At 43.2% G+C, this 288,358-nt stretch overlaps 9 protein-coding genes across 11 annotated transcripts in view; 3 read left to right on the top strand and 6 right to left on the bottom strand.

The window, feature by feature from the left end:
* The window catches only part of acsf2 (acyl-CoA synthetase family member 2), a 52,040-nt gene extending 26,852 nt beyond the window's left edge, over positions 1-25,188 (bottom strand). The window contains exons 1-6 of the mRNA XM_049562786.1: positions 24,727-25,188; positions 20,343-20,538; positions 13,477-13,605; positions 9,183-9,236; positions 8,945-9,063; positions 1,813-1,975 (exon numbers count right to left, since the gene is read on the bottom strand). Coding sequence (XP_049418743.1) covers positions 1,813-1,975; positions 8,945-9,063; positions 9,183-9,236; positions 13,477-13,605; positions 20,343-20,538; positions 24,727-24,845 — 780 coding nt within the window. The 5' untranslated portion in view covers positions 24,846-25,188. The remainder of the gene's footprint in view (positions 1-1,812; positions 1,976-8,944; positions 9,064-9,182; positions 9,237-13,476; positions 13,606-20,342; positions 20,539-24,726) is intronic.
* Positions 25,189-26,343: 1,155 nt separating this feature from the next.
* tap2t (transporter associated with antigen processing, subunit type t, teleost specific) lies at positions 26,344-45,404 on the bottom strand. The gene is made up of 12 exons (XM_049562784.1): positions 45,170-45,404; positions 42,121-42,669; positions 40,557-40,671; positions 40,294-40,424; positions 39,821-40,026; positions 39,000-39,197; positions 37,292-37,420; positions 37,003-37,203; positions 36,741-36,914; positions 34,394-34,553; positions 32,258-32,394; positions 26,344-28,106 (listed from the first exon to the last, which is right to left on the bottom strand). Exons 2-12 carry the CDS (start codon positions 42,623-42,625, stop codon positions 27,921-27,923), a joined length of 2,142 nt encoding a protein of 713 aa, XP_049418741.1. The 5' UTR covers positions 42,626-42,669; positions 45,170-45,404; the 3' UTR covers positions 26,344-27,920.
* Positions 45,405-46,920: 1,516 nt separating this feature from the next.
* fam151b (family with sequence similarity 151 member B) lies at positions 46,921-49,512 on the top strand. The gene has a single exon (XM_049562822.1). It carries the CDS (start codon positions 47,190-47,192, stop codon positions 47,976-47,978), a length of 789 nt encoding a protein of 262 aa, XP_049418779.1. The 5' UTR covers positions 46,921-47,189; the 3' UTR covers positions 47,979-49,512.
* Positions 49,513-49,919: 407 nt separating this feature from the next.
* Positions 49,920-73,748, bottom strand: slc16a5a (solute carrier family 16 member 5a). Its single transcript, XM_049562787.1, has 5 exons — positions 73,482-73,748; positions 64,974-65,437; positions 59,383-59,526; positions 56,895-57,734; positions 49,920-54,765 (listed from the first exon to the last, which is right to left on the bottom strand). Exons 2-5 carry the CDS (start codon positions 65,332-65,334, stop codon positions 54,494-54,496), a joined length of 1,617 nt encoding a protein of 538 aa, XP_049418744.1. The 5' UTR covers positions 65,335-65,437; positions 73,482-73,748; the 3' UTR covers positions 49,920-54,493.
* Positions 73,749-75,499: 1,751 nt separating this feature from the next.
* On the bottom strand, positions 75,500-90,883 carry kctd2 (potassium channel tetramerization domain containing 2). The gene is made up of 6 exons (XM_049562820.1): positions 90,199-90,883; positions 87,663-87,771; positions 84,285-84,376; positions 84,060-84,155; positions 83,810-83,935; positions 75,500-81,825 (listed from the first exon to the last, which is right to left on the bottom strand). Exons 1-6 carry the CDS (start codon positions 90,559-90,561, stop codon positions 81,796-81,798), a joined length of 816 nt encoding a protein of 271 aa, XP_049418777.1. The 5' UTR covers positions 90,562-90,883; the 3' UTR covers positions 75,500-81,795.
* A 2,299-nt stretch (positions 90,884-93,182) lies between these two features.
* tubgcp2 (tubulin, gamma complex associated protein 2) lies at positions 93,183-103,827 on the top strand. The gene is made up of 18 exons (XM_049562781.1): positions 93,183-93,306; positions 93,639-93,815; positions 95,472-95,600; positions 95,860-96,036; positions 96,432-96,591; positions 96,753-96,960; positions 97,043-97,242; positions 97,851-98,040; positions 98,131-98,276; positions 98,358-98,538; positions 98,810-98,990; positions 99,273-99,445; positions 100,777-100,905; positions 100,984-101,104; positions 101,197-101,340; positions 102,886-103,002; positions 103,186-103,349; positions 103,473-103,827. Exons 2-18 carry the CDS (start codon positions 93,666-93,668, stop codon positions 103,546-103,548), a joined length of 2,646 nt encoding a protein of 881 aa, XP_049418738.1. The 5' UTR covers positions 93,183-93,306; positions 93,639-93,665; the 3' UTR covers positions 103,549-103,827.
* A 1,587-nt stretch (positions 103,828-105,414) lies between these two features.
* On the top strand, positions 105,415-129,518 carry LOC125880385 (zinc metalloproteinase-disintegrin-like 2d). The gene is made up of 23 exons (XM_049562782.1): positions 105,415-105,572; positions 106,427-106,533; positions 107,076-107,149; positions 107,271-107,346; positions 108,817-108,893; positions 109,334-109,538; positions 109,641-109,706; positions 111,011-111,073; positions 111,164-111,333; positions 111,421-111,502; positions 111,615-111,754; positions 113,155-113,341; positions 113,686-113,775; positions 115,718-115,916; positions 117,189-117,291; positions 117,459-117,624; positions 117,711-117,791; positions 117,910-117,994; positions 123,043-123,163; positions 123,261-123,420; positions 123,555-123,602; positions 125,614-125,664; positions 127,305-129,518. Exons 1-23 carry the CDS (start codon positions 105,503-105,505, stop codon positions 127,491-127,493), a joined length of 2,610 nt encoding a protein of 869 aa, XP_049418739.1. The 5' UTR covers positions 105,415-105,502; the 3' UTR covers positions 127,494-129,518.
* Positions 129,519-137,529: 8,011 nt separating this feature from the next.
* LOC125880386 (inhibitor of nuclear factor kappa-B kinase subunit alpha-like) lies at positions 137,530-163,634 on the bottom strand. Its single transcript, XM_049562783.1, has 22 exons — positions 163,514-163,634; positions 162,580-162,698; positions 161,182-161,276; positions 160,808-160,925; positions 156,487-156,556; positions 156,304-156,392; positions 156,128-156,217; positions 155,866-155,990; positions 151,511-151,618; positions 151,184-151,319; positions 150,565-150,759; positions 149,887-149,989; positions 149,521-149,644; positions 147,777-147,928; positions 147,630-147,691; positions 147,411-147,520; positions 145,222-145,271; positions 144,992-145,097; positions 144,697-144,844; positions 142,767-142,903; positions 142,026-142,125; positions 137,530-140,616 (listed from the first exon to the last, which is right to left on the bottom strand). Exons 2-22 carry the CDS (start codon positions 162,682-162,684, stop codon positions 140,551-140,553), a joined length of 2,289 nt encoding a protein of 762 aa, XP_049418740.1. The 5' UTR covers positions 162,685-162,698; positions 163,514-163,634; the 3' UTR covers positions 137,530-140,550.
* Positions 163,635-166,457: 2,823 nt separating this feature from the next.
* On the bottom strand, positions 166,458-287,278 carry LOC125880381 (PH and SEC7 domain-containing protein 1-like). 3 transcript variants are annotated; one of them, XM_049562773.1, is made up of 17 exons: positions 287,228-287,278; positions 252,587-255,016; positions 252,261-252,378; positions 250,952-251,504; positions 250,208-250,675; positions 239,044-239,238; positions 238,175-238,255; positions 233,490-233,602; positions 229,513-229,571; positions 228,125-228,214; positions 196,633-196,676; positions 183,482-183,669; positions 181,633-181,703; positions 179,591-179,748; positions 176,999-177,143; positions 173,213-173,356; positions 166,458-173,097 (listed from the first exon to the last, which is right to left on the bottom strand). In XM_049562773.1, exons 2-17 carry the CDS (start codon positions 254,726-254,728, stop codon positions 172,825-172,827), a joined length of 4,842 nt encoding a protein of 1,613 aa, XP_049418730.1. In that variant the 5' UTR covers positions 254,729-255,016; positions 287,228-287,278; the 3' UTR covers positions 166,458-172,824. The 3 variants fall into 3 exon arrangements, with proteins under 3 accessions (XP_049418730.1, XP_049418731.1, XP_049418732.1); XM_049562774.1 differs by lacking the exon at positions 287,228-287,278 and adding an exon at positions 271,566-271,692; XM_049562775.1 differs by lacking the exons at positions 250,208-250,675; positions 250,952-251,504; positions 252,261-252,378; positions 252,587-255,016; positions 287,228-287,278 and adding an exon at positions 245,010-245,413.
* Positions 287,279-288,358: the final 1,080 nt, after the last annotated feature.

Here is a 288,358-nt window from a genome sequence, read left to right as displayed (position 1 = left end):
CCTCTGGTTGGTCGCCCTCTTTGGCACCACAGGAGAGGATGATGTATACCTGACTCCAGTCCAACACTGCACACTGTCTTTTGCCTCTCTGTTGGCCACACAGGCGGCTCTAATCAGACGGAGGAACGCTGCCCCGCCCACACATGCCCAGTAGCTGAGGGACATTTTGTCCCGTCTTAATCTAAAAAAGATCCTTTACTCAATTTGTTACTTAGATAAAAAAAATTCTAAGAGGTGTGGGGCCCCTTTGTGAGACGCATCCAGAGCTCAGACTGAAGTTTTTGTGTTTATTTCTTGTTCTTGTTGCTTTCTGATAAAGTGCCCCCTTATTCTGAACCTGTCTTTAGACATCTCTCCTGCTCTCTTTTAATTTCAGCTCATCTGTCATTTTGTTGTTGTACTATTCAGGGCATGGAGAACCGTCCTGTTGACAATATTCTGGCTATTATTTGCAGTTCCTGAATTGAGGAGGACTGTGATTTGGATTTCATGCTTTGTTCCTCGTCATACACACTCACTGGCCACTTTATTAGGTACACCATGCTAGTACTGGGTTCAACTCCCTTTTGCCTTCAGAACTGCCTTAATGTTTCGTGGCATACACTCATCTTAGTCCATACTGACATGATGACATCACACAGTTGATCCATGATGAGAATCTCCCGTTCCAGCACATCCCAAAGGTGCTCTATTGGACTGAGATCTGGTGACTGTGGAGGCCATTGGAGTACAGTGAACTCATTGTCATGTTTGAGATGATGTGAGCTTTGTGACATGGTGCGTTATCCTGCTGGAAGTAGCCATCAGAAGATGGGTACACTGTGGTCATAAAGGGATGGACACGCTCAGCAACAATACTCAGGTAGGCTGTGGTGTTTAAACCATGCTCAGTTGGTACTAAGAAAATCTCCCCCACACCATTACACCACCAGCAGCAGCAGCAGCAGCCTGAAGCGTTGATACAAGGCAGGATGGATCCATGCTTCCATCTGAATGTGGTTTTTCCAATCTTCTATTGTCCAGTTTTGGTGAGAAAACCCGTGTGAATTGTAGCCTCAGTTTCCTGTTGTTAGCTGACAGGAGTGGCACCTGGTGTGGTCTTCTGCTGCTGTAGCCCATCTGCTTCAAGGTTGGACAAGGTGTTGTTGCTTCAGAGATGCTCTTCTGCACACCTTGGTTGGAACCAGTGCTTATTTGACTTCCTGTTGCCTTTCTATCATCTTGAACCAGTCTGGCCATTCTCCTCTGACCTCTGGCATCAACAAGGCATTTTGGCTCACTGGATATTTTCTCTTGTTGGGACCATCCTCTGTAAACCCTAGAGATGGTTGGGCTGAAGCACGTGAGCACATTTTGGTATTTTTCCCGTAGAAACCTGCTTCACTTGAAATGTTGTGCATCAAATGACAAAAAGAAAAAACAACACACACACAGACACACAGACACACACTGACCAAAACTAAAACAGGATCCTAAGGTGCACGACCAACGTATTAAATATCAAAAATGTGACACAGTGTTCAAAACAGGAGAGGAGACATTTAACGTGTCTGCCGCAGGATGTTGTCAGAACAACTTTCTGTCAGTGTGTGTGTTTTTTCCATGTTAGGAGTTGAAGTGTCTGTTCAGTCAGATAAAGGTTAGGAGCTGTAATCTAGTGTGCAGATGTGCTGCAGGACATCCTGTCGGGGGGGAAGAAAACCTGGCACGCATTAAGTTAGAAGTGCCAAATAACAAGCATGTTTCATCTCACACAGATCCCAACAGGCCTCTGATATTCCTTCAGGTCAGCAGGAATTATGCAGCAATTACCGAAGTGAACTGGATGTTGATCGGATCATCGAAGGAGATCTTTCTCTGCAGATCCTGAAGCTGCTGCATGTGCTGGCTGCTGCCCGCCTGCATCACGTCCTCAAAGAGATGCATTCCTGGGTGTCGACTATCCAGAACAATCACAGATCGGAGTTCTGGGAGTCTGAGGAGGAAAACCGACAAAGAAAGAAATGCGGGTCATGTTTTGAAACTAGTTAGACTTTAAAATTGTTCAGCTTTGAGTCTTGTTCTCTGTGAAAGAAGCATGTTACTGTTCAATCCATGTTCTCCTTTTCAGCCCGACAAAGCTCTCTGTGAATGTAGACTTAGGGCCGGAGATTTCTCACACTGAGGTCAGAGGGTCAAATCTCTCCCAACACTGTCAGAGCTCAGAGCTATCGTAGCTTATTAACTTGATTCACCATCAACATTTACCTCCTCTGTCAGACTATAAACTGCTCCTCAAGAGAGGAAAGGACAGACATTACGAGACACGAAAATTTGGGTGTAAATTTTGATTGTGTGCAGTCTTGATGTCCTTTCCTGTGTTCTCTGGCAGAGAGCGGGGCTGAGCTTCACCCGACAATGAACACACACACACACACACACACACACTAACGAGAAACCCCCCCCTTTTTTGAAGTCTACAGACACATAAAGGAGGTTTTATTGTTGGATGTTCCGCAGTTACACTGATACTGTACACTGTTACCATAGCCACTCAATCCCATAATTCCTTTACTAATCAGGTTCATGTAGGGCTGGGCAAAATATGTCAATAGTATATCGATATCGTGATGTCAAACTAGATATTTTACTAAATCTCGGATACTGTCAGCGTTGTCTTTTGCTGCTTTTAAAGGCTGCATTTCAGTAAAGTGATGGATTTTTATAAACTTAGCAAACTGTTGTAGCTGTTGTATTATTCGCCTTTACCCACTCGGGCCCAATCCCAATACACTTGCCCCTACTACTTCGCCCTCATCCGTCTGTTTTCTGTGTTCATGTCTGGAGTTAGGGTGTCCCGATTCTTGTTGGTATGAAGTGAAGTGATTGGGCTACATGGCCTGAATGTTATGAATCTGAGTGTTAGGAGAAATCATCGGCAAGATGGCCGCACAAGAACAAAAGAAACCCACAAATGTATTTTTTTCTCGTTAATAAAGATTTAAAGAAGATGATAACCAACATATTATCTTAGTTTGCTGTTGTTTCAAAGTAGTATGGTCTCTTTCTTTATAACAAACACAACAAAAGAAATTGATAGTATGTTTATGTCGCAGGACCTAACTAGCTAGCTAGCTTGAGAGGGTTTGGTTCTGTTTGGTTCAGTTAAATAAAACTCCAGTGTGTTTGCCCCCTCAGTGCGGTTGGTTTGTGCAGGTGTGAACACAGCAAACCAACCGGACCGAGACCTTCTTGAAGAGGTGGTCTCAGTCCGGTTCCAAAGGAACTCTGGTGCGGTTGGTTTGTGGTGAGAAGGTGTTGCGACCTGGATGTGAAGCAACTGCAGTCACATGACACATTGTTTGGGTTAAACATGAGCATGTTACAGTCCTGGAGGATTATTAATGTGCACCTCCTCCTGTACTGCCTTAATATGCACATTCAGCACATCCAATGCATCAAAACATTGTTTTCTAGTTGGAGCCGCGTTTGCCTCGTTTTCAAACTGTATGCTTTGACTAAAATGAACAATGACAGCAATATAGTCCACGATGAGCAGCGCTAAAATCAACCTGCGTAGTTGTCCCTCCATTGTGACATTAGAAAGTGTCACATTTATCTTGCAAGTGTACTCTTCTTCAACGTTTGCTTTACTTCCTGGATTTTTCCCACATGGAAATTCTGACCAATCAAGAGCAGCTTTCTCACACAAGGCATTTGATCTGGTCCTCTTGTAAATGCTGCCGTGAGAACACCAACCAACTCTAGGCAATTATACAACTCTGGAACAACATGAGTCCCTGATTCAGACCAGAGGAGACCACTCTAGAGCTGACAGCAGCCTCAGTTACTATTTCTGATTTGTGCATAACAGTCCTGCATTTTGACATATTTTCACGTCACATTCCCTCCTTTGATGGCGTTTGATGCTCAAAATTCAACTTATGTTAAGCAATGAAGTCTCTTACATCGGTGCAGACTGGCAGGGTAGGTGCACAGGTTGCTAACATTAGCTCCTTGCAACACCGTTCCAAGGGCAAGGTGGCATTTGAAAACAAGGGGTAAATTATTTAATAAGACTGGACCTTGGTCATTCTCTCAACATTACTGATGATTATTTATCAAGAACCTCACTGTGTCGTCAGCATGGAAGTGGAAGCATATGACGTATTGGCGGATGATCTGATCAACGGGGAGCATGTAGATGGTAAAGATGAGAGGTCTGAGCACAGAGCCTTAAGGGAGACCTTGATTGACTGGGGCCAGGGTGTAACTGGAGTTACTAATGGTGACAAACTATTTCCTGTTGGGGAGATATGACTAGAGAGAGCTGCAGTGGTGAGGCTGAGGGCGGTTGAGGACAGTGGTTCAAGAGATTGTGTCAAAGGCTGCAGAAATGTCCAGGAGAATGAGGATATTGATGTGGCCGAATCAGCAGCAAAGAGCAGGTCGTCTGTGATTGGTTGTTCAGATAATTGCTGTCAGGAGAGGTAGTGCTGACATGCAGAAATTTAAATGATTATCATTAGTTTTCTGAGACTTAATATTGCCAAAATAATTTTCCTTCTTAATCAAATAACTGATGTTTTCCAATTTCTATAGGTTTGACATTGTGGGATGATGGAACTCTGGAAGAGACGATAACTGGAAGGTCTCAGCAGTAAATTTGACATTTCTGCATCAGACTCCACTGAGTCCAAGTTCTCTCTGCTGGGTGTTGATGCGTCTCTAAAGGCCAGTGTCCTGAGTGGACTGATTGAAGTTGGAGGATCTGCCAAGTATCTGAATGATCAGAAGAAATTCAAGAATCAGAGCAGAGTGACGTGCCACTACAAAGCTACCACCCACTTCAAGCAGTTGTCTGTGAATCACCTTGAATCCATAGACTACCAACAGACAGATGTCATTGAGAAGAGCTCGGCAACACATGTGGTCACAGGCATCCTTTATGGGGCAAATGCCTTCTTTGTATTTGACAGTGAGAAGTTGGAGGCTAGCCACACTCAGGACATTCAGGACAGCATGGAAGCTGTGATAAAGAAAATCCCTTCATTTAATGTTCAGGGAAAAGTTGACATGAAGCTGAGTGATGACGAAAAAGCTCTGACCAAGGAATTCTCCTGCAAATTCTATGGAGACTTTATTCTTGAGAGCAACCCCACAACATTTGAAGACGCAGTGAAGACCTACATACAACTTCCAAAGCTCCTGGGAAAAAATGGAGAGAACAGTGTTCCAGTGAAGGTGTGGCTGATGCCATTGAGGAGAATATATTCAGAGGCTGCTGAGCTGAAGAGTGGGATCAGCGTTGGACTCGTGAGGAAGGCTCAAGAAGCTCTGGAGGATTTAAGGGAAATAGGAGTGAGATGCAACGATTGCCTGGAAGAGAGAGTGGTCAAGAATTTTCCATAGATTCAAGGAGATATAAGCAGCTTCCAGAAATCGTGTGGTTATTATGAAGCTAAACTCCAGCAGGCCATGGCAGAGAAACTTCCATCCATCCGTGAGGGTAAAGAAGATGAGAGCTCAGCTGAAGAACTCTTCAAAGACAGAGACAAGTCACCACTCGGTCATGAAAGGCTAAGCAAGTGGATGAAAGATAAAGAGAGAGAAATCAACATCATCAGGTCCTGTGTAGACATAATGAAGGGAACAAAGATTGTCCCAGATCAGTCACAGCTGGACAGAGAGGTTCTTGCTCCAGGTGTAGATGTTGCTCTGTGCTTTGTGTTCACCTCCCTGAAGCATGCTGACCCCTGCCTTGCTGCGATGGCCAACTGCTCGGACCCAGGTAGTAAAACAGGAAGTACCGATGAAGACCAGTGGTACTTCTCAAATTAAGTTCTCACCACAATGAGAAAAAAAGCTGAAGCCTTCAGTGGTATGGCCAAAGGCCTGACGAACAGCAGCAGGTTCAGCTTCCTTGTGTCGGCCATCGCAAATGAGAAATACACAGGAGCAACTATCTACCATTACAAGAACGGCATTTTGGTCACTGATGATTTCTCAAAGCCTGTTCTGCCTCCTGTGGAGACCATCACAGACAGAAGAGATATGATTTGGTGTAAGTCATTTTAAATAAACAAATTACTCTCCTCAATTTACCTGTTCAACTAATACGACATTTTGTTTTGGTTTCTCCGTCAGATGCCTGCGATCTCACCCTGGACACAAACACTGCAAACGCACACCTCAGTCTGTCTGAGGGAAAGAAGGAAGTAACAAATGGAGTATATCCGCGATATCCTCCTCACCCAGAGAGGTTTGATCATCATCCTCAGGTGTTGTGCAGAGAGGGGTTAATGGGGCGCCATTACTGGGAGGTAGAGTGGAGTACTGGTGAGTTTGATTCTGTCTTTGTTGCTGTTGCATACAAAGAGATTGGCAGAAAAGCAACCAGTTCACAGACCCAGTTTGGAAAGAACAACATATCCTGGGTTTTTGGGCATCACTCATTCACAAAACACTTTCTTACTGCAAGACATAACGGTGACAAATGGGAATGTTCTTATCCCTCTACTGGCTGCAGCAGAGTTGGAGTGTATCTCGACTGGCCTAACACTCTGTCCTTCTACAGAGTCTCTAACAACACACTGAGTCACCTCCACACCTTCACCACTACATTCACTAGGCCTGTTGACCCAGGCTTCTGGCTTTATAATCAATTAAATTATGCATACCTGTGTCCAATTGAATAAGAGCAATGATGAAGACTTGTTAAGATTCTTGGTCTGTAAATAGGGACATGGATTAACATTTAAAGGTATTGTATGCAACTTCTTACGTGTACTAATAATTTTTCATTGCCAGTAGGTGAACAGATCGTGACATAACTTAAAAACTGAGACCCTAACTGGGTTTCTTGGTTCCTCTGGCAGCTTACAGACTGTCTTCTCTGTGAAGGACACAGGATGAAAATTCTGGGAAAATCCAAAGGATGTGATGAACACAGGAGTAGCTATACATCACGTATAGCTACTCTACAGTATACTGTATGTTTTTAATTGTTTTGTTTTGTGCTTCACAGCTTCATAATCAGTTTAAACTTTTAGTGCTTGTTAATCACATATACTGTATGTTTTTAATTGTTTTAAACTCTATTTTAATTTCTGATATTTGACAATACAGAGCTAATACTGACACACAATTGCTTTAACAATATTAGAAATACAAACTCATAGCTCATGTTAAAAAAGGCATAACTTGTCACTGTTAACATCATTTTGTTGCTGATGTAATATCAGATTCCTGCAACACCTGTTGGATATGTTTACTCTCTTATTGAACGGAATATTCAATAAAGTGGAGACCTGACTTTACCCCTGTGTGCTACTTTATTGGTGCAGATTAAAAAGTTGACTGCATCAAATATTCTGGCATCATCATTTATGACACATCAGCATCTTTTAGTGCAAAGAACACCAAAACAACAGAACATGAATCCTCATACGTTTCTGGAAAATGGAAGGTAGCTAGCCTAGCTTGCTAATGTTAGCATTGATTCTCACTTGATGTTACTTTTTCTTCAATACGTTTTTCACGAAATTCACAATTCACAAAAAGATTGCACGCTTTGGTGGCCTCTCAACCTGCATAAATAAGACAACTAGAATTACCGGCCTGCGATCGTATGCCTCCATAAACCAGTCAAGTTGCAGTTTACATCCATGCCTGTCAAGACTCATATGTAGCCATGACAGATGACAATGTTTAAAATACTGATGCTTCTACAAAAATTCTAACACATGGATGCTTCACACTCAATGTCCCCGCGACAGCACAGAAGATTTAAACAATCAGCACAGTTTAAGGTTGACACCCAAGTTTAGTGTCACTGATTCAGTACCCAACCAAATGTCTCCTCTTCTGCTCCTAAAATATGTTTATTAATGGCCAGAAAAGTGTTTTATGCTGAACATTATGATGTCACAGTGAGGCTGACCTTTGACCTTTTGGATATAAAATCTCATCACTTCATCCTTTTATCCTGTGAGACATTTGTGTGAGATTTTGTCTTGAGTTGTGGCCACCACTAAATTCAGCATCAGATCTTTGCAAAGGAACATCTGAACAAGCCTGATGCTTCATGGAACACGTCCTGGACTGATGAAGGTAAACACAATGATCAAAGGTGTGTTTGGAGAAAAAAGGATGCAGAATTTCATAAGAAGGACATCTGTCCAGAACTTCTGCATGCAGCTGTATAACCTAGGTGTACGAACAGTGCTAAGAATATAATTTGTTTCACCGTTGTCATGTTACAGTTACTAATCTTAAGCCAAGACACCATAAACTGTATCAGAGAACTAGTGGATGAAAGCCGACTGTTGCGTTGCCTCATGCTGCCTCATGTTGCCTCATGCTGCTACAGACCACAACCAATGGCCAACTAGCACATCATTTCTGCACCTGCATTAGAGGAAATAACTCTCCATACCAGCAGGTGCTAGTCTTAATTCATCATTCAGAAAGGGAAACCTTTTTTAGTGGCTAAAAAAAAAAAACAATCTTACGTACATAACAAGTGTGTTTTAATCTCAGGTCGTCTTGACTCGACTCATTTCGTGTGCGCTGAGCTGAACTGCCAATCAGAGTGAGTTCAAAGCGCTGAGTCGGCCAAAAGAACCCAACAAGGGCCGGGTGGTGCCAACACTGTGGGACACACTGCAAAAACTAGGCCCGATATGTAAGGGCCCTTATATCGCCACAAACAGACACATGACGTCATCACTACGCATTCTGCAAACAGCTGTGTTCAAAAATACATTTTAAAAAGTTGTGTCTTTCTTTAATTTGCTTCCAAAACAACTGCACGTGCTGCCAGATCAAAACACAAGGCGGTGGTGCTCATGGAAACACTACTGCTGTTGGCCACAGGGGGGCGCTGAAATCAAGACAAATTGAAAGGTCCTTGTAACGGTTTTGAAACCAGTGACAATAACAGGCGATGAGCACGCAGCTGTACCTGGCACTCCTGATGTCTCCTGGGGTGGACGACTCGATCTCTGGACATATCTTTCTCAGCATGTCACAGTACTTCTGAGTCTTAAACTGCGTAGGACACACGATAGCTTTACACCCAACCTGTGAGAAGAGGAGCAGAGGAGTCACCTTAATGTGATGAAGTTTTATTTACATAGCCTAATATCACAAGCTCAATTCTCTGCATGTCTCAGCAGTACGACACAGGAAAAGTCACCTACCTTCCGCAGTGCAAACTCCACCTCCTGCAGCTGGTACGCTGGGTTCACTGACACCTGTTGGGTGGTGAAACCATAAAAAATCAGCTCATGACAGAAAAGACACTAAAAAGTGGACGGACTTAAAACTGGACCACAGTCACAGTCGACTTAAACCACCTGAATGGTTCTTTTAACCAATATAATTTTAGTGAGAGGTGTAACTATTGTACTGTGATGGATATTCATCAGGTACATTTGGTTACCAATATGTATTTATTATCTTTTATTTGTTGTCTCTTTATTTTTAAATCTTTTTATTCAGTTTTTCTCAGAAAAACTGATCAGAGAAGGACCCCATAGCAGGTAATGTCCACCCCCACCCAGTGTCCATTTCCTCCTTATCAAACCCATCAATTCATTTCTTCAACCTTCATTATAATACGTGTCCAGTGTGTTGGCCTGCTAACCTTACTGCCATGGCCGTGCGCACAGCCTCACAAGAGGTTCGAGGATTCCCATACACGATCACCACATGTTGAGTCACCTTTACTTTGCAATCACTTAAAACACACGACACCAGTTTGTTTAGTTTAAAATTTATTAGCATTTTGACAACACACTGTTTTCTAGATGAAGCGCACACATTTAGTTTACATGGTTTTGTTATGTTGCTGTTTGCTTTTATAACTTATTAATTCTTTTGTCTTTGAGTTACCTGAAATTACTTCCTGGTTGGAGGTGGGCAAAAGATGGGGCTGTGGGCGGAGCCTGCTTTTATGCAGAAGGCCCTCCCACAGAGCATCATGGGGGGACACGGGGTGTCTTAGTCTTAGTCTTAGTTATTGTTCAGGTGAGTTCTCCCCTTTGTGTTTCAGCTGGTCTGATCAGCCAGTGTAGACAGTACGTTGCCCCATTGTCTCGTTCTGTCAGGTCTGTTTGTTGAGTTTTGTTTGCCTTATTTTTCAGTTGTTACGTTTAACTGGCCTCTTTTAAGGCCCTTTAACTCAGATGCTGTCGTCTTTAGTCATTTGCTTTGTAAAATCTATTTTTTGGGGAAATAAACCGACCTTTATGAACTTTAAAGCTGTGTTGTTGTGCCTCCACTGTTTGATCCATAACACTTATTAATTTATTAATGAACTACTTTTTTCTTAAAGATGGCTTTATCATATGTCATGATTATATGTCATTATATTACATTGTATTGCGTTACCTAACCCAACTGCCAGAAAATAAATGTTGGCATTGTACATTTCTGCAAACCATGGATATGCAACATTTGTGAATTGTTATGTGGCACATACTTTGAAACTTTCACTGGTACCTGTGATTAGCTTTAGGCACAAACACCTCTTGGTTAATGTTAGAATAAGATCATGTTTTGACTTAAAATGCCTGCTTTGTCTGGCACTATCCCAGCAGGAAACACGGTGGTGTTTTGGCTAAACACAACTGCTTCCAGTGGCACTAACCCTGGTGGAAAGGTCACTAAAAACACCCAGATTTGGTGACTAACAAACTGCTGGAAACACAACAATGACTCGTTAAAACAGAACCAGTTTTGTTGTTTGTTGGTCTCAAACAGTGTTCTGCAGCTTGGCAGGTGTCTCACCTGGATGTGACGCCATCCACCATCCCCTCCACCTCCTCATGACAGCTCATATACTACCTCACTATAGAAACATTAGTATGATGTGTATGAAATGTACAAATGAAATGTATTTCATGGTTTGAAGAAACTTGCAATGCCAACATTTCCTTCTAGCGACTGGGCTTTGATCACTGTAACATGTTAAAGGCTTAGACTGATGATATTCTGGTATATTTGTCTTATTGTCAACAAGTCACTCTGTTAATCTGAGCTCAGTAATTCCCTATTACAGCTGGTCATTGTAGTTATTAATGAAACAAACAGGAGGAAGCAGTGCACGTGTTAAAGGGATAGTGCACCCAAAAATGAAAACTCAGCCATTATCTACTCACCCATATGCCAAGGGAGGCTCAGGTGAAGTTTTAGAGTCCTCACATCACTTTTTAGCCTCATTGAAGCCTGTCGTACATGTGAGCGCGGTGCCCAGAGAGGCAGTCAGAGCTACAGGCTACAGTGAGGCTAAAAACAGAGTTCAGATGAGGTTTTTCCAAACAACTTTTTATGTCGGGGCTTCAGGACACTTGGATCACTATGGACGAGCAGTATGGAGATATTTTGTGGTTTCAATGATGTGTTTTTGGACGTTTGAATCTGGGGCGCCGTCAGCCTCCATTAGGTGGAGTTGTGTTGCTACCTCCTCTCCCCTTGGATCTCTGCAAGTGATGTGAGGACTCTAAAACTTCACCTGAGCCTCCCTCGGCATATGGGTGAGTAGATAATGGCTGCATTTACATTTTTGGGTGCACTATCCCTTTAAGGACTTTTTCAGCAGTGTATTAATCCACATTTAATGCTGTAGTGAGTATTTGTGGCTGCAGGACGCTGTGTGTGGGATCGAATAAAGAAAATACAGTTGGGGTTTCTCAAAGTCAAGGATCCTGAAACGGGTGTAGTATGGACCCAAATGCAGTACACAGGCGCTCAGGAACGGTTGGTAATGACCTTTATTTTCACCACAGCAAACAAGGTACGGAGCAGATAGAATAAACACAGAAAAAAAGTTTGTTCTTCGGGCTGAAAGCCCTCACAGTCTCTGGGGCTCAGACGAGGGGAAGAGACGCAGCCGGAGTCGGCCGTGGAACCGAGGGGAAGCTCCTTAGCCCCCGGCTCTAAACAGTTCAGTTCTCTTTTGGTGTGAGGGGAAGAGAAGTAGCTTACTTCAGCTGATGACGACGAGGAGGAAGCTCCGTGGCCTAAAGAGTCGGCTGCACGTGCGGAGGTGCCGACGGGGAGAGAGCAGAGGAGTGGTCGGAGGCAGATGAGCAGTCCGCGAAGGCAGAGGCACCAATGGGGAGCAGGCAGGAGGATAGACGAGGCCAGGCGGAGGAGTCGTTACCAGCCGAGCAGTCAGATACCAGAAACGCTGAGGCAGAGCACGAGGTCAGGGACAGAAGGCAGGTGAGTTTACCAGGAGGCAGACGAGGAGAGCAGGTCGGGAACAGGCAGAGTCGGCACCGGGAGAGCAGACAGGAGATGAACGCTGGAAAGTCTCGCATGACGCTGAAGAACAATCTGGCAACGAGTGAGAGTGCTGGAGAGGCGTATATGCAGGGCTGGTAGATGAGCTGCAGCTGTGTAGGCAGGTGAGCAGAGTTGGGCTGATGAGGTGGGCGTGGCTGGCAGGTAGAGTGGAGCAGAGGGAGGGGGAGCGGAAAATCACTGCAGCAGAGTGACAGGAGGGGAATGAGAGACAGGGACTGTGACAGATCCTTCCTGTGTAGGATGAGTCCTTCCAAGGAAGGATGCTGCAGAGGCAAGCCAAGAGTCCTTCCTATCATTCAGTGAACACACAGTGGAACAGACTAACAAGCGTCCTGAGGTGATCGTCATGAACCCTCAGCAGACTGAGGAGGTTTCAGATACTGTGATAATTCTGGCACTCTGAGTGAATGTTGTCGGACAGTTTGAACAGATGTCAGCAGTATTTTCAGAGTCACGTGACTTTTAGGGAGAATATATTTCTGGATCATACTTAAACAGGTAAGCTAAATTAAACTTTTGTACAAAGCAGGCACTCAGAGCCCCATCTGTGCTGTAAATGGTTAATTTAAAATATGTTTGATCTAAATCACGTTATTTCAAAGTTCTCATTATGTGGCAGTGGACACATTGGAAAGTGTAAAACATGAGGCTTCTGTCAATATTTTTTCATGCTGATAAAAACTGCTGAAGATATTGATCCAAATAAATGATCCATATATCCAAACTCTGTCGAGCTCCTCTGGTGCAGGTCTGGTTAAAGAGGCCCTGCCTGCATTTCAAGTCAATTGTGCACAAAGAATTGTGGGTACTTTATACTCCGAGTATACACACATGCATCCTTGAAAATTCTCTGATGGAAGGACTCAGTCCTCGGTAGAACTTGAAGGATCCTTGACAGTGAAACAGTCCCTTCAGCAGGATTTGATGATGTAGCATCCTTGAAATTCAGCCATTCAGGATCCTTCCTTGACTTTGAGAAACACCCAGTGTGTGTGTTCGTGGTTAACGAGGGAACATGTCGTCCAGTCTGGCTCACTGATGTATTCATGTGTTTTTGGACAATAGAGCTCTTTGGCACAGATGAGCAAAGTCCCAAAATATAAATGGATCTGCATTAATTCAGAGAATGAGCTCCGTTTCTGTGATACTGTTGTTTTTTACTGTTGTGTCGCTTCCACTCACCAGTATAATGCCAGCTTTGGCTGTGGCAAACTGCATGAGGATCCATTCGTAAGTGTTGGGTCCCCACATGCCGAGCCGGTCTCCTTTCTGCAGCCCAAGTGCCAGCAGTCCGGCTGCAGCTTGATCCACCTGCAGGGACGATACGGACACATCAACAGGTTTCACATGTTTGTTGACACGAGCTGAAGAATGCGTCTCAGAAATATGGTGCTAACTAGATCTATACAGCTTGTCTCCATAGTAGAAACTTTCTCAGCTCCTGGTTGAACCTTTTATAAAGATCCCACCTGGAACCCTTTCAGAAAGTTCTGTCTAGAACATGAAGGGTTATACCTAGAACCATCAGTTTACAATCATGTTTGTAGATCAATAATGACACATCAGAGCTCAGTGGAGCGTGAGATACAGTTGACGTGTTATATGACAGCTGCTATCTGAGCGCTGTCAGCCTGCACTTTAATGCCAGGTTAACGACATCATGCACCACACTGAGTTTGAGATATGTTTCTTAAGGTCACTGGGTCAAAGTGTTTTTATTAAACAAGACAGAACATGCAGGTGACTGACAAAGAGGACACGCCTTATGGCAAACACTTATATCAGTGCTGTTCCTGGTGCCTTTCTTGCTGTGACAAGTCGTGTTTGCAGTTTACAGTGTTTAAGTCTCCAGTATCTCTTTGTACTACAGCATCAACATGACCATGAAAACAGTGAGCACAGAGTTAATGGTCAGAAATATAAAATATAATCTGTGACACTCTGCTGGGGACAATAAATGATGTCTGAAGACAGCTCAGCTTGTAAACTCTGTGCTCTTGTAAGGTTTCCTAGGTATTCTCCGGGACCGCCAGTGTTACTTGAATAAGTGAACACTGACCAACGGGACCAGACTGGCCGACCCGTATGCTCTCACTCAGTGGATGGATGATGTCACAGGAAGCCAATCTTACAAAGGAGGACCACACTTGTTTGTTTTGCTATGGAAGCTAACGTTAGCTAATGTGCTAAAAAGTTAGCGTTGCAGAGAAATCCAATCTTCCTCTTAATCCCTCCCCAGTTTCTGATGAGGTGGACATGATAACCCTTAATACACATAACCTTATTCATCCCTACAACAGGAAATACTTTTTCCCTAACCTGATATGAAGTGTGCGCTGCACATGTGAGCATTTTTGATGATGGCCTCCGTCCAGTCCTTTGGTCTTATCACATTTAACCATAGTTGTCTTTGTTTTTGTTGACGGGCAGTGGCGGCTGGTTTTGAGCCATGACTCCTTCTATTCTGGCTCCCAATAACACAACAAGACAAACACATTTTAACACTCCTATGGAGCCTACAGCCCTGTGGGGGAGAGGCAGCTGCACCTCCAGGTGATCACATGATGTCATCGTGACGTCTGCCCTAAAAGCATCTACACATTTAGTTTGTTTTTCTATTTTGTGTTTCATTTTCTATTTCTATACCTGTATCTTTACTTTCTTTTGTCCCTCATCTGCTTTTGTGTTTTATATTTTAACCCATCTTTACGATCTTCTGCTTCAAATGAGAATGATTACATCGTTTTATGGACCTCAGTATAACTCAAAGAGAATTTTAAAAAATGAGAGGTAGGTTTTTTTCTCATGCATTTTTAACCTATTTCTGTTATTGTTTGTCCCTGAACAATAAATAATAAAACTTGAGTGCAGTGAAGGAGTACATGTGTGTAACTCCCAGGACTGACTAATGATTATCTTGGTTCCATGAACTGTGTGTAAAGTGAGTTGTGAAACAAATTACTGCCGAGGGGTGTAATGTCCACTGTGGACAGGGTGACATGTCCTTTCACTTTGATTCATTCATGAAAACTCTCTGATTGTCCACCGGCCAAAAATCAAAATAAATAAATGAATAAAATAATATAATAATAATAATAATAATAATAATAATATAATATATAATAAAAACTCATCATTAATTGTTACTGTAAAGCCTCATGAGCAGCAAGTTATTGGATTTTTTCCTGGCCTAGATTTTGGCTCTCTGGATTATGTAAGCCTCTGACTAATGGAGCTTTCAGGGGCCATGTGCAGCCGGACAGGAGGGGGCTCATTATTCATGTTTTTTGGGGGGTGGGAGGTGAAAATACTTTCAGCATGTCAAACACTTGGGTGTGATGTGAACCTCAAGAAGCACGTATCCATTAAACTACCTTCTATCATCTTAGAAATATATCTAAAGTTAGATGCATCCTGTCACTGTCAGACTCTGAAAGGCTGGTTCCTGTATTTATTTCTAGTAAACTAAAATACTGTAATTCACTTTTTGCTGACAAAGCATGAGGGGTTAAACAAACTCAAGCTCATTCAAAATGCTGCAGCTGCAGTGCCAACAACAACCAAAGGGTGTGAACACAATGCTCCTGTTTTAACTTCTCTCCACCGGCTCCAGTAAAAAACTCCAGAGTTTCACAATGTATTATTTGGCCTGAGACGCCTGATTTCACAACAGCCTTAGCTCTGCCAGTTTTGATGTTCAGAAGCGTTTTCCGCATTCAGTGTTTCCAACAAAAAATAATCTATTCATAAAGGCAGGGGCGTTTGATGCAGCGTTGAAGGACCCTCCCTGTGACTGGCTCTCCTCTCCTCTCTGCTGGGTTAGCATGAGATAACACAGCACAACATGATGTCATCACTACTTGAGCCAAAGCCCCACAGCAACGGTTCACATCCCGCACCACGCCGTTAATCTCACCTCCATACAGCTCAACTGAGAATCATGTCAGTCTCATATTTGGCCATTTGGCTGCAGGTTTGCACGGCGTGCCATATAACAGACACAACATACAGCCATTTAAAGTTGTGTGCCCCTCCCTTAAGCCAACATAAAGAAAACATAATTCCCTCCACTGCAGTTAAAAAAATATTATATTTATATATCTCCAATTCTCTGTACTTGTGAGCTGAACAAAGTCAGTCTTCATTTCCTCCCACTTCAACTACTGCAACTCGTTATATTTTGGTGTTACTCAGTCTTGTTTATCCCGTCTTCAACTGGTCCAAAATGCAGCAGCAAGAGTTTAAAGAAGGTCACAGAAGACGGAGCACATTACCCCATTCTCGCCTCCCTACACTGGCTGCTTCACCCTGTCTGACATCACAGAGCTCCTCTCCACGCATCACAGCGTGAGAGAACTGAGATCGTCTGACTCAAGACTTCTGTCTGTCCTGTGATCCAGGACTGAGTGTTACAGGGGCAGAGCTTTCTCTATCGCTGCCCTGAAACTCTGGAATCCTCTTCCTCCCACCGTCCGACTCTCACCGAGCACTGAGATTTTAAAGAGTGATCTTAAAACACTTTTACTCACCAGTCTTTAACTGTGCATAATGTGACTGTCTTTGTTGCTGTCACAGTGTGGTGACAGTATGAAACAAGCCTAGAGTCATGACAGGTTATTATTATTTCATTGCTCTTATCATTCAAATGTTTGTGTTTCTCTTTTGTTTTTGCTTTTCTCTCTGTGTGTGTGTGTGTGTGTGTGTGTGTGTGTGTGTGTGTGTGTGTGTGTGTGTGTGTGCTGTGAGAGTACTTTGGATCAACTCTGTTTGTGTTTACTGGGCTATAAGTGAACCAAACTGAAGTGTACTATGTCGCACTAACGTGATCCTCAACCTGTATTTCATGGTTTTTCTCCCTTTTATTTAATTTTTTATTTTTATTTTTTGTCTTACTTATTTTTTTGTTTATTTCATTTTACTTCATTTATTTAGGTACGTTTGCTGACTTAGGTTAGCAAACCCAGTGTCTTCATTTCAAACCCTCCTCAAAACATACTTTCACAGGAAGGCTGTTTTACAGTAAATCTGTTGTGTGTCCAGATTTGATCCTTCTTTCTATCAATCTTATTATTTAATTATCTTATTACACGCTCTGATTTATCTGGTCTTAGCGTATGTTTAATGTTTTAATAACTGTCTTTATCTTGATGGTGTGCACTATTTTATTTGTCTCATGAAGCACTTTGTAACTGCGTTTTGAAAAGTGTGACACAAATAAAGTTTATTATAATTGATTTAGTTATTTATTTATATGTCTTTGTTTATTGTTGTTACAATCAATAAGGAAACTGTTGGAAGTAAATCAAATACAACATCATTCAGTGTCAGGTCTCTTTCAATCAAAATAATAAAGTGAAGACTCGTTCGTGCATTTATTTCACACTATTAAGATTTCATAAATCATAATGTTTCCTTGGTGGCGACCTGATACTTCACGATACACACATCATGTGGTATTTCCCATCCTTCACTGCAGTATGTTAGAGTGATGTTAAATTGTAGCTTGTTTTCAGGAGAAACAAAAACTTCACTCTACAAACATGTTGGGAATGTGGTGACCCTCCTCCAGTCTCCTCTCAGGTTGCATCAGGCCCCAAAAATCTCCTCCACCAACAGGAGAGGAAGAAAAACATGAGGCGAATCTGCTCTACAGCTTCATTTCTTTGAGTGCGCTTCACAGTAAAAACTGAAGGCAACTAGCAAAGTGAGGTTTAAGGTTCATTTACAGTTCATCTCATTCTGCTATCGTATAAAACTGTAGGATGTAAAAAGCATTAAGCAACTGTCTTTTCATTGGCCTCTCTGGAGTCCAGGTACTTCAGTTTTATAGGTCTGGATTTTGTGCTGTGGGACAGAGAAGGTGAAGCCAGGCAGAAACCATTAACTTTCTATCACTTAACACAGGTTATAAAGCAACATGCAGGCCACAGATGTTCTCATTTCCAAAATCAGGATTTTGATTTCACTCCAAAACTCGTAAACATCCTCATAAAAAAACAACAGTGAAATCAAAGAGGAGATATTTGAAAAAATTAATCTGGCGACATATCCCCATACAGCGGTTTATATGATATCTCATAAAAATGCACATACAATGGTTTGTAAGATATCTGATGAATTAGTGCCGTCACTGGTTAGGTATGCTTTAGGAAAAGAATCATGGTTGGGTGTTGTCACGTTACATACTTAACGTAATGTTACATAGGCCAGGTTCATAAAAAGAAACATAGTTGGATGTCGTTACGTCACATAGTCAACGTAAAGTTACGTACTTCACATAACCAGACGATGTGACAATGTACCTTGAAATAATTCAAACTTGTCCTGGTTTCACACAAAGGACAAATACCAAGTCTCCTGGGGGAAAGTCCTGTGTTTGTTTGACCCATCAACCCGGTCTCACTCCAAAGTCATCGAAATCTGGCGCTTAGGCAGTGACTTGCAGTGTCAGACATCGACAAAAGAGGCCTTCCTTAAACATCGGTGTGATATGCAGTCAGTCTACGTTATAGTTTAACGGTGCCAGGCAGCGGCAGAGTGAAACACGACCCGACAAGAACAGAAAATAAGGCAGTGAAAGTCTGAGTGGGGCGAGTGAGAGGGGTCCAGTAAACAGCAACCTTCACCAAGGAGAGCGGTGCTCACGTCCTGTGAGATTATAAAGCCAAACCCTGTTCTTTTCCTAAACCTAACCACATGCATTTTGTTGTTGAAGAAAAAACATCTAAGTGCCGTGCTGTACCGACGTAGTGCTTTTATTTTGAAAGAGACTGTATCAAACTGTACATTTCCTGTGAAAACAGAAGTGTATTTTGAAAACAGACAATGCATGTAACAGGCTGAAGTTGACACGGCGTCCCAGAACATCAATAACCAACACACCCAGGGTACCTTGGACGTCTTATCTGGGTATCTGTCCATGACCAAACGTCGATAGTGAGAATGTATTGGACCCATCTGTCACCCCAACCAACTACCTTACATGGACTTTGACTCTTAATATTTCTTCTTTCTTTCCACCTGTCAGCACATTGCTTCATGATTATGTAGGTTATCTATGAATTCTGGTGCATTACGTTCTGTAGGTATACGTGCAAACAGTGGATGAAAGCAGCCTGATCTGGCAATGATACAACTACACCTTGTTATACAATAACACTGATTATTGTAAATCACGATGGCTCCAATAACATGTTGTTTAACACGGCACTCAGAGGTGGACAATATCAAAATATTAAAGGGAAATTCTGGTGTTTTTCAATAGCAGTGTAATTCTCATAATTGCCTTTCTGACCATAAATCAACAGAATGTTGGACCTGCCGCCTGCGTTGCGAAGATTCTGAAACTTGGTCAAAACAGTGTATAGCGAGTTGTGTTGGTGAAGATTCTCAGTCATCCAGGTCATGGTAGTCATAAGTGCTATGTCGTAGGCAACTGGACTTGCTTGAGTTTCTTGAAGATGTTTCACCTCTACAGAGTCATTGAGGCCACATGGGCCAGCAACTCACATGTGACCTCAATGACTCTGTCAGGGTTCACACCCACACAGAGTTTAAAGCCTGCAACTCTGCATCAGTCTGTTAGAACTGAAGAGGCCTCTTGGATGAGAGGTGAAACGTCTTCAAGAAACTCAAGCAAGTCCAGTTGCCTATGATATAGCACTCAAGATAATGAGTTGTGGCTCCACTTAGCTAACTGACCAACAAGTTGATCCCTATGCAGTTAGCAGAAATAGCTAACCCTGGGGCTACTCTCTCTACTTTCATTTGTACTCAAAGAGGGCGATGTTTTATGACCCATAGTCAAAAGATACAGAATAAGAATAAAACCCAGGTTAAAGAGGAATAGATTTTCCTCCAAGGACTTCCATGTTCAGCCTGAAGAGTCTCACATAAAACAAACATGGCTGTAATTTATAGGTTGCTTGTAGGCTTTCTAACATCTAACCTCTACCAACATTAGCATTGTTGGATTGACCATCATCAGCTGGGGTTGGGGTCTGACCATCGATTGGACACACACAGTATACTTTAAGGAAAAGACTCACATCTTGCTGAAACTGTGCAAAGGTCTTGCGAACTCCGTCTTGCAGAAAGGCCATGGCCTGTCGGTCAGGCCAGCGCTCCACTGTCCTCAGCAGGGACTCTCCAACTGTAGTGTGGAGAAAAGATGTGGAAGACGTGCCATGGACGTAGCTGGTAGTGAGAGTTGGGACGATGGGCGGAGAGTCCACATGAATGCCACTGCAGGGAAACAGAAGTTAGTTACTTAACTGTGGGCACAAATCATATCAAACACAGTCCTGAATATGTGTGTGAAGACAGGAGGTTAAATGGGACATGTGGAGGACCTCAAGGGCTCTGTTCTGGGTCCCCTTCTACTCTCTGTCTACATGTTTCCATTTGGCCAAATAATATACAATACACACTATGCTATGCTGATGAAATGGTGTCTCTGTCAAGTCAGGAACAACCAGCGCCTTTAAAAGGAAACACTTAAACACAAGGCTGAAAATCTGTGTTTCACTGCTCGTTCTGGTTGAAAGATAAAAGCCTGTTTCCCATCTCAGCTCACCCTGCATCACTGATGGGTGTGTTTTATTGTGCCTGTAACCACTCCTGTTCATGCTGTCCTGGAGTAAACTTGTATGCAGGAAGGTGAGAAGAAGTGAAACCGCTGGACGTCAGCAATAAGAAGATTTTCGTGGCTATTTTTATTACTTTTTAAACAACGGTCAGACTCACATCAAATGTTGGATTTAGAGTTGGAATGATTATTCAATTTATCATCTCAGTATTTAATGTTAGTAATTTATTGCTTTAAAGTTTTGGACTGTAGGACAGATAAACAGGACATTTAAATATTTCACCTTGGACTTTGAGAGATTGTGATGGACACTTTTCTGACATTTAGCAGACTAAACAACAAATCTATTAATTAAAAACAGGAAAATCAGCTGCTTTATTGATGACAAAAATGTTGCAGTCTTAGCTGAATGTCATGTGTCTCCCTCCAATCAAATGAATACAAATCTGAAATAGTCTTGTTTGGTTCACTTCAGCCATCAAACATCAGCAGGGAGTGTGAGGGGAGGGTCTCTGATTGACCGACCTGACCTGGAGCACCAACACTACAGTGTTAATCAGGAAGGCACAACAGAGACTCAACTTCCTGAAACGTCACAGGAAGAACCAGCTCAACCAGAAACTACATGTACAGTATGTGCTGACATACTGTACATGTGTGTGGTCTGTCAGCTGCACAGTAGCAGACAGAAGAGCGCTCCAGGGGGTCGTCAACACTGCCCAGAAAATGATCGGCTGTCTTCTCCCCTCCTCGAAAGAGCTGTACAGTTCCCACTGCCTCAAAAAGCCCAGAACATTCTCGAGGACCCGTCCCACCCAGGACACCGTCTGTCTGAACTGCTGCCCTCAGGCAGGAGAGACAGGACAGTTACAACAAAGACAGACAGGTATAAAAAACAGATTATTAATAGATACTAATGATCAATTCAATAATCTGGAACCCAACATGAAGCCTAAAGCCAGAGACTGGACTCAACTTCCAGTCTTATTCTTGATTATCATCTCATTGAAGAAGCTGTTGATCCACTTAGTATTGTTTCAGACTTTGTCAACAATCAGTTATTGTTATTCTCTGTCTACCTTTATTCCCATAATCTAGATTTAAAACCAAAGATTAGATACTTGCTCTGAGGATCCTCCAACCATAGAACTGAACAGCCACCTTGTCTGAACTCTTGCTCAGAGACTATCTTTAATCTCCTCTTGGAACTTAACTACTCAGCAGTCATGAAGTGTAACGTGACCTCATGGTTTGTTGACCTGAGAAGAGATTGGAAGTCAAAAAGGTTCAGGCCTTGGTTCAAACAAGTTTGACAGTCATTGACCTCTCACACAGAAGCACACTACAGGTACACAGGTCTCTGCTGCAGATAAGGGAGTGACAGGAGAGCAAGCTTTATGATGACAGATAAAACCTTCTGTGTCGTCTGTAGCAGGGCTGCACTGACTGGTGCTGATGATATTAAGGTTTAATTTGACTAAGGTGAATTTGTTTTTCTAATCACTTTGATTTCAAATATCACAATATTCTGAGACACTGAGAGCAAGTTTTCTTCATCCATCTCTCTTCTGAGACAAACAGATTTCCTTCTGATTGTTTTCTTTCTCACACCTGTCTCTGTATTCCTGTTTCCACGAGCAGTTCAGTTCAGTTCAGTTCAGTTCAGTTCAGTTCACAGTCTCCGTCTCCACAGTGTAAAGTTGTGGATGGTCCCAACAGAAGCGTTCCTTAGCGTCCCCATGTTTGGTTCCCCCTCTGTTGGGGTACCTAGCACACAGATCTGGTACTAAAAGGTGGAGCTGTGAACACTGCAGTCTGATTGGTCAGTAGAGGACGCTCACTCTGGTTTTATGTAACCTCTGTTCATACATCAGTAAACTACAACTATAAAATGAAAGAGAAAAAAATAACTTCATTCACTGGGCCGACTGCCGGCAACTTTTAAGGTGGAACGTTAACTTGTAATGTTACTCAATGCATGAGTTGATGACGTGAATCCATCAGCACACCTTAAATTTCACTGTGACAACTTTGACCATCACTTTAGTTTTTATATGACACACACTTTTAGTAATGACTTTAAAAATATAGATTCATTTGGAGCGGATTATGTGAAGGTCATATATTCTAATCCTCACTTCCTGTGGGCTACAGCAACACTAAACCCCTGAGCTTGCCTGAGAAGGACTAAATGCACAAAGCTGCTATTTTGAAATATCCCATGGAGAGAGACTCTCACTGCAGCCTGTTCTATTTTGTTGTGAAAATGTGGGCGTGCAGCCTCGTTCTGTGGACGATAAACCAGGTGCAGACTTCCATCTGTGTCACCGCTGATGAGGAAATACAGCGAGTGCTGGACGGAGCAGTGAGTGACAACAACCCCGCCCACATTTAAGAGGACTGTCTGTGGTGGAAACTCTAGCGTCTGTCATTGTGCAAATTAAGAAAAAAAAAAAACATGACGGCCGATTCTGATAGTTTGTTTAGATAGGGTTAGTTTAAAGCAAATATCAGCCGATACCGATGATGCCGATATTACTGTGCATCCCTGCTATATGTCTGAATGCACACTAGTTTATACAGTTGAATGCAGCACAGTGAAGACATACGGTTTCTTTTTAATACTGTAGCATAATGCACATTTCTATTTCTATTTTATTGCTCCATATACTTCTACTTCAGACTCTTATTCTAAGACGATATCGGCTGATACGGATAACGTGCAGATATAATCGTGCGTCTCTAGTAAATAGCAAAGCATTGGGGGAAAATACTCCATCACCACTGTAATTCTTCTCTACTGTAAAATCAACAGTGAAATAAGTCACTGTGCTGTACTGCAACTAGATGGTAGCTTTTTTTTTTTTACCTGCATTGTACCGACATAGTGCTTTTATTTTGAAAGAGACTGTATCAAACTGTACATTTCCTGTGAAAACAGAAGTGTATTTTGAAAACAGACAATGCATGTAACAGGCTGAAGTTGACACGGCGTCCCAGAACGTCAACAACCAACACACCCAGGGTACCTTGGACGTCATATGTGGACGTGGAAAGTCCATGACCAAACGTGGACATGTGACGAGGTCACAGTGAGGATGAGTTGAACCCATCCATCACCCTTTGCGAACCTTCTTACGTGGACTTTCAGTCTTTGTACTACCTCTTCTTTTCCACCTGTCCATTCCATTGGTCATGTGTTTGCAGCTTTCATGATAACGTGGGTTATATACGGTGCCTTTCATGACTGAAACATCAATACCTGACGAGGGCGGAGAGAGGATGTGCTGAACAGTTATGTCCAGGCATGATGATCTGCACAAACTGCTGCCTCACAGTCCCACAGCTACACACACAAAATAATGTGAACACCTTCACGACCCGACATTAAACAACCGTGTAGTGACAACTATTTAAGTTGGAGAGCCAAACACCAGACTCGTGCTTCTCTAATGCCCCCCTCCTTCCGCTGCAGGTCACACCCTCACATTTCTGCATGTTTACAACACTGTTTATTTTATTTTGCACGCGCGCCTGCAGAGAGATGGCAGTTAATATAAAGCAATCAAGATTACGTAATATTAAATGTGGGGGCTGCCTGTGTTGCGTTTAGAAACCTCTCAAGTGGTGTCATGTTATCTGTCCCAGCAGCCGTTACATAATCAAAAAGTTACCCACAAATAAACTTCTGTTTCTGAGGAACATGTTGTTCTATCTTTTAGACTTTGTTTTTAATGTAGTTTAAAGGAAACCTGTGTCTCGTGCAGCCATGTGAGCTTTAAAGTGAAGTGAAAGTGAACACTGTGTTTGGATCATGCGTGGGTGCGTGTGTGTCTGTCACTCACCGAGTGGCTGTAGGTGATCCTGGGTGACGTGTCCACGGTCTCTGCAGAACCTTTACACATGTGGAGAACACACAGCTGTTCCGTAGAGCCTGTGAGCACAGCACGAGCCTGGGTGTCATAGTGTGCAGCTGCAGCTTAGCGCTCCTCTTCCTCACCAACACACTGGGAGAGATCTACTTCCTCTGAGCTCCGCGAGACTGAGCTGCTCTGACACAGTTCAGGCAGGAATTCACTTTTGATTCGCGGGAGATTAGTCTGCAGCGATTGGCAGCTCCTTCCACGGACCTTGATCCGTCACATGAGCTCACAGCAGTGCTCTCCTGATGGAGACGTCAGTGCTGCAAGGAAACAACTGAGGGGCCACAAACTACCACCAGACTGCTGGGAAACTTCTTTATAAACAGGAACCTTATTTTATCATGTGAACAAACTGGTCCAGCACTGAGTGAGTGAGTGAGTGAGTGAGTGAGTGAGAGCCTGCAGCAGTGCGACATGCAGCATGTGATCCCCCTGCAGGCAACTGACAACCATCACTTTACTACATTTTGCCACAGACAAGCTCAGGGACATGTTTCAGGAGGCAGACCCAACAAACTCTGAGTTGGGGCACCTGGAGACACGGAATGCTGCCTTGCCTCTGTAGGAGGGAGGATCCTTGACCTTGAGAAACACCATCTGAGTTTTTGATCAGCTGATCAGAATGAACTCATGTAGCTCTGAGTGTGTTCAGCCTGAGGAAGTGCCTTCACAGTGAGCACCAACAGCTGCCATCAGTGGAGTGAACATGATCGTCAGTGGCATCCCTGCACCCCCCCAAAACACACTCAAGGAATCTGGCCACACCCAGCTGTGTCGACCTGACCCTGACACTCCTCCTCCTTGGGATCCAGCCACAGGTGTGTTCCAGGAACACACCAGTACATGCAGAAACAAATAAAACTTTCAAAAAACATGGTTCAACAATAATCACCAACTCTGGTTTATCTGAAAATAAACCCTTATTCACCCAGTGAGATGTGCACACAATGCTGACTCTGAGCATACTGACATTATGTTTTACTCAAATGGAGTTAGGTGAGTTTGCTGATGGTGAGTTTTGGGCAACAAAAAGGACAAAATATCATCAAAAGCAAGTCAAGTAATATTGGACTTAGTGGTGAGGGAGTCTTTACAACATTATTCATCACAAAAAACATCAATATTCTTCTTCTCAGGGCCGTGATCACCTGTTCAACATCTGGGCACACATGTTTGATAACTGACACCTCTGTGACCCAACCAGGGCTGGAGATGAGCAGCAGCCAAATGCTGCTAAAATATGCACACATACACTCATCAGCTAAGAACACAATGGGAATCTACTGAGTGGAGTCCACAAGCCACAGTGGCAGGTGGACAAAAAGTTAATTTCCAACCCTGGACACAACCTTCAGAAAAAGATTAGATCTGGAGTTTTTAAAGTCACAGTTACTGAGAGCCATTTCAGGATACGAGCAAAGACTGTGGAGGAAAAATGCTTTTTATGACACTGGTTATGACGTACTCACACTTTACCAAAAATATATCAAACAACACTGCTAGAGTCTACGAAACACACAACACACAACGCGTAACACGTAACACTTAAATAACTTTCAGTTTTTAATACATTTGAAAGTAGTGACATGGACAGGACAGTGTTTGGCTTCGATTGTACCCACAGCAGGAGAACAACATGACAAACCACACACAAAACTGCAGCACACCATGTTTCAGCAGAACTGGCGTGTATCATGAAAACAGTTGCTAGTGATCATTTCACTTGGTGGTGCGTGGTTACCTGTCGTAGCAAAGATCATTTTTCTCCCACAGTGTAAATTACTGCATAACTTCGTCTCACTGAAACTTGACGTCACAAACAACAAGGCAAAGAAACAGCATGTTAATACGTTAAGTGCTTCTGCTGCTACAGTCTGACTACAGTCTGACTACAGTGTGAGCAGTAGCTAACTGCAGCTAACTGTAGCTAACTGCAGCTAACTGTAGTTAACTACAGTTAACCCTAACCCTAACTCCTGCAACGGTAGGAGCCACTACAAGTTGTCATCCTTGATGCTTACCACACACTGGGAGACTTTAAAAACTCCCTTTGATAAAACATAACATTAGGAATTCCTTATGTGTCTCCAAAAACACATAACTCTAGTAAAATAAGATAAAAGATAAAAGTCTCCACGTGTGGACAGTATTCTTGTAAACTCTGCATCAACACACTCCATGCAGACAAACTGTATTTGTGTACAAACCTTACATTTTGGATGTTGTTGCCTCAGCTCACTGCCAGCCTCCGTTGGTTAGCTTTGCTATGTCAGTGGGAGGAGACTGGGGGACTGAGAGGCCAACTGTTAATATTTCTCACTACAATAAGTGCTGGTTGGTGGATCAGAAATACGCCACATTAAACACAGACTCCTGCTCACTCACAACTCCACCAGGTTCTCCTTCTTTTCCTCAAAACAAGAAACTGAGACTTGGTCACATTCTTGCGTCTCCCTAGAGTCCCTCCATGTTTACTGTCTACCTGGTTTACTGCTTCCTGTTTGGTGCTGGAGAGAGCAGCTGTTGGTTCCAGACAATGTTCACGTCATTGAACTTCAGTATTTGCACGAGGCCAAGACTAAAAACGTAGAATAATGTCAGACAGCTGTGAGACAAACTCATGAATTCACTCCATCACTGGAAGTTTGTGAGAAGTTGTTGTGTGTGGGGCCGGTATAACCTGACAGACGCCTGTGAGGGGGGCAGTTTAGGAGTGTATTAAATGTCAGAACTGAAATGGACTGTGGTTGATTAAAATATAATGCATGCATTTCATGTCATGATCGCGAGCTGCACAAAATGTTTCTGAGGGCCACCACTGACCTGTGAGCTGCACTTTGAGGAGCATTAAAGTGTCAGTTATTTCTAATGTCACCTTTGTCTGTGTGATGACATCAAACTGTTGAGCCTTCTAAGACATAAACATCATTTACACACACATGTTGCACCTATGAAACAGACAGATGAAACCCCTTCATGAACTAGATCCTTTTTGTATCAACAGATTCTTATTAGATGAAAAACAGGAGGGTCACCAGGTCAGGACGACTTTTTTTCTTAGCATTCCAATCACTTATGGCACCTAAAATCGCCGCAGAAAGCTTTTCTCAGCGGAGTTAAAGGAACAGTTCCTCTTTCAAACGATGGTAGCGTCCTCTCTTGGCCATGAGCTCTTGGTGCGTCCCCTCCTCCACAACTTCCCCCTTCTCCATGAAGATGATGTGATCTGCTTTCTCCACAGTCTTCAGCTGATGAGCCACCACCAGGACGGTCCGACCGCACGCCAGAACCTCCTGCAGCACCTGAGACGCACAGTGACATACCAAGTTACAGCAGTCTGTGTCTGCACAACTTATCAGACAAGGATAGTGGAGATGTAAATGTGTGAGATCATGGCGGTAAAAACTCCAGCAACACAAATTTTTTGTCCAGAAGAAAATCAAATGCAGAAATTATTGTCTGACAACAAAAAGAAGTTTTCCCTCACATGTCAGACATTTCAAAGACAACAAAATGCAAACAACAGTAATAATAGAATTATACATAATAAAATAAACAGAAAAGAAAAGAAAAGAAAAAAATGGTTTCTCTGTTTTTCAAAGAGGGTTCCCATATTGTTATGTTCATGTCATGCTTTAATCGTTTGATAGTTTGCAAACTTTTCCACAGGTCGAGTTATGGCTTATTCATTAATCCAATTTATGAACATTATGACAGTGAAATGACTCTTTTTGCAAGTGGTAGACAGAGATTTGAGGCAGCAATATCTTTCTTGGATGGAAGAAGTTTGTCAGGATGTAAATCAAGAATAAAACACTGTGGGTCCAGTGTTAATCGTCTGTCCAGTATATTTATTCTCCAGAGCTTGTTTAATCTTATGCCAGAACTCTTTTACTTTTTAGGGAATGACTTTAAATTTGAGGAAACAGGTGGATTCTTTTATTGAGAACTGGACACAATGGACAGTGACTGTCTCAAATGTTCGACCTGACTTTGTGTGAGTAAGTATTAGAAACGCATCATTCAGCCACTGTCTCTCTGATATCAGACACTGGATGCAAACAAATCTCCTCAAACTCAACTACGACAAATCAGACTTAGTCATAACTGGTCCAAATTCCCTCACCCTGGCAGCCAAAGACTTCCATCTCTCTATCGACAACTCCACCCTCTCCCCCCACTGCCGCAACCTTGGAGTCATCTTCGACAGCAATCTCTCCTTTAACCAACACATCAAGCAAGTCACCAAATCAGCATTCCACCATCTCAAAAACATCGCCCGCCTCCGCCCCTCTCTCTCCTTCCCTGCAGCTGAAACCCTCATAATGCATAATACTGTTGCAGTGGTCGATTGGAGATGCAACAGTATCCTCTACGGCACAACCTCCAATCTCCTAAATAAACTTAATTATATCCAAAACTCTGCTGTGCGCCTCCTCACCTACACCCGCTCCTGTGACCACATAACCCCTGTCCTCCAGAACCTAAACTGGCTCCCTGTTCCTCCTCCAATTCAAAATCCTCCTACTCGCCCACAAAGCACTTCACAACCAGGCCCCGTCCTACCTTAAAGACCTTCGCCACCCCTACACCCCTTCCTGCACCCTCCGCTCCTCTGACGCCAACCTCCTCACCGTACTGAGTAGTAGTCTGACAGTGAAAGACAGAAACAACCTAAACAACATTGTAAAAGTCTGCTCCAAAATTGTTGGCACAAAATTGTCAGACTTGAACTCTGTCTGGGAGGAACGTGTCCTCCAAAAGACAAAAAACATAATAAATCAAGATCATGTCTTGGGTGGAGAATTCACCCTAATGCCATCAGGACGACGTGGGGCGGCAGTAGCTCAGTCCATAGGGACTTGGGTTGGGAACCGGAGGGTCGGGTCGCCTGTTCGAGTCCCCGTCCGGACCAAAAAATATGGAGCGTGGACTGGTGGCTGGAGAGGTGCCAGTTCACCTCCTGGGCACTGCCGAGATGCCCTTGAGCAAAGCACCGAGCCCCCCAACCGCTCGGGGCGCCTGACCAAAGGGCAGCCCCCTCACTCTGACATCTCTCCATTTTGTGCATGTATAGGTCCTGTTTGTGCGTGTGTGTCTTTCAGACCTGTGTGTAATTGACAAGCAAGAGTGAAAACAGGGGGATTAATAAAGTAAATAAACTTAACTATAAACTTAAACTTATCTGCAGCCTCTGAGGAAGACTAACAGATATTCAAAGTCATTCGTTCCTTTTGCTGTCACTGTGACTGCAGTATCTGCTGTGTGCAACAGGCCTATTTGGCTCTATTTTTATTTATTTATTTATCTCTGATTCTTGGAACTCATTGATGAAATATATTGAGGCACTTCTTTTTAAGCAGTAGTTGTTAGGGTTCCTATTTGGGTCTTGTTATTGTAATCTTGTATTTCTTGCGTAGTCCTGTAACACTGCCTTGTACAGTGTGTTTCTTGCGGGATCCCATTCGTCATGTCATGCTCCCTCTGACACCTACTGTAAATCATGTTGTGTGAATGTTTTATGTGTTGTCGGTGGACTGTAGGAACTGAATTGCCCTTCGGGGATACATAAAGTTTTTCTGTATCTGTATCTGTACCTAGGACCAAGCGCCGCACCTGGGGGGACAGAGCTTTCTCTGTTGCTGCCCCCACCCTCTGGAGCTCCCTCCCACAACACATCCGCGGCTGCACAGACCTCACCTCCTTCAAAACTCAACTCTAAACATACCTGTTCCGTTCTACATTTAATCCGTCCTACTTCCTTCTTGCTCGTCCCTTATACCCACCTAACTTTGTATGTCAGCACCATTATTTGTCTATAACCTTGTCTATACCTAATGCACTCCTGTCTGTAAGTTTTTCCTCTTTTGTCTGCTGTTTTGCACTCTTGATTGAATTTCTCTGCACTTTTTTTATGCCTGTAAAGTGTCTTTGAGTTTTTGAAAAGCGCTCTATAAATAAAATGTATTATTATTATTATTATTATTATTATTATTATTATAGTGTAATCAGTAGCCCCTCATTGTCTCTCTCTCTGTGTGCATGTTTTGATCCAGTATCTTTGTTTATAGAACTTATTTATTTGTTTCCTTATCTACTTATTTTTATGCTTATTTTATGTAATCATTTCAATGAATCCATTCTATTTTATTCATGTAGTTTTATCTGTTTACTTATTGCCACGCTCAAAAGTTCTTCATGTTTGTCTGGTTGTGGATTTTGTTTGTATATTGTCTTAATAAACCAATAAAAACAGAATTACAAAAACAAATGTAAAATGCTTCAAAAACGACATTTTGAGAACATAAACTGTTTGCTCTGCTGCCCGCCGCACACAAAGGGAGGCACACAGCCGTATGAAGGGGGCGGAGTAGCTGCAATCTCGACTGTAACAATGACGCTGTTTGTCTTTTGTTGCCACATCACAGTGAAGGAAATCTGAAGCAACCACACCCACACAGCCCTTAAGTGAGATTATCTGAGTTGATAAGATAAAAGACTGATGATAACAACTTGCTGCAGCTTGTTTAGTCGTGAATATTTGGTGTGTAGAGATTGTAAATGTCTGCAGGGAAATCACAGACGCTCAACAAAAAATGTGGTTTGTGTCAAAGTTGTTAAAGAAGGAACAGTTCAGTGTGACACTCTCAGTCCCATTAGCAAAACAAACAGATCGTACATTTCTGCTCAGATTAAACTACGTGCTAATCTGCTCCATGTTGAGCACAAATCAAGTGACCGATATATTAAATACTTCATGTTTAATATATCGGACACTTGATATATTAAATACTTCATGTTTTTATAAACATGCACAGTTAACACCAGACGTAAAGATCTTTTTGCACATTGGTCCCTATCTGGTTACCAGTGTGTTTTTAATGCTGAATGTTTTACTGTCTTTTACGTATTTTTGTTTGTATGTTTCTTGCTGTTTATGCAGCAGTACCCTGTCTCTAAACCACATTTCTCCCAAGGGAGACAAATAAATGAACTTTGACTTTGACTCTGAAAGAGTCTCCTTGGGAATGTTTAATGATAAACAGTTACACACGGTGATCCGACCTATCTGATGTTTCTGCTGTTGATTTCATGTTCTTTGTTGCAGATCTACCAGCACTGAAGATAAGCAACATACAGCTGTGGACAGGTTTGAAACTTAAGGTCGTTTATGCACCTGGAGGGCCAGGCCTCTTTATGTAGGTCAGAAAAGCACGGGTGTGAGTAACAAAACTCATGATGGCTGAATTCCATTTAGCAGCTCGAGTTTCAGGCTCCTGGTATTGTGCATGCTGACTCACTGTCATGGCTTATTGGGACACTTGAATGGAGCAGAGCCATCTTTAATAGAGACAACTGTTAGTCAAAGGGGATATAATCACTGAGAGTCTGCTCAGTGTAAGATGGGTCTCAGCAGTGACACAGACATGCTCTGACTGTGTTTTATACTTACAGTATGCTGCACTTCAACATCCAGTTTGCTGGTGGCCTCATCCAGTATGATGACCTGCGGCTCTCGAACCAGAGCTCTGATGATGGCGATGCACTGCCTCTGCCCATCAGAGAGTCTGCCACCACATTCCCCGATGTCTGTAAAGATGAAATACGGACATAAAGATTATTCACATAATAAAAACATCAAAATGTTTTCCATCAATCATTACTGAAATATCACATCACCACAACAGATCTTTGTTCCCCAGCCAGACACTTGGAGCTGTAAACCAAGACTGTCCTTCCATCACATCACATCTGTCGTGACCATCGTATGTTCAACATTAATATTTAACTCATTTCCAACAGTTTCTGTTTCACAGGACACAGTGCATCAATCTGTCCCGGTTTACATACACAAATATAATCTGTAAAAAATGTACATGTTACTTTATGTCATCATTCCTATTGTACATTTACTGACTTGTGTATTTTCAGTTTCTGTAACTGCAGCTGATTCTGATATTTAATGTCCATCCTACAGTGTTGATGTAAGTTAAAATTTATTCATAAAAATGTCTCAAGCACAAGATGAAAAGAAAGCAGCTCTAACTTTTATCTTTATTTAAGTCTGTGACCCATCTCTCTGCCCTCACACTACAGTGCAAACACAGTACACAAGCATATGACGCCCACATTAAACAGACTATTGAAACAACAAAAAGCACAAACTAAGACTCCAACCAGACACTGCTCCGAGCAGGCTGCAAATCACAAAGCACACCGTACTGCATTTTTTCATCAGAGCCTACAACTTAAAAACAGAGAAGCTTGCTGCATCTTTTTTAAGTCGTTCTTGTAGGACAACCACCAAATCACCTGTGCTTTGCTTAACCTGTATTTTACTGTGAAGTAAACTCACACATCTGTACCCTGTATTATTTTAAACAGTGAGTTAGTTAGTATCTAGTTATCGGACCAAGTGAATAAACATCTGCACAGAAAATGGACAACCACCACTAGTTTGTCCTCCATGAATGTTGCCTCGTCTTGTTGTCGTCACCATCACAGAAGGCCTGACTTCCATCCCATATGACAACAGGGAAAAAAAAGCCAAATGATGTCGGGTGTTTTCTGCTCCGAGCTGACGGTTTTTCAACTTGAGAACGCACTTGCAAATTCATGAGGCAATCAGCAACACAAAGGCAGCAACTACAAAGTTTTACTCTCATTGGAATAAATTACAAAAGCTGCTACAAAGTGCTCTGTCCTATCGGGGCCAAAGGCTAGTCTCTTACACGGACGCCGATGACGTCAGCACGCTGGCTGACTCTGTCGTCTGTGGACATTCCCGTAGGAAAGTTGTAACAGAACTAGCGCTGGCTCCCAGCGGCAGTGATGTGATTGGATCCAAATCCATGTACTTCCATACTTCCACGACCAATGGCTGATTAGCTTTGCCTTACACCTGCCTATACCGGAATCTCTGTTCCCCAAATTGTTGTCCGTAGTACAACAGGAAAGGAAGTGTTCAGTGCATTGCAAGAAGAGATTAAAATGGATATAACTTCATTTGATTCAGCTATATTGCAGAGCTGCAACGTCTCTGTTACATGTAACACACGTGCCGTACCTATGGCAACGCCATCACGTGGTCTGGATATTCCCGCCCATTTCTATTACAGAACGAAAGACGAATGTCCCCAGAGTCCCATTCCGATTTAAAGAAGGCTGGTCACGTGAGACGAGGCCAAAGGCTCCTTAGTGCCGTTAAATAGACAATAAAAAACAACAATAAAACAATTGCATTAGATACTTCACCCTGAACAGGATAACATTAAACTAGAATTACTCCACCTAACAGTCAAGTTACACTTAGAGTTTATATCCATGTCTGTAAAGAAATGGATGCTTCACACACATCTTCCCCCGCAGCACACAAGAGCTCCACAATCAGCACAGTTTCAACATTAGTGTCACCAATTCAGTATCTGACCACAAATCCTGAACAGACAGACGACCCACGGTCACGGCTATCACTGGTGCAGAGGCATAAAAACAAAGGAAAACTATTTGTAGTGTTCAGGACTGATTGGTTTAAATTAGTTTTGTAACAAACACCTTTGTTTACACCTGTATATGTCCACTTCTGTACCTGTGTCATATTCGTCCTTCAGCTCAGAGATGAAGTCGTCTGCCTTGGCCCTCTTCGCAGCTTCCTTCACCTTCTCCATGGTGCAGTCCTTCAGGCCGTACTCAATGTTGTATCTCAGTGATCCAGAAAACAGCACAGGATTCTGGGATACCAGGGCCATCTGAATACATGAGGTTAATACACACACTAGTGTTAGTGCAGTGCTGGTTGTAAGGATTGAATTTCACACACAGTTTTAACCAGGCAGCACAGAACATCTGTACAGTCAACATAGTATTAAGATTAGAGTCACCAATTCAGTATCTGTTCAAATGTCTCCCCTTCTGTTCAAATGTCTCCCCTTCTGTTCAAATGTCTCCCCTTCTGTTCCTGAGATATGACACCGAATACTGGCAAGAAAAGTGATTAAAGGGATAGTGCACCCAAAAATGAAAATTCAGCCATTATCTACTCACCTATATGGCGAGGGAGGCTCAGGTGAAGTTTTAGAGTCCTCACATCACTTGCAGAGATCCAAGGGGAGAGGAGGTAGCAACACAACTCCACCTAATGGAGGCTGACGGCGCCCCAGATTCAAACGTCCAAAAACACATCATTGAAACCACAAAATATCTCCATACTGCTCGTCTACACTACATTACACGTGAGCGCGGTGCCCAGAGAGGCAGTCAGAGCTACAGGCTACAATGAGGCTAAAAACAGAGTTCAGATGAGGTTTTTCCAAACAACTTTTTATGTCGGGGCTTCAGGACACTTGGATCACTACGGACGAGCAGTATGGAGATATTTTGTGGTTTCAATGATGTGTTTTTGGACGTTTGAATCTGGGGCGCCGTCAGCCTCCATTAGGTGGAGTTGTGTTGCTACCTCCTCTCCCCTTGGATCTCTGCAAGTGATGTGAGGACTCTAAAACTTCACCTGAGCCTCCCTCGACATATGGGTGAGTAGATAATGGCTGCATTTTCATTTTTGGGTGCACTATCCCTTTAATGCAGAATATTATTTTGTCACAGTGAAGGTGACCTTTGACCTTTTGGATATAAAATGTCATCACTTTAAGACATTTGTGTGAAGTTTTGTCATAATTAGCAAATTAATTTTGGAGTTAAAAGCAAAAGCATGTTTTGTGTTGTCGCACTGACCTTGACCTTTGAACGACCACAAAATTCCAATCACTTTATTCTTCAGCCCAAGTGGACGTTTGTGTCAAATTTGAAGAAATTCCCTAAAGGTGTTCTGGAGATATTGCGATCACAAGAATGAGGCTGATGCAAGGTCATACTGACCTTGACCTTGACCACCAAATCTAAGTAGTTCATTGTTGAGCCCAAGTGGTGTTTTTGCCCAATGTGGCAAACTTCCCTCAAGGTGTTCCTGAGTTATTGTGTTCACAAAAATGAGACGGCTCTGAGGTCACAGTGACCTTGACCTATGACCCCCAAAATGTAATTAGTTCATTGTTGAGTCTGAGTTGACGATTTTTGCAAAATTTATAGAAATTCCCTCACGGCATTCGTAAGATATCGTATTTAGAGGATGAGACACATGCACGGTTAGCCTGGTTCCAGACCATAGACCCCGCCCACTCAACTGAGTAGGCGTGTATCTCTGGTCTGGCATACTGCAATGAATTTGCAATTTATCTCGTCCAAACGATGGACGGACCAATGAACGCCGGGGGTGGGGGCGGGTCTAGCAATTAGCCAATCAGCGCCACGCTAATGGCGACCACTGCAGATCCTACAGACCACATTAACGACGCTATCGACTCGCGTTAATGGAGGACCAAATTAAGGAAGCTGCTAAACTGGATTTAACAGCGATGCAGCTGGGTGTGCACGATGACGGAGACAATTTAAACGGGCAATGCTCGCTTGTTTTCGGCACCCCCGAGGCATGGATACTAATGACGTCAGATTCTGGGTGAGTCGTTTATCTCTACTGATTGGTTAGGGAAAAATCAAATTCCCTCCCCCTTGTAAATCGCCTTCAATGGAGGCAGTGTCAGACTGAAGGTTCTGGGAGCTTCAGTCTGACACTCAGGCTAATGCACGGTCACAGTGACCTTGACCTTTGACCACCAAAATTGAATCAGTTCACCTTTGAGTACAAGTAAACGTTTGTGCCAAATTTGAAAAAGAAAAATCTCCTAAGGCGTTCCTGTGATATTTGGACAGACAACCTGAAATCATAACGCCTCTGCCTACAGCCGTCACTGGTGTGGAGGCATCACAACAACAACAACAACAACAACATCCAAGAACACCACCACCTAAGAACAGACAGAGTGAGCACTGCTCAATGATGTTTTTGTTGCAGAGATTTGAGCGCTCTGAGCCAACTGTACCTTCTGATGGAGGTATTTGTGTTTGTAATGGTGCAGCGGTTCTCCATCCAGCAGGATCTCTCCGTCCTGAGGTTCATACAGCCTCTTCAGCAGGCTGACACAGGAAGTCTTCCCACTGCCGGAGGGACCCACCAGGGCCGTCATCTTCCCCGGCTGAAGTTCCAGAGAGACGGACTGTGCGGAACACGTTGATGATGACCTGGTTAACATCTATTCAAACAGTGATGCTGTAGGACACAGTGTCAGTCTGTAGCACAGTTACCTTTAGAGCCGGCTGAGCTGGTTTATCCTCAGACGCTGAGGGATACGTGAAGGTGACATTTTGGAAAACAATGCTTCCCTTCAGTTTCTCAGGAGCCAACTGTCCCGGCGCCTTACACTTTGGTGTTCTGTCAAGGTAACTGAACACTTTGGAAATGACGCCGACTGTGGACCAAGTATCTCCGTAGCAATACATAATCTCCTGTGACACAGTACAACAGGCATTATATTATATTTCACAACTCAAATACACAGAAGAGACTCTGCCATGTGAAATATCTGTAACTCACCCTTAGGTTGTTTGACATGGGCTTCTGGTACAAGAAGAAGGAAACGAGACTACCGATACTGAGGTGACCCGATGAAATGAGACTGCGGGCCTGCACCAGCATGAATATCTTTATCCCCAGACTCACCAGCTACATGGAAAAAGTACATATAAAGAAGAACTACTGATATTGTAGTTAAATTTAGAACAAAAAAACAAAAACAGAAATCACACACACTTCTAAATTACAGGCACCAAACTAAAGGGTTTTACTCATATTTTGAGCAGCACATACACATGTATGGAAGACCACTCCTGCCTCTACAACACAACAATAGATGGTAAGATAAAATGTTTGAAAAGACAAAAAAATTAAAATCGACGAGAAACTGTGACACAATTTTGACTTTTTATGTCAGAATTCTTAATTGTGCTTATGATTAAAGTCTAAATTTAACTTGCTGAGTGAATTTCATCTCTGCTTTTCGCAGATGATGTGGTTCTGTTGGCTTCATCACACCGTGACCTCCAGCACGACCTGGGGCGGTTTGAGCGTGAAGCGGTCGGGGTAAGAGTCTGCACCTCCAAATCTGAGGTCATGTTTCTCTGCCGGACAATGAGTGTTCATGAGTGAGAACAGAATGGAGCATGAGACGGATCGGTGGTTTGGTATGGCGTCTGCAGTGATGTGGACGCTGTGCTGGACTGTCAAGGTGAAGAGGGAGCTGAGCCAGAAGGTTTAGATTTCCTGGTCCATCTGCGTCCCAGCCCTCACCTATGGTCATGAGCTCTGGGTAGTGACTGAAAGAATGAGGTCACAGATACAAGCGTCTGAAATGAGTTTCCTCTGTAGGGTGTCTGGGCTCAGCCTTAGAGATAGGGGGAGGAGTCAGACATCTGGAGGGAGCTCGGAGTAGAGCCGCTGCTCCTTCATGTTGAGGTGGTTCAACATCTGATCAGGATCCTCCTGGGCGCCTCCTGTTAGAGGTGTTGTGGGCACGTCCCACTGGTAGGAGACCAAGAGCACGCTGGGAACGCCTCGGGGTCCTCCAGGAGGAGCTGCAGAGGGTAGCTGGGGAGAGGGACGTCTGAAATACTTTGCTCAGCCTGCTGCCCCCGCGACCAGGCTTCGGAGAAGCGGTTGAAAATGGACAAATGGATATATTTTATATGGAAAGTAAAACTTCTGCCACTTTTTTATAGTTCTGACTTAAAATATGTCAAATTTAATATTAATTGTAATTAGGACTTATTGTATCATACAACAGAGTATTAGGGCCACATTGAAGAAAAAAAATTCAGAGATTTCGAGAATAAAGTCGTAATATTACGACTGGTTTGGTATGGCGTCGTAATATTACGACTTTATTCTCAGTTACGACTTTATTCTCAAAGTCTCCAAATTTTTTTTTCTTCAACGTGGCCTTAATACTCCGCCGTAGTATCACACTGCTTTAACCTTGTAAGTTAAAAAAGATTTAATCCTATAATTTTGATTAAGAAAGTTGAACTTAGTTAATATCTCACATTCTGACTTAAAAGTCACAATTTAAATATGATTTTTTTTTTTTTTTTTTTTTTTTACATATCTCATGATAAATGCATATTGCATGTTTTTCTTTTCCTAAATGGGCCTCCTCCACACACTGAGTTCAAACCTCAAAGCATTCTGGTGCTTCCAAGATAAGTCGACTGATATGACTCATGAACGCACCGTGCTGCCACCTTACCCTTCGTATAAAGCCGAAGACGACACTGTAGATTCCTGAACGTGTCTTCACAGCGGACATTTGGTCCAGAGCCTCGTTATACCTCCTCAGTTCATCTTTCTCTGCGTTGAAGCTTCGGACCGTTTGAATCTTGCTGATCGTCTGGAAAGCCAGGTCTTTGTTCTGAGCTTGGCAGTCCTGGATCTGATCTTTCAGGTCCTGTTCGACACAGAATACAGATTAATTCAATAATTAGAATACAGATTAATTTAGTAATCAGAATACAGATTAATTTAGTAATCAGAATACAGATTAATTCAATAATTAGAATACAGATTAATTTAGTAATCAGAATACAGATTAATTTAGTAATCAGAATACAGATTAATTCAATAATTAGAATACAGATTAATTTAGTAATCAGAATACAGGCTGATTCAGTAACAAGGAATGATGCTGCACATCACATGTTCAGGATTTCTTGACCTGTGCTGCTCATCTGTCTTCAGTTTCCTGTCTTTAACGTCACATGTTGCGCCACAGTTCCACCAATCTTATATTCCAGTGCAATTTAAGGTCATTTTAGCTTTTAACAAACACAGTCCTTCAGCTGCTGAGCTTCTGTTCGAATCCTTTCCTTCTCTTTAATTCTTTTCAGAAGAACTGATGAATGTTCTCTCTGTCTTCCTTTAGTCTCACTCTCCCTAAACTAACTGTAACTAAACCCACCCGACATGCTGCTGTTTGCTATTAATTCATTTTGTTTGGTTCACTGTGGAGACAACAAATCGAAATAACACGTTCGGCTTGACTGACTCATTGACTTGCCTCATCACACCTACCTGGGACAAGGTGATGTATTTGTTCTGAATGACGGCCAGCAGCGGCATCTCGATGCAGGTGAGCACAGTGAGCTCCCAGGACAGACCTAACATCACTCTGAGCATGAGGCAGGTTTTGACTGTGCTGCGAACCAGCGCGTTGGCGTTCAGCGCGACCGTGCGGCCCATCCTGTCCACATCAGAGTGCAGGCGGGAGGAAAGACGGCCTGAGTGGTGACAGGGAGAAAAGGCCACGTTCAAGAGAGTTTCAGCGGTTTTTGGAGGAAATTCTCATTATGTTTGATGGTTATTTATTTGTGCTTGAGAGCTAAAGCAGCAGCACTGGGTGTGTTTGAGACATTTAATGTGTTCGCACACTTTTTGTCATGTAATCTAGACTACGTGGAAAAAGTGTTGTGTCCACAACAACAGATTTCTTGACCCTGTAAATCCCTGAAGCATGACAGCAGACATGTTCAGTATGTTGTTCTCACCGGGGTTGTTCTCGTCGAAGAAGTACACTTCCTGCTGCAGGAGGGTGTGAAACAGCAGGTGCTTCAGTCTCTTGTTCAGTCTGGCCAGAGTGCACATAAATATGCCTCCTCTTAAGCCAGAGAACAGAGCGCTGCTCAGATGGAGACATCAGATTATTTTTCACATCACTGAAACAAATCACATTTTTCTAAGCAGACAGGAGACAAGTGGTGATATTTTACTGTAAAACACAAAAGGACAACAAATATTTGTATTTAATTACCTTCCCAGAGAGATAAGAGCCAGCTGTCCCACTGCAGAACAGAAGCTGGTTTCATGTGCTCCACCTCTCAGCATATCAATAACCCTCCCCTGATACAGAGGGATGTATGTATCACCTGTCAGGACAGACGGATGACACAGATTAGGTGAACAGAAAATGACATACGAGATGTTTCTGTGATGTGAGTGTCAGTTTTCATAATACCTTTAAATGTAAATGTACTAAAGCAATCTCTCTCAACCGAGACGGTTTCTGTGAGTTTTGTTTTGTGTCTGTCGACTCTGTAAACGACTGAGTAAAGGTGGATGATAACATTTCTTTTTTTCTGAACAGGGTCTGGTGACTTTGTCTTTCAGAGCTGTTTATGGTTAAACAAAAATAATAATAATAAGAAGAAAAATTTTATTTGTAGAGCACTTTTTATACTGACAGCACAAAGTGTTTTCCAAGGTGCAGAAAATACAAAAGTGACACTAATAAAACATAAGCATATACACACGCCTGTATGCACACACACACACACAATAAGTCAATTAAATGTCAGGAAGGCTGATCTGTAAAAGTAGGTTTTCAGACGAGATTTAAAGACGTGAACAGAGTCAGCTGATCTGACGTTCAGTGAGAGGCTGATCCAAAACTGAAAAGGCTCGACCACCGTCTGTCTTTAACCTGGACCCTGGAACAGTTAGAGGACCCAGACCAGCAGACCTGAGGGGCCTGTTTGGACGGTTATATACTCTGGTGCCAGGTCTTTGAGAGCCTTGTGTGTGATTATAAGAACTTCAAATGGATTGTGTGAGAGACAGGAGCAATGCAGGGAGGCCAAAGCAGGTGTGATGTGAGAGGATCAGTCAAAAGTCTAGCTGCTGAATTTTGAACGATTTGGAGCTGATGAGGAGCTCGACTGTTCAGGCAGGCAAGTGTTACAGTGATCAAGGCGGGAGGATTTGAGAGTATGTATGACTTTCTCTGTCAGCTACATTTGGAGATGTTCCTCAGCTGGAAAAAACAAGACGGGACTACATTCCTTACATGCTGCTCCAGGGTTAAATTAAATTACTGTCAAGAATAACACAAGGAAGTTGCTCTTTAACAAACGGACCTGTACTGATCTTGGTCTATCTCTGTAGGGTCCTTTCGGTAATCCTGTCAGACACTAATAATAATAATAATAATAATAATCTGAGCCTGTCAGTGGCAAAAAACCAGCACAAGACATAAAGTGACAGTGTGAACAGGCCCAGAGTGGTTACACTGCAGCCTGGCCCCTGCTCTCGCTTAATACTGGACCACTGGTCTGGACCTCTGCGTAATGGGATGTGATGTTTTGTGGGCGTTCCCATAAATACTGACTGTATCTATGAAGAGACGGACTAACACTGTTGGTTGGGTCTTTTCGCCACATTTGTGAACATTAGAAAATATACAGGATCTGCCTTATCCTCTGGTTTCTGTATTCTTCTGAAAATGCAAGTGTAGAGAGAATACAGTGTGTACAGCTAACAGGGCATATGTGCACGTGCGCTACATGAAGCATAAAGTATGCTGTATATTTCATACTTACAGATGACACCCAAGATGAGGAAAGTGAAAGCTGCGATCAGGTAAAAGGTGTCTGGTTTGAAGTATTTCAGCAGCCTCACCAGCAGCCGCCTGGCGTTCAGTTTAATGTCGTCTTTCCTCGGCTTTGAATCACCGCAGAGGCCCTTCTCCCAAATCACACAGGCCAGTGACGACGACATGGGGCCCAGGAGCAGCATGCTGGGGTCAGGCGAAGGTCCCGTGTAAGGCTCTGAGGGAGGTGCCATGAAGACCCGTCCAGTCTCAAACACAGGAGACAGGAGGCAGAGGAGTGCCACCCACCTGCGGAGCACGGCCTGGGGCTTTCCATCAGTCAGTACGGAGGTGAAAACGTGGAGACTGGCCCAACGTACTGCCCCAAAGGCCCACACACCTTCCAGCCCACCATAACTGGAGCACTTGAGCAGCACCAGTCCGGCCCACAGCGCCACACACAGCACGGCATCGAAGAGAAGGATGAATAATGCACACACTGTCACTTCCCTCATTTTCCTTTGGTGCAGGGTGAGACTGCAGGAGGCTGAATCTGATCCTGGAACAAAAGATATTTGTATTACGCTGTCAGTGAGGTTCATTTCCTCATGTGCTGCACTCAAGAGCAAGTCTTACGTACTTCTGATAGACACTGTGGCACAATGCACATTTTCATTTCTATTTTGTTTTACTGCTTTATATTTACAAACTTCTATTTCACACTCTTATTCTTACTTCTTATCATTCTCTGTTCTTCACATCAGAGCGACTGTAACAAATCACAATTTCCCCTCTGGGATCAATAAAGCATTTCTGATTCTGATTTATACATAAACGACCTCACAGAAGGACATACTGGGCTTTTGCACTCTAGTTTTATATTTACAGCTCACTCAAGAACTTACTGTTTACAGTCGACAGAACAAAGTCGATCTCAGCAGCTACGGCTGATGAAGAGGTAGCACAACACTGCCCTCTTTGGCACCACTGCAGAGGATGATGTACTCAGACCCAACACTCCACAGTGTCTCTCACTCCTCTGATACCGGGCACTTCTAATCAGACAGTGGGGTGCAGCCTCGCCCACACATGCCCAGTAGCTGAGGGACATAATGTCCTGTCTTAATCTTGAATAGATTCACCATTCAACTGGGTACTCAGATACAAAAAAACCCAAAAAGGTGTGGGGCCCCTTTCTGGAGAACGTCCAGAGCTCTCAGTTAAACTGAAGACTTTGTTTGTTTCTTGTTCTTGTTGCTTCCTGTCAGCGTGTACTCTCATAAAGTTTCCCTTTATTCTGAACCTGCCTTTCTCACACACACACACACACACACACACACACACACACACACACACACGCACACACGCACGCACGCACAGCTCTCCTTCTCTCTTTTAAGTACAGTTTTGAGGTTGTTGTACTTTACTAAGTATTTCCATTGTGTACTACTTTATAATTTTACAGCAGTATGTTGAGAAGAATGTGACAACACAACGATGCAGATACACAGTCTGTCTTATATGTTATGTTCATGTTTGACAACGTTTCACTACTGGGATTTTTGGTGTCTTAAAACTAAACAATATTTCATAAGCTATTCCTTTGTGTACCAAAGCAACAGCTGTCCAACAAAGAGCAAAAGCTACAATATTTCTATCTGAAATGCAGCTGAGTAGAAGAACAAAGTGGAATGAAGAAGTACAAGAAGCTAAAATCTGAAGTGGGAAGTTGTTAACTAATTACATTTACTCTTTATTCTATTGAGATATATATACATATATGTTGTAGTAACCATTACAGCATAATACATATTTCTTCTTTTCAGGATGCACAGTATTGGATTTTTTACAGATATCTGATATGCCAATATATAGGCCTAACAACTCATTTGACCAATAACTGATATCAATCAATATCGATATATCCACTTTTTTCTCCACCTAATTTTAGTGATCATCAAGTCTCGTTTGTAGATGAATTAACCTCATGTTATACATGCATACTCTTCTGGTGACGGCCCAGCAGCAGATGGAGACAGGAAATACAGTACTTTTTATTGTATGTGATTTTCATTCATTGTGAGGATTAAGAAAAAGCATGTTGGTTCATTTTAAAGCAAATATCGTCCAATACTGAGGACATACCAATATTATCGTGCATCCCTAACATGTCTGATTGCAACACTAGAGTTACAGTGTAATGTGGCACAGTGCACATATCTGTATATTTGTACACACTTACAGACTCAGCACAGTGAATACACAGTATATATGTGTTATTCTTATTACCTTAAGGTCTAGTGTTAAACAATGTAGCATGATGCACATTTTTATTTCCATTTCGTTGCTTTATAATGACATAAACACAAATCACAATGTCCCCTCTTGGATCAATAAAGTATTTCCTGATTCTACTGTTCTGTACATTTGTACAACATCTACCTCTGAAATGTGTTCAAGTAAAAGAATGAAGTAACACAAAGAGGACAAGTGACGCACAAGTGCCTCACAAACAGTACAAGTGTTGATGACATGAGTAAAAGTACTGACCACATCACCACCTCATTATTAATCTGACTTTAATGCAAGTAGTCTGGTGCAATAAAGTACAGTATTTCCCTCTGAGAAGTAAGTTAGTGAAATGGAAGACTAAAGTTGCACAAAATAGAAATACATGAGTAGAGTTTAGAGTGTAGTAATTACAGTACCAAGCCACCACACTTTGCTGTCAGTACTCTGGTGTGTAAACACAGTTAGCTGCCAGACATTAGCCGATGTGTTCCCAACAAGCACAGAGACAGCATCACTGACACCTGGACACATTACGGACATTTTAACGAGCCTCAGACCTTCGTTTCACTAAATCACTACTTTAATGTATTGCCTTTGGTCAGTAACGTTACAGTAGCTAGCTAGTGTTAGCTTGTAACTTCAACAAGTCGTATTAACAATGTACGGCGGCCTCTGTCCTCACTGCTGTTTGATATGTAGCTTAACAAACCTGCGACACATTAATATGTTCGTTAACTTGATGTTATTGAGTCATGTTGGTGACTTACCGTGTGTTTCCCGTCACAGCCCGCGGCTAGCTGACGTTAGCTAACGTTAGCTGTTTCGCTTTTAGTTTCACTTTCAGTTGGGCGACATGAGGGTCACCTGTCTGGACTCTGAACACCTGACACGAGGAGGAAAGACAGGGCGGAGAAAACGCTGCTCTCATTTTAGCTGTTTTTCTTTTTCACTCGTTGGTTGCAAGTTTTCAGTTTTAAAACTTTACGCTGTCCGCCATTACACATGAAGGCCACGCGGCGGCGATAGTTTACATCTGTGTTCCTGAGTGAGTCGCTTTCAAAACAGCAGAAGAAGAATGAAAACCAACGACAGCGGCAAAACATCTGTATCGCCCCCTGGTGGCTGGCTGCAGTACAGCTCATACAGAGACGGGACATGACACCAGCTAAAAGTCAAAGTAAAGGTCAAATATTTGTTTCCTGAAGATGCTTCTGTTATTTTAGGAACATGTTCCCATTCTACTGTGTTTTTAAATGATCGTTTTCTTGATAAGTTTGGCTTTAATTGGTTATTTGATGCTATAGAGGGGGTTGCATATATTTGAATTTAAGTCATTTAAGTCACTGAATATTTAATATTAAAATGTACACACCGCTGAATTCATAGCATTAAAATATTTTACTCTGACACCTATCTAAACGTATGTGTTCAGAATTCACCTCTATGAAATTATAACATGACATTTATTGATTTGCAATTTTTAAAGCTGAATGTGAAAATGTTTTTCAGTGTTCATGAATTCACATCCAAAAATTTCCAGTTCATAATAAAAAAAATTGAATAAATTAGGCTAATTCCTTAATTGCAAAAAAGTGTACATGTAGATTCAGATTGCTCAGATTTGATTATATTATTACTATTATTAATATGTATATATATATATATATATATATATATATATATATCAGATGCAGAAATTTAAGTTTTTTTATTTCAAAAGTAAAATTAAAATTTAAAAATTTAAGATAGTAAAATACAAATAAATCAAATTGGATTAGGGCCTGTGACCACATGGTGTTTTTATTGGGCAGAAAGGCGCTGGGAATTTTTAGATCTGAGTTTGACCAACAGAATATGAGCAATCCGAATCTGCATGTTCAAAATCAATGAATGAATTTGTTTGTTTTAAATTATGAAACTCAAATTTTTGGATCTGAATATACAAACAATGAAAATGATTTTCAAATTCAGCTTCTGAAATTGCAAATGAATAAATTTCATATTGTAATTTCAAAGAGGTGAATTCTGGACAAATAAATTCAGATATGTGGTTTTCAAAGTAAAAATATTTTTATGCTACAGTTTTAGTGGCCTGTATATTCTAATATTAAATATTCAAACATCTCTCTCTCTCTCTCTCTGTATAAATATATATATAAACAATTTAGAAATGCAGCCATAAGGTGAGCCCATTATGTTATCTGAGTCAATAGTCATGGAACTAATTAGAGAAAAGAAAGAGAAAAAAGGATGATAGCCAAAATAAAGTACAAATAAAATACTTACAGAATAAATAAATAAATAAATATACAAATAATACAACATAAATTATAGACAACAAAGTTATTTGGTCTTCATTTCAAAGTGTCTGTTCATTCATACAGTTTTACAGAGTTCATCAGTTTATTTGCAAATTTCTATTTAACATATTTGAGGGATTTACAACACAACACAAATGTATTACAGCACATGCAGAGCCCCTGAGTTTATAACTGTGACGTCATGATTGGCCAATTAGCGTGCTCACAATCAATGACGCTGCTCGTGATTGGTCGAACGGGTCAAGGGGCGGGAACACGAGCCCCCAGCTCCACTACCCGACGTGGCTCCAAACATCCAAGATGGCAGCGGCTGTGTGTGAGCTGTTTGGCTTCGTGTTAGTGCAGCTGGAGGAAGTGACGCGCGTTGTTCTTCCTCGGCTCTTGTTATTGAAGCAGAGTGTGAACTTTAACCTCCGCAGCTCACCGGCCGCGTGACAGGTTCCGTCCTGTGCGGTGTGAAGACAAGATGTCGGAGCAGACTCTGGAGTACTTGATGAGCCGGGGTCACATCCAGAGGAGGGACGCTGCTGAGGTCAGCTGGTCTCACGCTGTGAACAGCCGCAGCCGGCTGACGGAAGCTCTCACGGGTCACACTCACATGCTCGAGGCCGACGTCATCATCAGAGGTCATGACCCCAGAGAGCCGATCATGGCGCACCCTCCTGACACAGACAGCGACATCACACTGAAGGAGTGGCTGCAGGCAGTGAAGGCGCAGGACAAGGGGATCAAGCTGGACTTCAAGAGCCTGGATGCGGTGTCTCCATCTGTCCACCTGCTGCAGGACGTGCTGGACCAGCTGAGCCATCCCGTGTGGATCAACGCAGACATCCTGTCAGGTCCTGGGGGACAGGTCAGACCTCTGGAGCCTCGGGCCTTCCTGTCTGCTGCCACAGCTCTCCCCTCTCACACTGTGCTGTCTCTGGGCTGGACCACAGGGTGGACTGCAGGGACAGACAGCCCAGGGTACAGCTGGGACATGGTGCGTGTGATGGAGGAGCTGTGCAGGGGTCTCGAACACCCGGTCACCTTCCCAGTGCGCGCCGCTCTCCTCTCCCAGTCCTTCTCCCAGCTCAGCTGGCTGCTGCAGCAGTCACACAGGTACTCTCTCACAGTGTGGACCGCACAGAGGGACGAGTACTCGCTGCAGGACTTCCTGTCCTACAGGAGACAGCTGGACATCAGCAGGATCTACTACGACCTGCCGGACCCTCAGAGGACAGAGCTCAGTGAGACATCACAAGACGACAACTGAGAGTCTGCAGCACAGAGGGACATGTCTCATCTGACAGACTGAAGTGGAGACAGGAGAGTGGAACTGTCCTCTGGTCCACCTGTCCTCTGGTCCATCTGCCATGGATCACACTAGGCTCTGACCAGGAGCACCCAGGGGTCTGCAAGATAGTCCTTAAAGGCATAGTGCACCCAAAAATGTAAATGCAGCCATTATCTACTCACCCATATGGCGAGGGAGGCTCAGGTGAAGTTTTAGAGTCCTCACATCACTTGCAGAGATCCAAGGGGAGAGGAGGTAGCAACACAACTCCACCTAATGGAGGCTGACGGCGCCCCAGATTCAAACGTCCAGAAACACATCATTGAAACCACAAAATATCTCCATACTGCTCGTCCGTAGTGATCCAAGTGTCCCGAAGCCCCGACATCAAAAGTCGTCATCTGAACTCTGTTTTTAGACTCACTGTAGCCTGGGTTAGGGTTAGGGTTAGGGTGTGTGCACTTGGGTGAGACCTTTGAAAGCACGTGAACACACATGAAGACGGTGCCCATGTCTCACGGCCTCAAGTGCACACACGTCTTCAGTGGCCTCTGGCTCATCTGTGGTGTCTCACTGTCTCTGTGTCTCACACTTCCACTGCTGTGGTTCAGAAACGTTGTCACTGGATTATAATGTGTTCATCACACTCATGTTGCATCTGGTAAAGATGGAGCTCATTAGATGTTTTTAATGAGAGTGTGTGTGTGTGTGTGTGTGTGTGTGTGCGTGTGCACAAAATAAATGTTTGGATTCACTCAAACAAACTCTCCTGTTTCCTCCTCCATCCTGCCTCAGATATTTTACCCAGACTCCTCATCACCTCCATTTTATGTCTCATTAACTGTACCCTCCCATTTGCTTCATCATGGTGCCTTCGGTCTCACCTGGTGTTTTGTTATCTGTTGAAGTGCAGCTGCTCTTAAAAAGATATCGATCATTCTGTAGAGAGCAGCTGAGTGAGAGTGAGTTCAGTCACAGATGGGCAAAAATACATCAAAATGTATTTTAATACAAAATACCCCTCCAATAAATGTATCAAAATAAAATACATGTATTTTGTATTTTCAAACACAGAAAATACTTTTTCTTGTTTTCTCTTTAGCAGTGACCTGCAGCTCTGTCAGTCGGTCGGTCAGTCCACAAAGCTTTTCATGAATAACTCAAAAAGTCCTTGACCAAAAATGCTCAAAATGTACATGCTGCAATTAGAGACCATGAGTAACGATGCCAGAAAGAACGGCCATGATTCATCCATTAATGGCGTGATAGAAGCAAATTTGCTCTTGTTTTCTCACAGTTTGGTGAAGCAGAGAATTCAGGTTTGGGCTGTAGGCTACCCTAAAATATTATTTATTGATTCAGATTTAGATTCAGACAACTTTATTGATCCCACGTGAGGCAATCCATTTGTAGCATACTCACCCCGAGCATCAACCACAACAACATACAGTTTCCTATGTGATGCACAGTCCAGTGAAACAGACCACGAAGTCACTGAAGGGCCCAAGTTTGAAAAAACATATACATTATATATATATATATATATATATATATATATATATATATGTATGTATATAAAAAAAAGAAGTAAAAAATATTGTCATATCCAATATTATAAGAATGTGTAGCCTATTATTTTTGTTTTTGTGAGAAAGTATTTTGAGTATTTTAAATACAAAATTACTCCACTCAAAAGTATTTTGTTACAAATTACATTTGCTTTTTATCGGCCTCATCAAATACAGATTGCAAAATACTCAGATGCAATTGAAATACGTATTTTAAATGCAAGTAATAGAAATACTGCCCACCCCTGAGCACAGAGCTGTTGTTCACACTGACACAGTCTTTTGTTTCTGTGAGCAGTAACCAGCTGCTGTAAGAGACTCATTCTGACAAAAAAAACAACAACAACAAAGACAAGTTTGATATTCAAACATTTATTTTTCCTCTGATCATAATGTATAAATAAAGACTTTATAATAAAGGTATAATTTGGCCCAAAGCAAGACAAGCCTCTATAAAGTACTAATCAATCCTCTGGCTGCAGAGAAGCCACACAGCTTATACCTGAATGTGTTTCTAGCGTTCAGTCACATCAGACACAAAACGGTCCACTGCTCATTTATCAAAAGACAAAGCTGTGATTGGGACTGAAGGTAAACTCAGTTACAGTGTCATTAAGCTCCTTCATGAAATGTTCAAACCTGCCGACAGCATGAGGTCATCTCCTGCTCTGCTCCTGATCGGGTCACATGTCACCCTGTGGTGGCTCTGTAAGAAGGCACTGTTCCAGTGAGGAAGGAGAAGCTAATAAACATGATTAATTACTGCTGATACAGTTCATGTGTTCATTATCTACACGAGACAGTGAGTGACAGATTCAATCATCAACATGGTGTAACGTGTCCTCACAGCACAGGAGAGGGTTAATCCTACTGTAAAGATCCTGCCGTGGCTGATCACAGGCCGACTGCAGCAAACCATCAGCTGCTGATGTTTAAAGGATAAGTCTGGAGATATTAAACACTTAACACCAGTTAATTAAACAGTGTGAGCCTGGACCTGGTAATACTCCAGCACAGTAATGCTGTTTGATATGTGGCACCCAGCACAGGTCATTTTAATGTTAGCAAACAGTACGATGGTTTTATGGTGGGCAGGGCTTAGCAACTCTCAGGCATTAGCTGGGGCTACCTAGCAAGTTCTGTTGGCTTGTTTTAGACAGTGGAGGAAGATGATGTGAGTGGTGCATTTAAAAATATTCAGTCCACGTTTGGGAGCGCACGGTGACACACACTGGACCGACAAAAAATGTAAAGGCTGAAAAATGAAACAGGAGTTCAGTCTGATGATCAGGCTGGACACAATGAGATGAAAGTGCCATGTGCAGTCCTCTGATGGGACAATGCTGACATGCAAACAAGTGTGAAGTTAAAGGGATAGTGCACCCAAAAATGTAAATCCAGCCATTATCTTCAAACGTCCAAAAACACATAACTGAAACCACAAAATATCTCCGCTCACGTGTGTGTTTGCATGAGACCGTGAGAAGTGGGCACCGTGTTCATGTGTGTTCACGTGCTTTCCTGGTCTCGCATGCAAGCGCACACACGTGAGCGCTCAGTGCCCAGAGAGGCAGTCAGAGCTACAGGCTACAATGAGGCTAAAAACAGAGTTCAAATGAGGTTTTTCCAAACAGCTTTTTATGTCGGGGCTTCAGGACACTTGGATCACTACGGACGAGCAGTATGGAGATATTTTGTGGTTTCAATGATGTGTTTTTGGACGTTTGAATCTGGGGCGCCGTCAGCCTCCATTAGGTGGAGTTGTGTTGCTACCTCCTCTCCCCTTGGATCTCTGCAAGTGATGTGAGGACTGACTGTACTTCAAAATAAAGTGTGTTTTTTTCACAAACTTGACACGTTGGCGAGTCACCTTCAGAATGGACCCGTGACCCACCAGCTGGGAGCCGCTGATTTAAAGAATGTTTAGTTCTGAATGTACATGTTTTTGGCTATTGTTCAAAATGTTAATAAAATCCCAAAACATGTCTATATGACACAAAGTGCACTCCTTGTTTAACTTAAAGTCCAGTGCTGCGCTGTGTGACCATGGAAACATCACTAGTATCATGTGATAATCATGTATGCAGCTAGTTGGCGGTGGGAATGTCTAGGCCTAGTGTTTTATCTGCAAGTGTTTGGGAGGTGCATGTTTAATAGTGTATGTCATCTGAATGATAGATATAACACATGGCGTAAGATGGAGCAGACTGGATGAAGCTCTGCACCAAAACCTCTGACACTGGTAACGAGGGGGAGGCGGCTCTGCAGCCAGCTGAAGGGAACAAGCATCTCGACAGCCAAAAGGCCGCTGCAGACAGACTGCCAGCAGCAGCAGCAGCACATATTCCATGCCTGCCTCAGCTAGGCCACATCACGTTACTGCTTCGTATCTACTGCAGACACACAGGGACTCCACCAGTGTGTCCAGGCTACATTACAGCACCAGTGCACACTATGACTGCTAACCTGTGTTAAAGTACTTACAGTCATGGAAATGAGGTCAAATATTATGGAAAAGTTCTGAAGATTTGTTGAAAAATATGTGACAACCATGGAACACACTGTTGCTGACAGTAACACCAGACTTATCCTTTAAATGCTGCTGAAGCAGCTTCTGACTCTACTGCGTTAAAACTGTCACTTTGATTCCATCCGTTTGTTTTACTGCTCAGTTTGCTTGTTTTTTATCATCAGCTCCACCTGGTGTCCTGTGTGGCTGCACAGTACCTCCTCACACACACTCTGTGTGTGTGTGTGTGTGTGTGTGTGTGTGTGTGTGTGTGTGTGTGTGTGTGTGCTCAACATTAAGGGAGCTGTAAGTGACATTCAGAGCATATTTATGATCCGGCCCAACTCTATATGAAGCACCAGAGTTTCTATCAAAGCCTGAACCATGACTGATTTAAATCCACATTTCAACAGTTAAAAAAACATGAATATATATATCAAAGCATTTATAAGAATAAGATTCAAATATTTGTCAGAATGTGAAACCCTGTACTCAAGTATCTCCAGGGTAGTGAAGTGTAATGGTCTAACTGAGGGGCCGTATATATGGGATTTATTTTAACAGTAAAGTTTTTTGTTTTTCTACCTGTGAAGATATTTGTGCCTGTGCTGTTAAAACGAGGTACTGAGTGTTTATATTGGAAACCCTGAAATAAAGGTTTTAAAATAGCATTTATCACTTGCTAAAGTGAACTGAAGTCTTGTCAGTGCGGTAAAGTTCATGATACGCCGAGCCGACGGTTGGGCCGTTGGGGAGCACCTGCCACCAGGTATGTACCTGCCGTCAGTGCAGTGTGTCCCACACCGCTGTCCCTCGTCAGCCCCTTGCAGTTCTTTTTGGCCAATTTAACATTTGATTCAACATGGTGAATCGGCGTCGGCGACAGCGGAGCCTGTCAGTGAATGAAACCGCTCTGATTTGCAGAGAGACGGACACAAACTTGTTCCATCAGGTCAGATGTTAATGTAAGATGGTAAAACGTTTCCTGATGGTTTGTGTAATTGTTCGCTGGCGCACGGTAAACATATTTTGTTCTTCCAACATTGTTTGTGTTGTCAATGTGCTAACTGGCTAACTAGCATCAGGACCACCTTCCAGCGTCCCTCTCTGAATGAGGATCGTAGACAACCGCCGTCTGCTGGAGTGGAAATCTGTTGCTTTCACGCAGGTGCAGAGCATGCGTGCTGGAGTCTGAGCGGTGTGTTCATGTGCAATGTTTTTGGCCGAGACGCGGCAGAATCAGGTGATGCAGCAGCGGGCCTGAAGTCTCTGGTGTGTCTGGGCCTGAAGAGACATTTGTGAAATGACCTCTGACATGTGCCTTCTAACCTAAATCTAAATCTCAACATTGTCGTTACTTAAAATGGGTTGATGAGAATATTGCATAACTATAAGGTCTGTGTGAAGAAAAGAGGGAGTTTGGTGCAAACCCGACTCGATTAAAGCCCGTGTACATTAGATAAAACTACAGCCTGACCCTGCTCAAAGCCGGCAAGTCGAGTGCGGCTCAGTCAGGTTCAAAATGAAATACTGACATCGTGCTAATAAAGTTATTGATTAACTCTGTCTCCACCTCCCTGCTCTCACACTTGATGTAATTCAGTTGCCAAAAAAGAGACAAAACACAATAAACAAAGTTACGGATGAATTTAACTGAAAATGTCACTAAATTTAATCAGAGAAAACGTGGTCGCTGTGGTCGACTCCGGCAGCACGCTGCTGCATTCTGCTCAACAGGGACTCAATGCATAAAGCTGCTATTTTTAAATGTCCTGTCAACAGAGTCTCTGCCTGCAGCCTGTCGTTTTTGTTCTGATATGTTGATTCCACTGGATAATAAATGAGGTCCAGACGTCTCTCTGCAACACCAGTGAAGAAGAAATACAGCGAGAGCTCCACAGAGCCGTGAGCGATAACAGCGCCGCCTACATGTAAGAGTAAAGTGTGCAGCAGAAACACTAAACAGATCTACAGTTTGCATCACTCTCTGCTCAGGTACCATCACTGCACTGTAGCTGTCTGCTGCTATATTAACGCTCTGAATGTCACACACAGCTCCTTTAAACATGTAGAAAGCATTCGGAGTGATTTCTTGGGTAACTTGGCTTGATACAGTGACATACACCATATATGATAGATTGTGTGATCACAGCAGCTTTTTGCAATAAATAGTACAATCACATTGTAGTTGTAAGTGCACGTCTGTTCATTTTGGTATGTAGGATCAAGTGTCTAACTTTGGCCACAGTGCACATCATTCATAGTGTTTGTTCTGACTTTATGGCGCCCCAGACAGCAGAGCGGCTGCAACATCTGGTGCGCCAAACAAAGCTGGTGCAAACATTAGAAAACAATCTGCAGACCTGTCTGGGCCAGAGTGTGATGTGTGTTAGAAGTGGCACACGGTGAGAGCAGGTTCAGAGGCTGGTGATGTACTCTGCCCCGTTAGATGAGGCCTTGTCTTTGTCTCCCTCTGTGGGCACGCTGCTGTACTGACAGCCGGACGCTAAGTCAACAGAGGGTTTGGCTGGTTCGGGCAGTGCAGATTGCTGACCCTGCTTCGACAGCTTCCTGTCCCGTTTATCCAGCCAGCAAAATGACACCATGAGGAACACGGCAGCAGAGGCAACTACGGCACTGCAGGCAAAGAAGACGTGGAAGTATTGACCTGTCCTGTCCACCAGGACCCCTGCAACAACATGAAAATCATCAGCTTTCATATTTCATCTCTGCTTCATGACATTTTATTTCACAGCTCAGACTTGTCTGTAAGTTCCTGGAAAGTAAGTGATATGAATTCATGACAAGGATCCTGACAGAGCTGTAAAATTCAGCACTGATCATAGGAAAAATGGAGACGGTGTTAATTGGTACAATTCTGACAAATTAACTGGGACTAATTGCTGCAGTGGTGGCTCCCAAGAGGTCGCAATGCAGATCACGAGACGATTAACCGGAGAGGAAAGCAAGAAAAAAACATGTCGCTCATTCCTTCAAACTCCTGACCTCTAACTTTTTATGAATTACTCAATGCTTTGACTTCTACAAATTGTTCAAATAGAGCAAGAGGGGGAAATCCTTTGCTCAGCTGAGCTTGTCACAGCTGGTGGAGACATGCAGCCCATGATGAGGGGTTGCATGTCCACATACCTTCATTTTAAAGGGGTAGTTCTGATCCTTTGACGTGTGGCTGTGTGAGGTAAACAGTCACAGCCAGTGCACGTCCCTAGTTTGGAGAGGCCGCTGGAGTGTCACCACAGAAGCTGAGCAATGTACTGCTGTGGACGGGGTCTGCACACAGACGTCTATGAGCCACATAAAACAAATAACATCAGTATAAATCTATTGCTCTCTTTTCAAAGCCAAACTCATGTGTTATTGTGTGACTCTGGTGTTCAGGAGGCTAAAATTAATTGTGTTGTCAATGAAGTCTTTGGCGAGAGCAGAGGGAGGCAAGTGAAGGTGTTATCGGCTCCCCGTCAGAAATCAGTCCATAAAACTATTCTAAATATAACGTACACTTAAAACAATATGGATTTATAGGTGGTTAAAATGTTGTTCTTCTGCCTGCTTCTCCAAACCTGTGGCGTGTTGATCAACATGTACTGCAGGTAACACACTGACTGTGAAGAAGTACCTCACACAACCCCACTTCAAATCACTCTGAGGGGTCAGAGGTCAAAACCTTTGGGATCATCAACCTAGAGTCTGATCGTCAGAGCGCTGCAGGTCAGCACAACATGCAAACAGGAAATGTGGCTGCAGGCAAATATATAATTCAACACCTGTGAGAAATAAAAGTTTATGATAGAAAACGATTAGCAGATATTTACTTTCACTCAAATGCAGAACATCAGAACTCAGCACACCTGTAACACTGTTCTTCCTCTATAATCATCATGAAATATATTTATTTATTTATTTATTCAGCAGGAAGCCTTCTGACTAATCACACACACTGTGCGGACCAACAGAATAAAACACAACCCTTTTGTGAAGCTGTGTTGAACCTAACCCTTCTTTCAGTGGTGTAACAGCAGTCCCAGTCAGATTCCCAGTGTGTGTGCGCTGGTCCTGTTGTTGCTTGTATCTGTGGTTACGTCACGGCCCGGGTATAGTAGCGGTCAGATAAACAGGGGAAGCATAACTGTCATTTGAGACGAGGCAGCCTGCCCTTTCCCCGCTCTGCTGCCACTACACTGAAACTCTGCTCCTGCAGACGGAGGCACAGGCTTGTTTCTTTGTTCTGTGTGTGTGTGTGTGTGTGTGTGTGTGTGTGTGTGGTTTGAATCTACCTCAATCTGTTTTTTGGCCTTTTCTGTCTGACCCACAGCAGGGACAGAAAACACAGATACTGTGTTTCAAGGTCACTTGTGATGGTCTGACACACGCACACAGGACTCTAAGAGTGAATATTTATCAGCTGCTTGCTGGTTGAAATCATGTGATTTGGCAGAGGGCGTTGAAATCTTGAGAACTTTGACAAACTGAAATAGCAGCTGCAGGTGTTCACATTCAGGTTCAGGCAGCAGCGTTCAGTGCAGAGGACAATGACAGGTTCAAGTTTTAAAATAGAGCTGCCACGATTAATGGACCAACTGATGAGCTGTCAGCTTTTATATTAATGGACAACTAATCTGATATAAGTGAATATCTTTGGGTTGCAGACAAACACAAGATGTTTAAAGACATCATCTTGGGCTGAAGCTTCAATCTGGCTGAAGCCTGTAAACCAGCTGAGACAACTTCTCTGTAGGTTATCTGATTATAGATATCATCACCATATCTTTGCTCTCCGTGTCTCACTGTGTACGTTACCTGCCAGTGGAGGCCCAATGAGCAGCGTGATGCTCTCCATGATAGCGAGCAGGCCCAGGGCTGAGGGGAAGCGGCTCATCTCCACGATATCCATGAGGACAGTGAACATCAGGGAACCCACCACGCTCATGGACAGCCCGTAGACCGCCACGTAGGTCAGCAGCACGGGGAAGGTGGGCCCGATGCAGCAGATACTGTTACTGAGCCCGTTGACCAGCAAAGCAGAGGCAAACACGTAAATGTGTCGCCCTTTGAACCACGGCATGCTGAGGATGATGCCGAACGGTGGCCGGACCACGATGTTAACCATACCCAGGATGGAGAGCAGCAGCGCGGCCCGGCTCTGCTCCATGTTGTTAGCCGTGGCGTACGGCACCAGGTACACCAAGGGCACCACAAACCCAAGCATCATCCACGTGATGCCTATGGCGTACACACAGTATCGTGAGTTGTAGCAGAACTGATCGAAGGCCATGTGTTTGCTCAGGGACGCCACCACAAAGCTCCATATCCTTCTCATTCTGCCTTTTTCCTTCCTCACATCTTCCTCCTCAGGCAGAGGGGGTCCCTGATTCATCAGCGGCTGGCCTCGATGCTTGGGGGGCTGCAGGGGCCTCATCACCGCTCCGCACACGCAGCAGTTCAGCAGGATGGCCCCCAGAACGAGGAAACTTCCCCTCCAGCCCAGCTCTGTGTGGAGGTAGTTACCCAGGAAAGGCAGAGTGCACAGTCCCAGGGCTGTGCCTGTGGAGGACATCGCGTTGGCAAACGCTCGACGACGCACAAAGTAGTGACCGAGGATTGTCACCGCCGGCTGGAAGCTGAAGCAGAAACCAAGTCCTGTAACCACAGAAGAAGAAGACATTCAGAGCAACTGCAAAGACCAAATTATGAAGTTTGTCATTTTATTAGCAAGGAGATTAATCTTCCTCCACTGGAGGAGGTGACGCAACATCTCTAACCTGAGAAACTGAGGCTGCTGTCAGCCCTAGAGTGGTCTCCTCTGGTCTGAATCAGGGAATGGTTTTATTCTTAAGTTGCATAATTACCTAGAGTTGGTTCGTTCGCAGCAGCATTTACAGTTAGACTGGTGCAAAAAAGCTGCTCTTGATTGGTCAGAATTTCCATGTGGGAAAAATCCAGGAAGTAAAGCAAACGTTGAAGAAGAGTACACTTGCAAGATAAATGTGACACTTTCTAATGTCACAATGGAGGGACAACTACGCAGGTTGATTTTAGCGCTGCTCATCGTGGACTATATTGCTGTCATTGTTCATTTTAGTCAAAGCATACAGTTTGAAAACGAGGCAAACGCGGCTCCAACTAGAAAACAATGTTTTGATGCATTGGATGTGCTGAATGTGCATATTAAGGCAGTACAGGAGGAGGTGCACATTAATAATCCTCCAGGACTGTAACATGCTCATGTTTAACCCAAACAATGTGTCATGTGACTGCAGTTGCTTCACATCCAGGTCGCAACACCTTCTCACCACAAACCAACCGCACCAGAGTTCCTTTGGAACCGGACTGAGACCACCTCTTCAAGAAGGTCTCGGTCCGGTTGTTTTGCTGTGTTCACACCTGCACAAACCAACCGCACTGAGGGGGCAAACACACTGGAGTTTGACTGAATCAAACCAAACAGAGCAGGTGTGACAGCAGCCTGAGATTCACATGAAACGGCTCTTCTGATAAATTTCTGAGAATCTGGAATCCATTTATAGATTATATATAAAAGCTCAACTCTGAACCTTCACTTTACTGACAATAACTCCACATGGAGTAAGTCACTTACTGTTCTACATCTTCATGTAGCTGATCATGATAGGATCTATCTCATGCAGCTGCCTGTTCCTTTAAAGGCTCTGTATATCTGTGTCTGTGCATACGTGTACATGAGTATGTGTTCTTTATTTCACTGTTACATTGTTAAAAAATAAAAATATGTACCACGAGTATCAAGTAAAACAGCTGACAGTAGGAGGTGGGGAAGAGTCGCAGCACAACGAAGGACACATGGCTGTTAATAGTTGAATTAATCTTCTTAAATGCAAAATATGGACACATACAGTATGTTGAGACTAAAAGAAGAATGAAAGGAAATGGGGAAATGGACTTTGTACCAACTCAAAATGGCAGCACTGGAGTGGAGCCAGATATGATTCAATCTGCGAGACCATGACAGGAGCCAGTATTACACTTCCCAAGCAGTGTTTGGCTTCTTTGTCACTGTCATTGTTGCGGTTGAACATGTTTGTTTGCCTATAAAGATCTAACTGACAAATGTCTAACTCCTGTTTGCACGTGGAGCATCACTAGCTTTTACTGGGAGTCATGGTTTTGCTGGTTGGGTCTCCACTAAGTCCAGAGGAGTTTATCTCCAGCTGCTCTCTGACTGCTGTTTGCTCTTTGCTGTAGTTCAGGTAACGTAGTGTTGTTGGTCAGGTGTCAGCTGGAGCCATAAATCAGATGAATGTTTGCTGACCTGTAATAACCCCAGCTGTGATGTAGAGCTGTACGATGGACTGGGTGAACGAGCTGGCAGCCATTCCAAGCCCACTCAGGACGCCGCCCAACATGACCGTCGCCCGGCAACCGAGTCTCTCCACCAGCACGCTGCAGAAGGGACCTGTGGATCAAATGTAATGCTCTTAGTTTAATGCATACTGGGCACAGGCTGACACGGGGGGGGGGGGGGGTCCGTTGGTCTCAAATGACTTGTGTTGAGCTGAAGGAAAGCACTGGAAGCACGACTGGACGTATGTTTGCTCTCACGCCTTCTCTGTGTGTGCACATGGCGTGTAACTGAAGTGACACATAAATCAATGAAGATATGCTGCGTTTCACGGTTCAATCATCGTTTCTGTCGGTTGTTATCTTGACATTTTACATGAAGAGGAAGTTCCACATTATATGTTCTGAGGCTTAAATACAGCGGGGTATATTGGTTAAAGGTCACCGACGGGGGTGGTAAATTCAACACACGCCTTTGTTGTTAGGCAGCAGGGCTGCGAGGTGCTGATGGGGATAATACCTGGCTGGGCTCAAACTTCTCCTGAAGTAGCCTCAAAGATGAAACACTGAAAATATCACAATTAATACTTGTTTTAAGTCCCGTCTGTGCTTCATCTCGTATCATAGTTTCAATTTCTGCTGAATCATTTCTTCAATCCACAGACCTCACATGAGCGGATCACACTTTGTTCAGCTCACTGAAGATTAGCCTGAGGCTCTTGTCACATCTCTGTAAACTCAGGACAGAAACGTCTCAGATCAAAGCATTCCTCTTTGTAAAAGCCGTGAGAACTTTGTGCCATTATCGCTCTTTCTGACTCTTTACACTCGTCAACTGGCGAGAACAAACACGTCCCCGACACATGCTTCAGATGGATCAGCTGCTGATGGGAGTGTTTCTGAAGGGAGGTTCTTGTCTGGTCAGCCAGATAATAAAAAGTAAAACCTTGCTGGCCAATGTGGCTCATCCCAGATAATCACCAAAGTGATTTCATTACTAAGAAGAGTGAGCGTGGCTAAAGAGCAACAGCAGCTACAGCATAAAACCATCGTTCATCCATTGTTGTCCAGAAACAACCATCCAGCTGCTGTACATAATCCCACTGTTTGCTGAAGCCTTAATTAAAACTACAGTGTCCAGCTGTCAAAGGAAATTACTGAGACTTTAATAAAAATGAGACCTCTAAATGAAGCCTATAAATCCTTTGCTGGCTAATGTGGTGCATCCTGGGTATTTACCAAAGTGACTTTATAACTAAGAGGAGTGAGCGTACACAACAGACTGTGTCTCCTAAAAGCTAAAGAGCAACAATATTTATAGGATGAAAACAGTGTTCAGTCATTGTTGCTGCACAGAGACTGTCCTGCTGCTGCAAATAATCATTAGAGCACCAAATGTGGATTCATCCGCCGCTGAAAATAGTCCCCAACAAACATTTCTGATCTGTGCCAAAAAACTGCTCTCAGCTGTATTTACAGAAATAAGGACTGTCAGAGGAGTTTAAGCATCGTGACGTCACGGAGCAGTACTGATTGTTTTTGGTGTAACCAGAGAACTTCTTCTTCTTCTGCAGAGGTAATTAGTGAGCACCTCCCACAGCAAACTACACTTGATACTGTGGAACAGAAACTTCCTCCTCTTATCTTTTAGAAATAACGTTCCAAGACACGACGGCACTCAAATGAAAAAATGATGATAATTACTGTTTTTGACAGTTGTTGCTGATAAACTCGGATAACATGGAGACATTTTTTTGTTCTGCCAGGAAACTTGTATTACTTGTATTCATCCAAACATGTTTAAAAAACCTGTTTTTAATCCTTTTTAACCAGAAAGTCTGCTGGACCGAGTTACACATCCAGACTAACCACATTCCTTCCTGTGGCTGCATCCGAGGGTTGGACATCCTGTGAAACTGCCCTCACCGTGCCAAACTCCTGCCTGCTTTTCACTTCTGATGCAGCAGCATGAAATCATGCTCGTCACCAAATCTACATTCTGCTCCACACACTCACAGAAAGACGCACCTTGATCTTTTACACTGCCTTTATTCGACCTCTCACAGCCAACAACACTTCCTGTTTCATGCATGTTGCATAACGCGTCATTGAGGAAGGATGTTGACATTAGTGACTGGAGAGATAGCGCCGTGGTGCACCACACCGAGGACTTGTGCACTGACAAAAGGATAAAGTAGACTTTGCACGACAATCAGCAGACTCTGACATTTGTGTCAATAACACACAAGGTTTTGATATTACAGTTCCTGTCGTCAGCACATTTTCTGCATTATTACCACTCAGTGTTTTTACAGCTCTCCACTTCAAATGTAAAAAGTTGGGATGCTGTCTTAAACATAAATAAAAACACAATGCAATGTTTTGCAAATTCCTTTTGACCTGTAATCAATTAAATACAGTACAAAGACAAAATATCCATCCATCCATCCATCCATCCATTTTCATCCGCTTATACAGGGCCGGATCGCGGCGGCAGCAGGCCAAGCAAAGCACTCAGACGTCCCTCTCCCCAGCAACACTCTCCAGCTCCTCCTGGAGGACCCCGAGGTGTTCCCAGGCCAGACGAGATCTATAATCCCTCCAGTGTGTTCTGGGTCTGCCCCGGGGCCTCCTACCAGCTGGACCAGGAGGATCCTGATCAGATGTTGAACCACCTCAACATGAAGGAGCAGCGGCTCTACTCCGAGCTCCCTCCAGATGTCTGACTCCTCCCCCTATCTCTAAGGCTGAGCCCAGACACCCTACAGAGGAAACTCATTTCAGACGCTTGTATCTGTGACCTCATTCTTTCAGTCACTACCCAGAGCTAAAAATTGAAATTGAAATTGAAAGTTTTGCTTTCTGGCTCAGCTCCCTCTTCACCACGACGGACCAGTGTAGCGCCCACATCACTGCAGAAGCCGCACCGACCCGCCGATCCATCTCACGCTCCATTCTACCCTCACTGTGAACAAGACCCCGAGATACTTGAACTCCCTCGCTTGAGGCAGTAACTCTCCTCCAACCTGGAGAGGGCAAACCACTGGTTTCCGACAGAGGACCATGACCTCAGACTTGGAGCTGACTCTCATCCCAGCTGCTTCACACTCGGCTGCAAAACGCTCCAGGTCATGCCGGAGGTCACGGTTCATGTCTTCATAGATGGTGTTTAATGTGAGCTGAGGTCGTGGCCACAGTCACATAGTCTCACTGTGAATGGGTCATTTATGGATTGTAACGTATGGTCAATGGGCTGCACCTATAGAGCACCTTTCAGGTCTTTCCACAGCTCAAGGGACTTTTACACCACGAGTCACACACACACATTCACACACTGGTGGCAAAGGCTCAGTAACCATTCACACTCTCACACACTCTCACACAGCCGTCAGGAGCAGTTTGGGGTTCAGTTTCTGCCCGAGGATACTTTGATATGCAGACTGGAGGAGCCGGGGCATGTTTACCACTGTGTTACATCACCTGATCTTTTAAAAACACTCAGTACTTCAGGTCAAAAAGGATTTGCAAATCCTTACATTTTACAGTCAACACAGTGTCCCAACTTTTTAGGAATCAGGGATGTAGTAGTTTCCATCGTTAGCGGTGCAGTCTGTCATTTAAATTCATTTTGTCTCAGTGACATCAGCCTCTGTGTTTACTGTGTACAGTCGTGTCACTGCTGTATTAAGTTACTACTGAAACATCTGTGTTGCTGCTGCCGGTTTATATTTAGCTGGTGGAACAAAGGAGGGCTCTCACATGAAACACACGCATCTATTACTGAGGTCAGAGCTAAAGGTCAAATATGCATCTAGTATCTGACAAGATAGTAACTTCTGCATGTTTTTGGCAGCGTGTAAGTCTTAGATACTGCAGATACTAATGGTGCACAAAGGTGTTGCCACCATTTAAACAACAAAAGCTGAAACTTAAAGACTTTAAGAACCTAACTGTCATTTTTCTGCGTGACACAACATCTAAAATTGAGCTGAATTAAGAAAATCTGACAAATAAAACTCTACTGAAAGCTCCACAGACTGAAACATTAATATTTTATGTAGCTACCGGTGATAAAAAAACAAACCAGGTAAGGCTGCAGCAGAAAAACACCTGAGTGTGTTGACTGAAGCAAAGCATGGGTTTTATTTCTCATGTGTCCAACTTTATAAAGTGATGCATGTGCCGTTTCATCTCTTACAAGTTTAGATAGCAACACTTTAAAGTCTGGATAATTATTTCTTTGTAGCTCTGAGGTCTTGATGCGCAAAGTGCTGAAGTCCCTCTCAGCTGTGGGTAATAACCCAGCCTCAGTTTCTCATGGTATAATATTCTTTGAATCAACATCAGCACAGCGAGACAGTTAGACACACGCACAAATTCTCCCTCCTGAGTTTCACATGTTCCCAGTGTCACAGCAGCAGGTAGGAACTGCAGTTACCTCGAGGCAACTAAAGGGCAACACGTCTTATAATATTAATACTACTATAGGTGATGATTAAAGAACAGCTGCAGTGTAGAGTGGTAATGATAAAACTCTGCAAAAGGACCTGCTGAAAGTGAACAAATGAAGGTATATTAAGATGCACTGTTTAAACTCATTTAAGGGCAGGTCCATTTTTTGTTTTAATATCATTCTGTAGCTTCACAGTAGGGTTTCCTTACTTATTCAAAATCTGTAAAGGAATCACATACAGATACACTTTGGTTTTATGTTCTATAGTTTATATCTCTAATTATCTAGTGTCTACAGACTGATATGAATACCAGTACAACTAACATTTTGAGTTCCACAACATTCTTGTTTCAATCAGACATCTTGAGGTGAGAGGTCAACAGACATGCCAGTTGTTCCCTCGCCAAAATTTCTCCTAACTTTAGAGCGTCACTTCGCCCCCTTCCCGACAAGCTATGCCAACATGGTTGGTACCAATGTGTACCTTCAGTTGTCAAGCTCACAAGATACTTCTGTGCTAGCTTAACAAAATAGCGCGCTGCAACCTCTTAGATGCAGTCATGTTGGCGTTTGATTATCTTTAACAGGAGGGCCAGCAGAGGGGACAACAACTGTATCAGGGCAGCGATGGCACACCTGGCCCACCCTTGGGGTCACCACTTTACCCCCTAATTGGCACAGACGTTACGCAGTGTGCTGCTGTGGATTAGTTTTGATCCAGAAGTTACACAATAACATAAACCAACCGATCAAGGCAGCAGTGGTTCACTGAATGCTGTGTTCTGTGAGGTAAAATCACTGTTGTCAGTGGAGTCTGATGGCTTTGAACAGAGCCATATAACAGCTTCAGTTCCCCCTCAGAGAGGGCGCTCTGATGGCAAAATGCTACACTGATAAAGAATAAGTACCTCAAACAATCCCACCTCAAAGAACCCAGACTAACTCTTTCCATTCATCATCAGTGCTCTAACCTTCGTCAGTGGTTTTTGGTAACGAGGGAGTGGGTGTTTACTTTTGAAAACCTGGACCCATCCTTTAAAGTTACACATTAACTGCATGGAGAACGAACTAAACAGAGGACAGTTTATTTCCTGGCCTGCATACTTTACCTCCGGCATGAAGCACTGACGTCATGATGGAGGGCACCCAGGAGGTCTCGCTGTTGGAGGCGTGGAACTCATTCTGCAGGTCGGTGTAGAAGATTCCCACACAGGACGGGAACGCCAGGGTCAGAGCCAAGACCATGATGGTGGCAGCCAGCACCACCCACCCCCAACCGCCATCTGGAGCTCTGACTGCTCCCGTTACACCCACAGAGTCTCTGCATTCACCTCCCTGCCCCCCCTCCTCAGATTCACAGTCGTTGGCCTCTTGGACTTTCTCCATGCCGTTGGCCAGCTCGAGGTCAGCGGAGGCCTCTGAGCGGAGGCAGCGGTCACTCGTCCCTCTGATTCCATTTCTCTGAGTCATTTTCTGCTCTGCAGTTCAGGAGAGGCTCCTGTGTTCGCTCTGCAGGGTGTGGAGTTACTTCTGCTGTCCATGTCACTGTAACTGCTGCGACCATCAGGGACACCTGGAACAGCAAAGCAAATAAGGTGTGCAATAATGTGTGTAATGTGCGGAGCAGCTGGAGCAGCTTTTATGGTCGGCAGTGTCTGTCTGTCTGTCTGTCTGTCTGTCTGTCTGTCTGTCCACCACTTCTGTCCACACTGACATGTCCCAGCAACTACTGGATGGACTCCAGTGAAATTTGGTACAAACATTCACGTCACCTTCAAGATGAATTAAAATAACTTTGATGGTCCTCTGACTCTTCCTCTTGCATCATCATCCTCATCAGGTCAACATTTAAACTTGTCCAGTACTTGTTTATTAGGACTGAATCAGGGATCCAAGTTACTGGATATACTGACGATATCCGATATATAACAAATTCTTTGGCCGATACTGATATCGATATATTCACATTTCCCACCTAATCTCAGTGATCATCAAGTCTCTTCTGTAGTGGAATTAACATCATATTATTCGTGCATACTCTTATCATGACGGCCCACCATACATTACCTTTTGTCAACTGTAAATTATGTCCCCACAGGTAAACTTTGCCAACATCTACTTTATCTAATAAAATAAAGTTTTCAACCCGTTCATCTCACTTCAGCCATTTCTTTTGCAGCAAAATGTATCTAGTGGACTGAAAAAGCAACTGATTATATTCATTTAGTTGGCTACCTGAAGTTAAATTTGTATTTGTAATATTAACAATTAATAAAATAACTAGTCCATACCCACGGAGTGCACGGCTGCCCACGTACAGTTTCACATGGTGTGTGTTTGGGATACAGGTCATAGGAAATTGCAGATTAAATAGTCAACTGAACCCATTAAGAAGAGCAATGTATTCAGACAGAGTGTTTGTGACTTTGATAGTACGATTGCTTTATTGAAAGTACAGTAGTACCATTGCCAATAGTGGGATAGTTAGTGGGCTAAAACTGTACATTAGTAGTTGAGGTAGCACATTGAAAGGCAGATAGTTAAAGTCATTGCCTTATAGAAGCTCAGTTTTAGGAAGTTTTCCAACTTTTGCCAAGAGGGAACTTTAGATATTGCTCCCTAGATTATGTTCACCCAGTTTCATGCAGATCGCTCAAACTTCCTAGGAAGAGATCCATTTGAAGTGTTTTTCAAACAATTCAAAATGGCGGAAAATCTATATAAGCGGAAGTTATGGGTTCTTGAGGCAAATGTGTTCCTCATGAGGAGAGGCATCTCTGTGCAAAGTTTCATGTCTCTACCACATACGGGGCATGAGATATGCCCATTCAAAGTTTGACATTTCAATGGGTTGCTATAGCGCCCCCCTTTGGCCAATTGATGTAATATTGCTTCATTGGCATCCTCCCATGACCCTCTACCACTGTGCCAAATTTCACATGGATTGACCAAGTCAGTGAGGAGAAAAACGTGGAACACACACACACACACACACACACACACACACACACACACACACACACACACACAAGCGTATGGAGCAGAGCAGTAACAATAGTGAATGACAATGACTGCCTGTCCTTTAAAACAAAGCAATAAAATACAGTAGGTAACTGTCACAGGGAGACCGAGGGGGAATCGTGTACTCAAATCTTGTGGGTGCCATGTTGTGTATGAGCTGGAGGCCATCAGTTCATACTGACACAGTCCAGGTTACAGTCATCTAAACACAGTCATCCTAAAATGAGAGATTTCTAGTCTCCCGTGAGGAACGCAAACCCCACGAGGCCTGCAGACAAATTTCCTGTAGATACTTCAGGTGCTTCCGTTTTATCAGCATTTCAAATCAGAAAATTACAAGATGTCCCGACTTTGTGTCTGCAGGTCAGACTGTTAGTGAGTTAACAAAGGAGCGGCCTGCTGGAGAAATATGGCTGTGTGGCTGCAGAGAGAGTCAGGCTACCATGAGACCAACATGCACTTGTGAAAAACCTCGTGAATGAATGGAACTCTGTGCAAATGTTCCTGCAGGATTTCCTCCCAAAGGCTCTTAATATAATTTCCAGATGTACCAACGACCGAGCAGAGCAACTCTTGGCTGATGTCTCCGTACTGAGACACTTTGCACTCCGTGGCCAAATGTATGTGGACACCTGAGCATGACACACACACGTTGTTACGGTATTTCACAACAGAAAAACTTGTGATGCAAAGAGACAATATAACTCTTACATTTCAACACAAAGTGCAAAACACTAACTCCCATGCTCAGTGATAGTGAATACATGTTGTATTATTTTAATAACTGAATTTATTTTGGTTTAATGTTAAATGCAACACAGTGTTACTGTAACTTACAAACTAAAATACAGTATATGTACAGTGGCTGCAAAGGTTTGGGCACCTCTGGTCAAAATTTCATTTACTGTGAATATTTAATTTAGTAGAAGATGAACTGAACTCCAAAAGGCATGAGGTTAATGACCAAACATGTTTTTTGACATTTTAAGCAAGATCAGTGTTTTTATTTGTTTTTGTTTTGCACAATGTTAGAGTAAAAAAAAGGAACGGAGCACCATGAAAAAGTTTGGGCACCCCGAGACATTTGAGCTCTCAGACAACAGACCTTAATGAGCTTGTGAGGGCTCTGGCTTGTTCACAGTCATCGTTAGCAAAGGCCAGGTGATGCTAATTTCAAAGCTTTATAAATACTCTGACTCCTGAAACCTTGTCCCAACAATCAGCAGCCATGGGCTCCTCTAAACAGCTGCCTAGCACTCTGAAAACTAAAAGAACTGATGAAGACTAGAGGAAGATAGCAAAGTGTTTTCAGGGAGTCGTTTACTCAGTTCATAACGTCATTAACAAATGGCAGATGTAAGTGTAGAGGTCAAGTTGAGGTCTGGAAGACCAAGAAAACTTTGTGAGAGAGCTGCTCGTAGGATTGTTAGAAAGACAAATCAAAACCCTGTTTGACTGCAAAAGACCTGCAGGAAGGTTTATCAGACTCTGGAGTGGTGGTGCACTGTTCTACTGTGCAGACACACCTGGACAGGTATGACCTTCATCAGAAGAAAACCTTTCCTGTGTCCTCACCACAACATACAGCGTCAGACGTTTGCAAAGAAACATCTGAACAAGCCTGATGCTTTTTGGGAACAAGTCCTGTGGACTGATGAAGGTAAAGCAGAACTTTCTGGACACAATGAGCAAAGGTATGTTTGGAGAACAAACTCTTAAACACGAGGGTGGATGGATGTTGCTTTGGGCTTGTGGTGCAGCCAGTGGCACGGGGAACATTTCACAGGTAGAGCGAAGAATGGATTCAGTTAAAGTCCAGCAAATTCTGAGAACATCACAGCATCTGTAAAAAAGCTGGACCTCAAAGAGCAGAGCAGGAAGACGACCCAAGACTCTCACAGAGCTAGAAGCCTTTTGCAGGAAGACTGGGTGAAAATCCTCCAAACAAGAACACAGAGAGTCTGAGCTGGATACACAAAGTGTTTAGAAGCTGTGATACCTGCCAAAGGGGGCGCTACTGAGTCCTGACCATGCAGGGTGCCAGAACTTTTGCTTCAGGCCCTTTAAAGACTGAAATTTATAAGTGATCTTGCTTAAAATATTTAAGAAATGTTTCATTTTTAACGTCATGCCTTTTGTAAATGAGGTTATCTTCTACTTACTAAACTACTCACAGTAGTATTCTATTAGTTATTATTATATATTAGTATTTAAAGTAAAGTATATAACAAATTCTATGTTAACTTGGCGTTGGCATTAGTGGTTTCACTGAATTTTGGTCCCATATCATGGTGCTATGACGTTGGTGGTCACCTGGTGACCTTGTGTTACCTTTGGACAGAGCCAGGCCTGCTGTTTCCAGTCTTTGTATTAAGCTAAGCTAAAGAGACAGTTTGGATCTGTTGAAGTGGCGTTGTATGAGGTGTTTATCCAAACTTAGTGTATTACCTACACTAGATGGCGGTCAGCACACCCACAGTTTGGAGGAGCAGGCTAGAGTCCGACACAGAAGCTAAGCACTGTACTGCTGTGGATGGGAGTCAGCAATAAAACGTGTTTAGGCCTCCAAATAAATGTCTCACCTAAAACAGTTTAAGGGTGAACTACTCGTCCTCGTTGTCCTCTGCTTATCCGGGTCCGGGTCGCGGGGGTCCCCGCCCAGCCACTTCCGTCAGCTCTTCCGAGGGAACCCCGAGGTGTTCCCAGGCCAGCCGGGCGATGTAATCCCTCCAGCGTGTCCTGCGGCAGCCCCGAGGTCTCCTCCTGGTACCTCCCGGTATCCCAAGGGAGGCGCCCGGAAGGCATCCTTACCAGATGCCCGAACCACCTCAACTGGCTCCTCTCGATGTGGAGGAGCAGCGGCTCTACTCCGAGTCCCTCCCAGATGTCCGAGCTCCTCACCCTATCCCTAAGGCTGAGCCCAGCCACCCTGCGGAGGAATCTCATTTCAGCCGCTTGTACTCGCGATCTCATTCTTTCGGTCACTACCCAGAGCTCGTGACAGTGGGTGAGGGCTGGAATGTAGATCGACCGGTAAATCGAGAGCTTTGCTTTCTGGCTAAGCTCCCTCTTCACCACGACGGACCGGTTCAGCGCCTGCATCACTGCTGACGCCGCCCCAATCTGCCTGTCAATCTCCCGCTCCATCCTACCCTCACTCGTGAACAAGACCCCGAGATACTTAAACTCCTCCACCTGAGGCAGGACCCCCCCCCCCCCCCCCCGACCTGGAGTGGGCAATCCACCCTTTTCCGGCTGAGGACCATGGCCTCAGACTTGGAGGTGCTAATTCTCATCCCAGCCGCTTCACACTCGGCTGCGAACCGCCCCAGTGAGAGATTTTAACTGTTGTATCAAACAGCCCACTCCAATGAGGAAGTGTCAACTGCTTCAGCTCCACATCTCTGAGGAGAGCGACACACCAGCTTCAGTTCCCCATCAGAACTTACTGTCTGACAGAAAGCTGAGGCAGTGAAATACTCTCAATATCACACACACTCACACTGATATTGACTGTTTAGGTGGCTGACATACATGTTAATGTTGACCCCATCCACAGCAGTGGTCTTCCATGGCCACACTGCTGCCTGCTTCTCAAAACTGGGGGCGTACAGACCGCCATCTACTGTAAGTGACTCATATGACCCCACTTTAAAAGGGTCCACACCATCCTGTAAAATAACTCTTTTTCTCAATGGAGTCTGTCTTTGAAGAGAGCGATATAACACCTACAGTTTCCCATCATGACTGACAGCAAGACAATGAAAATGCTAAATGTGGCACAGAGGGAAAAAGGAGGTGCAGCAGGTAATGACGCCTTTAATACAGGGCTACCTGCAGGTAGTGACGCAGGCCGTGATGTTGGTTCAGGCTGCTGGGATCATGAGACAGATGCACATCTCATCCCACACTGGGCCACTGAGATGCAGAAAAACTGGCAGGTCTTCAGCTGTTATCTGTGTGTAATGGTTGTAATGGTTTATGCTGTTGAGTCTGAATGTTTTCCACATGTACTGTTTCCGTGCACTGCAGAGCTGCTTCCCTGCTGGTTGAAGGCGGCTGGTGGTCAGTAGGGAAGTAGATCTACATAACAGGTATTTTAAATATCAGCCATGTAGTTTATTGTTACATTTATTCTGTATGCATTTTAATATGTTGCAATAATGTGTTTTTAAGACTATTAACGTGGGTCCATTAGCTGCTCTAACTGTGGGACCATTATCACTGTTTGGTTTTGTCTTTTTCATCATCTACGTCCTGGTAGTAACGGGTAACGAGTAACGAGCTGGTAACGGGCAACAAGATATGGGTGTTGCCCTCTGGGTGGACTAGTTTTCTTTCTTTCATTTTTGTCTGTTGTTATTTGTTATATCTGCCCGCTTCCCTCGCTGATCACCTCCTTCCTCAGGTTAAAGCCAGTCAGACAGTCAGGGCAGGCTTCAGGTGTGCCATGGTGGACTGTTTGCAATAAAAATAATCATGTGTGGAAACTCTGGGAACGTTTTAGCAATGCAAGTGCAAGACTTAAAGGTGCGGACACACCAAACCGACATCAAAGAACTAGCGGCAATAAAAGCCAACTGTTGCGTCGTCTACGTCGCCTCACATCGCCCTGTGTCAGTTGCATTTGAACACGCTACACGGACTACATCCGACGGCCAAGTAGCACGTACGTTCTGCGCCTGCGTGAGAGAGAGCGGAGTGAGAGAGTGGTACATCCTGTCAGCCGAGGGGTTTCCTATCTGTGCAGCCGAGCACCGCAGCACCTCCACGGACTATTACATCCAGACGGTCCCGGTGTTTCCTCCTCAGGCTCCACTTCACTCAGCTGCCCGATAAACCCGCTGCTTCTTCCCACTTTAACCTGAATAACAAACCAGGGCTCGGTGCTCCGGTTGGATCCAAACGGAGAGCCGGGGCTAGCTCAGAGACTAGCGGAGGCTAACTGGCTGTGCTTCCCTCTGGTCATGCTGCGGCTAACGCTCCGCTAGCCGCTCCCAGCTAGCTCCGGTTTGTTATTCAGGTTAAAGTGTGAAGAAGCAGCGGGTCTGTGGGGCAGCTGAGTGAAGTGGAGCCTGAGGAGGAAGCACCGGTTAGCCCCGGTTTCACTACAGGCAGATTCACTCGCTACAGGGGCGAGGAAATAAAACCTGAACAGCCAATCAGAGTGATCTCTCTCACCGACAAGCTCCGCCGCCGATTCAACATGCTCAATCGGTCGAAAAGACAGAAAAAGTGCCGACGGTGCGGGACACACCGCAAAAACTAGGGCGACAGACGCTCACCGACGACCCGACTTTGGACGACGGCCGACCGTCGGCTTGGTGTGTCAGGGCCTTAACGTCAGCCCTGTCATGACAGCTCAATCCTGAGAAGAGTAAGGTGGGAGAGTATAGATCGTAAATACGAATCTTTGAAATATAAAGACCTCATTTCCTGTCATTTCTTACGCTTGAGACGTGTAGAGGTGTAACATAAATAAAGCATATATAAATGTACGTGTATATTTATATACATGTGGTGAACATGTAGCGTCTGTGTCAGACTCCAGCCTGCCTCTCCAAACTGGGGGCGTGGTGACCGCCATCTACTGCAGATAATACACTGACAACCCCACTTATATAGATCCAACCTGTGCGTTCTACCAGCTGCTGGCAGTGGCCTCTACTCACTGAACAGAGTGGTGTCAGTCTGCTGACCGAACTCTTGGCAAGGAGCAACAGTTCCCAGAAATGCCAAACTTTTCCTTTAAGCAAGAAGTTTCATGTCTGAGTTTTGTGCAACAGATGAAACAGTCTTTACAAGGTTCAGGAGCAGGAACAGGAGCACGCAGCAGTGTTGGGACGAGACAGTGGTGTGTACACACTCTCAGTCATGTCCTCCTTCATATCCCTCCTCCTCCTCCTCCTCCTCCTCTGAGTGTGTGAGGGATCAGTGAGGGGAGAAAGGCCTCACATATCTCTGCAATCTGATCCACGAGCCTGCCATGACATCCTGTTCCACCTCCTGCACGCTCTCCTGCTGCCATGAGTCCTCCTGGACACGTTCAGGAAGCGTCCCTGAAGGTGTGAGGAGGTGAGGAGGTGCTGTGGGACTCCTCCTGATGTGCCTCCTGGTAAATAAAAGTGATGCAGAGCAGCTGATGCTTCCTGTGGGACAGCCCGTGGAGGGAAGAGCCTGCTGCGTAACTGTCGCCTGTGTTACATGTCACACACATAGGTCACACATCGAGCAGCGCACGCTCAGCTTTACCGCCGTTACAATATCAACTCACGTGCACATTTAAAACTGTATTAACACGGGTTTATTCCCGCCTCACCACGTGGCAACTCGTCATTATTTCGGCTTGTTCGAAGCTTCTGTAGACCCGGCGCAGCCTCCGTTATGTCACATGATCTTTAATAATCGTACACAGCGCTTGTTTAAAGGTGAAGTGAGCTCATATATGTTGATCCATCACTGTGATCTCACCCTCACACACACACACACACACACACACACACACACACACCACTGCATCAGCACTTTCTCAGCAAAGAGGAAGCGCTCTGAACATCAGTCTCTTCCGGGATTTGGTCAAATTAAAATAAAATCACCTCTTAGATGTTGATCCTGCTCCTCCTGCTCCTCCTGCTCCCCGTCGGTCCCTGCAGGCGCGGTCGCTCCTCGATGACTGCCGGGGTAGCAGCAGCCGACTGACCGGAGTCTGCTCCTCCTCATCAGCCTGCTCGCGGTGGGAGGAGACTAACGTGGCCGCGCTGGGAGGGTCGGATGCGGGCACAGAGAGGAGGCCCAGCCCTGCTGCACCACCACCACACACAGGCGAGGAGAGAGGAGGACAGCTGCTCCTCTGTGGAGCTGAAGGCCTGCACGGTCACAGTGGGAGGAGCAGAGCTGAGGAGCAGAGCTGTGGGAGGCCTACTGTACTCAAGTACACATGTAATATACTGTACATGACTATTTCCATTTTGTGTTACTTCTCAGTGGTGAAATGTAATCAAGTAAATTTACTCAAGGACTGCAGCCTCCTGAGATTGAAAAACAAGAGGAAATTTAATGCGTCCTTCCTCTGACCCCCCCCCCCAGACACACACACACGCGCACACACACACACACACACACAGAGCTCAGAGGGAACTCCAGTTTGTTATTTTCATAGTTTTAGTTACTTACTGCAGATTCAGATTAATAATACAAAACATAATTAAGACATAAAATTCTAAAATTATTTTCCAAATATTAAATATTATTCCTTCCAGACTTTATATGTGCACACAACCAAATGTATATTCATATATATATTCATATATATATATATATATATATATATATATATATATATATATATATATAAATATATATATGTGCACACTCACTGGCCACTTTATTAGGTACACCTTGCTGGTACCAGGTTGGACCTCCTGTTTAATTCTTGGTGTCACAGACTCAACAAGGTGCTGAAACATTCCTCAGAGATGTTGGTCCATATTGACATGATGACATCACACAGTTGATCCATGATGAGAATCAGCACATCCCAAAGGTGCTCTATTGGACTGAGATCTGGTGACTGTGGAGGCCATTGGAGTACAGTGAACTCATTGTCATGTTTGAGATGATGTGAGCTTTGTGACATGGTGCGTTATCCTGCTGGAAGTAGCCATCAGAAGATGGGTACACTGTGGTCATAAAGGGATGGACACGCTCAGCAACAATACTCAGGTAGGCTGTGGTGTTTAAACCATGCTCAGTTGGTACTAAGAAAATCTCCCCCACACCATTACACCACCAGCAGCAGCAGCAGCAGCCTGAAGCGTTGATACAAGGCAGGATGGATCCATGCTTCCATCTGAATGTGGTTTTTCCAATCTTCTATTGTCCAGTTTTGGTGAGAAAACCCGTGTGAATTGTAGCCTCAGTTTCCTGTTGTTAGCTGACAGGAGTGGCACCTGGTGTGGTCTTCTGCTGCTGTAGCCCATCTGCTTCAAGGTTGGACAAGGTGTTGTTGCTTCAGAGATGCTCTTCTGCACACCTTGGTTGGAACCAGTGCTTATTTGACTTCCTGTTGCCTTTCTATCATCTTGAACCAGTCTGGCCATTCTCCTCTGACCTCTGGCATCAACAAGGCATTTTGGCTCACTGGATATTTTCTCTTGTTGGGACCATCCTCTGTAAAAAGAAAGCTCACATCATCTCAAACATGACAATGAGTTCACTGTACTCCAATGGCCTCCACAGTCACCAGATCTCAGTCCAATAGAGCACCTTTGGGATGTGCTGGAACGGGAGATTCTCATCATGGATCAACTGTGTGATGTCATCATGTCAATATGGACCAACATCTCTGAGGAATGTTTCAGCACCTTGTTGAGTCTGTGACACCAAGAATTAAAAAGGAGGTCCAACCTGGCACCAGCAAGGTGTACCTAATAAAGTGGCTGGTGAGAGTATGTGCAGTGGAAATAATCCTGGCAGGTAGAATAAGTTTCAGCAAGGACTCTGGGTAAAACCTTCTAAACCTTTCATTATGGTCTTGATATAAAACCCTCAGTACGTTCTTTATCTTTTTAAATCCACAGTAAACAGAGCCAACAAACAGACGGTGAAACACATCTTTAAAACACAGACACATTTTTATGATTAAAAACCAGACTGGGTTTTGTTAAAATTGTTACATGTAAAGAAACGACATCTGTAGACAAAATTCAAAAAATATAAAATAAATAAAAGTGAAAACAAACAATCAGACAAAAACTGTTTTGTCAGCTTCCAAACATTTTCTCCACAGTCTCCATTGACAATATTCACATTTGACATCAATACTGTTGATAAATGAACACAAAGAAACGGTTAATAGGTGACATTTTTTTCAATACCTCTAAATGAGTGTACAAGTGTGCATGTCCACAAACGCATGCAGGTGTTTACAGATTAACTGGCAACATGATCCATGGATTAAAATAAACGTTCTTTTTGTGTGTTGAGCTGCAGATCGGGTTAAATGCTTTATAAACCAAAGGTCAGGGGCAAGGACGGGGGACTGCGATCTGATTGGTTGGTTAATTTGTGTTCAAAGCTAGCTATTCTGCATCTACTGTTACTGACATGACGAAGATACGAAAACAACAAAGAAACAGAACATGTGAGTAGAGAATATGTCTCGTTGTAGACCAACTGTTCCACACAAGAAATCTACACCTACAGAGCCATGCCTTCCCTCTGCTCCCCCACCATGCATCACATACACTTTGCACTAACACAGAGGCCAGACAAAATCCAGTACACAGTACACGTCATAATCTCTAGAACAATGCATGCTCTCGTGTTTCACGTGCCCAAACAACAAAGATATATATATATATATATATATATATATATATATATATATATATAATCTGGAGACTAACGAGTGCAGGTGAAAGAAACAACTGATCAAAAGTTCTTTTTTTGTTTGGTTTAAAACAAACGATTGCTTGAGTCAAAATGTTCAGATAATCACACTGCAAAGATCAGCAGCGTCAGTGGTTCCCAAACTGAAGAACATGATGCAGCGTCACGCTTGTAAAACTTGCTCAGTGGCACATGAAGCCAAAGAAAAGTTCAACCACGCGGTCATAAATTCACCCGGATCTTCCACAAGGTGGATCACACAGAGCAGGCGCAACAGAGTGTCTAACTTCCAGTTTCGCTGTGCACTGACTTGAATCTTCTAGACGTATGAAATGTTATCTGACAAAACACATGAAGTCGTGATAGCAGAATGAGTCATTTCCCAGGGGTTGCGACAATCTTCACGTGCGTCTCTTTAACTATGGAATACTATGGGAAGAAGCATCTTTGATCCGATGGCAAACAAGTTGTAGTTACACTGATTAGCCACTATGTCAATCGGCTTAAAAGCTCGGCACTATTACTGTTTGTGACCCTGCCAAAACCTGTACCGGTTTTGGCAGTTCAACAAAAAAAAAATATTTTTCCCTTTATTTAAGTAATTTATTCACTTCCTGGAGAGGTAAAACTATTTGGTAATTCGCAGGAAACAACGTAAAGAGTCCACAGACATGCTAGCAGCTCTGTAAGGCCTGTGCACACTGGGTCCGTTATTATTCCTTGAAGAGGGGGTAGTTTTTGGAGGACATGAGGGCTGCACCACAGAGCCAGATTTCATCGCCAGAGTTTTCCATGTTACAAAGGTGGCTCTCTTAAAACCGGGTTAGATCGTCATGGTAACATACGTGTCCAAAATTGTCACACATATCAAAGTAAATGCGACTTCACGTTGTGTTAATCACGTTCGCACACTAAGTCTGAAACTTTTGTCCGTCATTAAAATTTTTCGGAACAAGTTCGAGTTTCTGTAGTTTTTGCCTCGGTCAGAGTCTTTAGAGACGTGTGACCAAGAACCAGTGAAGAAAATGTGGTGGCGGGACACAGCTGCGACGAGACAGAGGAACAGGGCGCACAGAATTATTTCACAACTCAGATAGTGATATTCAGGTGGACGAGGAGGACGTGGACCGACAGAGAGGCTCCTCCCTTTCAAGCAGCTGCGGCGCCAAGTTAAAAACAGGGAGGGAGTGATGAGAGGCAGACAGGTGACTCCAGTGGAGAGAGGCAAAGGTCTTCAGGCACATCAGACTCAGCGTGCAACGTTTCTGTGCATGACAATTTTTTTTTGGCTGAGGGATTAATGCTCAGTGTGCAGAGACCTTCAGGCCGTACACAAGCACAGTGTTTCTTTCCCAATATGTTTTTGCTTTCCTATCTCTTTAACCGTTTGGTGATCATTTCTGGGGTCTTGACTCATTCTCTGTTTGGGAACCACTGAATTGTGCAACCAAGGGAAGATCAAAGTGGGTCCACAAAGGTGACAGTAAGTGCTTTACACACATTGAAGACTGGGGGTCATTAGAGAAGGCTTCAGCATGCAACTCAAGAGAAAAGAAGAAGCCAACTGGCGTCGAGTTTAAAGTCAAATTGATTTGTGATAACAAGTGCACTGCTGGAGTTTTACTAAGATAAAAGCAGAGGAGGGAAATCTGCTTCCTGCTGTCGATCGCTCCCTGCAGCAGATTCAGACACAATTTTGACCCTCCAGGAGCGATGAGGGATTGTGGGTGGATTTAGCTCAGAAGCGATGGCACAAAGAAAGCAGCTGGTCGTCGTTCTGAAGGTATCATAAAAGATAATGCAGGGACAGTGGGTTCGTTTGGCTTGCCTCTCACTGAAACACTAACAATAGAAAACAAGCTAAAGACCATTTTACCTCAGGTGGGTGCCTCTGGGCTTTTTTAAGGTATGAGAGCACCTCATGATAAGAGGGGAGAACAACTGTGCACAACACAGGTCAAAAGGCACAACACTGGACACAGACGAAGGGGAAACAACACCCAAGGTGCTTTGCAAAGGCCCAGAGAAACACGGGAGGAAACAGTGCTCCTCGATGAGACCTTTGGGCTTTTTCAGCAGCACGCGTTCTGCTCACGACTCAGCAGAATCAAAACTGCACGACACACACGCGAGAGGAGAAATAAAATAAACAACAAAGAAGAAGTCACATCAAAGTTTGAGCTCTGAGGCCTGACTGCACATCAGGGAGCAGGACGACAGCTAACGGTACAGTTCTTTTTTTTTTTCTGGCATTCTTTTTGTTCATGCTTGATATAACGAAACTGCATCAAATATGTTCTTTATACAAAGGAGGGCGTGTCAACGTGATCGATGCCAGCGATTAAAGATCCGACACTCCTTTTAGATTTCAGGGACGGTGATTTAAAATGTGAGTTCAGTTGACAACGAGGCGTTTAACTCTCCATCTGATATGTGTCAATGGCTCAGACTCTGCATTAAGTTGCTCATGTGACACGGCTGCATTCACACCAGTAACAATACTACGTCCACAGCTGTGGATTTGTTTCTTTGTAGGGTAGAGGTGAAATGATCAATTAATTGATTAGCTGATTGACAGAAAATTGCCATCAATTAACCAAAAATACTTAATGGCAAAATACCCTGATTTTAGTGTCTTAAAGGTAAAGATTAGATCTTTTTCTCTAATTGTGATTTAAATATTTTGTTTTTTTTAGGGCTTCTGTGCCTCTATTGGATAGGACAGATATAGTGTCACAGCGAGAGAGTGGGGAGAGCATGCAGCAAGGATGCAGCCTTTGTACACGGGGAACCCATTGTACCAGGTGCGCTACTGGGCACCCCATATTTTTGAGTCTTTGTTGGTTGAAGAAAATAAGACTTTGGAGGACGTCACTGTGGGATCTAGCAACTGGCATTTTCCACATTTTCTGACAATTTGTTCACTCAATGATGGACTAAATAAAAACAAAAAGAATCAGCATTAATGAAAACAATCCTTCGCTGCAGCCGCATAGTTTGGTGACTGATAATTTACTGATTACTTTTAGTCCAAAAATACCTGAAAATAGTGGAAAATTCACATTTTCCTATAGAGCCACAGGAATCATCTTCAAACATCTTATTTTATCAAACCCCCAAAATATTAAATTTTTACAATGATATGGAACAGAGAAGAGAAAGTTACTGTAGTTACAGTCACAGATTCGTTCTCTGTCAATCACCTAATCTGTTATTGACTTCAGCTCAATAAATTGCAGCCATGCAGTTTTGGAAAAATGCACATTTGAAGTAGAAGCCAATTCAGTTTTACGTATTACGTATCAGAGCTGTGTGCACTGATTGTTGCTTATGTTGCTCCAAGTTACAAGTCTGAAAGGACAGGGCGCCCCCCAAAATGAAATTTAAATACTTTCCCTCTCATCTGTCAAGGTCTGTGATTATCTTGAGAAACCAGGTCATGATTTCCACAAAGAGACATTGATGTTGAGTTTTTCAAATGTATTGTTTTGGCTCTTTGAGCTCCACAAGCTGAGTGACATGTAGTTCTGTTATACTGGAGAGAAGGCAGACATCTGTACGGCTGATATCTGCAACACTCTGCAGCTCACACCAAAACTATCTACACTGATAAACAGCTCTACAGGGAAGAGGAGAAATGTGTACTTTTGATTTGGGGATGAACTGTGTTAAAAAACAGCAGCATCACGCAGCAACTTAATGTCAAGTCAAGAGAAATAAACTTGAGCCACGTTGGTATCGATCTGCTGGCACAGAAAAACAACGTCCCATAACATCTGAAATAAAAGCTTCGCTCTGAAGCTCAGGAAACTGAGGACACTTGTGCCCATGTGGCACGTTCACTTACAGTCTGTAAATCTCTGCGATAATGTCGGCTCAGGTGTCTCGGGGCTTTAAGCGCGAGGAGCACAATTCAGCTTGCGCCACAGTTGCTACAAGTGCTGCAGGATGTGAGACAACACAGTTGTTGGGCGTTAAGATGAGGACAGGCAACAGAGGCAGCTGCAAGGTGAGTGAATATTGGCATGAGAGTAGCACGAGGCCACGAGGAGAGGGGTGCTTCGAGGGTTTGAGGCAGCATACAAACTGGCCACAGTCTGATTCCCGCCACGCAACGCCACAGCTGTCTGGACAGACGACAGTTTTCCTTATCCTTAATTACAATTTTAAGATATGCAAGAGATCAAAGTAGGATATCTAAGAGAAAACGTATTGACAATATCTGGAGGTTTTTTTTGTTTGAGGATAAGTTCAGAAAACGTGCAGCTGAAAAACTGTGTGATATTTCAGTCATGGACAGAAAGCAGAGAGGCACTGCAGACACATACTCACATCCATGTTACTGGGCGGGAAACCTTCAGGAAAACTGCTTATATGAAAAATGATATTTTCTCCATCATTTAAATACTCACCCACCAAGAATATGTAAATATATGACAACTATGATACAGAAATCAGTAATTACACCAATTGCATTTCATATAATTTCATCATGTAGCCTATATAGATTTATATAGATTCCTCACATGCCTTGACAAATTGTACACAGGTGTAGTCTTTGTGTTTTGTTTTCTTTGAGTCATCTGTTTGTTTTCTTTTGCCTTAAATTTTTCTCAGACCAAATGGAGCCCCGGAACAGGAAACAGGAGGATGCCATGATGTTCCAGCGGCGCCGACCCAAGACAGGATGCCTGTGAGATGACAGTGTGTCACTCTGTGTTTCTGAAGACTCAAGAGAGAGAGCGGAGGAAACGCTGCACCGGCGTGGCTCAAACAGAGCCATCGGACTCTGCGTCATGCAACTGCTCCGCCTCAGCCTCCACTCTCAGTTTGCTGTGTCGCCACAGACACCACCCGACGAAGTCCAGAGGAAGTCTGCGGAGGAAGGAGGCGGCGGGCGTTCGCTTCGTGAACAGATTCAGGTAAAGAGGCTCAGTCAGTGGAGGTGTGTTCATTCCTTTATGTCCTTTGAGAGTCCTGAGGAGATTTCTGCTAAATCGACAGAGCCACACGTACAAGAGAGAGGAAGTCTTCCCGTCTGCTGATAGTGGTGATGATGAGAACGATGAAGATGATGATTTAAAGTAGCTCTGTGTTGAGCGACCATCCGCTGACAGTAACCAGGGGCTACAATCAGCACCGCAGCGACACTGACCATCAAAAAAAAAAGCTGCTATGAGGAAAAACCACTCACTTGTAATCCCTTTTAAACTGAGGTGTTCCACAGCCGGCAATGAAGGAGGAAGAGGAGGAGGAGGAGGAGGAGACAAGTCGGGGTCGTGTTGCGGCACTGGAGGAGAAGAGGGCGTCAGGTAGCCCCCGCTGTGGAAAGGCACACCAGAGGAGGAGGGACGGGAGGTTGATGGCGATGATGAAGGCGTTGATGGTAGAAAGGCAGAGGAGACGAGGGGGGGGGGGAGGGGGGTAAACTCATGGATCTTGATGAAAACAGGAAAAATGTTCATGTTATTGTTTTGTTTTTGTTGATAAAGTGTTATTTAGCTCAGGATCTGGGTCTCTTCACATCCGCGAGCCTCGCTCCTGAAGGATCTGTGAGGACAGACAGAGAGAAGTCAGAGGTTAACACAGAAACACTCCTTCAATCTGCAGCAAACTCATTTCTGCTTTCCCTGATTTGTGAAGGCTCCTGTGTGGAGTCTGCATGTTCTCCCTGGGAAAATCCAAAAGCAAATTCCCTCAGTATGAGGTAATAAACAGGGACTACTGCACACCAGTCAGACCACACAGGATGGATTTATTAACCAATAACTCAGGTTGGAAATGCCAAAAAGAAATAGCTGTTTTTTTCCACAGTGTTTGGAACTGGCTGCTTATTCAACTCCTTTGGAGTCAAACTCTTCCACACATGAGTAAGTGGCTGCCAGTGTGTCCAAGAACGTGTTTACCAGGAGACAGATCACAAGAACATAACATGTCAAGGCAAGAATTCTCAGTTGTTGCGGCCGGGGTCACAACAGCTGCTACAACAACACTCAGGTGCTGGAAATCAACTCAACGCCCAGAAATAAAAGACCTGGTCAATTATATGACGACAAACTCCTCATGTGGATTTATGCTGACCAGGACGACTGACAGGGACCACGCCAAGAGAAAAGTCCAGGGGAATTTTGGAATTATATTACGCTGTAGGAAAACCCTGAAATGTGACGCTTGTTCTTTGATGCTCTGCTTATTTTTTATTTATCTATTTTCAAATTATTAATTTATTTTTAGGGGGTTATGACTTGTGTTGTTCAGTTCTCCTTTATTCTGCAGCCATTTTGTTTTCATTGTTGCCACCTGTCGTGTTCCAATCCATTCAAAATCAATAGAAATTTGAATTATAATAAAAAGAAAAACTCTTACACTGCTCACGTGTCACACTGATCACTGTAGGCAGATGATCATACAGCTGTGCTCATACATGTGCACAGGACGTTCTTTGATAATATGACGTCATGCAGCCCGCTAACGATACGCAAAACAGCAGCGAGACAAGAATCAGAACAAACACCAAAACTGAACTTTTTGTTCATGACCACAAATGCTGCGTTCGGAGAGGAGACGAGGCCTGTGATGAAAACTACACCAGCCCTACTGTCGAGCATGGAGGTGCATCTCTGATGTTTGGAGGGGTGTGAGCTACAGTAAGTCTTCATTAATGTCTGAGTAAATGTTATCAGGAAACACTGTGGGATGTCTGGACACTGCACATGTGACGCACTTGGACTTTCCAACACTGCAATGATCCAGAACACGCGGCCAAGTCGACCCTTCAGCAGCAAAAATATACTTTCATTAAATCAAAGGGAAAAATGTCTCAGTAATCAATCCTCAATCTGCGGGCCGCTGTAGCTCCCGTCACACATACAGGAGGAAATAGTGCATTTATTTGGGGACTATATTTAGTGGTGGATTAATACGTATTTGGTGCTAAACTTTAGAAGTTTCCAACATTTTTGTCTTCTCACATTGTTCGATTTAGATTATTTTAAAGGTCTGAGGAGTTGAAGCTAGGTACGGCATGACAGGAAAATGTCATGTCACAATGATCCTGCCGAAATAATTACGATTCACGATTTCCTGATAATTATCAAAACATACTTAAAACTCTAAAAATGGCACTAATGATAAATATTTTTATTGCACAGATAAGTTGCATATTTTTTAGTGAACATCAGAAAAACTAACAAACAAACATCTTAAAAAGGAATTTTAACTGTTTGAAATTAAACATACAGATGACCGATAAAGATCTCTTGCAGTTGGTGTGTTTGCAGAGTGTCTTTTATTGTTGGCTGCCCAACACTGTCTTTGGGAGCTGTTAGACACAGAGTTATATCAGGGTTTGTATCAATGAGATGTTTGTTCAAAGCATCAATTTGCTGTTTGGTCTTTTCATGGAAGAAAAATACAGACTCTTGAGTCCAGTTCAGACCTGACTTGCTGTGAACCGACAGGTTTTTAGAACGTTGCTGAGTGGCACATTGCAAGTAGCGGCCTGTTTCAACTCTTTATTCAGCAGACGTCTCACCTTGGCCTTCTCAGTGGGCTCGATGACGATGCCGTTGGTGGAGTTGTTGAGTTCCCGGGAAACTACACATAGAAACTCTGCCTGGTCCTCGTTGCCGTAGTTATAAGAGGAGCCGATACTGATAAGCTGACGAGACAAAAAGGCAGGAAATATTAAAATAGTTTGTTTCATGTCTTTGCAGCTTTAAAAACAACTGAACCATGAACTCAAACTTGACAAGAGGAGAAAACAAAGCTGTGTTTTGTTGCACCTGCTCAAACTTCCAACCATCCGACATGGTTGAGACCATCTGTGTGAGTTCCTCCTCTTGGCACTGTAGTACTCGATACACGTGCTTCACAGGACCCTGTGGGACGTGATCAAACCACACACACAACAACATCAATAATCTGCACACAAATAAAAAGCTATTTTGGTTGTTTTTGTCCTGGGAGACAGTCTGGTGCACAGATTTATCCGTCTCTGTTTTCTGTACCTGAGATGTTCGGTTCTCGTTGTCCCGTATCCTCTCCTTCACCAGCCTCACCAGAGACGCGATGTTGTAGAACTCAGCTTCCTCGAGAACGCCTGACACAATAAATGAGTCATTAGACTTTATTGTTTGGTCTCTATATGCTCTGAATTAAAGGGACAGTTTGGTTGGTATGAGGTGCTTATCCACAGTCAGTGTGCTCCCTACAGTAGACGTCTGTTGGCTTGCCCACAGTTTGGAGAGCTGCACTGCTGTGGATGGTGGCAGCAGCAAAATGTATTTTAGCCACTTAAAAAATCTATATCAGTTTAAGTATATGCTATATTTAGAATATTTTCACTGCTCTACCTTTCCTTCAGACGGCCCCTTCTGATGGGGGACTGAAGCTGTTATATGGCTCTCTGCAAAGCCAGACTCCAGTGAGAAAAACAGTAATTTAACACAGCTGAACACAGGAGCTGCTGGTCTACTGCTGCCTCAATCGCTGATTTGTTTGTGTCATTGTGTGACTTTGGTGTTTAAAGGGTTGGTTCAGATTCACCAGACTCACACAGTAACACACAAACTGAGTGATGGAGGCAGCAGCAGATCAGCAGCTCTGATGTTCAGTGAGCTAAAATGAATGTTTTTGCCAAAGGAGTCTGGTGGCTTCAGCACAGATAACGGCCTTCAGCTGAAAACACACTGGCGCCGTGGCCGTGGGTCAAGTGGCGCCCGAGCACACACTGGACACGTCACGCTGCAGCTCGTCAACAGATGACCACACAATGTTATTACTACTTTTACTGAAATCATGTGTGAAGAGCCCATAAATTAACTTGATTATGGCAATATCTTTTGGGCCATTGTCTTTATAATGACGGGACTGTGGGTCATTTAGCTTAGGATATTCCTTGACCTCAAGTCTCTCCTCATCTATAGAACTATAGCAGGGAGAGGAGTCGAGCTGCCATAGGAGCAGAGGAAAAGAGCTGATATGGGAGCTGGTGTTAGGGCTGGGTGGTATTCGCCGTGACAGTAACTTACCGCAGTAAACATGAGCCGTGGTACTGCTTTTGTGGTTACCTTCATACAACTGTACTCCAGCTACGGCGGCAGAACGGGGTCCGGCGGCCGGCCCGCCTGCCTGCCTGCCTGCCTCATGCACCTCCCTCGCTACGTGATGGAGGTGGCCTGGCCAACTGCCCTAAACCCAGGCCGGCGGGAGAAGGGGGCCCTCCCTCTTCTCTCTAACATGTATACATACTATATAATGCTTTATACACAATATTAGATGGATTAGCAACTGTTTTACTTGTGACAATAAATAGTTTCCGTCCTAGACTTGTATGGCTTTTTAAATTGTTTTATTTAAGGTGTAAAAAAAAAAAAAAAAGAAGAGGGAAGACAATACCGCAATATCATACTGTCACCACATCCCCCTGAAATAATACCATGATATTGTTTTAGGCCATACCGCCCAGCCCTAGCTGGTCTGTACGAGCAGAGAGCGAGCCGGGGGAGGCGAGGCTGGAAACAGGACAGTGGTGTAGAGTGTCACAGGGCGGTGTGTCCAGGAGCACTGATGTGCGTCATGCCACCACTGGTGTGAGGTTGTACAGTGAAAATAAAAGGGATGTGTTTTTTGACATGCAGTGTGTTTGGGCCTTTAGTTTCCTGTGGAGAGGACTCTCTGACAGCAAGGTAAAGCAGGGAGAATATCCTAAATATAGCGCACACTTAAAGGTGTACTACAGTGAAAATGAAAGTTAAAGCCGACCCCAGAGTCACTCTTGTTTGTCTCCCTTCGGTGTATTTGCATTTTTGTAAGTGCTGTGTCTTTTGCATGATTTTGGGTTGTGGTCTGGCACCTGGTCGTTACCTTTTATTAAATGCTCGGCGTCACCTGAGCACTGCGGGGTACATGCACATCAATGGCCCAAACACAGAGAATAAAAGGAAATAAGAAAAAATAAGAGACTCTGCAGATAAATACACCACCAAACACAGAGAGAGGGTCATAAGTGATGACTGAGAAGAATTACGGTTGAGTCTACATTTTGTTTTTTAGGGAAAATCTTGCAGAGTGTATCTTTAAACTGATATTCATTTATTTAGGTCTCTAAAATACGTTTAGCTGCTGCCCCCGTCCTGAACTTCCACAGCGATACTATTGCTGCTTCTCCAAACTAGAGACGTGCCAACCAACATTAGCCTCTTTTACACTGCCTGATTTTTGGTGAATGTTGGGCCGTTTTGCCGGCAAGCTGCGAGCGTTTAGACACACAGAGCCGGATTGGTGAGTTGATCCGAGGTGCCCAATTTTCTGCCTCGTAGGGTAGACATATTGGTGGAACCATTTTAGTGTAAACAGACCGAGGCGGCCTTCTGCAACGGGAGGAGCTGTTGATGACTTGTGGGAGGAGCTGTTGATGACTTGTGGGAGGAGCTGTTGATGACTTGTGGGAGGAGCTGTTGATGACTTGTGGGAGGGGCTGTTGATGACTTGTGGGAGGAGCTGTTGATGACTTGTGGGAGGAGCTGTTGATGACTTGTGGGAGGGGCTGTTGATGACTTGTGGGAGGAGCTGTTGATGACTTGTGGGAGGGGCTGTTGATGACTTGTGGGAGGAGCTGTTGATGACTTGTGGGAGGAGCTGTTGATGACTTGTGGGAGGGGCTGTTGATGACTTGTGGGAGGAGCTGTTGAAGACTTGTGGGAGGAGCTGTTGATGACTTGTGGGAGGAGCTGTTGATGACTTGTGGGAGGAGCTGTTGATGACTTGTGGGAGGAGCTGTTGATGACGCTGCACGTGCGAGCCACTGGCGGTGGATAAACAGGAAACAGCTGATAGCAGGAATTAGCGAGCAGCTAGTAGCAAGAGGGAAACACAAACCTGACAGACACTGTAAAGATGAGCAACTGGGGAGACAAGGAATTGTGCGCCCTCCTTGTCCTCGCAAATGAAGAGGCCATTAACCGTCAGATGACGGGGACGGTGAAGGACGGGCCGACTTATGAGAGAATCACCGAAGGACTGACCAGCCGCGGCTTCCCTCCCACGTCACTGTTTACGTCACACGCTGAGCTACACGTTTTGTTACTTGCTCACGCCCCCCATTGCCCCGAAAAAGGCACATTCTGTATAAACAAAAGTAGGTAGGCGGCATTTTGCTGCACTCCCCGATTTTGCTTTTATACTGCCAATGCTGAAAAAACACTGATTGGGCTTTCCTGCAAATTTGCACAATTCCTGTTTAAAAAGGGTTATCTACTGTATGTAACACACTGACTGTGGGTAAGTCCCTCACACAGCACCACCTTGTTCAGTGTCTGAACGCTCTAAATTAATCTTCACAGACAGTTTGAACAAGTCCAGCAGCAGGGATGAAAACATTTTACCTTCCTCTGCCAGGTTTTTATCCATGATGAGTTTTCCGTGCCGAAGGTAGTTCAGGATGGGACCAAAGTATGTGGGGTCCCTGTCGATCAGGTAGGCTCCTGTCTCGTCCTGTGGGGACAAATAAAGGGTTAATATGTGAGAGGAGGATCTGGTTTGTCCTCACTGTTGGATCGTGGTCACTTTTGCAGAGACTGGAAGCAAAACGTTGAGATGGGTCACGTCCAGAAAGAAATCATAGAACGCATTAATCACTATTAAAACTCAAAACCAACATCATCAGCAGGTTTTAACTTATCATAGATATTTGAATAAGAAACAGGAAACTGCGTCAGAGAAAAGCTGACTAGATGTTTAAGTTGACTTGATGGACACATTAAGGATCTACACAACTGAACAATGAGTGATGGATCAATATCTTTATCAGCAGAGTCATATCTTGATGATATGATCTCAGTGTTGACATTTGCTGCAAATAAAATCTGACAAATTACTTATCAAAATGCTTCTTTTTTTACACATAGGAACAGCTCGGTGTTAAGACTATCTTGGCAATCCTTCAAGTCGTTGTTCAGCATCAATGCAAAATATTACCTTGTTTCCACCTTCTCAACTGTGAGCATTTTGTGCGTCTCTTTGTCGAATCTAAGAGTAATCTGAGTCGCTAATAATCACGCAGCAAGCAAAAACAAGATGGCAGCCATCTCTGCAAAGTCAGTCTGCAGCTGATCCTGACACAAAAGTGGACAAGGTCCAAAACCTGATCACATGTTATGGTTGAAACTTTATGAATAATAATGTTTCTAGTTTGATATGGCAACAAATTTGACCAATTCTAGCAACAATAACAAGCTGCAACACTTAATTAGCCATTGACATTGGGAATTTATTATCATCTGGTTTGAGGACATTGGGACTTTATTATCGTCTGGTTTGAGGACACTGGGACTTTATTATCGTCTGGTTTGAGGACGTTGGGACTTTATTATCGTCTGGTTTGAGGACACTGGGACTTTATTATTGTCTCGTTTGAGGACATTGGGAATTTATTATCATTGACAATGTCTAGTTTTTATACTGATCAGGTCCTGCTGGTCCCACATAGCTGGGAGAAATTAAAATTGCGGCCTGTCTCAGTTAGAGGCCTGTCTCAGTTAGAGGCCTGTCTCAATTAAAGGCCTGTCTCAGTTAGAGGCCTGTCTCAGTTAGAGGCCTGTCTCAATTAGAGGCCTGTCTCAATTAAAGGCCTGTCTCAGTTAGAGGCCTGTCTCAATTAAAGGCCTGTCTCAATTAAAGGCCTGTCTCAGTTAGAGGCCTGTCTCAATTAGAGGCCTGTCTCAATTAAAGGCCTGTCTCAGTTAGAGGCCTGTCTCAATTAGAGGCCTGTCTCAATTAAAGGCCTGTCTCAGTTAGAGGCCTGTCTCAATTAAAGGCCTGTCTCAGTTAGAGGCCTGTCTCAATTAGAGGCCTGTCTCAATTAGAGGTCTGTCTCAGTTAGAGGCCTGTCTCAGTTAGAGGCCTGTCTCAATTAGAGGCCTGTCTCAATTAGAGGTCTGTCTCAATTAAAGGCCTGTCTCAGTTAGAGGCCTGTCTCAGTTAGAGGCCTGGTCTGGTGCCAAGCAGTTCAAGAAGTTCTTCAAATGTAAATAGAGGTTGTCTCTCCTTAAATGATGTCTCACATTCCTGTCTCAGTTACAGTTCCTGTCTTAGTTAGTCATATTCCTGTAGAGCTCTCAATCAAAGGCCTGTCATACCTCTGTGGAGTTAGTCATATTCCTGTAGTCCATCAGCGTCCTCACATCAAAAGAATCAAAAGGAATTTTCATACAAATGAATTCAAGCTGTGAGGATTTTTTTATAAAGTGGTGTTGTGTCGGTGTACATGGTGCCGTAACTCACACACTCTCTGATGGATCAAATGAATCATGACTGATAATCTGAAGCCACATTTTTATACAAGTAATATTCAAACTGGTTTGTATAAACAATCTGAGTGTACGTGCTGATCTCTGCTGAGCGACACCTTTGTGTGAAGAGAACTAAAGGCCTGTCCCAAATACAGGCCGTTGATTTCAGTGAGTTAAGCTAATGAAACTGAAGTTTAACATGTATGATTAGATAATTATGACTCGTGCATTATTGAAAAAGCAGAATTTGACTGTTGTAGCTGGCTGAGGTGGAACTTCTTTTAATCTAATAATTAATTAGTTTCTCCATTTTTTGATTGTTTGGTTTGTAAGAAGTCAGAAAACAGTGAGAACAGTTTGTTTCTTAAATCTTGATTTGTAAAATAACTGAAGCTGTCACATTACTGTAGTGAAGTACAATATTTCCCTCTGACATGTAGTGAGCTGAAGTATAAAGACTCAGAGTACAGATACCTCAAATTTGTACTCGAGTAAATGTACTTAGTCACATTCCTGCACTGCCCGGCCTGTAAACATGTATGACCATTAACATCATGCAAGAAACGTGTGTGTGTGTGTGTGTGTGTGTGTGTGTGTGTGTGTGTGTGTGTGTGTGTGTGTGTGTGCTGACTTTGTCGGAGTCCAGGTCCGGGTCTTCTTGACACAGTCGGAACAGGAACGACTTCGGGTCCCGACACAGCGTCTGTTTGGTCGTGATGAAGTAGGTCCCGCCGACGTTCAGACGGACCCAGCGTGAGCCCGGCTTGTCTCCCGGCTCGGACGGGGAGCTCGGGTTGCTCTTCACCGGGAACCCGAACACCGAGCGCCCGCCGCCGCCGCTGCCACTCGACACCCCGCCGGGGCTGAGCTGGCTGCTCCGCGGCGGCACCATGAGAGTGGGCGACGCCAGGCGCACGGAGCCGCGGACGTCGCGGTGCTCGGGCTGCTCTATGGTGCCTGTGCCGCTCGGCTCCACAACATGCAGTTCAGCCATGTTACTTCTTCGTCTGAAAAACACACACAACCGCTGCACGATTAGCTAACGACACACTGCGGGGAAACAATCGCTCCCAGCCGACTTGTAAACACAGCGAGGATATTTTTCTCCGTCGGGGTGGCGGCGGGCATCAGGGCGTTGCTGCTCCCAGTCGACCGCCTCTGGCTCCGGGGCCGGAGATTAGCACACTACCGTGACTGCTGGAGGCTGCACGGTGTTCGCAGCAGCGCCTTTAATCGCTCCTTCAACACACAAATTGCTCATTCTTGTCTATTCAAACGTTAATCAGAGAAAGGCAACACTTCCGGGTTGTAACGTGATTACTGTTTACTTCCGCTGTCGTCGCTTTTCAAAATAAAAGCAGACACGGTCAGATGAACTTTAGCGTGTATAAATATTAAATAAGTTAATTAATAAAAGGTTAATGTGCCAGTTTCTCTCCTCTAACACGGCCACACATCAATATTAATTACTAATCATTATTATTCTATTATTAATGATTACTATATTAGAATATTAGTGGAGGTGTATAGAAATGTATTTGTCACAAATATATTTCGAGATTCATGAAGCTATTTAATAATACATTAAAAAGTCATTTTGTATAGATATATAACTTCATCTATGATCGACAGGGAATATTATATTCTCTGTAATTCATGGATAAAGGGTGAGAGTATTTAAGTTTTACTTCTTCTCACTCCTTTTCAAATATGTGCATTTTTTCTCTCTCCCTCTTTCATTTATTTCCTGTTCGTTAGTTTGCTTCTGTTATACTCGCTTTCCTTGGTTTTATATTATTTGCATGTATTTGAAATAAACTTATCAAATAAAAAACAAATCAACACATAATGTCACATGTAAATGACCCAACTGGTTCTCAAAGCATTAATTCTGTGAAGCACTAGTGCTGCCACCAGCAGTTATTTTCATTATTGATCAACCTGCCTATAATTTTCACCATTAATCGAATGATCGTTTGTCAATAAAATGTGAGTTAATACCCTCTGTAATTTCCCAAAGCCCAAGGTGATGTCTTCAAATGTTTGATCCGAGCAACAGACCAAATTTATTTCTCTCTAACCCACCAAAAAAGGAGGAAAACCGTTTTGGAACACAGATTTGTATTCTGTATTTGGGATTTGTAGTATAATATATAATATCATATAATGTAAGGCAATGTCATGTCATGTCATGTCATGTCGTGTCATGTCATATAATATGATATGATATAATATAAACTGGTTGTGTGTGTGACCTCACCAGAGGTGGAATAAGTACTTATATCTTAAACTAAAATAAACATAGCAGAATCACAGTGTAGAAATACTCAGTTACAAGTTAAAATCCTGCATTACTTGAGTTAAAGTGCAAAAAATATTGACATCAAAATGTAGTTAAATTAAAATACAAAAAGTACCACAATGCAGAATCCTCCATTTCAATAAAAAAAGTATCACTGTAATATAATTATTAGTGCATTAATGTGTTCATCACTTTAACGTTGCAGCTGCTTTAAGTGGAGGTGATTTTAATGACTTCACATACTGCTGGGTAGCTGATGACTTCCCACAGGGATCAATAAAGTCACATACTGTTTTATTAGTTGATTAGATTTTGTATTAGGTATTCTGACTCTGTTTATCAAATGACTTCAGCCTAACGGAGTAAAAACTACAATATTAGCTTGGACATGTAAAAAGTAGCCAACAATTGGAAATCTGGTTCAGTTTGACATCATTAGCTTTAAAATGTTATTAACATCTGCAGTAACATTTAGGGCTGCAACATGTTTATGTTGATCACCATTCAACCTGTACATTGTTGTCTCAGGTAATTCTCAGGTCTTCAAAACATCATGTCAGAAAACAGTGAAAATCAAATGTCTTGTTTTGTCCAACCAACATTTCCAAACCCAAAACTATTAAATGTGTCTGTAAAACCAGGGAAAGAAGTAAATCCTCACAATTATCTACAACTCTGCCCTGGGAAAAAATTCAGAGGGAATCAGTCACTGTTTCACAACATCTGGGATTCCTTCATGTGACATCGAGACAGGACAGACTTCACCTGCATGATGGAAGCACTGTTAGGCTGGAGATTAATTTTGACAGGGTTCAAATCTGTCAGTTTGTTTTATACGTAATTATTGTCAACTTTGTACATCAATATGAGATGTACTGAAACTGAAGTTACCTCCACCCTAACACGATGCTTTAGTTGTATTTATATACTTTATTTCATTTACTTCATTTATTTTAAGACTTCTGGTCTGGGGTGTGGGGCATTACATGTGTGTTCAATCTTTGCGGTCGCACAGACATTCATGTGCCATGTGTGCTTTTTAGTGTGTTTGTGTACACATATATACACATACTGTTTATGTTTGTTTATTGTAGCTAAAATCAATAAAGATGTTGTTAGGAAAATAAATCTTCACATCTGAGAACCTGTAATTATCTCATCTTTTGGCAGTTTATTATTGTATATTTACTCATCATAAATATTTGCCCAATAGATCATTGATTAATCGATTAATCGCTCCAGCTGTAGTAAAGTTACATCAGTGATTAAATTGTGTCAGTGACTGAAGTTGTAGTGCCATATTCAACCTGTGGGGGCGGTGTGGCGGCGGGACTGTGTGTCCATATATAAACAGTAGAAGAAGAATTTGACCAGTGGTGGGCGCGTTTGTACCTGCGACGGTGTTTGCTGCTGTTTTCACCCAGAACCGACCGACAGGTAGAGTGCTCGGTACAGACTCCGGTCACACCTGTAATAAGGGTTATTATTACGTAGTTACATGATTATAACTGTGTCATTAATGACGTGTTTCAGTCGAGATGAGCTAGCTAAGCAGTTAGCATCCTCATAGTTCATTTCAGCCGGAGCCAGTTAGCAAACTAGCATGTAGCATCAAATGACTGTTAGCTCAGCATCACTATGAGCTCCGCTTGTTGGACATAACTTCCTGCATCAGCTCAGCTCAGCTCAGGCCGCTGTGCGTCATCAGGAGCCGTTACAACAGTGACGTTGATCTCAGCAGCTGTTCTGTCTCCCCTCCTTTATTAAAGTGTGTCGTCATCTCAGCTGCCTGAGCCATGAGTGAGTTCAGGATCCACCATGATGTCAACGAGCTGCTCAGCCTGCTTCATGTCCGAGGAGGTGATGGAGCAGAGGGCTACATCGACCTCCTGCAGAAACACAGGACTCCCTACGTCACAACCACAGTGTCTGCTCACAGCGCCAAGGTGGGTGTCACACACTGAGGGGGCTGTGGTGCAACCTTCAGGCCATGGGACAGTCCTGGGGCATGAGAGAAATGCACCACAATGTCCTGATGTTGATGAGCTCATGCACCTTTGCAGACATCACTGCTCAACACAGTGTTTAGTTGTCAGGTGTTCCTGCAGCAGCTGGAAACAGACACGAGGGCTCTGTTGAGACTGGGGTTGCACCAGTATGAGATCTTCACATTATTACAGAATTATTATTATTATTATTATTATTATTATAAGTCAAAATGACCGTTAAAGGAGTGAAAACAGAGGGGCTATTGTGTATGAAAATGCACACAGTTTTATAACCGTCAGTTGTAATATCAAGGTACCTTAGAACCTGTGTACCGTTGCAACCAGACTTCAGACCTGCATTGTTTTTGTATACTTTGTCTTTCAACATGTAATTTGTATGTAAATTTTATGTGCTAAATTTTTGGCACAGGTGCTGTTTTAAATCTTAACTTAAAACTTTTATAACTAATCCTTCTTTGTAGCCATGTAATGGGAAACATGCAGTCAGTACAGACGTGTTCTGTAACCCATTAAGTTGAATAAATACATAAAGTAGTAATGATAATTAATACATTGGATTTATATTGCACTTTTCTGGATACTCAAAGATGCTTTTCAGAAAACAAAAAAAGGACAGGAAGGGAAATAGTGCAGTGAAGAAGAAGAAACCAGTGTCAGGCAGATTTGAAGTTTTTGAATTTGTGTGTTTTGAGTGATTTCTTGAAGGTGGAGAGTGAGGGGAAGTCTCTGATGTCTTTAGGGAGTGATTGTCTGAGGGTAAGAGCTGCAGTGGAGAAGGCCCTGTCCCCCCAAGGTGTGTTTAGTCCTGGTAGGGGGGGCAGGAGGTTGGCATCAGCAGACCTAAGAGGAGGAGCCAGTGGAGGTTATGAAGGATCGGGGTGATGTGGTCACAGGTGTGGGAGCGCCTGAAATCTGGATATACTGTAGTTGTATTTATTGTAATACATATAAATGACTGAGACGTGTCTGTCTGTGCACATTTACATACGTGCATCGGCATGTGTGCATCTCACGTGTGGATAAACAACTGGAGAACTGTGTTGATGAAAAAGAAGTATATCATTCTGTGGATGAGCTCAGTTGCTTTTATTGCGTACAGATGATATATACACACACACACACACATATATATATATATATATATATATATGTGTGTGTGTGTGTATATACCACTAAACATCTCAAGTGTTTGTCTTGTCAGTGTCAACAAAAAAATCCTAACTGTATTTGTGCAGGTTGAGTTTAGATTTGTTTATTTTCATTTTCCAGTGGACGGCACCTCTAGCTCTGCAGTACATGCCGTGCACCAAGCTTTTTGCTCTTTAAATTGTTAAATTTAAAGAGCAATTTTAAGTTGTTAAATTTCTGCAAAAATAATTCCTTAAAAAGAATGACAACCCCGTTAAAGAGAAGCAAACATAGCAACATCGATGTTCGCCATCATATAGGCAGGAAAGGCTGATACTACAGAACAGTTACAGCGTTTAAATCAGGTTTTACAGGAGCATATTACTGTGATAAATATTTGTCATACACTTTATGAATCTGTTGCTAACTGGATATTCTTTTGTTGGTGACTGTTTTAATTTCCAGGTCAAATTAGCAGAGTTCTCCAAAACCCCTGAGGACTTCTTGAGGAAATACGAGGAGCTCAAATCCAAAAATGTTCGAAACCTTGACCCTCTGGTCTACCTGCTCTCCAAACTCTGTGAGGATAAAGAGGTAACACATTGTTTACAAGCAGCTCATTATGTGGTTCAGTTTGTTATTACTTCAAATTAAATTATTTCACCCATTGTTATTGTTTCAAACTGATGTAAACACACAGTAAATGCTGCACTTTCTCACAATAACAGGCTGAAACACTTTTACAAGGCGTTTCAAGTAGCTCACATTTTTTTTTAAATTTCCCCCTGCGTTAGAATATTTAGATTGAACCATTCTTATCACACCATCTTACAGCTTGTGATTTTTTTTGCAGACCCTCCAGTTTCTGCAGCAGAATGCCAAAGAGAGATCAGAGTCATCAGCGAACACAACGTCAACCACAACTACCAGTTACACTCTGCCGCAGACCAGCACCAAGATGTCCATGCAGGAACTGGACGAGCTACGAAAGAAGCTCGGCAACGTGACGGCCAGCTCCAACGCTCCTCTGGTGAGCTTCTCTTACTCAGATCTGAAAGCTAGGTTGGCCCATGACACTGAAGGATGGCTCATTTTACAAGTCATGAAAGAAACAAATAGAGATCAAACAACAGCTGCATTCAGATGGGATTCATTGCTCTTGGGGAGGTTCAATGATTCATATAATATACACACTGGTAAATGATTTTTAATCCCCTCCCCCAACAGCTTATCATCTGTTACAAACTGTTTTGTTATCAGCTAGTTTTCTTCTTGCATGGATTTAATTCTGTGCAGGGCAAATACTTTGTTACCCACCTCTCCTGTAAATGTAATCCTGCCTGAACGGGGCGCAAAGACGTGTCAGTTTCATGGGTGAACCTACCATTCATTAGAAAGTTAACTGTACTTGATGTTTGCCTGCAGTCTGCTGAAGTCACACGGAAGATGCTGAGGGACAAACACAACAAGAAGAACCCGACTCAGCCCAACCCCGTGTTTCCTAACTGGGTGTACGACCGTCCCGCTCTCCTTGGAGACTTCATCACCAGCCCCACCCCTCCAGGAGATCCAGCTGTGGCCATTGGTGAGACACTAAAGTTTAAAATTCATCTCTGCTCAGTGCAGTCTGCTGCCGGACACTAGCTGAGGAGATTTCTTTAATACAGGATCATCAGCTCGGTGTAAACCGTCAGTTTTGTACCTGCACTTGTTGGTGGCGTTTATAACGGTTCTGTCTGCGCTCAGGTACGATGCCTCTGGCTGCTCAGGAACAAGCTCTGGTGGAAGATCTACTGTTTGTCCTGATCGGAGTCGACGGGCGTGACATCACAGCTCAGCCTGTACTGGGGAGACAGAACCGCTCGTTCATTGTCGACTCAACACTGGACATGTCAGTCAAAGAGCTGGTTAGCAGGATATTACCAGTGGCGTCCTATTACTCCACTATAACACGGTGAGTTTGTAAAAGTGTTACGTGTCTACCTACATTCATCACTGAGGACGAACTATTAGACGGTGTTGTGTTTGTCCCTCAGCTTCATTGAGGAGAAGTCATCCTTTGAGTACGGCCAGGTGAACCACGCGCTGACGGCAGCGATGAGGACTCTGATGAAGGAGTACCTGATCCTGGTCACTCAGCTGGAGCACCTCCAGCGACAGGGTCTGCTGTCCCTGCAGAAGCTCTGGTTTTACATCCAGCCCACCATGAGAACCATGGAGATACTGGCCTCCATCGGTAAGAGGCTGAGCACCAGCTGCCTTTCATCTCTCTGTCACTGTAATTTGTTTGACATATACACAAGTTGTTTTTTAAGTCAGCTATTGAAAAAAAAAAAAAACCTACAACATGTCCGTGTTGCAATGAATTGTGGGCAGTTAAATCAGTGAAGTCTGCAGAAGTCTGCACCCCAAGTGAACTCTCTGGTAGTCTGCAGAAAGTCCACTTTAGGCCCCTTGTGCACTGGATGAAGTGTGGATCTGGACAGCACTCAGTACTCCCAGACTTCCCGTGAACAGCCCGCAAAGTGCACAAGTCTGCAAGTGCAGTGAAGTCCTGACATTTGGATTCAGCTCATGTGAAGTGAACACAAGCTGCTGATTGTAACCACTTGAGGGCGCTCTGACCCAGGTTTATGGAGAGAACTACAGCACCAGCAAATGTTAATGCACAGACGTTAATATCGACTATTTGGTCACTAAACAATACGAGATCAAACTGATATAAACGGTTGTTATTGTCAGGGACTTTGAAGACAGAGTTGGAAGATAACTGCACAGACGTACAGGCTCTCGATAGCTCGTACTTTTAAAAAAAATGAAATTGTTTTCGTCCTAATTTCACAGCGTCGTCAGTGGACAAAGGAGAGTGTATGGGCGGGTCGACATTAAGTCTTCTTCATGATCGAACCTTCAACTACACCGGAGACAGCCAGGCTCAGGAGCTGTGTCTCTACCTCACCAAAGCAGCCAGCGTCCCTTACTTTGAAATACTGGAGAAGTGGATCTACAGGGGCATCATCAAGGACCCGTACAGGTGCAGTCTGGAGTGATGCTTCAAATTTAAACACACACTCACCTCTGCCACTGCTCAGTGTTTGAATCTGATGTTTGTGCGTCCTCACAGTGAGTTCATGGTGGAAGAGCACGAGCTGCAGAAAGAGAAGATTCAGGAGGACTACAACGATAAGTACTGGGATCAGAGATACACCATCGTCCAACATCGCATTCCCTCCTTTCTGCAGAAAATGGCAGACAAAATATTAAGCACAGGTAACAACAGTAAAAACACAGTGAAACATTATAAGAGCCGTTCAGAGCCGTAACATTTGATTTCCCTCTGTCACTGTAAAGGCAAATACCTCAATGTGGTGCGGGAGTGCGGCCGTGATGTGACGTGTCCTGATGCGAAGGAGGTCCTGTACACGCTGAAGGAGAGGGCATATGTGGAGCAGATAGAGAAAGCTTACAACTACGCCAGCAAGGTCCTACTGGCCTTCCTCATGGAGGAGAAGGAGCTGGTGTCACGCCTCAGGTAAACGCTTCATGGTTAAAGATGAGAGAGAGAAGGAGGACGAGATGCTGCAAAGTTAGTGTGTTGAACTTAAAACCATAGACAGATCACTATCATTCAAAAGCCCTCATGTCTGGTATGGAAGCAGCTGTATTATTTATAATAATAATAATAATAACCATCTGTAACCAAAGGACAGTTTACACAGAGACAAACATTTAAAAGTCCTAAAAATGGCTTGAAACGGTCTCCACTGACACCGACACTTACCAGACTGTGTTGTCTTCATCAGATCCATCAAACACTACTTTTTGATGGACAAAGGAGATTTCTTTGTGCACTTCATGGACCTGACGGAGGAGGAGCTGAAGAAGCCTGTAGATGACATTGTTCCTCCCAGACTGGAGGCGCTGCTGGAGCTGGCTCTGAGGATGAGCACAGCCAACACAGACCCCTTCAAAGACGACCTCAAGGTGGGTGGAAATAAGGCTACGTCCACATCACAGCGCTTAACGCTCAGTTCAGACTATTAGCCCACATCCAGTCTGAAGTGACTCATATCTGACCTCAGTGTCAACGGATCTCTGCTAATTCAGAGAGATGGAAACTTTCATCCTTTCCTTCACCGTGCTGTCACTGACCCCATAAATCTTCCATCACTGGCAGGCTTCACATCATGATCAGTGAGTCCTGCTGTTTCACACTTTGTAACGTTAAACCTTTTCATAACGAACTTCCTCGCTCCTTTTCTGCAGATCGACTTGATGCCTCATGACGTCATCACTCAGCTGCTGCGGGTGCTGGCCATCGAGACCAAACAGGAGAAGGCCATCATCAACGCAGACCTGACGGACGTGGCCCTCAGCGGGCTGGAGGCCTTCTCCTTCGACTACATCGTCAAATGGCCGCTGTCGCTCATCATCAACAGGTTTCTTTCACCTGATTTATGTGTTTGGCTCGTAGTGTGAATGCAGCATCAGTGTGCTGTGTTATACGCATTTTCCAGACTTAAAAGATTAGTGAAGCTTTTTTACTCAGCAGCTCTGTAACACAAGTACTGTGATGATCTTACGCACTGACAACAAAGAGGGTTATTATAAAGTTCTTTGATAAACGGCAGAGAATACAGATTTTAACATGAGATGATCTGACTGAGTTTTGATTGTTGTGTTGACCTGATCGACAGAAAATAATCACTGACTATTTTGATACTCAAATAATTGTTTTATGAGCAAAAAATCGATCATTCTGATTGTGTTTAAATTATCAGAATCAGAATCAGAATCAGAAATACTTTATTGATCCCCGAGGGGAAATTGTTTATGTTACAGGTGCTCCTTGCAAGAGAGGAAAGATACGTGAAAATATAAGAAATTTAAACAATAGTATTAACAAATATATAGTTAAATAAACAGGAATTATTAACAAACATAAACTTAAATATATATATATATATATATATATATATATATATATTGTAAACTGAACAAGATTATTTACACAAACAGAATATATACAGTCCGGGTGAATGGGGTTATTGCACAAGTTAGATTAAATTATTGCAGTGTGTGAAATAGTCACAGGGCCACTCAGAGGGAGGAGTTGTACAGTTTGATGGCCACAGGCAGGAATGATTTCCTGTGGCGCTCAGTGGTACATCTTGGTGGTATGAGTCTCCCACTGAAAGTACTCTTGTGCCTGACCAGCACATGGTGGAGTGGGTGTGAGACATTGTCCAAGATAGTTCGTAGCTTAGACAGCATCCTCCTCTCTGACACCACCATCAGAGAGTCACACTCCGTTCCCACAACGTCACTGGCCTTGCGGATCAGTTTGTTGAGTCTGTTGGCGTCCGCCACCCTCAGCCTGCTGCCCCAGCACACAACAGCATAGAGGATAGCACTGGCCACCACAGACTCATAGAAGATCCTGAGCATAGTCCGGCAGATGTTGAAGGACCTCAGTCGCCTCAGAAAATAGAGACGGCTCTGGCCCTTCCTGTAGAGAGCGTTAGTGTTCTTAACCCAGTCCAGTTTATTGTCAATGTGTACCCCCAGGTACTTAGAGTCCTCTACAGTGTCCACACTGACCCCCTGGATGGAAACAGGGGTCACCGGTGTCTTATATTTGCTTATTCTGCCTGTTGGATATTTGTATACAGCAATTTAACTGTAAATAAATAAAATAAGATAAATGAATAATAATCTAAAAATACATTTAACAGGTTTTGTAATTGTTTGACTTGTATTTGTTTTCTAGGAAAGCCCTGACGAGGTACCAGATGTTGTTCAGACACATGTTTTACTGCAAACACGTGGAGAGGCTGTTGTGCAACGTGTGGATCTGCAACAAAGATTTCAAGCAGTACTCGTTACACTGCGCCAAATGGTGAGTTGATGGAAAATCTTGTGTTTGATCTCAAACAGCAAAACATCCTCTCACTCTGCTCAAACTGCCCGTACGCAGGTACGCTGCTGCATTCGCCCTCCGACAGCGCATGCTCAACTTTGTGCAGAACATCCAGTACTACATGATGTTTGAGGTGATGGAGCCCACCTGGCACATGATGGAGAACAACCTGAAGACAGTGAGTGAATGAGCTCTGCCGCCCCGATCACTCTCTGTACACATACGGTCAGTGGTCACCTGACAACTAACTCACCTCTCCTCCTCCTGCAGGCGTCAAACATCGATGACGTGCTCTGCCATCACACAAGCTTCCTGGACAACTGTCTGAAGGACTGCATGCTGACCAACCCGGAGCTGCTCAGGATCTTCTCCAAACTCATGTCCGTCTGCGTCATGTTCACAAACTGCATGCAGGTTTGTTGACACACTGATGAAGAGGAAATGTCGACTGAGACTGAACCGAAACAGACACAGCTGTTGTTCTTCTTATGTTTATGTCCCCTAACGCCGGATTTCCACTGGATGCGTGTCCGTTGCGGAACGGCAGCGCTGGTTATCTGCTGCGTGCTCCGCCGTCCGTCAATACCCACCGGCTGCGTTTGCTGTGCGGTGCAGCTTCGCTGGAAGACATCTTGGTGCACTGCCATGATTAACATCTCCTCGTCCATGGTGTTCACGGGGTGAAATGACGTCTGAAAACCTCTGACCTGTTGACTTCAGGCCTGCCTCTGCTCATTATGACGTTTTCAAGGTGTAGTGCAGGGAAATATGATCCGCCGTGAACACTGTATTTTATTTTGAAAATTAACCGGATGTTTTATTTTGTTTCTGTGCACGACTTCTTGCCCCGCACGATCTGCTCTGTGCTGAATTGCTGCGTTGTGCTGCGGCATCCGGCAAAAATAGAAGTCCTGCGTATCTGTTGCGGAGGGCTCCGGAGCTGTGACGGAGCCGGAACGCAGCACAGCCGCAGCCGGTGGAAACACACACATTGACTAGAACTGAATCCTATCGGCTCCGCTGCCATGCCGGAGCGGAGACGCAACCAACACGCATCTGGTGGAAATTGGCCTTAAGATGTCAGACCTCAGACCACAGTTTGTCATCAGAGAGGTGTTTTCACATTTCTTTCCTGAGGGGGGGCGATGTCTGCGCACTTACCGAAAATCTGAGATTCAAACATACGTCACTAATACGACAGCAAATCACTGTCTAATACAAGAAACAGATATCGACAGGGGAACAGACTTGCACACAACACCAGCAAAGAAACCTGAAACCTCAGAGAGTAGAGTTAGCATCAGTGTAGGGAAAGTTTTTACAGCTCACGTGATGGAGAGGCAGCTTTTGGATGTAAACTGGACCCTGGAGCGTCCTTCCACTGTAGCAGATATTAGTGTGTGTGTTATCCTACAAGCTAACAACAAATGCTAACCACACTTAGCATTCTGATAGATCTGCTAGTCACAGATTTTGGTGCCCAACAGACTCGTCATCGGACTGACTGAGGTACTGACCGTAAAGGAGGAGAGGTCTGTTATCACGGGCATCCATCAGAAACTTTCCGTTGCACACAAAGATTTATTTCCAAACTGTCGTTAAACAAACACACGAGTTTGAATCTGAAAGAAACAAATACAAAATTAAAATTTGAGTCAAATTAAACAAATGTCCACCTTAAGAAGAGTAAATGATGCTCACTGAAACAAATCTTACACAGGATAAACTCAAGAGACAGAACTGCCGCCCCGTGTGACGATGAAGACAGAATGAGTGCAGTGAGTTCAGGGTTTAAACAGGTGTGAACAGGTGAACTCAGTCAGGTTAGAGAAATGAACCAATCAGTGCTGAAGCAAAGGAAGTGTCAAAATAAAGAAAAGTAGGAATCTTTACTACACTGACATTGACAGATTCCAAATGCTGACAGTGAGATGTTTTTCTTGTCCTGTACTGTTGAAGCGGTTCACTCAGAGCATGAGGTTAGAGCGCCTCTCTCTGGAGCAAGGCACCATGGATGGACCTCCCACTCAGAGCGAATACGCTGAGGAGGCAGAGAAGAAGAGACTGACCACCAAGGTATTTCCAAAACACTCATCATCACGGCCCATCCTCATCAAGTAGACTGTGTACTGAAGGAAGTGTTCACATTCCACGTGCCACATTCACATACCTTTGAGTTTCAGAGATGTAAACGTGTGTGAAGGTCATCTGGGTGTGACACGTGTCAGCTGATGTGTTTGTGTTCTTCCACTGCTTCAGTTTTTAGCCGAGCACGCAGACACCCTGCAGTCAGACGCAAGCTTTGAAGCCACCATCAGCAAGTTTGACAGTAACTTCAGCATGCTGCTGCTGGACCTGCTGGACAAGCTGAGCATCTACAGCACCAATGACTGTGAGCACAGCATGATCAGCATCATCTACAGGTGAGACACCTTCACATCACACGTGCCCATGCTGTGACCATGCAGCACACACTGAGTCATTGTACATAATGTAAATGACTTTGATGAGTTCCTGACTCAGCTGTTACTGATGTGGTTCCACAGGCTGGATTTCAACGGCTTCTACACGGAGCGTCTGGAGAGGATGGCCATCGAGCGCAGCCAGAAAGCTTCAGCGTAGCATGTTACACTTGACTGTGTAGTATCTGTCACCCAGCAATAACAACATCCTCTCCTCACGTCCGTCTGTCTCTCCGAGCTGATGCTTCACTGTGTATATTATATATGATGTCCTGTATGAAATGTAGAGTTACAGTCTGATGTTTGTGACGTCGCTTCAAATTGTAAAGTTTAATAAAGGTGGAACTGATATGTTTATTGTGCTCTGAGTCCTGGCGCTCCTTGTGGGTAACTTCTTGTACCTGTTTGTATTCATTAAAACTAAACTTTACTGAACTCAGACAGACTCTGGACCTCTGTCTTTACTGAACACTGCATATCCCTTGTTCCTGTTCACTGACATTGTTATTTAAAGAGCGTTCAGCGTGTGCAGCTGTGACACTCTGTAATGATACACAGAGGCGTTCACACATTTCACAGCTGTTCACTGTAAAACACACAGTAACAGAACATCTGACAACAGTTTAGCCTCAAACTAAGTTAAAGGAAATTACAACACAAAAATCAAAAATACCTTCAAGCTTTCAAAAGATAAATGATGCATTAATGTAGTCAGCGCATGCTCATTTAACGTTACTGCCACCAGACGGCAGCAAAACATCCCATAATACAATGAGATCCTCTGCATCACAGGAAACTAAACACGAGCTCTGAGTTACAATATAGAGTTTCATAATGTTAAGATATTTGTGAATGCAAAAACATCACTGTGAATTGTGTCTGCGCACACGGCACCATGTGCACGTGGCGGCGGGAGGACAGAGGGGCCACGTGCTGCATGCAAATGTTAATACAATGTTCGACAAATATTTATAAAATGTACAAAATATTATTGATAAAATGTCCGTAGAATATTAATAAAATGACAGAAAAAAATCATAAAATAGCAGAAATATTATTATTAAAATGTCCGAAAAATGTAAATAACACTTCCGAAATATTACTTATTGATAAAATGTCCGAAAAAATATTAATAAAATGTCCGGGGGGAAAAAATCATAAAATGTATGAAATATCATTGATAAAATATCTAAGAAATATTAATAAAATGTCCGAAATATTATCAATAAAATGTCCGACAAATATGAATAAAATGTCCGAAAAATATTAATACGATGTCCGAAATATTATTCATAAACTGTCCTAAAAATGTTGATAAAATGTCCGTAGAATATTAATAAAATGTCAGAAAAAAATGATAAAATATCAGAAATATTACTTATAAAATGTCCGAAAAAAATATTAATAAAATGTCAGAAAAAAATGATAAAATATCAGAAATATTACTTATAAAATGTCAGAAAAAAATATTAATAAAATGTCCGGGAAAAAAATTCATAAAATGTATGAAATATCATTGATAAAATATCTAAGAAATATTAATAAAATGTCCGAAAATTATAAATAAAATGTACATAAGATAAAATAGAATTTCCGAAAAGATATAAATGTCCACAAAATTATTCATAAAATGTACGAAATATTATTGATAAAATCTCCGACAAAGATAAATACAATATCCGCAAAATTATTGACAAAATGTCCGAAAAAGCATTATTAAAATGTGCGAAATGTTATTATTAAAATGTGCGACAACTATTTATAAAATGTCGATTTTTTTTTTTTTTTTAATTAAAATGTCCGAAAAAAGTATTGGAAAAAAAGACCAATACATATTGATAAAATGTCCGACAATTAATTAATTATATGTCCGAAATATATTTATAAAATGTGTGAAATATTATTAATAAAATGCTCGATATATTGTCTGACAGTACAGTGATTTTATTTTGACAGGTTTTATTTCGCCGGAAGTCCGGTTTGCGTGTTTCTCGTAACCGCGGCTGCATTGACGGGTTTATTCCGGTAAATATGTGAGGCGGCGATAAGGACTGACCGGAGGAGGAGCTCCAGCTGGTGTCACCGATGATTCACGGAGGCTGAGTTAACGGGAGATGAGCGGCGGAGGCCGAACAGAGAGCACCATGATGGGACGGAACACGGTCCGACTGTGGCTGACATGGGGTAGGTTATTAACTTTATCCTATAGTCATATATATATGTGTGTGTGTGTGTGTGTGTGTGTGTGTGTGTGTGTGTGTAATATTTATTATGAGGAGGAAAGAGTTTGTGCTGTGTCAGTAACGTTACAACAAAGTGTTTATAATGAGCAGAGGAGTTGAAGCACGTTGACAGGACACATTGGTGACAAGCTGCTCAAGTTCTGACGGAACTAATATTATATTATATTTAAAGGCTCGTGTCGTTTGAACAAACTGCATGAAAAGTTTGTTTTTTAATGTTAAGTCAATGTTTGTTAAAGAAAGAAGAAGCAGTGGTGTTTAACTCGTGTTGCAGTGACAATACACTGTGTATCATGAGTAAAAGTCCTGACTGCAAACTGATCTCTGTGGTGTTAAACTGTGGAGACTTCAGGGTCTATTTTTCATCTCACACACACACACACACACACACACACACACACACACACACACACACACACGTTATTATTCTGTGCAAGAAGATAAAAGTTTTAATTCAGTTTAGAGCACGAGCAGGTTTCAGCCCCACTGAAAACACCTGGCAGAGTATGAAGGCTCTTTAATCTGTAAAAATACATTTAATAAGTTGATGACGTGCTCTGAAGGTAACATCAGTAACTGCAGCTTTTAAATAGTTACAGTGGAGTAAACAAATCCACAGTTTGATCTCTCAGGTGTGGAGCAGAGGTGTAAAGTAGCATTAACTGGATGATGTGTTTCGCACCACTGAACCCAGGACGTGACATCATCAGGGACTGTTTCACTTCCTCCACATTAAAATGCCGCTCAGATATTTGGTGTAAACGTATGGAAGTGTGTTTGTGTTGTGTGGTGCAGTTTGCGTGGTGCAGACGTCTGGGATGTTGTCTCATGTGGAGCGATACGAGGTGGTCAGGCCTCAGAGACTGCAGGGGAGGCAGAGGAGGAGCCTGCAGGAGAGCCAGGTGAGTGACCCTCATCTTCCTCACTCACCTGTGACCCCTGACAGCCATGACATGATCTTACACACACACACATCAGAAGGATCAGTGCAGGAGGGAACATTTAACACGTCATGTTAGTGCAGGATCTCACTGCTGTGGCTGGTAGACGTAGGTAGAAGCTGATTTTGAGTTCTTTATATTTTATGTAGTTGAGTAAAGTATCACAAAATAACAGAGTAAATGTACTTGATTACTTTCCACACTGTGTTACAGATGAAATGATCCAACAACAGTTTATAAAGCAGCTAAATCAGTTTACTCTCACAGCTGTGCATCAACAACAATGATTCAATACTATAAAATAATTATACAACATTCTGCACGATGAGTCTCTGTTGTTGGAAACACTTGTGTATCTTTGTTTAAACGTGAATGCAGGGCTTCAACTGCAGCAGAGTATTTTTATCTCTGTGGTTTTGCTATTTTTACTGTTTTTCTTCCAGTGCTGCAAGTTGGTCTAATTATTACAGTTATTAATAGAAACCATGTGACTACATTTACAGCTCTATCCTGACACGGTTCAGTACCAGTTGGCCATTGAAGGGACAAACCACACCATTCATCTGGAAAAAAACGGGTAAATCTTTTTGTTTTGAATAATAATTCCAGATCCACTCAACAAACATGCATTTTAATATTTAAAAATATATGAAAAAGAAGTCCGTCTGTTACAGTTTGTCCACTTGTACTTGTTATAGGAATCTCATTGGGAGAGGCTTCACTGAGACACGTTATTCAGAGGATGGCAAACGGGTGATGACATCACCGGACGAGGTGAGACTTTACTGTCATTTACATTACATTTTAATATTTTAATCTTTATATCTGAAGTACGAGTGGGAAGGTAGCATAAGACACATTTTATGTTTGTTTTTATTTTAAAGGGATAATGCACCCAAAAATGAAAATTCAGCCATTATCTACTCACCCATATGCCGAGGGAGGCTCAGGTGAAGTTTTAGAGTCCTCACATCACTTGCAGAGATCCAAGGGGAGAGGAGGTAGCAACACAACTCCACCTAATGGAGGCTGACGGCGCCCCAGATTCAAACGTCCAAAAACACATCATTGAAACCACAAAATATCTCCATACTGCTCGTCCGTAGTGATCCAAGTGTCCTGAAGCCCCGACATAAAAAGTTGTTTGGAAAAACCTCATTTGAACTCATGAGACCAGCAAAAGCACGTGAGCGCGGTGCCCAGAGAGGCAGTCAGAGCTACAGGCTACAATGAGACTAAAAGCAGAGTTCAAATGAGGTTTTTCCAAACAACTTTTTATGTCGGGGCTTCAGGACACTTGGATCACTACGGACGAGCAGTATGGAGATATTTTGTGGTTTCAATGATGTGTTTTTGGACGTTTGAATCTGGGGCGCCGTCAGCCTCCATTAGGTGGAGTTGTGTTGCTACCTCCTCTCCCCTTGGATCTCTGCAAGTGATGTGAGGACTCTAAAACTTCACCTGAGCCTCCCTCGGCATATGGGTGAGTAGATAATGGCTGCATTTACATTTTTGGGTGCACTATCCCTTTAAAGCACATTTTATTTCTCCTTTATTTTATTCACTGCTCTGTTTACACACTTTTTTTCATACTCTATTCTTTACATCGGAGCAGCTGTGATGAGTCATAATTTCCGCTCGGGGATCAATAAAGTATTTCTGATTGTGATTATAAACATAACTGTTAGTTGCTGCACTGATGCACATTTTAAAGCTTTAAAACAATGATTGTATTCTCTGTAAATTACAACATCATGTCCATCATCCATTTTCAGATTCAGTGTATTTCTGTAAATTCATATAAACTGTTATTACTGATCTGCATTTTAACTGATAATCTGTGTAACTATATTAAACTATTAGCAGATGCTTTCAGGTTGCATGTATTGCTTGATTTTTATTTCTACACAGACAGAACACATATTTTATATGTCAGACATTATGGCAAATACATGCAGGTTACACAGACAGAAAGGCCACATCTGTATCTGCAAACCTGTTTATATTTGTTATCGTATGACAAAGTTATGAAATGTTAAACGTCTCACATCATAGTGTGGACTTAGTGTGAACCCAACATGATAAAGATCTGACATTCCTGCTGTGTGATTCATAACTTAATGGACGTTACTCACAAAGACACTCTCTGTGAATAACGTCCATTACAGGAATGTAAATCACAAACCAACTGCAGCAGATTGAACGCACTGATATGTCTAATCTGATGAATGTATTTCCGTCCAGGACCACTGCTACTATCACGGTCATGTCGAGGGCATGAAGGACTCTTCAGTCAGCGTTGGGATTTGTTCAGGCATTAGGTAAGAAAAGCTGGACTTAACTTCCTGTTTGTAATCTGCTGCTGACATTATGTCCAGTAAGTGTTTCTCAGATACTTGTGAAATGTGCTGCTTCGAGATATTTAGTAATCTGTTTCAATGTGTTTTTGGAGCCTGAATATGATGTAAGTTTTATATATGATTTAACGAGGGGCAGCTCATCAGAACACTGCACTGTGACTGTATTTCTACTCTTATATGTTCCACTTTATTTCCTTTTTATCGTGTTTTTAAATGTTCTGATGCAACGTGACATTTCTCAGTGGAAACTTTTATATTTGAGAAGCTAAGACATGTATACAGAACACATCCATGTGTTGCACTCCGGTGTTTACAGACTGTTTATATTAGATTAAGCTATTTTCATTCTTCTGTCGGATCATATTTACGCAGTCTTACCTCACAACACTCTCTGTGTGCAGCGGCTTTGTGAGAGCCCGGCAGCAGGTTTACCTGATAGAGCCTCTGGGACAGTCTGACGATGGTGATCATGCAGTTTACAGACGGGAGCACCTGAAGATCAGCGGCAGCCCCGGCTGTGGCTCCTCCTCCAACACCACCACGCCGTACGACCAGGAGCAGGCCCAGCGCCCTCCGCTCTCTGGCCTCTTCAGGTCCAGGTCATGGGTAGGTGATGTGGGTTTTATGGTAAACCATGAACAAAACGTGAGGTTTATCCATTTAAATATTAATACGAAGGTTGTATTTCTGTTTCCTTTTTGTCTTCAGAAAACTAAACCCATCGCAGGTCCGCAGAGGTTTGTCGAGCTGGTTGTGGTGGTGGACAATGCTGAGGTAAATATTTCATTTTATTTTCTTTATAACTAAAATGTCCATCACGAAATGAATCTGGTCTGTGACCCAGGGGGTTGGCTACAGCCTGACAGAACTCAGGGTCACCTTCCTGTGGGACCACCGCCTGCAGGAAGAGGCATTGGGGTTGGGTGAATTGCCAGCCGGGCAGCAGGCATCATGGATTGTCTTTGGGGACGTTGAATATCTCCTCTCTGGCAGTGAAGGAACTGGAGTCAGTGCAGCAGATGGATGGGTACCAACTCATAGTTGGGCTCACCTCTCTTCCATTTTCATCCGCTTTTCCGGGGCCAGGTCAAGGAGGCAGCAGGCCAAGCAAAGCACCCCAGCCGTCCCTCTCCTCAGCAACGCTCTCCAGCTCCTCCTGGAGGACCCCGAGGTGTTCCCAGACCAGATGAGATCTATAATCCCTCCAGTGTGTTCTGGGTCTGCCCCGGGGCCTCCTACCAGCTGGACCAGGAGGATCCTGATCAGATGTTGAACCACCTCAACATGAAGGAGCAGCGGCTCTACTCCGAGCTCCCTCCAGATGTCTGACTCCTCCCCCTATCTCTAAGGCTGAGCCCAGACACCCTACAGAGGAAACTCATTTCAGACGCTTGTATCTGTGACCTCATTCTTTCAGTCACTACCCAGAGCTCATGACCATAGGTGAGGGTTGGGACGCAGATGGACCAGGAAATAGAAATTTTGTTGGGAGAGAGTTACTGCCTTAAGCGACTCAAGCGAAGCACGTGAGGCGCCCAGAAGGCACCCTGATCAGTGATCACTTCACCAGTGAGGGTAAAATGTGATCGGCAGGTGAACTGGTGCAGCATCAGTAGTAATGCAGGCTTGTACTGGACCACTGTGAAGAGGGAGCTGAGCTGGAAGGCGAATCTTTAGAGTCCATCTATGTTACGACCCTCACTCATGGTCAGCAGATTCAAGCAGCCGAAATGAGTTTCCTCTTAGGATGGCTTGGCTCAGCCGTAGACATAGGGAGAGGAGCTCAGCCAACTGGAGGGAACTCGAAGTAGAGTTTCTGCTCCTTGGTGCCAAGAGGAGCCAGTTGAGGTGGTTCAGGGGTCTGATCTGGATGCTTCCTGGACGCTTCCCCTTGGAGCTTTTCTGGGCATGTTCAACTGGTGAAGAGACCGCTGGGTAGACTCAGAACATGCTGGAGATATTACGTATCTCATCTGACCCGGGAGCGCCTCAAAATCCTATAGGACGAGCTGGAAAACACTGCCAGGAAGATAGCTGGATAAATAATCTGATCATGTTTGTCTCCTTTCTTCCTCCAGTATAAACGATATGGCAGCGAGACTAAATCCCGTGTTCTCGGAGTTATAAATCACGTTGACAAGGTAATTTTATCTGGCATCATGCCATCAGTGCCGTTAGCTGACAGCTCTTGTGTATTTACCCCTGAGTAACGCTGTCTCCTCTGCCTGCAGCTGTATCGACCTCTAAACATTCGCATCATCCTGGTGGGCTTGGAGATTTGGACGTACAAAGACTACATTGACGTTGACATTAAATCAGAGACGACTCTGGACCACTTCCTGCTGTGGAGACAAGCTGATCTTTTGAAGAGGACGAAGCACGACAATGCCCAATTTGTGACGTGAGGACCTGTCTCATATGTCTGTGCAGATGTTGAACAAAGTCACGCTGCCAAGTTGACCTGATGTGAGACTTTTTTCTTCAACAGTGGCACAGATTTTGAAGGAGACACAGTCGGACTGGCAAATAAGTTTGCCATGTGCACTGGAAACTCAGGTGGAGTCAACCAGGTATGAATAATGACGTCTCACTTACATTAGTTCTAGAGATTGAGGGAATGTGTAACAATGGTATGATTCATCCTGCTGAATTTAAAGCAAGAGCTCTGCATTTCTCTCCCAGGATCACCATGACAACCCATTAGGCCTCGCCTCCACCATCGCTCATGAGATGGGACACAATTTCGGCCTGTCGCATGATGGTTTCAGTTGTACGTGTGGTCCGTCTTACAGTGGGAACTGTGTGATGGCAGAAAAGCTCAGGTGAGCACGTCTCTGCAAAGTCGACTCTTTGGTCTGTCCTGCTGCAAATACAGTTTTGCAAGATACAAATTGTTGTTTATTTGGAAGAATCATATTTCAGCTGGAACATCATGAACATTCAGCTTTCACATACAGAAGAATGTGACCAAAGTATGTGCACATCCAGACCGCTTAATACTTCCAATAGCTTCTTCTCATATGACGTCATACACTGGTGTGCTGTCCAGATGGAGAGCAGGCGACTGGAGGCAAACACTACCAACACTGCACAAATGCCTGTGATCTGTGCTGTTTATGGCCGATCCAACAGATCACATTAGGAAAATCTTCTGAAAATAGTAGGACGTAAAAAGGAGAAGTAAAAAGAGAGAAATCACTGTGAAACAGCTGCAGGTTTATATCAGAAACCTCCGTCTTCAGTCTGGAGGAGTGGAGTCAACAAATGTCAAACGTAAATGTTCTAGTGTTGTGTTAAACATGCCTCAAGTTGGATGCAGTGACTGTGCCATGACAGCTTCTGTGTTTTTTAGCTACAGCCTAGATTTTTAACGGCGTTTCACTAGATGTCTGGCAACGGTTGATGTAGTCGGTAGACAGTAGTGGCTAAAGATAGCCAACCTTAGCTAATGACATCAGCCTGACAGCAGAGCATCCATGTACGGAGGTGAAATATACTGACAGTTAAGCACATTCATGCCCCGAGCCAAAAACAAGACTGCAGCTGTTTCAGTCGTGGATCTAACCACACAAAATAGTTACAGTCCTCTAGACTCTTCTACGCTGTCTTTGGATCACCTGGTAACATTAGTAACGTTAAGAGGTCCCGGGGTCGAGGTGGTTTTTAACGACGATCGGATCACATCCAACATGAGTTTCAGTTTTCTGGCGATACCTGCTGCCTGCAGGTTTATCCGACTCTTTCATGTAGGCACTTTACTTTACGTCCAGTTTACGCAGTGTATGGATGGATCTCTTCCTGCCCTCCATCTGACTTTCCAACGTCCTATGAGTCACGTGATTGCAAACAAGCTGTTCCGCCAAAGAAATGGTTTTCCCAGTTTGGTGTGGACAAACTTGACTGGCCTGCAGAGCCCTGACCTCAGCCCCATCCAACACTTCGGGATGAACTATATCTAGTCACCAAATAAGTGTGTGATCTCGCTGATGCTTTCGTAGTAGAATGAGAGCAAATCCCTGCAGCCAGGCTAAAGAGCAGCAGATTATTGGCCACATTTGTTCACTAAAATATTCAGCAGTCACATGTGAGTGTGATGTTCTGGTGTCCACATGCTTTCAGTCATATAGCAGATAAAGTTTTTGTTCCATCTCAAATCAGAATCACAACATGAACAATTTTTCACAGTCTTTCACAAAGAGGAAATGTGTCTGCTCGTCCTCAGGACAGGAAATGAAGCCTTCCCGGAGTTTTTCAGCACCTGCAGTGTGGAGCAGCTCGCTGAATTCATGGAACGAGCTCGGCCCAGCTGCTTGTCAAAACCCAGCTCCATTAGGACCATCGCTCCGGGGCCTGGCTGTGGCAACGCCCTGCTGGACCCTGGAGAGGAGTGCGACTGTGGCACTGTGGAGGTAAAGCCTTCAGCAGATGCTAAAGGCACTGCTTGTAAGAGATTAGTCACTGTGTTTAAATATATCCTTTGGTGATGGTAGATGCCATTTGGGCTTCCTGTTTTAGCAGCCCGGTGTGGTTTCCTGTGTGTAAGGCTGCAGCTAATAAAAGAGAAGGCAGTGGTGATTCCAGTGAAGCTGAAGTTTGGCCTCAAAAATGAAAATAGTTTTCCTGTGTGTTCACATCCCACCAGAGAGAAAACATTCTTGGCAGAGATGCTGCTTGTGTGGGAGATTAAAATCTGATCTGTTTAGACTTGAAACTGGACTCACAAACATGACAACTGAAAAGATTGTTTTCCTAGGAATGCACGAATCCTTGTTGTGATGCCTCAACTTGTCGCCTGACTGAAGGATCCCAGTGTGCTCATGGACAGTGCTGTGACAACTGCCAGGTACTTCCATTAATGAAGCTTTTAAAGTGGGTTTCTCAGAATGTGTCGGCTAAAAACTGAGTAAGATCCTGTTTGCTGTATGAATTTTCCCCTGAAGGTCCCAAACCTGTGATTTAACAAGACTAATGACACTGGCTTCTCTGTGACGCTGCACAGCTGGTTTGAGCTAAATGCTAATGTTAGCATGCTAACATCCTCATATGATATGCTAACATGCTGATACATGTTCACCACCTTAGTTTAGCCTGTTAGCAAGCTTATATTTGCTAATTAGTACTAAAGAGGAGACATTTTGTCATTAATGTCCTGGACATATTAAAAATGTTGAAAAAGTCTGGGGATAATTGAAGTTATTACAGATCATCCAGAGGATGAATCCACCTGATATTGGTTAACATGTTTCACTCAGAACTACACATGTGAACGTCAAAGGAAGTTCATTCATTCATTCATTCATTCATTCATGAACATCTGAACAAAAGTTTGTGCTAATCCATCTCGTAAAGACTTGAGATATTTGACACTGGATAAGCAGCGTGATCTCATCCCTACTCGTCATATTTTGATGCTTGAGCAGCAGCTGGTACCAGTATTGGGTCCAATACTGGTACCAGTTCCTGTACCTGGAATTTGGCACCTAAGGGAACTTTATTTGGTACTTTACTCTCTCTGTAATGACAAACATTCAATCACAGCTCTGTGTCTGGCTTCTAAGCTTCAGGGCACTTTGTGGCACTTCGCCTCTTGTTTAAACCAGCTGTTCTCACCCAGATGTGCTCTCAGGTACTGAAATTCGGCACCGATGGATTTAGCATGAATTGGTTCTCAGTCATACGGACGTAATTTGGTAGTTTCGTACCCACCTTTACTAACGAGTCACTGATTACTCACTTGACTAACGACTGACATGACAAGAAAACTCAACGTTGACTTTTAGTTTCAAACAGGTCTCCTGGGTCAAAGTCCTGTGCTTTCCGGACCCATCCACCTGAAGTGGACGTTCTCATTGTTTATACTACGTCCATTGCTCTGACCGTCGAGTGATGACATGGACAGGTTTATGTTGGAGTCACTGAAAAGCCCGGAGCATCTCAAAGGCCTCGTTTAGACCTGGTATTAACATGGTGTCAGCACAGCTGGAGATATCGCTGTCAGCAGAATTCAACATATCTCCTTCCATCGGGCCAAAGGTTGGACAAATGGGTTCATGATAGAGTGTTAGCATGGTGTCACCAAGGCAACCACCACATCCTGCACTGATGATGGAGTCCTTATTGGCGACCCATCAGGACACACTAGTGTTTACACTGCAAAAGATATGTGGTCGGATCGGATTACAATGTGTCTTGGTGGTTGTTTACACTTGTATTTTTAAAGCTGTCCACTTGGGTTGGGTCATCCAACATGCATGTTAATACCAGGTGTAGACAGGGCCATAGAGACGCTACAGACACTAAGACCTGGCTGCAATAACTTAGAGAACTTTGGCCTGCTGTTGTCACTTTTGGAGGAATCAGAGCATTACCAAAGTCTGTAGAACTCACCCTCTTGGAACACAAATGTCTGAACCAAATTTCATGACAATCCAGTTTCTGCTAGTATGGCTGAAATGTCCCTACCCTTTCACCACAGTGAGTGCAGGCTACAGCAAGGCCACTGGCAGAGACACACCCTGCTAATAACTGTTGCATTATAATGGCCACAGGAGGAGGTTACTCTTCAAACCACATTAAAACAGCAGCAGTTCTTTTAACAACAGGAAACAGAGGGTGATATCCTGCTGTTTCCATGTACTGTAACTCACCACATCCTTCCTCAAATGTAGAGGTGGTGCAAGTCATGCAATGCAGCACAAATACACAGCTAATTATGTACACAGCTGAACCAGCTTCTACTTGAACTAATTCTTCCTCAGTCACCTAAAATGCACTTTAACCCACAGCTCCAACTGGCTGGAAGTGTGTGCAGAAAGTCAGCAGGTGACTGTGACCTGCCTGAATACTGCACCGGAGCATCAGAGGATTGTCCCGAAGACAGCTTTGAGATGAACGGCAAGCCCTGCTACGACCGGGTGCAGGGCTACTGCCACAACGGACAATGCCCGTCTCATGAGCAGCACTGCTGGAGGCTGTTTGGACAAGGTACTCTCAACACACTGCTGCCACGATAAAAAACTAAAAACAGGGGTTCCACTGTTTTCCTTGTTTTTTGAATAGACAAGCTGAGCCTGAAGGGACTTTGATAATTAGTCTGTTCCTAGTTGTCTCAGTAAATTTCACTGTCACATGGTGGAAACGGCTTTTTCTGAGAAACTTTGCTTCAATAGTTTGTGTTTGTAGGACACAGAGGATCACAGAGATTTGAATGAATAGCACCCTCACAGAAAATAGGAGTCTCTGCGTCCAAAAAAGAATTGAGTCGTTAAAAATCAGATTCCATTTTACTACGTCCAATTTTAATGACATCCCAACGTCATGCAACACTCCGTCTTTTGTGCCTGAACCCCTAAAATCTTCTTCTGGCACAGTGTCTGACACCAGCACTAATGATCCCAAGCCGAGCATTAGTGCTGGTGTCAAGGCAGTACGGTCATAGTTTAATGGATCGCTGCTGGCGAAGCCAAAAATACTGATCGGGGTGTCCGGTTGTGTTTGTTGTAGACGTGCACGCACACACGCTCGCACACAGTTAAGTTGTGGCTTGTTTTGGGGTGTCGGTAGAATAGTGGATAGTGCCAGCGCCCCATGTACAGAGGCGATGCCTCACTGCAGCAGTAGCAGGTTCAATTCCAGCTTGCAACCCTTTGCTGCATGTCATCCCCCCACTCTCTCTCTCTCTCTCTCTCTCCCCCCCCCATTCCACACTGTCCCGTCGATTAAAGGCAAAAAGCCCAAAAAATAATCTAAAAAAAAAAAAAAGATCATAAGTTGACACCTTAAATGTCAGTGTCACAACTTTAACTACTCTCTTTGTTTTTATTGTCTCTCTTGCATCATATATGCTTTCATGCATATTGTATCTTCAAAGCATCAGAGCCGTGTCATGCAAACTGAGAATATTTCATTTCCTCACTTGGAGGAAAAAAAGTGACAGATCACTGTTCTGGTGCGCCCCAGCAGCACTGCACCCCTGTTAACACCACTTGAGAGGTTCTTGGTGTCTTGTACATAATTTCCCCCAAAATTCAGCGTTCACATCAGTTATCTTTGGAAACTTTAGGATTTCCACCAAACTGATTTCAAATGGCTGCACAGCAGAGTTTGTAATGATGTAAAGAATAATTCAAAATACAGATATTGAGATAATATGTTAACTTTGACTTTTTGCCAGAATTATAATTTGACAGATTTAATTAAAATCATCTGGTGAGAGATCATCATTAAATGAAAACCTGTCTATATTTGTTTCCTCAGGGGCCATAGTTGGACCAGATCTGTGTTTTAACCTGAACAAACGGGGCGAAGAAGGTGCCAACTGCGGGAGGACCAAATTTGGCTACACCCCCTGCTCTGCACAGTACATGTCAACCGTTACACTGAACTTCCTGCTGAAGACCAGGCTCAAAAAACTGATCACAAAATGCACCTGAAGGAAACCTGGCACACAAAACAAATCAGTGTCAAAACGCACATCAAGAGTTGTATGTTTGAGGCTGTTTTCATCACTTTGTTCTGTGTCTTTAGGAACCTTATGTGTGGATCTATATTTTGTGGAGGCGGCGGCGAGTCCATCACAGGTAAAGGGGCATCCTACACCGTGTACAAGATTGAGTGTAAACTAGCTGTGGAGGACGACAAGACCAGAAACATGGACATGGTGCCAAACGGAACCAAATGTGGACCAAATAAGGTAAAAGCTGCAGCGGGGAGACACATGACGTGGAGCTGTGTCAGTTATGGTGGATGTTTTGCTCACAGTCTAACATTTGTGTGCAGGTTTGCCTCGGCCACAGATGTGTGGACATGTCTGTTTATGGGAAGAAGGAGGATTGTGAGAAGAAATGCAACAACAATGGGGTGAGTGAGTTATTTTAGGGTATGACATCACCAACAGCTGTTTTCAGTTTGACTCCTCTGGACCGAAGTCCAAGTGCCTGACTCATGTTTAGATAAATGTTCTGCATTTTATCTTCAGGTGTGTAATCACAAGAACGAGTGCCACTGTAATCCTGGCTGGGCTCCACCGTACTGCGACATCCAGTATACAGACTTACCTCAAGGTACGGGACACTTGTCACAGTAAATGTGTTTGTGTGGTTGCTAAACACAGAATGTTATATATCTGATGAAGCTGAAGGTCAGTGGCCTTCAGAGAGCAGCGCAGACAAAAACAGGCCACACCTGCTCCATGTATCACTCCAGCAGTGAGGAGGAAACATGAATGATTCACTATGAGTGATCGTTTTTCTTCCAGCACCGACCTCATCAAGAGTTTTTGACCTCAGTTAAAAACTTAGTTCCTGCTGAAGCTGCGCTGCCCTGTCTTGTTTCATCAACTTAGGAAAACTAGTCCATACCCACTGAGTGCACAGCTGCCCACGTACAGTTTCACATGGTGTGTGTTTGGGATACAGGTCATAGGAAACTGCAGATTAAATAGTCAACTGAACCCATTAAGAAGAGCAATGTATTCAGACAGAGTGTTTGAAAAACGTGGGACAGACAGAATGACTGACTGACAGAATGACACACTGACAGTTTCCGTGATTATGTACAGCATACCATACCATGACTTAGTCATACCAAACATTAGAAACAACACCAACATTGGTCCACAGGGGGAGCCACAGCCATCGGTCTCATTTTAGCCATTTGGAAGCATTTTTCTGTTGTTATAGCGCCACCCAGTTGCCAATTAGAGTTAAATTTCTCCAGTCACCTTGAGGCGTCCTGTTCTACATATCTACCAAGTTTAGTAAAAATCCATATGGCGGTTAGGCCTAGATAAGAAATGAGCTCTCTAGCGCCCCATTTTGTTTGATGGGCTCAATAATGGAGGGGTCCTCAGATTATGTGTGGTCATATGCCTACAAAGTTGCGTGGTGATGGGTGAAACCCTTGAGATGTTCTACACCTTTATGTGATGAGCCACGCCCTCCGCAATATTCATTGCCTTATAGAAGCTCAGTTTTAGGAAGTTTTCCAACTTTTGCCAAGAGGGAACTTTAGATATTGCTCCCTAGATTATGTTCACCCAGTTTCATGCAGATCGCTCAAACTTCCTAGGAAGAGATCCATTTGAAGTGTTTTTCAACAAATTCAAAATGGTGGAAAATCTATATAAGCGGAAGTTATGGGTTCTTGAGGCAAATGTGTTCCTCATGAGGAGAGGCATCTCTGTGCAAAGTTTCATGTCTCTACCACATACGGGGCATGAGATATGCCCATTCAAAGTTTGACATTCCAATGGGTTGCTATAGCGCCCCCCTTTGGCCAATTGATGTAATATTGCTTCATTGGCATCCTCCCATGACCCTCTACCACTGTGCCAAATTTCACATGGATTGACCAAGTCAGTGAGGAGAAAAACATGGAACACACACACACACAGAGTTTTCATCATTACATAGTAAAACAACAGAATATGAGTCGTTGTCTTTTTTGCACAAGGAGCAGAGAGAGCTGCAGGGATGTTGTTGTTGTTAGCATCACCCTGGTTCCCTCATCAACAGGCCAACAGCATTCTTCTATTGTATTTTGGATTATTGCAGAAAATAAGCTGTGTGGTGAACTCAGGTTTATGATCCTCACAGGTTTTGTTCAGCAACGTAATCTTCAAACATAAACACAACTTTTATGATTCTTTTTGTTTAATGTAAATGCAACTGCCAGAAGTAAAAAGCTAACGTTAGACTATAAACCAGGGCTGTCAAAGATAGGGCCCAGGGGCCAGAACCGGCCCACTGGATGACTTTGCACTTGTGAAGGCTGAGAGGTGGAAGAGGGCGAGTTAAACAATGAGTTGCTTTCTTCAAGTCAAACGCTGCCTCAGAAGCTTTTTCACCCTCGACCACAACACAGGTCTTTTCTCTCTCTGTAGTTTGGTGTGGTGATGTTGGGATTATGACACATCAGAGGAAATGTGTAGAAACATGCACATATAATGACAGTGAGCAGCAGACTGTGGAAAAAATGCATTTAGTCTTCTGGAGACATCACAGGCTGTTTGTCATCTGAACTGCAAATGGATGAGTGTCTTTAAAGTCCTCTTCTTCTTCCAACATTATGTTGTCATTTATAGGATATTGTGCAATGGTTTCACTGGTCAGCCCCACCCCACCCAGCTGCCATCAGACTGCACTGTATGTGGCCTGTGTGCTAAAATGACTTTGACACGTCTGCTATGAATGAACTACACCACAGTCACACGACTTCAACACTGCCACCACAATGGATCTGTAAAGCCATGGTCACTGTGATCGTGTTCTGAAATCAGCCTTAACTAGTGCATCAACATTAGGTGTGCAAAGTCATCCAGTGGACCGGATTGGACCCTTTGGTGGGCCGGTTCTGGTCCCCGGGCCGTATGTTTGACACCCCTGGTTTATAGCTTAACCTTAGCTTATTAGCAACAGCCTTTTATACGACACAAAAGCTTCAAGTTTTACAAACAGTGCATTTACTAACATATTTTATGTTGTAGAAGAAAAAGCTTGTGCTGTATCTAACCAGAACTAAAGAGCTCAGTGACTTCAAGAGGAGCAAAGTGAAGCGCAGAAGTGCTGTTTCATTCATGCACCGCCCTGTTGTTACGGTCAAAGCTTGCTCAGTGATTGTGCAATGATTTAGTCTTCAAAGTAATCAGCTAAAAACACAGATAAATGAGGAAGAAGAGATGCTGTCACACGAAGCAGGCTGAAGTTTCCTCAGCACATGCTTTACAGCACGTTGGTCTCTCATCACCAGAACAAATGCAAGACCTTATGTAACCTGTGTTTTTACCTTAAGATGCCTCATTGATGCAATTATGGTGGAACGTATCAACGTTTTCAGACTAAACAGTTGTGTCGACTCCCCGAGAGGAGCCTGCCTCATGAGAGCTTCATACGCTCAAGGGCTTTTTTCTGTTTGCATTTGCATCACCGATACGTACAGTACACTGGCTTGACGTACTGTAACACCTCTTCTTGACATACAGCGAGTGAAGAAACTCTGGCTGATGGAGCCAAAAAAGTGTCCAGATACACTATGAGTGACAACAACATTCAGGGAGCCCACTGAGGCCTGAGTGAGCCCAAGTAACAGCAGCTGTTGCCGGCCAGATGCAGGTAGAATCTGTAAGTGGCTGCAAGACTTACTTCACTCATCAGCCAGTGATCAACAGTAACCCACTGACAGACGGCAGATACTGGAATCCACCAGACACAGAGGCAGGTGGACAACATAGTTCATGTCCAGCTGTGCTCTGTAACTCTTTGCTGTTGGTCTGAAAACAGGGCGGAGGTGAACAAAGCTGAGCTAAAATAAAGCCAGGGTGGCGACAAATGTCACGTGGCACAGTCTGAGTGCTGAGGCATGGAGCAGGTCAGGACGTCTTCAGTAGGAAACACTGAAACAATCTGATGTTTGTTAGTGTGCTCGTTTGTTTACATCACATCCTGTTAGGATGTGATGTAAACAAACCAGCCGTTGGTATTTGCATTATTTTCCATTGACAAGTCAAAAATCATGTTGAATTTCCACCGTCGCATACGTATATGCTCAGTGGCGCCTGGACTTCATTGTCGGTCCAAAGCTTTAGGTTTTGTTTTGGCTGTTGTTTGTTGTTTGTTGCGGTGCACTGGCTCCAATGTTCGACCAGTCAGCGTACACTTAACGTCAGTCATGGTTCCTTTTGTGCTGCAGAGTACGCATTAGGGATGAGCGAGTAAAAATCGTTCAAACATCAAAGTTTTTTTGACCAACTGTTTGCAGACTTTGATTGAACTGTTACAGCAAAGTTGTGCGTGTGCTTTACAGCAGGAATCATGCAGAATGTACAGATCTGTAAGCTTCTTGTTGGCAGCACACAGACTGCACATGTGTAGCTTATATATATATATTTATGACATTTTATATTAAATATTAAATGTGTTGAAATCATGTCTTTGTGTAAACCACATTTCAGCCACCAGTGCAACATGACTTTAGAGAAACATCTGCACACGTATCAGTATCGTCTCTCTTTATTATGCAACTTGATGCTGCGAGCGCATTTTAGCTGCTTGAAAAGATGAAAAGAGGTTTTAGACGTTCAGACCAAAAATCACTGTTTTCTCAACTAGAATTCAGCGTTGAAATCCCGCCTGATGCTCCCTAGGTTACTTTACTTGTATTCATAAAAAGTACTTTGTCTGCACTGGACACTTGTTTCATCCGAGTATTGGGCTCAACCCCAGCACGGACTCTGAAATGGGAGCTGCTAAAGTTGTCCCTCAAAACTGCATTGTATTAACTATGGTTGTTCCTAGTTCTTGTGGTTTGGACACAGTAAAAGGGGGTTTCAAAACCATGATGAAGTTCCTCCAGTCTGAAAACATCTAATAATACAACTGCTGACTGGATATTACACTACCCTTTTCTGAAGAACAGCTTTCTTCTTGTTTTCGTCACCGAGCTTTGTCATTGTACAATTCAACCTTTTTATTGTTTGCCATTGATCGTCTCACTTTATTAATACGACTTCGTTTTTAATGAGAAACATTTCTTATTTTAACAAAATGATCTTCATGTCTCAAAGACTTCCTGTTATTACACAAATCAGCCTCTTGTTAAAACAAGAAACACGTCTCATTGTTATCAGTCGGTGTGTTGTTGTAACAGTATGAAAGAATAACTCATGCGGTCAGTGCATTCAGAGACTCTGGAACTCAGAACATTTGTCTTGTTTAATGAGACCATTTCTGTCACACTGTATCTGAGAGCTAAATGCTAACGGCTGATGTTTAGCATGTTAATGTTTAACATCTAAGACCTGCTAATGAGCACTGAACACAGCACGGTGGGAATGTCAGGAGTTACATGTCAGATATTTAGTCATAAACCAAACTAGACAGATTTCATTTTGACGCGATGATGATGCTAAATAAGACGTCAAAGGGTCACCAGAGTTACTACAGTTCATCCTCTGCAGGACATGAACATCATAGAAAGATATTTCAGTGTGGACCAAAGGAGTGCGTCCAATCGTTCAATCGTCTCGCCACGTACAGAACAGATTATAACAACAGATATGATGTTATAACAATGTGCAGCTGTAACAGTGTCACTTCCATGTCCACTCCTGCAGGTCAGATTGGGATAATAGCCGGTGTGTGTGCAACTATCTCCATCCTGGTGGTGATCACTGCGGTGACTGCAGGGCTGATGTGCTGCAGAAAGGACAACATGGACAACTACATCTCCAAAAGGTACTTGGATCAACTCTCCTGTGTCTCATGTCCGGCTCTGTCTGCATCTGTGTCTTTGTTCTCTACTTCCTCAGCTGAAAACATGTCGTGTTCACAGGAAAGTGCATTCAGCCCCCGACAAGCTGAACCCGATGTTCCAGGAGTCAAGTGTTAAAGACAGACCTCAGATCAGTCAGCCCACTTTCATGGAGTCAACAGCAACACAAGCCTGCACTCCTCTGATGGTTCGTGTGAGTCCCTGCAGAGCTGCTCCACAGGTACAGACAGCACCGAGACTAAAGCAATTACTCATGGAAATTCATGCTCAGGGATGAACTCGTGTGTGGGCAGGTTACAGACGGACGCTTTATAATGTCAAAGTACTCTGATACTTCTTTTCTTTCTCTTCCAGCCACCAAAGAAACTCTCCTCAGAGTGTGTGACCTCACAAACTGAGCCGGTAAGCTACAAAGAAAAGACAAACTTGCAATATGATCTGATGCATAATGCAAACTGAGGATCACATTCAGAGCTGGCAACTTAGAGCGGCTACTAAAGTTCAAAAAATTTAATAATACATGGAGAAAGTTATCTGTGTCCAGACGTGTGGCGTGACACTGCTCAACGGTGTATAGACCCCATGAAATGACCACAACCAACACTGAGTGTGTTCACATGCAAACTAATGCTACACTATTATTCAAACACGTAAACAGCATATTCCATTTGGATAATCCAGATTAAGACATGTGTGATACACGCAGATGTTAATCAGGTTTTTGGAGCATTCTTTGGACACAGTCTCGTCCCTGTTCTGTCATGGATGTGTTGCACACAAACCAACCAGCCAACAGTTTGCACGGCTGAGGGAGAGATGCATGCACACAAGTAAAGCCCACATCTGTGAGTCACACCTGCCTTTATATATGAAAGCCTTGGAGATCAGCAGGTATTAGGCCACGTGCACATATCACAGGGCTGACCTTTGCAAGAGAGTAATTAAAGGAATGAAAAAAGGAGACACGCTCAAACTCGTCTGTCGCTGGTTGTAAACTGAATGTTAATCACAGTATGCTCAGCTGCATGTAAACCAGAGTGTTAGTGAAACATTCACTTTCATTAGTCACATAATCAGCTCAGTGTATTTTTTATGGAATAAGGGCAAAAGGAAGTGAATGAAGTCAGTGTGTTTGTGCGCCTCTCAGACCTCTCTGTGGCTCGTTGGTTCATACTGAACATTTGATTTACAAACACATCAGAAATATACTGCAGGGTTTCATTCTTAAAAAGAGTCAGTAATTATAAGAACTTTCTAAAACAGCTGGATGCTGCATTTTTTTATCAAACAAACAGGAGGAAACAGCACATTTGTTGGGGACTATTTTTAAGCGCGGAATAATCCACATTTGGTGCTGAAGTGCGTATCTGTGGCGGCAGCACGGTGTGTGCAGAACAGCCGTTGGGACAAGATGTTCGATGTTGGGGATATAAACAGGACATAAACATCACTTTATACTTCCTGCGAATATAATACTATTAATTATATTTCCACGTGTACTTTGTATCGTCTCTGTGTTGAGACATTATTCTCTTATACTGAACAGCAGAGGTGTCACGTGTGTGTCCTCGGCCGACACGTGACACCTCTGCTGAATGACTGAAAAAACTAAGATCAAACGTTGACTGAAAGGCATTAAATCATCAGATGAAATCATGAGTGAACAAATATTTGTCTTCATTTACTGATTCATTCTTGAGGCTACTGTGATTAACACAGTGTGAAGAGTTTAAGTTTGTCAACTCACAGCTTTACACTTACATCCAATGTATGCAATACAAGACTGCTCAGAGAGCTCAGTGTGCAGAAACATTTCAAACACACCATTTTGAAAAAGGCAGTGTTCCTTGTTCCCTCGCCAAAATGTAGCTTGACTTTGGAGCGTTATTTGGCCCCTTTTCAACATGGCTGATCCCACTGGATGCTTCAGGTCCTCTACATGAATATGATACCTGTGTTTTCCAATACAGCAGGTGTTATCCGCTAACATGAGTGTGCATTACTCAATGTGTGACTTGATTGACCTCTTCTGGGGCCCCCCTTGGCCTTGGGCTGGGGTCACCTGTACTCTTTGACCCCCCTGATGGTGGGCCTGGGTGTATGTGGGATTGAGTCATAATAAACTACAGTGTACAGTGTTTATGGTCATTAAGGGACACGTCACTCAGTGTGACTGTGTCTGAACAGTGTGTCTCATTGATGAATAGCTTTTGAAAAACAATGGAGCTCTGTGACACACAGGAAGAAGATAACATCTGACGTCCTGTGTTGGTTTGGCTCTTTTTATGGGATTTAATGACACGAAGAAAATATAGAATATCATCAGACGTAACTCCACGTCAGGTCTGTTGAGTCTGTTAACTTTGAGAATTTAAAGTGATGAATAAAACAAATGTGTTCTTGTCTTCCACAGACAAAACCTCTACCTCCATCTAAACCTTTACCTTCGCTGAGTAACACACAGGTGAGTCACACCTGCAGCTGCCCTCACTTCACTTCAGCAGTCCTGAAGCTGATCTTCAACCAACAACTCTAATAACTGATTTAGATTTGTTGGCACCAGCACCAACTAACACAGACACCTGTTCACAATGCACTTTAGGGAGCACCGACGATTACTTTCACGCAACCTGGACATGCCAACCAGTTCACTCCTTCTGGGTAGCAGTCTCAAAAAACCTTTCTTGCATACTGAGTTGCAGAATCCCACCATCTCCATCCCTCTGCCTCCCATCCAAATACAGAAACCCGCTGCTCATATCTCGAACTATCGCCAAGAAAACAATTCTGTTAAACTGGAAATCAAAACAATCATTACACATCAACCACTGGACCAACCTTCTTACAGAATTCATCTCAATAGAGAAAATGGCAGCCTCTAACAACAGTAATATGTCGGCCTTTAATGAAACTTGGAACCCATTTCTCACTCTTCTCAGCTGATACATACTACATCAGAACTACATCAGAGCAGCCCACGCACATCTCCACATCTCCACAAGCCCATAAAACACTCCTTTTTTTACTTCCTCTTTCTTTCTTTCTTTCTTTCATTTTCTTTCTCCCCGTTCTCCTATTTACACTCACTTAGAATTCTTACTATATCGTTATCATTATTATTATTGATTATGATTGTGATTATATTATTATTATTATTATTGATTATGATTGTGATTATATTATTACTGTTATTATTATTATTATTATTATTCTGTGAGGTCTTCTAAATGTTTGTTGTGCTGCTGTAACCAGAGTTTCTTGCCTTAAAGGGGAACTAATGTTGTTTTCACCCTGGGCCCTATGTTCAGATCTGCTTTTGTCTAAATGAGTGATAGGATGTTCAATATGTGACATGTCTCCAGTACGAAGCTAGGGCTGACCTGCCTGCAGCCCGTGAGCGCGCGCTATATTAAATAATGAGCTCTGCGTCCGTGTACGTCCGTGTACTCCGTGTTCAAATAAATACGGGCGCTCATCAAACTCAAATGGCTCATCCAGATCCAGTTGGTCAAAATCGGGTACAAATTCGGACATGTTTGTTGTGGCAAGTCAAAACACTCACTCAGAGAGTGAAAGTCTGGCTCTGAAATCTCACATCTCGCCAGATTTGAGTTGTTGCAGGAAGTTACCGCTGGAGTGACCTTACAAACGCCAGGAGTTCCTCTGTTTGGAGTAGTCATGGCTGAATTTTGACCCGATTTTGACCAACTGGATCTGGATGAGCCGTTTGAATTTGATGAGCGCCCGTATTTATTTGAACACGGAGTACACGGACGTACACGGACGCAGAGCTCATTATTTAATATAGCGCGCGCTCACGGGCTGCAGGCAGGTCAGCCCTAGCTTCATACTGGAGACATGTCACATATTGAACATCCTATCACTCATTTAGATAAAAGCAGATCTGAACATAGGGCCCAGGGTGAAAACAACATTAGTTCCCCTTTAAAGTCGCAGCCAAATATCTGTCACAGGAGGGTTACACTGCGATTCTCTTTTTGGGACCAAATTAAATCCCAACAAAACGAACAGTTTTCTGTGCAGTTGCAGCAACTTCACATTTATAATAAATCTGTCTAAAATTGATCTTGTTTTGTTTTTCAGTATACGGCAGTCAAACCAAATCCTCCTCCTGTACCTCCAGTCAAGCCCAGTCCTCCCACTGTACCTCCAGTCAAGCCCAGTCCTCCTCCTATACCCCGAGTCAAACCCAGTCCTCCTCCTGTACCTCCAGTCAAGCCCAGTCCTCCTCCTATACCCCGAGTCAAACCCAGTCCTCCTGTACCCCAGTGAAGCCACACATTGTGCGACTCACATGAAATCAGGTTGAACCAAAGCTGCAGACGTCCAGCGTGGAGTTACAGAGAGTGAGATCCTCTCTGGGATCATGTGTGTGAGTCACAGAGGTGGAAGACTTTGGAAAACTTTACTCTTTGTCTTAAAGATGGCCTCAGTGAGCGCAGCTTCACCGGCTGAGAATGTCTTTGATGACCGACAGCATCACAGCTGCTGTGGAAAACTGATTTTGGGGCAAACTGCTGCTGCAGTTGTTGTGTGTTCGTTTAATTTGTCTCATTACAGCGTGACCAGAGTGGTGCTCACATGAAAATGTACTTAATATTTATTTTATGTCTTTTGAAGGGACTGTATGAAAATTATTATAGTGTGATGTATTATTCCTTGAAGGGGGGGTAGGTTTTGGAGGACATGAGGGCTGCACCACAGAGCCAGATTTCAACGCCAGAGTTTTCCATGTTACAAAGGTGACTCTCTTAAAACCGGGCTAGATCGTCATGGTAATATACGCTGCATGCCTAACCTGGTCGGGACCAGTTTATGTTCAGAGTTTGGGCTTCATTGGACAAACAAGCATCTTTCACTAATCAGCTCCTTTGGACATGACGTCACTCAACAGTCACCAGCCAGTCTTTGAGTGATTGAGATTCTCAGCTGAGGGAAAACGTTATAAATACAAACCTGTTGAGTCGTAACGTTACGTTAAAGCCGTGCAAACAGGCGACTGTTCAGCAAACTGTTTGCATCCAGTTGCCACGGGAACAAACGTGCATGCAGGTTGTGATGCAGAACATCTGAACAAGAATGTTGTTTTATTTTATTTGTTGCTCTCATTGAATACTGAGTGTGTCTGTCATGTGTTCTGGTCCGCTCGCCAACTCAGGAAGCACAAGGAGCCTTCTATAAAGTCACAGGCAGAGTTACACAGTGATCGTTCACTATGTTATCGATCAGGATGAGTTTTACGTGTGTTTAATTCCTTCAAACCATTCGATAACACGACCATGTTGGGTTATGTTTTTATGCTCGGTCCTGATTTGCTGAAGTCGGTTTCACACTGCTGGTACATCACAGCTAACAGAACCTGAACTAGAACATTGATTATATTAGTCTGATGGTATTGATCACAGATGATATTCAATCAGTATAATTCAGTTCCCTTTCATTTGGCCAAAAGCTAAAGTGATTTCCACGTCTCCTTCAGTGTGAGACAGCGTCAGTCCCTTAATGCAGTTCTTGAGTTAAACGTTTAAATCTGCTGCGTAAAGTTTAATGTTTAAGAGCTGTTGAACGTGCAGCTGTCACCTTAGAAATAAACAGAGCGGTGACATGAACGCATTAACGTAGAATTTTACATAATTCGTCATTTCCTGCCAGCGTTCGTCTCTTGCCTTACTTGCAGCGACAGAGTCGCTTCTCGCTGTTTTGTCATATTCTTCATAGGCAAACGTAGATGGTTCACAATAGGTTCATGTTGCGTTATAGTGTGGTCAGAATACCGTAAAACTTCAAGTAATAGCCTCGTCCCAATTAAATGCACAGTCCCTTTTTCTAGCCCAGTGTAGCCACACATTCTCACAAATAAAGGCCTGTCTCCATTAGAGGCCCGTCTCCACTAGAGGCCCGTCTCCATTAGAGGCCCGTCCATCTTCACTGGAGGCCCGTCTCCATTAGAGGCCCATCCATCTCCACTAGAGGCCCGTCCCCATTAGAGGCCCGTCTCCATTAGAGGCCCGTCCATCTCCACTAGAGGCCCGTCTCCATTAGAGGCCCATCCATCTCCACTAGAGGCCCGTCCCCATTAGAGGCCTGTCTCCACTAGAGGCCCGTCCATCTCCACTAGAGGCCCGTCTCCATTAGAGGCCGTCCATCTCCACTGGAGGCCTGTCTCCATTAGAGGCCCGTCCATCTCCACTAGAGGCCCGTCTCCATTAGAGGCCCGTCCATCTCCATTAGAGGCCCGTCCATCTCCACTGGAGGCCTGTCTCCATTAGAGGCCCGTCCATCTCCACTAGAGGCCCGTCTACATTAGAGGCCCGTCCATCTCCACTAGAGGCCCATCTCCATTAGAGGCCCGTCCATCTCCATTAGAGGCCCGTCCATCTCCACTGGAGGCCTGTCTCCATTAGAGGCCCGTCCATCTCCACTAGAGGCCCGTCCATCTCCATTAGAGGCCCGTCTCCATTAGAGGCCCGTCCATCTCCATTAGAGGCCTGGGCTGGTTGCCAAGCAGTTTAATCTTTTTATAGAAGACATATAAAACTTGGTTGTTGCCTCCCTCAAATTATGTGTCGACTCCTTGAGTTACTCATATTCCATTAGTCTGCATGGGTCCTCAGATCAGAAGAATCAAAAGTGTTTTTCATGAAAACTAATCCAAGTTGTGAGGATGGTTTTAACACGATAAAGTGCTGTTGTGTCGGTGTGCCGGGCAACGTAACCCTCAAATGGCGTGACTCACAGCTTCTCTCTGACAGGCTGTCTGCTGTCGGAGCCACATCAAATAAATGATTCATAATTGACATGTTATTGGAAGCCTAATTTTTTAACAAGTAATATTCAAACTGGTTTAAACAAACAATTTGATTCGTTTTGTGTGAAAGACATTAAAGGCCTGTCCCAAATATAGGCCTGTTGATTTAAGCAAATAATAGCCCGGGCTATTGATTGAAGTTTTATGGTATGCACCAAACATCCTGTCTTACGAGACAATACAGAGCCAAAAGAAGAAAGCCTGAGTTACGTGAAGAAGTTGATAAGCACCGTCATGTTGCCTGTTACCTCTGACAGGGGCATCAGGGTTTGTCGTTGTAAAGTGGAGCTGCAGATTCAGCTGATAATTATCCCTCCTTCTACAGTGTCATCTCAAACACTGCTATTATTATAAAAATAACAATCGTAGCCGCTTAAAGTTTTGAGGCAGGAGGTCGCAGCAGTTTTTGTCAAAGCCGTCTCTCTCTAATAATTTCTGTACAGTCCCTAAACTGTGACCAAAGCCAGTCTGCCTTCATTTTGCACTGTACTTGAAAACCTCTGAATGGTACACACAGTGTTCAGATGGGCTGTGTGAGTTACTGTGGTTCAGCTTCAAACATTTACACACTCCTTTGTTTGTCTCCAGTCCTGAGGGAGGTGTGTGACCGAGCCTCAAGGAACAAGTCACTTTTATCTTTCCATGTCAGCAGTCACAGGGTTTTCTACCTTGTTTGTTAAATTATAAATCAGAGGCACCATCACTGATCAGTCGTAAAATCTCAGTTTGTGCGATCGCAATGGTTTCAATCTGTCACGTTATTGAATGTAAAAACGAAATGAACTCCTGAGATGCCTTTGTGTCAACAGATGAAGTGCACTTTATTTAAAAAAGTATCCACTGTGTTTCCTCAGAGGTTTATTATGGGTATTAAATAATGATTAAACACTTTTCTCAGTGAGGTCTGTTGTTGTGTTTGTCTCGTCTTGTGTAACATCTTTATGAACCTACAGAGAAGTGTCCCATTGTTCTCCCCAGGAAAAACATCAGTTAACAGCTCATTCATACTTATTGCTCTCTGGTGAGGAGCGTAAGGAAACATGTCTGAGAGGCAGCAGTGAGTCACACGGTGAGCTCCCATCATCATCATCATCATCATCATCATCAATAGCTGGGTTTCCTTCTTCTGCTGAGGGTTTGTTTGTTTCCGGACTCGGATCTCATGGGAAAAGAACCAAGAACTTTCAGTAAATTCAATGAACTCACTGCAGATGTTGAGTAACAAAAAAATGTAGGACAGAAATATGGTTTGAGTTTAGTTTGTACACAGACATTACCCTGGAAATCCAGAGTTCTCATGAGAGCACAATTTGAATTTGCTCAGCGAGTCACTCTGGCAATCAGTAATGATGCTCATTACCCATGCCGCTGGAGCCGAGCTGCACCAATCACATCGGTGTATCTGATATAGGCGGGCCAGAGGCGAGCTAAACAGATGACGACAGTGCTGTGACGATGAAGTCCAGAATCAGTCAGTAAACACTGCAAGATGGCTACGGATGAACACCTGTTTGAAACAGCTTTGGCCGCTACAATGAACGAGTTAGACTTGACTTCTTCTCTAAAAGAGGAACAGAAGACAGCGCTCGAGTCTTTCCTTTGCAAGAAGGACGTTTTTGCTGTTTTGCCGACCGGATACGGCAAGAGTCTAATCTACCAGTTAGCTCCGCTGGTAGCTAAGCGCTAAGTATTGTTCTGATTGGTCGTAGTGTTATCCAATTGCGTGCAGTGATATTTTCAAACGCATGCTTGGTGCTGCCCCTCGAGTTGGGCCATTTGCATTACTCATAGCCAGACCCTAAATCTTTCTAGATCTGGGTCTGGATTTCCAGGCTACACAGACGGCACTGTAGACTGCAATATCTCCACTAAACTTAAAGTTTCGTATAAACATTAATGTTCCCCAGAGGATGAAGCCTCATTCATCCATTCATTCATTCATTCATTCACTCATTCATTCATTTTCTGCAACCACTTATGGCTCTGCGGTTTTATGCAAAGGCATCTTTCCAGTCCGTTACTGGTGAGCTATTTCATGTTTAAGTGTCATACTTAAAGAACAATCTTAAGGTGTTTTGTGCAACCAGCCCCCGGCCTTTGTCTTTACTGGGGAAGGTGCCCATCTGCATTCATTGCCAGGACAAATGACTCTGCAGTTGTCACGGGTGTTATCGGCTCCAGCTCCGATCAACAGTGATGGAAACATCATAACATAACATAACATAAAGGTTTATTTTCACCCCTTTTCTGGCACAACCATCAGTAACTCTGTGACTCTTTGTCATCTCCGCCACGACTTCTGTCCGTCTCTGTCCAAGCAGCACTCTGACATTGGTCCAAATTTCTTTGCACCGAGTTTGAAATAAAGTCTGAATGAGTGACAGATGGTGACTGGCCTCTGTGCTGCTTCCTGCTGTTGACTAAAGGCCAATTCTCAAGATGTCTCAAGATGTCTTAACTCTGTGTCTTAACTCTATTCCAGTCTCAGTAAAACTCTATCAGAGGGACATATGAGACAACCTGTGTATGACAGAAGCTGGATTTCCAGTAGCGCAGCAGCTACGTGACCAACCTTACTCACACTTGTTGACAAAGCACTAATAAAGACACCGTGTGTGTCACTGACTTTCTCTGACATGACATACTGTACGTGCTCAGTGAACCTGACAGCCTCCGCTCTGCTGGTTTCACTCTCTTCACCAGATGTTAAACTTGGCTGCAGGGATTTGATCCCACAGCTCGGTCCAACACTGATGTCGGATGATCAGGTCTGGACCACAGTCCAGTTCATCATCATGATGGACAGGCTGAGGTCAGAGCTCAAGATCGTCCACAAAAATGTGCTGAAACAGTCAGAAATCTGATGTCTTCTCTCTGTATGTGAAGAAAAACACTTTGTCGCACCAATCTGCCCAAACATTTAGTATCAGATGTTTAAATCTAACTGTAAATGGAAGCAAAGTCTGATGAGAGGCAGAGAGGAGGAGGAGGTTGAGGAATGTTGTCCCGAGCAAAGGGGGGCTGGTTTCTCACTGAGAGCTCGTCTGATTCACAACAGCGCAGCTCGTAAAACAAAGTTTTCAAAGAATGTGGCTTGTTCTACAGCAAAGCTTTGCCTCTGCTTGTTGCTCACTCAGATTAACTGTTTACTGAGCTCCATGATATGAGATGACGACATCCGACCTCAACAGGGATCAGGGCGTTCAGTCAAACATGCAGCCATCTGTGTTTGACTTTTATTCCAGTTTCAGAACAATCCAGGAGAAGAAGAAGAGTTTCCAACAACACACACAGCAGGAAAACATCAATATGTCTTTGTGTGGTCTTTAAATGTTTCCTTTTATCTTCTCAGGGTGATTTATGATCCGTGTTTCAAGGTTTCTGGCTGTGACTGACGAGGTGACATAACAGTCATAACAGCAGAGTATCACTGAAGACAGCTCATAAATTGTGAATACTTCCGCTGTAGGAGAGAGTCGAAACAGAAAACTAATCCAAAACTCTCCACAGTGACCCAACATAACTTTTCCTGCTTGCAACAATCCTGACAAATGACTTCCATATGCTGTAAGACAGACGAGGCTGGCCGAAAGCCCGTCGTCAACTGATGCAGAAAAGCCACAAACGGGTCACAAGACGGAAGAAAGAAAGATAATCTCTGTGAGTCACTGTTAATCACTCAGTTTGAAGGCCGAGTTTCTGAGTTAATGTTTAAACAGTTGAGTCAAATCGTCTCGACTGTTTCCAGCTTCCCCTTTTTGTCTTTCCCAGGACAAACAGACGCGGTCCCTCTCCCAAGGTGTCCTCTACTGTGTCACAATCTGAGAAATCACTTGAGGTGACGACAGGTGTGTGATCACATCATCACACTGACCTCAGTCATTATGACGTCTTTTAAAAAATGATGAAACACTTCAAAGGTACAGGAACTTTAATTTGTGCACTCTTTTAACACACTACATAAAGTTGCTGCTCTCTTTTTTAAATGTGTTTTTAGAGGGTAAAGTTAAATAGAGGGCGGCACGGTGGTGTGGTGGTTAGCACTCTCGCCTCACAGCAAGAGGGTTGCCGGTACGATCCCGGGCATGGGAGCCCTTCTGTGTGGAGTTTGCATGTTCTCCCCGTGTCAGCGTGGGTTTCCTCCAGGTGCTCTGACATGTTCTCCCTGTGTCAGCGTGGGTTTCCTCCAGGTGCTCTGACATGTTCTCCCTGTGTCAGCGTGGGTTCTCTCCAGGCACTCCAGCTTCCTCCCACAGTCCAAAGACATGCAGGTTAATTGGTGACTCTAAATTGTCCGTAGGTGTGAATGTGAGTGTGAATGGTTGTCTGTCTCTATGTGTCAGCCCTGTGATAGTCTGGTGACCTGTCCAGGGTGAACCCTGCCTCTCACCCAGTGTCAGCTGGGATAGGCTCCAGTCCCCCCCGCGACCCTCAAGAGGATGAAGCGGTTAGAAGATGAATGAATGAAGTTAAATAGAGTTCTGTGTGAGCAGCAGTGGTGGAAGAAGTGCTCAGGTCTTTCACTTCAGTGAAGTAGCAACACTATGGTGTAGGAGTACTCTGATACATGTCAAAGTCTTAGTTACAGGATTCCCACACACAATTTTTACCAACAAATTTTCAGCATATTTAGTTTGAAACAGGCCTATAGAGCCCGACGTTATTACACATGCATTTCCCACAGCAGACAATGATCCTGATGAAGACCTGTGAGTCACAACGCCTCGGTGTTTTTAATCTATGTTGCCACGTAAAATAAACCCTACAATGTGCCTTGGATTTCTTTTGAAAGAGACTTGCTTTTTATATTGACTGAGAGTTTACTTTACTGGTGCAATGACTGGCTGGGCGACCAGGTGTATTTTTACACTTTAAACCACATCTCAAGCGAGAAAAGTGTCTCCTTTGGATAAAGTTGTGTGGTAACGTTAGACCACAACATCAACTCAACGTGAATAAGATTAACAATGATGTCTACATCTGTTCTAAGGTAAGTCAACATTGTGTTTGAGGCAACATATTGTCACTTTGCTGCAAAGAAATATAAAGTTATCTTTAACATCTCTAGCTAACGTTAGCTAAAGTTAGCCTAACGTTAGCTCCTAGCTGCGTTGTTCATCATGTCACCTTGTTTGCTGGGAGTTCATTAGCCTATTTTGTTCTAGTTTTGTACTTTGGTGATGGTACATCATTGTTAGCTGTTGTCCAAAGGGCTCTAGTTAAGCTAACGTTAACTTCTGGAGCTTAGCTTCATTAACTTATCTGTAATGGCAGAGATAACAAAGGTTGGCAAACGTTATGCTGAATGATTCAGTGTAAATACTGTAGCACCAAACTAACGGAGAGACACTCGTTATGATCCTTATGTCCCCAAAAATCATCAGTTGCCTCCTGTGAAATGCCGTGTACTGTGACACCTGCCATAGCGCCGGGCACTGAATGTTCATAGTTTGTCCGAGTGAGTGGAGGGGGCGTGGCTTAGCCATAGGTCAATTATGATAACTATGACAAGTTTATATGCATTTGTTGCTTCTTAAACAAACATTTGTTCTATCGACATGTCTACTAATTATTTTGCGACCTTGCCAGAACCTGAGAGTTCCCTTTACCTTAATAAATGGAGGTTGATCATAGCCCCTCAGTCTCCCGAGTCAAGGTAGAACAATGAGCTAACAGTGTCCTGCTGGTTTAATCACCAGGTATTATTAGGCTGAGTGTGAATAACAGACAACAGTTTGATCTACAGGCGGATATTAAGTTGGAGACGATGATGTGATGCTGCTGTACTGAACCACTGTAAGGTTTTAGCAGCAGCCTCCAACTCAAGCTAACGTTAGCTATCTATCAGGAGACTGTCCCCAGCATCATGTAGAGATTTACCACACTGCCGGTGAATATTCAGGATCTTATGAGCCTCAGATCACAGTGTCAAAGCCTTTTTCCTGTCTCTCTTCTTACGTGATAGCATTATATGGTTCTGTCCCCCTAAAAGGGTGCGCGGCTTTGGCGATGACACGATGCCGGTCTGGTCTGTGTATCACATGACACCAGTAGCATTTCTGTGATCATGTAGCACAGCACTAGTTTTTAAATTACACTAAACAAAAATATAAACGCAACACTTTTGTTTTTACTCCCATTTTTCATGAGCTGAACTCAAAGATCTAAAACATTTTCTATACACACAAAAGACCATTTCCCTCAAATATTGTTCACAAATCTGTCTAAAATCTGTGTTAGTGAGCACTTCTCCCAGCCTAAGGCACACCTGTGCAATAATCATGCTGTCTAATCAGCATCTTGATATGCCACACCTGTGAGGTGGGATGGATTATCTCGGCAAAGGAGAAGTACTCACTAACACAGATTTAGACAGACTTGTAAACAATATTTGTGGGAAATGGTCTTTTGCGCATATAGAAAATGTTTTAGATCTTTGAGTTCAGCTCATGAAAAATGGGAGCAAAAACAAAAGTGTTGCGTTTATATTTTTGTTCAGTGTAGTAATACTAGGAATGTGTTTCTCGTCATGTTAGACCAATGTGGAATTTTTAGAAACACATTTCAAACAATAACCAAACCATCTCCAGGCCTGGAAAACAGTTTCTCCAATGTCATGACTTATCCAAGTGCTTCATATCTGTGGGAACTCTGTGGCCTCAGTGTTAGTCAGCGCATTTTAGAATTTGTGTATAAAACTGTGGTTGAGAGTGTTTTAACTTTTCACCTCTCTGCCTGGTGCGGTCATCTGAACTGTGCATGCAAGAATATCCTTTCTGAGATCGTGACAATGGCAAGAAAAGTAGTTGGCGAGCCACAAATCTCTTGACCCAACTCTTTACAGAAAGGACGAGGAGGAAAAGGAGGATCTGGGCAGATCGCTCCCATCCTCTGTTTAACCACTTTGACCTCTTGAGCTCAGACTTCATGCCGAGTGCCATCAAAATCCTTCACTCAACAAAATGACTGATGAGTTTTAAACCACAAACAGACAAATTTGCAGGTGATTCTTGTGAGTTCACTCGAGGCCTCAACATCGTAGTGTTTAACACTGGACGTCGCCTGAATACTACGTGTGAAGTTAAACGTGGATGTTGTGGGAAGTTACAAGAACTAGGAACAGTTATTGATAAGGGTTTAGAAGTATCGAGGAGTTTGATTACTAAAAGACACTATAAGAATACGAGACTCTTATACTGGAGAACAGACTCTTGCTGACTTACTTTGCCGCAGCACTGCTTTGCAGTAAAGGCTAATATTAGCATGCTAACATTTGGCAGGTGTAACGTTCAGCTTCTTCACCATCTTAGTTTAGCATGTTAGCATTCTAACATTTTTTAATTAGCACTAACACAAAGAGAACCTTTTCGGTGAATCGATCCATAAACCTAGAACAGGACTAAATAAAAATGTGACTCCATAATGGATGAAGCGTGATGAAGGTATGAACTCATTTATGACCAGCTGGGCTCAGGTGACAAACAGTGAAGTGACAGCAGAGTCATGCCAAAGTCATTTTATTTTATTACCAGGCAAACATTTGATCTTTATACAATGACATTTCTAGAAATTAAACATTCAGAGACAAATTTAAAACATGAGATGGAAACAAAATACTTACATGGAAAGAAACGAAGACACAAATCAAGTTACTTAAATACAAAAAAAAAGAAAATCTTTTTCCATTGCACTTCAACTTCATAAATACAACTCAGAAGGTTCACTCCTCTCCGGCCAAAGCTCCCTGCTCACTGCAGTACATTCAACTATTTCAAATCCTGTTTCCAATCGTTCACATTGATTTCACTATGGATCGATGGTCCAAGACGCCGACTGTGCTACGATGTTCTACAGAAACCAGATGGTGTCACACCTCCATGAATAAAGCCACGTTCATGTCATAGACAGACGACAGAACTCAGAAAGAGTCCCGTGTTTGTGACGAGAGCTGAAAGGATCGGTTGATTAATCAATTAGTTGATTCCTCAGCGACAGTTTTGTTAACTGATCGATTGTTTCAGGGTTTTTAAGCAAAAAATATTTATTATTTTCAGTTTCCAGCTTCTCAAACATGATGATTTGCTGCTTTTCTTTGTTTTATATAAATGTAAGTTGAATATCTTTGTGTTTTGGTCTGATGGTTGGATAAATGTTATCTGAATATATCACCTTGGACATTTATTTATTTTATTCTATTGGTGAGTTACAATCCCACTTACTACTATATCAGATCACTGAAGACAGCTGAATGACTAATTAAATAATGTGCTAATTATTTCCTTTATTAATGAATTTATTATTTTTTCAGTCAAATGTGCTCGTTACAATTTGTCAGAGCCAAGAAGACGTATAAAAACTGCTTGTTTTGTCAGAGCGGTGTTTTTACGCCACGTTCACACCACAGACTGTAAAAATAATGGACAAAGCCTCCGTGACGTCACACATTAGTTTGTGGACCGCTGATCTGAAGCCTCTAGTTCGTCATTGTGGCCGTCACCATCTTGTTTGTCAAGGACCCAGAAGTGACCAAAACTGGGCAACAGGCTGGTGCTGAGGAGGAGCGAGGCATGGATCTGACGGTGAGGCCGAGGGCAACGTAAGCAGACAGCCTGTCGTTAACTTAAAGCTTTAATAAAATGTTAACAGGTGAGTTATATATATAAAAAAAACCTCCGTACAGTCGTCATGAGTGTTGAAAGTAGCTACAGAGACCAAAACTGTTTCTGTACCGGGTTGTAAACATGTTTATCTCTGCTGTAACACGGGGACTGAGCCTCTAGTGGCCTTTAGAGGAACTGCAGTTTTTGGCACTTCTGGCTTCATGGTTGGAGGTTGTCGTCTGATTCACAGGAGGCGGACGCAGGCCGATATGTTAAGTGGTCGTGCAGCCGCCTGTCAGCAGAAGCGCATTCTCTGCAGTGCGTTTGTTTGTGTGTGAGTGTATGAAGAACTGACAAATATATGGAATTAGTAAGCATGGGGTGCATGTTCTATAATTTCAATCTCATCATATATAATATTTCCTTTCCACAGTTAATAACAGATAATCACTGTGTTTTCTCGTCAGTCACTCGCAGCTTGCAGGAAAGATAGGCTTTGCTGTGCTTCCCGATCCTGTGTGAACGTGGCATCACAGTTTACTGTCACATGAGAGAAAGCAGCAAATCCTGTTCATGTTTGATTTTCATTCTTTTGATCACAAAGTGACTGATTAAGTTTGTTTCTGTCGAACTCTTTTTATTTGCTTTTTTAAATTTGCACAAACAAACCTGAGTCGAAACATTGAAAATCCTTTTTTTTTTTGTTTTTTTTTTTTTTTGCTTTGCTGGGGGGAAAACTGGTGTTTCAATAAAGCAAAATGTGACAAAGAGTAATGGAGGAAGACTCAACAAATGAATCATGACATACATGAGGCGTGTGACTTAAACTGAAGAGCTGAAAGCATCAGATACATGTGGAGCGATGAGGAGGCTGTGACCTTCCTCACATTAACACAGGAAGGTACATGCTCTTCCTCTGTGGTTGTTTAATAGCACCCACCTGGAGAATTAGCTCCACCAGCTGTTCAACTCTTAATAATTTGTATTTTCTTGAGCTGATTTTCTGCAGTGTGTTTCAAATCTGCATTAAACTTGGATGAAATCGTTCCAGCTCTGTGTGACATGAACGCAGCATGAACCATCCAGTGAAACAATATGTGCACATAAATGAGACAATAAAACCCTTTGTATCTTGCAGACAATTAAAAAGATGGATGTACATTATAGACAAGGTATAAACATGATGGCCAGCCACGTCTGTCTCATTATCATGACAAAACACTCCTGCCTATGTTACATAACACTTTATTTAAAAAACAAAAACATGTACAGAGACTCTGTTACCCCCGACTGTGAATAGTAAAATATATCAAACTGATTATGAGTGACGTTAAAAGTTAAACTGTGTTTGTAAATCTGTGAATCCTGCGACAGTGTCTGGCAGCCTGGACACGTCCCACCTCTTTACAGAGGGGACACATGGGAGTATCAAAGTGCTGTTTGCTTGATTGTAATTTCCTCTTTGACCCCCCCCCCCCCCCACCCACTTCCTGTGTTTCCCTTGTATGTCACACGGCTGAACTCGTTCCCATGTTTGTGTCCAACGCTCTTTCATATGATAAATCCACCTCAGATATGGTGCTACAGTTTGCTCAATTCTGCTATTGACAGTAAAAATGAATTATGATGTTTATTGTGCTGCAAAAGGAAAAAGAAAAGTAGAGTTACACAGCTTCATCGTTTTCTCATATAAAAACAAGAATATTCATCAAACTTTCCACCATGTGAGACGACGGGAGTTGACGGACACCACTGAGCATGTGTGAACTCCGTCTTCGAGGACATTTTTTTTAAAGAGAATATCCCGAGTCCATGTACAACTGTACAAAGTTTCTCTGACGCCACTCTGCTCGTGTTAGCAGCTCACAGTCTTTAGTGTTACTCGGAGCACAGGCAGGGATGGAAAGACACAACAAAACCCTTACGCATTTCTCTTTTTTAATTTTGTGGTTAAAGTTTCGTATTTCGTCCAGCTCCAGTCTTGGTCCTTGAAAGAGGAAAACCACCATGATGTTAAGAGTTGATGATAAACCAGAATGAAACAAAAATATCTTTAAATATTTGACTGTAAACCAAAAACATTTATCGTCTATCAAACTGAAGTAACCTCCTAGAATGAACTGCAGCGTCTGTGTGAAAACACATTTTATATTCCTGAAGGCTACTTCTTAGTAAAAAAACAAATTGTTGTACACAAGATGCAGATTTCTTTTTAGTACAGAAGCTGAAAATGGCCTCCAGTTATTATTCTTTATGCTGCTATTTTGAGATCAGGAGTGAAATACTTTCATCATCATCAAGAAAACAAGCTTCATTTTTAAGATGACAACATAATTAACTCATTATAATGAGCAAACAAAGGTTGTTTCCTCTCATTACTTGTGTTTATCAGAGGTCAGGAGCCTGCACAGACGCCATTTTGACAACTCTAACTGCTTTAAGCTGAAAATATCATATCAAGGAGATGACAGTGATCTCTGAGGCTGAAATCAGGTGATCAAATGAACCAGAGACTCATTATCGAGGTCTCTGTAATTATCCTGTGATCTTGAGACATAAGTTAATGTTAGTTAACAAATTAACTCGGTATCCCGAGAAATCTGCCTTTTGTTTTCTCGAGAATCAACGCAAACTAACGTGTTATGACCAGGAACAAGTTTTCTTATCTCAAGATAACGAGACAATTAACTCTCAACATAACAGCATTAAAAAAAAAAAGGCAAGCACGGCTGTTTTTGGCTTCTATATTATAGACTACAGATATATGCAGTATTTTTCAGATTTTTTTTCCCACCAAGCACTCTCATCTTTGAGGAAGTTATGTGGTGCACATTTCTTCACCAGTCTTTGACAGCTGAAACTGAACTTTTCTGCTTCCTAGCTTGTGATCTTAACTGTATAATTAATGCTGATTTTGATCATCTCTGATTTTAGTCGTTATTTTTAGTCTTTTAAAAATGTGCAGATATTTCGAAAACATACTGTCAAATGATCAAAATCATACTTTGCAATGATTTGACTGTTAAACACCACCAACTCACTGATATTACCAAAGATGGGATGTGACTGAACGTAGCATTACAAAAACTCTGTTTCTGCGGTCAGTTAATTCAGTCATGGTGTCACATGACTCAAAGATGAGTTATAAAATTAAAACTCTGGGACGAGACAGTTGTGTTATGCATTTCTGTCCATTTAGCTAAAAGACCTGTCTGTGTTTTACTATGTTTGATGCAAATGTATTTTACCTTTAGAAATTATTTTACTGGAGTGACGCTGACACAGATTTCTGAGAAACTGTTTGATGTCTTTCTTTGCCCTCATATCCAAAGTGAGAGCAATAATAACAACGTCGCATTAGAAATGTCCAGGACAAGTAAAAACAAGTAAACTCACCACGATGCTTTTGGCCTGTTCATCAGCAGCCTCCTGCATCAGGCTGGTCAGCTGACTGAGGTACTTCTGGTTCTCCTGCAGCAGACGTGGTGCAGCGTCACTTAAGGAAACACACACACACACACACACAGAGTACAGAGGCCTGTTAGCTACGAGTTCATCACACGGCGTCTCCATCACATGTACAGCGTGTTTTCTATTGTACCGGCTACAAAGGAACGCCACAGGGGAGAAAACGCACTGACCTACTAAACACTGAATAACAGCATGAACACATTATACAACATACAGACGACATCAAACAAGTGACAAGTTCTGTTTTGTTTGCTTTGTAAAAAAATTCAAAAGGTAATGATAATAATAATAATAATATACAATATTCAACTCTTCTTGTGTTTTATGAACAAAAAATAAAACACAGACTTTGAATGGACGTGATTAAGGTTTTCTTTTCACACTGATCAACACACATCTCAGACTGACATCCTGACACAAACGTATCCACAGACTCAGTGGTTGTTAGTTCTGCCTAAAGGTGCTTCCACTATATTTGACTTAATATTTGTACATTGAATTATTTTGTTTTCTCCTTTTACACTGAGATCAGATCATTTTGTGTTTATTTCACACAGTTGAACATGAAAGAGGTCAAAATGGGGTTAAAACTTTCCACACAGGCGTTGTCAGAGTGACCATGAGTCACACGATTGCTCTGAATGAATCAACCAATGGATCAGTCACCTGTCATTTGGCCCAGGCAGGGAGGTCAGGGGATGTGGGGAGCTGACAGGCTGCGCTGATTGCGACCACTGAGAAACCTGCAGCAGGTTGGACGACTCGGGACTGGCTGCTATCGAGTTTCGTGACGAGTTCTGAGCCTGGAGGAGACAGAGGGAGATCATACTGAGATATGCAGGAATAATAAACAAGGCATCTTACTCCTACAAGAAGGAATGCAGGCAGCTGATCCTCCCGCTGTCTGTGTTTGTGGTCAGTTAGAGAAGCCAAGTCTGAGGAGGAGGAGGTAGCAGAACAGAAAGTACCACAGCTGACTTACAAACTGCAGAGACAGACACAAGATGGACAGTGTGGAGCTTAGATAAAGATAAATAGCTGACTGACAGAAAATTCTTCAGCAACTATTCTGATAACTGGATTCAAGCAATAACTGCAATTATCAACAACTTTGAGCTCCACTCAGCACATTCCTGTTTTACTTTGTCTGCTGTGATAACAAACTGAATCTTGTGGGGTTTGGACATTTCACCCCTCCATTTTAGAAAGAAAAATCTGTCCACACAACCTTTGTTTTACAAAATATGTCCGTCCACACTAGAACACAGACGACTCCAAACGCTCACCAGTGTTAGCCGTCTATAACAGTCTCCCCTCGTCACAAAGGAGGTGACGTTTACAGGCTAATGTTACCTTTTTAAAACGCCTACTGGAGATCTCATCACCACTGATTCTCCTTCGATATCAGGACAAAGGAGCTCACTCAAAGATACACGTGATGCTCTGGGCATGTACAAGTTTTCCTTCCAATCCTCATCTACAATAATTCAGCTCCACCATCTGCTGGTTCAACCAGGCCTGATCCATAGTCATCATTGCTGGCGAACTTCAAACTGCGGACGCTGAGTTGGACCCAACGACACTGGGCTCAGCAGACGTCTCTGTTTGTCCGTGAAGTGTTGCAGCAATACTAGGTTTAAATGTAAAGCAGTCATTTGGGGGCCTACTGTGCAACACAACACTAGACATTATTCATCCAGCTCAATTCTTATTCTTCTTCCATAAAACTTAGTTCTCTAATCATCTCGCAGTGTTGCCAACACACTGGGAAAAAACATAAAAACATGCAGAAGGATCAGGAGTAGTGCACTGTGACTTCTCTCAGACACTCATCAAACCGTTTTTACAAAAATTGCAAAAAAACTGCAATAATTTTAGTAAAAGTGATGAGAGATTGTTGAGAATTTGATGTGAACAGAGCTGTAGTCACTCCTCTTTAGGGCTAAACCAAACCGCCATACTTTGACACAGAAAAATGATTTGAACTTTAAACGGTTCACGAGACTTTATTGAGCATAATGGGCATTTTGATAACTTGTACGGTTTTCACAAAATCTGCAGTAGCAGACTACGGCTGCAACTTTACTCTGCAATGTCCTAAAACGGTTTCATCTCGTCACATATCACTGGTTTGAACTAGGCTTTAGAGGGCGTCCTCAAAAATCTCTGTTTTAGTTTCTGTGTGGATGAGAGGAGAAAATGTAGAGGAAAATATCTGTTTTAAAAAGATGTGTACACATGTAGACAAGGCCTTCAACTGTTGGTCAGAAGAACAAAGAAACTGGGAAAGACGTTTTATTGTTTTATGGCAATTTGTAGACCAAAGATTAATCAGTTGATTAAGAGAATAATCCACATAACAGCCCGTAATGAAACTAATCATTCATCACAGCCTGCAGACTGTGCAACATAGTTTTATTCAATTACACTGGATTACTCAGAGTATTAGCACCCTCAGTAAAGAGCAAACAGACCCTGAAAAATGTGATATCTGACCGTTGACACACACAGACTGACGCTCTCTGCACTCTTTATCTTGTCAGGTTTTTTACTGTAGTTTCTTTCCTAGTACGGAGTGTGATGCAGAGTCACTTACACAGGCGATCTTCAGTAAATGCCAGAACTCTCTTTGTCTCTTGATCTGCATCTGCATCACGGTGTTGTCTGCGTCCTTGATGCTCTCCAGGGTTTTCTCAATACGTGGAAACAAGTCAATGATCTTCTGTTTGCTGATCAGGATCTTACTGTCAGGACGAGAGGAGACGGGGCAGACGTTAACGCACAGTGTTCGTATTGTTGGTCTACCATGTGTGTGTGCTTTCATACTGGAGAACACATTATCAATAACAGATACTAATAAGACAAAAAGAGAAAGAGTGTTGGACTCTTACCTGAGGTGTGTGTACAGGTCTTTGAGGACCTTGTCTTGGTTCTGGACAGTCTGAATGATGGCCTTCACCATCTCAGAGCTGTCACTGCTCACATCTGGCTCAGGTACTGACAGATAAACAGCACATAAACAAATAAACCCACATTGAGTTTAAAAAAAAACATACTCATATCATTTTCATTATTTACGGAAAATAAGCCAATAATTTAATCAGAATCAGATGTTTCTTACTTTTGCATTTCATCTTCATTTGCTTGTAGAGCTCAATCGCTTTTTCTTCTCTGCAATAAAATGATTTAAATATTTACAAGACTGAACTCTGAGGCTGTGCCAGAGGCCCAAACAATATATATAACTGTAACACTCTAAAGCAAATACAAGCTAACAGCAGTTCATTTGTGGTCTTTCAAACAGCAGATTACTGTACGAGGCAGCGTGTTCAAAGTGCTGCCAGACATTCATCCTGTCCTGCCTGCTCGCCCCACCGCACCAAGTGACACCAGCCACTTCTTCTAAAGCAGCAGGAGCATTTTCCTTTCAGCGGATTCTGAGAACTTACTAAAGAAATCATTATAAGACAGCAGAGTGACGTGTGTAAACTGCCCATGAAGGCCTGCAGGACGTGCATCAACACAATTAAAGACTTTTACTCCCATGAAAGCTGAATGGAGCTGTTTAGGAAACGTCTATTAGAGTTTATAGTTTCTCTGTTGCTTCCTGCAAAGTGTAAAGTCTTATTGACACACGTGTGGGGTCAAAAACCTGTGACACATGTGGTCTGAAGCCAGATGTGTGGTTGGTGCACCAGGCCAGCTGCTCTATCTCTGAGCCACAGCCACCCTGAGGATAGGGGACATGGGGGCGGGAAAAAAAGTCGTTTCACTTAAGTTTCTTTTTACGATTTTTTAATTGTTTTCATGCCAGAATCAATATAATGTAATCGCTGAGGTGGAAATAGGTTGCTGCATTCACTGTGGTAGTCTATGAATACGTGGTGTCCCAGTGAAAAATCTCACAGCTGTTAATTTTTGTGTCATTTTTGGTCTCATAAACAGAGAGCGAGAAAAAGACAGCAAGGTGAGGGACTGAACGAATCACTGGCTGCACACAGCTCTACGATGAACGACAAGATTGTACCCGTTTTAAATATTAAAAAACTGATGTTGTTGTTGTTAATGTACATTATAATAAGTTAGTATTTTTTTATTTAGTAAAGCACCTCTCACAAAGCAAGGTCACCATGTGCTTCACTGGAGTAAAATTGTTTTAAATTTTTGTTTTAACAAGTCCTGTTTTCCTTTGTCTGGTAGAAAGAAGATTGTGGAAGCAACTTTCTGTCAGTCTGTCATATCTGACCTCACTTACTGGCTGTAACACATGTTCGGAGGCCTGGTCAGTACAGAACAGCAGGTTCCTTGAACTAACACTGATTTCAGAAAGATTGATTTTAAACACCATTTGCAGCTTTCCTAACTCAAAACATATACAGAACATAATATTCTGTATTTTCACAAATGTTCTCCTTTAACCATCACAAGTTATTTACAACGATAGTTAACTTTACAAACAAGAAACGTAATAATGCAGCTGGGTCACATGATCATGATAACGCCTGAGAACAGCCTATTCAACAGAGCAAGAGGTTGTGCCTCTGTTTAACTAACCACACTCAGACGGCTGGTGACAGCGGGATGAATATGTAACACACCTCCAGATGGTAAGTGACACAATGACTGTGTAAATGTCTGCATACAGAGGCAGAACTACCAAGTGTAGGAGGCAGTGTGAGGGAAAGAGGGATAGCTGCAATGACTTTGTGAAGACGGAGGAAGGGAGCAGGGACTAGGAAATAAATGAGAGCGAGCTTAGGTGTGTGTGTGTGTGTGTGTGTGTGTGTGTGTGTGTGTGAGTGAAGGAGCTGTGACTGTTTTTAACTTGATTTAACTGACACATGATTTTATTCTATTACACACAGTGCTTTAGTGTTCTTTTTAAATTGGTTGTTTTATGTCATTATTTATGCACTCACGTCTCTCATGAAAATGAGATCTCAGTCTCAACAGGAGTATTAAATAAAGGTTTATATAAATAAGAAAATAAAATTATTGACCACTTCTCTATGCAGTATATGATGGTGCTGAAACAAATGTCAGAAAGACTGACTGACTGGAAATATGTCTCATGATATACAGTCTCTAGAAGTGTGTGATTCAACTTTGTCCTACGTTTTGACCTGACTGACATCATCATCCTCTGGGCAGACCAAACCATCTGCGCACATTATCATGTACAGCATGTACACACACCAACACAAGAAGAACCTTCGGGCTCAGAAAGCATCATATCATCACTTCTGTCTTTCAACCCAGCGCACCATGAGAGAAACACTACGGTTATCGTCAGAGCACATGAACACTCACAGCTGCTCCATCTTGTCTCCTTGGCGTCGAGCGTACGGGCTCCTCTGAAGTTCAACTATCTCTGAGTGCAGAGCCATGATCTCATCATCCAGATGGCTCACCTCTGCCACCTGCAGGACAAACCATGAATCACACCACCATCAGGGTTGGTACTGAGAAACACGCCGGGCCTTTTAAATGCTTTTAACTTCAATATTTTGTTTTGTAAAATTTCGTCACCTGTGCAAACGCAGCAGCTCTCTCCTCGTTCTCCTGCCAGGCTTTCAGCATCTTTTCTGAGGCTTTAAACGAACATCAAAATAAACTTAGTGCTATTGAAATATTTTCCATTTGAGGGTCAAGTATCAGATCCAATCAAACACTCACATATGCCGATGTGCATCTGATCGCTGTATTTCTCCAAGTCGTACTGGATGCTGCTTTTGAAGAAGTCCAGCTTGGCCTTCAGCTGCTGAGAGAAGCCAAACATGCTGTTCTTACACCTGGTCAGGTTGGTGTTGTAGCGCAGGAGACTCAGCCTGGACGAGGAGGAAGAAAACAGTTAAGGGTTAGAAAGGTTTGAAGGACGAAAAAGAACCACTGGAGCAGAAGCATGGGTCAAATCAAATGGTGTGGCTGGCTGCAAAACTACCAGGTGTGAAGCACCTGAAGCAGCTGGTGAGCTCTTCTCCCCCTCCCCAAGCTAACAGAACGAGTCAGCAGTGACCAGGACGCCGTTAATGCGACAGTCATGGCTTGGTTTGGCTTGGGCCGTCAGTACAGCACAGCAGGGATTCACATTTCCATTACAGCAGGGCTACAGGCTTGACAGTTTGTCTTTAACTAATGATGGCTTGTCTTAAGTGATGCTATTTTAAAGCAGCGGGCTGAAGTTCCCCACAGCAGGGCAGGTAACACAAGTTTACCTGCTGGAGGTGAGCTGTTTGCAGAGGTGCAGTAAGAGCCTGTTGTCTGCAGCTCTTCATCAACTTCTCACTGTGGTTGTATTATAAGACTTGTCTTTATTGAAGAGAAGCCGCTGACAAAGTTCTGCTAATTCAGTTATAACACAATTCATTTCCTGTTGATTCTTCACAATAAAAGTCCCCCGCTGTTTTGTCATACGGCCGATAGTGAACATGAAACAGTAAAATAAAGCAGATATGTAAAGTAAGAACAGGACGCAGGAGAGAAACTAAACTCCAAACCAAAAGAGATTCAGTTAGAAGCTACAGACTTTTAAAGACACCTGTCTCTCTGGTCTGCTGCAGACACAGGTGAGCAGAGTCTGCAACACTCACACAGCTTGTTTGAAGGGGAAGAAGTGAGGCTGTCGGGGATTGGCTGTAGTCGGCAAGACATCACCGCTACTCATTTGAGTGCGTGCGGCCGGGTTTTTGGACCTACTCTGGAGAAGGGCCATCTCTGGCTAAGCTCGGCGCCTCTTTACTCAGCGCGGCCAAAAGTGAGAGTTGAAAAGGCCCAAGTGTGAGGAGGAACAGAGAGCTCAGTGCTTCAGAGAGTTCCCACATGTTTTCATGGACAAAATTTCAAAACTTTCCCATGACTTTTCAAGGATATGGTTTTTTACAGCGCTGTGTTTTTTTCAAACAAATCAGATTCAAACACAAGTCCGGCTTGTGACATACATGACGAGGCAGAGAGGGGACGCAGGGGGAAAATTAAGAAAGGTACGTGACAGTAAACAAGCTTCACACAGACACATGTTAGAGCCACGCAGACGTCGATGGTTTCAAATATAAATTTGCTGTTATCAACAGTGCTTGGAAGACGGGACGCTACCGTAAAAATAAAACACAACATACTCCATGACTTTCCAAAACCATCAATGATTTTTTTTAGGTTTTCCATGACCGTGGGAAACCTAACCTTACATGATTAGATGAGCGTGATGTAAAATAAAAACGGGCCTACAGTCATTAACACACAACTGACATGTAGATTATTAACAAACATTCAACAGCAACCAAAAAAGTAAGCAACATTAAAACAGAGATTTAAGTTGGGAGAAACACAAACTGCTGACTTCCTGATTCTTTCGTCAGCTGAATGCACCTCATGTTTTGTGGTAATACAGTAACAGCTGACAGAAATCTTTCCTGTGACTCACATAGCAGCTCTCTGTCCTTGGAAAAGTCTGCTGTAGTCGTCCTTCAGCCCACAGATGTAGCTCACTGCTTCACCCCAAACCTTCTTTAGCACCACCAGGGGCAGCTGTGTCTTGGCTTCTTGCACTGCAGAGTTAAAAGAAGACCCATGAGAGATGAACTCTGTGGTGTTAAGACAGAGTAAGGACACACAACACTGCCACTCAGTGGCTTCATGCATCACACAGGATGGTGTTCGTACAATAACTTTACACCCGACAAGTTAACAGAGAGAGACAGGAAGAACGAGTGTTAAATATATCAAACTGATGCATCAAGGTGCATCGAACAGTCACATCACCAGCAGGCATATGTTTAAACAGACTCACCAATAGTGTTGACTTTATCAGGCAGCTGTCTGGCACTGAGGGGACCAAGGTACTTGGTGATGCTCTTGTCAAACAGGTAGACGATGTAGCTGTCCCACCCTCTCTGCACAGGGGAGAAGAAAGAATATCACCACTGACACGGCCTGCAAATACACTCTCTGGCCACTTTATTAGGTACACCTGTTCAACTGCAAACATTAATGCAAATATCTAATCAGCCAATCAGTTGTCAGCAGCTCATTAACATTTAGTCATGTAGACATGGTGAAGACGAGCTGCTGAAGTTCAAACGGAGCATCAGAATGATGAAGAAAGGTGATTGAAGTGACTCTGAACGTGGCATCCAAGTGAAAAATAACCTGACTGAAATGTTCTTCCTATGTGCAGCGTGACCTGCAGGCTGTAGACTGGCTATGCCTCACTGAATGCTGCTCACACAGACTTTGATAATCAATCAACGCTGCTACCTGTTTTTTTTTTTTTTTTTAGCTTTGACCTAAGAAACTAGTTTGGTTCCTTTATGTCCTATGTACCATGTTATGGGACGACAATAAAACCTCTGGACCTTGAAGTGTTCAATATAAAACAATCTCTTGAGGGGTTTAGAAGTGAATTACAGCAGTCAGTGATTTCAGTTGTTTTTTCTCGCAGTAAAAAGCTGCATGAGTGTCAGCTTACCACTCCATCTAGGACACACTGTGCAGCGGGCTTCCTGGGATCCAGTGACACTCCCGTCTCCTGCAGCAGCTCCTGGTTCACTACTTCAATCTTGGTCTCGGCCTCGATGCGCTTCTGCAGACTGTGGAGGCTTTCCTCCGGCGTCAGCTGGAAGGAGTGGACCTGAGCTGTGGTCATGTTCAGGATGTGGACGACCTGGAGAGACAAGAGGAGGAAAACTGTTCAGTACAGAAAGTGCTCGTCATCGTTTACTGAAATGTCACTGACGTTTAAAAGGGATCAAACTGATGTAGCAGAAGCAGAGATGTTGTCTTTTTATTCTTCTTTTTGTGAGTGCACAAACATGTTACGTGTCATTATTTGTTCATAACACCAAAAATTAAAAAACTGGCAGGCAGTGAAAGCTGGCATTTAAATGTTCAGATTCCTAATCTTGTTTACTCATTCTCTGAATTCAAACCAAACCCCGCCCTGCTGATGACACCACAGTCATCAACATTTTGGAAATGAAGGCTATCAGTTAATAGAGAAATATGTAAATGCTGGTTGACCCAGATACGACTGGCTCAAAGCACTGACGAAGGCTGAATGTTGAGATAAAACTCTGGCACTAACTCACCTTCATACTCAGTATCTGCTCCAGCACTTCAAAGCACATGGGCCTCTTAGTGTCGGCGTTGACTTTCCCTCCTCTCTGGACAGGATCCCACTTTAACATCAGCTGCAGCAGAGCCTCCATCGGCTCCAACAGTGTCCTAAATAACAGCAATTAAAATGTGTGTTCAAGGAGAGAAACTGGCACCAAACACTGTGAACACACAGCCTGTCGCTCTGCTCTGTTTTCACTTTCATTTGAGTGACTAATGGACAACAATGAACTCTCACTCTCACTGCAGGATGAACAGTGTTTGAAACAGGATATTTTTAGCAGTCACAGGACACTGACCTGCTGAGATTGTTGGGGTATGGGAGGTGTGTGGAGAACCTGACTTCTCCGTTCAGTTCCTCTACAGCCATGATGTCTTTTGGACCTTTATTCCTCACTTTGCTGGCCCTGTGGATCACAAGACACAAGATAGAGATGATGGAGAGTTTTACATCTTAACATGATTCCTGTTTATTTTCTATGTGAAGCACAAAAGCAGAGCAGTAGTTTGATGGAAAATAAAAGTTTCAGATTTCAAAAACTTCAAAATCTAAGTGTTGGCGTCAGTTATTCCAGCCACCATTGACACTGAACACTTGTAGAAATTTGTGATGTTATAAATGAGGGCTTTTAGTAAAACACTTCATTTTCCATGCAGCAATGATCCCTGTCAAACACACCAGGTGTAGGCGTGGCTGTCTTCTGTTTTGTTTGGAGGTAAGCTAGATTTTGTTTTTTTTTATGATACTTTCTGTGATTTGGCTCAACCTGCTGGCCTGCTTTATTTTCAGGCTTACCTCAGTTTTCTTAATTGTGTTGCATAGCTTGGGTTTATTACTTCATGTCTTATCTATCTAAACACTCTTATTTCAGGTTTTCCCTGAGACCAAGGAGGCAAAGGCCTGTGGCGGGGGGCATCTTGACAGCTGTACTTTTAGATACGCTCCTCTATTAAATATGAAAGGAGGCCCCCACATGCTTGAGCTTTACACTGCTGACTTGTATCATCAGAACAGACATGTCCTGTGATTTTCAGCCTTCTATGATCATATTAACCCTTTACAGCAGGCACATCCTGACAGCTGAGAATATTACTGTCAGGTATTGTCCCCCCTCACAGGACATGTCTGTTCTGATGACACAAGTCAGCGGTCCTGAAATGTGTGTTTCTTTTCTATAATACACATTCTACATCTCAGAAGCGACGTCTTTCCACACACGGGCTTCCTTTGCCTTTCAAACGGGGCAGAGCTCCGTGGGAAACACTAGGCGAGACACAGCCCGAGGGGGAACCGGGATCTGACACAACACCGGAGGGAGAAGCAGGTCCGTGGAGCTGTGCGTAAAAGATGCTACATCTGAAGGCTCCCATGTACACACACACGCTTTAACCAAGACGGCCTGCCATTATCTTTGATAGGCAGGGAAAACGGTGTATTTGAATTTATGGAAGAAGTGTTTTAGCAGCGGGAGGTGTCTTTTTGTAATTGTTTTTAATGACAATGAAGCTTTTTGCTTGCGGTTTTTGCATCGCGTCACGCCTCGCATTTCTGCTCTCTGGATGCATGGCGTGTTTTGCTGGAGTGCTCTGAACTCCTGGACTCAGAGCAGAAAAATGTCAGGTTTTCTTCAATAAACCCTGAGTTTCTCTCTGTCTCCTCCCTCTTACACGCTGTTTCATTTCCTCATTCAAAGTCAAAGCTTGTATCAAAGCGCATTCATTAGCGGAGATTTACCGTCTGTCACAGTCTAAATCCTGCTGGATATTAGTTTGTTACTCAGGACTGTCTGAAGTTACTGAATTTATGCACATCAGTCATTTCTTTGGACATCAGCTTTTGTCTTTACATTCAAATATTACACAGCGAGAATTCACCCTCAGCTCAGAATCAAACCTCTGTCCTTTTTATATTTATTATTTTTATAACACTGTGCACAAGGATCAGACTGTCAGTCTGTCAGAGCAGCTCCCACATGTTTATTGCACATAATGTGTAGGTCTAATTATTTAAATGTTAAAATGGGTATGAAGCTTTAGACACGTAGTATCAGTGACTAATGATCTCTGTCACTGATGTCACTGGTCGCACTGATGGAACATAACTCCTATAGCCTAATATTGGGGATTATATGTTCATATTTCTGAGTGAGCAATGGTGCAGCATTTCACTGTCTTTACATTTACTACATTTGTAGCTGAAATAAAGTCACTGAATGCTGTTGAGTCAAGATACAAATAGATGTGCAACATTTTCAAATCTACTGTATTTTAACCTCAACGTCTTTTCAGGTGCAAATCACCAAACATATTATTACTGGGTCAGACTGTGAGTTTACAGTCATGTCTTTATGTCTTTGATCTATAGCCTAGCCTATATGTTTGAAATCTTCTGCCTCCTGTGTTTTTCCCCATCAGATTAAACCTGAACAAATATATTATGATATATTATTAATATAATGTAATGTATCTACAGCCTGATACACAGTCAGATTCCACCACTTTATCTTCATTAAGGAAATGTAAGTCTGATAAATGATGAATAAACTTTTTTATTAACTTTATGGTTAACTTATTGACACTTTCCTCGCTCTGACTCAGGCTCTTCTTTTAAAGATAAACGTGCACCGTCTGCTACACATGCATTAATATCTCTACATCCACTGGATTAAAATGGAGGCGCTGTCTTTTATTGACCTGTTGCCATGGTGAATCGTGGAGTCGGAGCTCCATTGATGATGGCTTTTTATTGTCGGCTTAACTCAGAGTGAACATACTCAGAGTTGACTGAACTAACTCAGATCAGCTGTTCTGCAACCGCTAACTCAGAGTTTCCCATCTCAGGGTAAATCAGCTCAGAGTTCAGGGTTAGACTCAGAGTTTGTTGAACCTCCTACCTGGAATACCCCTCAGAACTACAGCAGGTACCCTCTGCCTGAATGTTTAAGGAACTAGATAATTATTGGTGGGAAAAAACCGGAGCTTTATTACATAGTGTGAGGACGTGATGGGGTGACTGCAACAATGAAAAGGCGCAGCAAGATTATTTTTTTTTACTAGAGGCATTCAAGTTTAAAAAAAAAAAAAAGGGGCAGTGCTGTGCGCCTCACATTTTGCAACCTGCAAAACACTTTTTGTGTGATCGGGCCTTGATGCCTTTCACTGCTGTATAATGGATCCACCTATCATGAGTTCTGGAGGATAATCATCATGCTCTAAGCTTTGTAACTACAGCTCCCATAATTCAAAGGGTTTGGGGATATAAGCAGGAAATGTAATGTTGACATGGAGTCAGTTAAACTAGATGCGCCTCAGTTCCACTGCATGGTTCAGCTTGTATCAACTCTTATTTGGTACCAGGTCCTGTTTGTTTGCAAAATGCAGGTAGTGCCCTCCTCAGTGTGTCAGGTGGATTCTTAGCTGATTGTGAAACTGTACCATCAACCGCAATGTGACGCTCAATGAATCCTTTAATCTCCAACCAAACATTCACAATTACTGTCAATAGAAAACCAAACAAGGGTGAGTCCAGATGAGTAAAGCTTCAACCTGAGCCCTGTTTTAAATGTTTTCCTCTCTACTAGTTCAAATTGAGGCACTGTCACAGTATGCAGAATTAGCTGTTAAGTAATGCTTGTTTGCAGTGTGCCCATGGATGTAAAGACAAATATCACCAAATTACCTCAACACTTAAGAGAACTGAAAGCATTAAGGTTCTCAGTTAAGTTCTGGAGTTTTAAAGACAGTCTTTCTTTCTATGATTTCTAAGCTGATTTAGGGACGTTTATTCGTGATCACAAATAATTATATTCCTCAGAGAGTGTAAATCTCAGCTCAGACCAAAGATTTGCAACGAGACAAAACTGTTTGAGAACGTTGCAGAGAAAAGTGTCAGCGGTGTGAACTGGCCGGTCTGATGGTGTCACCTGACACTCAGCTGGTCAAATGGCCAGCGGCTGGTTTTAAAACATATGGTATGTCACCTGTTTCAACAGCCAATCAGCACACATTCTCACTGACTGATTAATTGGTGCTGGTTATTTATATCATTGTGGCGTATTGATTATGAATCTGAAACTTGTTTATGTTTCCTGCCGTTTCATCACTACTGCTTATCTGGTTGCACTGGTGTGAACCGGCAGGTTTTTAGAACGTTGCAGAGGGGTGCATTGCTTCAACTCGTCTCCTCACAAATCTTTGGTCTGAACTGGGCTTAAAACACACTGAATCTATAAATATGTGCATTATGTCTTTGTGTTCATATTTGATCGAGTTATGACTCAGAGAAGGAGTACGACTTTTGACACATTGTGGAATCGGGCACTGAGGGTTTTAGAGTAATTAAATTGCCAACATGTGCTGAGTGTCACACCCTCTGCTGCTGTTGACTGTTGACTGTTGGTGAGCGGCCAAATCAGAGACAAAACTACAACAACAAGCGTCTGGTTGTTTCCAGAACACCAGCATGCACCTATGCCTTCCATGTCACTCAGTGTCTTTGCCTCAGGTCTTTCCTTTGACTCAACCTCTGCTGCAGACTGACGAGCTGAATCAAGGTAACCTTTCTGTGATTTGTGAGCTGCCTCAAGTCTCTGATACATTTTTCTTTACCTAGTTTAATAAATGTCATAAATATTTGCTTATCAGATCAACTCACCACTGCACGGGTTGAAGGTTGTGCAGAAACGGACGGAAACCACAACTGCATTCAAACACCATAGTGCCAAAGCTCCAGTAGTCCACAGTAACAGTGTATGGCTTATTTTCAAACAGTTCAGGGGCCTGCAGAGAAAAGTGCATCATACATTTGATCAACAGCTTCGTTGTCTGGCAGGAAGAAGATAACAGGATTTCAATATGAGTCACAGAATACATAACACTAGAAGCTTCTGGGGATAGAGAATTAAGTGTTTGCTCACCAGGTACTGAAGCGTGCCAACAAAGGAGGTACACAGACTGCCCTGGTCCAGGTCTTTAGCATAGCCCAGGTCAATGATTTTGTGAACCAGCTGCAGAGGAAGAGTAAGTCAATGACAAACCGTTTCTTTAAGACATGAGCTCAAACAGAACATCAACCCATCAAGAGTCAGTTTACCTTCCCGTTGATATCTTGCAGCACTATGTTTTCAGGTTTAAGGTCTCTGTGTATGATCTTGTTTTCATGCAGATACTGGATACCAGATCCTGCAGCAGAACACAGTGATTAAACTGAATGACGAGGCTCTAAAAAAAGACATGTCTGAATGAACAGCTGTCCGCAGAGAGACACTGGACGTACCGACATCATTGAGTAACGAAAGCACTTCGCTCTCTTTCAAACCGCAGCAGTTTTCAGGTTTGCTCAGCATCTGTAACACATGAGGAAACTCTCTCACATCTGCAGTGAATTGATTTTAAATTGCAGAGAAAGAAAACCCAGTCTCACACATACATGATATGACAGTGAGTATCTTGTATGACGGAGTGTTGTAAGTGATGCAAGAGTGTTTAAGACAAAGACCACAATGAGCCAGGTAAATCTGAAATCAACATCAATCCACACTGAAACACCCTAAATAGTAAAAACAGGTATGTCTTCTTCTTCATCCTTTTTCTGTGAGTAAACTACAAAACTGTGCATCACAACCAGCATCTAGAGAGAAGACAGATGTGCAGTATCCCTGTTCCCTCTCTGACTCTCAGCTGACTAACCCTCCGCTCTGCCTCCTCCTGCTCTCCTCTACTTTGTTTTAATAAAACCAGAGCTCACAGTTTACTTGTTTTAATTTACATTTATTTTCTGTTCCTGTTGTCAGACGACTGATTGAGCATTAAAACTGGTTAAAATGTACAAATGCTGCCTGTCCAGGCTGGAGTGCCGAACTTTTATCTTCCCCTCCAGCAGGTACAGTAAATACACAAACACAGTCAGGATGTTATTACGACATATGTGGGTGAGCTTGCTCCAGCTTCCCCGCAGGTAATTTTTAACCTTAATTCTTCCTGCACGCTTCTTAGGAATTTCTGCCACAGCTCCTGTCATCCATCACTGATCTCTTCCCTCTTAAGAGGGTCACTTCCACAGCCCAACAGATCAACGGCTGCCTGCTCCCCTACCTGACCACATTCACAACTAAGAACTCACTGCCTCTTCTTTCAGACCCATCCCACCCTGAACATCACCTGTTTAAACTGTTGCCCTCGGGAAGGCGTCTCAGGGTCATTAAATCATTAGCCCTTTTTAGACAGGAGTTGTGCAAATTAGCAGGAAAGCCCAATCAGTGTTTTTTCAGCATTGGCAGTATAAAAACAAAATCGGGGAGTGCAGCAAAATGCCGCCTACCTACTTTTGTTTATACAGAATGTGCCTTTTTCGGGGCAATGGGGGGCGTGAGCAAGTAACAAAACGTGTAGCTCAGCGTGTGACGTAAACAGTGACGTGGGAGGGAAGCCGCGGCTGGTCAGTCCTTCGGTGATTCTCTCGTAAGTCGGCCCGTCCTTCACCGTCCCCGTCATCTGACGGTTAATGGCCTCTTCGTTTGCGAGGACAAGGAGGGCGCGCAATTCCTTGTCTCCCCAGTTGCTCATCTTTACAGTGTCTGTCAGGTTTGTGTTTCCCTCTTGCTACTAGCTGCTCGCTAATTCCTGCTATCAGCTGTTTCCTGTTTATCCACCGCCGGTGGCTCGCACGTGCGGTGCCATCAACAGCTCCTCCCACAAGTCATCAACAGGCCGCCTCGGTCTGTTTAAACCAAAAGGGTTCCACCAATATGTCTACCCTACGAGGCAGAAAATTGGGCAACTCGGATCAACTCGCCAATCCGGCTCTGTGTGTCTAAACGTTCGCAGCTTGCCGGCAAAACGGCCCAACATTCGCTGAAAATCTGGCAGTGTAAAAATGTCTACAGACAAACAAACTGAAGCATAGTTTTAACCTCAGAGCCATCACTGCACTCAATGAACACTTGACATACACTGTGAACTCTTGTGCAGTATGATAGTCTGCGCAATAAAGCGTGTGGGCAAATGTGACAATGTTTTGTCTTTTATGTTTTTACTTCCTTGTCATAGTTGCATTTTATTCATTCATTCATTCATCCATCCATCTTCTAACCGCTTCATCCTCTTGAGGGTCGCGGGGGGGCTGGAGCCTATCCCAGCTGACATCGGGTGAGAGGCAGGGTTCACCCTGGACAGGTCACCAGACTATCACAGGGCTGACACATAGAGACAGACAACCATTCACGCTCACATTCACACCTACGGACAATTTAGAGTCACCAATTAACCTGCATGTCTTTGGACTGTGGGAGGAAGCCGGAGTGCCCGGAGAGAACCCACGCTGACACGGGGAGAACATGTCAGAGCACCTGGAGGAAACCCACGCTGACACAGGGAGAACATGTCAGAGCACCTGGAGGAAACCCACGCTGACACGGGGAGAACATGCAAACTCCACACAGAAGGGCTCCCACGCCCGGGATCGCACTGGCAACCCTCTTGCTGTGAGGCCAGAGTGCTAACCACCACACCACCGTGCCACCCTGCATTTTATTCATATATCCTTTTTGGCTCTTTTAAACAGGCAAGGATAACCACCTAATGTCGTTGTACTTGTGCAGTGACAATAAAGGTCTGTCTATCCATCTTCCTGTCTTCTTGCACTCTGGCTGGTTGAGATAAAATGCATTACTTCACTCACACACCACAACTCTGATATACAGTAAACTACAGAGAGCTCTCCCTGGCGGCAACAGTCGTAATCAGCATTGTGTGAACTAGCGTGCCAAGGACATTCATTTATACCCAAGAGTCCCACACTACAGCTTTAACCAAGTGAACAACAGGGCTGCCCCCTGAAAGTCCATGACCTCAGTCATTAGTCAAAAAGACCTCGAGTCCATTTGCACTTTATCATTTGAATGACTGCCTTTTTTTAGCTGCGTAACCGCACACGAGGCAGGCTGTACACTTGATAAACAGAGTCTTGTCTCAAAATGTCCTCCTGTAAACACAAAACTAAGTGTGACTGAAGTTAAGAAGGGTGACATAAACAGGGAGGGAGCCTGACTCATGTCTGTTGGCTGCTCTGATGCTCTCAGCTCTGGTTCTGAATGTTGGTGAAGTCGACTTCACTGCTTTTGAATCAGACACTAATACTTTCACTTTTACTTTCTCTGACTGTGAGATCTGATGCTTTCACAGATAATGAACACAAGAACACTTGAGACTTACGTAGGCTCAGAGATGGGAATCAAGAACCAGTTCACGTTATGAACCAATTACAAACTTTAGGATCAATCTGAATCATATGCCCCTGAGCGTTTCTGTTTCTTTTATCGTTACCTGTATGTTCATTTGACAGCTGAAATAACAATAATGTCAAACTCGTGTATCTACACTGCTGGAAACACGTGACAAGGAGGAGTCGTGGCTTCATTTCACAAGGAAAGATGTTGTAATGTTGCTTGTAATGTCTGGAAAATGATAATCTCAGAACCCATCTGTTATCTCTCTGACGACGATAAAGGTCCTGTTGGCATGGGGCAATATTTTGGGAGATCTGGTGTAGCCAGCAGATATTCCAGTCAAGACTTTCTCCTCCATGCGGCAGTCATTTTGGCTAATCTCATATGAATGAAGACACATTTAAAATAAGCTGATGATAATCTAACTTGTCATCAGACGATAGCTAATGGGTTCAGAGACTGCAGTTTTGGCCAAAGTGTTCTGCTTCTCCACACAGACGTGATTGGTCATTACGACTCAGACTACAAATGGAAACCAGGGGTTTCATTTACAAAACAATGCGTAGGATCCATGATAAAAATGTACAAACAAACAAAAGCCAAAAATGGCGTGCATCAAAAAATATTCAACAGTTTCTACAATCAGGCTCCACCTCACTGTCTGCATCGCCAATTTCCTGACTCCAAAATGTTCATAAGCGTGGGTCAAAGTTTCTCCCATCAGGTGTGATTTTATAGATCATGTTTGCATGGCAGGTGACATATGCCGCCTTCAGGCCTCGTTATGTGCGTACGCAGTGTTTATAAATGAGACCCCAGCACACCTCTGATACCAAAATCTTGTCCTGCTGCCAACAGGTTGTGCACACATATGCAGATGTCTGTTTATAGAGATTAGTAAAATGACATGTTGAAACATTATTCTCAGCAACATAGGCATAAGCTCCAGGAATGTATCTGACGCTGTGCACAAGTGCAACTGTTTCCAAACCAAAGTGTGAATATCCTGTGCTATAATAACACTAGCGCCAAGCAGCTACACCGTTTACAGGCTCAGAGATGATACAACAGTTGGTGTCGAAGCTGAAAATATATAGGTGTAATATAGGTGTAAGCTGAGTGAGGCGGGGCTGCTCTGCAGGTGAACCAACACTCAGTCACTCAGCAGTGGAATGAATAACATGTTTCTCATATTTGTAGATAAGAAAAGACGCAGTGAAGCTTCTTCCTGTCCACACTACATTTTTGGGCTTAAAACAGCTGCTCTCTTTGTGGGAGTGTAAGACCAAACACAAAAACAAATTAAGAATGCATTTTCAAATGTAGCTGTCTCAATGATGTACTGTAAGCCTCCCTTCAGGAGCCCCTCACCTTCCTCAGGTCTCCCCTGGAACAGTACTCCATGGCCAACAGTGGAAGATCATTTAAGGCTATGTGCCTCATTTCCTCCGGGACGTCTCGGGCTGTCACAACATTGATGTGATTCAACCTGAGTGAGAGAGAAGTCGTCGTCAATACTACATTACTGTTTAATGATGTCCACACAGGTTTTGCACAGTTATCCACTTCTACAACGCCTGCAAGACATTATCATGTATCTAACTGAATGTCTGCAGTTTCCTTTAGATAATTACAATAACTGTGTGTCACTATGACAGCAGGACACGACTGTATAATGTCTTTAAATTAAAGTGCTATATAAATGTCCCCCACAGGAGAAAGATATATAAAAAAATAAGTCCAACTTTTTCATGATTTGGATTTCTCGGCTCCATCTGTCCTTGTTTCTTGGTGTGAGCTCCAGACGGCACAGTTTCACAGCTAGTTTTTCATTTGTTTCCTACAAAGCAGACAAACACAAACTTCATTATTATCAGAGCATAAAAGCAGAACCAAAATAGAAGCTGATGTGCACTTTAGAAGGAGCTATCCCCCATATGTCTCATAACATGTCACAACAAATACTACGAGTACTTTTATTGATACCAGTACAAAGCAGGTGCGTGGAGACACAGTTAGGACACTGGTTGTTTCAGGATCACATGTGTGCAGTGTTGTGTTGCAGGGTATACTGGTACCAACGGTAGACTGCGGAACTAAAACTCCACAGTACATATGATACCATAATGTTGGAGTACCTCATGGCACCACTACTGTGGGATAAGTTCAAAGTCCAATCACATGAGGGTGAGTGTCCATGCGCCGTCCAATAACAGCACGCGCTGGCCACCTGGCACTCAATATGCTGCTGCAGTGGTTTGTTTTCCAGTGACATGTCAGGTATTAGCTGAGCTACTGAGTATCTTTGAGCAGTGAAAGTTATTATTTATTTCTTTTTACTTGTAGGTTCGATTTGTTTATATATGCTACAGTGGTTTGTTTTCCACAGAGCTCTACGGTGCGAGCATTTTACTCACATTTGAGACTAAAAATAGTTTTGTGTGAGCAAAAGAAATCATTCAGGAGCACACTGTGTGAGTACAGATTTCAACCAGCAGCAGAAACGAAAGGCGAATCCTGCCGGTTGTGGGTTGAACAGGGGTCACAGATGCCGTATTCCTGTCAAATACAGCGGCCATGGTGCTCCGCGGCGCAAGATAACGGCTTACCGGCGACAGAGAAGCCCGGCTCCAGGTCCAATAATTTCCTCTTCCAGAAGTACCTGAACAGCCGAGCCATGGCGGCGCACAGGTATGTGGCGTGTCAGAGGAGAAACGAGCCGTTCACATTTCTCTCTTTGTGGCAGGTAACGGCCCACAAACCTCACCGCACTTTAGGGACTGTTCTTTACTTATGAAGGGACTGTTCTTTACTTGTCAGGGGAGGAGGGTGGCTGGTTGATTCTTATTTCATTTATTTATTTTATTTTGATCCCCCCTATGTTAATCACTTATTGATGCTGTTTTTGAAGTATGAATAAATCAATAAGTAATTTATTCCATTGAAATATCATTGATGTATTATAGAAAAGTGATTTATCTTTTTATAAATGACAAAAGGCACATCTGCCTCATGTTTGCTGTGGTATCCTGATACCACTCAGAACCATGATACTTTCACTGGTATCATACCGTGGGTCCCAATTTTGGTACCGTGACAACACTAGTGCAATGTCACGCTGGGTGACATAGCTCGAGACTCACATGATGTTGGTACAGGTAAACATGGGCAAAGCCGCCCATGCCCAGCCTCTCTTTCAGCTCCCAGTCTCCGCAGTTCTGGTTCTGCCTGAAGGGAGGTTTCTCCATTGTTGTCACACAAGCTGGGGCAAAGTGCAGAAATAACATGACAGGGTTAACTTATACTCGAAGCATTTATGGTCACAAAAGAGCTGCAACCAGTATATAATTAATCCATTACTTGATCCACAGAAAATCAACTGACAGATGTTTGTGATAATTTGATTCATTAACAAGCACAATGTGCCAAATATGTGATATTTATATTTACAGGTTCTCACATGTGATAATCTGCTGTTTCTTCCATCATATATCATATATCATACTAAATGTCATCATATTTTTGGCTGTAATAATGTTAGTAGGACAAAACAAGACAATTGCTGAGGTCACTTCATGTAAACAGCTTTGTCACTGTGTCTTATATTTAGCAGACGAATGTTTAACCGAGACAATAACGTGCAGAACAACTGAGACAATAATCTACAGATTACTCAGTAAAGAACACAATAATAATCTAACCAATATTCCAACCAAGCAAACCAGCTGAACAAAACTCAGGGGCCTGGCTACATCCTGGAACACCTGCCAAGCTAATGTCAGATTACATCACTGCTTGCACAACACCACCGCTCAGTGTCTCACACGTCTTGCTGCGATGTAACAAACGCGGCTTGTTGAGCTAAGTGAAGCAGATGTGACAGGTACACTCACATATCAATGTCTTAGGTTAAACTGGCGACACTGGCGACACCACTTTAGCCAACCCACGGCAGCCCTTTACCTTCCAGGAAACAGTCGGCGCCAGCTTGCTAGCATTAGGAAATGAAGGCTTCGCCGCCAGTTAACAGACGTTTAAATAAATGTTCCCGCTGCTAAAGAGACGTTAGACACTTACTTCGTGTTTCTATGAACGTGTCATGAGCCGTTGTGTCGGTGTAACTGCGAACCGTCCGGTTGTTTTCGGTTGTTTTCGAGTCGATGCAGCGGCGGCACCGTGTGAATGTGTACTTTCCTGCGTGACGTCACCAGAATCCCCGGCTGTTTCTTGAAAATGAAACTGGGCGCGTTCAACAGCGCAAACACCTGCTGCGTTCAGCCACTGCTAAAACTGATGAAACAACCATCAAATTAAACAATAAATGACACCAAACTGTGCTTAAGTATACTACACGCGTTATATAGATGACACACTGCCTTACAATATCATTCACTGTGTTACATTTATATTTTAACAACAGCTCTGAGTGTCATTAATGTGTTGACCAGACTAGCTGCTGTCAGTCAGAGCATCTCACCTGACCTCCTAACTCTTTTATTGTGTTTATATAAACTTCTTTTCTCATGCCAACTGTTCATACTTCTTATTTCAATTATTATTATTTATTTTAAACTTCTCTATTTACCTTAAAACATCAATTAAAGCCGTGCCCCAGTTAAACACCCAGTCTCCTTTACCAGCCTGGTGTGGCTTCACATTTGGACAAATAAAGGCCTGTCTCCGTTAGAGGCCTGGTCTGGTTGCCAGGCAGTTCATTTCTATTGTAGCTCTTTGGATGTACAGAATCAGATTGTTGGCTTCCCACTTGAGCTAACGTTAAGTTAGTTGTTTCAATGACACATATAAATATAAATGTTTAGTATGGAGATGCAACATTGTTAGCTCGGTTCTCCACAATTCAATCATTACTGAAACTATCACAAGCACCAAAGAAGACAGTGACTCAGTGAAGAAAAAAAAAGAAAGAAAGTTGTGACTACATACGTTAGCTCTGAAACAGTCATATAGTCTGACTGTGTGTCCATTCCTCTATAACTCTGTAACTTATTCATATTCCTCCGTGTTTCATCAAAAGAATTATAGTCATATGAAAATTAATCCAAGTTGTGAGTATTGTTTTAACTGGATAAAGTGGTGTTGTGTTGTTATTTTTAGCTTCTCTATTTACCACAAAACATCAAATAAACACAGAGTCCCTTTCACCAGGCTGGTGTGGCACCACATTTGGACAAATAAAGGCCTGTCTCAATCAGACGCCTAGTCTGGTTTCCAAGCAGTTCATTCTTTAATAATTTTACAAAATCAAATCATAAATAATCATATTCTACATAATCAGAACTGCATGCCTTCATAGGTGTGACATCACCAAACAGTAAGTTGACCCTGCAATGCATGATGCGAGGAAAATGACATAGGCTTGTTTAGTTTTAATCATAAGGTCATAAAATTGTCATAGCTACTATGCTGCACAAACCTTTGACTAAAATCAGTAAAAAAAAAAATGTTTATAGCTCGTGTCTGTTTTTGGAGTTAAGCTGATTTTATTTTGTCCCATTAAGCCAAACATACATGTTGGGTGATTGAGACAGTCCTAAAAGACTTTGCTAATAAAGACAAGGATCAATCTTGCAATAGAGAACCACTGTGTGTGCTCTGTATGCTCCAGATTAGTGACTCCCAACCTTCATGTGTGCAGAACCTTAATCAACAATACAGTATTTATGGACTAGCTAGATTTTGCTGGTGTTTTTTGCCAGCTGGACAATACACCATCCATGCAAAATCTAACACCTGGCCTTGACCTCTTAACCCATCCCTAGCATTTATTTTGGAACCTCAACTAAATGTGTCCAGGGTAGCACAATGGTGCTGTGGTTAGCACTGTTGCTTAGCATGTGGGTTCCTGGTTTGAACCCCAAGGGTGGGGGAGTCCCTCTGTGCAGAGTTGTCAGCGTGGGTTTCCTCCAGGTGCTCCCACATGTTCTCCCTGTGTCAGCGTGGGTTTCCTCCAGGTGCTCCCACATGTTCTCCCCGTGTCAGCGTGGGTTTCCTCCAGGTGCTCTGACATGTTCTCCCCGTGTCAGCGTGGGTTTCCTCCAGGTGCTCTGACATGTTCTCCCTGTGTCAGCGTGGGTTTCCTCCAGGTGCTCTGACATGTTCTCCCCGTGTCAGCGTGGGTTTCCTCCAGGTGCTCTGACATGTTCTCCCCGTGTCAGCGTGGGTTTCCTCCAGGTGCTCTGACATGTTCTCCCCGTGTCAGCGTGGGTTTCCTCCAGGTGCTCTGACATGTTCTCCCTGTGTCAGCGTGGGTTTCCTCCAGGTGCTCTGACATGTTCTCCCCGTGTCAGCGTGGGTTCTCTCCGGGCACTCCAGCTTCCTCCCACAGTCCAAAGACATGCAGGTTAATTGGTGACTCTAAATTGTCCGTAGGTGTGAATGTGAGTGTGAATGGTTGTCTGTCTCTATGTGTCAGTCCTGTGATAGTCTGGTGACCTGTCCAAAGATGAGTGTATGTGATACTTATTTAAAGTAAGAAGCAGTCAAATACATGTCGTGGGGCAAAAGATCAACCTATGTCTTTATTCTCAGTGACTGTATCACGTCCCCTCATGACTGTATTTCACACACTGATGCTCGGACACATTGAACCTTTCAAAACACTTTTATTTTCACTTTCTATGCCTCCCAAAGTGAGAAGCTCACAGACAACATTTCTTGGTGAGTTATAACAAGGCAGTGACACGTGAAGCTCACTGTGTGTGTAGCATTAGATGAACATTGCCTTACCTGCACCAGTCTAAAAAACACTGAGATGGATCAGACCAGACCTCTACGTGTAAAAAGATTCGTATGAGCCGGCTCGAGTCTCTAAAACACAACAGCGTACGACAGCGTTAAATATAGCCATTTCCTTCATTCACATTGAGAGAAATAAAAAAATAAAAAAAGACCATGAGCTCAAGGACGAGAAAAAAAAAAACAAATAGAAAAACAGTTGACCTACCTTAAATATTAACCCTTCATGTAATACTCTAATCATAGTATAAATGAAAACAGGCCATAATATCTCATGCTTTATTTACATTCAGAAACGAGGCGTTCATGGGCATAAATGAAAACAGTATTTCGTAGAGGACAGCTGGCTGCAGGCATGCACTGCTGCTTTAACAGAGGTATTCTGCCGCCGTGAATGCAGGACAACGAGGTGACTTTCACTCGAGCATCAGAGAGCCGTCACCAGGGGAACCAGTCATTTCCATGCTAACCAGTGCCATGGAGATCCTGCTGCTGCTCTTTGATGTAAGTGAGAGGTGACAACACATGGGGAGATGAAGAGGAGGAGGAGGAGGAGGAAGGGAGGACCTTGGAGAGTTTGTCAAGGTGGAATCTGTGAAGAACTGCCTGTCTTACACACCACATCCAGCCATACTGTGTAAGGAGAGCGTACAGCCTGTGCTGAGAACACTCATCTGTTTTTAGGTTGGCACACTGGTGGAAGTGGACCAGTGTGGACCAGTATGGACCAGTGTGGACCAGTGTGAATCAGTGTGGACCAGTGTGAATCAGTGTGGATGACTGAAAATATAAAAACAGTTTATTTCGGATGGTCACATGTTGTGTAACACTGTAGATGTAATAATATTACTAGAGATTCTGTTGGGGTCGTGTTGTATCACTGCGTCACTGCCAGAACATAATATATTATGGATAAAATAATAACTTGACAAAGACCTCAGCACAGGGGCCAAACGTGTTTGACTGTGGGACACGTACAGAAACATTTAAGAGGTTACAGGTCAAATAAATGAACAGTTCTCAACCAGTAACACGGCAAGAAAATCAATGTTTGTGGATCAGAAAATTAATTTACTATCAAAGTTACGACACGACGCCACTGAACAGTTTCATATCTGACATCACAGCAGGTTACTGGTCTGCCACATATCACAAAAGTATTTCCCAATCCTGCGTCTTTTCAGGTCCATGAACACGTTTACTGAGGTCTAAGTTTTTATCGACTAGGAGTCAATCAGTGTGGGTGAAGTAGCGACATCATTTTCCCAGGTAAAGGGTTTCTTGTGGAGTTTTTCCTGATCAGCTGTGAGGCAAATTGTGATCTGTGATATTGGGCTTTATAAATAAAACTGAACTAGTGTTGGAATCATGACATGCAGTGGCGGGGCTGTTAGCCTCGTTGCCTCGTTGCTCAAGGTGACAGCAACATTGTGTTAAAACGCGGCTGTGAAATGCACACACAGAGTGATTTATTGGAAATATTCTCATGCCGTATTCTAGTTTATTCAAAAAAAAGAAAGGAGACACTGGCCAGCTTAAAAGCAGGTCTCAGATTGGCCACACGCCGTAGTTTGGCACCCCTGCCAGAGCAAGATCAGTGACGAAGATGATGATTGATGCCAAGGAGTCCTAATTTAGTTCAAACCTGATGATGTGAATGTTATAACAAAATTAAACTTGAAACAGACGTCTGTAAATGAAATTAAAATGAATCTAATAAAAATAAAAACTGCACTTTGCCTTCACATCAGCAGCACAGCCGTTAAAGTTAAATTAGTGAATACAGTTGCATCACTGAGGTCAAAGGTCAAATCACTGATCATGATTTTTAGGCATAAAAACTACTTAAAGAGGATCCATTTAATACGAGTATTATCACTTGTCTTTGTAAAACACGTCTGGCTGAACAGTCAAAACATTTTGTTGAGCACAGTTACTGTCGTCAGCCTCAGTCTGTGGAGCAGCGGGACGACGGTCAGAAATAGTGAAAAATATAAAATCTGACAGTCGATGGCGATATGCTTTTGTCCAAACATTCAAATTGATTTAATTTAATGTCATATATGTTAAAGAATAACAGCAAGTCTTGACATTTGAGAAGCTGGAAGCAGAAAATATTTGACACTTTAGCTTTAAAGATGGAGATGAATCAACTATTAGAATATTTCCTTTTTGACCGACTAATTGTTTCAGCTCTCACGCACACATTTCACACATTTGAAACTGAAAGTTCTTTTTTAAATAATCTTTTTGAGCTGTTTACCTTTATTTGACATGACAGATATAGTGAGTGTGAGGTGGAATCAATCCTGCAGCTGCTGCGACGAGGACACAGCCTTTGTACACGGGGCGCCTGCTCTACCAGATGAACTAGCAGGCGGCGCTCAAAGTTCAATCTTGACCTCAAATTAAAGGATGAAGGGAAATTTGATAAGGATTAAGAAGAAGCTCTAGAACAGAGTCAGGGTGGACTGTCTGGTGACATTTGTGCTAAACGATTGCTATAAACGGTGCATTTAGGGGACTGTGTGACATCAGATGATACTGGGACACAAAAAGATTTCCAGTTAGAGATAAATGTGAACGAGAGCCGTTGATGTGTGAGATAAAACTAAATGTAAGATTCCAGGATCAAATCTGATGAGTGTCCTCACATGTATGAAACATCAGTGTTTATCTGAGGTTGACAGAATGAATCAGACCTCCCCTCTTCTTCTCCTCCTCCTCCATGAATGGCACTCAGCATGAGTCTGACAGTTTGGCCACATTATAAACAGCAGAGTCAAACACTATTAATAAATACAGAGCCGTGATGTGGAGTTATATAACTGCTGAAAGGTACAAGATGTCAGCCATGGCAACAATATTAACATCAACCTTTTTTTAAAAAACACCTGACTGAGAAGTGACTGAGGTGAAGGAGAGACGAGAGACGAGAGGAGCAGAGGAGATAAAGATGAGAGTAATAAACTCGTTATCGATCAGTGACGGGCCGATCGATTCTGTGTCTTCCGATCGATTCATGTGAACTTGTCGAACCTCTCAGACCTTTTGAGTTCTGATCATTTTTGCAATACACAGTGTCAGCGTCTCTGTGACACCTCGTTATGGCACGTGCACGTTCAACACAACCTCCCAGTCATCACGTCTACATTTACACTAACAAAGATTTCAATGCATTGATTCAGCTTTCCACTTTTGAGGAGCAAGTAGCCGACGTCCCAGTGACCTCCTCAGGCCTGTGCTGCATTCATGTGGCGTCGGAATAATAATCACATTTCAGGTCTCAGCTGATCTGTTTCCTCTGCTGTTGTTGTTTTCTTCGACACATCATGATTGAGGCCTCGTTCAGACTGTCAGCCCAAAGTGTGTTTTGGCACATCCAGACTGATTCTGGGAGGTCGAGACAACAAGACAACCACATGAAGTTTTTAAAATCTGATCCAAACCACATTTGGAGGTGGTTGACTCCAATTCCAATCTGTGTTTACGGATGTGTCTCAGTCTGGATCGGATTTCAAAGTGTCTTTGAGCAGATCCATGCTGCTGCTAACAGAGTGCTAAAGAGGACAACATGAGGAACAGCAGTCTGTGGATTGACAGCAAAATCATTTGTTTGGATGGAAAAGTTATGGACCTCAGTTTTTCACATTGGAACCAGCTACATAGTCAATGACCTCTACGTTGTTACCACAGCAACCCATACAGAGAGGTTGGTGATGTCTGGACACACAAATCCATCTGATTATTGGAAAGAAAAAGAAAAGAAATCTGAACGCAGCCCTAAAGCTCATGAACATACTGAAATTGGAAGGACAAGCATCTGAGGAGCAAGTGAATGCACCATCGGCCCTGGCTGGTGGTGCATTTGGGATGTTCTGCGTCACTGTGCCTCTGATCGGCTCACCCTGACACTCTTAGCCTAACCCTCACCAGTCCAACCAACAAAGGCAAAGAGTACCAGACAATCAGAGGGAGCGCAGGGCGGGTCATTCCTTCACTATCCTAAGGTCTCGACTGGAGAGGGGTTCATGATCACTGGGAGGTTCGACAGTCTGAGCCGGTTCATACTGGACATAAAGAATCGATTTCCACCCATCACTGTTATCGATAAAACATCTGGTGGACCAAATTGAGAAAGCAGTGAAAACAGCAGTCACAAGTGTCTCCACTGTGCTCCATTTGTCCAAAGATACCCAGAGTCACTGTCACACACAACACAGAAAAGAAGGAAACACTCAGAAGAAGCTGGAACTGGGAATGTTTTGCATTTTTGCTTGAAGAGCGACTCAAACAAAAGTGCTGACTGACTTTCTGTCGATGGAGTTATGTCTCAGCTCTGAAGCTGCAGGCAGAACGTGATCAGGAGGCAAACACTGAGCCTGAATATTTCATCAAGTGTTCCAAAAACAAATTCACATTTAGAGTAAACAACATGGGGACTGACGCTGGGTGGAGGAAGCTTCAGACGACACGACAGCTGGCTGGATAATTTTGCCTCCAGCTCAGTGGCAGCATGCACACGCTGCACACGCTGCACACGCTGCACACGCTGCACAACAGACGGCGAGATGGACGAACACTGAAACAGACTCAAACAGGTGTTGTGTCATTTAGCCCTGCGATACCCGCCCCCACCCTTCAGGTGAGTGGCCATGCATATTCACTGCAGGTGCAGCAGGTGTGATTATGGCTGAAAAAATGTGGACAGCTCTCCCTGCTGGTTGGACGCCGGCACTGCAGCTGCTCAAGGTGTCACTTTAAAGCCTGAGTAGAGAATGGCTATGATGCTATGAGGCGTTTATGGCTACCAACCAAAACATAAACCAGGCCGCCCTCACCCTCCTACACCAGGAGCTCCTCCCTTTTTTTTTGTATAATACATTCCCCACCTTTTTCATGCATCTCTGACAACAACCCTGATCCCTTTAAATCATGCTAGCCAACCATGCGCTGTCTTTGGATCATTTCCCACAGCGGCTGAAATCACATGACTTAGCTTTATTTCACCGCCACATGTGTGTGTGTGTGTGTGTGTGTGTGTGTGTGTGTGTGTGTGAGACCCCGTCACAACCCCTCCATCACCTACTAATCTCTGATAGGTACATAGGCGTCACTATAATACTCATATTGTGCTGAATTATTACCATGTAAGAAAAAAACACATGATTATCGTGTAGCGCTTTTAGGACTTACAAGAGAGTGCACCTAATGCATCTTCACAATAGTGTGTTTGAATATATTGTAAATATATATACGTCATATATCCTACAATATAAGCTGACGGTGCGCTATATATATGTACAACACATCCTGGATGTTTACAAAGAGTATGGGTAACATATTTTACATTTTCAATATCATATTTCATCATACACTTGACGTACACAGGAGGTTCAACATCAACAAACGACTGTAAAATACCGTAAAAATATTGAAAAAACAAGAACATTCAGGGTCTGCCTGGTGAGTGTTAAAATAGGGTTTATAAATGAGAGGCTATAAGTACAGACGCAGATTACATGTGTTGGCTATGGTACCGGCATGAGGAGAAAAAGGACCCCGGAGAGCAACGTTTGCTGCCCTCAAAGTAGTAAAAGGCCTAAAAGAAGCAGTGCTGGATGCAGGCATGCGGATCACTGGAGAAAAACAACATTCGGCCAAGAAATAGAAAGAGAACAGAAGCACACCACGGGACAGAAGCCAAAGCAACTGGGAAAGAGACCACCTGTTCAAGTAGAGCAACAAAACAAAAGTCTCTAGATGAGATGCATTTTGCTGCATATCAGGAGTACTGTCAAGTTCTACTGACGCCTCGAACCGGCCGTCAGTGACGAGAGAAAAGAGGAGCTGCACCGTGTCACCGTGTTCCGCAGCCACACCTCAACACTTCCTCACCACGTGTTGTGCACCGTCCCAACCTGATGCCACCTTCAGTGAGCTAAAAGCTGTGATGTCTGGCTCCTGTGTGGAATGTGAACACACCGCGGTGATGTGGCAAAAACAAGGAGCTGGAATGTAAAATGGCTCCGTAAGACCCTGGTGATGAAGTCTAGTGACTGTTACAGCGCTTCATGTCAGTGTAGCAATTCAACTGAGTCGTCTAAAATGTGATGTTCTAAAATGTTTGGTCCCAAAACTGAGTGAAAGGTCAAGAAAAAAGGCGGGAGAAGGTGGCGGGAGAAGGTGGCGGGAGAGGTGCCTCCAAAGAACCAAAGGGGAGAAAAGGAAAGGATGCTGGATGTACGTCCCCGTGTGGTGCCGTGTTCGATCTATAAGCACTTCTCTGGATCTCGCTGCACAGTTCAGTCTGCTGCCGCACCCAGTTCTCAAAGACACCTCGTCTCTGCAGACCTGTGACCTCCCAGCCGTTCCTCCCACCTCCTGCACCAACGTCCTCGCTGGTGTTTCTCAGCCACTCACAGGATCTGCACCTCCTCTGTTCGATGAGAAGATTGGGGTGCCGGGTAGGGCGTCATGGTTCGGGGGAGGGCGTGGGGTGGACCCTCACTCCTGCTCCCCCTTCAAGCAGAGCTCCAAACCCTCCTGGATCTCAAATAAAAACCTATGCAGGGAGACAGCCTGCCGCTGGCAGTGCAACGCTGTGCCGCTCCCGGCGCCCCCGCCCCGTCTCACTTCTTGACGGCCTGCCGGTAGCTGTGTCTCTGGCCTTCCTGTCGAAGCTTGCTGCTGCAGCCGCTGGCTTTACTGCTGTTGCCTCCGTCCCTGGTGCTGCTGGCCTGGCTGATCTGGCTGGCCTGGCTGCTGTCCTGCAGCGTGGGGCTGGAGTGAGCCCTCTGCAGCCCGTTGTCCTCCAGCAGCTGGGACTCAAACACAGACAGGTCCTCCTCGCCGCTCCGGATTTTAGCCCGCAGCAGCATGACGTAAGTGCCGTACCGTGTTTTCTATAAAGATGCAGAGAGAGAGAGAGAGAGACAGCTGAGAGAGCTGCAGTGCTGTAATGATGATTTAATGCCTCACTGCCTGTCCTATTTCTGTCTCTCTCAACATCCAGCTCACCTCAAACTCCAGATACTCGTCTCGCTGCCGGTACTCTTCTAGCTCGCGCCCTTTGACCTTGCGATCAGGAGGGTAGGAGCGCAGCTCGGCCAGCTCAGTGGAGAGGGTTCTGAAGCGAGCTTCATGGGATCTGATCTGCTCCTCCTGTGAACACAAGGTCATCAGTGACATCACAAGGGAGGAAATGAAATCATAAACACCGGCTTTCTTTAATTAGAAGGTTTCAATGCCTGATTTTTACCCGGCGGTGGAATCTAAGTACATTTACTGTAGTACAAAGTACAAACTGAAGCCACAGCTTTAGTTCCTTCCTGTCCAGTGAAGACCACGTATCTCCAGATGTACTGATGTTGAATATTTGTGATGAACTGAAGGACAAAGTGTTCCTTGATGTGTTGAGGAAATTCTCCTTCTTAAGCTAAATAAACTCTTTTTAAATCATCGTTTGGAAAATGCATCGTCACAAAGCTGAAAAACTTCTCAGACATACGTGGTTCTCACAGGACAGCTACACTACATATATATGGTGTGACATGATGCCGATCCAGGTGTGCCGTGGGATTCTGTGATAACCACACATTATTACTGCAATATTGAACTGGGCCTGTAATAAAAGTTATGAATGAATTTTTTAATTGACTGCATCAGTATGCTGTGTGCACGTATTTCCTAATAAAGGGACAAACTCTACCTTATAAAATGTCATGTCATTAAAAAAACAAAAACAAACCTTCACGTGGAACCATCTGTGTGTGACACATTATCTGACATTACTCCCTGTTTAAACGGATGTGTTGTTGGTGCTTTGGTGTAATTTTAAAAAGCTTAAATGAATTCTTGAATCATTTTGTTGATAAATATTTCATCAGTAATGTTTGGCTGTCAACTGTTATTTGATATTAGTAAATAAAACAAACACTGATGAGGTGACAGGACAGGAGTGATAACACATGTTACAGAGGATGTCACATATCAGATATGTGTGTGCCTGGAGATTTTTGCCCTTTGGTTTCCTTTGGGCACAAAAAGTTTGAAACCCACTGGATTAAACTGCTCAATAATATGTAAAAATATCTGCAGCTGAGAAATGCAACAGACACAATAATGCAGCGGTGATCATCAGAGAGAGTAAAACCCTGAGAGGGAACATGTGACTGCACAATATCTACTTTTACTTCCATACTTAACATACGTTTCACTGACACACACTTTTACTTAAGAAAGGTTTTTTGTGCCCGACAGTTTAAGTACTTTACATAAGTAAAGCATCTGAATATTTTCACCTCTGTTTATCCCGCTGCGGCTCTGACTACACCGCCCACATGTGCACCTATCACCAACAGATACACCTCTCAAGCCAGTCTTAAAATAACAGTCAGGTGCCCGCCTGAACGCTTTCACAGTTGTTCTTACTGGACCTTAAATGATGATGTCTCCACAGTGAAGGATGGGGATAAAGTTCCTGCTCTGTATAAACTGCATCACAAGTTTATCTTAAGTCGATACGAGTCTTCAGCAGTCTGAGTATTAAAGTTATCATCTCTTCAGCACCAAACTCCCTCTCTGTGTTTCCATCTCTGCACTGCAGCTCAGGACGGAAACACAAAGAGGGGATTTCACACTAAAAAAAATCTGCGACTGATTTGTCTAAATCAGACTTCTGAAGCCTCAAATGAACTTCAGATGAACTTCTCAAGACATTTTGTCTCAGAAAAGGTCGGCTGAGTTTGTCCCCCATCACTCACACTGGAGGGAAGAGAAACCTGGAGTGACACTACTTTTCTTTCTTTTCTAAATTTCTTTCAAAAAGATGGAGAAGAAAGGCAACGAGCAACTTGGTAAGAATTGTTCCACAGAAATTAATTAGAAATTAGAAAATGATTCAATTGAAAGCTTGTTTTAAAAAAATCATCATTATTATATGTTTAAAATTCTGTTTGTGTGTGTTTTTTTTTTTACAAATTTTCTTGTTTGTAATTTTCTCTTTTTACCCATTTCTTGCAATGTTTGGGGTCATTTCTCCTCTTGTTGCTCGCTGCATTCTTCCCAAGCCAATATGCTCAGGTTTCAAAGGCTCAAATGTTCCGTATGAGCAGGAGAAATTATTATGGTTTCAGTGTTTGTAGACAGACTTGATGAATGCATACAATATTTATCTACGATTTGCTGAAGCTAAATATTATGTTTGGGGTTTTTTTTGTAATAAAACAATCCTGTATGTCGCACTGGTGATAAATATCAATATGTAATAAATACACAGTGTCGTTTCAATAACCTTTTTTGGCACATTTTTGGAGAGGTGACAGGGAGTGAGGGGGACATGCAACAAAGTTCCCTGCTGGACCCAGAAGAAGGATTTTGTGATCACGGGACAAACGTCTTTAACCACAAGCACACCGCCACACCGTCAATACTCTTGTTATTAGAAGAAATAACTAAAGCGAAATATTTTTCTCTCACACTGTCTGTAAAACATCCCAAAGGTGTTTCCACTCTCTCTTCACAACAGAGCGACATGAGGAATGAAATGCCTGCACTCATAAACCATTAGTGACCACTAGTGATAAATCACGTTGGTGTTAAGTGGAATGTTTATTCATGAAAATTTAATTCTAATTACTCTGCTGTTATGTTGTGAAAAATGACGTGTGCAATCTTTCTGAAAATGGCCGAACACAACGGATCATTACTCTAATTTTGAAAGAGTTCTCATCGACTCGCTGTGATGAATGTCACAGAGACTCTCAGCAGGTTCAGCCCCTCTGAGACGACAAATACCCAGAACAGAATGTAACTGAGTACTCGAGTACTGTACTTCAGTACAAATTTAAGGTAATTGAACCTTTTCTTTTAATGCCACTTAAACTTCTACTCCACTACATGTCAGAGGGAGATACTGTACTCTTTACTCCACTACAGTTATCAGACAGCTTCAGTTACTTTTCAGATCAAGATTTAAGACACAAACTTTTCAATGAGGGCTGATCCCAGATCAGACTTTTGATATTTGAATCAGATTTTTTCCCTACAGACGATCTAGCAATCAGAAATGTGGACGCCATGAACATCGTCAGATGCAACAGAGTCATGCAGACATGCATCTGTGTGCAGGACGGGCCACGCAGAGATTTACATGACACATATTATAGCCGTGTAAATGGCTTTAATGCCTGCATTATATGTACAGTAAATCAGCCCAGATAAGTGCAGGGTGGCCTCCTGGCTCCTCCCGTTTATCTTTGTTAGTTTTGTCCTTCAAAGTTTGAATTGCTGCCAAACTTTAGACTTCTTCTGAGACATGGCTGCAGAATAGTCCTGTAGCCTTACTTTTGCCTTTATTGGACAGAACAGATTAAGCTGGAAAGGGGAAGAGAGAGAGGGGATGACATGCAGCAAAGGGCCATGGGCTGGAATCAAGCTTGCGGCCACTGTGGCACGGACACTGCCTTTGTACGTGGGACGCCGGCCCTACCCACTGAGGTACTGGGCGCCCCCAGCTGAAGAATTTCAAGTTGACTAACGGGACTAATGGATGGCTGGACTCATCTACTGTCAGAGAGCAGCCCTCGACTCTAATCTGTCTATTTTTAAATAAATAAATAAATCTATTGATTATTGGAGAAAATAATCAGCGGATGAATCCATCATGAAAATAAGACACTTTAAGTAACGTTTACAAGACTTTTACTATTTCCACAGTGGGGTATGAGCACTTTTTCTCAAGTAAAGAATCTGATGCTGCTGCTGGATCCTTCCTCCACCACTGGAAACAGCTGTTCACATTACCTCCGACAGCTTTGACATCGTCCCCGGCAGCAGCGGCCGGCTGAACTTCTTCTGCGAGCCGATGGCTGCTGGGAAAGGAGGAGCTGAAAACATGGCGGCCACCGTGTTGATCCGTGTGATCCAAGACTGCATCTGCTCCGCATTCCTGCGATGGATAATACACACACACACACACACACACACACAAAAAGCCGTTACCAACAGATCTGACACGGTGGTTACACACACACACACACACACACACACACACACACACACACGCTCCCATCAGCACATGGCCAGCTGACGACATCAAAGGGATAATTATCAGAGAGTGCAGCCTCGCTGTTGACAAAGAAATTATTTTGGAGCCAATTAATGCGTGAGAGAAAAGGGCCTGTTTCACACTCACAGAGCCATTAGGGGCCCATGAGAAATATCAGATTGAATCAGACAGCCTTGCTTAAATCCCCAGGGAGAGAGAGAGAGAGAGAGAGAGAGAGAGAGACAAAGAGGAGGAGGAGACACAGAGAGAGAGACACACACAGAGAGGGGTACAGTATCTGGGACAAATGCAAGCTGCAACTGGAGCACAGAGCCTGTGTCCTCCTGGGGGCTGAAACATGTGGCCACTCATGTGCCTGGCTCCTGATAACACACACATGCACACCTCCACCTTCCCTCCTCACGTCCACGTACTGTATCTACAGTACATCCTGTTCACCATGTCTATTGATCCATGTGCTCTCTGCATGTGTTCTGCGCACTGTGGCCACATGTGTGCAGCTGCCGCCGCATGTTGTCAGCTGGGGCTGGGTGCTCAGCTGTGATTAGCCCGCTACTGCTACACTTCATGGCCAGAAGTATGTGGACAGCATGGTATTTTACCCATCTATCCAAAACTACTGGCACTGATCTGCTGCTCTGACAGCTCCACTCTTTCAGTCTTTCCATCACATGTTGCACCTGCTGCACAGGTTTGATCCCCGTCGACACAAGAGCATCAGTGATGTTGGGGATCAGGTCTGGCTCACAGTCCAGTTCATCCCAGAGGTGTTAGCTCAGAGCTCTGAGCAGACCAGTCCAGCTCTGGATAAACCAGGTCTTTAAGGAGCAGACCTTGCGCACAAGGTAAATGCCACAGTGAAACAAAAGATGTTGTACTCTTGTTTCTGTTTTTGAGTTTAAGTGGGATACTTTGTTTAGCATCACCATCTTTATCATCATTCACAAGTTTCAATAGTTTCCCAGGTGAGACAGTTAAAGTCCTCTCATGTGATCAGATCTATCAGATGATGATGATGATGATGATGATGCTCTGTAGGTAGTCACTATAACTAATGTGGCAGCAGGCTTAGCTAAAGCTAGTGAGGTGCTTGGTATAACTGGGGGCAATAACACACTTCACAAACTCCACACTTCTATGGCAAAAAATCCTGATTCCGTACATGAACAGGGATGGGTACCGACACCGTGCGGACGTACTATACTCTAGTAATAAGACTGGATAACAACGCAAATTTTGCAGATGAACAGTGACCTGGTGACTGAAGTGCAACCTGACACACTGACATATAAAATCACAAAGACTGCAGCTGCAGATAGCATCTAATTTTAATCAGCCATGTGGCAAAGTATAAACGTTGACGCAGCAGGAAGAACAACGACAGAGAGAAAAAGAAAAATTTTTCAGGCTGTGAGCTACATGTCCTGACAGATGAGGTGCAGAGAGTCTCCTCACAACTTCAGGCAACAAATTTAAACCTGTCAGAGAGAAAGTGTATTTGGGATTTAATATCCCAGTCTGTCAGTGCTGTTGGTGTTTCATTCTTCAGACTGTAAAAGAGGACGGCATAATCTGAACCGGAGGACACAAGAAAAAATATCATTCAGTGCCTCACAGGCTTCTCTGATAGAAGGACACCCCTTATAAATCCTCCGCAGCTCTCAGCAGCACTCTGAAGATGTTAATAATTTCACTGTAACTGTGTGTGGCTATTAGCTGCGCCACATGTTACATCAACTATATACATATTACCTCATTTAGAATATGAGCGAGCAGCACAAGAGCCCTGAGAGGCCGTTTGCTTGGCAGCAGGTAGAGGTGCATTTCACTCTTTGTGGGTGCTACAAGAATTAAACATTTCTCTTTGTATTTTTTGTGCAGGTTTAGTTATGTAATCCTTTTGTGAATTTGCCCCTGACTGTACAGTGGAGCACTAATGTTCGGGGCCTTGGGGCCTCAGGGCCGATCAGCCCAAATCTCTGGACCAAAAAGTGTGCAAATATGGATAAGGAGAGGTGTCCACATACTTTTGACCACATACTGTGTGTTTGGACAGAGAGACAGAAACATGGCTCGAGCAGACAGGAGATAAGACAGGAGTCCATCTGTGCAGGCTGTGATTAAAGTTTCTCTTTATCCCATTAGATATGGTCTGAATTTTAAGGTCTGCTGCAGATGCAGCTGTCTGTGCACACACACACACACACACACACACACACACACACACACACACACGCTACACACTGCAGGCAGGGATAACTGTGCAGCGTGTGTTTAATTCTCCACATATGGCTTCAGCTCAGTGAGGAACATAAAACAGGACTCACGGTGCCTGGAAGAGATACACCCTCCAGTCAGCGGTGCGCAGGTAGAAGACGTTGGGCCTCTTGCTGTAGTCTGAAGCCTTCATGGCCAGAGAGTGGTGGATAGACACAGCGTTCTTCAGGTCCTCCTCAGACAGCTGTTTATCAGGCCTGTACTCCCCCTGGCAGGACGGTTATAAATAAGAGATGAATGCTATGATTAACACCAGGGGGGCTAACACTTATTAAAGTCAGAGAGCTGAGTAAGAACATATTTTATTAAAGGAGCAGCATGAGAGTGAAGGGCTGCATGAACACATCAGGGCTGCATGAACACATCAGGGCTGCATTGAAAGCAGAAACAGACTGAAAACAAGTGACTGAGTCTCTGGGTCGGTTTCTGGGCCAGTACCAAAACATACTTTATCTCAGTGGTTCTCAACTGGTCTATCCTCAGGACCCACATTTTTCCTCAGTGTGACTCTCCTCTCAAATCTATTTCACAGACACTTCCTTGAAATCTTGTCATGAAATACAGTAGTCTTTTGGCGCATATTCGTGTCTATTAATCATCTTTGCATTGACTAGTGAATGTTATATACAGACTAACATTTTGAGAATTTCTAGAAAATATTTCTAGAAAAAAGTTGTAAGTTTTTTAGAAAAAGTAAGATTTCAAGGAAAAATCATAAAATTTTGCAAAAAAAGTCAAAATATTGAGAACAATACATTAAATTTTGAGACAAAAGATAAGATAAGAGATAAGATACACCTTTATTGATCCCATAATTGAGAAATTCCAGAAATTCCAAAAATCGTAAAACTTTAAGAAAAGGTCATAAAAATTTTTAATTTTTTTTTTTACAATATTTCACAAAAGATTTGTGAATCCGCGACCCACTGTTGAGTCCCAACCCACCAGTTGAGAACCACTGCTTTATCTGATCCCTCATTTGATGCTTTGACATCACACAGAGAAATGTAAACATGAAACAGGTTGATGTCACAGAAATATAAAGTTCTAAAAAATGTTTAATGAATTCCCACAACTGGAAGTGAAAATTTAAATAAACTAAGACTCAGTGACATTTACTGCCGGCCGCACACCAAACGACTTTTAAAGCAATCTCACTGTCACAGACAAATTTCCAGTGTCAGAATAAAACCCTGAGTGTTTTGCTCGTGTTTTGGCGTGATGTCAGTTGTTAGGTTAAAGGCAGAGTCCTGGATTGGCTCAGGTAACCAAGTACCCTACAGGTGACCTGCAAAATAACAGTTTTGTGGGTGGGATTTTGTCTTAATTTAATTTCTGGGTCAAAACTGGGTGAAATAAAGAACATGCCGGTAGGATTGCAGGTGTCACGTTATTCTAACATTTTAACGTGTTAATCGTCTGAATGCTGACTCTGTGTGTGTCAGCTCTGTCGTCTGCACCAGCTGGAACACAGAGATGCTTCAATCAGGTGTGTTACTAACAGGCATGTTAACTGTGGAGATGTGTGGCTCAATATTATGACAATGAGCCAAATATATTTATTTAAATTGTATTTCCTGAGTTTTTCTTTATGCGCTGTGTTGTCAGATGTTAATGATCTTTGCCTGAACAAAATACTGTGAAAAACTGATTAAATTATGTTAATTATGGAGCAATCTAATCAAAGACCAAGTAAACAAAACTCAAGGCTGACCTTTGACATTTGATCCCAACATTTTAGCACCAGACAGTTTGATATTCAGTTGCTACGGACACTTTTTTGGCCAGGACACAAAAGCCAGGACATGACGTCATCGCACCTTCTAGACATGTAAACAGGAAATGGGCTCAGACCGGCTGACGTAAAGCATTTTGGGGATTATGTGAAAGCAGCCGACCTGATACAGAAGAACATTTAGCAAAGCTTCACCGTCAGTTACAGATTTGTTTCTGCTATGAAAGTAAAGCAGAATGTTGATGGAGATGCAGTCACCTGTCATTATAAAGGCTGAATAATGAATATAAAGTAGCAGCTGTTTCAAAGTGTTTCTCACGCAGCAGGTTTTACAAGTGTAAAATGTGAGGGACGTACTTTCTGCAGGTAGAGGATTAACCCTTTCAGGATGGCATAGAAGGTCTTCCAGCCTCTTTTCCCTCTTGGTGCTGTGAGGAGGAGGAAAGGGTTAATATCACATCTGTCCTTATGGACATAGACACAATCACACTGTTAGTTTGTCTTTAACACTAATTAACACTAATAACAGAAACACTTGTGACAGAAGAGGACACTACGTCATAAGCATTAACAATAAACCTAGAAACAATATAAAAGGAAAGAGGTGGGTAATTAAAATATAAACACAAATGTCAACTCCAGCTGCAGAGGAAGATCATGTGATACAACAGAAAGCTCCACAACAGCAGAACTATATTGAAACATCTGTTTACAGACAGTTTAATCCAAGTCTCATTTATCCAGTCGTATGCTCAGCACTTCCCAGACAGACGGCCTGTTACTACAGGCACCTGAACTAAAAGAGAAACTTATCAACGCTCTCTTTAAAGCCAAACGCCACTGACAAAAACAGTAACTTGACCTTGCTGAATTGTGCCTTGTTGTTGGTCCACCGCTGCCCCGATCGGTAAGTCACTTTGTGTTATTGTGCAACTTCAATGAATTCAAACTCTTCAAAACACCACAGTCACACAACAACTCAAACAAACTAACTGATTGAGGCAGTGGTGGACCAGCACAAGAGTAACAGCACTGATAAGTTTAAGGTGCTGTCACAGCTGCCCTGTCTGGTTCAGTTCAGTCAAACTCCAGTGTGTTTGCCCCTTCAGTGTCAGTGCGGTTCGTTTGTGCAGGTGTGAACACACCAAACCAACTGGACTGAGACCTTCTTGAAGAGGTGGTGTCAGTCTGGTTCCAAAGGAACTCTGGTGCGGTTGGTTTGTGGTGAGAAGGTGTTGCGACCTGGATGTGAAGCAACTGCAGTCACATGACACATTGTTTGTGTTAAACATGAGCATGTTACAGTCCTGGAGGATTATTAATGTGCACCTCCTCCTGTACTGCCTTAATATGCACATTCAGCACATCCAATGCATCAAAACATTGTTTTCTAGTTGGAGCCGCGTTTGCCTCGTTTTCAAACTGTATGCTTTGACTAAAATGAACAATGACAGCAATATAGTCCACGATGAGCAGCGCTAACATCAACCTGCGTAGTTGTCCCTCCATTGTGACATTAGAAAGTGTCACATTTATCTTGCAAGTGTACTCTTCTTCAACGTTTGCTTTACTTCCTGGATTTTTCCCACATGGAAATTCTGACCAATCAAGAGCAGCTTTCTCACACAAGGCATTTGATCTGGTCCTCTTGTAAATGCTGCCGTGAGAACACCAACCAACTCTAGGCAATTACACAACTTTGGAACAACATGAGTCCCTGATTCAGACCAGAGGAGACCACTCTAGGGCTGACAGCAGCCTTAACTCTAGCTCAGTTCAGGTCATAACGGGCCGTCTGAGAAGTGCTGAACACACAGGTGGATAAATGAGGTTTGGATTAAACTGCATGAGTTGTGTGAGAGTTTTCAAACAGATGTTTTGATATAGTTTTGCTGTTGTAGTTTTGCTTGTTATTGTTGCTACCAGATGCAGCCTTTCGTCTGACTGTTTCATGTTCTCTCATTGTTTATATTATAACTCAGAAAATACAGTCTTGAACATGACATCACAGCTGGACTCAACTGTACTGTAGTCCTGTTTTGTTGAACTTGGATTATATCATTTCATGTTTACCACTTTTTGCCTGGGAGGATGGAGCAGACTTTATCTGCTGGTGATGACCAAAGGTCAATCGACCTTAAGGTGAGATTGTTTTGCTATTTGAGTGATGGGAACATGTAAACAATAAAAGTCTGATGCTTCTCACTTCTCTTGCCGTCTGAGTCTGCGTGGACTTTGCGAACCAGGAACCCATTCTTGTACAGCAGTGATCCGGTTGGCTGCGTCTCCTCCGTCCTCCCGCTGCTGCCCTCCCCCTTCACAGATCTGGAGGCGGTGGAGTCACACAGGCTGTCCCCGAGCTCCGAAAACGACTTCCGCAGCTCTTCCTCGTCGCTATGGAGACAAAATAAATAAATAAATAAATAAACAGATCCCATGGTGATCAACACTTATGTGTCATGTCTCATTAGCAAACGCGAATAAACACATCATCATTCATCCTGTCCATTCGCCTCTCACTCTGTGCTTGTTACAGAACAGGACGAGAGGTTTCACACACTTACTGGCTGAAACTTTTTCATTTCATACAGAACACATGAGTAATACCCAACGTCCACTGCTGGCGTCTTGGCACAGCTTTATTGTTGCACAAGACATTTACAAAGCATCATGTATCTCTGGAGGCAGAGACCTGAGTGAATGAAGCTGCCTTCAAAGCTGTAATTGTGTGTTTTCCTGCTCCAGTTCTCCTGAGGAGCACAAGTCTCCACTCTCCTTGATCAAAAAGTACCACAGCTACAGAGTGACACCATCTTTCTTGTTCCAGCTTTGAGGTGAAAAACAGGGGCATCTTTACCCAGGGGGGGTCGACTCCTCTTAGAAATGCCGACGCATCACAGTTCCTCTTTCTTCTCTTGAAGCCTCGTAGAGGTGAGAAAGAGTTTGCAACAAAAGTTCAGGCTTTACAGACTCACCAAGAAAGGACGGTGCAAAGTAGAGATGTGCAGGTCAGGGGGTTTGAAACTGACACCAACTCGGCCGTTACGACAGCCTGTCCGCCCGCCCTGCCCCCAAACATATGCATTAATCATACACTGTATAAAAGAAGTGCACATAGCCACCTATTGCTTTGTGGACGCCTGTTTCGAAGCCTTGAGTTCGGCATTTTGGCTGCTGCCATCTTGTGTTTGAAGCCTATCCCAGCTGACAGTGGGTGACAGACGGGGTAAACCCTGGACAGGTCACCAGACTGTCACAGGGCTGACACATAGAGACAAACCATTCGGCTGTTTCGAGTCACCAATTAACCTGCATGTCTTTGAACTGAGGTACCCGAAGTACTCGCAGAAAACTCCGCACAGAAGCCCCACCTTGGGGTTCGAACCAGGAACCCTCTTGCTCTGGGGTGACAGTGCTAACCATGGCACCACCCGGCCCGACCTGCCCGGCTTAAACCTGGGATATTTTGTTACAAGCTTCCCCGAACCACCTGACCTGCAGGTTGTGGGTCAACCCGTGAATCACTGGTGCCCAGCAAACCTTAAAGCAATAACACAACAGATGATTTATGATGAGACTTAAATTCTGAGACGATGAAAAGTCCTGAAAATGCTCAGAGAGAACTGAAACATTTTCCCTGTTGACTCCCTCTGCAGAGGAAGACTGTTACTGATTTTACAAAGAACAGTGCAGTTACATTACCTGTGGTCATTTCTGGTGTAAATGTTGAAATTGTAAACCAGTATAAATACCTGGGAACTGTTCTTGATGAAGCCCATGTGGATTTACTTTGTAAGAAGGCTCATCAGCAGCTCGGTAGTTTTAATGTGGAGTCTACTCTTTATGGACTCACTTCATCTGCTTGTTCAGACTTTCAACGTGTAAGAACAGGAACAAACTGTTGGGGATTGTCGGGGTGTGCAGTAAATAAGCAGCCTCACTGATCTGCACAAGGTGAGGTTGGTGCAAAAGGCCAGACTGACCCTGGCAGATCCAGATCACCATCAACACCACCTGCTGCCTCGTGGAGGGTTCAGGTTGCTTCCGTCTGGACGCAGATATCTGTTGCAGAGATGCAGGACAAATAGACTGAGGGATTCATTTGTCCCCGCAGCGATTAGACTTTTAAAAGACTTGTCTTGACTCAATGTGTGCGTTGTCTCGACATATATATTTGTTTCTATGTTGTTAACTGCTAGCTGTGGAACTAATTGCCTCTAGGAGATAATAAAGATTCTTGAACTTGAACTAGAGGGGTTTTTACCTTTCTGAGGACATGTATAGGAAATGGCACCATTTTTAAATTAAAAATATTCTTTGGTATATTTTCAAGGTGACAATCTGAATCACTTGCAAGGGCCAGCTCTCTCCAGGGGCCCCTCCACGCCAGGAGCCCCAGTGCATTCACACTGCCTGCACTGTCTATATTCACGCCCCTAATTTTGACCACCTGTCAGTCATAACAACACTGGACTCACCACGTTCATAAGTGAGTGCAGTGTAAATTGTTTAACTGATAAACATTAAAGTTATTTAGCTGTTTAGAGCATGAATGTCTTAATTTGTGTTTATCTTTCAGTTTTTTGTCGACTACCCCCCCCCCCCCCCTTTTTTTTCTTTTTTTTTAAATTTGAGAATGTTTAATTTATTTTATTTCTGTTCATTATATGATCCAGGAAGTTTTCCTGTCAGATGAGTGATGAGGAAACACAGCATCATCACTGGACAAAGCTGACAAAGTGACACCTACAGTATGTTCTAATGATCCCTACAATCATAACTTTAAAGAGTTTTACAGTCTGACACTGGAGCAGTGAAACGTCTCCAATATAAAAATCTTTACTAAAACAAGTTTCCAGGCTGAGAGCTGTTGCTGCCGGATGAGAGGTTTCGCAGCACATCGCTCATTAGGAGCGGGCCTCCAGGAGCCATCTTTGTAAATGAGGATTCTGATGACTGCTGCTTCATTTCTTTCTAACTACCCTCTCGTATGTGTGTGTGTGTGTGTGTGTGTGTGTGTGTGTGTGTTTGTGTGCGTGTGTGTGTGTGTTTGTGTGTGGGTGTGTGTGCGCATGTGTGTGTGTTTCCTGCACAACAAAACAAGTCTCTTTATGTTCGTCTATTTTTTTCAGATGAAGATTTTTGTTGTATTTCTTCATTTCATTTTGTTTTTATCTTATAGCTCCACATTTGACTATTTTTTCATGTTTGATTTATTAGTTTAACATTGTTAATGGTTTATAAAGCCTTTTATTTTCTCTCATTGTATATTCTTGTCTACAGCCTCTTTTTAACTTTATTTTTTATTACTGTTTCCAACATTTTATGATCCATTCTTGCTGTGTATTTACTGTATATCCTCGTCTACTAACCCCCTTTTATTTACTTTATCATTTTAAAATGTGATTTAATCTCGATGTATATTCCTGCCTACTAACCCCTTTTATTTGTGTTTTATTTTATTTTAATATTTAATTATTATTATTATTTATTTAATTCTTTTCTTCTAGCTCCTTTTTTAATTTCATCACTGCTTCTTCACCAACTTTTAAATGTTTTGTCATCTATTTTTGTTTTTATCTTAATGTACAACTCATCTGCTGACCCCTCTTTTATTTCTTAGTTCTTATTTATTTATTACTGTTTTGTTTTAATACCATATTTCATCCCTACATTCCAGCCTACCTGCCCTTGTTTATTTATCTTTATATATTATTACTGGTTTAACACCTTTTTTTGTTTTGTAATCTTTTTTTGTCCAATAACTCAATTTTTATTTGTGTTTATCAATTTTATTATTTTTGAATTGAAAAAAATTGTAAAATATTTTATCATCTATGTTTGCTATATATTCTTGTCTTGTGACACCTCTTTTGTTTCTTACATGTTTTATTTTATTACTGTTTTATTGCCATTTCTTAAACATTTTATCATCAGTATTTTAAATGTCATTTTATTGCATATTATTATATACAAGCCCGTATTTATTTAGTTTGTATTCAATATCAAATTGTTATGTTTTGTCATCTATTTTTGTTTTATCTCAATTTATATTGTTGTCTGTCTGTTCACCGCTTCTTTTATTTCTTGTGTGTTTTATTTCTCTCATTATTATTCTATTAACATTTTTAAATGTTTTATCATAATCATTTTTACTTATATATTACTGTACATTCTTGTTTACTAGCCTCTTCCCTTTTTCTTTATTTTATTTTGGTTTTATTGCAGTTTTTACATGTTTTATTGTCCAATTGGTTTTTCATCTTGGCATATATTCTTGTTTACTATATGTCCGTTTTTATTTCTTATTTATATTCTATAAACATTAAATGTTGTATATATATATATATATAGAGAGAGAGAGAGAGAGAGAGAGAGAGATATGTAGTGTATATTCATCTGCATTTCTTTCCATCTGTTTGTTTTAATCTTCATAAACTTGTGTCTTTGCGTCCACATAAATATTAGTATCTAAATAAACAGTAGGCTATATTACAGTATTGTATTTGAATGCGAGGCATTATTTACTGACACACATTACTGCAGCAGTGCTAATCCCATTCTCCCCTAAATAATCCCCCACAATGCACTGTACGCACTGGTTAAATGTTTTTAAAGGGATTTGTCACATTAACAGATGATCAGCGCTTCAGGCAACAACACCGAGCGTCTCTGCATCTGCCTGCTGAGGTAACATGGCAATTCCACTTGTTACCTCACCAGGCGGCACCCATGCAAAAGTTCAGCCCGAAAATAGAAAGATGGCTGGATGCCGAGCCCCCCCGAGACCACGCTATGAGTAACCAACAGTACATAACAGCAGTTAACCCCGTGCAGGAGCCAGAGAGAGAGAAGGGAGGCAGAGACGGAGCCAATGAGCACGTAGCCTGTTGCCTGGTAACTGCTGGCCTGCCTGAATCCCATTCTACACAGAGACAAAGTGGAGAGGAGATGGAGGGAGGAGGAGGGAGGATGAGGAGGGGGGAGGATGGATGGAGGAGAGATAGAGAAGTGAGGAGACAGAGACAGAAGAGGGGGAGAGAGAGAGAGAGAGAGAGAGAGAGAGAGAGAGAGAGAGAGAGAAGATGAAGCTGATCCTTCTCAGATGGCAGAACATTATCCACAATCATATGAGTGAGGAGAGGAGAGGAGAGGAGAGGAGAGGAGAGGAGAGGAGAGGAGAGGAGAGGAGAGGAGAGAGGAGAGGAGAGGAGAGGAGAGGAGAGAGGAGAGGAGAGGAGAGGAGAGGAGAGGAGAGGAGAGGAGAGAGGAGAGGAGAGGAGAGGAGAAGAGAGGAGAGGAGAGAGGAGAGGAGAGGAGTGGAATGGAAAGGAAAGGAAAGGAAAGAAGTGAATGTCATCATTCACTTCTTTCCTTTCCTTTCCTTTCCATTCTTGTCTTTTGTTAAGAAAATGAAAATTAATGAAAAGGAAGGAAAAATGAAGAATGGAACAGGAGATGAAAGAAATGGAAACAAAAGGAATTAAAGGAGAGAACTGGAAAAGGCAGGTTAGGAAAACTAAATGAAAAAGAGGTTCAGAAAGAAAAGAAAGGAAAGGAAAGGAAAGGAAAAGGAAAGGAAAGGAAAAGGAAAAGGAACAATAAGAAAACACAAGTACAGGAAAACTAAAGAAAGGATATAAAAAAGGAGAAAAGAAAAGGTGAAGGAAGGAAAGAATGGAGAACAATATAGGGAAAAAATACTGCAAAGGTACGACTAAAGAGTCAAGGGAAAGAAAAGAGAAAAATGCAGGTAAGAAAAGAAAAAGAAAGAAATGGAGAGAAAATTTTAAAAAAAAATGAAGAAATGGGGAGAAAAAGAAAGGAGAGAAAAACAGGAATGTAAAGAAAGACGAGGAAACGAATAAAAGAGAGAAAAACTTGAGGAAAGAAATAAAATGAAGGAAAAGAGAAGAAAATAAAAAACAGGCAAGAATAAAGAAACGAAAAGAGGAGAAACAAGTGGAAACGAAAAGAAGGGAAAATACTGCAGAGAAGGAAAGGAAAAGTAACGAGAGGAAACAAATGAAAAGGATGAAAACAAACTGAATGAAGACAAAAAAGAAGATGAAGGACAAAGAAAGAAAGAAAGAAAGAAAGAGGAGGAGAGGCAATGTTGTGGACATGGCTGACCAGGCTGACGAGCCGAAAGAAGAAGTGCATTCTGGGTTATTGTGTTGATGTTGCTGCATCAGTAAACCTGCAGAAACAGATCTGCTGTGTTTCACCTGTGACACTGATGAAATACGAGGAGGACGTTCATTCATCCAGACACTCGTTCACTCGTTCACTGAGGCTGCAGGTTTAACTTCACATCATCCACAGGAGGGTTTATATTAACGAGGATAATCTGAGCCGTCAGAAGCTTTTATGATCCTGGATATCGTCTCAATAGCTTTGAGATACCAAAACATTTTCCACCTTTAACTTTACTGGACGTTCATCTAAACTTTTTCTTTTTACGCCAAAGTTCTGAAAAGTAAAATGTTTTCTAATCACACGTAGATGTACAAGAACTTTACTTCGACGTATACGACACATTTCCACAGTAAATGACTCGTCCTGTGTCAAATATTTTGTTGAGTTGTGTCCTTACATTATTCAAAATGTTTACATGTTCAAACCTGACAGTGCGTTTCATTTGGTCGCCTGTCAATGGCGTTTGACCCCCGTTAACCCCTCAAGGTGCTCCAACATCCGGGGAAACACAGGAAGCACCAGTTGATTCATCATTGTGAGTCGCACAGTGTCACAAAGTTAAATGCATTAACACAGAAATATGTGTCGATCCTGCTCACTACAATGTGCTGCTGTAACCAGTGTTTCACAGCAGCCACTGAGCTAATGCGTCCGGTTGTAACGTTAAGAGATGATTATCTCGACCACGTATATTAAGGCTGAGCTGCCCCATGATTGAAACCAGGGGCGGGGCTAAGGGGTGGCTACTTGGGCCCCAGGTGTTTTCTGAAAAGCCTCGAATGTGAGTTTTACTTTGAAAAACAAAAAAAAAACCAACGTCTCGTGAGTAACGTGCAGTACCGGAGTCCAACAGAGAGGCAGCAGCTGCGGGAAAGTAGCCTGCGTACTGCGTAGCCTGCCTGGGTCTGCCCTGAAGAAGAAGAAGTGTTTCCTTCTTTATTATTCTCCAGGGTAACATTTTTTTTTCCATGACCGTGGGTGAAAGCGAAGCACTTCTGACTGTCAGTGAACGGCCTGTGGTCACGACGAGTACCCGGATGCTGAAGAAGAAGAAGAAAGATGAAAGAAGACAAATGAAAGAAGAATATGGATATTCGGAAGTTTTTTAATTCAAAGCCGGCACCACGAGCTGTTTCAGGTTAGTGACTCTTATTTGAAAGGTGACTGATGACGTTACTTTGCTGGTTTGCTAATGTTAGCTGGCTATACGTTGTGTTATGATGAAAATGAAAGACAGCAAACTTGCAGCAAAAAACAAAAGCACCAATTTTTCCATCTGGGCTAAGCCCCGGATGTCCTACAATCCTAAATCCGCCTCTGATTGAAACTGTTGCAGCAAAGAACACTGACTGTTGCATCGCCTTAAAGCTAACGACTGTTGCATCGCCTTAAAGCTAACGGCTAACTAGCATATACTCTGGTGTGTCTCAAATCACATACTTCCATTAGTACCCTTCCATGTAGTATACTATGTGCACTATGTACTTATTGGCGTACCGCGCAAATTTTGACAGGGTAGTGTTGTCTCAAACCAAACACGGCCGTTGTGCACTCACCGGAAATGACGACCGCAAATTAGCTAGTTAGCAAACTAGCATTAGCATTCGCATTATCGTTCGTGGTGCCAAATCATTACAGACTGCTAAATTAACTCAACAAACACTCTGCTGGCTTATACCCGACAACAGTATAGTGGTGCTTAGTGCAAAAAACACATGTATTTGTACAATGCAGCGACGTCTTTCAAGTTTGAAAAGTGGCCCCTCCCCTTGTGCTACGTAGCCAAGAAGGCGACCATTGAGGGCGAGAAGTGTCCATAGTTCCACACTCAACTTCTTGACCATTTTGAGTGCACCATCCAGGTACTCATAGTGCACTGCATTTTTCCATACTTCTCAGTGTGAACGCACTCAAAATATTAAGTGCAAGTACAGAAGTATGCAATTTGAGACACAGCATAACTCTCCATACCAGCAGGAAGCGGTCGTCGTAATCATCATTCAAAAAGGGAAACCAGGAGATCAACAGAACAGATTCAAGATGCTAGTTAGCCAGTTAGCCTGTTAGCACACTAACGACACAACCTGATGTTCAAAGAACTTATGATATTCACCGTGTGCTAGCAAACAACAGCAAGCAATTAGGAAGCATTTCTACTGAAGCGCTGACACATTCGCTGTGTCATATACGCTGGCTAATACCATCATCATACCTGATATAACAAGTTTGTTTTTATCTCACTTTCTCTTGACTTTAGTTGTTTGTTTACTTTCCTCAATTTAGTTTCTCTTCTTGTGCGCTGAGCTAAACTGTCAATCAGAGTGATTTCACTCGCCGATGGGCGCTGCCATCTCTGACGCCGATTCAACATGCCCCGCTGGCCAAAAATAAGCCACCAAGGGCCGAGTGGTGCCAACCGTGAGGGACACACTGTAAAAACTAGCGCATCAGATGCTCAGTGACGACCAACAGCTGATCATCGGCTTGGTGTGTCAGGGCCCTTACAGACATTTGAATGTCACAGAATCCTGGACTCGACTCAGACCAGGTTCAGCCCCCTCTAGCACTATAATACCAAATGAAATACTGGTGTCCTGATGTTTAACGTGATCTGATGCGAGTAGCTGGCACACAGGCTGCAGGTGAGAGCAACGGACAATAACAAGACGGGATGACTGGAGCCATGGAGGGAGGAGGAGAGGAGGGATGAGCAGAATGAAAGGAATAATAGAGCAGATGGGGTCTCGTCTGTCCCTCAGCACATCACTCATTTCATGCACTTTGTTCTCCACGTTGCACTTGTTGTATGATGCGCTGAGATTCTGCCATTTACAGCCTGTTCTGCTCGTCTCTGTCCACAGATCCTCCTCAAGCTCCGACTTGTTGCGTCTCTTTCAGCGCACGATGCCCACCACCACCTCTCTTTGCTCTCCACCCCCGCTCCTGAATGAGGAAGCATGTGTGTACTGTATATGTCTGTGTTTGTATGCCTGTGTGTGTGTGTGTGTGTGTGTGTGTGTGTGTGTGTGCATGTGTGTGTGTGTGTGTGTGTGTGTGTGAAGAACATGTGGGTGCATCCAACTGCACCGTTGAGAGAGTGGCCGTGTCTTTTCTCTGTGGGGGTGTGAAATAACATCCATCCCTGTGTTTTTTGCTTTGTGCTAAAATACTGCGTGCCCACACACACACACACACACACACACACACACACACACACACACACACACACACACACACACACACACACACACACACACACATGCACACACACACACACACACACCTGTAATGAGATGCACACACCAGATTTCACATATAAAATCTGTATTCATGTAACGACAGCACACGGTTTGTTTCAGTGTGTGAATATCACACCTCTCTCTCAAGCCTTTGACTGTACTGGAGAGTGTGTTTTCTTTTTAAGCCTCAATCTGGGCGTAAATTAGTAAATCAGTGCTGGGCTGCTCTATATATAGAAGAGAGAGTCTTACTATTTGCACTATAATGCGTAACTGTATTTATTGTAAAAACAATTTAGTTTTCCTTTTTGTTTCTTCCTTAAATGCCACTTTTATACAGTTTGTTCTGTCTTAATGCCTACTGCTTTATTGTTAATACTCTGTTCTAATTTAAATATTAAATTAAATATATTTAAATAATAAAATAACTTTCTTTCTGTCTGTTCTGCTTGTTTGTATGTTCATGTCTTTTTTACATATTCAAAATAAATATGAAATATTTGTTCATTCATTCTTTGACGGTGTAGCATGAAGAGAAGTGCAACTGCATGTCATTGTGCAGTCACGTGCTGCACCGTACGACAATAAAACCCTTGAAATCCATTTAAGTATAATTCATTCATTCATCTTCTAACCGCTTCATCCTCTTGAGGGTCGCGGGGGGGCTGGAGCCTATCCCAGCTACAGCGGGTGAGAGGCAGGGTTCACCCTGGACAGGTCACCAGACTATTGCAGGGCTGACACATAGAGACAAACAACCATTCACGCTCACATTCACACCTACGGACAATTTAGAGTTACCAATTAACCTAGTCCCCAATCTGCATGTCTTTGGACTGTGGGAGGAAGCCGGAGTGCCCGGAGAGAACCCACGCTGACACGGGGAGAACATGCAAACTCCGCACAGAAGGGCTCCCACGCCCGGGATCGGGACCTCTTTTCTTTCATTGAGCAAACTGATGTCTCTTCACTAAGTGGCATATTTTATGGATATTTAATTCAAAGCACAACAATAACAGTACAGACTGTGCAAGACACCTAAATAGTGAACACAATAACTGCAGGACATTTGTGTAAAACAAGCAAACTGGATGCATTTTGGGCAGATTGTGTCCTGTGAATATTACAGATAATATTTCAGATATTTTTAGGAACTTTTTATAAAGATTTTCTGTATCATGTAAATATTATATTGTATTATATTGTAAATAATATTTTGCAGTGCCTGTTTTTATGGGTGCAGCACTTGTGAAGTTCTGGGCCAGCGTTAATGTTTAAAACAACAATTTAGCCGACAGCTGATACCAATGTTTTGTTGTTGTTTACTTTGTTTACAATGTTATTTATTTCCCCTTTTGTGCCAGGGAAACAAAGAAATCTGTATCATAAAATAACTGAGCTGTTTCAAAGTCATTCAGCCCTTCATTACACTATCTTTGAATGAGTACAGATGCAACCATATCATTTTGAATAAAATTTAAAAGGGCTCCCACGCCCAGGATCGAACTGGCAACCCTCTTGCTGTGAGGCGAGAGTGCTAACCACCACACCACCATGCCGCCCAACATCAACACATTTCTCCTTAAAATAGCCGTATTAATAGTCACGAAAAAGTATATTTTTACAAGGCTACATTTGAACACATGATGACGTCACAACTGATCTTTGCCCGATACTCATTTTTCCTGAATAGAGCTTGAATGCATCAACATGTAACATATGTGGAGGATGGTCCAGATGCATCCTTCATGGCCTAACCTATCCAGAGACTCACTGCACACCAGTGATAATTGTTTTTTTTTCTAAGACCATGGCGTCCCTGAACACACCACCAGCAGTACTGAGTTTGAACTCACGCAGATAGTTAATGATATAAAGGTTAAAAAAACAAGAAGCCTTCTTATCAAAATGACTACGTGACAGTAGTGATGCCGACTGAGGTATAAACACAGTAACAATGTCTGGGTCCATTATTTAACCAGCCTGTACCCGACTAACTTGTCTCATCAGGTGCAGCTGGTTGCTCAGTGACAGGAGCGTAAGTGGGTAGGGACGGGAACAGCTGGTGATGCAAACAGGAAATGCTCCATAAACCTGACCTTCCCATTTCAATTCAGCCGTTGCAGTTCCTTAAAGGATGCAGCCTTATCTGTCTGCGTCGGCCGCATCCTTCAGAGGCTGCAGCCCCTGACTTGAGACACAGCAAATGTAACCGCTGTCCTCAGTTAGTTTTGGCCACCAGCTGCTAACTGCTAACTGCTAACAGCTAATGTTTACTAGCTCTCCTCCTTGCAATATCAACACATATTTGTTGTTGACAACATAGTTTCATCAGGGAAACAGTAGGGAGCATCTTCTGATCATCAGTAGTTAGTTTTGTCCTGAAGGCGTCATGGGGAAGATCTCTGTTTGTCCCAAACATGTCTTCTATTATTCACAGGACAATGCTGTTGGTCTCGAGCTCTGCTTTTTAGCCTGTGTAATATTGATGTGACACAACAGAGCAACAGTAGCTGATAGCTGATAAATTGGGGCATCCCTACCTGCTTTTTGTTCTGCACCAGAATACCAGTGCAAGTTCCTTGTATGTAACCTACTTGGCAATAAACCTGCTTCTGTTCCTGACTGTGAAATAAAAGAATAAAACACACTCTTTATTGTTCTGTGATTAAAATCTGTAATTACAAACACACAAACTGACGGCAAACATTCCCCAACAAGAAAAACAAAAGCAGCGTTTGCAGCCTCCAAGTCGATGCAGAGCTGAAGTGTATCCGTCACAGGGTATCAGTCCTTGTGTTGTGATCTGAGTCAAGTGAAAAAATGTCCTCTGCGTGATGAAATATGCATCAACTGAGCGAGCAGGGTGTGAAAGTGCTGGCAAAAAGTGACACTGCGCTGTGCTCTTCAAATAGGGGTTTCAAAGCAGAGACAGGATCTTACTCTATTTCAATGATCTCGGCCAGTTGAAATATTAAAAACGAACATGTGCAACTCTCTGCTGCCAAAAACTGAAAAAAAGAGAAGAAGGCCAGACTGCTGTGGGCTGAATCTCTTAATCTGTAATTCATTTTGTTTGGAGGTCGATTCTCTCTTTGCTTCCATGAGTGTTTACGTGTCTAAAAATGACATCTTTTTCTATCCCCGCGTGGCCTCTTATGCGGCGGCAGTGTTTAAATAGCTGTCTATATGTCAGCGGAGATGTTTGAACTGGATTGCCTGCCTCTCTGTGGATCTCCTCCTCGATCTGCTCCTCTCTGACCACTTTTATTCAGCTGCTTCGGGAGCGCTGCTGCAGCTATTTTTGGAGAGGTAGTGGGAGGCTGTGGTCACACCTTTGTACAGGATGCAGGTAAAGAGCCATTTAAATTGAGCCTCCCTCCCTCTGAGTCATTGTCTCTCTCTCTGTTCTTTTCTCATTCTCACATGTACAGTGCAGAGGCCGACATGTACACACACACACGCACCCACACCCACACACACACACAAATATATCTCCTGTGTACGTTTGAACATACTGTACATCTATCTATTACCGTGTGTGTGTTTGCTGCTGAGAGAACACAGGGAGGAAAGAGCAATGCGGTAGCTATGGAGTCGTATCCATGGTGCCGTAGCTATGGCAACAAAGCTTGGAAAGCTAGTGACTTAATTGGCATCTCTGAGGCGCTCTGAAACTGTGATCCAGAATAGCAACCCTTGACACACTAATGTTTCCTTCACATGCCAGACAACGCTCACGTCATTAATGAGGATGCTAACAAGTTAATCAATACCCCTTATTGTTTCCTGCCCTTCAGGACAACGTGTGTGTGTGTGAGAGAGTGTGTGTTTAAATGTGTTGCACAGAATCAGTGACGAGGCAGAGGACAGAAACAGAGTCACAGAGGATGAAAAGGAATCAACATGAATGACTTACAGCGTCCACTGCAGCTTCTGATTCTTGATGGAGTTGTAGAGAGCCTGCAGAGGAAAACAAGAAATCACATTTTCAGACAAACATGACAAACAGCAGCTACGCTCAGCTTTTGGCGACTTCATCACATATTACGGGGGGGGGCACAGTAAGCAAGCAGGCTTTCATTCAATAAATTGTACTCAGAGAAATGTCATCCCTTCTTCACGCCGCTCAAACTGCCCTTTGCCTGAGCTTAACTCGTTTTCCTTCACCAAACAATCCATCAATCATCCAATCAGTCCGACCACCACAACATCAGTTACACAGCCATTATCCACAGAGCGCCCAGCCTGTCGATGGGCAGACCAGCAAATCAATTGGGCCGATAAATAATTTAGACTTTGACGCAAATGTATTGATCAGTGAGAGACAAAATTAAGTTACAGCTTAGGTACATCAACACAAAAAAACTTAACGTGACAAAGACGTTAGAAACACACGGCTGAGGTGACGTTACACGTTCGTCTAAATGCTGTCATGCTGGTCAGTTAGTTAATTAACTGATCAGTCAAGAAGAAGAATGATTTATTCTCTTTGTTTTATTATAAATTACAAAAAAAAACCTGAAGACGTGACTTTGGGCTGTAGGAAGTTTTGATGGACATTTTTCAACATTTCATTTATAGAAAACTCATTAGTTCTCCAGCCTAATCAACAGGAACAGTGTTGGCATGGCATTGTATATTTCTGCAAACCACAGATATGTTATATTTGTACATTATTATTTAGTGGATAAGTTGAACCTTTACATTTCAACAACACTGTGGTTTATGTGTAGTTAGGTTTAGGCATAAAAACCACTTGGTTATGTTGGGATAACGTCATGTTCTAAGCTTCAGTGTGGGGGGCACAGTTCTGGCATGAAAAGCAGCGATGTCTCAGTAAAACACAACTTATTTTCGTGGCCAAAAAGTCAGTCAAAACACAGAGCCAGGTCCTTAACAACACCCACAACTGGGGGCTTCAAAGCTGCTGGAAACACAGCGATGACTCGCTATGTAACTGTTGAAGTAGAAGTTTAAAGTGACATAAAATTTAAATACTTAAGTACAAGTACTGCACATTTGTACGTAATATGTCAAACATTTCCATTGATGGAGAAGCTGTTTATGAATAACAGGAGTGTCAGTTTTTGGCAAATCCATCCAGTTAAATACCTGATCAATCAAAGCAAAACCTTTATTAAAATCCATATTGCCATGAAGCAGCTCGGATTAATAACCTGCAGTATTGGTCTGATTCACCAGAGACACTGTGTTACTGTGAAGGGAAACCTTTCTTTTCATAAACAGCAAATTGAGTCTTGTGCAGGAGCATCACCACCAGGTTAGCTCCGTATCTCTATAAAAAGCACTGGATGTTTCTGCCTGTGCGCTTCGGCTAATTTCTACCATCTGTATTTGGGTTATCTTGATGTTTTTTTCAGATCCATCTCAGCTTGTTTGTGATTGAACTCCTTTTCGCTTCTTTGCACCAGTTTTTTTTATCTCTTTTTTTGGGGTCATTGTTTCTGCTCCCAGGAGAAAAACACTCCTTCACTTCATTATCATCATAATCAACACACAGAAAGAATAAAGAGAGTGTAATGAGGGAGCTGTTCGGCACTGCATCTCTGCTCTGAAGGGCTTCAGAGACATTTTGGCTTTAACTTCCTCAAAAACTGTAGCGACAATCAAAACCTGTGGACACTTTACAGACACTTAACAGGGCAGACAGCATGAAGCCATCACACTGCAGCTGATAGACAGCAGTGACAGCAGAGGTGATGGAGAGGACACTTAAAGGCACTTCATCACCACCTCGTTCACCTCTGAATTCCTGGTAGACCAGCTCCATACGTTCCCTCAAACCATGTCGGGGCAAAGAAACCTCACACTCAGCTGGAATCGATCATTTCCCATCACACTCCTTTGATTAAAGAGCTGCTGCTAATGCTCCTCTCCTGGACTTCTGCTGTTTAGACTTCCAACCTCTTCTGAATGTGATTTTGTTGCATTGTGACTCTTAGTCAAATGAAATTGGATTTATAATGGGGGTTTGATTCGGCATGTCTAATCAGGTTCATTTCCAGAGTCCTCTTTGAAACTGAAGCCTAATCAGAAATACTTCCATGAATATTAACGACCATCCAGCCTGGACCACGACGGATTCAGTTCTGGTTTCCATACTGTTTAATCTCAGCATTCAAACTATGTGTCCAGTTAAATGTGCTCATACATTTTAATTATCATGACATACAGCTGAGCTTCCAGAGTCAGCCAATTTAAAAGCAGAGCTGCTTCTGTCGCACAAATCTGGTCGACCTCAAATATTAACTGTGAATTTGTAATAGTTTACTGGTGTACCACAACCACAGCCAAATCACCAGAAGGAATCATTGGCATTGTGTGTTTGTGCAAACCAGAGACACGTTACATTCGTGCGTTTCATATGTATCACATCAAGTGACGTAGTGTGGGAGCTGACTTTGTTTAGGAGGTGGAGGGAATGGTGGATGGTGTTAGCTAAACGAGATGGCTGCCAAGCTGCAGACCAGTTTGAAACCAACAAACAACAAAACCAGTTGTTTTTCAGTGATTCAGTGATGTTTTTCCTGCGGCTTTTAGCCACCAAATGTGGGTGTTTTTTAGCAACCTGTTGCTGTTTATCCACTGGAGATAGTGCCACAATAAGCAGTTGTGCTTAACTGAGACAGTGCTGCGTTTCCTGTCACGAAAAGTGTATATTTTAACCCACAACATGATCTTAACTGAACCATACCAAGTGTACTTGTGCCTAAACCTAACCACACAGTAACCACAATGCTGGAATGTAAGAAAACGTATCTGCTGCATAATAATGTACAAATCGATCTGTAGTAAAAGTTCAGTTGATGCTTAGGCTGTTAATTTTTCTGTCACTCCTTGCACACATGCTCACCCTCCGTCTCTAGCTGTCATTGTCCGGGGCTGTCAACTGAGTCATCTGAGTCACACACCTTCACGTTAGCTTATCATCTTACTGCTTCTCATTTTAAATATGGTTCTTTTTCTGACTGTAGTTTATTCATGTTGAAGCCATGCGCACCCTCCACTTTCCCATCACCACCTAGTCTTCTCTGATTCATCATCCTCAACTGCCTCATCAGCCTCAGACTCATCAGCCTCAGACTCATCAGCCTCAGAGTCATCAGCTTCAGACTCATCAGCCTCAGACTCATCAGCCTCAGACTCATCAGCTTCAGACTCATCAGCCTCAGAGTCATCAGCTTCAGACTCATCAGCCTCAGAGTCATCAGCCTCAGACTCATCAGCCTCAGACTCATCAGCCTCAGAGTCATCAGCTTCAGACTCATCAGCCTCAGAGTCATCAGCTTCAGACTCATCAGCCTCAGACTCATCATCCTCAGAGTCATCAGCTTCAGACTCATCAGCCTCAGACTCATCATCCTCAGAGTCATCAGCTTCAGACTCATCAGCCTCAGACTCATCATCCTCAGAGGCATCAGCCTCAGAGTCATTTTAAAACCAAACTTCAAACTTTGGCTGGAAGGCATTTATCCTGCAACCAAACATTATATATATATATATATATATATATATATATATATATATATGCCTTATATATATATATATAAGGCAATAAACACATATACAGTCAGTAATAAAGCTATGAATTATTGAATTATATGCTAGATGAGTTATTGATTCGTCTGCAGACGACAGTTTCTCAATTTATTATTGGGTCTATTAAATGTTAAAAAAAACCTGCTAAAAGGTGACATTATCTAAAGAAGAGTTCACCCCACAAACATGAAATGTGTATTTATATTGCACTTGAAAAATGAATGCATATCAGTGCAAACAGGCTGAAACAGACACTGAACAAAAGACTACAAAAACGGTTATAAAACATCTGACAAACTCTGAAATCACTGAAACCCACTGAAATCCAAACACAACTGTTGTTGCATGCGGGGCAACCAGTGCCTTCACGGGAGGATTAGAAACTGTCAAATGAGCAAAGTTGTATTTTTTATTTTTTATTTCAGAAAGTTTGGTTCAGACTCCCTTAAAGTCTGTTTGTGCTGACTGTGGCTCAGAAGTAGAGCAGTCGTCCACTAATCAGAAGGTTGGCGGTTGGAACACTGGCTCCTACAGTCTGCATGTCAGAGTATTCTGGGGCAAAACACTGAACCCCAAATTGCTACCGATGGTCGTTTTGCCGGCAAGCTGCGAGCGTTTAGACGCACAAAGCCGGATTGGTGAGTTGATCTGAGGTGCCCAATTTTCCACCGCGTCGGGGTGAACATATTGGCAGAACCTTTTTGGTTTAAAAAGAACGAGGCACCCTTCCACAATGGGAGGAGCTGTTGATGACTTGTGGGAGGGGCTGTTGATGACTTGTGGGAGGGGCTGTTGATGACTTGTGGGAGGGGCTGTTGATGACTTGTGGGAGGAGCTGTTGATGACTTGTGGGAGGGGCTGTTGATGACTTGTGGGAGGAGCTGTTGATGACTTGTGGGAGGAGCTGTTGATGACGCCGCACGTGCGAGCCACTGGCGGTGGATAAACAGGAAACAGCTGATAGCAGGAATTAGCGAGCAGCTAGTAGCAAGAGGGAAACACAAACCTGACAGACACTATAAAGATGAGCAACTGGGGAGACAAGGAATTGCGCGCCCTCCTTGTCCTTGCAAATGAAGAGGCCATTAACCGTCAGATGACGGGGACGGTGAAGGACGGGCCGACTTACGAGAGAATCGCCAAAGGACTGATCAGCCGCGGCTTCCCTCCCACGTCACTGTTTACGTCACACGCTGAGCTACACGTTTTGTTACTTGCTCACGCCCCCCATTGCCCCGAAAAAGGCACATTCTGTATAAACAAAAGTATTTTGCTGCACTCCCCGATTTTGTTTTTATACTGCCAATGCTGATTGGGCTTTCCTACAAATTTGCACAACTCCTGTCTAAAAAGGGCTACAGACATGTGGTGTAAAAAGAGATCTGAGAGGTTGGAAGACTAAAAAAGGCGCTACACAAGTGCAGTCCATCTACCGTGATGTACTTTAATTTTCTGGTGTTTCACTCCCCCTAACACCATTTGATAGAAAACCTCCTCTGGGACCATAGCGAGCCGAAGGAGGTGAGTACTATATACTATTAATACGATTTTTGGGTGAAGTGTACTTTTAAAATTCTTCTGTCTGACAAACACTCTTAAACCTGAAGTATGTTTAGTTAATTATAACATAGGACAAAGATAAGCAGTAAATCCTCACATAAACAGCACAGTTTGAAGCTGGAACTGTCAAAATGTCTTGATCAGTAAATCTGTATAAAAACCTTTTCCTGATGATTGATTAATGAGTAATAATGATGTTAATGATGTTAATTCATGTTGCCATCTTTTTCCACGAGAAGTTTTTCTTGTGATTAATGTTAAAGTACACATATATTTTGGCTGAGCCCACATGGGACAGATTTAGTGTCAGTGTCACTGTCTTACAGCTGAATTTATTCCTAAAGAATATTTCTTATTTGTACAAAAACCCTTCATACTGTAAATCCTGAGGGAACACACAGCAGAGGGACTTAAAGATAGAAGACTAAACAGGAGGTAAGTAAAAAATAAATAAAGCTAGATTGATGGAGGTGGAGTATGGATCAGAGTCAGAGTCATTCAGTCTGGAGGCTCATTGAGACAAGGATGAATGTTCGTCACCTTCACCTACTTGCTTCATCAACGTCAGCGAGTGGCAGCAAATGAGAGCCATTAGCCTTGAGTGGTGGCTTTACACAATGTGCTGTACTGAGCTGGCAGTCAACCAATCTCCTTCATCAAACGCTCTCCACTCCATATGTGGATGTATACAAACTGCTTAGACGGTAAATCAATAATACAACAGCAGTTTCATAATTTGTAAAGCAGTAATGGTTTGCTGTGTGAGAAGATCAGAAGATAAAGAAGACGTGGCTGCAAAACGTCCACGATAAAAAAAGCTACCAGGTCATCTGACAAATGTGTCCAACTGGTTTTAAATAACGTAGAGCTGTTATTCAACATTATGTGGGATAAATAAAACTGTAACAGTTTGGGTTCTCGTACCAAACCATCATGGTACAGGGTCACGGTTTGGTGCACACATCCCCAAGCAGAATACAGGTATGTAACTTGATGCACGAAATTTGGGTACACAGGGTAGTGTTGTTTGAGACAACACTATCCTGTCGAAATTCACGCACTACGCCAATAAGTACATAGTGCACATAGTATACTACATGGAAGTGTGCTAACGGAAGTATGTGATTTGAGACACAGCACAAGACCGAACTCGAGTACTACAACACTACCGTTAGCAACATATATGGAGGTTAGCAAAAAAGCTAATTGGCGTGCAGGTCAGTCGCACTACAGTGAGCGCAAATGAAACAGTGGAGCTGAAAGACCTGTCTCCAGATAACTGGTCACCTACAACAGCACTGGAGAAAGAGTTGTGTATAAAGGGAACTGCCCATTGGTTCGACAGCCCATTGTTCCGACCATATTAAACTCATTGTTCCTAAGTCCGTTCCGAAATCATCATGGTGCCCTGTGGTTACGGCCTGGTTAGGTTTAAGCACAAAAACCACTTGGTTAGGGTCAGGAAAAGATCATGGTGTGGGTTAAAATGAAAAAGAAAGTGACAAACACATAAGCCGTGAGCCTGCTCCGCCTCAAGCCGGTCGCGGCGCACCATACGCCCGCCGCGAGCTGTTCAGCACCGCGGACAGTCGGACTAATGGGCTGTCGAACCAATGACATGGACCCGTGTATAAGATGAGGAAGGTGTGTCCAACATGCTAACGCACATTTGACAGAGTCACTCAGATGTGCCAGTCAACAAGGATGAGGACAAAAACAAACTGGAGTCCCTCCTTATTCCCATGGCTTTCAAGCAGAACAAAACCATTACTAAATCGATTGGCTTTTACATTTTCATACAGCAGACTGTTCTTGGGCACTGTTGGCGTGTAAACCTACGAAAAGTAATGCATCACAATTCGTGCATATCACACATAATCAGGAGGCAATAATTTGTGTATAACCTACGTCATCAGGGAGGCTGCGTTCACGTGAGTAAAGAAGCAGGCAGTCTGCGTAAGGAGGCAGGTTGGGGCGGTGGATGGGTCACAAAACAAGGAGCTTTTAAACACAGGACCCTCCCCCAGGAGACTAGTGATCGGAGCAGTGTGGATCCAAGTGAATGTTTAGTTACTTTGAGGTCTTCACCATGTTTGTTTTCCTAAACCTGACCTACGCAACTTCACGTAAAGTTTGTGACATCATTCATGGGGCGCTAATCCAGTAGATATCATAGGAACTGTTGCATTAGGACATATTACATAAAGCCAAGGTGGACCCGACTGTAACACTGCTCCAAATGCACAAGTTGTTTTTTATTCTTCAATATATTTTGTTTCATAGACTGACATGACCTGTTGCCTTTTGGGAAAGTGTTCGATAGAGCTGGTGAAGTGAAATGTTCCTTATTCATAATGAAAATAGCTCACCAAAGTGTTCAGTGGGTAAATGATGATTTAACCTGTCTCTGACATGTTGACACAACTGTCTGCTCAAAGTAAATGAAAAGTAAAGAATCTTTTTACATTTGGGTTTTTTCTTTTCCACCACACCAAACTCACACTGCACCATGACTCCGACCATTACAGCCATGAAGATGTGGATCAGCAGCACTTTTGTAAAGACAAACAAAGTGTCTCAGTAAATGTAAACAGGAAATAGCCAACAGTTTTCTGTACCTTCCTCCTCTTTCTGGCCTGTGGGTGATTCTGTCCGTCCTGAGCTTTCCCCAGCAGGTCTGGAAACACCAGGGGTTTGAGTGAACGTGAGCGCGGGGTTCTGGGATAGCGGAAAGGGTCCATCATCCGGAAGTCTCTTCCATAGCGCACGGTGCAGAGAGAGCGTGAGCGTAGGCGCCCCGCTGAGTGCAGGCTGTTAACACCAATCATGTCTCAGAGACAACAGTGCACAGAACTGAAGTCCAAAAAACGCTGGACATTCAAAACCTGCCCAAACAATTCAGCCGTTAAAGTTCTGCAGCAGAAAACAAGTCCATCCAAAGAGGTAAAGCGTGAAATGATGGTCTGATCTGGATGCAGTCTGGTGGACGCTGATGTGCCAACAGACAGCTGGAAGTGAATTCAGCTGTTACAGAAAGCAGCCGGTGATCAGTGGAGACTGTGGAGGGAGGCAACACATCATCAGGCTGTTGTCGGCGGCTATCAGCGGGCATCAAACCCCAACAGTCTCACCCCTCAGAGTCTTGATCAACACCCACTGAGCAACACCGGGGTGTCCACATGATGCTGAATTATTGATAAGGCAGCCATGTATTATACATGTGCAAAAACGACTCCTTCGCTGCACCTCAAGGCGGCGAGACTTTCTTCTGCAGGTGGCAGTAAATCCAGCACTTTTCTTCCGATTTGAGTGCTCAGGCCGCTCTGTGAAGCTTGTGGGGAATAAACTGTGTGATTTCTCCGGGTGAGTGAACACTCTCTACGTGCCCTCAGCACCATACAAGTCTCTGCCAAGTTACCCAAAGGTGACACCTGTCCAGCTGCCACCTTTTAGCGAAAGCCAAAGACAGAACGCTGCAGAGCTGAATCCTTGAACCTGTGCTCACACAGAGGGACCCTGACACCCTCACAGATGGTACGAAACACTGGCAGAGGTGTGAACGAACAGCCAGCATGAAACAGATGGGTGCAAAATGCAGAAACCAAGAGGCAAAAAACACACACAGGCGTACAGTGAGCTCTCTATGCCCATACGAACACAAACACACAGTTGGGCTAAAAATGCACACACAATAGAGGGAGATGCAGAGGGGTGGGAGGGAGGCACAGCCGCCTTCGGACTTCAGAGCAGGGAATCCAAAGAGCACGCTCGATTTCGTCACAAGCCCAAAAATATAAATTAAAGAGAAGAAAATAAGAGGTGGACGTAGAAGAATCAGAGCTGATCTGATTCCTGTTGCTCCCACTGTAAAATGGACACCATCAGTTTTACAGTCACAGAGCTGATGTTAGATTATCTTCCTCCGGCTGTCTGTCCATGTGTGGAGGTCCGCTGTCATTGTGTACCCCCTCCTCTGTGATCCACTTCTCTCTGTCAATATTTTCTCTCACACTCTCTTTGGTTTCAGTCTCTTCCCATCATCGTACGCTCGGCGGGTGTTTGAGGGGGAAAATGCTGCTCTCCTGCTGCTGCTGGTGTCTTTCATGCCCTCCTCGTCTTTGTGTGTGTGGATGGTTTATCTATCTGTTGCAATCTTTACGTCCAATCTGGCGCTTGTCTTTCTTCTCTTCTCCCTGCTGCTGCCTCTGCGGAGGAGGAGGAGGTGGAGGAGAGGAGAAGAGAGGAGAGGAGAGGAGAGGAGCGCTGGCTGCCTGAGTCGCAGAGCGAAAGAGAAGCTGATAGGGACAGTGCTCTCCCTCTCTCTGCCTCCCTCTGCCTTCGCTTCGTCAATGCGTACCTCCCTCCCTCCTTCCCTCCTTCTCTCAGTCATCGCCAGCAAATCACAGTCTGCCTCTTCCACACACACACACACACACACACACACACACACACACACACACACACACACACAGACAAGGTTACACACATGCACGCTTTTTTAAAAATATACTCGCAGTGGCAAATTAGCATTCAGTGGTGGTCTTGTAAGAGAGACTGGTGAGGTGAAGGAAGGAACAAACACAGACTTGGCAGCACAGAGACAGTGTGAAAAGGTGTGTACGGCCAGGTGTGTGTAATCATAACCACTATGAATTAAAGGAACAGTTCAACATTTTGGGAAGAAGATGTGTCGGTGTGGTTAGCCTAGCTTCACATACAGACTGTCTGACTCTGTCTGCTTTGTAAAAACACACCTACCTACACCTTAAGCTCACTAATTAACATGCTACATCTTGTTTTGTTTCACTATCACACTGATAGAAATATAATAATGAGCAGTTACAGAAGGAGTTCAATGCTTAGAAAATGTCTTGGCAACAACAGCTGGGTGCACTGAGGCTGCTGGGTTTGCCGACCCTTTAATCATTAAACTTCAGAGGTACTGGTATTGTGTATTTTGGAATTTTGGACGCTTCCATGCTCAGTCTTTATGCTAAAGGTGCGGACACACCAAACAGACATCAAAGAACTAGCGGCAATGAAAGCCAACTGTTGCGTCGTCTACGTCGCCTCACGTCGCCCTGTGTCAGTTGCATTTGAACACACTACACGGACTACATCCGACGGCCAAGTAGCACGTACGTTCTGCGCCTGCGTGAGAGAGAGCGGAGTGAGAGAGTGGTACATCCTGTCAGCCGAGGGGTTTCCTATCTGTGCAGCTGAGCACCGCAGCACCTTCACGGACTATCACATCCAGACGGTCCCGGTGTTTCCTCCGCAGGCTCCACTTCACTCAGCTGCCCGATAAACCCGCTGCTTCTTCCCACTTTAACCTGAATAACAAACCAGGGCTCGGTGCTCCGGTTGGATCCAAACGGAGAGCCGGGGCTAGCTCAGAGACTAGCGGAGGCTAACTGGCTGTGCTTCCCTCCGGTCATGCTGCGGCTAACGCTCCGCTAGCCGCTCCCAGCTAGCTCTGGTTTGTTATTCAGGTTAAAGTGGGAAGAAGCAGCGGGTCTGTGGGGCAGCTGAGTGAAGTGGAGCCTGAGGAGGAAGCACCGGTTAGCCCCGGTTTCACTACAGGCAGATTCACTCGCTACGGCGGTCGGCTTGGTGTTTTAGGGCCTTAACGTCTGCTAGATGTGTCCTGAACCTGCATTAAGTAATTCTGTTTGGCTCCACCTGGGGGCTGCAGAAGCAACCTTGTTAACAGCTGCCTATTTGACACATTTCTTGGAGTCTCTGTCTACGTGACGAATGTAAGTTTATTATCAATCAATCATTTCTCACATTAAGTCATACAAGCAGTGCTGGTACGCGTCCTGCATCCGTGATGCATTAAAATCTGAAAGGACACAGTAATCTCACTATCAGTGTGTCCCAGGGAGGCAGTAATATTTTCCCCAATCGCTGCGCTGTGAACATAAAAACCGTGTTGAAATCATTGTGTGACTTTACGTCCAGGGGACATGCCATGTTTTTCTCTTCCCTGATAACGCTGCATTGTGATAATGTGATTGTGCCACTGATACATATTGTATTCACTCATGTCGATGACGACCTGATAATGTTTCACTGTCCAGTGGACGCGCTCTGTGTGTGTGTGTGTGTGTGTGTGTGTGTGTACTTTGGTAAAAGATTATAAGCTGCGGCCGCCTTTTTCTTCAGGTAAATCTCATATGTGGCGTGCAAGAAGACGAGATCCTGTTTTGTAAGTAAAAGAAAACAAAAATACTTCTCAGAAAGAAACACAATTGATTTCTCAAAATGTTAAACTCTTACATTTATACAGTGGCTTATTTAAATTCTTTATGGATTTCACAGTGATGTCACATTTAATTTAGGTCTAAACTCAACCTCTCTAAACTCAAACTCAACCTTTTGTTGCTTGTGTTTCCAGATGCTTCAGGTAATCCATGGCTCCTGGTTGGGGATTGATTTGACTGTTATTTTTTGGTGCAGTTGCTTCTGTTGTTTTACAAATAAAATGCATCACCGACTCCGTGAATTCATTGATGCTATCGGCAATCCTGACGGTGGTGTCCTGGAACGCACTCCAGACTCTGATTGGCTCCATCTCTCGTGTCACTGAGGTCATGCATATTAACAAGATGGACAAATGATTGCTCCTCCAGAACGCTGGCTGTGACAAGGCTCTGCGATCAGGATTGCAGCCCGCGTTTGATTCCTCTACACTTGCCATGATGCTTCCAATTTCTTGTCCATGTGGTCAGGATTGCAGCTATCGCCATCTTCTCCATCTTCTCCTCAATGTTTACTGACGTTTACGTGTAAAAACCTCATCCTGATAAGCGACCCGCAGCCACGCCGGCCAACACCAACCACAAAAAGCACCATCAACTCCTATAGAATAGACATGAGGGCATAAAATTACATTTTGTTTTGGTCTCCACCAACTCCTGACTAAAATATCTGGCTCTTGAGCTGCTAAATGCTCTGCTATGTTCACCAGTTATTGTCTGTCTATGTCTGTCTGTTGTTTGGTGCTGAGCAGGAAGTGTACTGTGAGATTTATCAGGGATTTTTCACAAGACTGAATCAAAACACTGAAGTTGCTGGCCAAAACACAGAGCACAAAGATGCTGAAATGCTGAGGTAAGTGTGGTGGTAATTCACAACAGTGACCACTTTCATCTTTCATGACGCCGTGTGATTCGTTAATATAAATATAATGACTATAGTCGCTTAAATGCACAGGTATGAGTGTTATACAAATATTCTCGTCTGAAATTAGTGGTATTCCTTTAAATTTTCTACACAGAACCATAATTAATCAACCATATTCACACTTTTCCTTTCACCTTGCTCGAATGCCTCTGATGATTAGTGTATTAGTGATTTATCGCTCCCCTAAAAGCCTCACAATAATTAGCAATATGCCAACACACACTACTTTATCACAGCAGGAAGATTTATGGCATTTTTAAGTGATTATGAATGTTAAAACCCAAATTTTTTTCTACATTCGGTGAAACTATTCCTGCTCAAAATCAAATTTAAAAAGCAACCACACATAACCTCTGCAGTGAAATGCAAACGAGAACACTTTGGTGCCATAAAGCTGACACGTTGCCAGATCGTCAAATTCCTCTCGATGATTACGACTAAAACCTCACCGTCATAAAAGTGAAAGCAGGACAGAAGAAGGAGGTGATGGAGAGAACTGAGCGTCTGACAGCAAGCTCTGCTTGCAAGACAAATGAAGGAGGTGTTTCCCCCCAGAGAAATCGCTCAAATAGAATTATTGACTTGAGAGTGAGTAACAATGTGAGCTATAGGACTGTGACTGGACATTTAATGACTGTGTCAGTCACAGACCGCAGGGCATCGATCCCGCTGATTTTTACGTCCATAATCAAAACAAACGTAAAGACTCAGTTTCACGAGGTTGTCCTAAATGTAACCTTCACCATTTTATGATTAAGTGATTTTAAGACTTTGAACGTATTCATCAAGTGAAAAACAGTGTCAATATTAAAGCTGGGGTAGGCAGTTTTATTTGACATCATAATGACCTCTGAGTGTACCGTGATTCAACAGAAATAAATGTTGATTGACTGATCGATTGATAATATTAATGTGATGCATTTTACTGCTGTAGTTGTTTAAGGTTGTGCTCATTTTAACTCCTTTATATCCTGTTGGGTAGTTTAATCCAGTCGCACTCCGAAGTTGTTGAATTCTGACGCTTGGGCAGTGACTCAACGTTAGACACCGATGGAACAAGCCGTCCTTTAACGTTGGCATGATACACTGACGGTCGCCGTTATAGTTTAATGGTGGCCGGCAGCGTCAGGAGGAAACGTGGCGGGACAAGAACGAAAGTTATGGCGGCGAAAGTCTGAGTGGGGCGGGTGGGAGTAGTGGTGAAGGGTCCAACATCCATCAACTTTCACCCATGAGAGTGGTGTCTGCTGTGAGATTATAAAGCCAAACCCTGTTCTGTTTTCCTAAACCAAACCATGTGTGTTGTTGAAGGAAAAAAACACCAATTCTCGGTGTTCTACCGACGCAGTGAGTTTATTTGAAAGAGACTGTTTTTAAATGGTTAATATCCTGTGAAAGAAGACAATGCATGTAACAGGCAGAATTTGACACGGCGTCCCAGAACATCAACGACCAACACACCCAGGGTACCTTGCACCTTGAATCTGGACGTGACTACACGTCTATATGTGAGAATGTGTTGGAAAAACAGCTGTTTTCAGCTTTGCTTTTTCCACCTGATCCAACATGATTTTTAACATCTCTAACTCCGCCAGGACGCCGACGTCCGTGCCCCTCTCTCCTCTGTTAAATGGTATCTCCCAGGCGCACTACGTCATCAAACCATGTGATGTTTGGTATTGCTGGATTCAGGAAGCTCTCGACTTTTCAAAAACAACATTGTTTTTTTTTTTATTTATTATGTATTTCACACCAGAGCAGCCTAAACACACAAAGTTCAGAATCACCATGAGTGGTAACAAGTCATGTCATGCCGTTTTTCGACGGGAAAAGTTAAAGGATTACTCGCGATCTTATGTGGAGCTGTTAGCGGGGACTTAGCTGGTTTATAAAAGGTAAGAGTCTCACTCCTACCACTATTTTTGGCTGAGATATACCATCTAGAAAGTGGGATCATAACTTTCACGTTTCATATGGCTTTATTTGGTGATATTTTATGGTGTCTCTGTGTCATAAACAACATCAGCTATCATAATCACACCTGATTTCAATAAGGTACAATGTTTGAAGCTGGCTGAGTGTTGTTTGATCACTGATAGTACTGTTTTGAAGCCGAGTGACCCACTTGTCATTTGGAGCTCCGCCTGGATCTTTTCATGGTAAAAACACTGTAGAATGGTCATACTTTGAGCAGTCTTCTTCACATTTGAAACAAGTGTTCATTGATAGTGTGCCTACAGCCCCACAGTGTCATTTACCTGCTCAGATGAAGCCACAGACAGTTATTCATCCTGAAACACGTTTTATTTTATTTTAGGCAAAATCTTCAACTTGTTACTGACTTCAGAGGCCCATTACTCTGTCTCTGTATCACCTAGAGTGTTTCTGACACTTTCACAAGAAACTTCAGAGAGTTTTCTTTCTGACAAGACCTCGTGCATGCATGTAGTCAGAGCGGTTCAGAGGCTACAGTCATTTTAATTTGGGTATGTCATTTTAGGTGTTTTTGCTACAAAATGGGGGTGGAGTACAGTTTATTTATCTTAAGAAGGAGTTTCCTCAGCACATACAGGAACACTTCGTCCTTCAGTTTATCACAAACACTCAACATCAACACATCTGGAGATACGTGGTTTTCACTGGACATGAAGGGTAAAGTACCTAAAGCTGTCAGATGAAAGTAGTGCAGTATTAAGTACAGTTTTGACCTCTGAGATGTGGTGAGGTACGAGTATAAAGAAGCATAAAATTTTAAGTACAGGTACCTCAAATTTGCCCTTAGGTATAGTACTTGAGTAAAAGTACTTAATTACATTTCAACACTGGATGAAATGGGATCTATTCTCAGCCCTCAGACTTTATTTCCTCTTCTGTTGTCGTTGTTTTAAGACTTAATGCGCCTAAACCTTTCTGTAATGAACTGCACCTGTGAATGTTTGGATCCAATCGACAGCCTCATGCTGCAGCTCCTCCAGCTCCTGGTCTGTATTTTATGTCCTCTGCTAAATTTAAAACGTTATAATAAAACTTTAATGGGTGCTGTGACAGAATAAGAAAAAAAGGAGTTCCTCCCTCATGACCAGTGTCAGTTTTTTGACATGCAGCATCAGGATGGACACATTGGCGAGCTGTGACTCTAAGGGGAGGGAAGAGAAAGGAACATCAGTGAGCCTGGGGGGACGTGAAGCAAATGTCTGACTCTGAAACCCAAAACAAGGGGCATCAAGATGACAGTCTGTTACAGGAGGAGGTAAAAACTTCAGTGTTAGTTTCTGTCAGTGTCTGTCTGTCCTCTTCCTCCCTTACGCTCTGTGGGCAGCAGCAGCAGCTTGTGGCTTCAGTCCCAAGAAAACCATCAAGGTGCCTCCGAGCAAAGCACTTAACCTGGATTACTCCGACAAAGCTGCAGCTGACTGCACAACAAACAACTGCTGTTTACCAGAAGCCAACTCAAACAATAGTAAAAAAGCCAAATGAATCAGTCCGTGTGTTTCCTTCTGCCCTCGATCAGTTTCCCTGCTGCTGTCAGTCTCTCCATCCCTCTCAATATTTCACATCCTGTCTCAATCTCTCCTGCTGTCCCTCATGAGGAGTGCAGACAGCTCGGGGAGAAGGGGAGAGTATCCACAGCCACACGTCTCTGCTGACCTCAGCAGCTGTCTCTTCTTCACATGCTGTCTTCCTCTTTCACTACGTCTCTCTCTGCCCCTTCCCTTTAAACTGCACTACGTGTCTTTGCTTTTTGTTTTTATAGTAAAATGTGTGAGATTTGTATCTGAGGCCACGTTTTGCTGCAGCCATGAGGCGTTTGTGTTTCAGATAGCAGAGTAACAGCCCTGAGCTGTTTGGTACAGGATGTTCAGTTTGGTATGCGACCTGTGTTTGGTACACTCTGTGTCTCAAACAGTCAAAATAGTCTATTTGTGATACTGCTCACAAGCACCAAACAAAAACTCTGGAGTGCCAGTTTTACCCTCAAAGTGTTGACATCACACTAGTGTCTGTCTGTCAGCTATGGCATGCTAGTCAATATCAGTGGACAACGATTTGTGTTTAACTGTATGACATCATTGTTCAGCCTAAGTTGGGTATATCTGTGGAAACACTTCAAACATGTCATGTACGACAACGTCATGCAAATGTGTCACAAGACCAAACCAGACTGGGAGGCGAGTCCTTCTCCCCACAGCCTTCAGGCAGCCTCACACTGCAGCTTCTAGGAAGAGATCCATTTGAAGTGTTTTTCAAAAAATTCAAAATAGTACTGCACCTGATACAGTATACATATATAAATATAAATATAAATATATAACATATATATATATCCCTCAAACTCCCAGGCCGCTGGTAGAGGACTCCAGCTTGAGGAGGACACACCATCGCCCCCATGGGCATAAGAGGAGTGTATAAACTTTTATTTCTGAAAAATAGCTCAAACTGTTCTCTTAAAAAACTAGGCACTGTAGTTTTTATCAAACAAACAAAAGGAAACAGTGCATTTGATGGGGACTATTTTCAGCAGCGGATTAATCCACATTTGGTGCTCTAGTATCTGTGACAGCAAGACGGTGTGTGTGGGACTGAGTCAAAATAAACTACAGTGTGTGTGTTCATGGTAATGAAGGAACATGTCACCCAGTGTGACAGTGTGGCTCACTGATGTGTTTTTGGACAAAAATGGAGCTCTCTGGCACAGAGGAAGAAGATATATCATGACACCAACGCCTGTATTGTTGTGTATTTAAGTGATATTTGCTCTGTGTGCACAGTGAATATGGAAATCAGTAACAATCTGAGAAACAGTAGCATCTGTCTTTGGTTCCTGTCCCTCCTCAGACATCACCTGCTTGTCTCTGCCCAGGCTGGCGAGGCCATCGAGCTCTGGCACCGACGCTCCTGCGCACATTTCAGACACATCCGTGGCTGCTGCCAGATCGACAGCAGCAACACGTTCACAAATGATTTCTTCTCCTTCATTTACAAAAACAAATAAGTCATCCGTCTTTTCCCTCGCCATCGATGCTGCCACGCAATCGATAACATCACTGCGCCTAATTACTGTGTGAAGGGCGCTGTTCAGGCGTCTTGATTGAGCTGTGCAACATTTTCATTTCAGCAGAATTTGTTCTCCTGGTTTAATGCAGCTGGTAACCTACTTCAGTGCATCATTAGCTCCCACTTCAAGCTTTAAGCCCTGAGCAGTGCTGAAGAGAGGGAGGGAGTGCGAAGGAGTTCAAACCTATGCATCTCTGAGACTCACAATAAAGGAGGAAAGTTTCCTCCAAAGCACCAGCTTGGGCCGCAGCCAGAGCCTCACACTGTGCAGGGAGCTGCAGCAGCTCCAAGGCAGCTATGTCTCCCATGCAGGCTGCTGTAAAGGAGCGTGAAGTGGTTATGAAGGCTTAGCAGCTTTGGGACCATAAGTCTTAATAATTTCTTTTAGTGGCTGCTGCCCAACAGTGAGCCACTCACCACTTATGGACACATTGAGTCCAAATACTGCAGTGCTGCAAAAACAGCTGACAGTCTTTGACAGAAATGAGTAAGTGAATAAATAAACAACAACTGGACGAATCACAGCACAATATGTCTTCTGCTTCACACACTTACACTCACAAAAAAGCTCTGGCTCATTTTTAGGGGTTTCAGTCAAATTCCTGAATAAATAATTCAGTTTCTTCAAAAATAAACACACTTATTTTCTTCCTGGTGGAGCTCTGGATGAGGAGCCTGACACCACTCTCTTATCTGTTGGTTCAATATGAAGCCACAGCCAGTGGATGCTTAGCTTAGCTTAGCTTAGCTTAGCTTAGCTTAGTTTAGCACAAAGACTGGAAACAAAGGGGAACCGCTAGCCTGGCTCTGTCCAAAGGTAACAGCCTACATGCTACGCACCAACACCTCCAAAGTTTTCTAATTAGCATGTTATATCCTGTTTGTTTAATCCACCGTGTTATGCCTCGTTATGCCGGACTGTTCCCGGCTCTGAGCAGCCATTTCTGATGGTTGCCTGGCAACTGCTCAGAGCCAAGAAAGAGTTTGGCATAAAATGAACCATAAAACACTGAATCGTTGTTTTGTAGCGGTTAAACAAACAGATAACGGTGCAGCAGCAGCAGCAGCAGCTCAGGTTTGATTCTGACCCACGATCCTTTGCTGCATCTTGTCCCCTCTCTTCCTCCTCCGTCTTCAGCTGTCCTGTCTGATGAAGGCAATAAAGACCCCAAAATAATATTAAACGTGCAACAGCTGCACCCTAAGACAAACCCAGTTAAACTTTTTGAACGCAGCAGCACGCACCACATGTCATGTGATGAGGAACAACCAATCACAACCTCAGATATCTTTCCCTTCTGTAAATATCAGTCTGATAAACACAGAGAAATTGATCATGTTGGTGCAGAGCTACACAGAGCGTCACATTTACGATGATAGGCCTACACACTTAGAAACAGCTCCTGGAAGAAGATCAGCTCTCCTCTCAGGATTTCAGGTGTAGGCTATGATACGGTGCTTGTTAAGCTTGCTTAGCAACCTCAGAAACAACCTGCTGCCACGCTCTTGAAAGCTGGCTCAAAAAAAGCATAAAAGTTAGCGCCCAGTGTTCGACATTGTGTTTTCCAGGCGGTTAATGACGCGGCATGTGTACAGGCCGTAAAGCAGATTTACACCTGGGTCAAATGGCAGTTTTCCTGGAAATCAATTCTTCTTCACTGCTCTAAAACAGTAGCTTGTTGTGTACTGTTTTAGAGCAGTGAAGAAGAATTGATTTCTGGTAAACAGTGTATTACTAAATTGATTAGTTCATTTTGTCTTTTTAGAATTGTTCAGTATTTTCTTATCTTCAGACAAACAGTGTAGGAGATGTTTCTTTCACCTGCTTGACAGTTTCGACTGTGACTCCAGTCTTCCTCAGAAGTGTTTATCACCTGGCCGGCCCAACAGACCTGTCAGAGTCTGTCGGGCCGGTCATTGGATGGTCTCTGGAGGAGGGAATCCCAGGTGTGCGAGACGGTGTACGCCCCCCTCGTACCGGTTAGTGGTGCTGCTCGCCCGCTTCCTGATTTCAATTGCCTCTTTTATCAGACATCAGAGACCAATAAATTCAAACACTGGATAAAAGAGGCAATCGAAATCAGGAAGCAGGAGTGCAGCACCATCAACCGGTACCTGTCTTTTATCTGTCAAGCAGGTAAAAGAAACATCTCCTACATTTTTTTGTCTGAAGATAAGAAAATAATGAACAAGTGTATTATTAATCTTATTCATTAAAATTTCAAACTGGAAAGTCCTAAGAGTAAAAAGGAAGCGTGCACAGTATGCAGAGCTTTAACTTTGAGGAGCTGCATTAGCGTTGCCTCCGACTTCATCCAGTGCCTGCATCAGTATTTTTGCTTGTTAAGATGTCATTTCTTGTGGTGTCATCAAACGCTTCACATCCCTTAAATCTGTACTACCCAAACTAAACGGCTATGAAAGTCAATAAACCATAATGATTGATAAACAGTACAAGAGACATGACGAGCTGTGACACCTTGTCAGTTTATCAGATTGTCCAAACCACTTTTTTGGGAGGTAAAATTAAAAGTGCACAAACAGGAGAGGTTGTTAATAATTACTGCACAGTAATTCAGAGTGGAAAAAGAAGCTGTGATGGATGTTTGAAACTGAAACATTGGGTAATAATTTCACCATTCACCTTTGTTTTCTCTTCCAAATATGTCTGGGTAACCTGGAGGTTTGTCTAACCAGACTTTTCTCTCCCTGTCTGACTTCCTCTTTTATAATTAACTTGGTTTGTATAATGTCATTAGAGAATAAGACCCAAGTTGTAATAAACCAGAGTTACACTGGGCCTCTGATAATCTCAAAATATTTATCTGAATCCAAGTAGATTATCACACACAAGGAATTTGCTTTGGTGTTTTGGTGCATGAAGAAAATAGAAATTAAAGCAAATGATGATAGAACAGAAAAAATAACAATAAAAATATGAACATACAGGAGTATCTACTGTGCATATAACAGGTTTATGATTGAGAATGATGATGATGATGATAATGATGATGTTGACTGGCCTGTGTGAGCAGCCTGTCACATCTCTGTTGAGTGATCATCTGGTGTGTGTAACTGCGGAGGAAATATCCTCTGGAGTGCATTAACATAGTTTATTGCCTCGTTATGAAACCTGGAACACTCTCTGTATGTGCTGTATGTTCACTCACTGTATGTGCTGCATGTTCACTCACTGTATGTGCTGTATGTTCACTCACTGGATGTGCTGCATGTTCACTCACTGGATGTGCTGCATGTTCACTCACTGTATGTGCTGTATGTTCACTCACTGGATGTGCTGTATGTTCACTCACTGGATGTGCTGCATGTTCACTCACTGTATGTGCTGTATGTTCACTCACTGTATGTGCTGTATGTTCACTCACTGTATGTGCTGTATGTTCACTCACTGGATGTGCTGTATGTTCACTCACTGGATGTGCTGTATGTTCACTCACTGCATGTTCACTCACTGTATGTGCTGCATGTTCACTCACTGTATGTGCTGTATGTTCACTCACTGGATGTGCTGTATGTTCACTCACTGGATGTGCTGTATGTTCACTCACTGGATGTGCTGTATGTTCACTCACTGTATGTGCTGTATGTTCACTCACTGGATGTGCTGTATGTTCACTCACTGGATGTGCTGTATGTTCACTCACTGTATGTGCTGTATGTTCACTCACTGTATGTGCTGTATGTTCACTCACTGGATGTGCTGTATGTTCACTCACTGGATGTGCTGTATGTTCACTCACTGGATGTGCTGTATGTTCACTCACTGTATGTGCTGTATGTTCACTCACTGGATGTGCTGTATGTTCACTCACTGGATGTGCTGCATGTTCACTCACTGTATGTGCTGCATGTTCACTCTCTGTATGTGCTGTATGTTCACTCACTGCATGTGCTGTATGTTCACTCACTGGATGTGCTGCATGTTCACTCACTGTATGTGCTGCATGTTCACTCTCTGTATGTGCTGTATGTTCACTCACTGGATGTGCTGCATGTTCACTCACTGTATGTGCTGTATGTTCACTCACTGGATGTGCTGCATGTTCACTCACTGTATGTGCTGCATGTTCACTCACTGTATGTGCTGTATGTTCACTCACTGTATGTGCTGTATGTTCACTCACTGGATGTGCTGCATGTTCACTCACTGTATGTGCTGCATGTTCACTCACTGGATGTGCTGCATGTTCACTCACTGTATGTGCTGCATGTTCACTCACTGTATGTGCTGTATGTTCACTCACTGTATGTGCTGTATGTTCACTCACTGTATGTGCTGCATGTTCACTCACTGTATGTGCTGCATGTTCACTCACTGGATGTGCTGCATGTTCACTCACTGTATGTGCTGTATGTTCACTCACTGGATGTGCTGTATGTTCACTCACTGTATGTGCTGTATGTTCACTCACTGGATGTGCTGTATGTTCACTCACTGGATGTGCTCTGTGTTCACTCACTGTATGTGCTGTATGTTCACTCACTGGATGTGCTCTGTGTTCACTCACTGTATGTTCACTCACTGGATGTGCTGCATGTTCACTCACTGTATGTGCTGTATGTTCACTCACTGGATGTGTTGCATGTTCACTCACTGGATGTGCTGTATGTTCACTCACTGTATGTGCTGCATGTTCACTCACTGGATGTGCTGTATGTTCACTCACTGTATGTGCTGCATGTTCACTCACTGTATGTGCTGTATGTTCACTCACTGTATGTGCTGTATGTTCACTCACTGGATGTGCTGCATGTTCACTCACTGTATGTGCTGTATGTTCACTCACTGTATGTGCTGCATGTTCACTCACTGGATGTGCTGCATGTTCACTCACTGTATGTGCTGCATGTTCACTCACTGGATGTGCTGCATGTTCACTCACTGTATGTGCTGCATGTTCACTCACTGGATGTGCTGCATGTTCACTCACTGGATGTGCTGTATGTTCACTCACTGGATGTGCTCTGTGTTCACTCACTGTATGTTCACTCACTGGATGTGTTGCATGTTCACTCACTGTATGTTCACTCACTGTATGTGCTGTATGTTCACTCACTGTATGTGCTGTATGTTCACTCACTGTATGTGCTGCATGTTCACTCACTGTATGTGCTGTATGTTCACTCACTGTATGTGCTGCATGTTCACTCACTGTATGTGCTGCATGTTCACTCACTGTATGTGCTGCATGTTCACTCACTGTATGTGCTGTATGTTCACTCACTGTATGTTCACTCACTGTATGTGCTGCATGTTCACTCACTGTATGCACTACTCACTGTATGTGCTGTCATGCGTTGTGCTAAAGGTTCATTTCACTGCATGTTCACTCACTGTATGTGCTGCATGTTCACTCACTGTATGTGCTGTATGTTCACTCACTGTATGTGCTGTATGTTCACTCACTGTATGTTCACTCACTGTATGTGCTGTATGTTCACTCACTGTATGTTCACTCACTGTATGTGCTGCATGTTCACTCACTGGATGTGCTGTATGTTCACTCACTGTATGTGCTGTATGTTCACTCACTGTATGTTCACTCACTGTATGTGCTGTATGTTCACTCACTGTATGTTCACTCACTGGATGTGCTGCATGTTCACTCACTGGATGTGCTGCATAAACACATCCACTGTACGACCTCAGTTTAATCACACTGTCATTTTCACTTAGTCATTTAAATGACTATAAAACTGCTGCAATCAGCTCTCTATCAGGTTCAGAACATCTGGCAGGAAACTAATAAATGAATTATTGCTGCTTTGCTTTGGGCAAAAACACAATAAAGACAAAATAACTTCAGGCGAGACAGACGTGGACGCCTCTCCACTTTACCTTTATAATGCTATTCAAATGCATTTGTGACAGTTATCACATGAATCTGCAGCTCCCCACAACTCTAAAGTGTGTTAGCGTCTTTCAGCTCATTGTTTTGGTTTCAAGTTTACACTTTTGGCTCAATCCGTCTGCTCTCAGAGCGTTTTAATCCCCAGCAGGCAGCTGCTTTAAGTGGAAAAGCTCTAAATATGCGCGACACACAACTGTCTATGCAGCAAACATTACACAAGCATGACTCCAGGTGAATGCTAATATAACGCACATCAGCTTAAAACATGGTTCCATGTCGGTGTTGTGCTCACAACTTTTTCCCGCTGCCCCAAACCGCAAAATTTCAGCCTGAAATCAACTCAACGTCCATTGTGCAACTGTTGTGCTGAATTTAAGGGGAGTCAAATGAAGCCACTGTGTTAGCTGTGACAACTGTTTTATGCAGTTTCAATTACTGCATAAAGAACTTGAGCAGAAACACTGGAAATAAAGAGGAACGTTTAAATAATACAAGTATCATTTAACGATAAACCAATCGCCAGGCAAAATGTCGGCATTATACTGTACGTCCCCGAAACCTTGGATATGTTACATTAGTACATTTCTTTGTAGTGGAAACACCAAACTTTACATTTCAACAAGGCTGTAGTGAACATGTGGTTAGATTCAGACACAAAGACACCTGGTTATGGTTTGTGTTAAATCACACATCTCCACCTGCATCAGACTGTCACTCCTGACAAGACCACTCCACCCAAGATTATAAAACTCCACCCTTCAGGACTGTGACTCTCTTTTTCCCACCAAACAAACATGCAGAGCTGTAACATTTTCTTTAATATCTCCTTAATTTAAAAAACTACCACTTTCGAACTGTCCAGCGACCATGTCTACAATAAAGTCTTGAAACAGCTGCCGAGATCTTGCGTGTTCAAATGTGACCCCCAACATCATGTGTTCTGTGAGCCAGCGTCAACCTAACTGTACATGTTTCTCAGTTTGTCAAATATCATGTTTTGGCTTAAATTATCAATGTTTGGTGCACAACAGCCGCTGGAAAAGCAGGCATGACTCAGTGATCAACACTGGTTCAGGTTCAGTGCCACAAACACAGCTGGAGGTGGAAATGTCGTCAAACAAATGAAGCTGAGCGTAAGTTCAATCAGGAAGACCTTTCTCGTGCTCACCCTTTCACATTTCTCTCCACCCCACTCTCACTACTCCTTGTAATCAGCTAACTATGGGTGTTCTCTCCTCTAGTTATCCAATCACACTTTGCCATGATCTCTCAGCCAATCAGGATGCCACTGCAAAATTTTAAATCTGCTCTGTCTTCTGCTGCTGTCAGCGTCATGTTAGGCAGAATCTTGGCACCCTCCTCCACCCCGGTCACTTCCAGCCATCGTATCCAGAGTCCAGGACAAGCTGTCAAAGACTCACTGCTCTACTCATCCAGATCATCGGCACTTCTCCATCTTCCTCTAATCTCACCTTCACCACCTCTACCACCACCAGCGTCTAGACCCCGGGGGGGTTGACTGGCCTGTGTGTGAAGCAATGAGGAGACTCTGACCTTCCTCACATGACAAAAAGAACCAATGTCATATTTCCATCATGTTACCCACATCATTTTTGTTCATCTGAGGTTTGACTGGAGCTCTTTTAAAAACAGTATCTCATCTCATCTTCTTCTACAGTGGTTTATTTGCACCTGACTGGACTCTTAGCACCACCAACTGTTTATCTACTGCACCAGCTCCAAATATTCACATATATGAGTGTATTAGATGGAAACACACATTAATTTCTAGATTTTTCTGCCATGTTTCTGGAAATTTGTTTAAAGTTTGTGATAAATTGGATTGAAACCAAAACTCACAGCGCCACTCTCTGTTGAGACCATGGGCTTTATGCAGACTGAGCCATGTTGACTGTCATCTCCTTTACACTGCTCATCTCCTCTTTAATTATCTGTGTAATTTTTCTGTCATCATAAAGGTAAAAATGCAATAAAAGAGTCTTAAAACACCAAGTCTTTCTGGGTGTTACATCAAGTGTAAGAGAGGGTTTTGAAGCCAAAGCTTGACACACTCAGTTCAGGAGATTGCTTCATTTCCCTCCTCTATTGTGGTGGTAATGGGAAACATATCACCAGGTTTAATCACCAAGAAGCTGAACTGGTGAGAAAGAGAGGGAATAATTGAGAGAGGGGGAGAATTAGTGGCAATTGAGATGATGAGTTTTTGAGGAAAAAAGCATTAAAAAAAAAAAACACAAGGAAAGAGAGGACATAAAATAAGAAAGGAAGTTAGTGCTGATGAGAGAGGGAGGGCAGTGTACCTGAGGGAGAGAGGTGGCAGGAGGTGTCGTGGGGATGCAAAGCCCCTCTCGTTATTTTCCAGTCCACCAGGCAGCTGATTTCTGTTTTAGCTACAGGGCTCAGCAGTGTCTCCTGTCCCTCAGAGCAAAGCTTCCACATATGGCGCAGTCTTAAATAATCACATTGCACTGTGCGTTATGATGGATGAAGCGCACGTTAATGCAGAGCTGTGACTTTGATCCAACTCTGAATAAACGCAGACCTCAGTGACTGCCTGACATGCACCATTAAATGTGTATAACTCTGCTCCTGTGTTACTTTATAAAGGGCCACAGGTGTCGCAATATACCGGTGCTGACAATTAAATATTGATATCATGTTAATAATATTCATATGATATTATCATGTCAATAATCCAGCAGCTCTGAAATCATTTCCGTTTCTTTCTGTTCTCGCTTAGTCGCCCTCCCCCAGTGCCATCTGGCTGCCTTTCACTATCCACTTACTGTAAATGTTCTTTTTGTATAGTAATGGTCACTGACTTTCTTTCCACCTGCCTACACTTTACTTTGAGCGTAATTCATTTGCCAAAATGTGACAAAATAAGCCCCTTTTACACTGCCAGATTTTCAGCGAATGTTGGGCCGTTTTGCCGGCAAGCTGCAAGCGTTTAGACACACAGAGCCGGATTGGCGAGTTGATCCGAGGTGCCCAATTTTCCGCCTCGTAGGGTAGACATATTGGTGGAACCCTTTTAAGTTTAAAAAGAACAAGGCGGCCTTCTGCAACGGGAGGAGCTGTTGATGACTTGTGGGAGGAGCTGTTGATGACTTGTGGGAGGAGCTGTTGATGACTTGTGGGAGGGGCTGTTGATGACTTGTGGGAGGAGCTGTTGATGACTTGTGGGAGGAGCTGTTGATGACGCTGCACGTGCGAGCCACTGGCGGTGGATAAACAGGAAACAGCTGATAGCAGGAATTAGCGAGCAGCTAGTAGCAAGAGGGAAACACAAACCTGACAGACACTGTAAAGATGAGCAACTGGGGAGACAAGGAATTGCGCGCCCTCCTTGTCCTCGCAAACGAAGAGGCCATTAACTGTCAGATGACGGGGACGGTGAAGGACGGGCCGACTTACGAGAGAATCATAGAAGGACTGACCAGCCGCGGCTTCCCTCCCACGTCACTGTTTACGTCACACGCTGAGCTACACGTTTTGTTACTTGCTCACGCCCCCCATTGCCCCGAAAAAGGCACATTCTGTATAAACAAAAGTAGGTAGGCAGCATTTTGCTGCACTCCCCGATTTTGTTTTTATACTGCCAATGCTGAAAAAAGACTGATTGGGCTTTCCTGCTAATTTGCACAACTCCTGTCTAAAAAGTGCTACAGTTAGAAGCTAAAGCCTAACTACAGGCTACAGATCACAGTGTTAAGTGAACCACCAACATTCATCTGCACACACTGTGATGACACACACTGTGATGACACACACTGTGATGACACACACTGTGATGACACACAGCTGGTCTCCCTGCTTCCCTTCACTGGTTCCTGTACAGCAGGGTCGCTCTTTGTTTCACTGTTAGAATCATTACAAAGCAAAAGCAGCATGTGTATACGTTCAGTAGGCTATATCTTCAGTAGCTAGCTAACGTTAGCTAACCCTACACTTTTCAGGGTTTGATTTTGGAACAGGGAAGAAACGTAGATCTGTTTCCAACCTCTCCAGGTAACGAGTGTCATTAATGCACGACATTTAGCTCCACATCCTCAGAACCAGCCTGAAGATGAAGGAAATCTGAAACAATGGAGCACAGCTGGGTTGGTGTCGGACCCTGGTCTGAGCCGGCCCCATGCTACGTTATGAATGCTACAGAGAAAAGTCTGGAGTTCATCCTCTCTGCACTGTGATTACATCATGAATATCCATCCAGGTATTGATGAGATATTTCCCTCAAAAGCATCAAGGTCAACCTGCTCGTGGCGCCAGAGGAAAAGTCAGAGGATCAGCAAAGTCATTTGGGTTCATCCTTGTCTGTACAAACCTCACAGCAATCCACTGAATAATTGGGGAAACTTTTCAGTCTGGAGCGACAAGATACATATGTAAAGACAGATCTAAGATCTAGAAGGAATAAATGAATAAGTTGTAGCTATCTAGTAAGTAAACGGTGCAGGGTGTTTGGAAAATGTCTGAAAAGAATTATTATTATCATCTGCAGTGCGTGGATGAAAATAAACCACTTAAAACTGAGAGACAAGGAAAGAAAAGAGGGACAGAAGGATGGTGGAGACATGAAGCAAAGATGTGATGAGAGCACAATGGTCGCTGTGATGCTGTTGCAAACATGGTGACAGAGGAAACAAGTGCTGAGTCTGAGACAATGTGTGAGATATCCAGTGCATGTGTGTTGTTGTTGTTGGTGGTGTTGGTGTTGTGCAGAATGAGCACCAGGGAGTAAATGAGACAGCAGGAGGGATTTCTTGGGCTCATTGCTAATGCATTTACAGCACATACAAACACAGATACCAGACACGAAAGGGGAAATGGGAAAACAAAGAGAATGAGTGGAGGAAATGAGGTGATACAAGGATGGAGAAGAGGAGGAATAGCATTTATTATGTAGCAGAGAATGATGGAGAGATAACAGAGAAAAGAGAGAAGAGGAAAAAACTGGAAAGGGAGAACGTCCAGGCTTCACAAAGTTATAAGTTGCATTGCAAAAACTAGTTCTTCAGTAGAGGTTAGTTGTTTTTGTAATCCACACATACGTCTTCATTGTCAAAACCGGGTGCCTACATTACCCACATTACCCCTGGTGCCTACGTAAACACCAAACCTTTGGTTGGAGACATAGTTCGATATGCTAGCAGAGGTTAATGTATCCTGGAGCCTTTGACCTGCAGCAGAGATGAGCAGTGAGCTACAAAGGTCTGGTACAATCATTTCTTTCTGACTCCACACCTTTAGACTTTTTCCTTTTCAAACCTTCAGACCCAACTGAAAATGACTCAAGTGACATTACATGAGGCAGCTCGCCAACACCTGGAGAGACACTTCAATGTATAAAACTGCCAGAGTTCCCTTTAAAGTAGACTGTCCTCACAATGTTTGTGTGTTTTCCTACAAAAAGCAATGCACCTAAATTCGAAGATATACCACCTATTTTGAAAGGCTATGATCACGTGACCAACGCACTGACAGCAGTAAACAAGGAGGAGGCAGGACGAGTGGTGGATTTTTACCCGAGACCTTTCCTGGAGTTGGATGCTCAGATCCGTGTGAACCTTGTGTGAACTTTGAGTCATTTTAAGGAACGTCCTCAACATATCTCTTTTCCTAAACCTAACCTCAGTAACTTCACATCAGTTATGCAAGTGTAAATTAAGGTCGTAACATCATTCATGGGGCACACATTCGTAGGATATCATACAAACTATTGAGCGTGCATTTCTGTAGGATATCATCTGAACTGTTCTATGAGAATACTTTTGTATAAGAGGTATATAGCTTTTTCACACTGCCTATTCAAGGCAGGAATGCTGCGTCGTTATTCTGCTTCGTCGTCCTCTTTAAAAGGTTCGAACACAGAACGGGGGAAATTGTTGTTCTGCCTTTGAGCCGCCAGCGGAGTCAGTAACAAAGCTGGATGGATTTAATTTACAGTAGACAACAATAATGATAGGCTAACTGTTACCCATGAATTCTTGTGTAATCATGTGAGCTAGCTAAAATCATTGTGCAGCACTTATCCATAATGATGAGGTGAACAAGTAAGCTAACATTTAAGTACTTATAAAACATATTGGTAGTTAGTCGTATTATTGTTCCAAGTCTATGGACATATTGTGAGCCACAGTGGATCGTTTTTAACTTTTCGGACAAGAGACATACCACCCACCTCAGAAACCACCAACAAAAGTGCAGAGGGTGAGGCTAACCCACCTAGCCATGCTACAACTGCTGCTGCAGCTACCTGCAAGTGCAAACAAGGGAAGACCTGAAAATATTCAGAGAATTATCTCAACTGCAACTCAGTTAAAGTCTCCTTGGCCTGATAAACACTGGTTTAGGGCGGTGGTTCCCAACGGGTGGGTCATGGTCCAAAAGTGGGCCACGGGTCCATTCTGAAAGGGCCGCACGTTAGCAAAACGTGCACTCTATTTTGAAGTAAAGTGAATTATTTCAAAGTGCTGTTTCCTGCTGTAGACTGAGTGACTATGGGACAGCTACTTGACAGAAACAACAAACTAGCTCGACAACATGGCCAAGTGCACATATGACACTGAATTCATGAAACTGTGTGGACCTATTGACCAAGAGGAAATCTGGTCCCCATGGCTGGACGAGTTGGGAACCACTGGTTTAGGACATTCTTTAAGGGATAAGTTCACATTTCGAATACAAAATTCGCTTTATGTGTTCCACAAGAAAGTGTTTACTTGTTAACAGTAACACAAAGAGGGAATCAGTGCTAAAAACACTATACACACAATATATTCACTTGATTTGAACATCTCAGACTGCTGACGCCAAATGTTGAATTTTGTACAGAACAAGGACTCTCAAAATTCGTACAATGCAGCTGGGCTGGAAGGGACTTCTTTATGGACAGGAAAAATACAGCAAGAAGTAAGTCTCTAAATGTACATGTAAGGATTTTAGTTCTGTTTTAACAGACTGGCCTTTAAGTTTTAATGGTGCAACCTGATTTAGTAAATCACTTGTTTAAAAGACCACTGAAAAGACAAATGAGAGGAGAGGAGAGGAAAAGAAAGGAAATGAGAGGACGGAGAGCTTTAGGAGAGAGCCGAGACGACAAGTCAGGAGATGGGATGCAGAATTGGGTGGAGGTGAACGAGTGCAGATAAAGGTGGCAGCGAGGCCGTCTAGAGATGCAGATTAAACTGCACGAGAGCTTAACAGAGCCAAGATAAGGAGCAAGTGAGAGTGGGCCGGCAGAACATTTAGAGAATCAGAGAACAAGCGAAGGAGAGAGAAGAGAGAAAAGAGAGTGTAGCTGCAGGGTGAGAAGGAGTCTCATTGAGAGGGAGAGAGAATAAAGAGCTTGTGGAAAGTGGAAGGCATGATTAAAAAGACCGTTCCTGGATCTATACAAGCATTAATAAAACAGCTAATGCACATCTGTGGGACTGTTTCTCTGCCTCGCTTAGCTCGCGGTCACATGGCTGCAGCATGGATACTATCTTAATAACAGCTTTTCATTTCAGAATTCATTTCAGCAGACGGACGCAGCCTCTCTCCCTCTCTCTCATGCATTATAAATACCCCATTACAACTTGTTGAGTTGCACTCAGGGGCCCTGTGGCATGTTGACGGACCACTCTGCAGACAAAACTAATCAACAGCATCATCATTAGGCGCACCAATGGACAGGCAGCCCGCACTGATTGGGTTATTTCGCCACATCATGTGTCCCCAGGCCTCCGTCTGAACCCTGTCTGCTGGTTCACAATCTATTGCAGCCGAAGTCAACTGGGTTAAGATAATGGCTTAATCTAATGCTGCCGAAGTCACGCACAGATACCCCGAGGGCTGGCTGCGTCTCCTCGTCCCCAGATCATATAACAATTAGTCTTCCAGGCTGTGCCGTAGCTGGAGTGTACCAGGAAGTGGCAGGTCTAGGCAGGCCTCTGATTGGAGGCCTCTGGAGATGAGAGGAATGCCAGCTGGCAGTGAGCGCAGGCCAAACAGCCAGGCTCAGTCACACAGATCTGAGGGACAATACAATGCTGGCACATACAGTCTGCTCGCTCTCATTTGGGATGTGTGTCTGTGCATGACAGCATGTGTGTGTGTGTGTGTGTGTGTGTGTGTGTGTGTGTGTGTGTGCTATTTTAGACTTACTTTAAGCAGATCCTTGTGAAAATCTTGGCCGTCGTTCAGTCCCTCCAGGTTGCCAATGAACTGCGTACACGACATCCTCTTACCAATGTTCTGCAAGAAGAGAAATGTACTTTTATGTCACACAAATATGTTCACACAGTGGTGGGAGAAGTACTCAGATCTTTTACATAAAGGTCCTGTGTGGATGATTTAGTGGCATCTAGCAGTGAGGGTGCAGAACAGAAAATTCTCCTATGTGTTGAAGGTGTAGGAGAACTACAAAGTCTCTCCTTTTTAAACAGACTCTATGACAAGTTAACATATTAAACATGTGATCACAACACTGACTGGAAAGATTCAAATAGAAATAATTTGGAGGTCCAATAAAAACAAAGGCAGCTCCAGATTTAAATCAAAATGGTAAATTTAGGATGATTTTTTTTAGGCAATGTACTGTGACGGCTGCTTGGGTTTAAACAACATTAATCATGAGAGAACTTTTGGTTCATTTATGTCGGAAAAATGTGTTGCATTTCTAATAGTCTAATATAAATACTGTATATTGACATTATTACCTGCATATACTGCACATAACCCCACACATGTATATAAATCAATCTACTGCATTACTTATTAAGTATTTCTGTCTTTGAACTATTTGTCCTTCCTTACAATTTATAGAAACACTTGTACAGTGGTTTGGCGTTTAGCTTTTACCTGCATGTGTTCAGCTTTGTGGCCTGTGTTTTAAACTGTATGTGTATTTCTACCCTCTTATAAATTGTTCTTGAAAGTGGAACAAACATGGCCAATAAAGATGATTCAGATCAGGCAAAATATGCAAATTGAAGATATCATATTGGGCTCAGAGACATTAGGATTTAAATCAAAACATTTCCAAAGTCACGGCCTGTATGATCAGTCCTCTCTCACTGTGACAATCACGAGGAGGATAACACTCACACAAAGTTCAAACTAACAGAATATCTGCAAACATTTGTTGAAACTCTTCCTGATTGGCTCGTCCCTAAAGGAGCTGATCCCTGATCCAGTCACCTCTACTGCCACTTTAATTAATCATTCATCCGCAGAGCTGCATTATCACTGAGAAGAGTGGCCCAGATTTGCAGAGGGAGGCTCTGACTATAAAAGTAGCACATTAATAATGGTATAAGAGGCTCAGCAGGCAGACCTGCAGATCAGCTGGTGATCGGGCTTATATTCCCAAAACTCCAGGGGTTAATCAAAAGGGCACTGGAGCAGAATAGAGCTTTCTAAACTTTATCTTTTAATTGTTTATGCTTTGCTATGCTTTGACTGCGGCAGCTGCAGTAACGCCACCTTCACACTTACAGTACACAGTGTTGTACACATAAATGTACACCTGCATGGCTCTAGTTCTGACTCACCTGACCGTGTAGATCAGTGTTCAGCAGCATCAGGGCACAGGTGAGAGTGTGAACTGCATCTAAAGGATGAAAACAGCTGTTAGCTCCATCTACTAGAGTCAAATATGACACTTAAAAATTCATTCATTCATTCATTCATTCATTCATTCATTCAAACCTGTATTTAAGACTCTGGAAATCAATTGTGTGAGAGCCTCATTTTCAATGATGCAGAGCACAAAGACCTTAAAAACAGTCACTTAGCAAACAAAGACCCATCATGCGTATCAGTTAAAACAGATATTAAATCATACAAAACAACAAACAACAGCAGCAATAAATGATCGCTAAAAGTAGAAATACAGGGTGATAAATATGCTCAGGTGTAGATGTGTAGTTAAAAGCATTCACACTCATTAAAACAAGATCACAAATAAGGCATGTAAACAGGTGTAAGGGCGGCAGCGTCCAAGTTTAAGGTTTACTGCAGATTATTTCATGTATAAGGAGCACTGTGACAGAGCGACAGTCTTCCTAGTTCAGTTCTGATTAAAGGAGCGTGAAGCAACAACCTGTTCTGTGAATGAGTACCAAGGTTATGTGAGGTCAGAGTTAAAAGAGATGAAATATAGGGTGGAAGCATCCGTATCAAAGCTTTGTCAGTGAACAAATACCAACGCTGTTCCTGCCTCACAGCAGGCAGTTAATGTATAAATATGTTTAAAAATGTTAAAATGTTTAAAACCAGTCAATGTATTTACAGCTAAAACAGTCAGAATTCATGGTTGGAGTTATAACCATCATAGTTTGTTTGTTTGTTTGTGTTTGATTGTGTGTGTATGGAGCGTTTGAGCTTGATGTCAGCATGGAATTTCAGTCACTTATTCTCTCTTCTCTAATTGGGTTGTTTGTAGTCTTTAGTCACTCTTAATCTCACCTTGTTGAGGGAGGAGGTGTTTAGCCTGCCCTCCGTGAGAACGCAGGTTAGCTGCAGCAGAAGCTGTACTGCTGTCCGAGCTGAATAAGCATAAAGGAACAAGAATATAACACTCCAAACTACCAAGACTGACGGAGAGTCGTCTTGTGGTTGCTGTGTGTGACTTTTGAGAAGCTGCCAGAGGTAAATGAATGTGTTTTAATGTGTATAAAATGAGCTGTAATGCTAATCGCTGCTAGCCTTTAGCTTAGCCTCTCTATGGCGTGTCATACTGTTTATTTTGCATTGCATTTAGCACTAGCTCATTTGTTTAAGACATGCTGTGGTTACTTTACCATGAATTAGCCTGTAGTTTGTTTACTAAGAGGAACTGTGTGGTTCAGGACTGGACATTTGCCCGTGAGAGGGAGAGAGAAAGAGGACCGGGAGGGACCTGGACCGCTGGAGAGAGACTTAGAGCTGCTGTACTGAGCTCCGTTTCGGCACTGTGTGGCTGCACGGCCCCATTCCCCTTGGCGCCGAAACTGCATTGCCCTTTGTCATTTTCCCCTGCTCGTCTGCATTACTGACTGTCGGCTGGATTTGTAAGTACAGAACTAACTAACTTTTTGCACATGCGTTTTTGTTTATGCTGGTTAACCCCAGTGAACTGGCCATCTAGTTTCCGGCCTCCACGCTCACAAGCATCGACTGGGCCCACAACGTGTTTATTTGTCTCATTCAAATAAGCCCTGTGTGAATGTGTGTGTGAGAGTGGGCTGTGGACATTGGATTAAGTTTTCTTTACCAATACAGCTTTTTCTATTTGAGTTCATTTGTGATCAGAGTGAGTCTATTTTGCTGGAGAGGTATTGTGAACTGTGAATATTTTCATCAGTAATCCATTTAAAGGTCAACAGTGAGCCAGATAAATAATTTATGAATTGCCAATTCCTGTTTTTCTTTTATTAAATGCCTTATGTTTATTTTACTAAATTTGGTGTAGTAATTGCAAGTGAAGTTATTCATTTGGTTTAAAAGGGATAGTACCAAAATTTTTGGTTACTTCAGAAAAGTTATTGGAGGCACCGCCAAGTCATTGTATATCACTACCACAGTTGTCACTGTACTACAACACCCCCATTAGTATTAACTAGCTACATGGGACTGGGGTTACATAAGGTAGCAGTGATGGGTGCTGTAAGGATCACCTGTTATGAACCTTAGGGCTGAGTGGTAGGCAACGTCCAGGGATTTCACTGTGGAGCTTTTCCGTATATAACATCCTCATAATCCGGAACAGACAAAAACCAAAAGATTCTACAATTCTTTTTCTCTGTGCAAAAGGAAAACAGTTCTTATTTCGGTAAAGAAAGCCAAGTAATCAAACTAGTATTTCCTGATTTCTTCTTACCTGGTGTTGCTCTTAGTGTGTAATGAGATTAAATATCTCTGTCATTATATTGTCAATGACTTATCTGATGATAAAGACATCCACACGTGTTGCAAGTTATATTAGCTTATGCTTGCTCACAAATTCAGCATGTGTTCAGTTAATGTGATGATCGCTCTCTTTGGAGCATTTTGCACTCCGCTGTATAAACTGCCCACTTGTGGCGCTCCTATAGGAAGAGTACTAGCAGTACTAGCTAGCCGGAATGTACCGGTGACTCTGCTGCCCCCTATTGCGCGAGCAATGTATTGCATTTCAAGTGTCACCCGCGTCACTTGCGTTCAATGTGTTGACTATGAAAGGAAGTGCGTTGCTTGCGTCGCTTGCGTTGCTTGCTCACGTTGCGTGCGTCGACTATGAAACAGCCCTTAATGTGGCCTATAATGAGGGAATGAGACAACGAATACAAAATCTTACATATCGATTTAAGTGCAGGCTCTCTGTCTTGGTAAGTAGTATCACCCAGGCCTCGGCCGACCCTGAGCTGAGCTCAGTCAGGTTTTCATCCAGACTGAGGGGCCACTGGCTCTCAGCTTGTCTGTGGGGGTAGTTTATTGAATTTTCTCCATTTTTATGAACCTATAATGTAGTGTTGGGTATTTCTAGTCTTTTATAATATTTATTGTATCCTATTCTGTACATAGATGATTGTCTGTTTTATGTGTGGTATGCTAAGGACCTTTCTCGGTGTCCTTAATAAAGTCTTTGTCATTATGATTAATTAGACAGTCAGAATTTCAAGATGGTGCTTAAAATTAATCATCCAGTCAGATACCAAGGTGTTTACACTGTTGGACTCTCTCTGTGGACGTGCCATTGCAGAATGAATATTGAAAGATCAAGTATAAGTCCAGTACTAGTTTGTGATTATGTAACTGAAGCTGGAGCAAATCAAAAGACGATTGTGGACAAAATAAAACTACTTTTCCTGTCAGCTTGTACATAAATGCAATATATGTCAACAGATGTTAAAATCCACGAGCAATATAGCATTCATTTAGATAAAATTAGCTAACAAGATCACATGCTGTTTATATACATGCTGTTAGCTTTACTAGTTTAGCCCTGCTGCTTTAGCACAAAACAAATTAAACAAAATGATTAAAATGTCCTGTCTGTAGAGTTAAACATGAAGTAAATTAGTCCATGCTAGTTCATCAGATGCTGTGGAACCACTACAGTCAGTATTTTAATTACAGGTCTGGTGTACATTTCTGTTCATTAGCTAACAGTGTTCCTGCTAGCTAACATTAGCTCTAGCTAGCTAAAGTTCCCTAGGCTAAGCTAGTAAACCTGTCTGATGGATTAAAGTAATTGAAACTTATTTCAGGACGCTTGCATTAAAACGAAGTGGTGTGATTATTTGTGGCTTTTCTAATAAATAAACTGAGAATTTTAGAGCTGGTGTTACTTTCAAGTTGGTTTTGCCGTGTAATGTTATGTGTCTCTTTCTAAAGCTTGAGATTTAAGCTAGCTAACGAGCATTAGCCGTTTTGTTGCATTTTCCTGCAACAGACGGTTTCAAGGATGAAGCTGCAGCTCAGTTCACATTATAGGCACTGTCTTTCAGCTGTTTTTGGTTTTTAGCATCTCCTGAAATATCTGTGTTTTAACTGCTGCAGTCCTCACCCTCTGACGGTATGACCTTTGGGTTGCAGTCCCAGTAACGTTTGGAGAAGTGAGACAGCACCCTCTCTCTCTCCTGAGTCTCTCCCATCAGAGCAAACTGCCTCAGGAAAATCCTGCAGACACAAACACAACCACAGTTAGTAGATCTGAATCATCCAAATATTTAACATTAAAGATATCCTGTTAATAACAGAACTACTGAAACAGAATACAAACACTAGTTTTATTTTAAACAATATGCAGTAACAGTGCTGTGTGTCCCTTTCCCTGGTAAGATGAGTTTTTGTGTGTGTTCATACCGTGAGTCACAATAATTCAAGAACAGTATAATTTTGATGTACTTACTTTGTGCTACTTGTAGAGAAGGTTTCTATTTTTCTTTGTTTTTACACCTCTCTTCCTCACTTACCTCACTTCCTTTACCTCACTTACTTCACTTCCTGTACCTCACTTACTTCACTTCCTTTACCTCACTTCATTCATAGACATATATACATAGACGCTGCATCGACTGCCTGAGCGCGTCCTCGCCGGCCGCCATCTTGGATGGGTCTCGCTTCGCCTCCACAGTGCATTCACTTCTATTGAGGAAGGATCTGTATGCACAAGTAAAATAGAGTAACTCACTGAATTTTTAACTGATTTTCATGCGGTTTGGTTTGTTACAAACGGCACACATGTAGTTATGATACAGGATGCAGGGATGCGGGATTTCATGCTTTAATACTTCCTGCAGATAGCAACAGCATGTTATTTAGGTCACAACACAGTTATTTTATTCACCTCAACCCCAGAGTGGGATATATATATATATAGATAGATAGATAGATAGATATAGATATACACACACATATATATACTGTATAAACAAAAATACACAATACAAAACATAGTATAGCATATTAATAAATTTATTAATATATTTTAATAAAGAAAAAGCTCTATTGTTGATTGAGTTTATTTCTCACACACACCCACTCTCTTTTATACCCACAGCCATCAGACTTAATAATTCTTTGTTAAATAGATGATCTTACAGACTTCTTTGAAATTTTCTTTTCGGGGATTAGTAAAGTTGTTCTTATTACACTGACTGCTGTGATCCCTCAAAAGTAGTAAAAAACATTTTCAGTATTTACATAAACACTGAAATTGATTTTGGTATTGGTATTATAACTATGAAAATGGGACTGTGGTCAAGATAATTTGAAAAAAGATACAGAAGGATGAGCAGCAGGGGATATTTGCAGCACAGCTGGTGGAAAAGTGAATATGTGCACAAAGGTGCGCTGGGCAAGGTAAGGCAAGTTTATTTGTATAGCACAATTCAACACAAGGTAATTCAAAGTGCTTTACAGAGACATTAAAAGCAACAAGACAATTTAAAACAATAAAAACAGTCGATTGAAAAGGGAAATAGAAATTGAGAATGATAGTGATAATAATAAAATACAGTAACATAAAATAAAAACAGGCTCAATACATTGAACAGTCAGGATAAGAAAAGAAGTAAAATAATAAAAGGCATAAATCAGCAGTGTGTAGTTAAAAAGTACGGGCAGTAGAATACAGCAGGTAAGTATTGAATCTAAGAGTACGCTTCAGTAAACAATAGTGTTTTTAACCCTGATTTAAAGGAGCTGACAGTTTGAGCAAACCTCAGATCTACATATTATGCTATACATAATATGCTATACTGTGTTTTGTATTGTGTATATGGTGTTTATACAGTATGTTTATACAGAAAATAAATACTGTATATATATACACACATATATATATATATATATACATATATATATATATATATGTATATATATATATACATATATATATATATATGTATATCCCACTCTGGGGTTGAGGTGAATAAAATAACTGTGTTGTGACCTAAATAACATGCTGTTGCTATCTGCAGGAAGTATTAAAGCATGAAATCCCGCATTTTTAATGTACGAAAGCATCCTGTATCATAACTACATGTGTGCCGTTTGTAACAAACCAAACCGCGTGAAAATCAGTTGAAAATTCAGCGAGTTATTCTATTTTACTTGTGCATACAGATCCTTCCTCAATAGAAGTGAATGCACTGTGGAGGCGAAGCGAGACCCATCCAAGATGGCGGCTGGCGAGGACGCGCTCAGGCAGTGGATGCGGCGTCTATGTATATATGTCTATGACTTCATTTCCCCTTTCTTCAGCACTGATTGGTTCCTTTCACTCTTTGTTCACCCCTCATTAACCTGACCGAGTTCACCTGTCTTCATGGTCTCATGGGGTGGCAGTGGTGATAAGCAGTTGCTCTCTCTTTAGTTTATCTTGTACCTGTTATTACTTTAATTTAGAGCATTATTTACCCTCATTTAGCAACACTGACCTTTCTGAAAATTTTACACTTTTCTTTGTTTAGGTTAAAATGCTATCAATAAGCTGATGGCACACTGAAATATAGGTGAATTCCACCAGAGATAAAAACTCATAATTATACCATTCTCATATGGTTCTAAGAAAACTCCAGCCAATCATTGCATTCAGACCGAATGCAATGATTGGCCAAGCGTCCTGTCTGTCTTCCCCACGTGGAGGCCTCTGACTGACGTAACTGCTCACCTAACACTGAGAGAGAACTCGATGCTGCAGGAGCCAAAACTCAGGTCAACTTCGGCTCTGCTTTGGAGCGATGGCGAAGACTGATGCAGCTTCATCCTGAGCTAAAAAGGGACGAGACGGTTGCAGAGTTTCTGCTGGACAGGTATTTTTAGTTTGCCTCTAATGTAACATAGGCTTTGACGTTATTTATGACAACACAGCATCCAGTTGCTAACGGTTAGCCTACTGTAGCCTAACGTAGCCTCTGTATTATCATCCTTGTTTGTTGCCAGTCACCAGTACTATCTAACGTTAGCGTTTACGATATATTATAAAACTCATCAGTCATCACTGACCCCGGATACGTTTCAAAACTCTGGGTTGCGTTTGACTGTGCAGGACAGGTAATGTTACGTTCAGTTTGCTTCTAATATAACATATAACATTATATATTACAACACAGCATCAGTTGCTAATGGCTAACGTTAGCCTACTGTAGCGTAGCCTCTGAAACATTAACGTTATCTTCCTTGTGTGTTTCCACTTCCTAGTGACGTTAACGCTACTATCTAACGTTAGCACTGTAACCTTATTCTAAAACTCATCAGTCATCACTGACTCCGGTTGAGTTTTAAAACTCCGGGGTTGCGTTTGACTGTCTTGGTTGTAATGTTACACTCCTCTTCAGTGTATCTAACGTTACCATGCCAACGCCTACGTCTATCATAGACACAGCTAATGAGGACGTAATGGAGGAGGGGGGAGTAGGCCTTTGGAGGGAGGTGGAGTTGTGGATGTTCAAATTTTTTCTAAGTACTGTGTGAAATGCAGGAAAGGTAAGATTTGCTTTAAGCTGGACATTTGTTTAATTTGACTGAAGTTCTTATTTTGTATTTGTGTCTTTCAGATTCAAACCCATGTGTGTTTTTTTTTAACGACAGGTTCCTCAGTTTGGAAATAAATGTGTGTGCAAAGGAAAGTTTCTGATTGATGCCCGTGATGATAGACCTCTCCTCATGAACCTCCTCCTCCTTCACACTACTTTAAACTGTTACGTCACAATATCTCAGAGGGAAATATTGGACTTTTTACTACATTGTCTAACAGTTGTACCTGCTGCTCCCTATACAGCTTTCAAAATATGATGTAGGCCCATTTTTCACAGAATAAACTAGCAAGATATAAAAGAGTTAAAACTATGTCCACCTCAAGCTGCTGCAACATTAAGATAACATTAAATGCTAATGCACCAGTAGTAATAATAATAATGATATATCTTACTGTAATTTAAATACGTGACAGGAGTCTGCATAATCAGCCCTGTTAATTTTGAGACTTAAAGTTCATTTTGCTGATAGTATGTCTACATTTGCTCACAGTTTTTAATGCAAGACTTTTACTTGTAACGTATGACAGTACTTTCACCCTTAAAATCAGTTCCCCTCTTTTTAATTTCTGAGGAAAAAGCAGACCTAAAAACATAATTGTGGCTGCTGCTCAGCAAATTAGTCAGACCTCATTCAAATAAAAGTGCAGAAGGTGATGTAGCATGCTCACTATTCGAGTAAATAAAATAAAAGTGAAGCAAAGAAAATACAGTCTGAATCTGTCAACCAACACACTGAGTGCATTATGAGAGCTCACTGTACAAACTGTCATGTCACTCTAAATGCAACACCAAAGTGTCCCTCTAGAGAGCAGCGTTTGTCAGTGGAGAGTTTCTACGACAGACAAACAAACATAAAATCTAAATATCTGCAGCTTTTCATCTGATTGAGGCCAAATCAAAGGCACCATCACACAGGAATAATTAGCTGCTCTGTGCTAAATATTCTCTTTAGACTGCAGTCACAGTTTGAACAATGTAAACAGTCAGTTTTGTCACAAGAATGTGTTGGGTTTGTTTCTGGAGGAAGAACAGCTCATAGACGATGGTTGGTTATTTACCTGACATGCATTTAACATTAACAATTATTGTATGTGATAAACAAACAGTCAGGAATATTTTACTGTCCACACTTCACATGAGAAATATACTGAATATGTGTTGTTCTTGTATGTGTTTATGGTTTCATTATTGTGCTGTGGATTCTCACCGTAACGCCTGGTCGAGACCGAGTCCTGTGAAGTTGAAGAAACTCAGATACTCCTCTGCTACCATACGACTGAAGTCATTGCTGTAGACAGACAGAGAAGATATAAAATATCATCTTAGGACAAATAAAGCAATCCAACAACAACAATAAACCAAGAAGCACAATATGTCAGTCAAACATTCAGATGCTAACTTCCTCAGCTCAGTGAGAGGCCTCAGTTTGGGCTGTCAGTCAGTCACTCAGCTGGAGATGCAGACCGGAGGCCAGTAAAAAACAAGGAGATTCCCAGGGTGCTTTCTGTCAGCGAGGAAACACTTTAATCCCAATTTCTTTCTCATCAGCACAGCAAGCAGCTGACAGACCGAAGGGCTGATCGAGCAGCGCAGCTTTGCAAGAATGCAGATGTAGTAAAACACAACACTTTGTAGGCAGAATGTAAAGTGGCGTACAGTTAGTGTACAGGACACTGAATGTGCACCAGCACAGTCATTAAATAAACATAAGATGCAGTACTGCAGTTTTAGAGTACCTAACGTGTTAGTTAAGAGGAGACTTGCACTGATGACGACGTTATGATGATGATTTTACACCTTGTTTTTATAATTGTGATTTTTATTAAGTTACTTTTTTAACTTATTACTGTACATTACTTTTGTTTAACTTCATGATCTGTGGACACACTGCTGCTTGTTTTTAACTGTGTCTTGTAAGGTGTGCTTGAGTGCTTTGACAGGCGCCTATAAATAAAATGCACTATTATTATTATTATTATTACACTATTTAGGATGATTGTTGTGGTGTTTGAGGTGGCAGCTGTGAGAAGGAGCAACACATAAGCATGACTACAATATGTCGTAACAGCAGCTCACTTCTTGCTGAGGTGACGCGCCACATCAGACTTCCTGAAGCCGTCCAAGTTGAAGAGACGTTTGGCGAGGCGTCTGGCGGCTGCCACGTCGGCACGGTGGCTGCCATTGGTGAGGGTGTCACTGCTGCCCAGACCCAGCCGGTCACTGAGGTCCTGGTCCAGCTCCGAATCTGTCGCCAGACGAGCCTTGTCCCTGCTGAGAGGGTGAGACATTAAAATCAGAAGTTGTGGAGGATTAAAATCAATTACTTTAGTAAAAGTACTAATAACACTGTAAAAGTCCTGCATTCAAAACCTTAAAGTATGTCAGTACTATCATCAGTGTAGGCCTTAAAGTATGAGAAGTAAAGTACTCATTGTGCAGGTTCCTGTCAGTGTTTTACTGTGATGTGTTTGACTTAATATCCCTGCTGCATTAATGTGTATGTTGCATTTTACTGCTGTAGATGAGGGGGAGACAGGGGACATGTCCCCCTCCATATTAAGAACATGTTAGTAGCAGAGGACTTCTGACTAAATTAAAGACATTTACAGCATAAATTGATGCAGAAAAGACACAAATTTGTGCATCAGAATTCATCAGAAAGCAGGAAATCAAGTGTTTGATGCTAAAATGTTTTGCCACAGGACTCCCACCCCCCATGTTTTATGTGTGTCCCCACCCAGTGTTGTTTCTTTGCACACAGTCAGGTCATTGAATCATATCTTATAAGATCATCATGTGTTTGTAGTGTGGCTGCTGTGAGAACCATGTGTCACTAAATAGTCAGAAAAAAAGCCCTGTTTTCGATGCATTTCCAGCTGATCCAAGAGTGTTTTTTTACTTCAAAAATATTAATATTTTGAGAAAAGGAAAACAAAAAACACCAGGGTGGGCCAGATCCCCCGCCCATCCTCCTCCTATCCCCAGTTTTCTCTGTCGTTTAAATATTTCTAAGGCACAATGAATTTAATTTAATGTGCAGAACAGCAACACCATCAGTGGAGTCAGGTTTGACTTAAAACACATTCAGAGCTGATGTTGTTTGGGTGAAAATGAGACAGGAAGTGTCCCCTCGTCTTATAAGTGTTTATCTCTCAGACTGAATGGGCTGTTTGAAAGAGGTGAGTTTTGAGGTGGGAATTGAAAGTGGGGAGCATGTTGACGCTACGAATGTCTGGTGGGAGGAGTCCTCAGTGCGGTGTTTAACTGGGAGCCAGTGAAGCTGCTGAAAGACAGGAGTGATGTGATTGGTGGACGGGGTTCTGCTGATGATGTCAGCAGCAGAGTTCTGGACTAGTTGAAGTTTGTGGGTGGACTTGAGAGGGAGACCAAAAAGGAGGGAGTTACAGTGATCTATACGGGATGTAACCTGGGTGTGAACAAGAACTGGCGGCACTGTGCGATCTGAGGGACGGGCGAAGGCGCTTAATATTGCGTAGATGGAAGTAGGCAGACCGAGTGACATCACTGATGTGAGCTTGGAATGACAGAGTGCTGTCGAGGATGACGCTCAGACTCAGGAGTTAGTGTGAAACTGTTCATCTTTGCTGATGTGGATTTGGTGCCAGTGAGAAGTAACCCAGTTTTATCACTGTTCAGTTTGAGGAAGTTGCAGTCAGAGAGGGAGGAGGGCGTGAGGGTGGACAGATAGAGCTGTTCTCTACTTCTATTTGAGACAGGATGTGGAGGATATCTATCCAAAAGCCAGTGCACCTGGATCAGGGTGGCGTCATTGTTTTTGCATTTATCACAGGTGGGAACTGTACCAGGGTAGATGCTACAGAGCTTAGCTTTGGGCCCTATGGACCACCTTCATCAGAATAGAGACCAACTGGTCCTCAGATACAGGTCCTACATCCTGTTCCCAGGCTGCTTTAGTCCTGTCCAGAGGTGAACATGTCTGTAGGAGCCATTTCTATGTGAAAGTATGTAAAGCACCACATTGGGCCAGAAGGTGTCCTCGTTGTGTTGGGTGTACATTTCTATATCGGTGGGAATTTCTGTCAGGGGTCAGTCGTTGCTAGACAGAAGGAGCACACAGTTTGTCGACCGCCCCGCTCTACTAGGCTACGTTTAGCTTGTTGTATGATCTGTCTCACAGCTGAATGGACTTTCTATGCACTGGTATTGGATTCTTGCATGGTACTGAAGGTCCTTGAGACGGTGAGAAATAAAGAAAGCATCAAATGAAGAAGCAAATCCAGAAGCTGTTTGTTTCACTAGACACTGGTTACAGTTGTGCAGTAGCAAGTGCGTCGATTAGTTTTAGCCTGTCTATGCAGCCCCTCAGTGGCTTTAAGTTTTAGGGTTAGCCGCTACAATGTCAGCATGGAGATGTTTCTATATCTAATTTATAAGGTGCACCTCTAGACAATGGATTTAAGAAACATGTCAATTGGATTGGTATCAGGTTCTACAGGAAAACAGAGGGTTTTAAAGAGTTCATCAAGCTTAAGAAGGAGAATTTCTCAACACATGAAGCAACACATCCTTTGGTTCAGCCTTAACACAGCTGGAGATACAGGGTTTTCACTGGACAGGAAGGGGATGACACCTGTAATCTGAAAAGTAACCTGCTATTTACCTCTGAGATGTGGTAGAGTAGATTTAAAAAGTATCATAAAGTATGGAGTATAGTAAAGTCGGAGTATTGTACTTGAGTAAATGTACTTCATTACATTTCACCACTGACAGTCAGACACAAACAGGTGCACAGAAAGAGAAATGGAAAAGATGGGAAATGAACATTCTGGTTCCAGGCAGGAAAGTGGGACAAATGAGACACAGATTTGTAAATAATTGAAAAGGAACGAGAGAAATGGAAAAAAGGAGGAACAAAGAAAGATGATAATGTAATAATAAAACTAATAACTCCAGTGTATCAATAATTTAACATTACTAATATCTGATCTGTGCAGCACTGGTCCTAAATCAGAGTTTCCAGCCGAACAAGATGTTTAAAGACAAGAAAATACACAAGGGGCAGATGAAAACACGGCGGCAGATCAAGAGAAAGCAGCTTATGAGAAAGATAATATCTGTTTAATGAAACTAAACGGTAAGAGGTGAAGAAGGATGACAAAAGAGGATTTAAAGACATATAGGTGGAGAGATGGAAAGCAGAGAGAATGTAAGAGCACAAACACGGTCCATATTTCACATTATTGTAAGTTTAACAGAATGTATGCAAAATCATTTTAAATTCAAACACAACATTTGAGTTTTTTACACTTCACAAATCTCTTGCCAGCTCTCTCACTGTCTTGTTATCACTTCCTAATTAAGCTCCTCCGAAGCTTTAAACAGTTCAGAAGTGTGAAACTTATTACATCTGAATTATCCTGCGATAATAGTTTAAGCATGTTATGTCACGCTGAGCTGAAAGAGAACTACTTCTCTGACTTCTGGTCGACAAAAACGAGGTCTCTGAGTTCAGTTACTTAGAATTCGACATAACGCTGATGGTCATTGATGCTGGCAAGCGCTGTGTGACAATTCTAGTCACGCCAGCCGGGCTGATGGAAAACAATGACAGTTCAGAGTCGTATTCAAAAAAGCAAGAAACACTTCCTGAACAAGCGGAGCTCTCATTTGGATTTCTCAGCATGAGGAACAAGCCAAGAAAACCCACAGTCCCAGGGCTTTGCTTCCCACACTTACACATCTTTACACTGTAAATGAGTCAGGCCAAATCACACCAGAGCAAACAGTAATTAATAACACAAGCCGACTTCGAGAGAAAGCTACAGGGGTTCAAAGGTCAACTTTGGTTTCACAAAGTACACAAAAGAACAAGTCTACAAGGCTTCACTGAGGAACAGAAGTGCTTTGATCTAAATGCTAACATTAGTATGCTAACATGCTCATAATGTACAGACATGTTGATGTTCACCATCTTAGCTTAGTGTGTTAGTGCGCCGCTACTGTAACATGCCTGAAACACAAAGTACAGCTGAGGCTGATGAGGATGTCGTAACTTTGCAGGGATTTGGTCATAAACCAGCGTATATGACACAGTGAAATGTTGACCTGATGAAGGCACGGAACAAGAAGCCAGATGTTAAGTGATCACAGTCCAACCTGCAAAGAATGTGAATGTCAGTCGCAAATTTACTGGATGTTCGTCATAATTCTTTAGATGTTTCACTCAAACCACAAATGTGAACCTGTTGGTGGCGCTAAAGTTATTAAGCTGCATCATCTGGGCAACATAGTTCTACCAAATTTCATGGCAAATTAATTTCTATATAAATCATATTATAAATTTATAAATAAATAAAAAACAACAGAAATGTGAACCTCATGGTAACGCAAGAGGAAAAGTCAGAGTATCACCAGCATCGTACAAATTTATCCTCTGGGAACCACAAATTTGGTGCCGATCCATCAAGTAGATGTTGAGATATTTTACTAGATAAATGTACATCTTTTACCTGCTGGTGGCACCACAGGGAAAGTCAGGAGGTTAGAACAGTATATTAGAATTCATCCTCTGGGGACCATGAATGTCTGCACCAAATGTTACAGCAGTGGTATAAATTTGGTGTTGAGACATTTCACAAAATAACAAACCAAAAAGCCCAAATGTGAACCTCGTGGAGGCACAAGAGTAAAAGTCTGAGCATCACCAAGGTCATTAGGTTTTTGCATCCTCTGGGAACCATGAACATCTGTACCAAATTTCATAGCAATGTATTCAATTGGTGTTGAGACTTTCTCCAAAATAAAACCAAATATCAACATTGTGGTGGAGCTAGAGCATCACCAGAATCATTATAATTTATTATCTGGGGACCATGAATGTCTGTACCACATTTCATAGCAATGTATTGCACTCGTGTTGAGACAAAAAAAAAAGACGAAAAACAAAACAAATATCAACCTCTAGATGGTCTTAGATGATCACCAGAGTCATTAGGATTTATCATCAGGGGACCATGAATATAAAATAAAAGATGTTGAGATATTTAACTGGATAACTGTGATCTTTGATGTGCTGGTGGCGCCACAGGAAACATCAGAAGGCAAATGAGGTACATCAGAATTCATCCTCTGGGGACAACGAATGGCCGTACCACATGTAATAACAAAACAAACCCACACACAAATGTCAACCTGCAGGAGGCGCTAGAGGTAAAGGCAGAGGATCACCAAAATCAGTAGGATTTATCGTCTGGCGACCATGAATGTCTGAACAACATTTGATGGAAATCCATTCAATAGTTGAGATATTTTAGTCTTGACAAACACTGCCGTCCCTACAGCGAGTGTTAGCTCAAAATTAAAATGAGTACAGAGCCAGCAAAACATTTAAATGTTCATCTCAGCAGTGGTGACAGAAGCACTCGGACCCTTTACTGAGTGAAAGCAAAAAAACAAACAAAAATCACTGTCTAAAATATTCCTGAGAAGCAAAAGAAAAAAATTAACGTAGATGTACGTAAGTATCATCAGCAAAAATGGAGTCAACATATCAAAAGTAAAAGAACTCATTATGCACAATGGCTCATTTAAAGGTGCACTATTATTATTATAATTATTATTAGCCAATTTAACATACTTTGTTTACTACTGGGTAGATTAGTAATAGAGTACTGCATCATGCACACAGATATCATATATTTAATGATTAAACAGTGACTAGATGTGTCAAATAAAAGTACAGTACAGTATTCCCTTCGAACATGCATTGGAGAAGAAGTACAAAGTGACATGGGCAGAAAAGACTCTAGGAAAGTACAAGTACCTCAAAACTGTACTTAAGTAGGCCAAAGTACTTGAGTAAATCTTAGTTACTTTCCACCTCTGCATCCCAGTTATGGCAGCTTTCATACAGAAACTTTTCTACTCTGCAGTGAACATGGCAGCAAACACACTCTTCACACCTGAAAAGACCATTTGAATTTTCCCTTCGGCCCAATTTTATATTCAAATCCTCCGATCCACAAACACAGACAGGTGAGACAGGTGAGACAGGTTCCTACCTGTGACAAGACCGTCTGATCGCCAAATACTTCTCCTCTCCGACTGTAGCTGAGCCATGACAGCAAAACACAGATGGCGTCCTCATTGCCGTCCCCTGAACGCCCCCTCGCCTCAGAGCGCTCACCCGACTGACCCTTCCTCTCCTGCCGGCCTGGTAACCTGAACGCATCACCACCACCACCGGCGCCGGTGCAGAGGAACACCTGTAGTCGCTCCCGAGAGGCCCGCAGACTCTGACATTCCTCCGCTGGGTTTTGAGTCAAACTGAGACTTGATGTGTCTGAACTTTCTCCCTCTCGCTCTGTGTTTGCTGTCATCTGATCCTCACAGCGAGCTTCCTTCCCCCCCTCAAAGTAAAAGAGCTGTTTGTCCCGCAGTGCCTCTCCTTCTCTATCTTTTTCCCTCCGAGTCTGTTTGCTGTTGTTTCTGTTCCCTCGTTTCACTCCTCCCTCTCTCTCTCTCTGTTTCTCCCACCCTGTTCCACTGTGTAAACGCTCACTGTCCCCTGCTGACCTTGGATTCGAAGCATGGCATGAAACTTGGCTTGTCTGTCGCCTAAAAACCCCCCTCCCTTCCCTTCTCTTTTCCTCCCCTCTATTCATTCCCCTCTCTCTGGATCTCCAATTACACACACTCAGTGTGTCCATCCTTTGGGTGCTGTACTGATTCTAGTCTACCTTGTTTCTGGTGTTTAGCACACCTAGACAGAAAACAAAGAACTGAGGTGTCAGGTTTGAGCTCGCAGAGATATATGCACTGGGTGTGTGCCTTTAAACTGTTTCCTCTGCGACCAGTGGAGAGAATAGGCGGCCTTTTGTCAATGTCTGAGTCCATTGTGGAGTCTGTTTACAGCACACGCTTCATCAGGGCCTGCAGGAGTGTTCATAGTCAGAAGATTAAGCCGGCACTCCACTTCAGGCTCCGCCACCTGTTTGCATTGTCTCATCAAGAGCCCAGAGGTCCTGAGAGAATTCCTAGCGTCCGCCTCTCACTTTAACGGTATCCCCACATAATTGAAGCCCCTCTCAATGCGCTGGGCAGCTCAGCACAATGAGCCACTGTCTCATGGTGCACACTGATCTGAAAAGGGTGATGTGAGGGAAGGAGGAGGACGACGACAGGGGATTGAAATTCCAACTTTTATCAAAGTATGGACAAGAAATATTTGTCTCATCGTCTCGCTCCTGGATTCCACGGCTCCAGGGCTGCCAGAGCCGGGTCAGTTATAAGAGTGTGATAAGATCACAGCTAAGCAAACATTTACCTGAGCTGCTTCACATGAAGAGCTTTATCAGGAAGTTATGTGAGTTTATGTTTAAAGATTCTCAATAAGGAGGAAAGAGGGAACAAAATGAAAAGGCTGAGTTGTTTCTAACTTCTCAGAGAGTGTTTGTGTATCAAAGGTCCAGTCTGTAGAGTTTATATTGGCAGAAATATAATAACTATGTTTTCTTTAGTGTAAAATCACCTGAGAAAAAGAACTGTTGTGTTGTGTTACCTTAGAATGAGCCATTTAGATCAATGTTAACTGACAGCTATTTTAGATTTAGTCTTTGGGCCTGTCCCATTTCTACCCCTTAAATCTTCCACTTGGTATTGAGTGCCCTCGTTTGCGAGATAACCCTTGATGAGGGAAGTGAGAAATATTAGAGTAGAAATGTTTCCCTAAGAAATGAGACACCACTTCATGCAAATTGGCGTGGCCCACGTGTGGGCATACGTCACACGTAGTAGCGACGCAGTGAAAATGGCGGCTCCAGCGCTTGTGTTGAGGCGTGTGCTATGTTTATTCTTCTCCGTCTGATGAATCAACGGAGGGGTGGGGGATGGGGGGGTTGTTAGTCACATTTTAGTCATTTTTATCCTTAATTGTTACAGTCGACGAAAATTCATGACATTTTAGTCATGGGCCCAACTCAGGAGAAACTGCAAAAGTAATGCTTCATAGTTTGTATCAGTCCTAACATCCTCCTGCATCACAGTTTGAAAGTTTCCCTTTCTGGATTTCGTGGAACGTTATCTTTTCAATGTCAAAAGCAAATGAACATTTTACAGTTACATTGTCTGGGTGGTGACAGGTTTAGGGGCTGATTTACGAGCACACACTCACTGACCATCATTTGAAAAGCTCAACATCTCTCTGTTGATGCTCTCGACAACTTTGTTGGTGATTCAAACTAAACTTTGATCTCTGTCAGAGAAAACTGATCTGAGTTCAGCCTGTTTATTTAGAGCACAGCTACACTCACAGATAACTGAGCCTCCTACCTGCCTGTCAAACACCATCAATCCACAAACCTTCCTGACACAGTCCAGCTTTGGCTGCAGTCGTTGTTTATGTCTTTTATATTATATTATTATTTATATTTTATATTATTATTATTTTATAAGTATGTTCGCTCGTGTGAAGCAGGTGACTATAGAAACTGAATTGAAATGAACTCCGAAAGAGGACGTGGAAGAGAAACAGCCTCAAATCTCACTGTTGACCAGTGCATGAAAAACTTCTCACTTGCAGTGTTTCTCCTTGAACACTCACACACACACACACACACACACACACACACACATAAATACACTTCTGTCCCTGCTGCTCAGTTACCCACCTGCATTACTCTTACCAAACAAAAGGCCCCTGGCAGCCTGGTTGCGATCCTCTTACACCATCTAGTGGCCACAGCAACAAGGTGACCCCGGTGCAGTCACTACCTCTGCAGTGCTGTCACAGTTAGTTAGGATGACATTCACAAAGTGGTCTACCTCATCGTCACACAGCATGGCCGTCACTTCCTCACAATAACCAGGACGGAGGGTGGAAGATGCATCAAGACAAATCTACTGTTGCACTGCTTTTTTTTATTTCCTCTGAACATGTAGACTGTGTGCACCAAACACTACATGATTGTAAATCTTATTCTGATTGTTCTGTTTAGCTGTGAGAGAATATTTTGAGTGCAACATGAAGACAAAGAGTTCTGGATGTGAATCGCAGGTGGGAGTGTGCAGAGAGTTAAAACTAAAGTCTTTGGGACTCTGACAGTCAAGGTGAGTCCCTCACTGCTGCAGCAGCCATCTGCCTCTGTCACACACACACACACACACACACACACACACACACACACACACACACACACACGCAAAGCATGCACTTCAAGTATACAACCATCCAAGATACACGTGCATGCACACACTCAAACACACACAGAAACAGGAACACAGATGGATTCACATACCACACACATATGCCTCTCTCTCTCTCTCTCTCTCTCTCTCTCTCTCTCTCTCTCATACACACACACTCACACACACACTCGCCTGCCTGGCAGACAGCAGAGGGACCACAGGCAGCCTTCGAGCGACCTTCACTCTGAAGCCACTGGGCTCCAGAATAGCACTGCAGCACGGCGCTGCACAAGGAGAACGACACAGACTGAGACACTGGTTCATCTGGAGGCTGACAGACGTCCATTAACGGGGGCATGACCTCAGATAGAGGCAGTAAGAATGGCATTAATATTAACATCAAAAACTCAACTGTTTATGAACACACTGGCTGACATGAGACCAGGTGCAGCTTGTGTCTGTGCATATTCTAAACATGACAGCAGACACCATACAGTTACCTGATGACCTCACTGACACTGTGCCCTCTTATACTGCACAGTAACATGTGGCTGTTGTCCTGTTTCAGTGCAGAGTGGAGGTAGATTGAAAACAGAATGATGTGCTGCAGCAAACATGACCCAGATTCAGCATCACACAGATTCTTAGAGAATGACTGAAGAGCAGGTCACCTGCATCTCAGCTGTCAACATGTAAGCTCCTTGCGACTGCACACAACAGTGTAAAGGGACAGTTCACCCCCAAATCAAAAATACATGTTTTTCATCTGCGCTGTCGTGATATTTATCAGTCTAGATAGTTGTGGTGTGAGCTGCAGAGTGTTGGAGATATCGGCCGTACAGACGTCTCTCCAGTATAATGGGACTAGATGACACTCAGATTGTGGAGCGCCAAAGAAATAATAACTCAACTGCAATGTCTCTTTCCAGGAATCATGACCTGGTTGCTTCAAACAGGAACTATTTCCTTTGTACCTAACTATACCTGCCACAAGGATGGGTGCTGAATCCTGGTATTAAATGAGCCCCCAGGGCCAATGGCATGAGTGCAAAACGCTCCAAAGTCTGGTTACACTTCGTAAGAGTTGATGCCGACACTGCTTATTGCCACAAGCTCAACATCTCCTGTGCACGTGAGGGCAGAAACACAAGCAATCTTTAAAACATGTGGTACATACAGGCGGAGAGATGCACCATTTTTGACCGCCTAGCTCGTACTTCATCTCCCATTGATCCATCCACCTCAGGTATGTTATAGTCTATAACAATAATTTATTCAGCTTCCTGAAGTTTCTGTCATTGTTTCCTTGTTTACAGGTTTTTTGGGAGTTTTTTCTCATCAGCTCTGACGGTCCAGGGACAGAGGGATGTCGAATGCTGTAATGCCCCTAGAGGCTGATATTGGGCTTTACAAAAAACACTGAAAATTGAAATTAAATTTAAAACAATGCTGTAGCAGAGTGTTATTCTATATACTGTACTTAAACACATAGAAAATAAAGAATTGATCATTCTGTTCTTAATTTGTTTAAATTTTTTCTCTTAAAACCCCCCAAAGAACCGGCAGCAGTAGAGTTAAAGTGATGGATCAATAAGCAGTATTGATAAGAGTAGTGGGGCCATTAAACCCACTGCACAGAGGGAACTGTCCGTCTAATGCTAGCTCACCTAGCACCACTGAGCTACCTAACGTTACAGCTCAGCCAAGGAGGACAGGATCGTGTCAGGGTGTCGACAGTTATCAGACACATAAACTGATGCTTTTTTCAGACACTTTCTTATTTTTGCCTTTAAATGGATAGGAGAGTGTGAAATGGGGTGAGAGAGAGAGTTGGGGGATGACATGCAGCAAAGGGTTGCAAGCCGGAGTTGAGCCTGTGACCTCTGCAGCGAGGCATCACCTCTGACGATCCACTACACTACAGAAGCACCTTCACACAAGCTGATTTTTAACCCAAAAAAATCAACTAATTCATGTGATGTCATACAACATATCGTACGAAGCTGTGTGAGGACACACTGCAGGTGTGAACTTCCCACATGTATCCCAAACCCTTGACGTGCTGCTCACCCACCTTGGTAATGAGAAAGACAGGTTGCTGTACCAGCTGCTCCCCAGCTGTGAACACTGTCGTCCTCTGGGTGGCGTGTCTTCTGACCCGCTGCTCAGCCTCTCGCTGGAGGGGGCTCGGGTGGCGTCCGAGTCCCCCGTCACAGTGAAGATGGAATCAGACAGACTGGGCCTCTCGTCGTGCGCCAGTGGGGCGAAGCTGAGCTGGACGATCTGCCTGGCGCTCTGGCAGACCGGCCCGTGGATGGCAGGGGTCAATGTGGGCAGGTCAAAGGTCAGGACGGTTTGCGTGCTTGAGGTCAGCAGCTCCTCGCTGTCCAGGCTGTTGTACGACGTGCCTTTGGCTCTGTGGGACTCCATGATGCTCTCAAAGTGGCGGCTGAAGGTGTCCTCCGCGGCACAGCGAGGACCGGAGACCAGGATGGGGGATTTCAGGGCCGGGTGGTGGTTGTCAAAAAATGTCTCCATGGGTCTGGACAGAGACGGAGGATTGAGAAACACTGCGACAACATTAAGTGTGAAAAACATCTGGACTCCAACTGTGTCTGTAACATGTCATCATATCAATGTGCTGCACTGTGACGGACGCAAACAAACATGTTTACAATCTGCTCTATTAAAATTAGGTTACGAGTGAGATCCAAACTCAGATGAAAATATAGGTCAGGGGAAAATCCTGCTGCACCACAGTGTGTGTGTGTGTGTGTGTGTGTGTGTGTGTGTGTGTGTGTGTGTGTTTGAGGTTCACCTCTTCAGAAGGTGTCCAAACACCTCTGGCTCCTCCTGAGCTGCATACTGCTGCTTCCTGCTGTCTCCCTGCATCCTCACACTGGCCCAGCTCACCATCTCTTCCTCTTCCTCCTCCTCTTCTTCATCCTCCTCCTCCTCCCCATCCTCCCTTCCTCCTCTTCCCTCCTCTCCCTCCTCCCCATCTGTCCTCCCATAAGCCAGCCCCCCCAGCGGGCTGCTGCCTGTCCCCGAGGTGCCCTGCACGCTGCGGTTACTCCCGAACGCTGAATCGGCGTCCTCCTGCTCAGCCAGCAGCACCTCGTCTATGTCTGTCTCTCTGTAGCAGCGCAGTGGGACGGCGTCCAGGTCCGTTTCTGAGTACTTTAACGTCCGGCGAATGATGCCGGTTTTGGGTGACGTCCCGATAACAGCGGGAGGTGGGGTCACCAGCTCGACCTCCACGTGCTGCACCTCGTGATTGGCAGAAAGCAGAGGGAGGGAGGAAGGGGGAGTTGGGGTGGGAGACTCGCTGGAGTTACCGCTGGGAGGAGCTGTGGAGGTCTCCAGAGAATCTGCAGATGGAAAGAGTTAAACATCAACATCAGCGTGATCGGCTATATTTACTAACTCCCTGCTGCAACTGCACAGAACACAGATCTAGATCACTGCCTGCTCCACTGGGTCCAGAACCATAATTACAGTCTGAGTATCATCATCATCATCATCATCATCACTGTCCGGCTACAGTATCAGAAACTGAATCACTGAAAGATGGCTGATGAAGTGTCTGTTACAAGTCTTCGTCCTAAAAGAAGCACCAAACCTGTGTCACTCTGATCAGGGACGCAAATATAGACAGTGTGGTTGCACTGGGGCCCGTGAGGTGGGGGCCCATAGAGAGAGTGGGCCCTCCAACAATGTGTTGGGTGGACAATGGGCCCTTATGAGTGATCGCCACCTTGAAAATATGCCATTAAATTAAAACCAGTACCATTTGCTGTATACGCCCTTGAAAAAGGGAAACACATCACCTTAATATGTATCTTAAAGGACCTGCATTTTTTGTTTTTAAAAAACACTTCTTTACTTTAGTTTCTTCTGTCCTTTATTTTGTGTTTTCATTCCCCCGTAAGACATAAAACTATAAAAACAGGTCACAAGCGTGGACCGTCATGTTTAAAGGAAGTCTCAGTAATTTCCTGAAAAAGTCAGTTGCTGTGTTTGATAGCAAATGTTGCTCAATGTGGAAAAAACAGTGCATTTGTTGGTGCCTATTTTAATCATGAAACTGCAGTAAGTAGATGGAATAAGGGAGGAAACACTCTCACTTTTCTCCCCCCTGCCAGCAGCCTCCTCAGCAGGGGTCCCAAATAAAAACTCCCACTTGGCACGAGCGATCCTCTGACAGTGGAGCGAGGGCACGGGGACTGCACAGCCACTGTCCGTCTGAAACACACACAAAGACACGCTTAGCAGCTCTGCAGTGCAGCATTAAAGGAAGAGTCCAACAATTTGGAAAACACACTTAGTCACTGTGTTGCAGAGATTTAGATGAGGCTGATATCGCTCTCATGTCTGAGAGTCTGGAACTGGAGCCAGGAGGCTGCTCGTTAGCATCGAAACAGAAAGTGTAATTTGTGGTTGTGTGATTCACCTGTATTCCTGAGGTGGCGGCCCCGGTCTCGTTGCTCTGATGACTGGACTGACTGGACTCGGGGGACACACAGTCCCTGTCCCCCAAGCTGCCCGTCACCCCACTGGAGCTCCGCGAGGACGACCCTCCCATCGCTCCGTTCTGCTCCGCCTCTGCAGGCTCCTCCACCCTCTGCTGCTCTGCCTCATATCTCTCCATCTCGTTGCCCTGTCCCTCCTCATCACAACCCTCGTCCTCCTCTGCAGAGTCCAGCACCACCGGTCCCAGCAGCAGGATCTCTCTCCTCCTCTGCTCAGCCCGTTTCTGCTGGGCCGTGGGACTGAGCGGCCTGTGACGGCGACTCGACTGATGATCAGACGTTTGATCATTTATAGACCCAAATCCAGGCTCAGGGCTCGGCCTCGGCCTCGGGCTGCTCTCCACCTGATTCCCCCACTGCTGCCTCGATGTCCAACTGACTGGAGCCTCCTCAACGCTCTGATTGATGAAGAGCCTGCGAGCAAGCTCAGTGCAGTCCCCTCTCTCGAAACAGCTCAAGTCTCCTCTCTTGTCCAGGCACGGGGACCAGGACTCTCTGGCGTACTGTGGGAGCTGACGGCGATGCAGGGTGGGGGTATCCGGTGCTCGCAGCTCAGCTTGGAATAGCCTGGGGTCCCTCATGGGAGAGCTGAGCTCAGTGGGAGGATGTGAGGGACGGAGGACGCGTGAAGGAATGGCGGGGGAACTCGGAGCCGCTGATAAAATTGAGCTGGACTTCTGAACGCAGTCTGTCTGATAGTTAGAGTTTGTTTCATGTGAATGCATGACGGAGTTTTCAGGCTGGTGAGAGTCTGTGTTGTCAGTTGCTGGCGTGAATTGGTCGTTTAAAGGGATGTTCATCTTAAGCGTTTGCTTAGACTGTTGTGCGTTTGGAGCTGGACTTTGGAATTCTCCAGCAGGCTCACCTAAAGCGTTGTGCAGTGAGGACCGTCTCGCCTCTGTGAAAATAGAAGATACTTTGGTTGCCTCCTCTGCTAGCCTGCGGGCAACCTCAGGGCTGTGAGCTGGAGAGGAGGATTTACTGTCACTTAACTGGTTCAAGCCCTCAACTACATTATTGCCAAGTTGAAGGATTGCTCCCTGCGGTGAAGTGCTCCTGTTGCTGGACATGTGAACGTGTCTTTTTGCAGCTGGACTTCCTGTCACAGCTCTGTCCTCTCCTGACCAGTGAAGAGGACTCTGGATCTCGACACAGGGCTTCGAGTGAGGAGTCTGCCTGGACTGGGAGGACAGCTGGTCTGACGCGGGGCTCCGAGGCAGCCCACAAACAGCCTGGCTCCTATCTGCAACGTGGTCTTTGAGGTTTATGTTCGGACGCTGAACCGGAGACCCAGCCCAGGACTGACAGCGCGGCTGTCGGCTGTAGCGTGAGGATGAGGCTTGTTCGAGCGCGTGGGCTAGTTTGATCCTCAGCAGAGGGGAGCCAAACTCCTCCACAGCTCTCTGGGTAGCTGCCCTGCCGATGGGGTCCAAGGCTGGTTGGTGAAGGCCGGGAGAGAACATCTGCTGGTGACTTCCTGGAGATCGGAAAGTCAGCTTGGGACTGGAGCTGCACGATGAATCGGGACTCCCAAACCAAACTGGGTCGCTGAGTCTTTTACGAAAGTGAGAGGGGGTGGATCTCTCCTCTCTGGTCCGTCTCTCGCACACAGAGTTGCGCGGACTGTCCAAGGTCTTCACATTCGACTTCTCGATGTAGCTGAAGGTGACGACAGACCGCGTACCATCGCTGACCTCCTCCTCCTTAAACCTCCTGCAGTTGGGAGGCGTGTGCGTGACCTTTCCAGAAGAGGGCATCATTGGTGGCGAGTGGATGGCCGACACTCCATCACATGGTGCACTCCGATGCTTTGCGACTTTAGGGGAGCTGCTGGCTTGCTGGGGCTGAAAACTGTTTCTAGAAGGAGACTGTGTGCAGTCCTGAACCAGACTGTGAGCCGTGGAGGTCTTGGTGACTGCCGTCTGGCTTGCTAGCTGAGACAGGAGCTCCACTGGGCTGTCCTGAACCGAATGCCCCTGAGCTATCCCTTCCTTCCCTCCACTCTGATCTGGGGCAGACCTCACTTCTACATACAAATGAAGGACTTTTCCAGACTGGGACATGACCTCCTCTCAGGCCGTAATGAGGACAGACACACAGAAATGGAGCAGAGAGAGAGGGAGGGACAGACGGGGTGAAAGAGACAAAAACAAAAGGGGAGATCTTCTTTGTCCTCTTCTTCTTCTATCCGTCAGTTTGTTTTTCTGCTGGTGGTGCGTGTCAGTTTATTTTTAGACGGTCTTTCTTCTGCCTCCCAGAGCGTCTGTGTGCAGAGCAGAGACACACAGGCTGAACGGCCAGAGGACAAACATGCCCGTGGGACACCTCCGACACCTCCCTATTCTTCATACCTGTGAATGAAAGAAAAGAGGAGGTGTTATCTTTTGTGTCCTCAAGTGACACTTTACACACAGGATATTTGTGATGCAGGCATGTAGCTCATTAGTGCTGCTGCCAGTTTCTCTTAATACACTCTTTGTGCAGTAAATGGAACTGCGCCAACACTAAAGGGTAAGGCTGCTGGTACACTGCGTTTTATTCTTATTGTTAATAAATCCCATGAAAAGACCAAAACCAACAATGTCTCAGTCGGTCTCTTGATACTGTCCAGCTTCCCAACCTGTCTGCAACACTCAGCCCTGAGCTTGTTCATACATTTAAAAACAGGTTACAAACATACAGTCACAGCAGAAGTGTTCAGATCCTTCACCTGAGTAAAAGCATTTCACTACAAGTCCTGCACTGAAACCCTGAAGAGGACCAATTATGCTCAGTTTCAGGTTTATACTTGTATGTTGTCTTTCTACTAGAACATGTTAACATGCGGGATTTATACTTCAGAAATGTAACTCCACGTCACAGTGACGTAAGCTGAAACCATTTCCCTCAGTGGAAACAAAGCTTTGATTTACTTCACAGATAAGAAACAATAAATTGTGAAGACAATAAAGCCTCCATGTGGAGAGGAAATCTCTGCTAGCTGCTAGGCTAATTTATACAATGTAAAATGCCATAGGCTTGTGCTAATAACGTTAGCATGTTGTATTTGTTTGGAAAACGTTTTTAGTATCAGACAGTTGTTTTGTCAGTGAACCTTGTGAGCTGTAATAGAGCTGAATTATGTAACGTTACCTTTGTTACATGTTGCTGTTGTCTCTGGTTTTATATGAGCAGAGGAAATCTCTGCTAGCTGCTAGGCTAATTTATACAATGTAAAATGCCATAGGCTTGTGCTAATAACGTTAGCATGTTGTATTTGTGGGGAAATGTGTCCAGATAAAGACAAGTGTTTGTCTGTGAATGCTGCGAGTTATAGTGAAGCTGATTTGTGTTTGACACTGTCTCTATTAAGCCATGTTTAATGTGTGTTTAATGCGTGTTTAATGTGTGTTTAACGTGTGTTTAATGTGTGTTTAACGTGTGTTTAATGTGTGTTTTGAATCAACTAAACTTTACAGCACTTAACACAGTCCTCCACCGCTGACTAGTGTTTTGGAGGTGTAACTGCAGTATTAAAGTATAAATGCTCACAGAGGTGTAGTCTCTGCATAGAGCTGACACACAAGTATAAATCTGCCTTTAGTGGCGGTCTCTCTCTCTCTCAAGGACCAGACACAACAAACAGACATCAAAGAAGTAGTGGCGATGAAGGCCGACTGCTGTGTTGCCTCACGTCAGAAAAAACTGGCCCTGGGGGATGAAAAGAATCTGTAGTGTGCAAAGTAACTGAAGCTGTTAGACAAATGTAGTGCAACAATATTTACCTTTGAGATGTGGTGGAGAAGTATAAAGTTGCATAAAATGAAAATACTCATAAATATTGCACTTAAGTTCAGTACTTGTGGAAATGTACATTTAATTCCAACTCTGGGTGCATCAGCCCGACTATAGAAATATAATTTGGTCTGGATAAAATTTAGTCTGTGGATCTTTTTTCATCTGTCCTTTAGGATCTGTATTGAGCCTTGAAACTCTGGTGCACATCACGTTCTGTAGGATATATGTCGATATTAGTGAGGAGAGAACATGAGCTCATCCTGCAGGGACAGGAAGCAGGACATTATCCTTCACTTCCTCCCCTCCTGTCTGACTGATAAGACCTGGTGACAGCAGCTTTATCTCAACTCTGAATGACACAATTCAGCGCTCTGGGTTCAGTCACAAATGAATCTATTAAAGGGATCGACTGTCTGATTGTGAGAGGCTCAAAGAAATCATGGAAAATCTGATTATCTGATTAGATTTTATTTTGGGAAACGTTGTGACATTGATGCAGCATTGATGCAGAGGAAAATATATTAAGATGAGTAACAGCTTATTGAGCTCATCGTCTGTCTGTCTGTCTGTCTGTCTGTCTCGACCATGTCCAGAGGAAAGGTCCATTCATTCATGTAACTGAACATAAGCACAAATTTTAAGGTACTTTATTTAAGTATTTCCATGTTATGCTACTTTATACTGCTAATTAAACTACTACACACTTTATACATGTACAGCTGAAACCATTAGTCCAGTGGTTTTCAAACTTGTTGTGCCCAGGGCACACCTATCTTCATATCTGTGAACAACAGCTTCTATAACGTGTGTCATCACGACATAAGACAATAAAAACAATATTAAAAATAAGACAGTTAGCGTCATCATACTGTCTACTGTCAGTTTTTTCTTTCTCTTTTCTTTCAGTGGTCGGTCGTCTTCGCTGGTGTTTGTTGTAATTTGTTCTGCACAATAAATTGATCCATCGTCCCGCTCACGGTTTTCTCCTTTAAACTGTTATCATCCCTCACACTGGCTGCCAATCAGGGCTTTGATGTGTCACACACTTAAAATTCCCACACACAAAAGACAACAAATAGGTTCCCCGTGAAGGTTTTCTAAATTACATTAAATTAAATTAAATTACATTTGTTAGCTAGAGTTTGCATCTTTATTAGGAAATGGGTGCACACAGCAAACTGATAAAATCAATTAAAGACTCATTCAGAACTTTTCATAAAGGCCCAGTTCAGTGTTGCAATAATAATGTGTGGTTATCACAAAATCCCACGACACACCAGAATCCATGCATCATTCGTTCATTTGTTTTTCAAAATAAAACCAAATATGAAAAAACACAATAATGACTTGATTTATATGATAACGACTTGTTTTTCAATTTCCGATTTTCTGTTTAAATGAAAATGTAAAAAACGGATAACAGGCCGGATTTGGGCCTTTCATACACTTTCAATATTTTCATCTCTCGCACATTGCGTGACCTGGAAGCCAAGGTTTTTTTTCTTTTCTTTTTTATTATTATTATTATTATTATTATTATTATTATTATTGGCGACACGGTGGTGTGGTGGTTAGCACTCTGGCCTCACAGCAAGAGGGTTGCCAGTTCGATCCCGGGCGTGGGAGCCCTTCTGTGCGGAGTTTGCATGTTCTCCCCGTGTCAGCGTGAGTTTCCTCCAGATGCTCCAGCTTCCTCCCACAGTCCAAAGACATGCAGGTTAATTGGAGACTCTAAATTGTCCGTAGGTGTGAATGTGAGTGTGAATGGTTGTCTGTCTCTATGTGTCAGCCCTGTGATAGTCTGGCGACCTGTCCAGGGTGAACCCTGCCTCTCACCCAGTGTCAGCTGGGATAGGCTCCAGCCCCCCCACGACCCTCAAAAGGATGAAGCGGTTAGAAGATGAATGAATGAATGAATGAATGAATGAATTATTATTATTTTTATCACTGAAGAAATATACAAAGATATCCCACAAAATATCGGGACAAAAACGTTACATCAGTGAATAAAGGCAAAAAATAAATTAAAAAAAGGAGGCTCGAGGTACTTGTATAAAGAGATCTGCAGAGGAACTTTTGAACTTCGCATAGGAGCGCTCCATTCTCAACTGCTTGTGGCCTAGTTATGGCTTTATCCCCATCTTTATTCAAGAGAGTGGTCTATCAGTTTGAGAGCATTATTTATCGTTTTCATGTTCAGATGTTGTAATATTGTCCCTCAAACCCTGCCCTTGCACTCAAATAGCCTCTGCTTGCGCTTAGATCTACTCCATTTCTGCTCAAACGGTGTGCTCACATCGCTCTCATCTAACTGTCTGAATTACAGGTTTATTTCAACCAAACCAGAGCTGGTGATTGTTGAAATAGTAGAAGGACGCACAAAGATGGTTTTTGTGAGTTTTACTTTGTTTCTTGAATAAAGTGTGTTTTACACTGATAAAATAACTGTTTATTTAAATGGAGTCTGGTGGGTTTGACGCAAGTGATTTTGGGGCTGTTTCTGGTTAAACAAAAAGGATCTTACTCTCTAACACAAAGCTCTATCTCTGTAGGGATCATTTCCAAAATGTTGTCAGACACTTCTAACAATGTGAGCCTGTCAGTGACAAAAACAAACACTTTTAGGGAATGTCAATTAAATGTTTCACTGCTGCCAACTGCAGTGCTCTCGCTCAATACTGGACCAATTTCAAAAATTGTTGTTCCCATTTGTCACTTTGACACAAAAATATGGCAAAATTACTAACATTTTCAATTCAGGACTTTTACTATTAAAAGAGTATTTTCACAGTGTGGTATTGGTACATTTACTTCAGTAAAGGATCTAAATACTTCCTCCTCCACTGCTGATGAGTCAAACATCAGGTCCAGCACAACCACATCAAACACCAAACTCTCATCTCACACGTCTTTGTCATTCTGTGCTTGAACCCTTTTACTCTTTGTTGAGCTAAACCTCTCGGCACTCACTCACTCACTCACTCACTCACTCACTCACTCATTCAGCTGAAATCTTTCCAATTGCCGCCGATCTATTTAGCGTTCATGCAGAACGACTCTCACACCAGTAAAGCCACAGACAACAGAACTCTTGTTTAAAAAAAAAAAGTCACTCAGAGGAGGACGGTGCCAGCAGCGACAGATTGGAGTTGCCGTATGGTAGCAGTGGGAGAGAATGTGTGTGTTGAAAATGGAAGTTGACAGAACAAAGAGAACTTGTGAGAGATTTGGCATGAGAGGCGAGCGACTTTCCCTCCTTGACCTCAACTGATGTTTCTGCCCTCGTCTTCAAAGAGACCAAACAATCCCAACAACCTTTTCAGCCTCACAAATTCTTAATGATTTCAGCCGGCCTCTCTGCGTGCAGTCGCAGCAGCAGCATTTGTTAGTTGTTTTCACACCTCGCAGCTACTGTTCCAACTACACCATTCACAAAACAAGGCCTTTGTCCACTTGCTGGTGGCTCCACAGGGTCCTATTGTCTCTGAAGGTGTGAGGAAGACGACGTGGCTCCTCGGCTGCATCATGAATGTGGCAGAGATAGTTAAACAATGTAAACCTGCTAAGAATAAGCTAGAGACTCCTTTCCCATTGCCAGGAGACGTGAGCAGCTCTGCAGCCTTTCTGTGTGTGGGTGTTTTTTTTGGGTGTCACATTTGAAGTCACGGACAGGAGGCGATAAATACCTGGGTATACTGCAGTGATGTCAGATGTTAGCGGGTTTTTTGAGCAGTGGAAAAGGGACTTAAGAGATCCATGATTCTGAAGGCTTTTCAGATGCTAGTATAAACCTCTGCACAGACGTTTATAACATTATGAAGAAGGATTTTATAACTCTTGTAATCTGGACGTTTTCGATCGCCTCTCTGTCAGCTCAGCTAAACTATTATACATTTAGGCTCTTATATCTATTTTGCAAGTGTTGGTGGTGCTTTTTGTGGTTGGCTTTGGACGTGGGTGACGTGTGGCTGCAAGTTGCTCATCAGGATGAGGACATCATCTCATCAGTCTGTAAACTCTCCTCCTGTTGACTTCTGCTATAGCCAGGTCAATATTTTCAAATGTAAACATCAATAAACATTGAGGAAAAGAAGGAGATGAAGAAGCACTAGCTAAACTAGCATCCTGATAGCCATTGTGCAGGCGTTGGAAAATAAATTGGATGACCTTCGTGGCGCATCATTGTCCAACGGGAAATCAGAAAGTGTAATATGATTCGACTCACCTGGCCAGCACCATTCAACCAGGTGATTTTTCCTCTAGTAGTCAATCTGACAGAACAGAAGACTCTGAGAAGGAGAGGACACGTGCTTTATGGTGAAGAAGTACTGGTGTGATGTGGGAATGTGAGTGTTGTCCTGCTCCTGCCGTAGATCACTGTTATACGCTGTTCAGAGGCGGCTGCAGAGTAGTGCTGCCCATGTTCAGGAGGAGCGACCCTGTGGCTGTCTTGTTGAGGCCGGGATATGTAGACAGTTCACTCATGCCCCAACCAGATACCATGGATTACTAAGCTGGAAATCCAGATGCCCCGCCCCTAGCAAATTCAAATTCTGCACGGGGATCTGGCCTCGACAATCAGAGCCCGCTGAATCGCCATCGGACCAATCAGATCAGTCTATCTGAAGAGGCGGGCTCTGGGCGGGTGTAACATGATGAGGACAGCGCTGCGCCGTAGGAATCGAAAAGTAAACAGCCAAGATGGCAGCTGCCGAAGGACCGCGTCCTTTCAGTTTAGCTTTGGGAGAAACACTAAGCCAACTACACTTATCTTTCTCCTTGAGAGAGGAACAGAAAACTGCCCTAGAAGCCTTTGCTTCCAGGAAGGACATTTTTGCCGTTTTGCTGACGGGATACGGCAAAAGCATAATGTATCAGTTAGCCCCACTGGTCGGCAAACACATGGGGCTTAGTGCAATGAACACGTCACCTTGTTTTTTGCTCTGATTGGCCAACGTGCTATCCAATTGTGTGGCATCATTTAATATGCTTCAGTTAGTGCCGCCCCTTGGGTAGGAAGGGTATATCATTGAGGGCCAGACTCAAAATCTTTCTGGATTTGAGTCTGGATTCCCAGGCTCATGGATTACCAGAATCATCAGGACATATGGACAGTTACAAAGCAGCAGCCAAAAAGGACTAAACTACAGAGCACAAGTTAAAGAAGTTGATGGGATCACATTTTGAGTTGTGCCTTGTATAATTCCATGTTACAAATAAATTATTGATTGATTGAGTAGAACTACATCCTGAGTTTGGCTGCATGGAAACACAAAGAGCAGCAGGTTGAACCAACTGAGACTAGCAGTGTCCTTCAGTATGTTCACTGTGATGTACAGTGTTGTTGGGTGGACTGATAGATATTTCATTTATCCCTGTGGGACACTCACATGTACACAGCAGCACACAAACACACCACAGTGCAGAAACAAGTGTCCACCACAAGCCTCTTGTGAGCACAAGCACATAAAGTCCACAGACTGCAGTGAGGTCTGCTTTTAGTCTGCAGGACAGAAATAAATGAAGAGAAGAAGAATTGACCTGTTTCAGTCCTGCTCTCTTGAAATCAATACGATAGATGTAGCACATGGTGTTTTCAGCTTCACATGGGCGAGCTGTTGACTTCATCATAAATGTGACAGAGCTGGTGGAGGGATAGATCCACAGGGATCATCATTACATATGATTTGCCATCTCTGTCATCACAGAGGAAGTCTGTAGGAACGACGTCAGCTGGTATCGATCCTGAGAAAGAGCTGATGGGCCTGAACTTCATTTGATCCATTAATTCATCATGTGAGACAGATGTTGATGGAAGCAAAGGAGATAAAGACGGGTGAGAGAAAGAGCACGGGAGAGATGGATGGAGAGCAGGAAGCATCAAGAGAGACGGTGGAGCAGGACGAGGGAGGCATGTACGTGAAGGAGAGAGCTGAGCTGGCAGCCAGCCACAGGGATGATGGTGTAGAGTTACAGGAAGGTCCATGTTAGAAACACACAAGCCTCTTCCTCTGCAGTGACATCATGTAAAGAGACTGTTTAAAGGACCAGTTCACCTCAATCACAAAGGAACGCATTGTCCTGCTTAACCCCAGTCTGATGGGAGCATGCAGATAGTTCCCAAAAATACCAAATATCAGGGATTGTTTTAGAAAAGTGTGTACAATTATTCATAATACATGACCGATTGATTGTTTTTTTCTTTTGTGTCATGATGTTGCAGTAAACAAGAAACACAAGAAATCAACACAGATAGAGAACGTCGCTTATGTCTTCATATACAGGACAGTAAAACAAGAAGTGAACCCCATTCCCCATTTTTATTATCCTTCACACTGCAGCTATTCTTAATGACACAGTAAGTTTGTAGTTTTGGTTTATACCCTATCTCACACAGGTTAAGCTGTTCTGGAAAATAAATGACAAGTTGTTCAAATATAAAGTTCATTAGCCAAGGGATGATAATGGGATATCACCCAATTCAATATCATTTTACTGAGTCTCTGATCCGACATCTCAACAAGCATTTGACATGTATGTCTGATGTTTTGAGGGTCCCGTCCCATATCTCCACTAATGGCCAAAACTGAGTAAATTTATGGACACCCAGGATGGACCAAATCACTCAATGATGCACTGTGCTATGCTGCGTTCACACTACACATAATTTCTGTCTGTTTGTCCAACAGTCACTGTGTCACATTAAGCGATTGTGGAGTCATAAAATCGTGCCGTGACTTGGCCGACAGACATGACGGTTCATGACCAACCATCGCTGGCTGTCTTTCACAACGTGTGTGATGTCATCAGATTATTCTTCTCCTATATTTTTTATTATGACTATTATATCAGTCACTGTGTCTGTTCATGTTGCAGCCGAAATGTTATTGTAGTGACATAAAAAGCATCACCAGATGTCAGAAGCTACATTTGAATACCGCATAGAAACTATGTAAGTCACTGAATCCTCCATTTTTCCTTTTCTAGCTCTTTTTAGATAGAAATTGTGCAAATTTGCAGGAAAGCCCAATCAGTCTTTTTTCAGCATTGGCAGTATAAAAACAAAATCGGGGAGTGCAGCAAAATGCCGCCTACCTACTTTTGTTTATACAGAATGTGCCTTTTTTCAGGGCAATGGGGGGCGTGAGCAAGTAACAAAACATGCATTCTCGGAACCCATCGGCAGGCCCCCGACTTTTTGGCATTCCGGTTTGATTTGGGTGGAGGAGGCGAATTTCCATTTCCGACTTCCGTTTATATATCAGTAAATATGCTGAACCATTGCCATGGATTCAGAGTTTGCAGTGACACCAATTATGTTCCGCCTCGTTAGTTCATCGCACGGACTGTTTAACCTGGCAACAACTGCAGCTGGCTCAAACGTGATTGGTCAATATCACGCAGACTACAAACAGCTTACAACTGGAAACCAGGGCTCTTCTGCTCTTCTTCCAGAGGCAAGATCTCTGGGGTTTCACTGAATGTAGAGTCTGTGTATAGAGACTACAAAACGTGTAGCTCAGCATGTGACGTAAACAGTGACGTGGGAGGGAAGCCGCGGCTGGTCAGTCCTTCGGCGATTCACTCGTAAGTCGGCCCGTCCTTCACCGTCCCCGTCATCTGATGGTTAATGGCCTCTTCGTTTGCGAGGACAAGGAGGGCGCGCAATTCCTTGTCTCCCCAGTTGCTCATCTTTACAGTGTCTGTCAGGTTTGTGTTTCCCTCTTGCTACTAGCTGCTCGCTAATTCCTGCGATCAGCTGTTTCCTGTTTATCCACCGCCAGTGGCTCGCACGTGCGGCGTCATCAACAGCTCCTCCCACAAATCATCAACAGCCCCTCCCGTTGCAGAAGGCCACCTTGTTCTTTTTAAACCAAAAGGGTTCCACCAATATGTCTACCCTATGAGGTGGAAAATTGGGCACCTCGGATCAACTCGCCAATCCGGCTCTGTGTGTCTAAACGCTGGCAGGTTGCTGGCAAAACGGCCCAACATTCACCGAAAATCTGGCAGTGTATAAAAGGGGCTTGTGTTTCTACTCTGTGTGGTGACGTCCCTAAAGGAAATATCAAAAAGGCTGGGGTGTTGTTGCTGTACAGTTGTCCATGGCAGCAGATCGCTCTGTGACGGGAGAAGCTGTGCAGCATAAAGAAAATCAAACAGCCATCCCAGACACAGTGTTTCTACATAGAAATAAAATGAAAGTTATTCTACTTCTACGGCAGAAACACTCAGGACCAAGGCTGAAAAATGAAGCCAACACTGATGTTCTAAAAGCTGCAGTTCTTTGAACAACCACTTGGGGCTGACTCCAGGAGCAAGACAATCCACACAGACTCCCGTTTTAAAATGCAGACGGCCAATTTTACATTGTAGTAACTGCCCGATTTGATTTGATTGCACAGTGAATGTTTTTGTTCCTGGTTAAAACCTGTAGAGAACACTGTGTATCAATAAAGTTTAACATTTAGTTTAACACACAAAACATTTTTTATTTCTCATCCTAATTTGTTAAATGCTGATTGTTGCTATAACGGAGACACTGGAACAAAGTGACTCTTTGAGAGTAAGTATGAGGTGAAAACTGGGATGTGATGCAGCAGCTGTTGTGTTGTCCTTTTCTCTTCTTGGATGCATATAATAATCTGAACTCCCGGGTGCTGCAGTGTTAACCCCTCAGTGCCCAGTCCTCTGACAGCCGTCCAGCTTGGCAGCGGTCCTGGAGGGACCGTCGCTGCTGTGCCAGAAGTTACAATAGAAACAGACCATTACCACTCGCCACCTGCCAGGACGCTCGGCTTGATTTACAGAACTACACTTCAATCATTATGAATTAGCTGAGCCTGAGCCTGAGCACAGAATATTTATCTACTATAGCAAGCTCATATTCAGATTGTACTTTGAGTTGGACCATTTTCTGCTTCTTTATGTAACTTATTTTACTCTGCTACAGATGGATATACAGTAACAGGACACACTGCAGATTAAGATATAACATGGGTGCCCATTAGCATAGTGTTCAAAGGCACAGGCAGTTTTTCCTGATCAGCTGTGAGGGTCCTAAGGACAGAGGGATGTCGTATGCTGTAAAGCTCTGTGAGGCAAATGTGATATTGGGCTTTATAAATAGAATCGATTGATTGATTGATTAATTGTGCATGGAAATCGCCATGCTACGGCACCATGTTCCTATGGCGTCGGTCGCCATCGTTAGCAGCCGCACTGTGATGAGCAGTGTTGGAAAACACAGCTTTTTTATTGTGAAGCTGCTCTAATCAGTGTTTTTAAATCACCTGGTGTGTTTGTTTTGTTTTGTTTTGGAGACGAGGAGCATCTGTGGATAATTCAGCCTCTGGTAAAAACCTCCTGAACATCTGGATCTTAAGTTATCAGAGAGAAGAGGTGAACACACATTAGCAGGTACTGGGCTGGCAGCAAGTCTGCGACCAGCCAAACTGCATCAGAGGAAAACTGATCTGTAACATGAAGCTGTTTTATTCAGTGTTTTACTGATTTTAATCACCTGGTTCTTTTGTTTTGAAGAGGAAGAGACCTCTGTGGATAATTCAGCTGCAGGTAAAAGGTGACGCAGACTTCCTGTCTGTCTCTGTAAGCTGAAACCATTTCCCTCAGTGGAAACTAAGCTTGTATTTACTGTATTTCACAGATAATAAACAATAAATTGTGAAGGGAGGTGTTTCGGGCATGTCCAACCGGGAGGAGACCTCGGGGCCGCCCCAGGACACGCTGGAGGGACTACATCACCCGGCTGGCCTGGGAACGCCTCGGGGTTCCCGCGGAAGAGCTGATGGAAGTGGCTGGGGAGAGGACTGTCTGGGCTTCCTTGCTGAGGCTGCTGCCCTCGCGACCCGGACCCGGATAAGCGGAGGACGACGAGTACGAGGACGAAATTGTGAAGACAGTAAAGCCTCCACTAAAATAGCATTTTAAGTCTTGTGTGTGATTTATCCTTCAGGGATTTATACTCCAGGATTTATCCTGGCTTCATATGAGCAAAGGAAATCTCTGCTTGTCACTAGGCTAATGTATACAGTGTTACAGCGCTAATAACGTTAGCATGTTGTATTTGCTTGGAAAACGTGTTATAAGACAGTTGTTTTGTTGGTGAATGTTGTGAGTTGTAATGGAGCCAAATTATGTGCCGTTACAGCTTCTTATTTAGCTTAAACAGTCCGATTTCCCCATTATACAATGTTTTTAAAATAAAGCGGCCGAAATCAGTTGAAAGCTTGGTGGCGGTGACGTCAAGAGTCATGCGACTGTGGAGTAGTCACGTAGTCTGTTAAAGCCTAACGTTAGCTTTTTACTTCTGGCGATCTCACTTAAGCTTCAAATGCAGTATGAAAGGTGTTCATATGTGAAGATTATTTCGCTGAACAAAACCTGTAAGTATCATAAACTTGTGTTAGCCACAGAGCTTATTTTCTGACATAATCCAAAACGCAATGCAAAAATCACATTCACTTTCTCTTCCGGGAACCAGCGCAATGCTAAACTTCCGGGTTTTGATGTCATAATGTGTGTTTTGAATCAACTATATAAATAAAGTTTGATGTGAGCTAAACTTTACAGCACTTAACACAGTCCTCCACCACTAGTGTTTTGGAGGTGTAACTGCAGAGTGACACAGACACACCACCACACAAGTAAAAGTAACGTGCAGATTTTTTTCCCCCACGACTAATCGATTAGTTGAAGGTTATGTGCGACTTTAGTCAACCAAGATTTTCTTTGGTTGACTACAGCCCTTTGTAAAAACCTCTTGAGGAATGAACACTGAAGGAATCCTGATCAGGAGTTCATGCTTGGCACACAGAAGCTTCAGATGGTTGCAAACTGCAGGCCTCAGGTACCACTGAATCCTGTGACTTCTACACATTGCTGCTCCTTTAAAAGGAAAAGTTCACATTTCTTAAGTCTGTCTCAAAACAATATTCACATCACTATATGTAAAACAAATCAGAGGCTACAGCCAGCAGCCTGTTAGCTTAGCTTAGCATTTACAACACAGAGCTAACATGTGAGATCTGTAACTGAAGGACAAGATGCACAATGTTGACAGGCTGCAGCAGCTCCACCTGACACACCTCCATAACCACAAAAAAAGAGCCACAGCTGCTTGATATTGATGACTCATCCTCTTGTTGTCCTCCTGGGTCACAATACCAACACAAGGACACACACACACACACACACACACACACACACACGCACTCACATGGACAAAGTCCATCGGGTCTGTGGTTGGGCTTTTACGAGTCAAATCACACAGGTAATTAAACCCCAGGCAGCATGTGCGGCTCTAATATTAGCTCCCTGGATACGCCGGGTGCAGGTGGTGCAGGTGGTGCTGGTGGTGCTGGTGGGGGCTCATGCTAATATTAGCTCTCAGCTTGCTTGTTGCTGGCACGGTGGTGCACCAGCAGCTATGACTTCAGCAACATGACAGGTTGTGCAGTTTTAGGTAGTAACACATTAAAGCCCGGGGGGTGGGGGGGGGGGGGACTCAGAGGGTTTGTATTAGGCTAATGGGTGCTGAGGGACGTCCACAAGGCAACATCAGACCCCTAATCATCCACTCACCACTACTGATTTCTCCACATATAAGGTTACATCATACTGTATTTGGCTCAGCTGCCTACACATGCGGATTCCCAAGAAATGGCAGAGGGTTCACTGTCACACCTAAAATACTCCATGAACTTCCACTGAATCATAATTAGCCGAGCAGGGACTGTACAGGACGAGCTGAAACTAAAGGGACGTATGTCGGAGCCGTTTGTGGAGAGATGACTTTGTTTGCGTTTGATGCGAGGCTCTCTCTCTCTCACCGGCTCTTTCTTTTTTGCTGCTGCTGCCTTCAAAGACACATTCAGACAAAAGAGACGGGTCCTCTGACTCATGCAGCGCCACAGAAAGTGTGTGAGAGGAGCGACGCAGAGAGGCTTATTGGTGGAGAGAAGAAGGGGAGAGACACCACATTGGCCATGACCTTGCTGCCTGTACAACTCCTCCGCTCACTAACCTGCAGGCCCGCCCGAACAGAGCTCGGATTTACAAGCACAAAGCTCACATGTCATGCAGCATCAGAACCAGCGTTAACTCTGCACAACGTGTCCAGATAACACACAGTATCACTCCAACTACTGAACAGTGTCACCCTTTTTCCATGGAGCCTATTTTTAGTTGGTTTTGGAATATCTGAAGTGAAAAAATATGCTGTTTATGTTATTAGACTTTCTCCGCTGGTGCTCATCTTGTTGCTGGTTGCGCTCGTCTCTACAGTAAGCTGTCATGTGCATGATTCAAAGAGGAGCTTAGAGATGAAACTTGAAAACACACCAGTGCTGCCGCCGCATGGCGTGTCATGTGACACGTGTCAAGTGCTACCCCAAGCACACACTGGACAAGTCGTGCTGCAGCTCGTCAACAGACGACCATGTAAAGTTTTTACTACTTTTACTGAAATCTCTGTAGGCTACTACTTCCACCTCTGCGTTAGCTTCAAATCATGTGCAGAGAGCTCCTGATTAAAGCTGATTTGTCACCAGAAAAGCCGATCCCCAGAGCTGTGACTCGCCAGCCATCTTTTTGGCCGTCACAGGAACTATGTCCATTATTTCTACAGTCTATAGTAGCTGCTAAGTCAGCAGCAGTTGCAGCATGGCTAAGTGTGTTAGCTTCACGCTCTGCACTTTCGCTGGTGGTTTCTGAGGTGGACAGTGTGTCCGAGTCTCTTGCTTGAAAAGTTGCAAAAAAATCCACAGTGTCTCACAGGAATGTTCGCACAGTTGAACTAATAAAACACAACATGTTTCAGTAGTACGTACCTGTTAGCTGACGAGTTCACCTCATCATTATGGATAAGTGCCGCACAGTGATTTAGCTTTAGCTAGCTCACAGGATTGCACAAGGATTCTTTGGTAACAGTTAGCTTATCATTAATGTCGTGCACTGTAAATCTAGTGGGGGTTTTTAATAAGAAAAGGCTGATTTATCGTTGGTAATGTTGGTTTTATGCAGCCCCCCCCTCAGGAAGTGAGCTGGGCTTAGAAACCAATTTTCATAGTGGCCAAACAGTGGTACTGCAATCTCTGGTGTCTGTTACATGACGCCATTGGGCCCAGAAAGACTTTTTTTTCATAGACTTTCATCGGGAAAGAGACAGCTATACTTTTTTTTCTTAGCTTCACACCCCCCCCGCAAGATGACTGGTTCCACTATAAGGATATAATCCATCCAGTCCAATAACCTTTTGAAAGTCTAAGGGGCCGTACACATGCCACGTCTTTAACCACCTGGAAAACGCTACTTTGTGCCCTTGTCTGTGCCAGCTTTCAAGAGCGCGGTGGTTTCAAGAGGTTGCTAAGTAACTTCAACAAGCACAGCACCATAGCCTGTTTACCTGAAATCCTGAGAGCAGAGCTGATCTTCTTCCAGGAGCTGTTTATAAGTGTGTAGGCCTATCGTCTGTGGGACAGATGTAAAGCTCTGGGTAGCCCTGCACTAACATGATCGACTTCTTCTCCATATTTACCACAGACTGATATTTATGGAAAAAGGGAAATATATCTGTCGGCTATGACTGGTTGACCTTGTCACATGACATGCAGTGCATGCTGCTGCGGTCCAAAAGTTGAACTCTGTTTATCTCAAAGCGCAGTCATCGTGCCCTGAAAAATGGGCGCTTGGGAATGCATGCGCACCACGAAGATGTCACTCTGGTGTTTGAGCGTGCCTGTCACACTTCGACATTGAAAACAACAAATCTGAAGGCGCAAAAAAACGCGGCATGTGTATGACCCCTAAAAGAGCCGCGCGATTGAATTATTTTATCCCTGCTGAATTTAGTGGAGTGCTAAACTGGAGGTCAGCCGCCTGGCCAGCAGAAGTTGGCTGCTCGTGCTTTGCTCTGGGCCAAATGATGCGGAGCGCTGATCATGGGGGGACTTCTTTGGCTTCATGTGCCACTGAGCTGCTTTCAAAGGAATGAATGGGGTCCTGCCTGCAGTGCTGTATCCAGGTCTCTTTATACATCCATGGCTTTATGTTGATGTGAATTTTGAGATATGTTTTTATTTCTGGGAAAAAAACAATACTTTAGCAGCCCCCCTGCAGTCACTCTGAGATACACATAGTGGTTGTGCACCCTCTGTTGCAGACCCAGGTTCTTGGCCTAATCATGTGTGTTGTTTGCCTACACCTAAGGAAGTTATTAAGACAATGCATGTAAGGAGTGTTCATTGACACACTGTCACTGAACATCCAAAACTGATGCTGGAGGGAACCCCAGCACATCATATTTTGATGTGTAGGGTCACTGACCAAGTGTCGCTATTCGACAAATTGGGAATGAGAATGTGTTGTTTAAATAATCAAATGTTTAGAATTCGAAGTCGATGATGTGAAAGAAGCTTCAAACTATTTTATATGTTCCTTAAAGTTTTGACGGAGACATGTCAACTGATTTCAGACTTTTCTACAAAACACAGAGGGTGCATTGACATCAGTTTATATTATACTGCAAATAAATGCAAAATCACATATGAAATCAAAGCAATAAATTGTGCTCCTCTGTCGTGCATTACAAACTTCTAAAATGTGCAAACAGAACCATTAATGACTTTAGTTCTGACAGTTTGGTTAGAGTTATTGGTTTGCAGCACAGATCAGATCATCCCTTTCTCTCTGCTCTGGGAGCGTACAGCTGCTCAGTGTTGGTATGAGTGACATTGTTGATCATAAGCATTGCATCTCAAACACTGGTGACATTACTGCATGTATTGACATGCTCACAGGCTCAGTTATACAAAAATATGCAGTCCCTCGTTTCACACATGTTCCCTCATTCATGCCTTCACACTCTCACCCACGCAAACACACAATACACTGCAGAGCCCCACTTTATATGCCATTAGTCATCAGGTCCATAAGACTCACAGCATGACATGCACATCTGTATCATGTGCACGGTGGTGCAAAGCTGTCGGCCACCTCACTGGTTGTTTATCCCGATCGACCCCGAGCTGGCGGCAGTAAACCAGAGACACTAACAGCTACATTTCTACTACAGACACACAATATCTTCAATCTCACACTCACCTCTCCTCCTCTCACTGCCGCTTCACCCTTTACAGGATTTACACCTCCCACATGGTTTGTCTTGTCTCATCCTCTCTGCTGTTCCTTCTTCCTTCCCTCCCATCTTCCCTCCTGCCTTCCTTCCTTCCTTCTCTCCAGCAGAGCAGTGCAGACCTGTCCGACCAGCACAGCCACCATCCCTCCCTCCCCGGCAGCGACGCTCACACTCAGCCAATTAGCAGGCTCACATCACCCGGCCCTGCCCCCTTCCCTTCCCCTCTGCCTCTCACATACGTGCTGAGTCAGTGTGGAGTAGTTAGTGTGGGCACGGGGAGGTGCAGCACTGAGGGGATGCACTGGATGTGAAGTGTTTAAAGGCACAAACTGGACCCCCCCCCCCCCCCTCCCCCATGTGGGATACAGCTCAAAATGAGAGAGGCAGATGTATGAAAACTGGACATGTGGTCTGATGATCTGCAGGGCGACAACGTCTCAAGCATGTGTGAACCCCTCCTCCCAAACACTTCAGTCAGAGAAGACAAGATAAAAATAAACACCCCCGACAAAACATTTGCACATAAACATCGTTAAAGGAATTTTTCATGCAATAGATTCACCTTTTTGAAACCAAATACATCGATATCAATACTGTGACAGTAATGTAGGGTTGACTAATGCTGCGTTCACAAAATATTTATCATTGATAAATAATGATCAGTAATGTGGATGTAGTGACTAAGTAGTTAAATGCAATAATAAACCAGCTGAAACAGTCTCGTATGTCCAGAATATTTCAACACTTTACTGTAACGCAACCTTTAAAACCAGGAAAAGACACTTACAATATAACAATGTCAAAAATTAAAGACGGTATCTAGTCTTATATCAATATATCTTCCTGCGACCCCGACTTTTGTTTGGTATACATTTTTAATTTCTCCAAACTATTTGGGATCAGTAGGACTCGATAAGTATAAAAAAATAAACATGTGAATGATAATTAGGTCCCAGTGTCCTCAAACGAGCACTTCCTCATTAGCAGCATCTCAGCTTGTGACTGTTGCTAAAACTGGTCACATGTGTGTCAAACTATAAAAAGTTTTAATCATGAATAAAAAAAGTTTCAATAATAAAACGTGATAATGTTTTGTCCACTTTTGTGTCGGAGTTGGCTGCAGACTGACTCGGCAGAGATGGCTGCCATCTTGTTTTTAACATGGATCAGTGTAGTGTGCTCCTACCACCACTAGATGGCACAAAAACGTGTCCACAAACCGTATAAAAGTATAAGGTCAAGTAAACCTAAAATGTGATGTCCATGTAATGTATTTTATCTAAATATATTTCACATACTCTTCACATTTGCTTTTTCTGTGTTGAAGAGAACAACAGAAAATATAGAGACTGAAAATCACAATTACATTTACAAAGATCACTAGAAAGGTTTAAGGTTAAAGGTTTTGCTTCAGCTTTGGGTGGCTCAAGTGTCTTGGAAATACAAAGGCAAGTCAATAGATAAAGCATGACATCTTTCTATTGGTCTTTTTAGATTTACATTTTAATTTTCTCGTTTGTCAAGCTTCTTGAGATTACGGATCATAATCAGTCGTACAAAATCTGGTTTTAGTTTCTTTATAACTGCCACATGGTAGAACTATCATTCTCTTTTTTCCTGTACATCTGTATCGATATATTTAAAACTCATTTTGTAAAACTCATTTTTCAGCCTTGGATGTTGCTTCTTGGTTGCAGTCCATTCTTATTCCCAGATTGTTGACACTTTGTCAGACCCTTCGCCGTCTGATGGCGATGCACACGGCACCCTTAAGTGTCTCTTTGTCACGTGATTAGGTTTAGGCAACAAAACCACAAAAAAATTATGTTTTGGTTTACAAAAAAAGTAACAATTCGTACATATGTCACGAGAGTAATGTCAATGAGTGCGTTTACATGGATAGTTTAATTCTCTTTTCATTCGTAATGAAAGTTCATTCCTATTAAAAGTGATCTTGTAAACACCTAATTCAGAATGAAAATGGCCAATGCTATTGAAAATTCAATCCGATGTAAGGGGCTGGAATATTCCGTTTCTAATTCCGAATGAAAGAATTTCTTGCACTTGTATACACTCATTCCTCTTTAAGTTCATTCCGGTCTTTCTGCACATGCTCGTTTCCTTGCCCTTCTGGCGCGATGACGTATATAGCGCGCATAGCAACGGGCTGAGATAGAGCAGTCGGACTTGTTGTACTCACCGGTTTCCATTCGCCACAGCACGGTCTTCTACCTCCCTTCTTCGACCTTCTACCTCCCTTCTCCCCCTCAACAGACGAAGCATTAGCAGAACAAGGTTGTTGTCGTACTGCTGCTTCAAGAATATCAGCAAAACAAGCCCGAAAAAGGCACTAAGAACGGCGTTGTCAAGCATCTTGTTATCCGGAGCGAGGACTACAGTGTTTTCTTCTGGTAAACGTAAACACGTAACATCCGCCCTGCCCCCTATCCAATCAGAAACCTTCCCTGCCCCAAACCTTGCGCAGACACGAATACAGGCGATTAAACTGATCTCCGTGTAAACCCTCATTCGGAATGAATATTTCTCATATTTCTCATTCATTCAGATTTATTTCATTCTGAATGAGAAGCCATCATGTAACCGCAGCCAGTGTGCGACAACTAAATTATGTAACGTTACACAATTACAAAAACATTACAAACAACAGTGATTGTTGGTTTCATGCAGGACATGAACAGTGGACTCCTGGATGAAAGTCCAGATTCGTTCAAGCTATTCATATTGTGCACTTTTTTTATTTTGTTGATTGATTGCATTAACATTAAAAATTATATAAACACGCCAAAGGCTGCCTTTGGCATTGATATTAGGGTTGTGGCGTTACACCGATATCAAGGTATACCGTGATATATAAGTTGACAGTTAACATACCATGTACATTTGCTTATATACAATACTGTATATATTTTTCAAGTTTTAATTATAGAAATAAAACGTTTGTTTGACCAACAATGACTCTTCTGTTTTCGTTCCTTCAGGGTCATTCTTACCGATGATAAGATAAATTCTTTAATACCGTGATACCATGATATTTTCTGAGATGATGATCATACTGTGAAAATCTCATACTGTTGCAACCCTAACTGTTATCACATGTCAGGGGCTGTGACAAAACATCAGTATTTGACGCCCTGCAGGTAGGTTGTTTGCAGATGACATGTTTCAGTGTCTTTCTTCATTAATTCTCTTGTGGTGCTTTGGCTGTACTGAAGCCAAAGACAATCGTGCATTATCTGGACATTGAAGTTGTCCAACAAATAAACTGTTTAATTAAAAACGGAACAACACAACTAAAGACTTCACCGTTTAAAACCAAATCTGAACTACACTATGTGGCCAAAAGTAAATGGACACTTACACTATTAGTAATTTGTGTACTTTTAGTCTGGGGCTGCTTTTTTTTTAATGGTTCGGCAACTGTCCACAAACTTTTGTCCATGTTCTGTAATGTCTATACTTAGCAGGCTACATACAGTTATGTCACTGTTTTTTTGCTTCATGATGTTTTGTGTCAGGTTTTAAATAATTCAATAGAACATATGGCGTAACATCAGAGTTCCTCCTAATGCTGCTGGACTAAATATATTTGATGATTATTCTATATGACAGATATTCAGTAAAAAGGTTTTTCTTTACGAGAGACAGAAAATAAAAAAGAGCTACATATGTGAGCTGTGATTTTATCAGAAACCTCTCAGAGTCTGAACACGTCAGAAAAAGGAGCAGCTTACTCTCACTCCACTGAAATATTAAAGAGAAGTATGGGAGGAAGAAAAAAGTTTTCCATTTCCTCTACATATGAACCGAGGCTGCGTTTGACCTCACATCCACACTCTATAAAACTTCCTCCAACCCCTGATTTACTGACGTGTTATACGCACAATGTTGTGTTTATGAGCAAATCCAAGCAGAAGTCATGGCGCTGGGTGAAGAAATACACCTCTACTATTGTCTTAACTTACTAAACACAGCTACAATAAAGACATTTTGAGCTCCACATCCCCTCTGAGATTCTGCAGACAGTAAAATGTAAAATGTTTCCCTGTTTACTGTGACGTGGCTGAAGGTCACAACCTCCACTATTAACAGGTACAAGGAAAGAACTATAAATATCTATCTGAGGAGACATCATGTTACACACTGTCATGTCCGACAAACTTTCAAGAATAAATCAGAATGTCTTTCTATTAGATCTTGTTTATTTTGGATGAAGGATCTATCGTATTGCCATAAAAGCTGTTCACATGGATTTTCTACAGTATGTTGCAGTTTATAAAAAGCCATTTTCAAATGTGTCCTTGATTTGAGACAGAATTAAACAAAAGGACAAATTATAAGTGTCACTGGCAGATTTTTCTAGCTGCAGCTAATGAGCTAATTAAGCTAATGTAAGCTAACGTTAGCTAATGTCAGGCTATTGCAAGCAAAATGAACCAAAACTAACATCCTTAATCAATAGATAGTCGGTCAGTGTGTTTACATACACACTTGAGTGTTTCTATAGACCCAGCTGGACGAGGACATCTAACTGGCCTACTGTCCTTGTCCCAGTATACAAGCACGGGAGGGGAATCCATTTATTGAGCCAAGTATGTGCGACTCCTCTACGATAGGTGGAGATATGCCCCCTTTCAGCTTGTTAGTATTGGACCTTTTTCCTGTTGACCTATTACGTCACAGACCAAACAATCAACCGTCGTCCAGCTGTTCTACCTTTTTTTTTTCAACAAGTCGCCATTTTGTGTTTTCTTCACGTCAATGTATTTTAAAATCTCCTTGCACGTCCAAAAAGTCACTGCTTTAGCTATAGATTCTTCATGTTGTGACCGGCTTCTTCTTCTGTTACGCATTTAATGCTATTCGACTTCTGGGTCGAAGCCCGGGGCGGAAACTGTGGAGCATGCTCAGAGCACCTCGGCCAGTTTGGGTCCGATTGACTGTAAACATGCAGGAGGAATTCAACTCCCAGTCACAGTAGACACTTTTACACTGCCAGATTTTCAGCGAATGTTGGGCCGTTTTGCCGGCAAGCTGCGAGCGTTTAGACACACAGAGCCGGATTGGCGAGTTGATCCGAGGTGCCCAATTTTCCGCCTCGTAGGGTAGACATATTGGTGGAACCATTTTAGTTTAAACAGACCGAGGCAGCCTTCTGCAACGGGAGGGGCTGTTGATGACTTGTGGGAGGAGCTGTTGAAGACTTGTGGGAGGAGCTGTTGATGACGCCGCATGTGCGAGCCACTGGTGGTGGATAAACAGGAAACAGCTGATAGCAGGAATTAGCGAGCAGCTAGTAGCAAGAGGGAAACACAAACCTGACAGACACTGTAAAGATGAGCAACTGGGGAGACAAGGAATTGCGCACCCTCCTTGTCCTCGCAAACGAAGAGGCCATTAACCGTCAGATGACGGGGACGGTGAAGGACGGGCCGACTTACGAGAGAATCACCGAAGGACTGACCAGCCGCGGCTTCCCTCCCACGTCACTGTTTACGTCACACGCTGAGCTACATGTTTTGTAGTCTCTATGTACAGACTCTACATTCAGTGAATGTAGAGTCCCCATGAACCCCAGAGATCTTGCCTCTGGAAGAAGAGCGGAAGAGCCCTTGTTTCCAGTTGTAAGCTGTTTGTAGTCTGCGTGATATTGACCAATCACGTTTGAGCTGGCTGCAGTTGTTGACAGGTTAAACAGTCCGTGCGATGAACTAACGAGGCGGAACATAATTGGTGTCACTGCAAACTCTGAATCCATGGCAATGGTTCAGCATATTTACTGATATATAAACGGAAGTCGGAAATGGAAATTCGCCTCCTCCGCCCAAATCGAACCGGAATGCCAAAAAGTCGGGGGACTGCCGATGGGTTCTGAGAATGCATGTTTTGTTACTTGCTCACGCCCCCCATTGCCCCGAAAAAGGCACATTCTGTATAAACAAAAGTAGGTAGGCGGCATTTTGCTGCACTCCCCGATTTTGTTTTTATACTGCCAATGCTGAAAAAAGACTGATTGGGCTGTCCTGCAAATTTGCACAACTCCTGTTTAAAAAAGGCTAATATCTGGGTGCCTTGGTCCGACTTTGTGAAATTCAATATCAATATCAATCAGTCCCTGTTTATCTGTGCATCTATCTCTGTGCTGTCTAACATCAGGGTGACTGACCATGAGATACCAGGTCCCCCTCAGATTTATACCCTGTGATAAACTGTGGACTTCACAACTATAACTGTCTCCTCCTCCTCTCATCCGAAACAGCCTTCAGAAACACAACAGACCCTCAAATCAAAGTTTCAGTGAGCTGAGAAGTTTTTAAATGGGCTCAGAGTCAGAAATTACATCAGCCAGTCAGGTCCTCTAAGAAGACAGAGAATGGATCAGGCAGGCTCACAGCTAAAGCAGCTTATGTTTACTTATATTAATACCTTGGAGGGTTTGGAGATGTCTGACAATGATGCACCTCTGACAGGGGATTCATCACTCACGGTCTGGCTCAACAAAGCACTAAAGTCAACAGTTTCCCTGTGTGTGTGTGTGTGTGTGTGTGTGTGTGTGTGAGTGTATGAGATGAAACAGGTGAAGATGACAGGCAGCGATCAGCACATCTCTGCAGTCTGCACCAAGCACCACCAAGCCAGCTTTTACCAAACAGCAGTGTCAGCAATCCCGAGGCAGATGAAAGTTTTTTTCAAAGCAGGGAGGCTTTCAGCAGCCGGCGTGAAACACAACAACATCCTGACCGCTGTTCTATTTCAGACAAATAACATTAAGGACAATCAAATTAAAAGATTATGTTGACTGCCTCCTCCGTCGGTCAGCGCCGACCTTTGTGGGTGAACTTGAGAGTCCTGCAGAGACAAACAATGGCACTCATTGATCGACGGGGTTTTAAAAATAAACTCCTCGGTGTGACAAGTGGAGGATGAAGATAGGATCTCCTCTTTCTCCCAGTCTGGCCTTCACTCACAACTGTCTGTCTCCACTTATGTCTGGTCAGAAATACACTGAAGCCATTTTGACTGGTGGTAAAATGATGAGGTGAAGCTACAGAGAGTCAGCCAATAACAATATTGATAACCAATCAGCTGTTTCAGTCATTAATGAAGAAACTGTTTCTGGTTTTAGCTTCTCAAATTCCTGTTTGAGACTATTCAAAGTTCAGTGTCTTTGGGTTTTAGACTGTTGGTTGCACAAAACATTTGAGAGCCTTACAGGTTTTGGGAATGATAGGCACTTTCTGACGTTTATATAGAATAAATGAACGTCAGAAGGTGCCTATCTGACGTTCATATAGAATAAATGATTACTGGTTGAACCACTAATTTACAATTTTAATTTAATTTAAATTCAATCTGATGGATGCCTTTATTTAAAGCTGACTTGACGACTGTAACGGACTTTTTACTGAGAGACTTCAGCTTGTTCAAAACTCTGAAGCTCGGCTATGAACCAGAACCAAGACGAGAGAGCACGTCAGGCCAGTCTGAGCTGCTCTGCACTGACTTCCTGTTACATTTAGAATTAAGCTCCTCCTCCTTGTATACAAAGCCCTACATGGGTTTGAACCGAGCTACATCACTAACTCCCTTGTTAACTATTTCCCTCCAAGAACACTGCAATCATCTGCTGCTGGTTAACTGAAGAAGATCAGGGATGCAGTGTTTGTCAGTGACGCCTCAAAGCTGTGGAACACACGACCTGTAGATATCAGAGAAGCTGCTCGCTAAATATTTTTAAAAGAAAGCTAAAATCGTATCTGTTCACTTCAGCCTATAACAAGCTCTGGCTTTCCTCATTTTAAAAGTCCATTCTCACTGAGGGCGAATATTGACGCGGATTATTCTTGCGGAAAAAATATAAAAGCTGATTTCATGGGTTGTTATGGAAGTTTGCACACCGCGACGGAACTTTCATGCGGTGAAAAAAGTTTCTGCCCAGATTTGACCCCTGCGGAATTTGCTGGCATCGCACAGACCCGGGAGAGTCCGAAATCCAGCCAGGCAGGACAGTATGAGAGAAAGACTGATAACAGCACCCCGTCCTTTTTGATAAAAGATGGGATGATTTTATGAACAATGAATTACAGGACAACTTCTGGCAGTCCATTGTCCAGCTTGGTGGCTGCGGTGAGTGTGCTAAGTGCTAAAGAGAGTTGAATGCTTGTTAAACGTTAGCTTGCTAGCTCGCTGCTGCTGCTACTCTCATCCACGTTCACCCACACCTGTTCACACTGCGCGGAATTGGAACACAACAACACGAAATTCCACACTGCGTCCGTAGCACGCCTGTGTGTATGGTTTAAACACGGAAAAGCGCTGCGCGAATATTCCGCAAATCCGTCCCGCATTTCCGCATCGCGGCAGTGAGAATGAATGAACACTTCACGCTGCTGCAACTCTTATTAACATCTTACTTGATTTTATGATTTAAAGATTTACAATTCTATGATGTCACGATTTTATGAGTCCATGATTTATTTCATCTTAGGATTTTTTTATTTGGCTAACCACGCTAACTGCATTCAAGTTTGTTTTTTTTTACCTGTGAGGTTGTGGATCGCTGTCTGTTCAACCTAACAACATTGCTACGGTGGGTCCTGCGTTTCAACTTTCCAAACTCTACCAGGCTGGTCTCATTCTCAGGGCATCAAATACAGCTGCATGTCACGCACCCTTGGTGTGTTGTATCGACGACAGAGGCACCCTTCAACTCCTTTATTAAACACACCAGACTTTCAGCTAACGCTAACGTAAACCTGCACGCTGCAGTACTTAACGCTGAGAACAACTGACATGGTATAAAGAGCGAGAAAGTCTGCGCACGGTGGAAGAGAGGAGAAATGGATGAGTCAAACAAAACATGACTTTGACCGAAGTGGCCGCAGTCCGTGTACTGTTTGAAACCAAAGGCGATGTTATTCTAACGCAACTGTAAGGTTTACAAGTTAAGTTAAATATGAGTTTTAGTTATTTACTAAAAATGCATTTCCAGTGTGTGTACAGTGAAGTATTTAAATATTTATGTTCACAATTAGTATTTACAGTATTCCCAGCAGCATTATCGAGAACAGTTAAATAATTTGTTGGATCTGCCTCAGTGATTCTCACACACATTGACCTCAGTCTAACTCCTTCTCTCATTGGTTATTTAAGAGACATGTGACCCATAACGAGGAAGTGTAACCTGGAAATGCGGCTGTTGTGCAGCTGCCTAAGACAGTATCCATCTCCATCCTGCTGTGTACTCTCAATAAGAGTGACCCAACCACCACACATCCAGCCCTCACGTTACACAACGTTAGGCACTTTATATGTTTTTGCACACTGATGTCATACGTGAGAAATTTACTGATTTTAAACCAAGCCATTTCTTTTCTGTAACCCTAACCAAGTAGTGTTGTTGCTTAAACATTAACCACATGTTGCATTGTCTTTCAGCTGTGTTTCACGCATCCAGGATTTTGTTGTGCACACCTGTGTGTGTTTACTTATTGGCAGGTCATCACTTCCAAGCACGAGTAGTGTTTCCATGAGCCCACAAACGGATATACGACACAGAGGGTTTTTCAGGTGTTTTTGCTGTCTCTCATCTGGCGTTTGTCAAAGTATTTTTGGCAGCTTCTCTCTCCTTACTGCCTAACTTTATCAAGGACCATGTAGAGCTTCAGGAGGTGAGTACTGTGTCCAGCTCATACTGTTTAAAGGTGAACTATTCCTTTAAGACTTTTACTTCAAAGCAACAGATTTCTACCCAAATCAAAAATATTAAAAGGTGCATTACAGAGCTGGTGATTTATGTAACTCTACTCCTCCATTAAACTCCTTGGAACCAGATAAGCTGTGATATCACTTGCTGCTGGACACTAAGCGGGGCACTGTGGGCTATCAAGCGTCGGGAAAATCAATTACTGGCATCAAAATGTTACCAAACAGCCAAGACTGAAGCCTGTATATCCCCGTACTCATGCTGCAACATTTCTGAGTGACCGGCATGACAAAACGAGAAGGCGTTTCAGCATGTAACGAGGAGAAAGCGCCTCTACAACAGATTTGCGTTTCATTAATCACACAGGATCCAGGCCACTGCAAAGCGCTCCATCTGCACCGCAGCCAACATACAGAAAAAGCCTCACAGATTGGAGCATCTAGCAGCAGACGACCGCTCATTATACCAACACACAGCAGGATTGTAAAATGCTAATGCTCGCCATCATCACACAAGCTCACTCCTATCCAAATGCTAAAAGGCCTTTTTCATTGCCAGCACTCTCACCTCCTAAATACTCCCACTACCACACCTCCGAAACGTATTCTTGGCCTTCAGCCCTGGATATTATTATGAGCAGAAAATCCAGCTTATTGCAGCCACACTGACTTTACAGTTGTATCTGCCGGTTCTTTTACACCAAAGGCAACAGAAACCAGAGGCAGCGAGCACAGGCTATAGTGAGAGGGAGCAAAGAGTGAGAGAGTGTAGGAAGAAATAAAAACAGACGTGGGAAGGAGACAAAAACAGTAATTCAAGACCGCTCTGGTCACTAATGCTGTTTTCTCAGCACCACTAAAAACACAGGAGCAGAACAAGGCCTGACCATCTCAATCTTCCAGTAAGAACTGATGGGAACCAAAACATTGTTAGTGCTAACCACTTTGTTATCACAGCTCTCACACACCGGCCATCAAGGCATCTGTGTGTGTCCTGCTGCCTACAACACAACCTTTTATCCTCCACCTAAAGGAGAGGCCTGCTGACTCACTCTTTCTTTATCATTGTCCATAAATTTCATGTGAAAAACAACCAACAATGACGCTGATATCTCCTCTTCCTCTGAGCCACACAGCTCCACCGTCCATCAAAACACTATTAAAAACACATCAATGAGCCACACTGTTGAACTGGGTGACATTTTCCTTTATTACCATGAACACACACACTGTGATTTATTTAAGCCACAGCTCACAACAGACTGTGGTGTTCTGTGAATATACCTCAGCTAAGAGGCCGTGATCACAGACGGCCGTTATAGATACATTCAACCTGAAACTGGTTTTATTGGCATGCTCATAAAGCACTGTTCTTAGAAGGAAATAGGTGGTTGCTATGCAACAAAACGTCATTAGCTTACGCATCTCTGCATGTTGTCTTTTGGGTCCAAATGATTTCCCCTGTAGATGTATAAACAGAACGGGATAAAGTGTTAAAGGCAGCGCCAGATTTATTCCAATGAGAGTTGCTCAGTGGCACATGAAGCTGGGGATAAAATGAATTAATCTTATGGCTGTTCTGGTCCCTTTAAATGTTTTCGTACCAAACAGATCAAATCCCGATCCTGAGAGTTGTGACTTTTTCCCGATACAGGCGGGAATGGCCTTAACCAGGATTTATACTTCTGTGTTGAATTGACGCTGTATGCCATACCCTACACTGTAGCGTGATGTGCACCTCCACAGAAATGTAACTACACGTCACAGCGACGCAGACCTCCTGTCTCTGTAAACCTGGCTAGGCTAATTTATACAATGTAAAATGCCATAGGCTTGTGCTAATAACGTTAGCGTGTTGTATTTGTTTGGAAAACGTTTTTAGTATCAGACAGTTGTTTTGTCAGTGAACCTTGTGAGTTGTAATGGAGCTGAATTATGTAACGTTACCTTTGTTACATGTTGCTGTTGTCCCTGGTTTTATATGAGCAGAGGAAATCTCTGCTAGCTGCTATGCTAATTTATACAATGTAAAATGCCATAGGCTTGTGCTAATAACGTTAGCATGTTGTATTTGTGGGGAAAATGTGTCCAGATAAAGACAAGTGTTTGTCTGTGAATGCTGCGAGTTATAGTGAAGCTGATTTGTGTACTTGTGTTTGATACTGTCTCTATTAAGCCATGTTTAATGTGTGTTTACTGTGTGTTTAATGTGTGTTTTGAATCAACTAAACTTTACAGCACTTCACAGAAACCCCACCGCCAACTAGTGTTTTGGAGGTGTAACTGCAGAGTGACACAGACACACCACAGCTCAAGTAAAAATGCTCACAAGGGTGTAGTTCATGTGCTTAGGCCATGGCGTTGACTCTGCGTAGAGCTGACGCACATGTATAAATCTGCCTTTAAATATAACGTGCTGCAGTTGTTACATGCAAGTTTTCTTTTGCTACAGAAATGTCATCATAATGTCATCATGATGTCATCACAATGTCATCATGATGTCATCATAATGTCATCATGATGTCATCATAATGTCATCATGATGTCATCATGTTAGCATGGGGCCAGAACAGTAGTGAACATATCTGAGAAACATCAACAGGATTCGTCCACTCTGCAGGAAACTGGAAAACCAGTTTAGCACAAAATCAAAATTAAGTCTGAGGGATATTTTTCAGTATGAAGTTGTATTTGTATGATGTGGAACTAAAATCCACACGGCTGTCTGCGTGTGACTGTTCTCCAACAGTGGGCATAGTTTTCACATGTCCTGCATGCATATTATGGTCTGTAAGAGACGCCAAAGAATGGACAGGACCAGCGGCTTAACTGTAACACGTGTTACGTTTTTAACTGCCTAGGTTTGCGAACACAGCTCAATAACTTGACTTGTATTTATATATATGATATATGTATAACTTGTATGTGTGTTTGTATTGTGTTTGCTAGCTAACTAGCTTGTGGGGCTAACTTTTTTTGCTGTTACGCTCAGTCAGGTACAAAACTCCATAAACAAGCTCTGTTTATGGAGTTAATAAAGTGTCAGAAGATGTGTCATATTGTTCAACAACTGCATGAAAACTGAGAGCAATGAGCCCTGAAAACTGAACCACCAGATAGAGCGACACAAACATTAGAAACATTAATGTTAAAGATCTGTTTACACGTACTGAGCTCCTCTAGATTATATCATTGCTACTGATTTTTAGAAGAATCTTAAGAAAATGGTGCAACAAAAAGGCAGTACACACCCTGCTGCTGTTAATACTTACTGGATCAACAAATGTGTGTTCATCCACAGCTGAAAATAGTCCCCAATAAATACACTGTTTCCTCCTGTTTGAGTAATGTTTGCTACAATCCACAGTGACCAGGTGTCTCAGGAGTTACTGAGCCTTCTTTAAAGATATAAATCAATATTTGTGACCTGTTTTAAAGATTTACGTCTTCAGCAGGAGCCAGACGGGGCAGGAAAGTCAGAGAGTATCGAGGGACTGACAAACACGTTGTTGGTTTGTCTTTGACCTTCAACTTTTTCACTCTCGTCTCACTCTGAACACATTTAACGATTTGTGATCAACCAGCCAGTGAAGTGAAACAATACCTGATCGTCTCAGCATCACAGAGTTAAAGCAACATCAAGTTTTCCATCTGCAGTGTAACAAACACAAACAGTGTGAGTGCAGCTGACTCCACAGAGACACTCAGACAAACAGCCCTGCAAACGTGATGGAGTAGATGTGTGTTTCTGTGTGTGTTTTACTTCTCTCCAGGAAAGGTGAGAAGAATGGAGTCTTTTTTCTACCCCCACCGTCCGGTCAGCCTGAGTCTAGACTGAGCCCCAGATGGGGGATTCATAAACTGCAACAAATGAAGACAAAATGCTTCCAGCTGCCCTCGGCGGCCGGCTGGGAATGGGCTCATATATGTGTGTGGGGGGGACATTTGACAGGGTCTGCTCTGGTGTCCTGCAGCTCTGTCCTCTCTGAGCTGCAGAGAAGACACTTTGCCTGCAGTGTCATTTATCATCAGGAGCATGTATTAGCACACAGCCAGATCTGATCCTGTCAAATATGCAACTGTATCTCAGGAGCAAACAACGCTGCTGCAACAATCGATTACAAGAATCATTGATTAATCTACTGATTGTTTTCTCATTCGATTGTTTGGTCTGTAAAATGTCAGCAAACGGTGAAAATGCAGATTGCATTTGACCGATGTTATAATCATAGAAGAGAAGAATAACCAGAATATATCAGCATCTGTGACGCTGGAACCAGCTGATCAATGAATAGTTGATTACTAGAATTGTTCCTTTTCTATCGATTGACAAATCTATTTCTCGACTACTCTAGATTTACTCTACTGTGAACTTTTGCACATCCTGCACAAAACTGTAGAGCTTTATTCTGAAACAGTTTTAGTTTACAGTTTTATATCTTTGTCATAATTTTGTAACTTTTCTGTTCTATATTTATGTTCTCGAGTGTTGCAGTGCTTTACCTTGTTTTTATTTCCTCTTAAAATGTTTAATCCATGTTTAATGTATTGATTCTGATTATTTCATTTTAAGATTTAAATTATGTAAAATCTGTGAATCAGATTAATTTCTGTTGATCCACAAATCAATTAATCGACCAATAGTTTCATCTTTAGATCTAATTTATGTAAAAAGTCTATTTATAGATGGAAAGGGTAAGGTAAGGTAAGGTAAGGTAAGGTAAGGTAAGGGAAAACTTTAATGTTCCTGAGGGCAGTTGGCGATAGTCGGCATGAGTGCAACAAAAGAGACACGACAATAAACACACTCAGGTATCACACAGTCAGTGGTGACCAGAAGATTCTGTCTGAAGCTGCTCAAATCAAAAATCAAATATCCAAATGACTGCAGATCAATGTTCTGTAATCCACAAATCAATCAATCAAATAAAAGTTTCAGCTTCAGATTTTATTCATGAAAAATCTAGAAAATTTTAATATTAAATGGAAGATTTTGCAACGTTTGGCTTAAAGTTGCCCAAAAATAATTAGGCCAAATTCAATATCAAAATGACTGCAGATTAATTTTCTGTTGATCCACAAATGAATTAATCCACTAACAGTTTCAGCTTGAGATTTGATTTTTGTAAAAAGGGATGAAAAGTGTGTGTTTGTGCTGTCCCGTTAATGTGGGCTTCAAAACTGCTTGTAATAATTAATGGAATATCAAAATGACTGCAGATTAATTTTCTGCTGATCCACAAATGAATTAATCCACTAACAGTTTCAGCTTCAGATCTTATTTGTCTATAATATAATAAGTCTATGAAGGGATGTGAAAGTTTGTGCTGACAGCTTTAGCCTGGCTGAATGAAACCTCTGCAGTGACATGTATGTTCTGCTGTCAGCCAACATGAGATGTCACATTTCAGCCTATAAGGTCAAATGGATCCTCAACATCACCTCCGTCAGGCCTCGAGGAGCAGCTCTGCATTCACCTGTGTGTCTCCGGTGCTCAGGTGCAGACTAACTTATCTACAGTCCTGTCACGTACACACTCACCTTACAGATAAAACACTCCGGAGCCAACTTTTCCTGCCAAGGGCGAAAGTTAGCGAGGCTCTGCGGGCTGAGTGTGAGCGGCACGCACAGATGCGTCACTGACAGCGGTGTGTCGGGAGGTGTATGACCTTTCTCTCCGGCGGCTCTGCGTCCTACAGGTCCGGCTGCCTGTGTCACTGATGCAGTGCACTCGCTCCAACAGTACGTGGCTCAACTTATGCACTTATACTGCGTGCATCCGAGGCAGCGGCAGAAACGCATCGAGCTGAAAACACGCCAGTCATTCCTTCAGTAGGACGAAGGAAGGAAGAATGGATGGATGGATGGATGGATGGAGGGATGATGCAGAGAGGTGTCTACTCACCAGATACTGTGATGTTATCTCTGGAGCAGCAGCAGCAGCAGCAGCAGCAGCAGCAGCGTCTGTCTCCCACTGATGATGAGATGCTGCAAATGAGACACTGCGGTCCACATTTATCCGCTCCCTCCAGATCCGTGTGTGTGTGTGTGTGTGTGTGTGTGAGTGTGTGTGAGTGTGTGTCGTGTGAAGGGATGAAATTAGGGAGGAAGAGGGCGGTCTGTTTCACGTCAGGTGGGAACAGACGTGATGCGGAGAAAAGGGACAGATCCTCGGTGTTTTAGTGTCCGCCTCAGCTCTCACACATCTCAACTCTTCCACTCTCTGTCTTCGTCTTCTCCCATCCAGCCTCCTCTCCCTCCCTCTCTCCCTCCCTACCCACCGGGCTGGGCATGCCCAGTCTCTGCCTCCTCTTCATCAACACCACTTCATTACTTGCAGGTTCAAGTTGGTCTGATTCACTGGCTCAAAGTAAAGTAGGCGACATTTACTCATCAGTATCGTCAGATATCGTCTTTAAGTGAAATATAGGAATCGGCCGACATGCCGATTATTTGCCCAAATGATGAACCGATATCTATCTATCTATCTATCTATCTATCTATCTATCTATCTATCTATCTATCTATCTATCTATCTATCCTATAGGGCCTATATATGTATAAAGAAAGACATGATTAGTTGCTGTCAGGGCTGCCCCCTGATAGACCAAATGTTAGTCATTAGTCGGCAAGACAAACAAAAACGTGAAATTCTTTTAGGAGCTGCGCCTTGTCAAAATAAATCAAAACCTTAATGTGAAAGGACAGACACAGGAAGTGTCCACACTCAACAGTCAGACAGAAGTCACATTGCAAACCAATCACAGCCGACAGATATCGGAGAGGAGGTAGCAACACAACTCCACCTAATGGAGGCTGACGGCGCCCCAGATTCAAACGTCCAAAAACACATCATTGAAACCACAAAATATCTCCATACTGCTCGTCCGTAGTGATCCAAGTGTCCTGAAGCCCCGACATAAAAAGTTGTTTGGAAAAACCTCATCTGAACTCTGTTTTTAGCCTCATTGTAGCCTGTAGCTCTGTAGACCGTGAGACATGGGCACCGCCTTCATGTGGTTTCAGTGATGTGTTT

The sequence above is a fragment of the Epinephelus fuscoguttatus genome, linkage group LG20 (genome assembly GCF_011397635.1).
Source record: "Epinephelus fuscoguttatus linkage group LG20, E.fuscoguttatus.final_Chr_v1".
In the NCBI taxonomy this organism is placed as follows: Eukaryota; Metazoa; Chordata; class Actinopteri; order Perciformes; family Serranidae; genus Epinephelus; species Epinephelus fuscoguttatus.
Note: the sequence above shows the minus strand (reverse complement) of the source record. Positions and strands in the feature narration are given on the sequence as shown.

Excerpts from the sequence above, each read along its gene's own strand:
- tap2t (XM_049562784.1), bottom strand. The coding sequence starts at position 42,625 with ATGAGGGAAGTGACAGTGTGTGCATTATTCATCCTTCTCTTCGATGCC. Across the intron at positions 36,915-37,002 it reads CAGCTCAGCCGGCTCTAAAG|TCCGTCTCTCTGGAACTTCA; the intron begins GTAACTGTGCTA and ends TGTTCCGCACAG. Across the intron at positions 32,395-34,393 it reads GAAGGACGAATATGACACAG|ACATCGGGGAATGTGGTGGC; the intron begins GTACAGAAGTGG and ends TCATCTTTACAG.
- fam151b (XM_049562822.1), top strand. The coding sequence starts at position 47,190 with ATGTCGGAGCAGACTCTGGAGTACTTGATGAGCCGGGGTCACATCCAG.
- slc16a5a (XM_049562787.1), bottom strand. The coding sequence starts at position 65,334 with ATGACTCAGAGAAATGGAATCAGAGGGACGAGTGACCGCTGCCTCCGC. Across the intron at positions 57,735-59,382 it reads CACAGCTGGGGTTATTACAG|GACTTGGTTTCTGCTTCAGC; the intron begins GTCAGCAAACAT and ends CTGTGGTTACAG. Across the intron at positions 54,766-56,894 it reads CATTGGGCCTCCACTGGCAG|GGGTCCTGGTGGACAGGACA; the intron begins GTAACGTACACA and ends ATGTTGTTGCAG.
- kctd2 (XM_049562820.1), bottom strand. The coding sequence starts at position 90,561 with ATGGCTGAACTGCATGTTGTGGAGCCGAGCGGCACAGGCACCATAGAG. Across the intron at positions 84,156-84,284 it reads ACGAGAACCGAACATCTCAG|GGTCCTGTGAAGCACGTGTA; the intron begins GTACAGAAAACA and ends CACGTCCCACAG. Across the intron at positions 83,936-84,059 it reads ATGGTTGGAAGTTTGAGCAG|CTTATCAGTATCGGCTCCTC; the intron begins GTGCAACAAAAC and ends TTGTCTCGTCAG.
- tubgcp2 (XM_049562781.1), top strand. The coding sequence starts at position 93,666 with ATGAGTGAGTTCAGGATCCACCATGATGTCAACGAGCTGCTCAGCCTG. Across the intron at positions 96,961-97,042 it reads TATTACTCCACTATAACACG|CTTCATTGAGGAGAAGTCAT; the intron begins GTGAGTTTGTAA and ends TTTGTCCCTCAG. Across the intron at positions 99,446-100,776 it reads CTGTCGCTCATCATCAACAG|GAAAGCCCTGACGAGGTACC; the intron begins GTTTCTTTCACC and ends TTTGTTTTCTAG.
- LOC125880385 (XM_049562782.1), top strand. The coding sequence starts at position 105,503 with ATGAGCGGCGGAGGCCGAACAGAGAGCACCATGATGGGACGGAACACG. Across the intron at positions 115,917-117,188 it reads CTGGAGGCTGTTTGGACAAG|GGGCCATAGTTGGACCAGAT; the intron begins GTACTCTCAACA and ends TTGTTTCCTCAG. Across the intron at positions 117,292-117,458 it reads TACACCCCCTGCTCTGCACA|GAACCTTATGTGTGGATCTA; the intron begins GTACATGTCAAC and ends CTGTGTCTTTAG.
- LOC125880386 (XM_049562783.1), bottom strand. The coding sequence starts at position 162,684 with ATGGAGAAACCTCCCTTCAGGCAGAACCAGAACTGCGGAGACTGGGAG. Across the intron at positions 156,393-156,486 it reads TTCGTTACTCAATGATGTCG|GATCTGGTATCCAGTATCTG; the intron begins GTACGTCCAGTG and ends GTTCTGCTGCAG. Across the intron at positions 147,521-147,629 it reads GAGCTGCTGCGTTTGCACAG|GTGGCAGAGGTGAGCCATCT; the intron begins GTGACGAAATTT and ends TTTGTCCTGCAG.
- LOC125880381 (XM_049562773.1), bottom strand. The coding sequence starts at position 254,728 with ATGTCCCAGTCTGGAAAAGTCCTTCATTTGTATGTAGAAGTGAGGTCT. Across the intron at positions 239,239-250,207 it reads CTGTCTTTCTCATTACCAAG|CAGGGACAAGGCTCGTCTGG; the intron begins GTGGGTGAGCAG and ends TCACCCTCTCAG. Across the intron at positions 173,357-176,998 it reads CGATGTCAAAGCTGTCGGAG|GAGGAGCAGATCAGATCCCA; the intron begins GTAATGTGAACA and ends TTGTGTTCACAG.